This window comes from Prionailurus viverrinus, chromosome A2, assembly GCF_022837055.1.
Source record: "Prionailurus viverrinus isolate Anna chromosome A2, UM_Priviv_1.0, whole genome shotgun sequence".
NCBI classification, from domain to species: Eukaryota; Metazoa; Chordata; class Mammalia; order Carnivora; family Felidae; genus Prionailurus; species Prionailurus viverrinus.
Genome location: NC_062562.1, coordinates 66569888 through 66858245, shown reverse-complemented (window position 1 = coordinate 66858245; position 288358 = coordinate 66569888). Strand labels below are relative to the sequence as shown.

Below are 288358 nucleotides of genomic sequence, written 5' to 3'. Positions count from 1 at the left end.
CCTGAAACCTCTTCATTCTGTCTTCCAATTTCTCTCTCTTCCCCAAAGCTAATTGCTATCTTATCTAACATTTGGACTTATTAGTCCTTTGATTTCAGCCATGCTAGTATGTCTGTATGGAGGTGTTTATTTGTGATTATAGTAGAAGCTTTCTTGATGACCAACACTTTTTCATAGATTTATTTAAACATCTAGATACCCATTTTGGGAGCCAGTACATGTACCAGTCTCCTGCCCAGTATCATTGGATTATCTTTCCTTTTCCATATTGATTTGTAGAAGCTCTTTCTTCATATAAAAGAAGAGACTTTGTCACTTGGACATGTGTCAAATATCTTCTCTCACTTCATAACTTGCATATTCACTATTCATATCATCAATCTAATGTTAATTACCAATATTCTCTTTGGTGGGTAGTAATTTTTATTCTAATTTGAGAAACTTTTGCCCATTCCAAATTGATGAAGATATTCTTCTCTGTTTTCTTCTAGAAAATGTATTGGTTTACTTTCATATTTAGATAACCATTGTATCTAGAACTTATTTTTGAAACTTGTTTGAGTAGGATTTTATTTACAGTTTTTCATACATTTTATCACTTGGATCTGCTCTTTTGTGGAAAAGGACAGCTTCAATTAGCAATTGTTTGTGGAAAAAGGATAGTCTTCTCAACAATATAACGATTATCAATAGAATCTGTCGTATTCCACAAATAGAGCAGGTCCAAGCGATAATCTGTGTGGAAAACTGTACATTTATAGTAGCATTATCAACAATAGCCAAATTATGGAAAGAGCCCATATGTCTGACTGAAGAATGGACAAAGGAGATGTGACACATATATACAATGGAATATTACTCAGCCATCAAAAAGAATGACATCTTGCCTTTTGCAGCCTTGTGGATGGAGATAGTGTGTATCATGTTAAGTGGAATAAGTCAGTCAGAGAAAGACAAATATCAGATGATTTCTCTCAGATGTGGAACTTAGGAAAAACAAAAAACAAATAAACACAGAGGAGGGAAGAGAGGCAAACCAAGAAGCAGGCTCTTGCGTATAGAGAACACACCGATCGTTACCAGAGGGTGTGTAGGGGGAGGGGTGAAATAGATGAGGGGATTAAGGAGAGCATATGTGATGAGCACCTGATACTGTATGGACGTGTTGAATCCCTATACTGTATGCCTGAAACTAATATTACACTGCATATTAACTAACTGAAATTTAAATAAAAATTTGGAGGGTAAAGAAAGTGCCAATCTTCTCATCAAACAATCATCCACACCCAATGGATTGCTTTAATAATCTCTGTTCTGTTTCGTGTGTGTGTTTATGTATTCATAAGCCATTGCTGTCTAAAGACAAAACAAAAAACAAACTAACAAAAACATGTTTTTCTAAAGCAAGTGACAATACTCTGGAGAAGAAGACTTCAAAGATGTCTCTTGAACTATACTTCGGTTCTTCTGAGTTCAACAACTTTACAGACTCATGTTGTCGGTTGTCAGGAGAAAAACTCTGTGAATTTGATTTGGATGTCTTAGACCCCATAGATCAGTTTGGGAACAATTCATATTTTTACAATATAAGTATTAAGATATATAACCACATGTGTACCTCAAGTTATGTGTATCTTCCTTAATTTTTCAGTTTTTTTTTTATCATTTCTGAGCAGGAAGCCCGTCGTAATTACTATCTTTTTCTTACATTGCTATGTTTGGTCTTCATAACATTTTGTTGCTCTTTATTGATTGATATTGATCTTACTTCCCTTTTCCATACTGTCACTGTCTTATTTCACATCTGGACTACACTGGCTCCATAAGCTGATTTGTAAAGTAGTATTTTATATCCATGGAAGATTTTTACGAAAATTACATTATTCTTTCCTAAAAATATTTGACAGTGGACTTTAATGTTTTTGAGTTCTTCTTTTGTAAATGTTGGTAAATTTCTTTCCAGATATTTCTGATATTCGGGAGAGTGGATAAGTAGGTGGTCTATTCACACAAAGGGCTCCTGCTCAGCAATTCAAACTAATGATGCCTTGAGCTAAAGTACTCTTTGTCAAAGTGTGCATAATGAATGATGCCATTCATATGAAGTACAAGAACAGACCAAATTAGCCCATGGAGATAAAAATGAGCATAGTGCTTATCTCTGGGGAAGTATGTTGAGTGAGAAGGGGAATGTGCAAACTCTTTGTAGTGTTGGGAAATTTTATATCTTAATACAGTGTTTGGTTACATGGCATATATATGTATGAAAATTAATTGAGTTATACACTTGAGATGTGCGCACTTTGCTCGCTGTAAGCCGTACGTCAGTAAAAACATGGGCCAGAAAACATGAACAGTCGTTTGTAGAAGAGAGATGTGAAAAGACAATCAATAAAGTTACAAACTGATACCCTATCCCATTAATAACCTGGGATATGCCAAATAAACCACAAGGAAGATGCGACTTCATAGTTACCAGATAAAGATTGAAAATGATAAACAATAACTTGTTTCGATGAGCATGTGAACTAACTGGGGAAGAAAAATGTCTCAGATGCTCCTCTCTTTGACATCTGAGTAAGGTTCAATATTGCACAATGAATGAGTGACTGAGTACAGTTACATTAGAAAATAAGGTACTAACCAGTAAATTTGATCATGAAAGTAACTCACCAAAAAACACTTCTAATTTTAGATGTTACCCTAGAGAATTTGTTGTACCTGTATATCAAGAGTTAAGGATGAATTCCAGAGACACACTTATAGTGCCAAAGGAAACAACTATATGTCATTGCACTAACACATTTTGTTAAGTTTTAAAAAAGCACGCACACATACACACACACATCCATGTGATATAGATCTCATATAATAGATTATATGGAAGTAAATAAATTTGTTTTGACACAGTCATAAATAGACTATGCCATAGAAGTAAAAATAGATGCATATAAATTACTACAATCTTTTTAGAGTTATGTTGAATTTAAAAATCTATACTTTTTTTATTATTTTGTGTTTTCAGAGACAGAGTGTGAGTGGGGGAGAGGGACAGAGGGGGAGAGAGAGAGAGAGAGAGAGAGAGAGAGAGAGAGAGAGAGAGAATCTTAAGCAGACTCCATGCTCAGTGTGAGCCTGATGCAGGGTTCAATCCCACAGTCCCAGGATCATGACCTGAGCTGAAACCAAGAGTCAGACGCTCAATCAACTGAGATGCCCAGGCACCCTGGAAAACACTTTGATGAATGCAATGAAATATGTTATAAAATTATAAGGAAAATCAGAGCATGGCAGACATACCATTGAAGATAAAACTGACAAACAAGAAGTTTACAGAGCAGTAATGAGACGTTGGCAGGGTAATTCTTGTTTTATAAGAAATAAGGTAATCTAGAGAGTTTAATCATCAAAATAGGAGCGAAAGGGGAATTTAAAATATTATACATGAGAGGCATCTTCAAAAGGAAATAGTGTATGTGCGATATTAACTTACTGTGTTGTGAAAAAGATGTTTCGAGAATATTTTGTTGTTATAATTAATATTTTAGTTTATTTGATGGTCTGCATAGATGAAGGGTATTTGGTGGTATTTCTACCACCAGGAAAGTGGTAGAAATGGGAAAAAAATAGACCAGATTTCTGTCTGCTGAGGAGTAAACATGAAAGGAAAATGTGTACATTGCCCATAATGGCCATAGTTTCGGATTTGGAGAATGGATTTGAAACAATTCAAGAAGGATCACTTATTTGTTGTTTTAGGAAACAGGGGTTTGAATAATTTAGTAGACAAAGGGATCCAAAAAGACCTCAGACTTCACAACAAAAATAGATTACATCTGTGTTTTGAGACGATTTTATTTTGGTCTAATTAGGCATCAGTCAGTTATTACATACAAATCACACAGTTTCACACTTTATATTCTTCAAAGATTAATGGCAATGTAATCATCCTGCTTAAAAAGAACGACCAAAAATATTTTTTAAAAAAATTAAAAGAATGATCAATAATCTTATGCCGTAGAGGGATAAGAAGGAAGAATGAGTAAAAGCCTATGACTGTCAAAGCTCCTTTTTCATGTCTGTAGGTAATTATCAGTAGACTTCTCATTTCTGGTATACTCATTTGAAGTACATTATGAGTAATTATTTTCATATTAAGAATGAGTTTCTTATTTGAATTTAGCACCCCAGAGTCATGTGGAACTATAGCTGCAGATATTTCTAACAAAATTGTTCCAAGAGCCACGGTTCCTATATTTATCGATGTTGACGTGTATATTTGTGTTGACCCCAGAATTATATCTAATTGGGACTTGAATGGGTCAAGCATGTTGGAGAGGGGAAATCAGACTTGTCTTGCTTCTGTCTTGTCAGAATCAACAGATTAGTTTGATCTAGCTTGAGTATTTACTTGCATGGGCTGGGGACAATCTGAGGAGAATCACGGATGCCAGATGGAAGTCATAGAAACCCCCAAAGGCCTTCTGGAAGTAAGTCACTGCTGACAGATACACTCTGTTTCCACTTATGTTGTTAAGTTTTGCTAAAGAAACACTTTTAAGACAGTAGGAACATTAAACATGGAATTTGTTGTCTTTCCATATTAATTCATGGTCCCTAATGCCCGACTTGCTGTAATGCTATGAGAAATATTTGCTAATAAAGCATCACGCCATCTATTGAAGACATGGGAAAAATATGTGTACCCCACTGTCAAAGTTTTTTTTGATTATACTTACTACATGCTTACTGTGTGCCAGATCTTTTTATATTTTATATTTTATTTACAATCTAACTGAAAACCCAGCATCACAGATATTGCCATACACATATTTCAGTTAGGAAATAGAAATCCCCAAAATTGAGTGAATTGCCTAACCCTACAGATAGTAAAATAATAAAATAGTCATTAAACCTCTTTCTCTTACGTTAAATTTTACTTCAAATGCAATCTGCAGCGTCTATGGTAATAAACATCTTGTACATTTGTTGTTTTTAAGAGGTGAAATGAGGTTCATTATAACCTTTTTAATGTTTAAAAACAGGGAAGTAAAGATTCCACTGAACAAGGAAGCAAAATTCCTGGTTCTCCTATTTGCTCGTAGCATAAGTTAGAGCAAGCTGATTTTTTCCAAGCCATTTTGCTCAACTATAAAAATCAAGCCAATGTAGCCGCACTAACTATTTCAGAGATTTTTCAGGACTCATGTTACAAGGTGTTTAAAATATTTAATATAATCCGTGTGACATGATGAACACACCACAGTGCTTAAGCTTTAAGCACAGGAGGGGTCAGTTAACACGCTATCCATAATTTGGAGATCATATTTTTAAAAAGCCATTCACTGGACGAGGCTAAAACAAGAGTTTCCACTATGAGTGTCTTAATTAATCAAAACACTTTGATAATCTGCAGAATGAAAGGAAAAATGAGTTTTCAGGAGGAAGGGTAGTAACTTGTTAGCTGAAGTGATAAATGCTAGAAATGGATTCTCATTGGTGAAATTAAGTCTATGGGAGGCATATGGGTTAGTTAGACTAGTGTAGAAACATTCATGTTTATTCATGTCTACTAGTGTAGAAAGCAAAGCCCATTCCAATAACCTCTTAGGGGTGGTGTTAATCACTTGATCCCTATCAACCTTGTCTGCAGACTTTGGCTTAAAAGGATTTCTGGTCACACGATGCTTTGATAATGTCATTGTGTAAATACCTAAACGAACAAAAGGTTGATAGTCATTAAGCTATGGAAGAGGCTGCATAAATTACTATTTATGAATGTTTAATAAATATCCTTGATTATAGTAGAAATTTAATATCTGAGCCTGACTTTAGTTAATTCTTACACCTCAAGTGTCTTTGACAACCACTATTATTGATGAAAAAAATCCCTATGATAAACTGTTAGATCGATACTCCCCCCAAATTAAAACAGGTACTCAAGCAAGTATGTGTACATACATGGCCATGACAATAACCAAAAGGTGGAAACGGTCTAAATGTCTGTCTGCGGATGAATGAATTAACAAACGGTGGTATTCCGCCCAAAAGGGAATGTGGGACTGATACATGCTACAGACGGATGAACCTTGAAAACAGTACAGCAAATGGAAGTAGCCAGACTCAAAAGATGATATATTTTATTACCCAACAGTATGAAATGTCCAGCATACGTAAATCCACAGAGACAAAGAGCAGGTTGGCGGTTATAAGGGGCCAGAAAAAGGTGGGGAAATGGACAGTAACTGTTTCCATGGGAACAGGGTTTCCTCTTGGGGTGATGAAAATGATTTGGAGCTAGACAGAGTTGGCGGCTTCAAAATATTGTGAATGTACCAAGCTAGTGAAATGTGGTTATTCTTATATTCTGTCATTTTCACCATAATTAAAAAGTAACATATATATGTTTTGTTTGCCCTCATTCATTTAGGGCGGCTCACAATAGCTCAAGTAACAAAACGTGTATTCAAATGCTTGGTAAATATACTGTGAAATAGAAAGTATCGTTTTTTGTTTGTTTGTTTGTTTGTTTGTTTGTTTGTTTTCAACGTTTATTTATTTTTTGGGGGGGGACAGAGAGAGACAGAGCATGAATGGGGGAGGGGCAGAGAGAGAGGGAGACACAGAATCGGAAACCGGCTCCAGGCTCTGAGCCATCAGCCCAGAGCCCGACACGGGGCTCGAACTCACGGACCGCGAGATCGTGACCTGGCTGAAGTCGGACGCTTAACCGACTGCACCACCCAGGCGCCCCAGTATCGTTTTTTTTTTAATAGGGAAACCTTGTATTTCCAACTTCACCTCTCTCTGATTTATGGTAACGTTTAATGCAGGTAAAAATAACTTTCCGAGAGCTTGTGGGGATGTATATGCCCAAGGTAGCTTGTTTGCTACTCATTTAATGGGCTGGTGGCCTGATATCTTTCAGTTAATACTATTGCAGTACTGAAGTACTCTTGAATACTACTCATGATTAGCACTGCCCCCCAGGTGCAGTAAGTACAGATGCCTCCTTGAGGCCTGGGTGATAGCATGTTCCTTACAAGGAAAAGGAGGAAATAAAACCAGAACCAGTCTTTGTTGAGCATTTCCTATGTACCTAGCATCCATCCAAGTGAGACATCACATTAAGAATAACAGCCTCATGGAGTAGCTGTCTTATTACCCTCATTCTACAGATGAGGGAACTGAAACATATAGAGGTTTGGAAACATGTGTGTTTGCACAGATCCAGGATTCAGATCCAGGCAGGCTGTCCCCACTGCCTGGAGGGGCTTCAAGGTAGCCTCTCATTTAGGACAAGTTCTTCAGACATGGTGAGCTAATGCTCCCTGTAAATCAAGGTGTTTTAAACCTTAAAATTTCTGGCAGCACAGGTTGTCAGAATCTTTGTATGATGATCAGTTTAGTTATAAAATACTCCTGGGGCACCTGGGTGGCTCGGTTGGCTGAGCGTCAACCCTTGATTTTGGCTCAGGACATGATCCAATCTCAGGTCATGGAATAGAGCCCCACTTTGGGCTCCTCACTGAGCGTGGAGACTGCTTGTGATTCTCTCTCTCTCTCTCTCTCTCTCTCTCTCTCTCTCCCTCTATTCCCCCTCCCTCAAAAGTCAAGAAAAAAATAAAAATAATACTCCTTAGGTCAGGTGGCATTTTGAATGTCCAGTTTGTGAGAAAAGCCAGCGAGATAAGCAAAAGTTTGAAGACAGATTAAAATTTTTGAAGACACATGAACGAAAACTGTGCTCACCATAAGCAGTGCACAGTGATCAGATTCATCAAAGAGAAAAAATATCCAACAGATTTGACAAGTGGCTAGCAAACAGAAGTCCACCGGTACCAGGCTGTTGGAAGCGTGATGAGAAATGGGGAGTTTTTGGGAGACCGGTGATTGCGGTTTGCATCCCAGGATGGCTTTCCCACTGTGCGACCTTGGTCAGTACTGGGACAGTCAGAGGATCCAGATACAGGAGTACTGAGAAAACGAAGGGACATGATGTATGTAAGGCGCGGCACATAAATAACACCAATGGTAAGTCATAAATTAATCTGTGCTCAGTAATTAGCTCTGCTGATGGTGAAGATGGTTTTGGTGCAGTTTGACTTGGCTCCGTGTTGCGTGGAGGACTGGGATCCTCAAGATGGCAGAACACCACCACATCCCGAGATGCCAAAACCCACCGGAAACGAGGAAAGCCAACAGGGTGGGCCATTTATCGACAAGGTCAGTGGCCCCTGGGGAGAGAGTAGAGTTTAGACGCAGTTCTCTGATAACCCCTTCTTCCTATTCTAAACAACTTCTCAGGCTGAAACAGAAAGCATTCTCCCTGTGCATTTGAATCACTCCCATGATTAATGAATCACTCTGGTGGAGTCAAATGTCCCCAGTTCAATTACCTCTCTCAAGGACGCATCGGTCAATTGCTTCTCCTTCTCCATAAATATCCAAGTCAAACAACGACCATTTCTTGGAATTTAACTCGAAATATCTTCAGCAAGATTAAGAGTTTCACGTAGAGCCTATGACTAATGACAACAATTCATTCTGAGCTCATTACGCAAACCCGCATACAGAAAATTTATCCTTTCTGTAAAGAACAATGAAGTGCCTTAGGAGAGAGGTCCCTCAGGAACTTGCATAAACACACGGAGAATTACAGGGAAGTGAAGGAAGCAATGGAAAGGCTTTTGCCCTCTCTCTGCATTTGTTGATGGTTGTTCATAATAGAAATACTCCCTTAGCAAAGGCTAATTGCAAGCCGTAGTCTCTAGTAACACAGTGATTGACTGATTGGGATTGTTATAGGAAACAATGGTGCTGGGTGAGCTGGAATGTTTCTTTGTTCTCGAATGGATTTCTCATCCACTTGCATGGCAAGCCCACAACTGAAGACATGATGTTCAGCTTGCTGAACTGTAATTGGGATCATTTGTAACACGGCACAAACTTGCTTCATAAACAGTTTTCTGCTCTTGCTTGACAGACGGCGTAAAGTATTCTTAGTTTGGGATTTGGGAAAATAGTGACATGAGTTACTCAAATCTGTTAACAGCACTGCGGGCCACCTGTGCTTTCTTGCGATCACATTGGGACGTTTACTTGGCACTTGTTTCTGGGTTAGTAATGGAAAGCATTAAAGCAAGGAGGCAAAATTATTCAAGGAGATGCAGATAAACATTTTGTTCTTTTATCCCGGAGATTTATTGCTTTTTGTTATATATTTTCCTCTTCTCGATCCATGGAGTATATTATCCTTAGAGAGCTTTTCTTTTTCTTTTTTTTTTTAACACCATGCTGCACATTTCCACTTTGCATTTATGTTTATAAATTGTTACCAAAAGAAATCGTGCTTTATTCATTGCTTTCCTATGTTTATAATTTTGTTCGGCGCCTTTCAACTTAGGACATTCTGTACAAATCCACAAAACAAATTGCATGCGTTAATATTTAGATTATAAAGATGTCTCTGAATGAAATTTGTAGCCAGGGAAGCACTCCACAAATTGTTTTAAATATGTTCATTTTCTTAGAAGAAACAGAACACGAATGCTTTATAGGGAATATTTGATGCTCTCACATTTGACACTGGAAGTATTATCTACTTCCCTAGGACTGTGAAAGACCATTGTGTGGGGGGTCACTGCACCAAAGACCATGCCTGGGAACCTGTCCAGCACCTGCCCCACAGTTCAGCTTTCCTATTTCTCCCCTTCCATAAACCACATATATGTTTACAGGGCAACTATATCATAATCCCTATAAGCATACCCCATTTACCTTCAGTAATATCATTTTCTTGCTATTCTATGTTTTATTTTTCTTCTCTCATGGACCTTTGCAATTGTCTGTAAAACCTTCAGCAGGGACTCTAAGTCTATTGAAATAAAACACACACACACACACACACACACACACTCACACACACGCACAAATTAGGATCTCTATGAACACAAATGCCAAGAAAAATTGGAGTGGACTTTGAAAACAAGCAAGCAAAAAAAATCTTATTTATCCGTTCTTATTTAAAATTATATATTTAATAACACATTCAAAATTAATGATGGCTGCTGAGCCCAATGACAAACCTAATTTAATTCTTGGTGACCTTAGGGAACATTTTAAGTCTCCTTCAGTCTTAATCCCCTTTAAGACTCTCATAGCAATGATGGGAAATTCATCCCTGGTTAGAGTTTGGCAGCTATTTTTTTTTAATTGGACAGCCTGTCCTTATTTATTTTTAATTTTTCAAGTTTTTAGTTTTTATTCCAGTATAGTTAGCATACAGTTTTATACTCTTCTCAGTTATACAACATAGTGACTTATCAATTCTATACATTACTCAGTGTTCATCATGGTAAGTACACTCCTTAATCCCCATCACCTATTTAACCCATCCCCCCCATGCACCTCCCTTCTGGTAACCATCAGTTTGTTTTCTATGGTTAAGAATCTGTTTCTTGGTTTGTCTCTCTCTCTGTTTTTCCTTTGCTCGTTTGTTGTTTCTTAAGTTCCCCGTATGAGTGAGACCTTATGGTATTTGTCTTCCTGTGACTGACTTATTTTGCTTAGATTATACTCTCTAGATCCATCCATGCCGTTGCCAATGACAGGATTCCCTTCTTTTTTATGGCTGAGTAATATTCCACTGTAATAATATACCACCTCTTTCTTAGCCATTCATATATTGATAGAAACATGGGCTGCTACCATATCTTGGCTAATGCCACTATAAATATAGGGGTGGGGGCAGCCCTTTGAAATCGTGTTTTTGTATTTTGGGGGTAAACACTGGATATTAAGGTAGTTTGTTTTTTTTTATTTTTTGAGGAATCTCCATACTGTTTTCCACACTGGCTGTACCAATTGGCATTGCCACCAATAATGCAAGACAGTTCCTTTTTCTCCACATCCTCGCCAACACCTGCTGTTTCTTGTGTTTTTCATTTTTAGCCATTCTGACACGTGTGAGGTGATTTCTCGTTGTGGTTTTGATTTGCATTTCCCTGAGGATCAGTGATGCTGAGCATCTTTTCATGTGTCTGTTGGCCATCTGGATGTCTTTGAAGAAATGTCTGTTCATGTCTTCTGCCCATTTTTAACTGGATTATTTGATTTTTTGAGTATTGACTTGCAAAAACTTCTCTAGATATTTTGGATACTAGCCTTTTAGTGGATATGTCATTTGTGAATATCTTCACCCATTCAACAGTTGGCCTTTTAGTTTTGTTAATTGTTTACTTAGCTGTGCAGAAGCTTTTTATTTTGATGAGGTCCCAGTAGTTTCTTTTTGCTTTTGTTTCCCTTGCCTTATGGGACATATCTAGAACGATGTTGCAATGACCAACGTCAAAAAAATTACTGCTTATGCTTTCTTTTAGTATGTTTATGGTTTCATGTCTCACATTTAGGCCCTTAAAACATTTTGAATTTACTTATGTGTGTGATGTAAGAAAGTGGTCCAGTTTTTCCAACTTCATTTGTTGAAGAGACTGTCTTTTTCCAATTGGATATTCTTGCCTCTTTGTTGTAGATTAATTGACCATATAAAGATGGGTTTATTTTTTGGCTCTCTATTCTGTTCCGTTGATCTATGTGTTTATTTTTTTCCCTGTACTGTACTGTTTGGGTTACTATAGCTTTGTAATATAACTTGAAGTCTAGAATTGTGATATTTCCAGTTTTGTTTTTCTTTTTTCAGGATGGCTTTGGCTCTTCATGGTCTTTTGGGTTCCGTACAAAATTCAGGATTGTTGACATTCTAGGCTGCTATTTTTATTGGCTCACATTTTCCAGGAGTTAAATACACTGTGCCCACTTACAAATCTAAAGCAAGGAAAGGCCTCTGGATTTCCTCCTTAGCCGTGATAAGAGAGACAAGACCAAGAAGGACTTCTCTGGTCCTTTGCTCCCAACCCCATGTCTCACATCCCCAGTGCAGGGCAAGCATTGAAAGTGCAATCTGACAATAGCAGGCCTTTTTGTCCCTTGCAGGAGCCTCTCGCAGGTCCCTGTCCTGGCTCAAAGACCCTGCAGGTGTAGACAGAGGAAGCAGTGAGAATCCCTCATGGGCAGTGCCACCATGGTGAATGGAAGGACCAGGTCATGGAAACAGAGCAGAGAAAAATCCCAGTTTAGAGGAATAACGCTGGATTCACTAAGATTTCCCCTCCGTGGAGAGGAGGTGCCTTCCACATGGAAGGCACAGGAGTTCCTCTTTAGCATTTCCTAAAGAAGAAATATTGTTGAGCAAATACAGGGGTTTTGTCATTTCTCTTTTGCAGACAACCCTATGGTCACCAAAGATATGGCTGCCTCCCTTGGGATGAGCCTATGGCCTGCCTTGGCCCACCTGTCCCACTTACCCAGCATATTCCTTACAAACCAAAGCAGAGGAACATATGATGAAAAATTAAAATATCAATGTCATACAAAAGCACCTCTAATTGGAGCACTGTGAACCAAACTCCCACTCTTCAGGAGTCCAAAAGTAAAGCCCTTTTTTTCTTGCAAATGGGTCAGCACAATTATTGCTTCGTTATTTTGCCATTTGGAAGCTGGAGGACTGCATTACGGGGAGTGCAGTTCCTTCCAGAAGCTGCAGGCCAGCATGTTTCCTTCATGCCATGGGGTAGATGAGTGAGCAGCACCGACCCAAGGACCAAAGCATGTAGGAACTGCATGTGCGCCCCAGTGCTGTAGAAGGGCCATCGTGGACTTCTCTTTGGACCTCTATTTCTGTTATCAACCACGGACTGGAACGAAAACTCAGAGCAATTTGCAGAAAGAGGCTTGGGAGAAAAAACATGCAATAAAAGAGAAGTTACTTTCGCTGGTTTTTCACTCTTGAAATTTCAATTTCCCTGGGCTATTTACAGGAAACTGCAAGTCCTGTGAACCTAAACCCAATTAGGAGAGAACCCTACCAAGGGATGCCTCCTTCTCCACGTAATATCATTTCCACTAGTGTTTTTTGCTTAAAGGACTGACATTAAAAACTGAGTGCTGGGGATGGGGGTGGGAATAATGGCTGAAGGAGGTCAAAAGGTACAAAGTTCCACTTTTAAAATAAATAAGTTGTGGGATGTAATGCACAGCATGGTGACTATAGTTAATAATAGTGTGTTGCATATCTGAGAGTTGCTTAAAGAGGAGACCTTAAAAGTTCTCATTACAAGAAAAAAAAAGTTGTAACTATGTGAAAAAAGAAAATTGACTCCAGTAAAGAAGGGCTCTCTGACCAAATTCCTAACAGTGTTACAATGGCAATCACAACCCACACTTTACGGACTCACTTCAAGGACTGTGTTCTTATCTCAATGTTGCGTTCACTGCTGCGTCTGACCTTGACCCAGTCTGCATTGTCACTAGAGCAGGACATCTATATTGTCTTGTTAAACTCTATAGGTTCTCTGTGATAACATGTAAGAGGAGAAATCCCAGAGGTCTAATTAAAAAGAGAGAGAGACACAGAAAGAGACAGGAACAGAGACAGAAAGAGAACATGAGCCCACTCACTGTTGTTCAGGAGCTCTCTTAAGCAATGCCCGATTTAACCTCCTGCTTCACTGTCTCAACACATAGACTCCAAGATCACCATGGTAAGGGGTAATGTTACCTGGAGAAATCATTCTCATTCTACTATGCTTCTGTTGGATGCAACATGAGGTGGTTTTGCTTAAAGTTGATTAAACAGAACCATTCATTCACTGACCTAACTGGAAAGACGTTTAGGAATGAAGAACAAATATATGTTTGGTGATCAGTAACTGTCCTTACCTTTCAGACTTCCCTTTGAATCCCTTCTTCCCACACAGAACCCATGAAACATGTGTTATTTTTCTTTTTCTTTTGGTTAGTGTATTTTTTTAAATTTATTTTTGAGAAAGAGAGAGATAGAGCACAAGCAGGGGAGGGGCAGGGAGAGAGGGAGACACAGAATCCGAAGCAGGTCCCCGGCTCTGAGCTGTCAGCACAGAGCCCGACAGGGGTTTCGAATTCACAAACCATGAGATCATGACCTGAGCTGAAGTTGGACGCTTAAACCGACTGAGCTACCCAGGCACCCCACCTGTGTTAGTTTTCTAATGATGTGTAACAAACTACTCCCAAGCCTAGCAGGTTAAAGCCACAAATATCCATTATCTCACATAGTGTCTGAAGGCTTGGAATCTGGGAGGAGTTTTTCTGGTGGTTCTGGCTCCAAGTCTCTGATGGGAATGTAGTCCAGTTGGTGGTTGATGCTATAGTCACCTGAATACTTGGCACCCATGACTGTTGGGTGTACATCTCTGGTCTTCACCATATGGACTTCTCATAGGGTTGTATGACTGTCCTCATGACATAAGCAGTAGACTCCCTCCTAGAGAATTTTACTGACCTAACTGAGAGCAAGTAGAAAGGCACATTGCCTCCTATGACCATGCCTTGGAATTGATGTATCATCACCTCCATCAAATTCTACTCAGTAGAGGCAAGTCACTGAGTCCAGCAACACTCAAGAGGAAGAGGAAGCTCCTCTTTTAGAAGTCAGGAGTCTTTAACAAAATGTAGATATGTATTTAAACCATCAGAAAACTGCTTCCAGAGGACGAAAGTAGAAATCCAATCCAGGGGTGCCTGGGTGGCTCAGTTGGTTAAACATCCAATTCTTGATTTTGCCTCCAGTCACGATCTTACACTTCATGAGTTCAAGCCCTGCATCGAGCCCTATGCTGAAAGTACAGATCCTGCTTTGGATTCTCTGTCTCCCTCCCTCCCTGCTCATTCTTTCTCTCTTCCTCTCTCTTTCAAAAATAAACATTAGAAAATCCAATCCAGTCATTAATGTCTACTTCAAAGCTCAGGAACTTGGGGTCATATGAAGGCAACTCCAAAAGGTTAAATACAACAGCTCGTGATCCAGAGAATCTGATAACAAAAAGACAAGTTTTATGGAACTTCTTACCAGCTACCTCCCCCAACATACCCTGAACAACAGGAGAAAAATGGCCAACTGTAGAAATTCTGAAATTCTCTTGGAAAACATTCGAAGGCCACTCACCTTGAGGGTGATGATGTTGGCTGATCATGTCATGTTTCTCCTCCTTTAGAGATCTCTCATCTTGTTCCACTTTTTGGTAGTCCTTTCTTTTTCATCATCTACCTTATTCACATTTGAAAGGGTATAAATGTATTCACCCTCACTTCTCTGAAACTTTCTCAACACAATTTTCTGATTATAGACTGTAGACCCAAGGATCGTTGTTAGGCTCAAAAAGAGACAGGAATTTTTATACCAGGCTCATGATTTCTTTCTTTGGAAGTTGAGTTTGCAAAACAAAACAAAACAAAACTCAGTGGGCTTTTTCTTCTTTGCATCTTTGTCAATTCTTTGAGCTGGTAGCCATAACCTTAGTTTATTTTACTCATAGTTCTTAAAGTTGCTTTTTTATTTGCCTTCACCTACACTCCATACCAGCAACTGCTTTCTCTTAACTGAATGGGGCAATCTTGAAGTTCACAAAGCAGGAATAATGAGCAGAAAGACAATGCCTGAATCTGCACTGAAAGTCATTGCAGGATACCGACTTTCTGTCTCGTCTTTAACCGGAATCATTTAGGGTCTGTATTTCTCAGAAACATCTCATGTTATTTGAGTTCCTGAAGTTATTGGTCTTTTCCATTTTTAAAGACGCTGAATGCTTATACTTTTCTCTAGTGTCTTTTATTATTTCTGCTTGTGAGTTGCCCATTTGTCTGCAGAATTCATATTTGTGTGTGTATTATATTTTGCAAAAAGCAACCAAAACCAGCCAATATACAATTTATACTGTTGACAGTACTATTTCCTTATCTTTTCCGCCAAGAATCTAGCTCAGTGTGTGTGTGTGTGTGTGTGTGTACAAATATGTACATATATATAATTCACATTCCAAGATATTATAAGTGATAGTTTAAATTTCTTAAATCATTTAAGTGTTAAGGGATGGACATTGGGGTTTACATAACCTAAACAAGAATAATATGGAATTAGTACCAGAAGACTTGTGCTGCTTTTAAAATTCTTAATATACATTTCCAAAGAAGACACAGAAATAGCCAGCAAGTACCCCATTTGTCATTGGGGGAAGGCAAATCAAAGTCGTGCAGAGATACCCCTTCACATCCACTAGGACGGCTACGTGCAAAACAATGGATTATCACCAGTGTTGGTGAGGACGTGGGAACGTCATACTTCTCACTTGCTTGCGAGAACGTAAAATGGTTCAACCATTTTGGAAACATCTGTCAGTGTTTCACAAAGTTAAACATGGGATTATCATACAGTCCAGCAATACCATTTGTACGTATATACCCAAAAGAATTAAAAAGGAACCCAAACAAACGCCTGTATATACATGCTCAATATGGATAATAGCAGAAATTTCATAGTAGCCTAAAGGTAGAAACAATTCAAATGTCCATCAACAGATGAATGTATAGAAGAATTGTGGTGTATATATGCACTGGAATGTCATTCAGCCATAAAAAGTGATGGAGATCTGATACGTGTTACAACATGAATGAACCTTAGAAACATTACGCTAAATAAAAGGAGTCAGTCATAAAAACTACATATAGTCTGATTCCATTCGTATACGATGTCCCAAGCAGAGACTTTATATACACAGGAAGTGTCTACAAGACTAGAGGTGCCAGGGACTAGGAGAATGGGGAGGGGCTGCTTAATAAATATGGGCATTCATTTTGGGGAGATGGAAATATTTTCAGAATAGAATGGGTGGTTGTGAAAATTGTAAACATAATTAATGACACTCAATCGCCCATTTTAATTAATTAGTTAATTAATTAATTAATTTTAGAGGTAGATAGAGAGCACCCCAAGCAGGCTCTGTGCTGTCAGTGCAGAGCCCCATGCCGGGCTCCATCCCACGACCCTGGACCCATGACCTGAACCAAAGTCAAGAGTTGGATGCTCAACCAACTGAGCCACCCAAGTGCCCCCTCAATTGTCCAGTGGAAAATGTTTAATTTCTGTGGTGCCTGGGTGGCTTGGTCGGTTAAGCCTCCGACTTCAGCTCAGGTCATAATCTCATGGTCTTGGGTTCTCATGTCGGGCTCTGTGCAGACAACTCAGAGCCTGGAGCCTGCTTCAGATTCTGTGTCTCCCCTCTCTCTCTTTGCCCCTCCCATGCTGTGTTCTGCCTCTGTCTCTCAATAATAAATAAACATTAAAAATTTTAAAAATTTAAAAAATTAAATGTTTAATTTGATGACACGTGGATTTTACCCTCATTAAAAATATTTTTAATCCTAAAATATGTGGTCCGTGTTTAGTAGACAGGTGAATGGCAGCAAAAGAAGTAAAATTAACATTGGAGGTAGAGAGGGTAGTGTTACATGTCCTATCTGAAAAGGTACTCACTTACGCTGGGATTTTACACAGGAGAATTGCAACTTCCTAAACAGAGTGACTTTTTTTTCTTTCAGTTTGATTTCCGCCTCACGTGAAGAAAGTGATTGGCTAATCTTGGGTCAGATGCCCATGTTGGAACATTCGTTGGTTGGGCAGGTATGAGGAGGTTCGGGAAGGGCTTGAACTGGACTCTGTGCTGAAGACAGGTGCAGTAGCCGTGCTGATGGCTGATTTTGTGAACACCGTGTGAACACGGAAGGAGCAGTTACTGGAAATAGGAAGGGGAGGGAGAGATTGTCCAGAAAAATTGCTGGTGGGGACGTCGTGCTTACACATTCTCCGTGGTATAATTTCCAAAGCAGCGCGGTTTTAGAGAGAAAAATGGAAAAATAGAAGCATTAGAGGAGATATGAATGGAAACATTCTGGAATCACTAGTACAACGATTACTGGCAAATAATTAAAATCTTACCTCTCAAGGGGCGCCTGGGTGGCTCAGCTGGTTGAGTGTATGACTCTTGGTTTTGGCTCAGATCATGATCTCACGGTCGTGGGATCAGCCCCGTGTCAGGCTCCATGCTGAGCATGGAGCCTGCTTGGGATTCTCTCTCTCAAGCTGGAGTAAAGAAGATCAAGTCCCACGTTGCTAAAAATGGCAAACTTTTCATTTTGATTTTTTTCTATGACAGATCCTTAAGGAGATCTGGACTTTTCCAAGTCACCTTAAAAGGTGAAAACAGAAGCTGCAATGTCTCACTGTATGTTTTCTTTTTGGTGACAATTTTTTTTTTTTCAGAATGCTAGTCAGTGTCCACATACATATCAACACCCTTTGCCTCATAAGCTCCTCTGAATCATGAGGTTAAAAACCGTCTGAGTCAATCACCCAAGAAATTCAACCAGCCTTCATAAACAAATTTTGGTCCTTATCTCATTCATCATCTGACAAACATGCAGAGTAAAATAGATTTTGTAGCCTCCGTTGAAATGGGCATGATGTCAAAGCTTTTCTGATGTATTTCTCTGCAGGGATTTCGTTACATGTTGCAAGTTCCCATCTTAGAAGCAGCGAACTTGATGGAGTTTGGCAACCTCCACTGGGTGTTAATTAATACAATTATTCAGTCAGATGGTTAAAAATTATTTTATTAGAGTTCCAAAGTGAGCTACTATTAACTTTAGCTAAAGGAACTGTCAAATACGAAAGAGACTACTTGGAAGCAACGTGACATTGAAAGCCCCACAGCATCTTTGTGTAAATGGATTTATGTTTATACCTATAGGCAAAAGCGAGAGCAAGCTTGCAGTTTATGGGGGAGAATTAGTGTCAGTAAATATTCATTATAACACCACTTGGGGAAATTACCCTCACCCAGGGTAGGGTGTGATATCGGACAGTGAGCTGTAATAAAGGTGAATTCATGGAGGCATCTGTTGAAAATACACTTAGCGTGAAGCTGTGTGCTAAACCCACATCATCTTTCTATTCTCTCCTCCGTAATCCTTTATATAAGGTAATTTACCAACCCGTCATTCACCTAAGAATACTAAAATCATGATAGTGCAATGTGTATCACTGCTCCTTCTTGATCTTGAGAATTTTTCTTTAAAATAGAGGAACTCCATGGGGCACCTGGGTGGCTCAGTCGGTTAAGCACCCGACTTAGGCTCAGGTCACGATCTCGAGGTTCATGAATTCGAGCCCAGCATCAGGCTCTGTGCTGACAGCTCAGAGCCTAGAGCCTGCTTGGGATTCTGTGTCTCCCTCTCTGTCTCTGCCCCTCCCATGCTCATGCTCTGTCTCTCTCTCTCTCTCAAAAATGAATCAACTTAAAAAAAAAATAATTAAATAAAATAAAATAGAGGAACTCCAAGAGGTCATCATCTTCAAAGTTCTATTCACAATGAAGAAAACACAAACCATGAGGAAGTTTAGCACATTTTAATACAACCTTTTTCACGAAGATCTATTTCATACTACACAGAAATTAATTAGTTTACAGATTGAAAATATATCTCTGCATGAAGCAGAAAGAGGATAAACAAGAAAAGCTTATTATTTAGGGTAGAGACACATCACATGTATACTTTGGCCAAATGTCAAATGGCAAAATATTAAAGTGAGCATTTTTGTTTATTTTTGAAGTTAAGGCTGACAAATAGCACAATCAAAAATGAAATTCTGGGGGCACCTAGGTGGCTCAGTCAGTTGAGCGTCCGACTTAGGCTCAGATCATGATCTCACATCTCGTGGGTTCGAGCCTGGCATCGGGCTCTGTGCTGACAGCTCAGAGCCTAGAGCCTGCTTGGGATTCTGTGTCTCCCTCTCTCTCTGTCCGTCCCCCACTCGCATTCTGTCTCTCTCCCTCTCCTCTCTCTCTCTCTCTCTCTCTCTCTCTCTCAAAAATAAGTAAACATAAACAAAATGAAATTCTGGCACATGGGAATAAATCAAATTTTATCTGTAATTTATGATGATAATAATGATGATTACTCATTTACTCATTACTAAATTATTATAAGGGAGAATTTCTTTAGTTTCCTTTTACACTAAGAATCCTTATTTCTCAGTACTGGCTGTAGATCAAGGGTTTCTGTGATAATATATAGACATTCACTCACCTCTCAAGTTCTTGGAAGAGAAAGCTCTTTTTGACTAGCTCAGCCAGTATGTATCACTGCCATGCTGAGGCTGCCACCCCCTTATTAAGCTCCCCATCCTGTCTTTCTAGAATTCCACAAGTAAAGATTTATCTCTTCTTCAGTTCCTTCCAGATTTGAAGGTTTGGTTGATGAAACTAAGAGAATTTCATCAAATCAATCAATCAAATCAATCACAGAGGCTGAACTGTACCCATAGAAGTATCTTGCTGTGCAAATTTAAGATAGGTGGCTACATTTACATATATATGTGTATATATATATAATATATATGTATATATTATTATATATATGTATATAATATATATAATGTATATATTATAATATATACATATGTATGTATTATAATATATACATACATATGTATATATTATAATATGTATACATATATAATACATATACATACATATATACATGTATAATATATACATATATATATAATATATACACATATATAATATATATACATATATACATATATATGTATATATGTGTGTGTGAATATATATACGCACGTGTGTGTGTATATATATATATGTATTATTTCTAACTGACAGCACAGAGCCTGCATGGGACTCTCTCTGTTCCTCCCTGCTCACATGTGCTCTCTCTCTTTCTCAAAATAAATAAAATAACCATAGTCCATGCCTGATGGTTGGACTATGGAATATTTATTTATCTATCTATCTATTTATTTATTTATTTTGTACACAGTGACGTATAAGGGACCAACAACATTATTTTGCATACAGATGTTCTAGCAACATTTGTGTACAAAAGTATTCTTTTCCTATCGAATTGTCTTTGTATCCTTACCTAAAATAAAGTGGCCATAAATGTAAAGATTTATTTGTAGACTTTTATTGCATTTATCTGTTTCTCTCTCTAGAGTTTCTCTCTTGATTATGGAAGCTTTGGAGTAAGTTTAGATAGAGGGTGATATGAGTCCCCCAAATTTGCTCCTCTCTTTCACGATTATTTTGGCTTTCTTTCTGTCCTTTGTGTTTCTATATGAATGTGAATCAGCTCCTCCATTTTTGCAAAAAGCTCATTTGGTGCTTTGATAGCGACTGCACTGAATCTGTAAATCGGTTTGGGGAAATGTGACCACCTTAACCTTCCAAACTATGACCTAGGGATGTCTTTCAATGTATTTGGGTCTTCTTTTATTTTTTCAATAATGTTCTGCAATTTTCAGGGTACACATATTGCAACTCTCTTATCGAATGCGTTTCTAAGTATTTTGTTATTTTTGATGGCATTTTCAATTATTTTTACGTAATTTAATGTTTAGACTTTCTTATTGCTAGTGTAGAGAACTTGATTTTTATAGATTAATCTTGAACTCTATAGCCTTGCTGAACTACTTTAATTTTTAACACCTTATTTCACTTCTTACCATTATTTTTACATACCAAATCATGTCAGCTACAGATAGAGATATTTTTACTTCACTCTTTCCAATCTTGATGCCTTTTATCTTTTTTTTTTAATGCCTAATAGCCTTTGTTAGAACCTCCAGTGTACAATGTTGAACAGACGTGGTGGGAATGGATATTATTGTCTTATTCCTGATATTAGGGGAAGCAATTAATCTATTAAGACTATTAAGACTATTAAGTCTTATGGTGACTGTGAGTTTTTCAATGACAGCCTTTATAAAGCTGAGGAAGTTCTCTTGTATTCTTAGTTTGCTGAGTGTTTTTATTAAGAAGAGCACCAGATATTTTCAAGTGCTTTTTTTCTGTACCTATTGAGATCATCACTTTTTTCCCCTTTATTTTATTAATGTGAGCTATTGAACTGAATTATTTCTATTTGTGGAACTAACCTTACATTTCTGGTGTATGCAACATGTGATCATGGTTTCCAACCCCTTTTATGTGTTACTGGGTTCATCTCGCTAGTATTTTGTGTCTATATTGATTAGGGATGTTGGTTTATAGTTATTTTTGTGTGTGACATCTTTTTCTTGCTTGATATCAGAATGACCATGGCCTCACTGATTGACTTTGGAAGCGTTCTCTTCTCTATTTTGGGGAAGTTTGTCTGTGATTAGTGTCAATTCTTCTTTATTTATTTTTTCTTCTTTTTTTCTTTTTTTTTAATATGAAATTTGTTGTCAAATAGGTTTCCATACAACACCCAGTGCTCATCTCAAAAGCTGCCCTCCTCAATACCCATCACCCACCCTTCCCTCCCTCCCACCCCCCATGAACCCTCAGTTTGCTCTCAGTTTTTAAGAGTCTCTTATGTTTTCGCTCCCTCCCTCTCTAACCTTTCTTTCTTTTTTTTTTTTTTCTTCCCCTTCCCCGTGGTCTTCTGTTAAGTTTCTCAGGATCCACATAAGAGTGAAAACATATGGTATCTGTCTGTCTCTGTAGGACTTATTTCACTTAGCATAACACTCTCCAGTTCCATCCACGTTGCTACAAAAGGCCAGATTTCCATCTTTCTCATTGCCAAGTAGTATTCCATTGTGTGTATAAACCACAATTTCTTTATCCATTCTTCTTTAAATGTTTGATGGAATTCATCAGCGAAAACATTTGGGCATGGCTTTTTTATTTGCAGTTTTGTTTTTTTTGTTTTTTTCCCTCCATAATTTAGTTTGCTACTTGTATAAGACTATTCATACTTCCTATTTCTCTTTAGGTGAGTATGGGTAGTTGGCTTGCTAAGATTTTGTCCATTTCCTGACATTGCCTTGTTTGTTGGCACACAAGAGTTCTCTTATAATTAAAGTTACTTATTCCTGTGTAATCTTTATATGGCTGGATGTCAACAGTGATGTCTTCTCTTTCATTCCTGATTTGTATAATTCCAGGTTTCTCTGTTTTTCTAGATCAGTCTAGCTAAAGATTTGTCAACTTGGATACTTGTTTGAAAGAACTAACTTTTGCTTTATTGGTTTTCTCCGTTTTTCTATTCTCTACTTTACTTGCTTTGCTCTAATGTCTGTTATTTCCTTCTTTTGATCTCTTTATATTTAGCTTATCCTTTTTCCCCTTATTTTAAATATCTTAAGATCATAGCTTAGGTTACTGATTTGAGTTATTCTTTCTCTTTTAATATAGGCATTCACAGCTATATATTTCCTTTTGAGCACTGTTTTGTTGCATCCCACATTTTGGCATGCCGTGTTTTTTGTTTTCCTTCCTCTAAAAGTATGTTTTAATTTTCACTGTGATTTCTTTGTAGAGCTACTAGTTATTTAGGAAAGTGTTGTTTAATGTCAACATGTTTAGGGGCACCTGGGTGGCTCAGTCAGTCAAGCGTCCAACTCTTGGTTTCAGCTCAGGTCATGATCTCCTGGTTTCATGAGTTCAAGTCCCATGTTGGACTCCATGCTGATGGTGCAGAACCTGCTTGGTATTCTTGGCCTCCCTCTGTCTCTCTGCCTCTCCCCAATTTGTGCTGTCTCTCTGACTCTCTCAAAATAAATAAATACACTTTAATGTCAACATGTTTGTGACTTTCCAAGGTCTCATGTTTTTGATTTGTAATTCATTTTATTCTAATACAGAACATTCTTTGTATAATTTCATTTCTTTCAGACTTATTGTGATTTGCTTTGTGGGATAAGATAAGGTCTATACTAGAGAATGTTCCATGTGTCCTGGAGAAGAATTTTTATTCTATTGTTGTTGAGTGCAGTGTTCTAGATGTAAGTTAGGTCTCTTTGGTTGAGAGTGTTGTTCATCTTCTATATCCTTGCCAGTCTGCCTAATTCTATCAATTATTGAAAATGAAGCCGTATTGTTAAGTTGTCTGTATCTTAAATTTCTCAAGTTTGCTTCATGTATTTGGGGGCTTTTTGTCAGCTGAATAACTGGAATGGATTCTCGATGAGTTGGCCTTTTAATTATAATGAAATGTTATTCTCTGTGTTTACTAAAGCTTGTTTGTCTTAGTCCATTTTGTCTAATTGTAATATAGATGCTCAAGTTCTGTTGTGGTTACTATTGGCATTGTATATGTTGCTTTCTTTTTACTCTCAACTTGTCTGTATTTTCAACCGAAAGTTAGTTTCTTAATGGTAACAGTGGGGAGTAAAATTAATATCTGTATTAATAGCATTTGGCTTCAGAATTAGAGCAAGCTGATGTCAATAGTCTACACACAAAATCTTTTTTCCCATATAGCTTATTTCCCTCCCCATTTCCTTGTGCTACTATCATAACATAAATCACATAGTTACACAATACAGCTTTCAATACAGTTTTATAATTATTGCTTTGGGCAGCTTTTTTTTTGGAGCAGATAGGAAAAAAAGAGTAACAAACAAAAAATAAATGTATCCTATTATTTTTCTATTTAATTGCACAAAACAGTGCAAAGAAAACACTTTCTTTCTCCACATAGGTGTAAAGTCCTAGTATCATTTTATTTCAGTCTGAAGGACTTACTTTAGCAAACCTTCTTATGAATCTTCTTCTAGTGACAAATTTTCAATTATTGTTTATCTAGGAATTCTTAATTCTTTACTTGACTTTGAAGGATGATTTTACTGAATATAGAATTCTTGGTTGACAGTGTTTTTCCTTATCACTCTGACTATCCTGCTGCCTTCTGGCCTCTATGATTACTGATGAGAAATGAACTGTGATTCTTTCCAAGGATCACTTTGGTGAATTACTTCGCTCTGACTGCCTTTAAGAGTCTGGGCTTTTGAACTTTCGATTATAATATCTAGGTGTAGTCCTCTTCAAGTTAATTCCATTTGGAGCTAATCTGGTTTCTCTTATGTGCAAGGAAAACCTTTTATAACAGATTTGAAAGTTTGCAGCCATTGTTTTCAAATAGCGTTTCTGCCCCTTTCTCTCTCTCTTTCTCTCTCTCTCTTTCCTGGGAGTCCCATCAGGTATATGCTGAGTGTCTTGATGGTGTTCCACAGGTCTCTAATGCTATGTTAATTATTCTTCTTTCCTTTTCCTTTCTATTCCTTAGACTTGATTACAATCAATTAATTTAACCACAAGTTTAGAATCTTCTGCCACATCATAACTGTTTGAGGACTTCTAGTGAATGTTTTATTTCAATTATTGTGCTTTTTAACACCAGTATTTATATTTTATTATATAAATATATATATTATATAATATATATAATATATATATTATATATATTATATATATAATATTATGTATATTATATATATAATATATATTATATAATTATATATCTTAAATATATAATTTTTAAATATATAATATTAATATTATATAATATATAAATATATATAATTTCTATATAATTATATATAAAATATAATATTTTATATATCTTATATGTAATAAATATTATATATATTATATATAATATTATATATTATAAATATATGCCTTTTAAATATAATATAATATAATTATATAATAATTATATATATTTGAATATATATATAATTTCCATGATTTATTGATATTCTCTATTTAATGAGAATTACTTATTTTTTGTTCTTTAGACATAGCTTTCATTAGTTCTTTGAATGTATTAACATAGCAGATTTGAATTCTCTGCCCAATAAGCACAATATCTTAATTTTTATCAGGCAAAGTTTCTGTTGATTATTTTTTCCCCTTGTGTATGTAGAATATTCTCTGGTTTCTTTACATGTTTCATTTTTTGTTGCTGAAAACTGGACTTTTTAAATAATCTGACGCGTCAACTCTGGAAGTCAGATCCCCCTCAAGTCCAGGATTTGGTGTTGTTTTTGTTATTGCTGCTGTTACTGCTGCTTGTTTAGTGACTTACCAAATTAATTCTCTAAAGACCTTATTATTTATTGTGTGCCGCTAGTGAACTACCTTCTGATTAGTTTAGTGGTCAGCCAATGATTCAATCGAAATGTCTTAAATGCTTTGACTCGATCAATCTCTCAGCCTTTGGAGGGAGACTCTGGGTGTTTCTTGGCCTCTGTTGTATAATGAATTGTTCTGGTCTTCATCCAGGGTTCCCGACACTGAGGTTCCAAAATCCTGGAATTTCCTGAGTGGTAGGGTTGTCTTTGTTGTTTAAAGCTCCTTGATGCACAGATGAGTCTCTGCCAACAGGACAGTTCCAGATGGAGGCTAGTCACCAAAAGAACCACTTATTTGATTAGAATAATCAAATGAGTTCAGCAAGTTTGATTTCCAGGAAGTGAAGGGAGGGCTACAGATTGAGTTCAATCACGTGGCCAAACAATCATGCTACAGAATGCTACCCGATAATACTTCTGGGACAGAATCTTAGCAGAACTTCCTAGTTAGGGAGCACATCTATATCCTGGGAGTGTAACACCCCCTAATTCCACAAAAGGGCATAGACATTGCTCTTTGGAGATATTCCATCTCCTCCTTTGGTCGCTCCTTATTTGTATTGTTTATATTAAAACTGTAATCATAGTTATAGCACATTCTTGGGTCCTGGAGCTGTTCTGGTGAGTTATCAAAGCTGAAGGGAGGGTGTCAAAAAAACACCCTGGATTTGTAGACAACCGGTCAGAAGTATCAGTGGCCTGGGGCCACACCTGTGGCTGGTGTGTAAAGTGACACGGTCTTCTTGGGGACCATTCCCTTAGATGTGTAGACTGACACGAACTCTGGGTGGTTAGTGTCAGAACTGGATGATGGCACTGCAGCTGGTGACAGAACAGGCACCTGTTCACCTAGCTGCGCACTGCTCCAGCCAGAAGTTCACAGCCCTGCTTTAGCTTTTATTTCTCTCTTCCTGGCCCAGGTCCTCAAGGTCAGTCAGTGATGACAGATGAAGCCTTTCTCGGCTCTTTTCTGGTAATGCACGTAGCCTGCACACATGTGTGGTGTTCCAGGTTCCCAGGAATATGTCCAAGTTTTTCAAAGACCCCTATGAACACTTCATTTTATACTTTTTCATTTATTTGTGTGTGTGTGTGTGTGTGTGTGTGTGTGTGTCCAGCTTCTGATTAGCCCTAACCATTATCTCTGCCTCAGATGCCTTCACTGTAAAGCAATTGCTCCCATTCCCCCCCCCCCAAAACACATATCTTTGTGGTGAGTACATTCTGAGCCATGTCAAATCGAGACAGTCTGAGAAAGGGGGGGTTCTTGGGCCCTCCAGGTAGGTCACATAGTAGCAGTTCTCTGGGAATGGAGCTTTGAGGGAGAGCCAAGCCTGTTCTGCTTCAGACGTGGAGGACAGGCTGCTGGTTTTCACGCTGCAAGGTCTGCCAGGCTTTTGCTCTTTAAGCCCGCTTCCAAAAGTAAATTTGCTCTTATACTTCAACCAAGTGAGAAAATGTTAACAAGAAATGCATGTAAGAACTTTCATTGATGTTACAACAAAAATGCCTATTTTGAAAGTGGATATTCATATAATAGCAAACCCAAACGGCATGTCGTGTTTTTGTCATTGACATTTCATTCATTTGATATGATTGTAACCTCCAGAATGACCAACCACTGATGAAACACATGCATGGAGCTGCTAGAAGGAGCTTTAAAATGCTGGCGAGGATGTGGAGAAACGGGAACCCTCTTGCACTGTTGGTGGGAATGCAAACTGGTGCAGCCGCTCTGGAAAACAGTGTGGAGGTTCCTCAAAAAATTAAAAATAGATCAACCCTAGGACCCAGCAATTGCATTGCTGGGGATTTCCCCAAGGGATACAAGAGTGCTGATGCATAGGGGCACTTGTACCCCAATGTTCATAGCAGCACTCTCAACAATAGCCAAATTACGGAAAGAGCCTAAATGTCCATCAACTGATGAATGCATAAAGAAATTGTGGTTTATATGCACAATGGAGTACTACATGGCAATGAGAAAGAATGAAATATGGCCCTTTGTAGCAACGTGGATGGAACTGGAGACTGTGATGCTAAGTGAAATAAGCCATACAGAGAAAGACAGATACCATATGTGTCCACTCTTATGTGGATCCCGAGAAACTTAACAGGAACACATGGGGGAGGGGAAGAAAAAAAAAAGAGCTTAGAGTGGGAAAGAGCCAAAGCATAAGAGACTCCTAAAAACTGAGAACAAACTGAGAGCTGATGGGAGGGAGGGGAGCGTGGGTGATGGGTACTGAGGAGGGCACCTGTTGGGATGAGCACTGGGCATTGTATGGAAACCAGTTTGACAATACATTTCATATTAAAAAAATAGTTATTGAAAAAAAAACATACCAATTGGCCTTCAAAAGACAGAGGTAGAATCTACTAGAAGCAAACATACTCAAAACCTATGACACATGATTCCAGTCCTATGAATAAAACCAACAAACTCTCTGTGCAGAGAGAGTTAACTAAAATACATACAGAAAAATGGATATAGCAACACTTACATGATAGCTGAAAGCTAGAAATGAATTAAATGTTCCCCAAGGGTCGAATTACTAAATAAGACCCGTTAGTTTTATAGAGAAATACTAGGCAACTATTTGATTGCATAAAGAGTAACTATTTGTAACAATATAAATGAACTTCACAAACATAACACTGCAAAAGAAGCCACTTGCAAAAGAGTATATGTTTATGCTTCCATTTAGAGCAAGTTGAAACAGGCAAAACCTACCGATATTATTAGGAGGCGGGGAATAAATACTGGAAGGCAGTTCACGGAGCATTTCCACATTGTGGCTGATTCTCTGTTCCACTGCCTGTGCCTAAAACATTTGTTCCTGAATAAACAAACGAATTTACAAGAAAGAGTCAAATATATATGAGTGTGATTTTCCTCCTTTCCGTTTCTGGTGTAGGAAGAGCGAAAGGAAAGGCCTGATGGCACCCAAGGGGGAGAGAACTTGAGAGATTTTTCAAGACAATGGCTATAAAGAGGAACCACGTAGACTAATGTGATAAAACTGGTGCATAGTAAAGCGTGGGTGTCTCCGACTATGGTTGCCATAGCAAACCACGACAGACTAGTTCCCTTGTACAAACCACAGAAATCAGTTTCTCACAGTCTGGGAGGCTGATCGAGGCTCCGGCAGGTGGTGTTTCGGTGAGGGTCCGCTTCCTGGTTCATAGCCACAGCCCTCTTGCTGTGTGCCCTCACGTGGGCAAGCGAACTCTCTGGGGCATCTGTCACAAAGGCACTCATCCCTTGGCGAGGGCTCTGCTCTTATGGCCCCACCTCCTAACTCCATCGCCGTGGGGGGTTAGGATGGCCACATCTGCATTGGGGAGGATCACAAATACTCAGAACGCAGCAACAGGCAAGTTGGTGCGTAGAGAGAGAGAGACAGTGAATGCCTCGTGAGTCTTCATCTGTGTGCTGAGCAAGGGTGCCGTGGGGAGTCGTAATTGGCTTGAAATAATGACTTCCGTGTGGGTGCAGTGTCTGGGGTAATGGAAAGATTCAGATGCAGCTAAGGAGTGGAGTAAAATGCAAAAAAAAAATTATATTATTGAAAATGGAGTGGTCAAGAAAGTAAGAGGCACACAGACATCTGTTGGCGTCATCTGAGCCATGGCAGTAATTAAAGGGGGGGGGGGGGAAGGAGGGTTGGGAAAACAGAGGGCAAAGCAGTAGCACCTGCGGGCCGCCCAGGGGAGAAAAACAGGTGCACCCATGTTCCTAGAAACGCACATGCGTGCCCTCCCCCGGAAATCTTGCGACCCGTTGCTGGTATCTCTACTCGTGTTGGGACAAAGTGTGGTCAGGAGGGATGAGGCAGAAATGCGTGCTGACCACTGGGTTGGGGAAGTCATCAGGTCTGGGGAGCCTTGGGCCGTCCAAGGTCTTAGTCACAGAGCCCTCGGAGTGCTGCGTTCCCATTGGCTGCTGCAGCTGATTGACTGTTCCAGTGACTCTCCTGGAAAAACAGCCTGGACAGTGAGCTGCAGGCAAGGGAGCTTCTGCTAAGTCCTTGGCTGGGTCCCCACTTGTTCTGTGTCTGGAGTAAGAATACTCATCACAGTTCTTTGAGTTACTGTTGCCAGGATGATTCCACCAAGGGACCAAACTTCTGGGGTCCCCAAGGCTGCAGGGGAGGCCACACAACGGGCTGTTAATCCCTTTGGCCAAGACACCAATATAAATCCCGGTACCACGTACAACTCCAGATGTACATACTGACAGGTGCAGTTCCTACAGTGTTTGTAAAGCTATAACAACAACAACAACAACAACAGAGTAACTGATTTACAAAGTAGGGCTGAGGATGGCAACGGGGAATCAACTCAAGGTTTGAAATTCCTTTCAAGCGCAGCGCACTTGAAACAGCGAGGACTCTAGGGGTCAGAGGAAACTTCCAGTGGACAAGAACAATTGCCTTACTTAGGGTCGTTGAACTGTCTATATGTTTACAGCTGTATAATGCATTTGACAATATGTATTTAATGAAACTGAAATGAAGACTCAAGATTAAGTTGCCCAGCACTCATCAGATGTCCAATAACCGCCTAATCTTTTCTACTGCCCTGTATGACTCATTTCTCAAACGTGAGAGGACATATTTAATGTGGCTTTTCTTTTCTGAGCGTCTCTTCTGCGTTCTGCCAGCAATGTAAAATTTAAAAATCACGCCCTTTAAGAAATGGCAATTTTTGGCTCATTCTTTGTCTCTCTATCCATAGATAAATATATTTTTATTGATGCATATATTACAGATAGATAGATGATATATAAAGAGATAAATAGATATAAATATAACTTAAATGAAAACTTGCCTAAGACTGGCGACGTGCTCTAATAATGATTTACTCTTAGGTCCTTGTTGGGCGAATCATGAAGTACTTAATCTCCTACTTCTCATTTATAAAATGAGGACACCGGCCTTGATGAAAACTCAATCTCTTTTAGCTCTCAAGTTTCAATAATTTTTTTTTCATTTTGATACCTGCTTAGCATTAAAATGTTATCATACAGCTATCTCAAACTGAAAAGAAAAAAGTGAATCTTTTGTAATTCAAACTTAATGCAATATTGCACGGGGTATCTTACCAGGATATTAATTTTAGCTTCTGAATGAGAAGAACCAGCATTTAGCAGCACAGCAGGGGCAAGAGACAATCAGAACCTTTGCTCAATCCCACACTCACGGATCAGGATGTTGCTGATTCTCCACCGGGCAGGTGAATGACATGATGTGATACGGGAAGAGGTAACAGAAGTGAGTTGGAGAAGGACATATTCAGCGGGCAGAACAGGATTTTAGCATTGGTATGAGCAATTTTGTATTTGTATTTTTACTTAAGCTGATATTTCAGTTTACATTTATTAATATTTGGGGGATGTGTAAATATATATGTACATATATATACAATTGATGCGAACAGTGCAGGGAAATGTTTGATATCTGGCCTTTGGTGAGTCAAAATCTGGATATTCCAATAAGCCTGTAAGGCTTCCTTCTAATCTCTGCTTGGCAGCATGATGTGGAATGCTCCACTACTGTTGAATATGATTATTTTTCAAGCTCCTGCATATGGTGATGAGTGTCTGCAGATTCGAGATAAAGCAAATCTCTTAAAATATACAGCTGAACATTCTAGTCCTCTGGGCACAGAGGGGGAAAATAGAAAGTTCCAGACAGACCCTGCCCAGGACTCATCGGATGGAAAGTGCCAAGAGGCATTAGCGACGCCTGAATCCAATGTTCCTTTACATCCACAAACCTTGACAGGTTCAAAGAACCTTCAGGACAAGTGTAGTCGACAGTGGAAGTGTGCGCAGCATTTGGGGGAGAGAACGATTTGGTCCCTTACAGGGAAAGGCGTGCCCGTGGTGGAGTGAAAGCAGAATGAGACGAGGTACGAGGCGTTGGACGAAGCACCACACGAGCCACTGCTCCTTGCCTTCCCCACATCTGTTCTCAGCCTCCATAAAGACGGAGGGAAGTACAGATCGTGCTAGAAGTGTTGACCTGTCTGGCTGTGACGGTACCGTAGAGGCAGGGCACGGAAGCCGGGTGACATTCATTCCAGTCTCCGGGCTGACCCTCCCCTCTCCCCTCTCCCAGCAACCACGCAAACAGAAACTCCATCCCGTTTAGTTTCTCATGTCCGGACAGTGTTGCACCTCTTTTCAGATGAAGACACGCGTTAGACTGTTTCTTTCCTTCCCTGTAGCCCTGACGGACAGGCTGACCACCTTCCAATAGCCGGCGGCCCCATGCAATGTTGAGCCGCGGTGTGCATCTTAGTAGCTGGAAAGCCTGGTGGTCGTTGTTGAATAATGAATTGATTTCCACCAACTTTGAGTTCACTCAAAACTCTATAAGCAGCACAAGGAATATCAATTTTTTTAGTGTTTATTTATTTTTGAGAGAGAGAGAGAGAGAGAGAGAGAGCGTGAGCAGGGGAGGGGCAGAGAGAGAGAGGGAGACCCAGAATCTGAAGCAGGCTCCAGGCCCTGAGCTGTCAGCATAGAACCCAAAGCAGGGCTCGAACCCTCGAATTCTCGTACAGCGAGATCATGACCTGAGCCAAAGTCGGACGCTTAACCGACTGAGCCACTCAGGTGCCCCAGCAACAGAGAGAATATAAAACGCTATAAGGCAAACAGGAAAGAAACATTTTTTTTTCTTTTGATTAGGTAAAAGATGCTTATATAACTGGGCACTTGGGCAAGGTATTGTTAATGAGTCTTTTCTCTGAAACGTCACACCCATTTCTAAGTAAGTTGTAAGAGAAAAATGAATACAATTACTAAAGTTTTATATACGTAAAGGTTAAGGCAAAGGTTAAATTAAGAATTACTCGTATTGGTTCCATGTCCCTATTTCTGGTATTCACAGCAACTTTCTGTTCAATGATGAGTCTATTACTTATTGATTTTTTAGCGCTCTAATATGATCAAACCACTAAATGAGTAAGGTGCACAGGAAGAAAACTCAGATTCTTTAAGTTTGCACCAGTTTTAACAATTCACACACACACACACACACACACGCACACACACACACAAAAGCTTCAGAAACAAAACAGGTAATGCATACGGTCTCATATTTAATTATTTGTATTCCTACTCTGACCCAGGTTTGCCCTCACACCCGCTTTCTGTCCTACTACATAATATGATGTATATGCAAAATAAGAAAGTAGGAAAGAAATCTCGCATTACATGGAGCAATTCATTACATAAAAACATGGCCGTCTCCTGGTTCGGGAATGTGCTTGAATATGACCTGTCAAACTGTTCAGTAGACAGAATGACTTTATTTTTTCCAGAATGCCTTGACTTGTATCTCCCGCACCTATGTAGAATGTGGCACTGTATATCTGTAGGACATTGGTATTACATAAACAATGTTTATTAGTAAATATGCAATGAATATTGGATTGAAGACTGACCCCAAATGTGGATTGTGACAGACACAACTTGATGTTACCCCAGAGCCTCTTCTTGGTAATTGTTTTGTCAACTTGCTAACTGTTGCCATGATGTACCCAGGTGCAGAGAATGAACCACGGTTGATGTTCACCGTAAGGTAACCACAATCCCAAGAGGCAACACTTGATTCTTGAGGGAGAAAAAAAATCGTACCAGCCTTATTTATAAAGTACAGGTACATAGACAAATACATAAGCAGATATATTGTGGGCAATGATGTTAAAATTTCCCCGTGAGGGTAATTATAAAAAAAAAATGTCTCAAAAATCTCCTTGGGAGGAGTGGTGACAAGACATAGTTTGAGAAAACCTGTTTAGACCCCACCATGTCATCTTTGTCCCCTGAGGCACTGGGACAGACTGAGGTCTGGACAAGAACATAGATGAGAGGGTCTGTGAGAGCAATCATGGATAAGGCTGTCTCTCCCTAAAGCGATAGTGTCCTGTAGGGAGAAGGTCATTATCTGCACTGTCTCATTGATGCTTTGAATAAAGTTGGCTAGTGAGATAGGTGACCGTTTTGGAACCAAAAGAGGAAACGAAATGACCACTGGCCAAGAGTGGAACATGGGCTAAGACTTCGGTGACATTGTTACGCCTCTGAACCAACATCAGGTCCGCCTACTTGTGGCTTCCTGGTTGAGTAGGTATCTTTATGATTTACACTACATTTTATTTTTTTTAATATATATATATTTTTTATTTTTGAGAGAGAGAGAGAGAAAGAGAGAGAGAGAGAGAGAGAGAGACAGAGCATGAGTAGGGGAGGGGCAGAGAGAGAGAGGGAGACACAAAATCCAAAGCAGGCTCAGGGCTCCGAGCTATCAGCACAGAGCCTGACATGGAGCTTGAACTCGCGAATCGCGGGATCATGACCTGAGCCGAAGTCAGACGCTTAACAGACTGAGCCACCCAGGCGCCCCTATACTACATTTTATTGGGACAGTCGTTGCTTGTACCCTGCCACAAGAGCTGGTTGAACTCAAGAACAGAGCCGGTGGCTCGAAGGAGAAAAGAATGTATGACAGAGTCATGGCTATTGTGTGTCTTTTCAAACCCACCCTTCCCTCAAGACAGCGCTTCTGTCGTTGACATTTTCCCTGGGTAAAAGCAGGCTGTGACGGAGAAGCAAACAGATCAGCAGTAACCATGAAAAATACATTGAAGCGCTCTATCTATACCTTCTGGGGACCAAAACAGGGCCACCAACTCATCTCTTTTTGCCCAAAACTTGGCCAGTTTCAGCAGCAGAAGTTCCTTCTCCTTGAAAGCTGCTAATTCCTGGGAGAAGTGGAAAGTTGTTCACCACAGGGCCAGAGACATCTTTCTATAAGTGGAGAAGCAGAATACAAATGGGTCTAAAACCCTCATTTCTCCCCAGCAGGAATGAGGCCCCATGAAGCACTTTCTAGGCTGGCAAGAGCAATGAACGACACTGGATGGGAGATTCTGAATGACCCATGAGTGAAAAAAACAGGCCCATATCAAGAGTAAGCACATATGAGAAGCATATAGAAATCATGAAATATTCATAGGTGACCCAAAGTCCCTGTTAGGGTGCTAAATGTTGCTCCCAAGACAGAAAACTTTGGGGTCTGAAAGAATAAGGTGGCCTAATTCAAAACCAAGGCCGGTAAGACCTTGGTACACTGAAAGGAGGAGATAAAATTCAAATTTCTTGACTCTTTATCATGGGATTCTGATACTCAGATAATTCTGTAGTCTGAGATTGTTTTGCAAGGGCAGTGACTATTGGTTCATGAGATTTGGAATTATGTTTTCTTAAATTATCTCTATTGTATTTTTATCTCTAGCTGTAGATATTTTCATTCAAAAGACATTAAGCACAATGTGTAAGAAAAAAATAGTTTATGAAATTCTTGAAAGAAATTTCAAATTAAAAATATAGTTTATAAAAGGGACAGTTTTGTCCTCTTAAGATTCTGAAGACAATTTTGTTAACAAAGACTACGGCTAGCCTAGGATCAACTACTAGATTGTGTTCTCATGCTTGTAAGGATGTCAGGTGCATTTGAAGAGTAAAATATTTTGGAAAAAATACTAAATTAAGTGTCTGAGAAACTGACCTTCAGAAACTAATGATGAATGTTATGAAGGCAAATTCTTGCATTAAAATGATAAAGTTGAAAAAATATCCCTTATTCATATATTCATCACAAAAAATTTATCATAAATATGGCATTCACTTTCTTTTTTTTAAGTTTATGTATTTATTTTGGGGGAGAGAGAGAGAGAGAGAGGATACATGGGGGAGGGGCAGAAAGAGAGGGAGAGAAAATCCCAAGCAGGCCCCACACTGTCAGTGCAGATCCCAAGATGGGACTTGATCTCACAACCTGTGAGATCATGACCTGAGCCCAAATCAAGAGTCAGATGTTCAATAAACAGCCACCCAGGCACCCCTGCATTCACTTTTTTTTCACAACTCTCTGAATCACGCACTTGAGGTATATATATATATATATATAGATATAGATATAGATATATATACATATATATATATATACCTGTATATATCTCTCTCTATATATATATACACCTGTATATATATCTAGATATATCTATCTATATCTATCTATCTATCTATATATATATATCTAGATATATATCTAGATATATATATATATATCTAGATATATATACATACATACCGGTATATACACCTGTATCTATGTGATGCATAACAACCATAAAAAGAGAAGTCCATTTCCTAGACATTGACGAAAATGTAGACATTCAGATTATCAACAAGTATTTGATCTTTTGCTTCTGAGCCATTGTAAAATAATTAGAAATAGACTATTTTTTAGTCTCCAAAATTTTGCTGCAAAAGCAATGAACAAAGAGGAGGCTGGTTAAAAGATACAGATGGAAAATAAGCACATGGCTGAAGCAAACATGAAACGAAATGATACAAGAAACTGTGTGGCCCAAGATGATAGCTACTAGAGGTATGAGGTTATTGAGCAATCGAAATGTTACCAGTCCAAATGGATATTTGCTGCGAGTGTAAAAGGAACACCAGATTTCGAGACTAAGAACAAAAATTTAAAATTTTTATACTGATTGCATGTTAAAATGGTAATATTTGGGACATATTGAATTAAATAAAATATATTATTAACATTAACATCGCTGTTTCTTTTTACTCTGTTAATATGGATAAGGGAACATTGACAACACATTTATAGATCGCTTCATATTCCTGTTGGACGACACTAGTTCTGAGAAAAGAGAAGCTGGAAAGGTAAACAAAAACTAAATTCACAAAAAGGTGGAAATGCATTTAAAAAAATCATGTTTATGAGCATTTACAAGTCCCCAGTGACTTTTGCACTTCTCTAGGTCATATCTCTCATAAATATAGCGGTGATATAATTTAATACTAAAATGGTGGCCATTTTAGGAGTCAGTGGTTTTAATTTAATCATCTTGATTCCTAAACTTTTAAACAGTGACATAACGTTAACATGATTATCTGCAGGCTGCTATAAAGTTTCCATTGATTTTATTTGGTAATTTCTTCTCTTGTCTAAGTATTTTCATTAAAGTATTGTTTGAGAGACTTCCAAGGAAGATGGGAGAGTAAGAGGACCCTAAGATCACGTCTTCCAATGGATACAATTAGATAACACCCACATCAGTGTAAATAACCCCAAAATGACCAGAAGGCTGGCAGAAAAACCTCCACTTCTAAATGCAAAGATGAAGCCACATCAAAGACAGTAGGAAGGGCAAAGACCCCGTGAGAAGCTAAACAGAGCCACCAGGCTTTCCTTGTCTGAGGGAGAGACACCAAGGGCAAGCAGAGAGGACAGAAACAGACTCTCACACCGAGAAGGACAAATCCCCATAACATTTGCTTTTGAAAGCCAGAGGGACCGAATCTCACAAGTTCTTATAACCAGTGGGACTTAAAACCTGGAACATTAAAACTCAGTGGGCTGGGCTCTAAGACAGCCAGAAGAGTGAGAGGAAACCGAGTCCCCACCCTTAAAGGCACCACACAACAAACAGCCCCATAGAGATACAGCGTGCAAACAGAAGTTTGAAAATCATACAGGGTGAATGGGAGGTTTGATTACTAATCTCAGAACACGTACTGGAGAGGAAGAGATCATTGAGGGACTTCTCCAGGAACAAAGGAGCTCACTAGAGCCATTCCCTTCCCCTGTCCCTCCAGCCTAAGCACGTGGCCCTGGGCCAACATATGCTAATGGTGTAACATATGCTCCACCCACTCAACCCCCTGCAGACACACCCCCTCCAGACAGGCCTTGACTCCCAGTCTCCTCTCACATGAGACCAGTATGAACCTTGCATCCCACGAGCTTCTGTGAATCCACCATCTCCAATACACTGCTGGCCCAGAGCACATCCAAAGCCTGGCCCAAAGTCTGGCAGCATGCAAGCAACCCCCAAGTGATTCCTTCCCAAGAGAGAAGGAAGATAGCCACACACAGCAGTCAGACCGCAGGGCTTAGCGGTGGGTTGAGGGCAGGCAGCTGGGCAGAGTGTATGCCACACTCACCAATAAAAGCTTCCCAGGGGACACAACAGGGGACACATCCTTCAGTTCAGCGCTAGTACAGTTCTGGAAATTGCCTGGTCTGATTCAGCTCAGTCCTGAAGTGGCCACACAACAGGCAAAGAGAGCCATTACAGATGACTGGACGAAGAAAAAAGCATCCTAGTCACAATAATAGGGCACATGCATCACACGTGGGATACACCCTGAAGTACCAGGTGCTGGTAAACAGGGATGCTGCGTGCAGGGCACCACAAGGCCTCTTCTTCATAAAGCCACCACTTTCAAATGCAGAAGATGTAGCTGTCACTCCTCACACACTGAAACAGACATAGGGAATTAGACAAAATGAGGGGACAGAGGAATGTGTCCCAAATGAAAGAACAGGACAAAAATCACAGAAAAAGCCCTAAGTGGAACAGAGAGAAGTAATACATCTGATAGAGAGTTTAAAGTAATGATCATAAAGATACTCACCTGGACTTGAGAAGAGGGGAGGACATTGGTAAGACCCTTTCCAAAGAGATGGAAAACAAAAACAAACAAAAAAAAGCCAATCAGAGATGAAGAACACAATAAACAGAATTAAAAATACACTAGAGGGAGGGGCACCTGGGTGGCTTAGTTGGCTGAGCATCTTGGTTCCCACTCAGATCATGATCTCATGGTACATGAGAACCTGCTTGGAATTCTCTCTCATTCTCTCTCATTCTCTCTCTGTCCCTCTCCTACTCATGCTCTCTCTCTCTCTCTCTCTCTCTCTCTCTTTCTCTCTCTGTTTCTCAAGTAAATAAATAAACTTAAAGAACTACTTTATAAAAAATACACGAGAGAGACTAACTAGTAAATTACAGGAAATAGAACAGATCAGTGACTTGGAGGACAGAGCATAATGTGAGCAGAGTCAATGTGAGCAGATAAGAGAAAAAGAAATAATACAAAATGAAAAGAGACTTAGGGACCGCAATGACAACATCAAGCATAATAACCATCACATTATAGGGATTTACAAAAGAGAAGCGAGTGAAAATGGGGCAGAAATTTATTTGAAGAAATAATATCCAAAAACTTCCCAAATCTGGAGAGGGAAACAGATATCCAGAATCAGGACGCTCCGGGAGCCCCCAACAAAATCAACCTAAGGAGGTCCATACAAGATACATAATATTTAAAATAGAAAAAAAAAAGTAGTGATAGAAACATTTTTAAAGAGGCAAGAGAAAAGAGAATAGTTACATACAGAGGGAATCCCATAAGGCTATCAGCTGATGCTTCAGCAGAAATTGCAGGCCAGAATGGAGTGGCTATTCAAAGTGCTGAAAGGAACAAAATCTGCACTCAAGAATACTCTATCCAGCAAGGCTATCATTCAGAATACAAGGAGAGGTCAAGAGTTTTCCAGACAAACAGAAGTTCAAGGAATTCATGATGACTAAACCAGCACTACAAGAAAAGTTAAAGGGGACTCTTTGAGTGGGACAGAAAGACCATAAGTAGGAGGAAAAAAAGCAGGAAGGACAAAAGCAGTCAAATGGGTATATCTAAAAAAAAATTGGTCAAGGGAATTACAAAATAAAAGGATATAAATTTTGACACCACATATCTAAAACATGGAGGGGCAGGAAGGTATAAAGAATGAGTTCAAAGTGAAGTGATCCTCAACTAATATAGACTGTTACATGCAGAAGATGTTATATACAAACTTAATGGTAACTGCCCACCAAAAAGCAGTAACTGATATGCAAAATCTAAACAGAAAGGAATTCAAATATATCACTAAAGAAAGCCAGCAAACTGTGAGAGAAGAGAGCATGAGAAGAAAAGAACAGAGAAGAACGACAAAAACAACCTTAAAACGAGCAACAAAATGGCAATAAGCACATACCTATAAAAAATTGAATGTAAGTGGATGAAATGTTGCAACCAAAACACACAGGGTGTGGAATGGATAAAAAAGGAAGACTCACCTGAATGCTGCCTACAAGAGAATCATTTCAAATCTAAAGACACCAGCAGATAGTGAAAGGATGGAGAAGGATGTATCATGCAAATGGAAGTCAAAAGAAAGCAAGGGTAGTGATACTTATATAGGACAACATAGACTTTAAAACAAAGACTGTAACAAGAGACAAAGAGGACACTATATAATCATAAAGAGAACACGCCAACAAGAAGTTGTAACAATTGTAAATATTTATGCACACAATATGAAAGCACCCAAATACATAAAACAGTAACAAATATAAAGGAAGTAACTGATAGTAATACAATAATAGTAGGGGACGTTAACACCCATTACATCAATGGGTAGATCATCCAAACAAAAATCAAGAAAGAAACAGTGGCTTTGAATGACACACTGGAACAGGTAAACCTAAAAGATATATCCAGAACATTCCATTCTAAAACAGCAGAATATACATCTTTTCAAATACACATAGAACATTCTGAGGCATGGATCATATAACCAGGTCATAAAACAACTCTTAACAAATTCAAAAAGATTACAGTCATAACATGCGTCTTTTCTCACCACAACTCTATGAAACTGGAAATCACCCATCAGAAAAAATCTGGAAGGAGCACAAATATATAGAGGTTAAATAACACGCCGCTGAACAATGAATGAGTCAACCATGAAATCAAAGAAGATATCAGAAATTACATGCAAACAAATGAAAATGAAAACACAACAGTCTAAAACATTTAGAATGCAGCAAAAGATTCTAAGAAGGAAATTTATAGCAATGCAGGTCTACTTCAATAGGCAAGAAAAATCTTAAGTAACCTAAACTTATACCTAAAGGAGCTAGAAGAAAAACAAACAAAAGCCCAAATCAACAGAAGGAAGGAATAATAAAGTTAGATCAGAAATAAATAAATGAAATAGAAACTGAAAAAAATAGAACATATCAATGAAAGCAGGAGCTTTGAAAAGACCAACAAATTTGATAAACCTTTAGCCAGACTCCACCAAAAATAAATTTAAAAATGAGAGAGAGAAGATTCAAATAAACAAAAGCAAAAATGTAAAAGAAATAGCAACCAACATCACAGAAATACAAGGGATTATAAGAAAATACTATGAAAAATCATATGCTAATAAATTTGACAACATAGATGAAATGGATAAATTCTTTTAAGCATATAACTTTCCAAAACTGAATCAGGAAGAAATAGCCGATTTGAACAGACCAATTAACAACAATGAAATTCAATCAGTAATCAAAAAATGCCCCAAAATTAAAGTCCAGGACCATATGACTTCACAGGTAAATTCTGCCAAATGTTTAAAGAAGAGTTAATACCTATTCTTCTCAAACTATTCCAAAAAATAGAAAAGGAAGGAAAGCTTAAGAATTAATTCTATGAGGCCACTGTTACCCTGATACCAAAGCCAGATAAAGACACTACAAAACAAATAAACCAACCAACCAACCAACACTACAAGGCAATACCTATGATGAACATAGATGCAAAAATCTCCAACAAAATATCAGCAAACCAAATCCAACAATACATTTAAAAAGTCATTCAGTACAATCAAGTGCGATATATATGCAAGTGTGTTTCAGTATTTTTAAATCAATCAATATGATATATCACATCAACAAGAGAAGCAATAAAAATCATGTAATCTTTTCAATAGAGGAGAACAAGCATTTGACAAAGTACAGCATCCATTCGTGACCAAAACAAGCAAACAAACAAACAAAAAATCATCAACAAAGTTATTTTAGAGGAAACATACTTCAACATAATAAAGGACTTGTATGAAAAACCTACAGCCAACATTATACTCAATGGTGAAAAACTGAGAACTTCTCCCCAACAGTCAGGAAGAAGACAAGGATGTCTATGCTCATCACCTTTACTCAATGTAGTACTGGAAGTCCTAGCCACAGCTATTAGACAAGAAAAAGAAATAAAAGCCACATTGGTAAGAAAGAAGTAAAACTTTCACTATTTGCAGATGACATACTGTTTACAAAAAACCCAAAAGACTCCATCAGAAAACTACTAGAATAGATAAATGAATTCAGTAAGTTTACAGGATACAAAATCAATGTACAGAAAACTGTTGCATTTCTTTACACTAAATAAAAAGCATCAGAAAGAGAAATTGAGGGGTGCCTGGGTGGCTCAGCCAGTTAAGCGTCTGACTTTGTTCCAGGTCATGATCTCACAGTTTGTGGGTTCAAGCTCCACGTCAGGCTCTCTGCTGACAGCTCAAAGCCTGGAGCATACTTCAGATTCTGTGTCCTCCTCTGTCTCTGCCCCTCCCCTGCTTGTGCTCTCTCTGTGTCTCTCAAAAAAATAAATGTTAAACTATTTTTTTAAAAAAAGAAAGAGAAACTAAGAAAATAATCTCGCTTATAATTACACCCAAAATCATAAAACATCTGGGAGTAAACTTAACCAAGGAGGTGAAGGGACTGTACTCTGAAAACCCTAAAACACTGATGAAAGAAACTGAAGGCAACATAAACAAATGCAAAGATATCCCATGCTCATGAATTGTAAGAAAAAATATTGTTAAAATGTCCATGCAATCTAAAGCAATCTACAGATCAAATGCGGTCCCTATCAAAATCCTAATAGCATTTTTCACAGAGCTAGAACATACAATCCTAAAATTTGTATGAACCACAAATGACCTCAAATAGCCAAAGCAATCTTGTGAAAGAAAAGCAAAGCTGGAGGCATCACAATTCCGGACTTCAAGTTGAATCACAAAGCTGTGGTAATCAAACCAATATCATGCTGGCACAGAAATCAACACATAGATCCATAGAACAGAATAGAAAACTCAGAAATAAATCCACAATTATACAGTCAATTAATCTTCAACAACAGAGGCAAGAATATGCAATGAAAAGGGACATTCTCTTCAACAAATAGTGTTGGGAAAACTGAATAGCTACATGCAGAAGAATGAAACTGGATATATTTCTTACATCATACACAAAAATAAATTAAAAGTGGATTAAAGACCTAAATATGAGATCTGAAGCCATAAAAATCCTAGAAGAGCACACAGGTAGTAATTTCTCTGACATTGGCCATAGCAACATTTGCCTAGTTATCTCTCTTAAGACAAGGGAAATAAAAGCAAAAATAAACTATTGGCACTACAGCAAAATAAAAACCGCTTGTACAGCAAAGGAAACCATCAACACAACAAAAAGATAGCCTACTGAATGGGAGAAAGTATTTTCAAATTGTGTAAGTGATAAAGCGTTAAAGAACTTATGCAAGTCAACACCAACGCACCAAATAATCCAATTAGAAATGGGCAGAAGATATGAACAGACATTTCTCCAAAGAAGACATCCAGATGGCCAACAGACACATGTAAACGTCCTCAACATCACTCATCAAGAGGGAAATGGAAATCAAAACCACAAGGTATCACCTGACACCTGTCGGCAGAGCGAAAATCAAAGACACAGAAGCAAGTGTTGAAGAGGACTGAAGAAAAAGAAACCCTCTTGCACTGGTAGTGAAAATGCAAACTGGTGCAGCCACTGTAGAAAACAAGTATAAGGATCCTCAAAAAGTTAAAAACAGGATTACCATATGATCCAGGAGTTGTACTAATGAGTATTCACCCAAAGAATGCAAAAACACTAATTCAAAAGGATATGTGCACCCCTATGTTTATTGCAGCATTAATTACAATAGCCAAATTATCAATGCAGCCCAAGTGTCTATCGATAGATGAATGGATAAAGAAAATGTGGTATATGTATACAGCAGAATATCACGCCGCCATAACAAAGAATGAAATCTTGCCACTTGAGACAACATGGATGGATCTAGGGGATATAATGCTAAACAAAATAAGTCAGCCAGTGAAAGACAAATACCATATGATTGCACTCATATGTGGAATTTCAGAAACAAAACACGTGAACAAAGAAATAAAAGAGACAAAGCAAGAAACAGACTCTAAACTATAGAGCACTCACTGATAGGTGCCAGAGGGCACATGGGTGGGGGGATGGGTGAAATAGGTGAAAGGCATGAAGAGTAAACTTATGATGAGCACCGGGTGACCTCTGGAATTGTCGAATCGCTATAGTATACATCTGAAATGAATATAACACTGCATGCTAACCATACTGGAATTTAAAAAAAAATTTAAGTACTGTTTGATAAGAAAACCAATTCAGAAAAGTGAAATAATTTCTGGGGGCACAACCTTCCTCTGACCTCAGATTAGGTTACCCTTGGAGGATGTGTCTCAGTGTTACGCGTAGGGTCAGTGTCCATCGTAGTACTGCGTGTTTTAAGTCCTTTTATCTCTACAGCGATGTGCAATTAGGGGAGAAGGAGTCCTGGGGTGAAAGTTATATCCTGCTATCCTACAGCATCATGTCCTCTAAGCCCTGGCTCTCCCTCTATGCTCCTTGGAGTTATTCCTCTTTTTTGTTGATCCGTCCTTTTTCAAACTCCGAACCCAAATGAACTCTCTTTTTGATTTTCCCGAGTCTCTAGAAAAGCAAGATCTTTTGTGTTTAAGGTGCAAATGGTCAAATCTATTGACTTAGGTTAAATTTGCTATCAATACTCACTCCAAAATTATAATTTATCCATAGAGCTGGAGGGTTCATATGCAAAAGTCATGCAGGCGGCCAAGGGATTTTTCTTAAAATCATTAACATTTGTCCTTTTTTTTTGTTTGTTTTTCAATGTTTTGTTCTCATGGTATTCCTCTCTTATTGTAACAGCAAATGATGTATATTTTTAAAATATATTCTGACATGTTAGTCACCGTTTTTGCTTTTGGGGTTTTTTTGACCAATCTTTGTTCCTGCTATAGTCATTGATGCTGAGACAAAAACCAAAATCTGTGTTGCCAAGATAATTGATCAAGGCATTTCAGGTCCCGGTTAAATGGGCTTTACGCTGATTAGTTTGACGGTTCAGTCTGAGATGCGCTTCCTCGAGAATGTGGCTTTCAATACTGCTCTTTCAATACAGTCATGAAGATAGACTAACAGAATTTACATAGCATATAAATTGTTTATAATTGGGGTGGTAAATATTAAAGGGGTTATACTTAAAAGATGTCCTCCCAAAACCATCTGAAAATAAATACGTATTTATACTGTACTGTCTATGGAAAAAAAATGTCTATGGATTTATGCATCGCTGATGCATTTATTGAAAACATGTCACTGCCAGCTCTCTGGCAAGCAATGTACTGTGCCTGGGGTACAGAGCAGGAGAAAACCTCAATGTGCCTTCATGAAATTTATAGTGGAACGGACGACAGCCACTGAACAGATCATGAGCGTGATGAGTCCTTCAAGGGAGACGTCCCGTGTGCCATTGACAATAAGGGGCAAATATCTCCCACTCCATGTTCAGTGGAAACCTAAAACCATGCAGGTGTCTTATGTAATTTAGCTTAAGCTGAATTGGAGTACAAAGGGACTCACACCTTCCAGGCTCTTGCCCTGACTCAGGCATTATCCTTGGATTCTACACCCGCTAATTCACTGGTTTGGGAGGTGTTGGACGCTTCTGTTTCTTACTGATTATCTTCATCTCATCAACCTTTTCAGCAGCTGATTTCAGGTTTTCTTCTCTCTCTCTCTCTCTCTCTCTCTCTCTCTTTTTTTTGCTATCCCTAGGAACTCTGAAAATTTTTCTATTTCTTCACAAATTGCTGTCAACATACCCAGGCTATCATTCTATGGCTTTTCATGAATATTTTGTTGTTTTTGTGCAACTTTAAAAAAAAAATCAACCTTCTTCCTGCCTTCCTACAAAACAAATCTAAAATTTAAGTCTCCAAATATAACAACCAACTCTCTGGTCATCCAGAGACATCCAAAACATAGCCTCGTCACTTATAAATCCTTCTGACTTCAGAAGATTTTCATTCATTATGATTGGATGAAATGGAATTTTTCTATATAGGAAGGATGAGTTTTTGGTTCCTAGCTAGCTGATAAACTTGTGATAATCACACGATTAAGTACTTTTTGATTAATTTCTTCAGATAGATAGATATTATGTTTGACTACCTATATCTACACAGTTCATAATGGTAGCCCCTACTTGCTTGTGCCTATTAATACTTGAATTGCATATAGTTCTGAGGTGCATTGTGAGTGTAAATTACACAGTGAGTTTCAAAGGATTAGCACAAAAATGTAAAACATCTCATTAATATTTTCATATTGAGATATGCTGAAATAATGTTTTTGACTTGTTAGGTTAAATGAAATATATTGTTAAAAAGAATCTCATCTGTTTATTTTTATTTTTTATGTAGTTACAAGAAAATTTCCAGTTACTTCTATGTCACACACTGTATTTCTACTGGACAGCACTGATCTAGAAATCAAAATTATTTAAAGGCAAGGGATTTCACATTATAACATAATATCAATGTGGTAACGTGGAGGTTTTCTGTATTTTTCCATGAGACCTCAGTTCTTTTCCTTAGAGGAGTAGAGTTTGCATGATTGACAGTTCCTGTTTCAATAGGAGTGAGGCAAAAACTGGATTATTTAAGAGTTACTCTCTTTTTATAGGGTTCTCAATCATGAGAGGCTTATCAAACCTATTAGTATTTACTCCTCCTGAAGTACCGATGTGTCATTGGCACCTCCAGAGGACATCCAAATCATTTGGGGAACTATCACTGGGCATCGTCAAACTCTGCAGCTCTCACCTCCCTTCCAAGGCTGCAGCCACTTGAGCTCAGGGGTCTCCTTCCTTTCTTGGGTAACCATGTCGACTCTGCTCTGAGGCAAGATTGTTTAACTGTAAGCATGCAGTCTGTCGTCGGGCAAGTAACATCGCTTGCCTGCCAAATCTGTTGAATGGTTTGGTTTTTTTCCAAGTATTAGTTTTCCCAGTCTTCTCCCTCCAATTCAAATGCTGCATTAACGGGGTGCCGGGGTGGCTCAGTCTGTTGGGTGTCCGTCTGGCTTGGGCTCAAGTCGTGATCCCGCGGTTTGTGGGTTTCAGCCCCGTGTGGGGCTCTGTGCTGACAGCTCAGAGCCTAGAGCCTGTTTTGGATTCTGTGTCTCCCCCCTCTCTCTACTCTTCCCCCACTTGCACTCTGTCTCTCCCTCTCAAAAATAAATAAACGTTAAAAAAAATCTAAAAAAAAATGCTGCATTAATGAGATCTTCATGGTTAAGTAGCATGCCTAAATTTCTTCTCTGATTATGTGCTTCACCGTGTGTATGTATATGTGTGTGTAGCACATCTGACTAGTGCTATCTTCAATGAATCAATGTAATTCATTCCACATTCAGGGGACAGGGATGTAATTTGTATTTGATAGCTCCCCTGACTCCAGGTAGGTGTTTAGAGACTTCACATTTGGGTATAAACAATCTGCATAAAGAAGATTTTAACTTCCTGGAGAACATTGTCTTAAACAAATAAATGAATGAATGAATGAATGAATGAATGAATAGCGATAGGAAGGGGGTCATTATCATAGGACAGGCTAGTTGGATCTAGTTGGATAGACTGAGTCGATGTGATATGATAATAGGTTAAGTGATGTTAAACTGTAGCAATGAGTGAGTGAGATCATAGATGACATTACAAGAGCACAGGGAAACTTGTCACGTTTGGAACACGTGCAGATTTAACAGAATGTATACAAGAAAGAGTCAAAGGAAATAAAGCCGTTTCCTGAAAGGGAAGGCAGCAACAGAGTTTTCTATTAAGGGCTGAATGGCGGCCAGATGACTTCTAACGCTGCTGCCTGTCCCGTTCTCACTCCTCAACAGCCTCTTCCCTACCTTACAGTCAGAGGAAGCTTTTGAACAATATAAATGCAGTTATCTATAATTTCTCTGTCCCAACCTTCAATAGCTTTTCGTCACTCTTAGAATGACATCTAGACCCCTGGATGAGGGAGCTAAGACCGTGTCCTCTAGCCTTAGTGTATGCCTTCTGCCACTTTTCCTCTTGCCAATTACACCGTCCTCTACTTTTGTTCCTCATATATTTCAAAGCCTTTGCTCGCCTCCAAATTCAATTTGCTGCCCTCCGTGTCTGCCTAGAACGCTCTTTGCTCAGCATCCCTGTTTTCATCCTGAGTCTGGGTTCCAGTGTTAGCCCATCACAGAGGCTGTGGACAGCCACCCTACCAAAGACGGTATGGGAGTGACTATCCATTACCCTTTTTCGCTTACATTGTAACCTTCATGATAATCCCTAATTATTTTATTAGTTTTTTTTATTTATTATTCATATTCTCTACTCATATGGAAGCTCAGAAAATGCTTACCTAGTTCACAGCTTTATCTCCAACATGTAGCAGAATGCCTGGTATGTGGGGTGTTCTCAACAATTATCTGCTACGGAAACATCTAGCAAGTGTGGAAACAATTGGAGGTAGAGGGGAAAGATTAGTGTTTGATTAAGTCGAAGATCTTAAAAGCCAGAAATTTCTTCATTCTGAAGGAGTTTCTTCTCTTGGCTTCATGTTTCCATTATTCTGCCTTCGTGTACATGGGTAAAAAACAGTGGGGACCGCCTGGGTGGCTCAGTAAGTTAAGCATCTGACTTGGTTTTGGCTTAGGCTATGATCTCCAAGTTCGTGGGTTTGAGCCCTGAATCAGGTCCTGCACTGACAGAGCAGAGTCTGCTTGGGATTCTCTCTCTCTCTCTCTCTGTCCCTTCCCTGCTCATTCTCTCTCTCTCTCTCTCTCTCTCTCTCAAAATAAATAAATAAATTTAAAAAACAGTGGATAAAACTCCAAAATTAATTTTCTATAAAATACAGGATGTTGATGTTATTAGATTAATTTCTTGATTGCAAACCTCATACAATGTAAGATTTTATATATATATATATATATGGAAGTTATACTGCAATATATTGCAATAGGCAAAAGTCACTTTATTTGGATCAAACTTCCCAATGAAAACTGAAAAAAAAATTGGACAAAAATCTTCGGAGACTCTAAAGAGATAACATGATAATAAATAACGATCAGAACAGAGACTGAGAGCAGTTGTCAAGTCCTGAAGGGAAGCTAAGAGGCTAAGTCTCGTGTGTGTCTTATCAAAGGATCAAGAAGAGAATGAATGGCATCTAAGAGCTGCCGCCAAGAGGGAGACTTTGGAGCCTAAAGTGTCTACACCTTACGAATTAGGGTGACCAAGAGACAAACTTGTGTTTGATTAGATTACATTGATCTTGGAGTGTTAGTGACCCTAAAAGCTTGGAGAGAAAGAATGATTAATCCTATGGCAACTTATTTTTAGAGCTTGTTTTAGGGGCACCTGGGTGGCTCAGTCAGTTAAGTGTCCGACTTCAGTTCAGGTCATGATCTCACGGTTGGTGAGTTTGAGCCCCAGGTCGGGCTCTGTGCTGACATCTCACAGCCTAGAGCCTGCTTCGGATTCTGTGTCTCCCTCTTCCCCTCCTCTCCCCTGCTCACACACTCTCTCTCAAAGATAAATAAACATTAAAAACAAATTTGAAAAAAATAGTCTGTTTTAAAATTACAATCCTATCTAACAGTGAAAAATCAGCAGATATAGGGAAAACAGAAAAAAACACCATGCAGAAACACTAAATGAACAAAACCCAGAGACCCTAGCTGTTCGAACAATCAGATAAAAGTTCACTATAAGTGTGCTTCTTATGTGCAGAGAATTGAAGGGGAAATTGAGAATTTTGGTAGATACCCAGAACCTTTGAAAAAGAAATGAAATTAAGAACTTGATGGATAGGTTTTCCAAGGATTCAATAAAGTTGAAGGAAGGATAAGGAAACAGGAAGACACAGAAAAATATCCAGAATCAATCAGAGTTAGAAAAGAATGCAAAATCAAGAACACTGGGTAAGAGATACAGAAAAAAAATGAATGTAAAAATATGTAATTTGGATCAGAGAGGGATGTATAAATTCAAGAAGTACACATTTTTACATATCCATACTTAATCCGTCAAAGGGAAACTTTTGACAACCAAAGATAATTAGAAAAATCCAAAAAGCAAGCAGAGGATTAAAAAAAAAAAAGATGAATTCTGTTCACATGAGCAATTAAAATGAATACTTCCTGGGGCGCCTGGGTGGCTCAGTCCGTTAAGCATCTGACTTCAGCTCAGGGCATGCTCTCACGGTTTGTGAGTTCGAGCCCCACATTGAACTCTGTGCTGACAGCTCGGACCCTGGAGCCTGCTTCCGATTCTGTTTCCATCTCTCTCTGCCTCTTCCCCACTCATACTCTGTCTCTCTCTCAGATATAAATAAAACATTAAAAAAATTTTAAAAATCAAATGACTACTTTCCTCTCGTCCGAAATATTAGAAGCATGGAGATAAAGGTATTTAAGTTAAAGTAAATGATGAAAGTAAGTAACTGTCAATTCATTAATTGTTAGTCCTCAAAAAAATTCCTCTGTGAAAAAGCTATCTTTTCAGAAAATAGAATTCCAAGTTTGCAGTGTCACACCAGAATTCACAAAGGATAAAAGGACACTGCTACACATCTCTCAGCTTTTTAAATAATAAATAGGGTATATATGCAAATATGTATGAAAATTGAGTTGAAATGGAACAAGTCCTAAAGTGATAAAACTTTGTGACATAAATATTTGAAAGCCTAATGAAGGTAGGTGGTGGAATATTTTTTTTTATTTTTTAAAAAAAAAATCTTTTTAACGTTTATTTATTTTTGAGACAGACAGAGACAGAGCATGAATGGGGGAGGGTCAGAGAGAGGGAGACACAGAATCTGAAACAGGCTCCAGGCTCTGAGCCATCAGCACAGAGCCCGACGCAGGGCTCAAACTCACACCTGAGCCGAAGTCAGATGCCCAACTGACTGAGCCACCCAGGCGCCCCGGTGGAGTATTTTTAAATAGAGAAAAGTTTATCATTCATACAAACGTCACAGATAGCGTCACAGGTACATTCTGCCAAACATTTAAGGAAGGTTGAGCATATATACCTTACAGAAGCTAGTGAGGAAACAGAAGAGTTGAAATTGTCAGGAGCACAGATGTGATGGCAAAATACGTCAATAATATTGTTAGAAGACATAAATTCTCATTCATGTACCCAGGGCAACATTTCCCCCTACCCAAAGAGTGTCTATGCCCTAGTCTCTAAAACCTATGAATATGTTTCTTTTCACGACAAAACCAGCTTTCCAGGTCCAATTAAAGCGATGGCTTCTTAGATACATTTTCCTGCGTTAGCTAGGTGGGCTCAATCGAATCCGGTAACCTAAAGGCCGAGAACTTTCTCCAGCTGGAGTCGGAGAGATTTGCATGGGAGACTTGACTGCTCTTGCAGCAACAGGCTCTTGTAGAAAGCGTGAGAAAGTTCCAGGAGCAAATAAACACCAACCACTATCGGACGGCCAGCAAGGACACAAACACCTCTTTCCTACAATGATAGGAAGCTGGCTCTGGCCTACAACTTGAATCAACATGGACATGAATTCATCCTCAGGGACTCCGGAAAGGACCGTCCGTGCCAACACCTGATTTTGGCGGGTGTGAGGGGCTAAGGGGGCCCAGCTGAGTCCCCACATCTGGATTTCTGACCGACCTGTGAGATTATAAATCCTAAGTGAGTAAATTTGTAGTTAAGGCAGCAGTGGAAAACTAAGATGGAGATCTGCGCATGCGCGGATGCTGAATTTACAAGGAAGATGGCCTTGAAGATGAGTGGTCCGGGGAGTGATGTCCAATAAATGTGCCTGATATATCTGGATAGCCACATAATATAAAAGAAATGAAAATATGTCCCCAATCTTATGCCATACACCAATTTCGGGGAGCTTGTGGATCCAAATGTAAAAGCAAAATAATAAAGCCTCTCGAAGGTAAGATGAAAATATATGCATCCCTTTGCAAACACAATATACTTTTTTAAAAGGCCCTGAAATCTCTAAGCACCGAGGAAAAGGCTGATAAAGTGAACTGTGGTAAAGTGAAGAAATTCTGTTCATTAAGGTGAAGCAAAAACGAAAGACACAGATAGGCAGAAAGTAATGATAACGCGTGTAAGAGACACAGATGTCCTGCAAATCAACAAGGAAAGACAAAATAATAGGGAGGGAAAAAAAGGCACAGGACTTACCCAGAAAACTCACACAAAGGAACATTCTGAGGATCGATAACTATTTCACAAGGTGTTCAGTCTTGGCTTTCATCAGGGGAATGCTAAATCAAACCATGTTGAAGTGCCAATATATCCCTTCTAGAATGGCTAAAAATATGGAGAGTGGCATTCCATGTTTAGGAAAGAAATTTGATTGCCCTGCGCTGCTGGAGACAACGCGTGTTTGTGCGAGGAATTATTACCTCAGTGGCAGGTAGGGGTTCCTGTGTGGCTGGATGGGGTTTTGTGAAACTGTCAATGTTCTGGTTGTTTTGTTGGTTTTGGTTTTGGTTTTGGTTTTTGGTGTTTTGGTGTTTTGGTTGTTTTTTTTTTTTAACTTCTCATGGTTACAGAAGCGTTTGTGTTTTCATGAACCTTTAAGTGCTTCATTTTTGTTCTGCATTCTTTTCTGCAAGCATGTGCTAGTGCACAATTAAACAGAAAAAAAAAAGAGAGAGCTGTCTCATATGGCTTGCAAAAAAAAGTGGCTCACAGAGCAAAGCATAATTTCAGAGATTTGTGCTAATTTTCTTTGAAAATAAAATAAATAGTGCAATATCAGTGGGAGGCTAATGTACATATTTCATCTTGTTTTGTTTGAGGACCTTTCATCACAGCTGAAGTTTGGAGGCACACTGGTACAAGGGGGCAGGTATCACTGTTAGCTGATATTCTCTTTGAAAGTCGATGTCAAATTTAATCCACCAGCTCACTTGGAAAGGCTCTGGAAAGATCAAATTGGGTCACTTCCCCCTGCTCTTGGGTTCTGCTATGAAAAAAATTGAGGATATTTGCTCCACCAGAAAAATCTCTCTGGAATTTTAAAAAGAGTAATGGGATAAATGGGGAAGGCTTTATTTATGTGAACTGAGAATGCCATTAAAGAGAGGGATTGGGGCGCCAGGGTGGCTCAGTCGGTTAAGCGTCTGACTTCGGCTCAGGTCATGATCTCACGGTTTGTGAGTTCGAGCCCCTTGCAGAGCCTCTTTGGGATTATCTTTCTCCTTCTCTCTCTGCCCCTCCCTCACTCTCTCTCTCTTTCAAAATAAATAAATAAACTGTAATAAAAATATAGAGAGCGATTGTTCACACTACATGAAAGTATGGAGAAGAATATGGTAACTTTTGTGTTATATAATATCAAGGCATTTTTTGCTAACACTGCCGTGAGGAATATTTTAAGTAGTGGGTATTTAAGCCTCCAGGTCATGCAGTTTTGAATTATCATTGGGTTGTAGTCACAACTTGCAAATTAGTCTTGGTTCCAGTCGATGTAACATGAGACCACTTCATCAGACTGCATGTTTGTGTGTTACCATATATGGGAGACAACAAGGCGTTCAGGGCTCAGCTGTTTGGGTACAAACCCAACTGAGCGGTGCCAGGCGCGAATAAAGTTGCTTCCTGGAAGGAAAAGCCTCAAAGTCATGACTCTGTGCGAGAATCCTGCTACAGCAATAATTATCATGACTTTTAGAGCAAGCATTTCCTCCATTTTCTTTACAGCTTTACTGCCTGTATATGTATGTATCCCTAAAGAATATACTTTAGATTTTATTGTTTTTTGGGCTTGGTATAAACATGACTCTATGCACTCCTTCTCTTCTGGAAGGCTTTGTATGATGCGTACATGTTTTTTACTTATAGCTAAAGCTCATTCGTTTTCACTGCTATATAATATCTATTATATAAATATATAAAATTGTCATTGTATCACTGTCGATGACGGTGTAGGTTTTTTTTGTTCATTTTGAGAAACCATGGACAGTGCTGCTGTCAATCTCCCTAAACCTGTATCTTGCTGTGTGTAAAATACACTAATCCTAACATCGGAATCTCTAGGCACAGAGTGTGGATGCCTTTATTTTAATAAATAACTACATACTGCTTTCAAAAGTAGTTGTAACAACTTTATTTTCCAAGCAGCAATACATGGGACTACCTTGCTCTCCAAATGTTCATCATTGCTTGGCTATTATCCAGTGTTTATACTTTTCTCACTCTGAAAGGTATGTAGTGGTATCTGTGGGTTTAGCTTGCAAATTTCCGACTAAAATGATATTTACTTGCTTACTAGCCATTTGAACAGTGACTGTCATTAGCCTATTCTAAAGAGTAGGCTAATTTTTTCTTAGCGATCTGTTGAAGTTCTTTTCTATATACTAATACGCGTTATTGTACCATTCTGCCCCTAATTCCAACGCATGAATTTTTCCCCATACCACCAAGCAATTCTCCAACCTCAGCTGAGTGTCCTGCAATTCAACTCAATTCTGATACTATTTGCTAAGAAGCAGCATCAGATCCCACAGGTTAAGGGCTCAGTCCCATCAGTCTGCCCCCCACTTCAGACGCTAATCGGAAGTCTAGGTTGCTATGTGTGCCTCTGACTGACCACCCATAAATCAGAGGTTCTCATGACCCCCTCCGTGGGTTCCAATTAACTCGCTAGAGCAGCTCATGGACGGAATGCAGGAAACCAGTTCCACTCATGAGATGACTGGTTTATACAAAGGATATTAAAAGAAACTAATCAACACCCAGATGAAGTCTGTGATAAACTATGTATTTAACTTCTCCAGTATATAGAGTTGTATGCTTGAAACTTTGGAATATATATATATATATATATATCTCCATATAAAACCCAATATATATGTAAATATATATCCATATATATATACATGGATATATATTTATATATATATATTGGGATATATATATACACACACACACATATATATATATCCCAATATATATATATGATACTTTATAGTAAATATGAGATTCTGATACTATTTTCTTCCCTTGCCTCTTCTACATACAACATTCTTTTAAAGTTTTTTAAATGTTTATTTAATTTTGAGAGATACATATTTTTTGATATATATCAAATATAGAGATATATTTATTTTTGAGAGATTATTTTTGAGAAATATTTTGCAACATTTTAATAAACTTTTAAGACTATATTCTAATATTATCATCTCCAAAAATATTTCTCAAAAGTTCATTTTTCCTTTTCTAGAATACCACAGGAAGTTGTTCCTATATATATTATTAAACTAATAACTAGGATGATCGTTATTTGTTTGATTGACATCTCAGCAGGACAGAGTTTTATACAAATGGACTAAATTGTGTTCATAGGTTGGTTTGGGTTTTTTGTTTTGTTTTGTTTTGTTTTTTTTATTTACCATATACAGAGTTCCTTGTCCTGTGATGAAAACATGATAGATCCTCAAACAAGGTTTGTTTTTTTAATCTACTCACAAATATGTTAATTTCACAAACATATTGAGTACCTACTATGTCCAAGCACTGTTCTAGGAACTTGGGAAACATTCATAAACAAAATAATTTCCCTTCCCATGAGGCTGTTACTCTAAGGGGGCGATCTAGAAAATACTCAATAGACACACAAATACATAAGTGCTATAGAATAATAAAAAAAAACTATGCATGCTTTGACAAAGAAAGACCTCAAAGCAAAGAGATTGAGCAAAGTGGTTGTGCCTCACTGCAAAGGGTCTGTTTGAGGTGTGGCTCCGATGAGGACGAGGATGGCTGAGAAATGGAGACAGTTATCCCCAGACCCCAACATGGGAGGACAATGGAATGTTCCAGAAAGGTCAAAGGCTAATGTGGTCAGTGTGGCTTGTGTGAGAAAGTGTGAGAAAGAGAGAAGTAGGTGGTTTGGTTAGGGGATGACTGGAGTCAGATTCTGCTGGACATATAGTTCATGGGGAGCTCTTCTGCCTTACATGAAGGAAGGAGCCACCACAGGGATTTGACGGGGGTGGGGGGGCACACCATCTAATTGCTGTACCAAAAGATGATTCTAGCTACGACGCCAGAACAGGAGATAGGTGGCCAGTTGAGAAGCATGCACAGTTATCCAAGATGGACAGCATTTTGCAAAAAGTGATGGGGGGTTGGGGGAGAGGGGAAAGTAGGTGATGGACGTGGAGGGGGGCACTTATTGGGATGAGCACTGGATGTTGTAGGGAAGCCAATTTGACAACAAATTATATTTTAAAAAATAAACAAATAAAGTGTACAATTAAAAATACTGAAAAAAATTTTAAAAATAAAACACGAGAACTACTTCTGTGAGTAGACGAGCTCAAAAAAGAAATGTGTGTGTGTGTGTGTGTGTTTAATGTAAGCTTTGCCTATTCTCTTGCTTCATTTCATTCCAAGGCATGAGCACAGATCAAAAGAGAGAAGACAGGAAAAGCAGAGGCAGAAAATAATAAGGAAAATTACATTCCATGCTTGACTACACTTACCCTGTAGAAACCTAGTAGCAAATTCACTCAAGACCGACTTTGAAAGAGTGAGAGATTACAAGTGTAGATATTTGAAGATGAAAATGCTTATAACCATGTTTCCTTGTGGTTGAGTTTCCGATCACTTGTTTTCACTGTGTTCTCTAAACAGGAGTGGATCGGCTCTTTCAAGTGCGGTGCTGCTGACGGTGTGCCCATGACCAGCCAAGGAGATTGAAATGAACTGGGATGTTTTCGACCATCCGTCGCTTCCTTGGAAATTCGCGGCACGTGGAGCTGGCATTTGATAATGGCAACTGCAGTGCCTACAGGGGTGGGTCCCGAGGCTCTGTGTCTATGAGGTTAGTCAGCAGGGCACTTCTCACACTAAGCCACCTACCTCATATTTAAATGAGACTGATTTGCCCACCCCTGGGGGTGTGCACTGCTCTAACTACGGACAGATCGCCCACACAGTGTATTATATTGATTTCCCTTCATAATGCCATCAGGAGCAAACAGATCAATGTTCTTTTCAGGATTTCTAACTGCCTGCTGCAGAGAATGTGAATTTTTTTCTCCTGACTGTAGATTTTCAGAACCTACATCTGCCTTCCTGTGTGACATCGGTTTGCTTGCGGCCTGTGGCCTTGTAAATGCGGGGTCTCAGAATTGAAGGGAACCATTGCCTGGCCACTGGCCTAAGTGGTCCTTCTCCTTCTCCTTCTCCTTCTCCTTCTCCTTCTCCTTCTCCTTCTCCTTCTTCTCCTTCTCCTTCTCCTTCTCCCCCCCTCCCTCCTCCTCTTCTTCTTCTTCTTCTTCTTCTTCTTCTTCTTCTTTTTCTTCTTCTTCTTCTTCTTCTTCTTCTTCTTCTTTTTCTTCTTCTTCTTCTTCTTCTTTTCTTCTTCTTTCTTCTTTAAGCAATTCTATTCCTCATTGACATACAAAGAATTGAACACATTGAATGTGTACAGTTGGATGAATTTGGACATATACAATGACCCACATACTATCATTACAATCCAAGTAATAGACATTCCAATGCTTTCCAAAGTTTCTTTGTGTCTCCCCTTTTTCCTTCCCTTCCCTTTCCTTGCCACTTCTCTCCTGTGTGTGTGTGTGTGTGTGTGTGTGTGTGTGACATAAAAAAACCATGAGATTGACTGTCAACAAATGTTGTAGGAAGTGGGACTGTGTTGTTAACTACAGACACTGTGTTGTTTGTTGTACAGCTGATCTCAAGAATTTATTCACCTAGAAGAACTGAAACTTCATGCTCGCTGTGGTTCTTCATCATCTTTTCCTTCTCTGCCAGGCCAGCCTTCAGCTTCTGCTCCTAATGTGACAGGGACTTGAGGTCCCTCCAATGTGGCACCCTCTATTTTAGATTGTTCTTGTACTTGAACAAAATTCTTTATTGGTCCTCATTCTGAGGTCCGAGGTCACATGGGATAATTCGAATCCTTCTTCCCCAGGAAGCGCTTCTGTGTGAAGACAGTAGTTCTGCTGTCCCCCAAGTACAGGCTGGTAATTCAAAGAGAGGTCATGTTGAAGACCCCCACACCCCAGGTTTTTTAATGTTAATTATTTTTGAGAGAGAGAGAGCATGAGTGGGGGAGAATCAGAGAGAGGGGGACAAAGGACCCAAAGCAGGCTCTGGGCTGACAGCAGAGAACCCAGTGTCAGGCTTGAGCTCACGAACCATGAGGACATGACCTGAGCTGAAGTCGGACACTTAACTGACTGAGCCATCCGTGTGCCCTCACGCCCCAGTTTTTATCTGTGGCTATCCTCCCATTTGATGATGTCCCTCTCAAGTACTGGGAGTGAGTTGAGCCAGCTAGTTGTGATGTCGTCAGGGTTCTGAAGGTTGGGATCCCACTCAGCCTGATTGCCAGGCTTGCCATTCTTAGCACTGAGGCCACTTAAAGCCTCCAGCTGGCTCAGCTAACACCCAGGCCTATGGGGTTGTTCTGAGCTGAGTCAAGGTCTTTGCTGAATCTCTACACTGTGAAGCCCAGGATTCTGGCCTCTCTGGTTGGATAGACCCCTCTGCGGTGTTCACCAGAAGAGGCCCTATTCAGACCATAACAATGAAATAAAGTCCTGTGGTTTCTGAGCACTTTCAGGAATCTACTTAGTCATATACCTATTGATAGAATAATAATAATAATAATAATAGGTATTATATTCTATAATCAAAAAAGAAAACAAAGCAGTAAGTTGTCACATATAGAAACCAAGTTTTAACATCATTATACATAATTCCAAAGATTTTGTTGGGGGGACCCAATCAGGTGGAGGCTGGCAGCACAGAGGGTGAAACAATTTACTCAAGGCATCACAGAGCAGGTGGCTGAAAATGCTGCAAGGGAGGGACGCCTGAGTGGCTCAGTGAGTTAAGTGTCCGACTTCAGCTCAGGTCATGATCTCTCGGTCCTTGGGTTCGAGCCCCGCATCGAGTTCTGTGCTGACAGCTCAGAGCCTGGAGCCTGCTTCAGATCCTGTGTCTCTCTCTCTCTTTCTGCCCTCATCCGCTCACACTCCGTCTCTTTCTCTCTCTCAATAATTAAATAAACGTTAACAAGATAAATAAATAAAAATAAAATGCTGCAAGGGAGCAGCGGGCAGGACAGCAAAGAGGAGACCACCAGGAGGCAGTGGGGGAGGGCTGTAGTTAAGGGGGAGAGGTAAAGGATCTAGGAATGTATTGAATTTTCCTTTTTTTTTGGTACCCGTGCCTGGTTATAAATAGCCCATTGGTCAGTGAAGCTTTATGGATATTTTGAGGTGGGTCACCTAATGGACCTGTTTGCAGGCAGCCTGGTGGCCCTTGGGCACTTTGAACTGACTCAGGTTTCCATTACTCAAGCCTGTTGTCTACCAGCAGCCTCTATAAGATTGTGTTATTATTCTATCCCCAGTGCCCACCATTCCTACCTTGTCCCAACCCTTGGCTATTTATGAAGAATTTTACATTAATCCCTATCTACCTTAGAGTGTTTGCATTCCTCCTTAATATAGGGGCAGTAACTGTGTAGTAGCTTCTTTAAAAACCTTATTTCACTTTTGGAAAACAATCGTGTTTATTCCGATGAAACAATAGAGAGAGCCATTGTTCATACATATGGAAAAAATCAGGAAAGTCTATCACATGGGGGAGAAGGGCCATCGCTGGCTGCGTAGGGTTTGCCATTCCCAGCTTCTGCTTCCCTCTCTCTTCCATGCCACCCCCACAAAGGAGGGGCCCTTCCACACCCTTCCCCTCACCTCACCCCTCCTCCCCGTCCACCCCACTGATACCTCAACACTGCCATGCCCTAGGGTCAACCACAGTCTTTTATTATTTTTTTCATTGTGGTACAATGGACACATAACATTGCATTGGTTTTAGGTATACATATTGATGAAAGATCGCCACAGTAGGTTTAGCAGACATCCCTCACCATACGGAGTTAACATGGTTTTCAACCTCGATGTTGCTAAAACCAAACTTTCTGCTCTCCTGATGTTTGACCGTTCACCTTATTCATACCTTTTGACCTTTAAAACAACACGGCCGACTTTGGTTCTGCATTTTCAGTCCTGTTAATTTTCCACCTTCACTCTTACCCTCTCCTCAGAAACAAACAAAATTCAGCAATTGGACGATGGATATTTAGAGACTGCCCTGGGGCTCTCCGTATCTCACCCCAGCAGCAATTACCGCCCCAGACTATTCTTAGAAAATGAGTAGCCAGGTGCCTGGGTGGCTCAGTTTCAGCATCCAGACTCCTGGTTTCAGCTCAGGTCATGATCTCACAGTCGTGGGATGGGGCCCCGCATCAGGCTCTGCGCTGACAGTGTGGAGCCTGCTTGCGATTCTCCCTCCCCCATTCTCTCTGCCTCTCCCATGCTCATGCTCTCACTCTCTCTCTATGGCTTTTCCTCCCTCTCTCGATATAAATACACAAACTGTAAAAAAATAAAAAGAAAAAGAAAGAAAATGAGTAGCTGTGGGACACCTGGGTGGCTCAGTCGGTTGAGTGCCCGACTCCTGATTTCGGCTCAGGTCACCATCTCACCATTGGTGAGACTGAGCCAGAGTCTGGCTCTGCTCTGGGATTTTTCTCTCTCTCTCTCTGCCCCTCCTCCACTTGCTTACACTCTCTCTTGCTCTCTCTCTTTAAAAATAAATAAATAAACATTAAAAAAAAGAAAAGAAAATGAGTAGCTGCTATCTGAGTAGCACCATCTTTAACATGGTGCAAGAAAACACCACCTCATTCATTCCCCTAAGCCTCCAGCCCCTTGTCATCAGGTAGATGTCCAGGTCACCCATTCTAGCACTCAGGTTTTTCTTCCCCTGTCTTTTGTGTACCTGCTCTCGCTAGATGGGCTCTGCCCATTTGCTGCTTCCTCCGCCTACGGGATTTTTCCCTCACCCCCTGCACCTCAGCTCTGCTGATGCTTTAGATCTTCCTTAATCAGGGAAGTCTGTTCTGGGTTACACGGTGGCCAAATCCCCATGTAATACAATGTTTAAAAGCGTCATGGACCCCTTATTCATTGTAGTTATTCCATGTGTGATTTTTTAACTTGAGAGGGGTTTTCTAAGCCTTTCATCTGGAAATAATTTCAGTTACAGAAATGTTGCAAAGTAATAGTAATAGAAGAATCATCCCTAGGTACTTTACCAAATACACCTAAGGTTACCATTTTACCTCCTGCATATGCATTTTTGTAATGAACCATTTGAGAATCAGTTGCAAAGTTCAGAGTGCATTTCTTCTTCTTTTTTTTTTTTAAATGTTGATTTATTTTCGTGACAGAGAGAGAACAGGGGATAGGCAGAGAAAGACAGAGACAGAGGATCTGAAGTGGGCTCTGTGCTGACAGCAGAGAGCCCGAGGCGGGGCTCGAACTCACAAACCGTGAGATCATGACCTGAGCCGAAGTCTGACCATTAACCCGCTGAGCCCCAAAAGATGACTATTTATCAACTTACCTTTCAAATAGGCAAATGGGTCACCTCAGAGGTGACAAGCACTGGCCAGGTCGTACCCAAGAAGACAAGGAAGGTGTGGTGAGGGGCAGAACCTGGATTCCAGCACTGAGACAAGAGGACAGATAACTTGAGATTCCTTGGATAGAAAAATTTTTCCCACTGATGACCTTCTTGAAGTTTTCCACTTTCAGCCATTGTCTTTTCAAAAAAACTGTTAAAGTGTGGTGTGATCATGAAGAAGGAAACCTTCTTTCAAGTGTGCCAAGAACTTCCTAAATATTTGTAAATGCACACACAAGTTTGTTTGTCATTTTGGACGTACTCTGTTACACAATCCCTGATTGGCATGCTTTAGCCCACTCACTATCGCATATATTTGTGCAAGTATTGGATAGTAATGCCTGCAAAGTATTTTCTTTTATTGACATAATTGATACCAACAATTCCTTATTTTGCAATACTTAAGTCATTTGGAGTTTTTTTTTTCATTGTGAAATAACACTGCAATGAATATTATTGCCATATCTTTCTGCATGTATCTGATAATCATGGGGTGAAACAATTTGTCAAAGATATAAATATGGTTTTTTTTTAATTTTTTTCTACATTTATTTACTTTTTTTTTTTTTAATTTTTTTTTAACGTTTATTTATTTTTGAGACAGAGAGAGACAGAGCATGAACGGGGGAGGGGCAGAGAGAGAGGGAGACACAGAACTGGAAGCAGGCTCCAGGCTCTGAGCCATCAGCCCAGAGCCCGACGCGGGGCTCGAACTCACGGACCGCGGGATCCCGAGATCGTGACCTGAGCTGAAGTCGGACACTTAACCGACTGAGCCACCCAGGCGCCCCTACATTTATTTACTTTTGAGAGACACAGAGAGACAGCGTGAGCAGGGGAGGGGCAGAGAGAGAGGGAGACACAGAATCCAAAGCAGGCTCCAGGCTCCGAGCTGTCAGCACAGAGCCGGATGTGGGGCTCGAACCCATGAACTGTGAGATCATGACCTGAGCTGAAGTCAGATGCTTAGCCGACTGAGCCACCCAGGCGCCCCAAAAGATATAAATATCTTTAGAGGTTCCAAACACACTGACAAAGCGACCTCGCAAATGTTTGTACTAAGTTATACTCCTGCTTATCAAATATGAAAGTTTATTTCTCCAAAATTCTTTCCATCACTGGTTAATTTTTTTTTTCATTTTTTTCTTAATTTAACAGATATATTACAATTTTATTGGTCTAAGTTTCACATCTTTGATCACCATTTCATTAAACATGTCTCTGTCTTTACAGTCATATATTGCCTTCTAAGATGCACTCTTCCTCATTAAATAATTGTTTGTATCATTGAACAAATTATAATTATCTCATTAAAGATGTTAAAAAAACGTGCATATATTTCAAATTTTCATTTGCTTTATATTTTGTTCTTGTATATTTATTTACCAAAATTTTTATTCTACTTGCTTTTGATTAGGCTTGGGTATTTTTACCGTTTTCTTATGGAATTAATTCTGTCTACCTAACTGGGGGTCTGCAGAGTATTAATTAAATAAGCCCATCTATGTCTGCGGCAAGAAAGTAGGGAAGGAGATGAAATTATGCCTGGTTCTTTGCTGGCAAGAATGTGAACAAACTCAGTATAAAAGTTTAAAATGGCAAGACACTCAGATCTCATGAATCACTTGATACTGGGGCACTTGGGTGGCCCAGTCAGTCAAGCCTCCAATTTCAGGTCAGTTCATGATCTCACAGTTTGTGAGTTTGAGCCCCTCATTGGGCACTATGCTGACAGTGTGGAGCCTGCTTGGGATTCTCTCTCTCTCTCTCTCTCTCTCTCTCTCTCAAAAATAAATAAATAATCATTAAAAAAAAGTCACTTGATACCTGTTTTCTAGAGATACCTGCTAAGGAATATTTTTTAAAGCTTTTGTTTGTTTCTTTCTTTGTTTTGAGAGAGATCGAGAGTGAGAGACACCAGGGGAGGAACAGAGAGGCAGGAAGAGAGAGAATCCCAAGCATACTTCATGTTGTCAGCACAGAGCCCTACCACGCGGGGCTCAAACTCATGAACTGTGAGATCGTGACCTGAGTCGAGATCAAGAGTCGGATGCTTAACCGACTGAGCCACCCAGGTGACCCTGAGGGACCAGCTGAGGTATATGACTTCAAAAATGCTCTGGATGCTTCAGTAATGCAATCTCAACTGTTAATTAATTTTAAATACTGGGAAGAAAGGAAATATTTCACAAATACACTGGTATCAGTTGAGAAACAGACAGAAGTATAAAATTCAAGCTATGGACTTCGTCTCAACCTGCCATTTTCCCTGGTTATATGTCAACCTCCAGAATATGTTTAATTCATCCAATTTTGAAATGTGGTGCCTGTAACAATCTGATTTTCTTCAAAATGCTTTCAGTGACATAAAATCTATATCAAGTTTTTCCTCTGCTTTTATTTTTAGAGACTAATACCAGAATGAGACTGGACACATATCCATCATTTCCTCTTATTTTCCTCTGGTTCTTTATTTGTTTTCAATTAACCCTTCTAAGAAATGCCGATTCATTGTAAACATTCACAAAACCCTTCACACTGATATCCTTGTCTTAAAGTGATTTTATTTATTTTTTTTAAATGTGAGATTTATTTATTTCTTTTAATTTTTTTTAAATGTTTATTTATTTTTGAGACAGAGAGAGACAGAGCATGAATGGGGGAGGGGCAGAGAGAGAGGGAGACAGAGAAGCGGAAGCAGGCTCCAGGCTCTGAGCCGTCAGCCCAGAGCCCGACGTGGGCGGGGCTCGAACCCACAGACCGCGAGATGGTGACCTGAGCTGAAGTCCGACACTTAACTGACTGAGCCACCCAGGTGCCCCAAAAGTGATTTTAAATATGTCTTTATTTTCCTGAAAGACAAAGGGAGCTAAGGAATATAAATGAAGGAATTGATTATCAATGAGATTAAGCAGATTAACTGCTATCAAATAACATGATAAAATAAAAAAAAATACAAGTGCCAATCATCAGTAGCAAAATAAAATTACTTAAAACTGGAGATACGCTAGGAATCTTTTGGTAATTTTTTTTTAACATTTATTTATTTTTGAGACAGACAGAGGCAGAGCATGAACAGGGGAGGGGCAGAGAGAGAGGGAGACACATAATCTGAAACAGGCTCCAGGCTCCAAGCTGTCAGCACAGAGCCCGACGCAGGGCTCGAACTCACAGACCGTGAGATCATGACCTGAGCCGAAGATGGACGCTTAACCGACCAAGCCACCCAGGCGTCCCTTTTTTTTTTTTTTTTTTTTTGGTAATTTTTAATGCAATAAGATATGTAAGATTCGGTTCTGCACCCCAAATACCTGAGCATGTGAGGCTGAATTAACTAAATGCTGATATCATTGTCCATATCACCTTTACAGATGAGGAAATTAAGGCTCAGAGATTTACGTGATTTGGGGTCACATAGTTCATTAGTATAATAGTTGAGGCACAAATTCATATTTTTATTTTTTTTAATTTTTTAACATTTATTTATTTTTGAGACAAAGAGACAGAACGTGAACAGGAGAGGGGCAGAGATAGAGGGAGACACAGAACCCAAAGCAGGCCCCAGGTTCTGAGCTGTCGGCACAGAGCCCAATGCGGGGCTCGAACTCACAAACCGGGAGATTGTGACCCCAGCCGAAGTCGCACGCTTAACCGACTGAGCCACCCAAGTGCCCCACAAATTCATATTTTTAAACCACCAAATAGCTCTCTTTCTTGTAGCACAATTGCTTTTCTCAAGCGTTAAATTTATTCTTAATTTTAGTTTTGAAATTGTAACACTATGATAGTTATTTCTAAGTGACTAACAACAACAACAAATCAAACAGGCAAATGCTCTGATGGAGCGTACTCCAGTAATGAAATGAGTAATCAATCCAATGCTCCTGAAAGAGGGCTTCACTGAATTTATGGCAGTCTCCTTCGAATCCTTGTGCTTTGGGATCAGAATTCCCCAAAAGGCCTAGTTCTTGAAAGGAAATAATGCTGTTGCCCATACATCAGAAATAATTGTCTGCCTCCCTCTCAGTTCCGTTAGACTCTCCTAATGGCCCCAGGTTAGAGAAAGCTAAGCCGGTATGCTGCTGGGAGTACCAATTCTGAGAATAATTGTAAACCGATGATTTTTTTTTCTCTTTGTAAAAACTCCACACGTGGACATTTCTGATAGGAAAACGTGGGAATGCACAATGATGGAGTGATATCTTTGCCCATCTTAACAGCCAAATTGGACCCGGTGTACAGTTTCTTTGATTGATTGGGTCAGGATTGTTTAAGACAGCCAAAAGAAACGAATTTGGCCAGAAAATATCAATTTAATGGCCATGGAGCAAGGTGTTCCTCTGAATCTTCATGAACAGGTGGGATGTTGGTTTCTCTACCCAGATAAATAATAATCTATGTTGATCGGTTGTGAAAATAATGGCTGAAAAGTAAAAATTGTATGAGTTACGTGAAACCAAATAACATTTTGCACTGATGTTCTTTTGTGTTTTTTGTCTTTTTTTGTTGTTGTTGTTTATTTATTTTGAGAGAGAGAGAGAGAGAGAAAGAGAAAGCGTGAGCAGGGGAGGGACAGAGAGAGAGGGAGAGAGAGAGAATCGCCAGCAGGCTCTGCACTGTCACCTCGGAGCTTGACAGGGCGCTGGGTCCCAGGACCCTGAGATCATGACCTGAGCTGAAATCAAGAGTTGGATGCTTAACTGACTGAGCGATCCAGGGACCCCTGATGTAAACCAAATTCACCATCCTTTCCCCTCTATTTGGGGGAGGTAAGGCCTTCCCCATGTTTCTGTTTGGGGGTGAGCATAGGAGGGGCTCAGCTCCAGGCCCAGTTTACTGCACCCACCCCGGCTCGGTTTGCAGGGGTGCTGGGAGGAAGAGCAATGTATGGTCCCAGTCCATGGATCCTTCTGGTAATGATGGTTGGTAGAAACATGAAACAATGTGTCCACTCTCCCTACCCAACCCTGGTCATTTTGCAGTAACTCTCCTTTGCTGGTATTAAAGTGCATTCTACTGCTGGGGGTCTACTAAATCTAACTCTCCTTTTCCTTTCTCTCCAATTATTATGCTGTTATCATTTGGGAGGTAGTCTGCTCTCCTAGGAATACATCCTTGGCTATAATGCCAAAGCTAATGATTTTCTCCAAACACATATCCGCCATTTCATAAGCCCACTATGTATTGTATGCCCTGTATTCCTTTCATTAAAATGTAAGGTTTGTCCTTTCACTTGTAAGCTTTAAGCTACCTGAGGCCTACGTGTTCTTAGTGTAGAGGAACCTTCTGGATCGCTTTACGACTGTGGAGTGTCCAAGTTACTAGCTTCTGGTAAATGGATGTCTGACCAGATAGAAGAGAGAACATAGGTGCTAATGTAGGTGAATAAGAAATAAAACTCTGGGCAATGTAGGAGTTGAGAAAAATTGGGTTGGTAAAAATAAATTGGATGGCACCAATCTTAAGAACAAGGACATGATATGAACTTAATAACCAATAAAAATGTTTCTTAAAGATTGTGAAAAGCAAATAAGAAGACAAAAAAAGATTTTTGATACATCTAAGGGCTCTACTTTTTAATTTCTAAAGTTCTTTTACGATCATTAGCTATAAATAATACTCTTCAAATATATATTTGTAATGTTAGAAGATACATATTCAGTCACTTGGCTTTATCAGCCAGAAAAATCTTGGAATTACTTTTTCTTTTGTTCCTTTATCATTAAAGAAATTGATGAATTTGATTGAATTATCCTAAAATCATGTGGGAGCAATAATTTTCCTAACCCCAACTTTATAGTTCCAGGAATAAAGCTATCCAAACTAAGAAGCTTTCCTAATCATTGCATCCCACTGATATGAAGCCAAACTCTGGGTTTTCAGTGGATTTTCTGTTTTCTGAATTCCCTCTTTACACTTTGCCCCCTTTTTCCATTAAGTTATTCTTCCTTCTTGTCAATATAACACATTTTATCAGCAAATACTTCCTCAAATCTATGACTTGTTCTTTGATTTGTGACATGCTTTGTCTTGCTTTGGCTTTGCATCCTTTTACAGGTAAAAGCACCCTATCTTTTGGAAGAGGATGAATATAGCATAAAAAAAAGGTGTTCTCGTTTAGCCGGGCATTGCAAGCAGAATAAGTTTAACGTAGAAATTCAGAAAGGAGAGTTGAGAGGGAATGTTCAAATGTGCAGTATTTTTTATGTATTTTTAACTTACATACACGCGTATGTATGTTTATTTATATTTTACAAGAATACATAAAACATACTGTACATCGGAACATTTGTATATTTGGACATTGCCCAATACATTATATATACACATATATAAACATACAGTATGAGTAAATACTGTACTTAGATTACATACTGTACATTTCAATTTAAAGTAAAACCTTGGATTGCGAGTAACTTGTTCTGCAAGTGTTCCGCGAGGTGAGCAAACGTTTCTAATAAATTTCAACTCGATAAACGCGCAGTATCTTGCAATAGAAGTCATACGTGATGCTGAACGTCACATGATCACAACTGAGCCAATGGTTCTTGAAATTCACTTTGATACACAAGTGCTTTAATTTTTTGTTGATGTTTATTTTTGAGAGAGAGAAAGAGAGACAGAGCGCGAGAAGGGGAGGGGCAGAGAGAGAGAGAGGGAGACACAGAATCGGAAGCGGGCTCCAGGCTCTGAGCTGTCAGCAGAGCCCCACACGGGGCTTGAACACACAGACCATGACATGATGACCTGAACCGAAGTCGGACACTCAACTAACTGAGCCACCCAGGTGCCTTGGACTACAAGCATATTTCTAGAACGAATTATGCTTGCAGAACAAGGTTTCACTCTGTATAAGGTATTCTGAGAGGGGTGTCTGGGTGGCTCAGTCAGTTAAGCAGCTGTCTCTTGATATCCACTTAGGTCATCATCTCATGGGTCCATAAGGTCGAGCCTTGAATAGGGCCCCATGCTGACAGCATGGGATTCTCTCCGTCTCTGCCTCTGTCTCTCTCTCTCTCTCTGCACCTCTGCCCCACTCACGCTCCCTCTCAAAATAAACACACTTTAAAAAAAAGATAATCTGAGAGATATTTAGATACATACATATCTGATAGAAAATTTTTATACTGCAGGTGTAAAAAGCAAACACAGGGAAATCGCTCTTGGCAAGAGTCCAGCAAGTGCACGAGAAGTGGCATTTCACCACTGAGAACTGGGTTCTTCAAAGATGGAAGCAGCTGGGAGCTGCAGCCCATCTAGCAGGAGCTGAGTAAAGGCTGGAGTGGGGAACACAGTGTTCATGCATGGAAGCAGGATGCTTTGGGCTCCAAGGAAGCAAGAAAAACAGGAGCTTGTCTTGCACAAGGAAAAACCGCATAGACTTCTGGGAACTCCTAACAAGGAACACCAACCAGCAAGAACTAAGGCTCACACCCCATGACTCGAATGGATTCCCTCCATGTCTGTTCTAATTTTGTGGTCCCACCTGTTTTTAGACTTCTCCTTCTTTCCTCTTTGGTGGGGATTCTGGCTCAGGAGACCATCTGCCCCCACCGCCGTATTTCAGAGCTGAAGTGTGCTATGGAGAGTGGCTGCCTTGACCCTACAAGGCTCAGGGTGTGGTTCAAGAGGGTCGTACCCTTAAGTAGAAAAAACGAAAGGAGAGAGAGAGAGAAAAGGATTCAAAGTGCAATAATTTCCCTTTCCTAGGATTTGCCCCAAATTCTGGCTGTTGTGAGAACAAAACAAAATCACACAAAAAACAATACAAAGGTACAGAGAGAGCCTTGGTCAAGTAGTTACTTGTGTGGCTGAGGTAACAGGGCTAAGGGTTTACACATCAATTTCAGAGGTATTTACACATCAACTTCAGAGGTATTGCTTTCTGAAAGAAACAAAAATCGCTCACCTTGTTCTTAGCTCTTCTTTTCATGGAGCTGGGTGTTAGGAAAGGCAAACCCAGTGAGGATACAAGGAGGATCAAGCCACTTCCTAGCCAGGATCCAGAAGAAGTCAGAAAACCCTCCTGCCACTAGCCCAATCTGCTCTAATTTCTCTGAGGAACAAATATTTTAACCGAATGTATTTTATGTTCCGCCCTTTTTAGAACTGTCAAGTCTCTCTTAATAATTTTCCCCCTCAGTACCATAGAGAGAGAGATTAATCATTTCACTCTATATATACCACAGCATCAATCTGGTGTTCAATCAAAACCTAAAATTAGCGACTAAATTAAAATTTCTCTTGGTTTTCTACCTTTCTCATGGAAATTAGGTACAATTACTCATGTGATTTTGCAGTCACCGTCTCTTTCTTTATCTATTTAAAGGTATCTAATAAAACTAGCATGAAATATAGGAAACAGGGAAAGAACGGAAAACAATGGGCTAAAAATAATTGCTTATCAATGAGCTTTGACACCATATTTGTGACAAATTTCCTTTGTAAACTTCTAAATGTCAAATTGTGTCCCATCCAAGAGCCCTTAGTATAGCTTTGCTCTGACATTTCTCTGCATAACTAACCGTTGTTTGATAGTGAATTGATCATGAATTACAATTCAAGGAATTTTTTTTAACTTATTTAAGCCATGCTACCTTTTGGAAAATGGAAGCATTCAAGATACCAACAAACTTCTTTAGCATGCTGTGAAAAGTTTAAATAGTGCCATTAAAGTCCAAATAAAATTAGATAGGTCCCAAGTCCCACTCCCAGATTCCAGAGCCTGGTTAATCCCCTGGAAGGCAGGGCCACCTGAGGAGCAACTCAGTATGGCAAGCAGTTAGTCAACCAGCCCACCATACTTGGAGAAGCCAGGATGGAAAGCTGAAGACCAATTAGAGAGAAAGAAACATCAAAGGCTCTTTAGTGCTTGTCCCAGAGAACAAGGTCCCTAATTGAAGATGTCAAATGTGTAGAGTGTTGCTAATACTTTAAAATAATTTGTTTTTCTCATTTTAAAGAAGCCAGTGATCAGATATTTATATACGTTCTCTTTTTGGAAGTTTCTCTTCTCCATGGCATATGTGAGATCACCTACCTTTGAAAGCTCAAAATGCCACATACCTGGGTGAGCAAACTTAGCTGTTCTTTGACATTTGTGAGCCTCAGTGTCCCCAAGCAAAACACTTATTTCACATATTTCTGTGAGGGATAATTGACACAGGGTGGTCAAGTTCTTAGGAAAGTTATGTGCATTCAGTGAACTCACAAAACGTATCAGCTATTTTTTTTTTTTATTAGCACTCCATGCCTTTCCCAGTTGGTGAGGTTTTCAGTTTACATTGGAAAAACCATTTTTGTTCACATAATGAGTAGTCCAGGGAAAGGAAACTTAAGTCGCTCCAAACACAGAGACGTGTCCAGACTCTGGCAATTTCTATCCTTCAATTTCCATTCCACGCATTGGGCTAGCTCCAGGCTTGGGCTAGCTCCGGGCTTGCTAATTTTTAGTATCAAAGAAGTGTCTAGAGTCCCAGGAATCAGTTTCTAAAATGAATATTTCCAACATAGCAAGGGAGGATTGAGGGTAAGATGGACTTTCTCATTGTGTATTTCTCACCTGTGAGGAATCCTTTCTGTGCCCCTCACTGGCCGGAGATGGACCGTATGGGCATCCCTGGGTATGAAAGATGGTAGAAAACCATTTAGCAGGACTTTTAAGACTCTTTAGCCTCCATGTCAGTGGGATGAGAAATAAAAAGTAAACCGAGATTACGTAATCACCCAAAAATGTTTGCATTAAGCGAATAAATCTTATTCTTTTTATTCTAAAATCATTCCTTTTGTGACCACTATGTCACCTTTCTGTTGCATTAAACTGTTTCGGTTAGTCAATTGTTTGCATCTTCTAGAGCATGTTTTATTTGGATTTTTTCCAGATCCAAGTGAAGTAGATGACGTAGCTACCAGATGTTATTAGAATGCACAGTGAGTCGCCCTTTTGCTCGAGGCCAGATGCCAATTGATAAATATCAATTGACTGCAAAGCCAAAGGTGTGTCAGAGAGAGGCAAAGTTGTCACAGCAGATATCTCTCTCTTAAAAGAATGTACTTTTGCAATACGTTCAAAGGACCTAGAAACTATCCCATTCATCACCTGCCCTTATTCATGTTAAGCAGGGAACTATCAAAAATTCAGTCCAACAAAGTCATGCACTAAGGAAATATTTTTTAGCAATGCTTGAAGGTGCTGTTTATTTAGTAAACAAATCTCCCACCTGCCTGTTGTGTTGAATACATGTAACGCAAAGTACAGCCTCCACAAAACTTATCAAATGCAAAAAAAAGCAAATAAAGAAATAAATAAATAACTTATTAAATGTAACAGTGATGCATTTTGACATTGACATTTTTTTTTTCATCAATAGTTTGGGAGTAAAAATGATCAATAACCGCTCTGCAAAAGCTTAATTTTGCAAATACCTCTATTTGGGTCTGTGGTATGTGTGTATTGAAATGTACAAGTTTGTTTTTCTCTATCCAGCTGTTGTAAATGCTCTCAAGTCAAATTTTTTGAGTCTGCTTTTTTTGGTAGACTTCCCTTTTTAGGACACCCATTTCATTAGTTGAGCTGAAATTGAGAAACATAAAAGATGAGAGTGGCAGAATTCTAGAAACAACAGAAACATGAAAAGCACGACTATGTTAGTTCCTAGCCTGGTACTAAGCACTGTTTTTGCCAAAGACAGCAAGAGTGATACTAGATTAAAGGACCAGGACTCAAGTAGCGTAGATTCAGTGGCTCCTCTGGGCAGAAAAGACTGTTGGGCATGGAGGGGGGTCTCCCATTTCTCTGAAAACACGGCACTACATACAGTTCAATGAGGATCAAGGGAGCTGCTCTATCATTTCATACTTTGGAGTGTGAAGATCTGGGATGTGTTTGGTCAAAAATAAAACTTTCTCTGTCATTGCAAATTGAAAAAATGGATTTAATGATGTAGATATCAGAAAAGAGGTCAGAGTGAAAAAAAAAAATGACAAGAACAATCATTAATACAGGGACCCAATCTCAGCTCTGCTAGAAATAAACGTAGACACTTTGATGCTGTGCTATGGCCTGATTCTACTGGGGTAAACCATACTTAACCAATTTTGGATCACTGTTTATTTGCATGCTAAATGCCAGTTTTAGAAACAATACATTAATATTTCAATGCAATATTTCCTATAGTTGTACATATTGTTTTTGTGATACATGATTTTTTTAATGTTGTTTATTTATTTTTGAGAGAGAGAGAGAGACCGAGCGTGAGTGCGAGAGGGGCAGAGAGAGAGGGAGACATAGAATCCGAAGCAGGCTCCAGGCTCTGAGCTGTCAGCAAAGAGCCTGATGCGGGGCTCGATGTCGTGAACCACGAGATCATGAGCTGAGCTGAAGTTGGATGCTCAACCCTCAGAGCCACCCAGGCGCCCATGATACATGTTGATTTATGTGTTTTTATGCTATGTTGTTTGGCTTCCAAAGGTTCATATGTTTTTAACTGTATCGCATACCTATAATGAAACGCACCAACAGTGGAAGAGTGAAGTCAAACGGCTCCACCCCGAGAGACTCTGTGAGAGTAACTACATCACCCTGTATCTCAGGTCTCGTGGATGTAAAATGGGAATGACGTCACCACAAACTAAGAAGGAATCACATGATTAGCACCATCCTGATACTGTTTAAACATGAAATAGACATTCATAATAATGAGCCTTGTCGTTATTGTTCATCTTATCTTGACGTGATCAAAGCAGACATTCGCTGGGTGGTGTCAGCCTTGAGATTCTTGTTTCAGAGAAAATGTTCCCACAAGACAAGTAAAAAACAACATTTCAACGCCTACAGATAAAGCCAAAGTTTTGGTATGAGTCCTTCTTTGCCTCCTGGTGACTGTCTTCAGTAAGGAATCCAGCTGACAGCCATGTAGGCAGAAAACGATCAAGATGATTATGTAAAAAGAGCTAGTTAGTTATATAATATTTTGCTCACAGGCTATGTGAAGTCTTTACTTTATGACTATGAGCTATGTTTGGCAGAATTCCTTCTCTTATGCAGACACACATTCTCATTGCCCAGAAGAATAACATTCATTGATATTCTCCTACCTTCTTCTCATGTTCTAGAGGAACATGAGAACTACTGATCGAGGAGCCATCAAACAAGAGATCTTAAATCCGCACTTTCGGACAAGGTATGTTGAAATGACTAAGACCACTTCGTTATTCAGAGCCCTGAAAAAATAGGATATGGGGGTTACTCTAACGGACACAAATAACTCAAAAGTGCGTGTTTCACATAAATAAAACATTAGCAAGCTGTAGATGAGCATCGAAGAAGAACTCCGTCTTATGGCATCTCTTATATGACTCTTTGCAGCAGTGGGGGGGACCCCATGACAGTGTATAATGGAACCAAAAACAAAAACAAAAAATAAAAGAGAGAGAGAGAAGAGGAAGAAAGAAAGAATACAGAAATAAAACCAAAAGGGGAAAAAACCCTGTGGGCTGATATGATGAAACATTCATTACTTTGTGGGAAAGCAGCCAAAATAATTTATACTTCAATACCCCGTACTGAAATCAGAGAGAATGGGGTAGAAATGCCAATACAACTCTGCATGGAGAGAGCTGTGAAGCATGACACATTGATTGAGACATTTAATGGCAATTCAAACAGACTAATTATGAATTAAGGTACTAAAAATGCATGTGATTTCACTTCTGAGGCAACAGCTGAATTTTTATTTCGAGATGCGATATTTGGCTACTCATCATAGTATGATTGGGACAATATAACTTTATTGTGTAAGTGATTTTGTGCCAACAATGTGAAAAACGAATTTCAGATCCTGCTTATATGCAAAATGGAATGCGTTCAAGATATCAGTTAGACTCTCATGGCTCTTCAGCATATACAAACAAATCACAGGAAAACTAATGTTTTTTCATGTTTTTCTAAAAATATTGTTATAAGAGAGCATTATTCTCCCAAAAGTAAACGTTTTAATCTTGACTACATACCCATAATGCATGATGTTCGCATTCGGTTTTCTTTACTGAAAAGGTTCAAGAAACAGTTATGATTATAAACCACATCTAGAGCAATAACAGAAATTGAAGTTCCTAGAATTTTTATTTTATTTATTTATTTATTTTTTTTAAATGTGTTTTTATCAACGTTTATTTATTTTTGGGACAGAGAGAGACAGAGCATGAACAGGGGAGGGGCAGAGAGAGAGGGAGACACACAGAATCGGAAACAGGCTCCAGGCTCTGAGCCATCAGCCCAGAGCCTGACGCGGGGCTCGAACTCACGGACCGCGAGATCGTGACCTGGCTGAAGTCAGACGCTTAACCGACTGCGCCACCCAGGCGCCCCTAGAATTTTTATTTTTTAAATCTCGTGATATCACTTATTTATGTGTAATCTATCATTAACATAAAAAACATGGGTAGATTTGCATATTATGATGCATATAGTTTTATCGCTGAAGTCAATGAGGTCAAAAGTGCATGCGTGTGTGTTATGACCCTAAACTGTCACATACATTATTTTTTCTAACAGATGAAGTGTCTGTTGACCACTAGTTTATTCTAAAAACACTTCTAGGGCCTCGTTTATAAATAATTCTTGATCTCATTCTAGTTTTACTTTCCCTCTTTATTTGTTATTATGTCCTTATCACTCATGGTATATTTCCACTTCTCCCTGAGTTATGGAAATGATGGTGCCCAAATTGAAGTGATACCAGATGAACTTTCATCTCAACGTATTACTGAAGGTGAATGAATCACAGGCGATCCAGTTCTTCAAACAAAATAAACAAACGAAAGCACTCTGAAATTGGTTTAGGATATGAATTTGAATATTTTTTGCCACTGATTCTAAAGTCGCTAACTTTCTTTTTTTTTTTTTTTTTTTAAATTTTTTTTTCAACGTTTATTTATTTTTGGGACAGAGAGAGACAGAGCATGAACGTGGGAGGGTCAGAGAGAGAGGGAGACACAGAATCGGAAATAGGCTCCAGGCTCTGAGCCATCAGCCCAGAGCCCGACGCGGGGCTCGAACTCACGGAGCGCGAGATCGTGACCTGGCTGAAGTCGGACGCCCAACCGACTGCGCCACCCAGGCGCCCCAAAAGTCGCTAACTTTCAATTGTATAATGAGATCATTTCAAAATAAAAAGCTATAAGGCACTAAATCCTTTTTTAATGAAGGGAAAAGATACAGTCCCTGTTCTAATAAGAGTAACTTTTTAAAAAAAAATGACCCCATTAATAGGCCTTTCTCTGTAAAATATTGGAGATTTGACATAATTTAATTGTTTACACATCAGTAAACATATGCCTCTTATGCATCAAAAACTGAAAAGGAATGTCAAATTTTATAGAGGATTTAAATTCATCCTCTTATGATAAATTAAAAACATTTTAATGTGTATATTGCATTACTTAGTTAACTCCAAACATGTATACAACTGCCACAGTTTCATACCAAAAAAAAAAAAATCTAATTACAATGCAGTACTTCCCATGGAAAAATAAATAAACCTAGGTATTTATAGGTTTCTGGAACTTTCAAATTTAGCCAGTTCTTAAATAATTTGGTAAAAGCTAAAACACATAAGATGTCTTAAGTGTCTTAACAGCAAAACTAAGAAACACTATGATTTTAAGTGTATTTAAGACTAACCATGAAAATGACTGTTATGGCTGAAGAAATGTCCTAGGTCTGAACTGTATAAAACATGTAGATGTAAATAAAAAAAAAATACTCCAATCAGACATCAGTTAATATTTCAGAGTATCTTTCCATTGAAAAAAGATGACCTTACTAAAAAACAGTGAGACTCAGAAAACCAGGTCTGATGGGAGGATTTTTCTACCATTAATGGGATTTTAAAGGAAAGAGTCAGCAGATATGAGAAGTCAATTCTGCTTAGTGAATACATTATGGCACTTTTAAAGTTCTGATGTATTACTTCCTAAATGTACCTCTTGAAGCATGTCCCTTGTTAATTAAAATTTCTGAATCACCTAGGTTTAATTTTCTGAGCTCCATTCTGAACTCTATCCCTGAAACCTCACTAAGATACTGGATAAGACCAATCATTTCTGAAGATAACCAAATGTAGTCTTGAAAATGGAAGTCTTTGGGATCAAAAGATCCCACCTCGGCAATTTAGGACTCGCTCCTTAACAGGGCTGTTTAGGGCAAATAAATAAATACATACATAAATTTAAAATGATAAATAAGTAGCTTTCTAGCTTGTCTACCTGATGGCATCCTACCGATCCTCCGATATGAACACCGCTTAAACGCTTACTCCAAGACCCTTTACCTGACTGCCTTCTCCCGGCCTGTACATCAGGAATATTTTATCCCACTCTCTGCTGAGCTACCAGCATACCTCATGCATGACACCCCTGTTTCATCATATGGCATCATAGTGTTTTGTGTGCATGTCTGCGCCCCTGATTAGACTGCATTTTGGAACGAGTAAGAATTACATCTTTTGGAATGTCATAACTTGTCTCCTTGGTGTAACACCCAGTGCAGAGTAAATGCTTCAGTAAATATTTGGGAATTAATTTGAAGGCTGCATAAGCTCCTTCTAGGGAATTGTGTCCGGAGCCTCACTTCACAGAGGAAAATATTCCCACTGAGCTAAATAACTGCATTTCTCAGGTCCACTAGAGCTTAGCTCTTGTCATTTGGCTCAGTTCTGGTCAGTAACATACTGTGCAACTGTTTTCTGAACTTTCAGAAAAATCTTCTTAAACAAGAAGGGGTGCATCACTCATACTTTCCTCCTAGGGCTTGGCTTAAGTTTCTATTCAAGGTGCCCTATGCGATAACTGGAAATCCAGCCACCGTCTTGTGTCACGAGGAAAAGGGTCCTATCCCAGGCACAGGGAAGGAAAGAATCCAATGGTGATGAGGGTCTTGGTGGATGGCTTAGTGGAGCCACAATATTGGACCAGTGATATGGGCTGAATTGGATCTTCCAAAAAGTCTTATGTTTAAATCCTAACCACAAGTACCTTGCAATGTGACTGTTTTTGAGACAGGGTGTTATAAAGGTGATTAAGATAAAATGAGCTCATTAGGTTGGGCCCCAAATGCAATATGACTGGGGTTTTTGTACAAAGAGGAAATGAAGGCATAGACACCTACAGAAGGAAGACCCTATAAACACTGAGAGAAGACGGCAATCTACAAGTCAAGGAGAGAGCCTCAGAAGTAACTGACCCTGCTGATACCTTGATCTTGACTTCTAGCCTCTAGAACTGTGAGAAAATAGATTTCTGTCACTTAATCCACCTAGACTATAGCACTTTGCAAAAGCAGTCCTAGAAAACTAATACAGATCTTGGTTCAGAAAACTGAGACGCTGCTACGGGCAAATACCTACAGTGCAAATGTGGCCCCACAACTGTGTCACAGGCAAAAGCTGGAAGACTTTTAGGTGCATGTTAGAAAATGCCTACAAGGCCTTGAAGAGGTTGCTGGGAGAAAAATGGACATTCAAGGGGAGTCTGGTGATATAGAGCTCAGGAAGAAGAGAGAGCTGTAGAGAAATCGTCCACATCTTAGTGGTACACGTGTGTCGTTATGAACAGAATGTCCAGAGACATTGAAGAGTCAAGTCGCTTCTTGTTAGATCTCAGGTGGAAATGAAGAAAAAGTTATTGGAACCCTGAAGTAAGGAGACGCTTGCTATAAAGTGGCAAAGAACTTGGCCAAAATGTATTCTAGTGTGTTGTGGAAGGTAGAACTTACAAACGACGGATAGTTTCCTGAGGAGATTTCTCAGCAAAATGTGGAAGGTCCATCCTGGTGTCTCCTGGCTGCTTATAATAAAATATAAGAAGAGAGAGATAAGTTGAAGAAGGAATTGTTAAGCAAAACAGAGCCAGAACTTGAAGACTGGAAAATCCTGACTCTCTTCATACTGCAAAAAGTGAAAGAAAACAAAAAAAAATTCTTCTGGAGCAAACATCAAGGCTGTAAGTGGACAACTCTGCAGATACAATCAGCTTCTTACCAGAAGTCGGGGAGCGAGATGGGGGGGGCAGATGGAGATCTGGGGGAGGCTCTCTTATATGATGCCTTCGCCCCTGTGAATTGCATGAAACATCAACAAGGGTTTTGAGAAATTATTTTGCTTTCAGATCATGTTAGCTTTCAAACGTGCTTGGGATCCATGACTCCATTCTTCTTTCTTCTCTTCTCCTTCTTTCTTCTGGGATGGAAATGCCGATCTTGTGACTGTCTACGCATCGTATTTTGGAAGCAGATAATTTTTTGGTCTGGTGTCGTAGTTTCAGAGCCGGAGAGGAACTTTGCCTCAGGAGAAATCACAATTCAAGTCTCACCCTTCCTTCATTTAGGTGAGCTATTCAGTTGAGATTTTGAATTTAGAACTGATGCTGGAATCGGATAAGACTTGGAGGTTGTTGTGATGCAGTGAATATATTTTCCCTGTGAGAAAGACATGAATTTGGAAAGTCCGACAGAGGAATGTTATGTGTGGAATTCTGTCCCTCCCAAATTTACTCACTGATACCCCAACCCCAATACCTCTGAATGTGACTATTTAGTTGTAGAAAAGGAGTTGTAGAATGAGCTATATCACAAAAATTTCATCAGACTTCTTTTTTTAATTTTTTTTAAATGTTTATTATTGACAGAGAGAGAGAGCATGAGTGGGGGAGGGGCAGAGAGAGAGGGAGACACATAATCTGAAACAGTCTCCAGGCTCTGAGCTGTCAGCACAGAGCCTGACGCGGGCCTCGAACTCACGGATAGTGAGATCATGACCTGAGCCGAAGTCGGACATTCAACCGACTGAGCCACCCAGGCGCCCCCCTTCAGACTTCTTAATGGAAACTTTAAACCTTCCCCTCCCAAATTCACTCAAAATGACAGAATATATTTTTCAAACTAGAAATCTGTATTAATCAAATTAAGAATCAACCATCTGGGGTGCCTGGGTGGTTCAGTTGTTGGAATGACTGACTTTGTCTCAGGTCATGATCTCGTGGTTTGTGAGTTCGAGCCCCACGTCGGGCTCTGTAGGGCTCTGTGCTGACAGCTCAGAGCCTGGAGCCTGCTTCGGATTCTGTGTCTCCCCCTCTCTCTGCCCCTCCCCTGCTCATGCTCTGTGTCTCTCTCTCTCTCAATAAAAAATAAGCCTTAAAAAAATTTAAAAAAAAGAATCAACTATCATATATTTTCTTTAATGGATGTTTTCGGGTACGCCAATGCACCCTTTCTCAAGGACTACTGGAATAAATGGTCCACCAAAACAATAAACCAGTGGTGGGATCGAGTAGCAGGAATTTCTATCATGATGCTGAAGAGAGGCTTCAGGGAAAAAATGTGGCAGCTGGGTTTTAGAGCGATAGCCAGATTGTAGCTGGGGAATAAAAAGGCATTTAGGGTGGAATTCAAACTATTTAATGAGTCATATGCCATCAGCATTGAGCAATTAGAAGCAATGCCAGCCCAATCACAATGGATTCAAGCTGCAAACATGATGACTAGTTAGCTTGTGTTTCACTGTCTAGATATTAGCCTTCCTTGGGGCTGGCTTCATGGGCGCACAATTTGTGCAGTATGCACAACACTTGCGGAAGGGCCCTGTGCTTGGGTTCATGCTCTGGTTTTCAGCCATTAAATTCTGAAGTTTATCCCTGGACTTTTGTTTTGTGTGGAGTCTGATGGACCAATGGAGCATGTGCGACAGCAGGCCAGACCCACCAGGCGGGTGCCTGTGGGCTCAGACCCTGGGCAGGACAGGCAGCAGGCTTGGGCAGAGTGCACCCAGAGCAGTTGGGCTAAAGGTTCTGCATGCACATTAGGGTCAGTCCCCAGTGGGAAGGCTAATCTTGGTCCCAGCAGTGGCAGCAGAAGCAGAGATATAGCCAGCTTGCCTTGGGAGTGAAGGCGCCCCTCACTGGGAAAGTTTTCTCTGGTTTTTAAAGCCACTGCAACATGTCAAAACCAATGTCGACAACCTTAGAAATAAAAATTAAATTTAAAAGCCACCACATTTGATAGAAAATAACACTATTTTCATAGCGAAATGTTCTTGTCCTGAAAGACACAGCAATAGACGCACAAATGTAAATTTTGAATTATAGCAAAATCTTGGTTCGTGAACATAATTTGTTCTGGAAACATGCTTGTCATCCAAAGCACTTGTATATCAAAGTGAATGTCAACAACCGTTGGCTTAGTTGCGATCATGTGGCATTCAGCTTCACGTACGGCTCGTATTGCAGGACCTCGCTCGTTTATCAAATTAAAATTTATTAGAAACGTTTGCTGGTCTTGCAGAACATTTGCAGAACAAGTTACTCGCAACCCCCAGTTTTAGTGTATATAAAAGTCATGAAAGTCTTTTCATTTCTGGTGCAACCACCAGAAGTTAGAGCAGGTAATGGAGTATGCGTTACACGGTCATCGCATAAATTTACATTTCAAATTAAATTCAGACTTACATGAAACTGATATGTACGATGAGTTGAATCTTTCTAGGAAAATTGTCCCAGGAGAACCATCAGCCCTACCTATATTAAAAATTATATTCTGAAATAATTCATCAGAGTGTATTCCAACGTTATCATTGCCAATAAAAGACTCCCAGCACCAGTGCTGGTTGTATCAGCAGAAAGATCTTTCTCAAAATTAAAAATTACCCCAAGTTATTGTGATCTTGTATCTGCCAAGAACAGCCGAAGTCATTTTCAATTATATTGATTGAAAACGAAGTTGGTAAAAGAATAAATTCTGTTGAAGTAATAAATGAATTTATGGAGAAGAGAGCCAGTATAATCTTATAATCAATCAAGATATATTAATAAAGTAATATTACTTATTGTACTGTTTAAAATTATGATACCACAATTTTTTCATAATTTATAAGTTTATGTCGTAATTCATACAGTATCATTGCCCCTACTATGTTTTATAAGTAATATAACATCTTTTAAGAAATAGACATTATCTTTCAGTACCTTTAGTGGCACTTTTGAACAAAGGTGCATGAATTTTCATCATGCCCTAGAAGTGATGCAGCCAGCCTTGGCCTAGTTGCCAAAAATAAAAAATAAAAAAAAATAAAAAATAAAACATACACTGACAGAAGGCCAGATATGTTTCTACATATGGAAAAGAGTTATAATTTTATTAAAATGTTTAAAGATGTATTGACAATAAGGGCACAGAGAAAACCTAAACAAACAACAAAAACACAGCATTATTTATTTCAGAGGATACCAAAATGTATTAGAAAAACAACAACAACAACACAAACCTCATTTGATTCTGTAACTTGAACTTTGATTATATGGGCGTAATAATGAGACCATTCCCTATGACAGCCCCACACTCTGTTATTCTTATAACAGAGACATTATAGCTGTAGTAATAGGAGGTGTGTGCACGAGTGAAGCTCCTCACTTTGCAAAGCAATGAGGCAACAATAAATGCAAAACTATAAATTCAATCCAGATATGTTAGGAGAAGCAGGCTAATTAAATTATAGGCTTAAATACGAGAAAAATTTCCAACAGCGTTGAGGATGACGTCCATAGAACACAAATGAATGAGGGCTGGGAGGAGATATGATAAGGTTTTCTTTGTGATAAGCCTGAAAGAGGCTTTAAAATTTTTAACTGTGATATGCATCCCTTGATAGGAATTTAAATTGAAAAATAAACACTACTGGGGTGCCTGGGTGGCTCTGTCGGTTGAACGTCTGACTTCGGCTTAGGTCACGATCTCACAGTTCGTGGGTTGAAGCCCCACATCAGACTCTGTGCTGACAGCTCGGAGCCTGGAACCTGCTTTGGATTCTGTCTCTCCCTCTCTCTCTGCCCCTCCCCCACTCACACTCTGTCTCTGTCTCTCTCACAAAAATAAACATTAAAAAATAATAAAAAATAAAGTCGCTAATTTAGTGTCAGCAGGATTTGAAACCCTAAATTATGCTCTTCCCACCATATAAGTGCAAGGGTAAAGGCAAAATAACAATGCCTAGCAGAAGCCTTACAGTAAAACTTGAAAGTACTAGAAAGTTCTACCGCTTGCATTTGACCATTCTAGAGTATAAGCCCTTCTAGAGTGTAAGCCAGATCCGGCTGAGGAATTCCTTTGTGTTTCAGCGGAGAAAGTTTGGGAGTAGAGTAGAATTTCAGTAGGTGGTACAACTTTCATTTGTATGTGGAAACAGAGAAAATAATTTTTTTTAATGTGCTTAGGGATCATCAAAAACAAAAGTGGTTCATAGGTGGATCATCCTTCTCTACTCTTCTCTGTGATCCATTTTTTTCACCAGTAGTTATTCACAACTCTAGTTTCGAGACTGTAATTTTAACTTCTTTTTTAATCCTTGAAGGACCCCCCAAATGTCTGCCATTGTCTCACCTAAGAGCATGGGAAGCCCCGAAACACAGAGAGCTTCTCACCTTTCTATCGATGTATTTTGTAGCAAGTTTGCCCCAGGAGTGCTTTGAAAACATCTAGAAAACATGAATTCAAAAATATTTGTTACTTGCAGCACAGAAGCGCATAAATATCCAGGACAAATTTTTCAAATTGTGAGAAGCTGAAAGTAATTTTTGGACTGAGGGACCATTGTTTGACAGTAAACAACCTGTTGCTGTATGCTTTTTTTTGTATGCGTTTTTGTTATATTTCTATCAGGTAAATATCCAGAAACAAGAGAAATCAATCCACATTAACTGACTCAACAGTTTGCAACAATTGCCAAGTAAAGATGGAAACCCCCGATGTTTGGCCACAGAAGGTTGTTTGCTGTCTTTAAATTAGCACACCTGGTCAGAGAATTGGGTTTTCCAGGGAAACAATTCCTTTACATGATGTATAGCTCCATTCTGCTCCCTGATTTTCCCGTAAAACAGACATAAACAAATAAGTTGTTGTTAAGAACTACTTTCGGGGGCACCTGGGTGGCGCAGTCGGTTAAGCGTCTGACTTCAGCCAGGTCACGATCTCGCGGTCCGTGAGTTCGAGCCCCGCGTCAGGCTCTGGGCTGATGGCTCGGAGCCTGGAGCCTGTTTCCGATGCTGTGTCTCCCTCTCTCTCTGCCCCTCGCCCGTTCATGCTCTGTCTCTCTCTGTCCCAAAAATAAATAAACATTAAAAAAAAAATTTTTAAAAAAAAAAGAACTACTTTCGGAAGAAAACGAACCTCAAGACGAACCTCAAGGTTCGGTCAATGGCCAAGTATTGGTTTAACCTGCTCAAGATGAAGTGTCCCTCTCGCAACCCAATGACTGTGCTTCCCCCACTGTAATGTCAGACAAGGGGGTCATCCGCACCGATGGTGGGAAAGATGTAACTTAAGAGCTTATTGTTCCCCCTGAAGACTATCTGTGTACGTGTGACAGTAACTGCAAAAGTAAGACACATAGAGAAACCAACACCAATCGACAAAATGTAATCAGCGACCACCCATCCCACCATATTCAAGAGGCCCGGAAGGTAGCAGCACTGAATGACAAATGGTCTTGACATAAAAGGGTCGAAAATAAGTGTCCAGTTTTCCCTGAAAGAAGTCATGCTACTGCAGAATGTGTAAAAACTGTGAATGCGTATGTGACCTTTGACACGGAGACCTCTCTCACTGTTATTTTTACACTGCTCCGCTGTCATTTGATTGTATAAATACATGCTTAAATATAACTCTCTGAAATAAGTCTTTTCGTAACATGGTGGCTGGAAGGGTTGGGAAGGCGACTGCAGGTTTTTTTTTTTATCACCATTAGTCTTTCCTTTTGGACATACTTTCCCAAACTAAGTGCACTGAAGGGCTGTAGAATTTGGACGGCAAACAGAGGTCATGGCATCTTTTGTATTAGATTTCTGTTCACGCAACAAATCACCACGTTTCATGGCTTCAAACAGCAGAAATTTCTTATAGTGCTAGAGGTCGCAGGTCTAAAATGGATCTCGAAAGGCTAAAATTAAGGTGTCAGCAAGGTTGCATCACTTTCTGGAGTTTCTAGGGAAGCATCCATTTGTCTAGGTTCTAGATGCTGCACCGCATTCCTTGGCCTATGGCCCCTTCTCTCACGTTCAAAGCCAGTAACCGTGGTTTGAATCCTTTTCATATCACATCTCTCTGAGCTAGCTGTTTTAGTTTCTCTGCTTTTAACGATTTGTTTGATTAAACTAGACTCGCCCAGATAATTCAAAATCTTCCCACCTCAAGGTCGTTAACCTGAATCACATCTGCAAAGTCCCTTTTGTCATGTAACCAGGGGTCAAAGTCGTTCTAGGTCTGGGGATTAGGCATGGGCATTTTGTGCTGGCCATTAGTGTGCCTGCCATATATTCCAATATATAGAATCAAAATCATATTTCCACTTATATGTTATTTTTGTGAGTTTATTTTATTTTGAGAGAGAGAGCACATGCATGTGCAAGAGTGTGGGAGGGACAGAGAGAGAGGAAGAGAAAGAATCCCAAGCAGATTCTGCTGTTCACACAGAGCCTGATGCAGAACTCATGAACTGTGAGATCGTGACCTGAGCCAACATCACGGGTCGGGTGCTTAACTGACTGAGACACCCAGACCCCTTTCACTTACATATTCTAAAATACCGTCCACCCATCAGAAGAATCTGTTATAGTCGCAAATAGTAAAGATAGACATTTTATTTATTTTATTCTCCTCTGTACCTGTGATTCTCAAATTATGATACCTGAAGAACAACATCAATGCCATTGGAAACTTGATAAAAATGGGAAATTTTGAGCAACATCCCCAAACTATTAAATCAGAGTCAAGCCCCAAATCTGGGCTTTTCCAAGGACCTGCAGGGAATGTTCATGGAGAATAACGTTTGAGAACCACGCTATCTACCTGTCGAACTGTAGGTTAGGAGAAGTAATTTAAGTCAGGACCGCATAACTTTCTAACTTTTATAACTTTCTTTCTTTCTAAAAAGATTGGAATGGAAATCCCCATTAATGTTTCTGATCGAAGGCCATCAATGAATTGAATACTGTATACTTTCAGTAATTATGCATTCCTAAAAGAGTCTGTAAAGATTTATTATGAGCCATGTGCCAGGCTAAGGTCTCGTAATAACACATGGTATGTACTTCCTTTGCCCAATTCTACCTTCAGTGGCCACATGGGAAAGTAGGTACAAGGTCGTGGTGGTAGTAACTTTATCAAGAAAATCAGTAAATGCTACAAATCAAATCAGAATCTGATCTTCCTGCAGAGAACGGGTTTCTAAACATTTGCTGGCAAACCTTTGTTAATGCTCAAGTATAAGCTCTCTGTCCTTAAAGAAATTGCATATAATACCAGGTGAAAAAATACTGAGGGATCAGAAGCGAGACGATCATGTGAATAAATACCTCCCACAGAATTTAGAAAAACAGTGACGGTTGTTCTTATGTCCTCATTTTGATTTTTTTTTTTCTTTTCAGTTAATTTTTGTTATTTTTTTACTATTCTATTAATAGCATAACATTAAATACAATGAAAATAAATATTTGATCCCTTCCAGGTAAATACATAGAAATGCATTCAAATTAGTTATTAAAAAAAATAAATTGAGATTGGATTGCAACATAGAATCCAACTCCTTGTGATGTGAAAGAACGATGCTTACAAAGTGGGATTCAGAAATCCTAAAAATAAACAAACGAGGAACGCTATACCAGGCAAAGTCAGACAAAAAGACACAGTGTTTGTAAGAATGCTCCCTAACAAAGCGAAATTCAGAATAAAAAGCATTGGCCAGTCAAAAAGCACAACCTTTAGTGTTAAAGGCCATGCTACACAATGAAGATATAACAGTTATGGAAAATGTACTATCACATAACACGGTGGTAACCTTCACGAGGTATAAGTTACATAAAATATGCAATGAGCTCATGCTTTTAAAACTGCCTTACTAAATCTAGCAAATAAATGACCAAGAGCAAAGAAATCCTAGTATCAGTGAGCAAACCCATTGCCACCTTACAGTTTTTGAAATCCACTCCTAATCAGAAAGATGTGAAGTCCTTTGCAACAATGGCTAAATCCAGGTTTGTGGCACAGGGAAACAAGGTGAGCTTGGGACATCTTATTGAGCAAAACTTTGAGAAACTGGTCACGAATTTTTTTTAGAAGTGACGAAATGACACCATGAAAAAGAACCCACTGAAGAATAGAACTGGCCTGGTAGGAATAATCTGTGCCTTAAAAAAAATTGATAGGAATGTAACTTATAATATTGACCAAATAAAAATCCAGGTATGTACAACGATAGTCACAAATGCAGAAGGCAAACTCGTCCTTTCCAGAAGAGTCTATCTATGCAAAATGTTGGGCTTTTTGTTATACTTGCCGTCTACATGTTATACTTCATGTGAGTATAGCTCTGATTAAATTAAACCAAGACAAAACAAACAAACAAAAAACTGAGTAAACGAAACTCTCACACTTCTTCCTGGAAACATCTATTATTGTTCATCTAGTAAAACCCAAGGGTTTCGTTCTGTTTTGTACTAAATAGGAAGAAATCAACAGGTACCATTTGTATAAAGAAACTACTATAAGGAAAAAAAAAAGTTCATGAAAACGTGTGCAGTGACTTTCTGTTTAAACAGATGGTTGTGGAAAAAGCAACATAAAAGGAGGAAAGCCAACAGGATGGTGCAGTAGGAAGCCCTACGCCCTCCTCCTTCCATGGAGACACGGACTTAAGAACATTACGTGAGCCAGATTTCCTTCGGTAGAACTCCAGGCCAGTGGAGAAATTATAGCACCACAGGCAGGCTCCGGGCCAAGAAGAGGTGCATCAGAGCAGGTAGGAAACTGTGTTGTACTTCCCTACTTTAGTCCCTCCCACTCTCACCACATCAAGCATATGAGGGAGGGAAAGAGGCATGTGGAAGGCATGTTCAATGTTCTGGCCCATGGGGGGAGCTGCCCAAAGACTACTTTCTGCCTCACCTGACTCAGAGCACTTAGGGAAAGGAAGTAAACACACTTCAGATGCTTGGCTACCTACCACACTACAGAATAATGACATATCATACATCTGATATGGGGTTAATATCCACTGTATATAAAGAACTCCTACAACTCAACAACAATCACAAAAAGTAATCCAATTAATAAATGGGAAAAGTATGTGAATACACAGTTTTTCACAGATATACAAATGGGCAGTAAGAATGTGAAAAGATGCTCAGCATCACTAATCATTAAGGAAATATAAAGCAAAACCAGAATGAGGCGTCACCTCACACACATTAGGACAGCCACTATCGAAAACACAAGTGCTGACAGGGATGTATGGACATCAAAGCCCTCGTGTACTGCTGTTGGGAATGTAAAATGGTGCAGCCACTATTGAAAACAGTACAGAGTTTCCTCAAAATGTTACAAATAAAATTATCATTTGATGCAGCTCTCCCACTTCTGGTGATACATTCAGAAGAACTGATCTCGAAGACATATATGCACACCCACGTTCACTGTAGCATTATTCACAACAGCCAAGAATTGGGAGCAACCCAAATGTCCACTAACAGATGAATCAAGAAAATGTAGTATACACATACAATAGAATATTATTCAACCTTCAAAAGGAAGGAAATTCTGACACCTGCCCCATGCATGAACTTTGAGGATACCATGCTGAGTGAAGTTAGCCAGTCAAAGAAGTCAATTTATATATGATGCCACTTATATGAGATATCTAGAATAGGCAAAATCATGGAATCAGAACCTAGAATAGACTTTCCTAAGGGCTGGGGAGGAGACAAAATAGGGAGCTGTTTTTGATGGGTATAGTTTCAGTCACAAGATGAAAAAGTTCTAGAGATCTGCTACACAACAATGGGAATATAGTTAACACTACTGAATCGTGCACTTAAAATGGTTGAGGATGGGTTTTATATTATATGTTTTTTTTTACCACAATTTTTTTTAAAAAGCTGAGCCAAAAAGTTTAGAATATTAACAAAACTGTTTTTAAAGAAATGAACTATAAAATAAAAGTTGGAGAAATAAGTAAGTAAAAAACAAAGGCAGCAGAGACATAGACAATCAAGGAGTCAATAGGCTGCGGATTGAGTTATTATGGAAAAAAATTATCAAAAATGGAAAATTGAATTAGTGACTTCATGGATGGAGCTGCCAACTAATTAAATAGTCATCTCAGTAATTCAGGAAGACAATATAACAGTCCACATTAGAAGAGCGCTGGTGAGGTAGATGATCTGACAATGAGAGATAACAGCAGAGTGATAGAATCGGAGGACTCATTAGTTAGGATCGATGATCGATCCTTGAGGAAAGAATGAAAGTCATTACATCAAAAGCACTCATCCAAGATTTCCATTTCAAGCATCCCACCCTTTAAATACTCTCACCTTTTCAACTACCTTCTTGCAAGTTGACCTAAAAATTATACAAGACCAGAGATTTTCCACTCCAATTCTTTTCCTGTCCCCTTGAGTTTTTCTTTCCTTTCTTACCTTAGATTAGATTCCAGGCACAGTTGAGTGGAGGGATAGGTGGATCATGCTGAAAATAGCAAGATTAAGTGACAATCAATCTAGGTTATCTATTTTATCTAGATTTCTATCTTATCTGGATTATCTTTCAGAATGTTGAAGCCACTGGTCCCATTTTCTCCCATCTTTTAATAATGATATGTAGGTTATGATATATAATCTATAATCTTATGATATATAATTTTTCATATTCCTATCCTCAGAGTTCATTTTCTTATTGGTTTTAGGTTCTTATTCAGCTCTCATTTAAAAACAAAAAAGGCTAGCCACAACCCCCATTTTCTCCCTTACTGAACTTTGTTGTATTTCTATCTATTGCTCTGGAGAATACTTTTTCAGTCTCCTGCACAGTGTATTGAGTATGTGGACTAGGTTTGGTTTTCCCAGAGCATAGCAGGAAAATGGGTTAGAAGATTAATCATTCAGTGTGTAACTTTCATTCATTTCTTCCCTTTTGGATTGTCCCACCCACATCTATCACAGATGACTTTGTGATCAGCCCCTAACAATGAAAACTTCATCTTGTCTTCCTTGGAAAGACACCTCCAAGTTCAAGGTGGGAAAGAGGACTGGGTATCCAGCTGCTTCTGGAAGACACAAACAATTCTCTTGTTTTAAGCTCATGCACAATTTGTTTTCAGAATCCCTAAGTTAATGGTGGTCGTGGTGGTGTTGTTGCATGTTTGTGTGTACATTAAATGAAAGGATGATGAGAGGGAAATGACCGATTGGTTGTATAAAAGTCATCAAAATGAATTAAATTAATACAATGTAGGGGTGCCTGGGTGGCTCAATCGGTTGAGCATCTGACTCTTGATTTCAGCTTAAGTCATGATCTCACAGTCTGTGGGACTGAACCCCATGTCGGGCTCTGGACTGAGTGAGGAGCCTGCTTAAGATTGTCTCTCTCTTTCCCTCTGCCCCTCTCCCCTACTTGTGTTCTCTGTCTTTCACAAAACAAAAAAATAATAGTAATAATAAAAAAATAAAATAATATGCCATGCAAAAACCATGACGGAAGGCATGACTCTCAGAGTGTTCCTATAAATTACTTTGAGGGCAGAAGAAAGAGAATGCATAGTTTCACAGTTCAGATGAAATTGGTTGGTCAAAGTTAGATTTTCTTTAAAGACCCATTTTTGCCTTAAAAAATGTACATTCTGTTTTATATTATATCTATTTATCACTAAAATATTTTAATGACGTTACATTAATGGATGTTCCAGGAAGTGTACCACATTAATCATAGGGCAGTGGACACCTACAGGAACTGTGCTGTCTTAGAGATAAGCAGTGCCTTAGATTGAGAGTTGGGCTGAATTTAGATGTATAAGTTACACCATGCATAAACCTTGAATTTAGGGTACCAATCGCTAAGAAGTGACAAACTGACTATTATTGTCAGATTCTGTGCTATCAATAAATGGCTTCTATAACATGATAGCATATTGACATACTCCTGAAGTATGTGCCCTTTAAGAATCAAAAATTCTAGGGGCGCCTGGGTGGCTCCGTTGGTTAAGCATCCAACTTCAGCTCAGGTCATGATCTTGTGGTTATGAGCTCGAGCCCCACATTGGGCTGCTGCTTTCAGCTCAGAGCCCACTTTGGATCCTCTGTCTTCTCTCTCTGTCCCTCCTGTGCTCATGCTAGCTCTATCTCTCAAAAGTAATAAATAAATATCTTTTAAAAATCTAAATGATAACAGGTTTAACACAATGCATTTAATGTGAGTTTTTATGAAGCCATGTAATTATACCTATTATTAATCATTGTATGAAATGTTATGCCGAGGTAGAGTTCATGCAGATTAATCGAATTCTTATGATCCCTGACAGTGAGATCTCAAATACCTCAAACCCACAGTAAAATGCAAGTAAGTAAATCAGAGCATGAGCAAGTGCCATTGGGATTTGAACGATCATTCCTACATCAGCCAAGGGCATTTTCTACATCAGGGCAAAAACATTTCTAACAGAAAACCCTTATATGAAAAAAATATGGGCTGGATTAGGGAGAGGAACGTATGTAGAAATCATTTCTTCCTCTGAGGGCCAAGATGAGTTAACTCATAGATTGAAACCTTCGCAACTTGGATCGAAAACTTTGCAACTTACTCGGAAAACTTCAAAAACATACATCTTGCTGAGCTCTGAGGCCATGGCACACACCGCTGTTCTGGATCTCCCTCGGAAGGTTCGTTGGGACTTTCTCCTCTTGTAGACTTAAAGCACCATCTGCTTGAGAAACCACTGGGCTGTGTGACATCCTTCTCTTCTTCCGATGGTATGTAATTCTCAGTGCCAAATGTTTCTCTTCCCATCCCCCAGTTCATGCTCTACTTCTTTGTGGTTGTTCTTCTTCTCTTTTCTCTTAATCCATGTGCTTCAGCAACCAGTACTAAAGGTTTTTAACCTCCCATGGTTCGCCACATCTGGTACTTACTATTGCCAGATAGTCCCTTCATTCTTAACTCCATCTCTCTTTCTTCATTTTAATAGACACTATCCTTGACTATGAATGAAACAAAACCTAAGTGTCCCAAGCATACCTCTCCAAATCGAAAGTCTTTACGTATTTGTTCAACATAGCCAGAGGAGAGACAGACCACAGGATGGAGAGCAGAGGAGAATATCCTTGCATACATTTAGAAGGCAAAGCTCTGGCACTACATGTATTTTCTTGTACTGTTGGAATACAGTTGGGATAGGTGTTCTCATCAATCCTGCTTACAGAAATACATTATGAGTTTTCTTCTAAATTTCTTTACTAGGAGCCATTATGATTTTTTTAAAGATTTTTTTTAATGTTTTCTCACTTTTTTGAGAGACAGAGACAGAGTGTGAGCAGGGCAAGGGCAGAGAGAGCAGACACAGAATCTGTAGTAGGCTCCGGGCTCTGAGCTGTCAGCACAGAGCCCGATGTGGGGCTCGAACCCACAAACCATGAGATCACGACCTGAGCTGAAGTCGGACGCTCAACCGACTGAGTCACCCAGGCACCTCTATAATTTTAACATTAAATGAAGTCTCTAGGATTTTGTTCAACCACTGGCCTCAGGTTTATGGAAATAGTGTGCTTTTTTCCCTTTTTTTTTTTTTTTAATTCTCAAGTTAGCTAACACGCAGTGTAGTCTTGGCTTCAAGAGTAGAACCCAGTGATTCATCTCTTACCTATGATACCCAGTGCTCATCCCGAAAAATGCCCTCCTCAGTGCCCATTCCCCATGTAACCCATCCCGCCATTGCCCACTCCTGTCAACCTTCAGCTTCTTCTCTGTATTTAAGAGTCTCCTTGGTTTGCCTCCTTCTCTGTTTTTATCTTATTTTTCCTTCCCTTTCCCTATGGTCTTCTATTAAGTTTCTCAAATTTCACATATGAGTGAAATCATATGATGTCTGTATTTCTTTGACTGACTTATTTTGCTTAGCATAATACCCTCCAGTTCCATCCACGTTGTGGCAAATGGCAAGATTTCATTCATTTTCATCACTTCCATTGTGTGTATACTGCATACCACATCTTCTTAATCCATTCATCAGTTGATGGGCATTTGGGATCTCTTCATAATTTGACTGTTGTTGATAGTGCTGCTATAAATGTTGGGGTGTCTTTTTATAAAATACTCCCCATCCTATTGGATGGTTCTGGTGAAATAAACATTGTACTGACACTTATTCTCTTCCTTCCTCCTTCCCTCCCTTCCATCTTTCCTTCCTTCCTTCCTTCCTTCCTTCCTTCTCCTTTTTTCTTTCTTTCTTTTTCTGAATGATAGTGCTAAGAAGCCACTGCACTGTGATGATGGGAAAGTGAAAGCAAGCCTTTAACATGGCGGCAATAATGGAGTTGGTACTTACGCGCTTATAAGAACTGCACTCTCTTAGCCACCTTTCCAATATAAATTTGCTTAATCCTCCTAACCATGCTATGTTTTCTACTTTTTCTATTTCATAGAGAAGGAGAAATCAGGGGTAAAGTGTTAAATAAAACTTGCTCGGCATCACAGAGAGAGTCAAATGAGGACCAGATTCAAATCCACAGTGTGGCTTGTGGGTCCATAGTTAAAACCTCTTACCATATATTTTAAACATTTTTTAATATTTATTTTTGAGAGAGAGAGAAAGACAGAGTGCAAGCAGGGAAGGGGCAAAGAGAGAGAGAGGGAGACACAGAATCTGAAGCAGGTTCCAGGCTCTGAGTTGTCAGCACAGAGCCAACACGGGGCTCAAATTCACGAACCATGATATCGTGACCTGAGCCAAAGTCGGACACTTAACCGACTGAGCCACCCAGGTGCCCCCATGTTTTAATTTTTAGAAAAACCTCTTGATTTTACTTTTATAGTCAGATGCTCCTCCCCAAAGAAACACAGTATCACAGGCTTATAGCTGAAGCAGCATTCTTTGATTTGTTTATATCCCTCTGTACCTGGCTCAGCTATTGCTTTTAGCAGTAAGTCACAGAATCCAGGTTTTGTGCTACCTGCCACTTTATTTCCTTCTGTCAAACGTAGCCGTTGTTTACCTTAGTGATTTATCAAAATTTCTCATCAACTCATTTTTTTTTAAAGCTATCCAACTCCTCGCAAGCCTCTCTCTTTAAAAGTGGGGGGAGAATCGCTTTGTCAAAATCGTCACAGAAGCTGAAGGCAGAAAGGGCTGCTACATCTTTCTTTATGTTCTGGGGTCCTTTTCAACGTGCCAGTTTCATTTGTACCTAAAAACCTTAAAGATACTCAGTTCACCCACACTTTCTGGCTGACGCCAAATGGAATTCTCAGTACCCGAGAATTGCAATCATGGAAGATAACAGGCTCACACTGTGTGCCTTGTACTGTGATTGATTTTCAGATGCTCTTCTGTGTTAGGGGCAAACTTAGAGGAAAGTAGAACTTTTTTCTTGATTAGAAAGAATCCAAGTGCGTTAGAGAATAGGTATGCACAGCAACAGTGGCTAAACGCCAGCTGCCCAGCCCCACTGGGGTAGGAGGGATCCTAATTTTCTGCAGCATGATGGTTTCCAGAGTTAGCGATTTATAACCAGTAAAATATAAATAAGATATTTGACGACTAATATGAGATTATTAATATTTTCTTCCCTAGTAAGAACACTAAAATACATGTACACACACATGACCCCACGATCCACTGATCATCATACCGCATCCACATGGATATTACCACTTATTTTCTAGCCTTATGAAAATTTCCCTACAATGTCTCAGTGTTTCTAATTTTCCTGTGAATACATGTGGATGTCTGTGTAGAATAGGACTGGCCAAAGGAAGAACTATTTTGTAGGCCATAAAGCCTCAGTTGGAATTCCAAATTCCGCCTCGAAAAGCAATCCCACACCCGGATATTGTATCCTGAACGTATCAGATAACCGGCTATTTGGATATCTATTCACTCCACAAATATTTGTGTCAAATTTCTATATCTAAGCCAAGAAATGACAGCTCTATAGAAAGGCAAGAAGCAAGACCTTCTAGACTTATGTGTATATGAGGAAAACATATAGTCAATATGCACATAGTGCAGCATAAAACAAAATAAGTAATCCAATTCAGTAGTCCCCCCATATCTGCGGGGCATATGTTCCAAACGCTATATATACTGGGTTTTTTTTCTACACATACATACACATAATAAAGTTCAATTTATAAATTAGACACCGTAAGAGATTAGCAACAATAACTAATAAAACAGGATAATTATAACAATACACCGTAATAGAAGTTATGTGAATGCCGTCTCTCTTTCTCAAAATATTTTATTGTTCTGTGCTCCTCCTTCTTCTTATAATGATGTGAATGATGAAATGCCTACATGATGAGATTCAGTGAGGCAAATGGTGTAGACATTGTGATGCAGCATTAGGCTGCTATTACCTTCTGACAGTGCATCGGAAGGACCATGTGCTTCCAGATCCACAGTTACGGGGGACTACTGCATAAAATAAAAACACGGCAATGAAAGGACCTTAACAGGGCTCACATTTTCCTTTCTTTCTTTCTTTTTGGGTCCACATTCATTTTTATTTGGAAAATATAAAGGTGTTACACTTGAAATTGCTAACAAAGCTTTTTAAACAATCAATCATCCTGTTTTGACTACGACAATGAAAGTCTGGCTTGAAAAGAAAAGAAAAAAAAAAGTATGCAGCATCATTTACTCAGAGGCCTTTCAGAATTTGTTCTTGAAGTTTCTGGAACTTTCCTGTCTGTAAAGTACAGGAAACACTGAACTACATGAGGAAGCCTCTCAGGGCCAACCAATGAGAAGTTACACAATTGTCATGAAAGGGATCCATGTACCTTCGGCATAGGAATCTGGACGATCCAACGATCCTCTCCTCTCCAGCTCGGGAGGGACTTACGCTACAGGATGAAGAGTCAGATTGTTGGTTTAACAGTATGTTTCTGGCACAGATGCGACTGGCCCTTAATATCCTGTGATTTTAGGACATTCTGTAAATAGTTTGGAGTTAATTCAATTTATTCAGAAATTAAACCTATTTAGAAAGGTTCACTACTATGCCAGAACATCCTCTGGTTCTAGTATCCATATATAATATGTGTAGGTAAATCATAGTCTTAAAGTGTACTTAGAATACTGCATTATTCAAACCCAAACCTATTTTAACGAAATGTCTGCAATTAAAAGCAGCTGATGAAACTAAAGCCAAAATTCTCACAAAGGAGACTCACTCTCACGAAACTGTTACTTAGAGAACTTCCGGAAGCATGTGTCCCTAAAGCCATTTGAGGACAGGTAAGGAGACACCCTCCCCTCATTCTTTACCATAGGATTCCAGTTGAAAGTGGGCCAGAAGTGAGCATTTCTAAATAGTTCAGAAAAGTCCATAGCAGTGTTAAAAAGACGTTTAAGAACGTCTCTCTGTTGGGGCGCATCGGTGGCTCAGTGAGTTAAACGGCTGACTTCAGCTCAGGTCATGATCTCACAGTTCGTGAGTTCCAGCCCCACGTGGGGCTCTGTGCTGACAGCTCTGAACCCGGAGCCTGCTTCCGATTCTGCGTCTCCCTCTCTCTTCCCCTCCCCTCCTGGTGTTATGTCTCTTTCTCTCAAAAATAAATCAACATTAAAAAAAAAATGTCTCTCTGTCTTTCTGTTTCTGTGAGTAGTGGTGCTCATCAGAATTTCCTAGTGGTGCAAGGACAAAGGCAAGTCCGGACACTTGCTCAGATGTTAGAATGGAAGGTGCACTGTTGGGTCATCCTTAGAACGTGCTTCTGCGGGCTTTCTCCTGTATGTGGATCACCAGTGTGGGTCAAGTGGACTCCTGTGAGGGAGTGGTGTTTGGTGGCCAGGACCTCTTGGGCATTTCTTCCTAAGTGGAATACACAGCGGATCAGGGGGTAGGGGAGATAACACAGTGAAGCTACTCTTTCCAGCTCAGAAGGAGTTGATGAAGCCCATGTATGCATTCAAGAAGCCCATGGGATCCTCCAGCTGTGGAGAAAGGTTGATGTAGTCATCCAGAATCAGCACTGATAGGGATTCACATGATCCAATGGCCCATCGAGAAAAGTAAATGGCAACTGTTACAGAAGTAAGAGCTCCCACCCAGCATCTTCTAAACTTCCTTCTCTGGCTGAAATCCTGTAAGAGACTGTCGATAACTGAATTGCCATCATCGTTCTATATCCCTGCCTACATGTCCCACGGCTCACTCTCAGAGTGTCAGGCGCATGGCCCAAAGACGGGGCGTGAGACCTCAGGAGAAGGTTCATCAATCACGTGAGGATAGACGACAGCATGTTTCCATCTTTGAGAAACTTTTGGAGAAGGTGAGGACGGTGAGTCTTGGGAAGTACACGTCCCTTCGAGAGACAGAGACTGTTTATGGAAGCTTCCCAGATCAATTCTGCTTTAACCTATAGAGCAGCCCCCGAGCAACGATATCTCCGTAATCATGAGACAAAAGGTTGATCTTGTGGTTTGGGAGCTCCAGATGCCACAGAGGTGCCTCCACAATGCCAGCCTGTTCAAATATGGAATAGTGATGTGGCCTCAGTTTGTCACCGAAGCCAAAACCCAAGACATCAAGGGCAATCACTGGATGAAACCTCAGGGTCAGGCCATCCCAAACCTTGTGCCAACCATAGCTGGATGTTGGAAAGCCATGTGAAAGTACAACTATCGCAGACTTCCAACCACACCCACAGAACCTTGGTGGAAGATGCCTAGTCCCTTGTAGGTAAAAAATTTGCATGACAACTGCCATGAGTGAAGAGAGGGAGAACACTACGGGTAGGGAGGTGTGGGATATGCAGATAAGCCACAAGCAGGGACACAGCCAGTAACCCCACCTGAACCGCTTATCCTGGTCCAGGTAAGATCTGGACTACAAGACTCGATGTTTGGAAGAAAGCTCACATTCCATATTTAATTAGAACCCTATGGCTGGAATGAGACCTGGGAGGAAATAGCAAGACAGAGAAGTGAGATACTTTAGACGTGTATAGCTTAGGCGGGAAATGTACTAGGGTCCTAGAGTTAGAAATTCCTGGTAACAAAGAATCCCCTAGTGTTTATTAGGGATCAAAAAGGGACCGTGTCTCAGTTATGCCATCTAGATCACAAGCAGATACAAGGAGCACCATTCTAAAGCAAGGCCTCAGAATCTTAGATGGTTTCAGAAGTATGATGTGATGCCAAGCTGGGAGGAGGGAGACGCTTGCCTTTGGTACAAATGCATATGTCTTGGGGAAACAGCACTGGGTTGGGTATCAACAGGTATAAATTCTGGTTCCAGATGTCTTGTGTGTAAATCAACACCGCTCAATTTCCCTTTCTGTAAAGGGAACTGTAATCTACCTCTCAGGGCCAACATGTTAGTTAAAATGTCTAATCAAAAAGAATGGGCAAACACACCCAGGGCTATCAATTGGTACTGTGCTCAGAGCAGGTGTGGCAAATGAATTTCAACGTGTGTGAAGACCAATATTCTGAATGGGGTCGTCCCTGGGAGCAATGTATTAAGACGGCAATCGAGGAGCTAAGTACGCTATCGTATGTTTTGAAATCTATTCCCCGTGTTGTAGAAACAACACCTAAGTGTGGAATTGACCGGCAAAGGTCAACGATACCAGTTTCATATGCAAAAGCCAAGCACGATTCTTTCCAAACACTTTCTGTTCGTTCTGCTTTTCCAATTGGTTGTAATAGCTGGAGTCTCTAGGTGGCTTTTTTTTTTTTTTTTAATGATGTGCGGAAACCTGATTATCTTCTAGCCAGACTTATTTTTCACAGTTTCTTTTGAACTCATCTACTTGAGATCTAACAAAGGAAAAACTAGCATTGTTGCTAAGGGCAACCTAAGAAATGAATTCTATCTTGTGTGAAATAGGCGCTCCCCTTGGAAAGTCTGTCAATAATGATTTCTGGTGCAGACATCTCCAACGGGTAGATAGTGACCCATCAATAGCTTCATCACCCTGTCTTCTCAGCGTCAGGACATCTACTTCTGGGCCTCTTCAGCCCACCAAATAGGTAACGATGGGCAAGAATTCCCCACATCTCTGCAGCCCCAACCCCTTATTGATAGCTAGGTAACAATTAACAAAGCTTAGTTTCCATCAGGCATCTGTCAAGCACTTTAAAAATATTAACTCATTTAATCCACATGACAAGGGCATAAAATAGGGACTCTTGTTATCTCTATGTTACAGAAGACAAAAGAAACAAAGTCCGGATGCAATTTGCCTAAATCCATACCAGTGAGAACTGGAGTCTGAATCCAGGTGATCTGGATGTAATGTGCTCAACCGCTCTGCTAGGCTCATGCCCAATACTTGAGGTGAGGATTTGTGTGGAATGAGTAATAAATCCAGCCAGTGATATACACATCTTTTACTATTTTTTTAATGTTTATTTATTTTTGAGAAAGGGAGACAGAGCGCAAGAGGAGGAGGGGCAGAAATCCAAATCAGGAGACACAGAATCCAAATCGGACTCCAGGCTCTGAGTTACCAGCACAGATGGAAACATACGTCATCAGATTACCAGCACAGAGCCTGACGAGGGGCTTGAACCCATGAACCGTGAGGTCACGACCTGAGCCGAAGTTGGACACTCAACCAACTGAGCCACCCGGCGCCCCTCATCCAATTATACTTTAAAGTTACTTATGAAATTATCTGATGACGTATGTTTCCATTTTCCATCTTTGCTTAAATTTAACTCTTTGGTTCAATCTTATTCTTTCTGATAGGACTACACGGTGTCAAATCCAGTTGGGATTGAGTTTATAACGGAAAGTCAAGGGATAGCATGGGGCCTCAAAGCTCCTACCTGGACACAATGCTTCTCTATTTCTAGAACAGCTTTTAGGTTACTAAATAACACACCCTAGAGCTAGATCTACAAACTGGTGAAGGTCATTAAAGTCTCTCTTTGTGGCTAAAAGCAAATGTTAGAAGATTTGCCCTGGTCTTCCAGCATGGAAGAAACCCACAACCACAGTCCTTTAGTTGCCATTGAGTTGATGTGCTATGATGCCGCTGAAGACGTCCATGTGTTTCTTTCCTAAGATCTCCCACGGCTGTCTCCCCTGGCTTCCCTGAGACTGGGGCGCATCTGCTGGTATTAGCAGCACTGGGTAAGCTTGCCATTTATTTACTTCGAGCCAACTGTGATCAAAAGCCCCTAACAGAAGCTAAAAAGATAGCTTAGTGGAATCAACATCTGGTAGATAATACTTAAATTTCCTGCAATCCTGCGTTTACATCCTAGTAGGGTAAAATCAATCTTCCCTTTACTGGGAAAAATGCAATCAACTATAACTTTCTCAGTGTGCGTTTGTTGGTTTTAAACTTTTAAAACTAAATCACATTTGTTTTACACAGAGACAACTGATAGCGTTTGGACTGATTTGTCGCATCTCCGGACAAACTGGGTATATGATGAAAATCTGTCAATATCGTTTAATGACTGCCGGATCAAACACGAGTTTTTAAGTTGAGAAACAGTATCTTAATAAAGTCTTCAAGTATGTTTATTTTTATTATGAAATGGTTGAAGTATCACAGTAGAAAACTCAAAAGTAAAACAGGATTTATTCCTTAACTTAGATATAAAGACAATTGGGTCTGAATTTGAAAGAGATAGTAGTAAAAATAATAAAATTAAATTATATTTTACATGCTCTACTTTTCTCTGTAATTAGGTGACTTGGAAGGATTTATGTGTTTTCAATTATGTGGACCCTTCCTATTCTGAAATGAATCTGGGCAAACGAAAATTATTACTATAGAGAGTCACTATTTCGGATGAAATTATTTCAATTCCATTGTTTTGGGGTAGAAAATACTTGAGACTATCGACTTGAAAAGTCATTTGCCTTCATTATATGCTATTGATTTAACTTTATCTGGACTGGATAAAAGGTATGAATAACTAGAAAAATAATACATTAGAAAGAAACTAGAGCCTTAATTAAATAAATGTATCATTTAAGTTTTCTATAACGGTAAACTTGTACTCAGAATTTTATTCAGTCATGTATAATTATAGGAATATATACTTGGGATTTCAAATTCCAAAGACAGGCCAAACCAAACGTCTTTAAAATGCAAGTAGTGAAACTGTTATAGCATAAAAAGTAACTGGTAGAAAAAATTATGTACACAAACCCTTATTCTTATTTTATAAACTTCGGTTATAAAATAAATTTGGTTGAACTCAAACACCAATCCGGTATATATATTTTTCTCCAGTTCACAAGACTCTCTTACAGGTTCTATTAGAAAGGAAAAAGAGGGGCGCCTGGGTGGCTCAGTCGGTTAAGCGTCCGACTTCAGCCAGGTCACGATCTGGCGCTCTGGCTCTGTGAGTTCGAGTCTCGCGTCGGGCTCTGGGCTGATGGCTCTGGGCTGATGGCTCTGGGCTGATGGCTCGGAGCCTGGAGCCTGCTTCTGATTCTGTCTCCCTCTCTCTCTGCCCTTCCCCCGTTCATGCTCTGTCTCTCTCTCTCTCTCTGTCTCAAAAATAAATGTTAAAAAAGAATTAAAAAAAATAAATAAAAAAGAAAGGAAAAAGAAACATACTTTTTTTTTCTTTTCTCACAGACCTTCTTTTAGACTGTAAGTGGAAAGATATTACCTGTATCCTTATCATGCACAGAACAACTTATCAGGAAAATAGATAGGAAGCTCACACGAAATGAACACATAATTTTAGAAAAGGGTTTTGCATTTAGTCAGCCATTCTTTTTGAAGAAGTAAGACCTTAGTGCAGCTTCTAAATGGTAACTAAGTGACCAAACCAGTGCTTCTCTATGAAAATTCCTATAATATTTCAGTAGTTTTGGATTTTGCATAGAAAACAAATGGATAACTTGGGAATAACTGGACTTATGGAATTCATAGAATCATATACAGTTCACATAATTGTATTAAACACAAAACACAGCAGAAATCTATCATGGGAGACAACCACCAAATGCAACATCATGCAGCATGTATTAAGACTCTGGTATTAACTTCTAATACAGCCACATCTCAGTGAAACATGGCCCTATGACAAAACAAGCAACAACCAACAACGAGACCAACAAATGCCTTTATTTTTCCTTCTTATGTTTGGTCAAGTATATTATCCAAAACCTACTCCCCATACCTCAATGGAAAGGCTCTGGTTTTTCCTGTGAGACCCTTATTGCTAACTAGAAGTTTCTTCTCATTTGGATTACAATTGTTCACTCCATCTTGGATTCAATATAATCTTTTTCAGCTGTAGTTCTGTGCGAGCCTTTTTAAAAAATGTTTATTGATTTTGAGAGAGAGTGAGAGAGACAGAGCAGGAGTGGCAGAGGGGAAGAGAGACAGAGGGAGAGAGAGAGAACCCCAACAGGCTCTCTACTGTCAGCACAGGGCCCGATGGAGGGCTCGATTTCAGGAACAATGAGATCATGACCTGAGCCAAAATGAAGAGATGATGCTCAACTGACTGAGCCACCCAGGAGCCCCTGTATGATGCTTTTTTGGAATATGTTCCAGAAGCCCTTGGTCCCTACTGCTCAGAAACAGCATAACTAGGTGTATCGAGTTTCATGAAACAACCTGATCCGAGATCTACATCTATGTATCTTTTCCCAATTGTATGACAAGAAGCAAACTATATAACACTGTTGAATTCCATGATACTTCTGGGATAAGCCCCGCCCCCTTCCACAGCCGCCCCCTATATGCCGGCCTTTAGTCTCTGGGGCTGCAAGAATCTGATGAGAAGGGGCGCCTGGGTGGCGCAGTCGGTTAAGCGTCTGACTTCAGCCAGGTCACGATCTTGCGGTCCGTGAGTTCGAGCCCCGCGTCGGGCTCTGGGCTGATGGCTCGGAGCCTGGAGCCTGTTTCCGATTCTGTGTCTCCCTCTCTCTCTGCCCCTCCCTGTTCATGCTCTGTCTCTCTCTGTCCCAAAAATAAATAAACATTGAAAAAAAATTAAAAAAAAAAAAAGAATCTGATGAGAAATGTTAACAATGATCTGGTTGCACAACTCCCTCCCTATTACTCACAATACTTTGTTGAGTTATCCGTTGGTTGTAGCCCTTCTCTCTCAGTGCTTTGTGCATCTGCCCCAAAGCAAAACGATTGGTGGAAGACTATGATTTTGTTTTTCAGGAGAGTGGAAAGCTGCTAGTGTCTAGCACTTACCGAAGGCCTCAGACTTCCACTTGATGGGACAGGTATGGCATCATTTCCTCTCTAATTCAGAAAGATCAAGGCAAACTTGCAATACTCACAGTTGTAAAGGAAGCGAACAGGTATGGAAAACACAGATCTGCCCCTGGACTCTCCATTACCAAGAGGTAAACAGCGAGGAAAACCAAGTTGGCAGTTACAATGGCTTGAGAGGGTCACAACCGGGGCGCCTGGGTGGCGCAGTCGGTTAGGCGTCCGACTTCAGCCAGGTCACGATCTCGCGGTCCGTGAGTTCGAGCCCCGCGTCGGGCTCTGGGCTGTTGGCTCAGAGCCTGGAGCCTGTTTCCGATTCTGTGTTTCCCTCTCTCTCTGCCCCTCCCCCGTTCATGCTCTGTCTCTCTCTGTCCCAAAAATAAATAAATGTTGAAAAAAAAAATTAAAAAAATAAAATAAAATAAATAAAAAAAAAAAGAGAGGGTCACAACCTGCACACACGAAGTCAGGCAGGAAGGAGGATTCACATAACACTGTTGAAAAGGAAAATGATGTGCTCAGGCTTGGAATCAGGTGGTCAAGTCAGGCAAAAGTGTGGGTGGGACAGTTGGCATGTTAGGGAATTAATTCAATGACCGTAATGGAGCTTTCATTGTTTTGCACTTGAGAATGATGTAGTAATATGTAAAATCTTAAATTAGTCAAAACATTCCAAGCCATTCCAGATGCTTCCATGTTGGGTTTAGAAGGAGCAGGGGGTCACTGGGTTCTCTAATGGAAAGATAACGTATGTCTCTGTCCATGCTAAATACTAATGACCTCTCACTGAGCTGTTATTATGTGCTATGCACCGTGTACAGTAACGTATTTATTTTTATCTATTTTCACGTGATCTGCCTGACAATCCAGTGGGGTAGGTCTAGGCTCCATGTTACAGATGAGAAATGTAAGACTGGAAAAACATACCTTTCTCTGTTAGCAAAGAGTAAAGTCGGATTAAAGATTCCATGATTCAAGCCCTGTGCTCTCTTTAATGTAATGTAATGGTTGAGCTGAAAATTTCACTCCTGGACCTAAGAATCCTATCATTACATCAGGTGTGGCAAGAGCCAGAGAGAGAATTGCCTTCAAATTATAACTATGTAAATGTAACCATTCATTTATTCAGGACAATTTGTTTCAGATAATGCTGCAGCAGTGAATAAGAGACAAGGTCCCTGACCCTTAGGAATAAACTTACAGCAAGCTGCTAAGGAGAAACAGAAAATAAACACATTTTCATGATATGTCAGACAAATAGAGCTGGGTAAGAAATTAATTGGGAATGCCTTTTTATAAAGGATGATTCCGGATAGACCCTTTGCTAAGAAGACAATTGTGACGAAGCAGGAAAGAACCATTTGGATATTGTTAGAGACCATGTTCCAGGGAGAGAAAATAGCAAATTTCAGTGGCTTTATGAAAGCAAAATGTATTTGGGAAACAGCATGCGTATCCGTGTAGCAGGAGCAGAACGGAGACGAGGCAGATTCGTACAGTTGGCCTTGAACAACACAGGGGTTAGGGGCACAGACGCCCTGCACAGTGAAAAATGCCCATATAACTTTTGACTCCTCCAAGTGTAAATCCTAATCGCCTATACCATTGACCAGAAGCTTTACTGATAACGCAGTCAATGAACAAGCATTTCGTATGTAATATATATTACTATTGCACACTTACAACGAAGTTAGCTAGAGAAGAGAATGACGCGATTAAGAAAATCGTAAGGAAGAGAAAAGTGTTTACAGTTTTGTATCTTTTCAAGGACACACATAACTGGAACCTGTGTTTTTCCAGGGCCAACCTTAGAAGTAAATGCAGAGAGAGGGATTAATGACCCACGAAGAGTCATCTGAAGGCTTCAAGGAGAGCAGCAGCATTCTCCCTGCAGTAAAGAGAAGGGTTTTTCTTTTATGTTTATTTATTTATTTTAAGAGACAGAGAGAGAGAAAGCATGGGTGCATGCATGCATGCAAGTGGGGAAGGGATGGGGAGAAAGAGAGAGAGAGAGAGAGAGAGAGAGAGAGAGAGAGAATCCCAAGCCTACTGCATGCTTTCAGGGCAGAGCCCAACACGGGGCTCAATCCCAGCAACCGTAAAATTATGACCTGAACCAAAATCAAGAGGCAGATGCTCAACCGACTGAGCCCCCCCAGGAGCCCCTAAAGAAGTGTTTAAAGGGGCCAGTTGTTAGTCAGTTTGGACTGATTTAACAAAACACTATAGACCATGTGGCTTAAGTAGCAAAACTAGTTCTGAAGGCTGGGAAGTCCTGGACCAGGGAGCCAGCATGGTCAGGTTCCGGTGAAAGTCTTTTTTCTGGTTTGTGGACAGACTTTTACTTGCTGTGTCCTCACACACACACACACACACACACACACACACACACACAGAGTTTGGGCACTTCACCTTGTAAGGACACTAATCTCATCATTACTTCTTGAAGGTCCCACCTCAGAATACTATCACACTGAGAATTAGAGCCTCCACAGATGGATTTGGGGGTCGGGCTCAAATATTCAGTCCATTGCACTTGGAAATTGAAAAGGAGGCGTTACAATATGGATGATAGTGTGAGTAACAGATGAACACGGCTTGAGCAGGAAATTCTGGAACAGCAATTATCGAGGATAGGAATATCCTAGAGAATCTTTCTTTTTTTTTTAAGAGCACATTTTTTTCTAAATGTTTATTTTTGAGAGAGAGAGAGAGAGAGACTATGAGCAGGGAAGGGGCAGAGAGAGAGGGAGACACAGAATCTGAAGCAGGCTCCAGGCTCTGAGCTGTCAGCACAGAGCCCGACGTGGGGCTCGAACTCACGGACCGTGAGATCATGACCTGAGCCGAAGTCGGACGCTTAACTGACTGAGCCCCCGAGGAGCCCCAGAATATCCTAGAGAACCTTGATTGTTTTCAGAACAGGGATAAACAGACTGTACACAAATTTCAGCCTTTGTCCACATTCTTGGAATTAGAAAGTTTGTCTTCCGACTTCTTCAAATTCAGTCCATGGTGATTTTCAGGAGGAAGCTCAAGCTAGAATGAAATTCACCCTTTTCAAAATAGAGTCCCAAAAACATATCAAAATCTACCCCCAAACACACACACGCTCATATACACAAGCATACATCCACACACAAGTACACACACACCTTCCAGTCCAGGAAGCAGTGAGTAATATTGGTTGCACGTGAGAACGTGGCCAGTGAACTCTGTTAGCCCAAGGACATGGGCTCCTAGGCCAATACTTAATCTTCATTTACTTGACAAACTGAGACCTTAACACAACTACCAAATGGTTATCTCTTTATCAAGGAGAAGTGAGGGATTTGAGGCAGGTGGGTCTCAAGAGATACCTAAGTGAGGTGTGTCTCACAACCTCATAACCTCATTTTTCTGTGAATTTGGGAGGGGGGGGGAGATGGGCTGGGCATTAGGTATCTGTTTGGTGGAAATGTTCTTGATGGAAGTTGAGAATCTCAACGAACGAAATGACCGACTGCCCTTCAGATCCATGGTGGTAAATGTGTAGCAGAAATATCTGCATGATTAAGAAAGTTTTCCTTTCGGGGCGTGTGGGTGGCTCAGTTGGTTAAGCGCCTGACTCCAGCTCAGGTCATGATCTCGGCGAGTTCGAGCCCTGCGCGGGGCTCTGTGCTGATGGCTCAGAGCCTGGAGCCTGCTGCGGATTCTGTGTCTCCCTCTCTTCCTGCCTCTGAACCATTCACATTCTGTCTCTGTCTCTCTCCAAAATAAATAAACATTAAAAATTTTTTAAAAAATAAGAAAGAAAAGAATGTTTTTCTTCCTTCAGCTGCATGCAGTTGCCAGAGTGATTTGTCTCTAGTAGTTGCACTGACTTACATGGCTTCCCAGTTGTCCAGCTGACAGAACTTGTCACATTGTACCATGACTTCTGCTTTACTTGTCGATCTCCCTAATTAAGCTGTGAGCTGTTTTAAGGCAAAGAAAATATATGTATCTTTTTTACCTCTGGTCCTTTGGGCATGACAGTGCTCCACAAATAACTCCAAAAATAGATACGCTTTTAATGACAAACGTTCAATCTCAAACACCTAGATAGTGTGTATATATTTCTCTTTATAACAATTATCTGTCCTTGACCTGGTAATGAGGGATAAGCTTATTTCTGTAACAGACACTAAGTTCTCTGCCTGAAGTACTTGAAGTTATTTGTTCTTATATATTAATGGTAAATATGCAGGATGATTATTTTATCCTATGTAGCTATATTTCTAAGTATTTCTAAATTTATTTTAAACAATCAGCTATAGTTCAAGTTGGTAAGACTCTGATCTTTGAACTATCCTTCATTAAATTATTATGTCTACCACTGGATCATATAATATAACTAACATTTTTGTTGCATAATATACTATATTCTGGAAAATTGCAATCCCTTGAAAGCATCCTTGTATTAAATTTTATGAACAATTGCAATCAAGCAAATCTTTTCAAGCAGAGACACAGAGACACTTGAGATTCTCCATTAACTCTCTTTAGAAGCAAAACTGACATTTGTTGGTTTAACTCTTATCATGACACCTGTTGTAGACTATTCTCAGAAAAAAAAAAAGATTGCTTTGAAATGCATTTAAATAGTCCTGAATTCCTGTAAAACAGTAAGAGGTAATAATTAAAATTTTCAGAAATGTAAAATACACATGGCATATTGTATGATTATTGTCTGATTTTTCATTAGATTTATATGAAAATCAACGTCTTCATTTTCCCAGTAAATTCAAACTGTAAGCATACATAAATACCTAAATTCAAATGCAAGGATGAGATTTTTCCCTAAGTTTTAGGGAATGGAACTTACGTGTATAGTCTTTGGTCTAGAATGTCCAGTGTTGCCGTATATATCCAAGAACAGCCCTAAACTTAAAAGAAAGACTTAAAATTTAAAAAGAAGAGTTTTTACTCATATGTGGGATTTAAGAAACACAACAGAGGAACATAGGGGAAGGGAAGGAAAAGTACGATGAAAACATGGAGGGAGGCAAACCACAAGAGACTCTTAAATGCAGAGAATAAACTGAGGGCTCCTGGAAGGGAGGTGGGCTAAATGGGTGATGGGCATTAAGGGGGGCACTTTTTGGGATGAGCACGGGGCATTGCATGTAAGAGATGAATCAATGGGTTCTCCACCTGAAACCAAGACTACACTGTATGTTAACTAATTTGAATTTAAATTTAAATAAGTAAATAAACAAACAAATGGAAGAAGGAGGAGGACTAGGAGGAGGAGGAAGGGGAGGAGGAGGAGAAGAACCAGAACAATTTAAAAATAATCCAGAATTCTATACATTGTGGAACCTACTTCAGAATTAAACAAAGGAAAGATAATTTAGTCCCACTGGACCCAACCTTCAGGAAATTTATAAAGGACCTTCTTCAGGCTGAAGGGAAATGATGAAGAAATTTTTATCTAAGCATGTTAGTGCTAAGCTCTTATGAAAAGTTTTCTACTATTTGAAAGCCCAAAGAAAGTTACTCGGTCATTTTAGTCAGGGAGATTTATTTACATAATCACGTGAGTTGTCTTGTCCAGGGAAATTCACCTATGTTTGGCTTTGTTATTTACTCTTTTATTAGACCCCAGGCACCAGGTATGTTGTGCTTTTGTCCAGTTGAAAAGAACTCAAGTAGCGTTGCCTCATTGCCCTGTAGAGATACTTAACTGCTTTTGTATATAAGCTAGTAATCTTATTCTAACATTATTTTCCTTCCCAACTGTAGTGAGACATAAATGAACAGAGAGCATTGTGTCACGTTAAGGTGCACAACATGATAATTTTATATATGTACATATTATGAAATGATTGTCACAGTAAGGCTAGTTAACACACCCATCACCTCCCCCAGTTACCATTTTGTGCATGTGTGTGTGAGACAGAGAAAGAACATTCAAGATTTACTTTCATAGCGAATTTCAAGTATACAATACAGTATTGTTGGCTTTATTCACCACACTGTATGTGAGACCTCAAGAACTTCATCATATAACTGTGAATTTGTATCCTTTGACCAACATCTCCCCATTTCCACCACCCCTCAGTCCCTGGCAAAAACCAGTCTACTCTGTTGCTTTGACTTTGATCTTTTTTTAGATTCCACATACAAGTGAGATCATACAGTATTTCTTTGTCTGATTTATTTCACTTAGAATAATGCCTGCAAGTTTCATCTATGCTGTCACAAATGGCAGGATTTCCTTCTTTTGTAGGGATGAATAATATTCCATTGTACTTACATACCGTATTTGCTCTATCCATTCATCTGCTCACAGACGCTTAACTCATTACCGTGTCTTGAAAAACATGAATAATGCTGCAAAGTGGGGATGTAGATGCCTTTTTGAGATACCGATTTCATTTTTTTCTGGTAGATACCTACATGTAGAACTGCTGTATCATACGACAGTTCTACTTTCATTTATTTTTTATTTTTTTTTTTTTGGTGGGGGAAGAGAGAGAGAAAGGGTGTGGGCCCATATGAGCAGGGGAAAGGCAGAGAGAGAGGGAGACAGAGAATCTTAAGCAGGCCCCATCAGCACAGATCCTGATGCGGGAGTTGATCCCATGACCCTGGGATCAAGACCTGAGTTGAAATCAAGAGTTGGACGTTGAACTGACTGAGCCACCCAGGCGCTCCTATTTTCTTTTTTTTTACTGGACCTCCGCTATGTTTTCCATAGTGACTACATCCCCACCAATGGTGCACACAAATTTCCTTCTCTCCATGTCTTCACCAATACTCTTTATCTCTTGTCTTTTTAATAATAGCTATGCTGACAAGTTGAGATGATATCTCATCTCATTCTGGTTTTGTTTTGTGTTTTCTGGATGAATACTGATGTTCAGCATCTTCTCATGTACTTGGTGGTGATCTGTACATTTTCTTTGGAAAAATACCTATTTGGGCCCTTTGTCCATTTTTTAAGATGGATTATTTATTTCCCCAGTGAGTCACATCAGTCACTTATGTTTTGGATACAAACCCCTTATCAGATATATGGTTTAAAAATATTTTTTCCCATTCTATAGTTTGCTTTTTCAATTTTGTTGTTTCAAATTTATTAGCCAAATAAATTTTGTCTATTCAGAAGCTTTTTAGTTTGATGTAGTCCTATTTCTTTTTTTAACCTTTAAAAAAAAATTTTTAATGTTTATTTTTGAGAGAGAGAGAAAGAGAGAGAAAATGTGAGTGGGAGAGGCAGAGAAAGAGGGAGGTGGAGAATCCCAAGCAGGCTCCAGGCTCTGAGCTGTCAGTGCAGAACCTGATGCAGGGCTCGAACCCACAGGCCAGGAGATCATGACCTGAGCCAAAGTTGAATGCTTAACTGACTGAGCCACGCAGGTGCCCCGAAGTCCAAATTCTTTATTTTTGCTTTTCTTGTTTGTACTTTTGGTGTCATATACAAAAAAAAAAAACATTTCCAAACTTAATTTCAAGTAGAATTTTCCCTGTGTTTTCTTTTAGGAGCTTTACAGTTTAAGTTTTTACATTTAAGTCTTTATTTTTTGAGGTAATTTTTGGAAGTGGCATAAGATATGGGTTCAATTTCATTATTTTCCATGTAATACCTAGTTTCCCAAGCACCATTTTTCAAAGAGACTATCCATTCCCAGTGAGTATTCTTGGCTCTCTTGCCAAATATTAACTGTATAGGTATGGTCATATTTATGGATTCTTACTTCTGTTCCATTGGTCCATATGAATGTTTTTACGCTAGTATCTTACTACTTTGAATTCTATAGCTTGTATTATAGTTATAAATCATGAAATATGATCCCTTAAGTTTTGTTCTTTTTCAAGATTGCTTTGGTTACTTGGGGACTTTTGTGGTTCCATGCAAATTTTAAAGAATTATTTTTTTCTATTTCTGTGGAAAATGGCACTGGAATTTCGATAGCAATTGCATTGACTCTGTAGATTGCTCTGGTTAGAATGGACATTTTTAAAAAATTTTTTTTTTCAACGTTTATTTATTTTTGGGACAGAGAGAGACAGAGCATGAACAGGGGAGGGGCAGAGAGAGAGGGAGACACAGAATCAGAAACAGGCTCCAGGCTCTGAGCCATCAGCCCAGAGCCTGACGCGGGGCTCCAACTCACGGACCGCGAGATCGTGACCTGGCTGAAGTCGGACACTTAACCGACTGCACCACCCAGTCGCCCCTAGAATGGACATTTTAACAATATGAATTCTTCTGATAGATGAACATGGGACAACTTTCAATTTATTTTTGCCTTTTTCAATTTCTTTCATTAATGTCTTACAGTTTTCAGTGTATAGTCTTTCACCTCCTTTCTTAAATTTTCATAAACATTTTAGTGTTTTTGATGCTTTTGTAAATGGGACTATTTTCTTTATTTCTTAGTTTGCTGTTTGTTTATAGAAACAACTAATTTTTTATGTTAATTTTGTATATTGAAACTTTACTGAATTTATTCTAACAGTTTTTATATCATCTATAAAGAGATAAAATTACGCTTTTTTCCTTTCTGATTTGGATGCCTTTTATTTATTTTCCTTGTCTAATTGCTCTGGCTAGACTTCCAGTGCTATGTCCAATGGGAAAGTTGAATGAATATCCCAATTATGTTTCTGATCTTAGAGGAAAAACTTTTAACCTTTAACTAGTGACATTGTTAGATGTGGGCTTGCCATATGTGGCCTTTTTTATGTTGGGGTACATTCCTTACATACCTCATTTGTTGAGAGCTATTAATCAGGAAAAGTGCTGAATTTTGCCTAATCCTTATTTATGTGTATATTATCATATAATTTTATCCTTTGTTAATGTGATGTATCACATGTATTCATTTGTATTGAACCATCCTTGCATCTGAAAGATAAATTCCACTTGATCATGGCGTATAATTCTTTTTTTTTTTAACATCTACTTATTTTTGAGAGACAGAGCATGAGCAGGGGAGGGACAGAGAGAAAGAGGGAGACCCAGAATCGGAAGCAGACTCCAGGTTCACAGCCGTCAGCACAGAGCCCGATGTGGGGCACGAACCACGAGATCATGACCGGAACCGAAGTCAGATGCTTAACCCACCAAGCCACCCAGGCACCCCATAATTCTTTTAATATACTGCCGAATTTACCTTGCTAATATTTTGTGGAGAATTTTGCATCCCTATTCATCAGAATACGAGACTGTGATGTATTTTTCTTGTTGTGTCCTTATCTTGGTCTTTTTTCAGGGTAACATTGGCCTCATAAATTGAGTTGGAAGTCTCCCTTCATCTTTAATTTTGGGGAAGATTTTGAGAAGGATTTGTGCTAATTTTTCTTTAAATGTTTGGTAAAATTCACCAGTGAAGCTGGTTAGATCCTGGGCTTTCCTTCATGGGGAAGGTTTGATAATTGATCCTATCCCCTTAGTCATTATTAATCTATTCAGAGTTCCCATTTTTTTTTCACAATTTAGTCTTGATAGGTTGTATGTTTATCCTTTTCTTCTAGGTTATCCAATTCGTTGGCATATCAATATTCATACTAGTCTCATGTTCCTTCATATTTCTGTGATATCAGTTGTAATGTTTCTTGTTTCCTTTCTGATTTTATGTGAGTCCTCTCTCTCTCTCTCTCTCTCTCGGTTAGTCAAGCTAAAGTTTTGTCAATTTTATCTTTTTAAAAATGAACTCAGTTTTATTGACATTTTCTTTTTTTCTCTTTAAAGTTTATTTATTTATTTTGAGAGAGAGAGAGCATATGCATGATCAGGGGAGGTGGTGAGGGGAGCAGAGAGAAAGAGAGAGAGAGACAGAGACAGAGAGACAGAAAAAGAGAGATGCCTAAGTAGGCTCTGCGCTGTCAGAACTCAGGAATCAAACCCCCCAAACTGTGAGATCATGGCTTGAACTGAAATCAAGAGTTGGACACTCAACGGACTGAGCCACCCAGGTGCCCCTTGACATTATCTACTGTTTTCCTATTCTCTATTTTACTTGTTTCTATTCTGATCTTCATGATTTCTTTTTTTCTGCTAACTTTGGACTTAGTTTATTCCTCTTTCTCTAGTTCACTTAAGTATATTGTTAGATTGTTTATTTTGAGATCTTTCTTTTTATAAATACAGGTATTTAAACCTATCAACTTCCCTCTGAGCACTACTTTTGTTACGTCCCATAAGACTGGGAATATTGTGTTTCCACATTTGCTAGTCTCAAGATAATTTTTTATTTCTTCTTTGATCCTCTGGTTGTTCAGAAGTGTGTTAATTTCTACATATATGTGAATTTTCCTCCTATTATTGATTTCTTGTTTCATATCCTGAGTGCTGTAAAAGATACTTGATATAGTCTCAATTTTCTTGACTTTTTAATACTTATCTTGTGACCTAAAATATGATCTATCCTGAAGAACGTGACATGTGCTTGAGAAGAATGTGTATTTTGCTGCCATTGCATGTTCTGTTAGATAGGAATGTCTGTTAGGTCCATTTCATCTATAGTGTGCAAATCTGCTTTTTTCCTATTGATTTTCTGCCTGGATGATGTATCCAATGTTTGTAGTGGAGTCTCCTACTAAGGTTTCCTACTATTACTGTCTTGGTGTTCATTTCTCCTTTCAGTTCTGTTAGTTTTTGCTTTATATTTTAGATGTTTTCATGTTGGATGCATAAACATTTACACTTGTTATATCTTCTTGACCAATGGCCTGTTTTATCTCTATATAACGATCTTCCTTGTCCCTTTTGACTATTTTTAACTTAAAGTCTATTTCTCTTCTGTAGGTATAGCTACTCCTACTCTCTTCCAGTTACCATTTGTTTGGAGTACTTTGTCTACACTTTTGTTTTCAGAGTATGCATGTTCTTCAATCTAAAGTGGGTCTAATGCAGGCAGCAGATCATTGGACCTTTTTTAATTTTCTCTTTCTTCTCCCTCTTCTCCTTCCTCTTCTCCCTATTCCCCCTCCTCTTTCTTTTCCTTCTCCCCCCCCTCTTCTTCCCCCTCCTCCTCCTCCTTCACTTTCTGCTGCTCCTCCTCCTCCTCCTTCTGCTGCTGCTTTTTCTTCTTCTTCTTCTTCTTCTTCTTCTTCTTCTTCTTCTCTTTCTCCTTCTCCTTCTCCTTCTCTTTCTCCTTCTCCTTCTCCTCCCTGTCCTCCTCCTCCTTCTCCTTCTCATTCTTCTCATTCTTCTTCTTCTTGTTCTTCTTCTTCTTCTCCATTTAGCCACTCCTTCTTTTTTGTTTGGAGACTTTAATTCATTTACATTTAAGATAATTATTTATAGATAAAAACTTACTATTGCAACATTCTTAATTGCCTTTTTGACTGTTTCAAGTTCCTTTCTTTCTTTTTCCTCTCTTACTATCGTCCTTAGGATTTGACCACTTTTTGGGCAGTATGCTTTCATTCACTTATATTCACCTTATGTGTATCTACTATAGGCTTTTCTTTTGTTATGTCACACAAAATACCATTTTATGTTTGTTACATTAAATGCTTTATCACTATACCATCTTATTTAGGCTGAAAACAACTTAACTTTGATATCATAGCAGAAGTATATTTTTATTTCTCCCCCTTTCACATGTCAGGTTATCAATAGTATAATTTACATCTTTTTATATTGGGTACCCAATTATAAAAATAATTGTACTGAATTTTAATATGTTTGTTATTTAACTTGTTCTTGTTGTTGTTCTTTGTTTGTTTGTTCATCAACTTTTAAAATACAGTGGAAAATGATATGTGTACCACCATTATAAAATTAGGAAATCTGACTTCAACTACATATTTATCATTACTGGTGAGTTTTACAAATTCATGTTTTACAATATTGATTAGTATCCTTTCATTTCAGTTCAAAAAACTCCCTTTATTATTTATCATAAAGTAGGTCTCATGATGATGAACTCTTTCAGCTTTACTTACTAGTAGCGTTTCTATTTCCAGTATAGCAGTTTTTAAAAATTCTTTCTTAGAATTTCCATCTCTCTGCTTACATCATCACCCAACCTTGCATGCTGTTACATTTTTCATCGTTTTAATTTAAATGTTTGGTAATTCCGACATCCCTTCCATAGCTGAGTCTTATTCTGATCTTTACTCTGTGGCTTCGAATTGTGTCTTTTGCCTTTTGGTAAGCCTTGTAATTTTTTGTGGAAAACTGTATGTGATATAGTAGGCGAAAGGAACACTACTGAATAGGTCTTTACTGAGGTGGTGGTGAGGCCTATGGAGAGGAAAAGCATTCTGTAGTCCAATGATGAGATCTCAATCTCTTAGGAAGCCTGTGCCCCTGGGTTGTGAACTTTAAAAGTACATCTCAGTTCTGCCTCCCACCTGAAGTGATGCAGGATGGCTTGAAGAGGCTAAGATGACTGGAGTTGGGTCTTTCCATTCCCCTAAGTAGTTAGATTCTGATAAAACCCCAATATACTTTGGTAATAGGTGCTGGCAAAATAATTTATCTTGAGAGCAATCTTTTTTAAGAAGAACAGAATGTTCTGGCATACTTCCACATATTATTTTTCAACTCCCCTGCCTAAAGCCCAGGGGGATGTTTCTCAGCTTTCTCAGCTATTTACTGTCAAAACCTGGAGAGCTCTAGGAAATTCAACTCACAAAAGTGTGGGGGACCCCCCCCCCGGAGTTTTTAACTCCTAGACTTGCCCACACCGATCCTCCAGGAATTTGTTAATCACAGTTCAGATATTCCTGCCCCAGCACTGGTCTCTACTGAAGTTTTGGTTCCTTGGTTGGGGTCCAGCTCTAATAAATTGTGATTCCCAGTATCAGCCTGTATGTCTCTCCAATTTTAGGGGCAGCTGTTTGTTCTGTGATCTCAACTGACCCCTGATAGCTCTCAGAAAAGCTGTTGAATTTTCAGTACATTGAGCTTTTTATTTTTTGTTAGGATGAAGTGAAGAATTCCAAGCTTTTTACATGCCGACTAGAATCTGAACATACTAAATATCTTTTTGTTCTAGAATTGAAACACAATTATAATATAGAATTTCATCAAAATGTACGTTTTCATCACTTTTTATAAAGAACGTTAATAGTAATAAGGCAGAAAGAGGTACCAATTTTAAAATAAGCAAAATTAATTTTGTTCTAGTAAAAAAACACTCGTGGCAAATACTAACAGTAACGGTAACAAACCTGTACATCATTTTGTTAGTTTAACCGATGAGCAAAATAAGAGGGATTAGACTTGTAGAATAATGGAGTGAGGATGTTATTCATTCCTCGGCCCCACAGAAACAACGGCGATATTAAAAAAAAAAAAAACTATCATCTTTGAACTCTAAAGTTTAACCAAAACCACAGAGTAAACTAGAAAACATTCATTCCAGAAGAGCTGCTGCATCTTGGCAAGAACAGCAACACATGTGGTATTTTAATTGAGGTTTGCACCATTTCAACATTTATTTATTTTTGGGACAGAGAGAGACAGAGCATGAATGGGGGAGGGGCAGAGAGAGAGGGAGACACAGAATTGGAAACAGGCTCCAGGCTCTGAGCCATCAGCCCAGAGCCTGACGCGGGGCTCGAACTCACGGACCGCGAGATCGTGACCTGGCTGAAGTCGGACGCTCAACTGACTGCGCCACCCAGGCGCCCCGAGGTTTGCACCATTTCTACCTTCGGAATGGTGCTGCGATGGTCATGAAAACAGGGAGACCTGTGTCACATACCTTTATAAAGCCCCGCCCAAAGCCCTGTATATTTTGGTAACACTACCAGCATCTTCTGAGGAGACTCTATTCCCGGGGCATTGTCACTATTGGACATGATTCAGATCTCTGCCCCAAGGATGCAGCTCTTTCCCCAAGGTATTAGTAATCACAGTTGTCTAAGGCTGTGAATTTTTGTGGAACAGATAACAGGCCAGCAAAAACTTAGATAAACATCTTCAGAGATAAGAAATAGATGATTATGTATGATCTTGAAACGCTTGAACGCATTCTGCTGCTATGGAGTCAATTGTTCCCCCCACCACCACCAAATTCATACGTTGAAACTATAATCCCCAGCATGACTATGTTTGAAGATAGAGCTGTTGGGAGGCGAGGAAGTATGAATGAGGTGGAACCCTAAACCTACAGGGTTAGTGTCCTTATAGGGTAAGGAAGAATCACCGGAGATCTGTCTATACACAAAGGGGAAAGACCATGCGAAGACAGAACAAGAGGGTGGCTGTCTATGACCTAGGAAGAGAATTCTCTTCAGAAACTGAGTTTACCTGCAACGTGATCATGAACTGCTAGCATCCAGAACTGTGAGAAAATAGGTGTCTGTGGTTTAAGTCACAAGTCTGTGGTCATTGACTGTGGCAGCCTGAGCTGACTGATACAGCCACACATATATGAGAAGCGGTAGACATATGCCCAAAAAGGACCAGAGATAGAGCCTGATAACTCATCAATGGCTGGCCTTAATGTCCTGCATAACAGGAAATTACAGCTAAGAATGACTTACGTTAGCTTTTTACCATCCTAAAGTTTGAAGTTGAGCCTTTAAGCACAAATCCCATGCCAATGTGTATGATACTTATCAGGTCAAGGCATTTAAGGGACTCTTCTGACCCATTATTGACTAATCATCAAACTATGCTGAGAGGTAGCCCCTGAGAAGGCCAGGCTTTAAAAATAACACTTTAAAAATAAAAATGATCGGAGAACTCCGTGGCTTCATACAGCCTTGAGTACAGAACCTATAAAATCCATTCTGGAATTCTGTTAAGCAAAGGAACAGCACAAGAGGGGGAAAAAAAGTGTTAGGAACAAACCTCATGGGAGGGTGAGACTCATTTCAGATTTGCTATAGTACCTAATATCCTTGCTTTTCAACAAAAAATTATGAGACATTCACAGCAAAACAAAACAAGAAACAAACCAAACCACAAAAACTATGTATAATGTATAAAACTGTTGATGGGCTTAACAGTGTATGAAGATGTAATCTGTATGATACTAATAGCCCAGGAAAGGGATAAGTAAGAGAATGATATTAGAGCAGTTTCTATGTACTATGTAATCAAATTAGCATTAGTCTGAAATAGATTGTTTTAGGTGAAGATGCATATTGCAATATCCAGAGAAGCCACTAAGAATATAAGACAACATACTAAAAAAAAAAAAAAAAAAAAAAAAAAAAAAAGAGGGGCGCCTGGGTGGCTCAGTCGTTGGGCGTCCGACTTCGGTTCAGGTCGTGATCTCATGGTCCGTGGGTCCGAGCCCCGTGTCAGCTCTGCGCTGACAGCTCAGAGCCCGGAGGCTGCTTGGGATTCTGGGTCTCCTTCTCTCTCTGCCCCTCCCCCCACTCATGTTCTGTCTCTATCAAAAAATGAATAAACGTTAAAAAAAAATTTTTTTTATATTTAAGTGTCCCACAAAGAAATACCTGTTCAACCGAAAATACAGTAATAATGGAAGAATAGAGAAACACACAAGACATAAAACACATAGAAAGCAAACTGCAAAACCCAGTCATATAATTAGACTAAATAAATGGATTAAGTACTCCAATTCAAAGGCAATCTAATGACGTGATTAAAAAACAGAATCCAACTACAGACTGTACACAAAAGACAAATGAGATTCAAATACCAATAATTCCAAAGTAAAAGGCTGGGAAAAAGATATGCCACACAAATTATCAGAGATTTGCAATGGCTATACTAATATACAAAGTAGATTTCAGGGGCGCCTGGGTGGCGCAGTCGGTTAAGCGTCCGACTTCAGCCAGGTCACGATCTCGCGGTCTGGGAGTTCGAGCCCCGCGTCGGGCTCTGGGCTGATGGCTCAGAGCCTGGAGCCTGTTTCCGATTCTGTGTCTCCCTCTCTCTCTGCCCCTCCCCCGTTCATGCTCTGTCTCTCTCTGTCCCAAAAATAAATAAACGTTGAAAAAAAAAATTTAAAAAAAAAAAAACAAAGTAGATTTTAAGGCAAAAATTATAGCACAGAAAGTATTACTAGAGGTAAAGAGAGATAGTTTATACTAATAAAAGATTCCATTCAGCCGGAATAATTACATATGTTTACTTAACCACAGAGCCCCAAAATACATGCTACTTAGAACTGAAGAGAGAAACAGTTCAACAAAAATAGTTGAAGATTTCAGTATTCCACTTTCAATAATCGATAGAACATCTAGTCAAAAAAATCAGAAAAAAAAATACAGACAACTCGAAAAACACTCTCAACTTGACTAGTATCTAGAAAACATGATAATCCATGACAACAGAAAACACATTATTTTCAATAGAACATAGGATATGCAAATATCAATATAATATTAGTAAGACAAAGAATAGAAACCACATGATTATCTCTACAGACGTGGTAAAACATTGGACAAAAACCCAGTGCACATTTATGATTTTCACAGGCGGTAACTCCTTTCGCAACATCCACAGTGAGCATTGTACTTAGTGATGAAAGACTGAAGATATTCTGCCTAAAACCAGGAATGAGGCAGCCACGTCTGCCCCTGCCACTTCTAGTAAACGTACCGAAAGGGCTAGCTAGTCCAATCAGGCAATAAAAAGAAATAAAAAGCACCTAGATTGGAAAGAGGGGGTAGGACTATCTTTTCTCACAGATGACATGATCTTGGATATAAAAGGTCTGAGGGCATCATGAAAAGATTAGAAGTAAAATACGTGTAGAACGAGTTTTTAGAATATTAGGACAATACTGAAAAACCAATCGCATTTCTATTTACAGCAATGACCAATACGAAATTAGGAATACGGTTTTTCACAACCACATCAGAAAGAATAAAATACTCATGAATAAATGTAACAAAAGAAGCGTAAGACTTGTACCCCAAGAAATAAAAAAATAAAAAAAAGAATTACAGCAGTAAAATAAAGGAGCTCAAAATAAATAGAGAGGTGCACGTTCTTGGATTGGAAAACCCAGAAGTGCAATGATGTCATTTCTCCCAATTTGGTCCAGAGATTCAACAAGTAGGTTTCAAAAAGTGGAGATTAAATCCAAAGGATCTTATAAATATTCTATAAATGTTCCAACAAAACTTTTTTTTTTTTGCAGAAACTCACAAGCAAGATCCCAAAATTTACGTGGAAATGCAAAAGTCCAAAGAAATGAAAATATATCTATGTTGTGAATTTCAGTGGACTATTTTTAGAGCAGTTTTAGATTCAGATGAAAATGAAGCACAAGTTCTAGCGTTTCCAAACACCAGCAGCCCCCACCCCCACCTCTTATCTCTCCTATTATAATAGCCCGCATTGAGGGGGTACATTTCTTCCTACAGAAAAACGTACATTGACACATGATATCATTATCATCCAAAGGCCATAGTCCACATTAGGGTTCACTCCTGGTGTACATTCTACAGTTTCGGCCTAGGTATTCTTCCCTAACCCTTAGTTACCGCTGTTATTTTTTACTGTCTCTATAGTATTGTTTTCTCCTCCAATGTCCTACAGTTGAACTCATACAGTATGCAGCCTTTCACAATGGCTTCTTTCACTTCGTAATATGCATTTGTGTTCCTCCCTGTTGCATTTATGGCTGGGCCACTCATTTCCTTTGAGCAGTGAAAAATTATTCCATTGTCTGGGTGTGCTATAATTTATTTATCCACTCACCTGCCGAAGCCCACCTTGGTTGACTCCTAGCTTTTGCAACTATGAATAGGGCTGCTACAAACATCTATGCGCAGGCTTTTGTGGGTCATAAATTTTCATCTCCTTTGAAGCTGAAATAGCAAGAAGCATTAATGCCAGATCATATGGTAAGAGTATATTGAGTTTTGCAGGAAACGGCCACCCTTTCTTTCCGTCTGTATCATTTTGCATTACTACCAGCCATGGATGAGAATTCCTATTCTCTACTTCCTTACCAGCACTTGGTGTTGACATTATCTTTAATTTTCACCTTTGTGCTAGGTGTGTAGTAATATCTCATCGTCGCTTTATTTGCCATTCTCCAATGACATATAATGTTGAGTATGTTTTCAACTAGTTGCAGGTTTTCAAAGAACCAAGTCTGAAGAGTTTCACTTACCCGTTGCAAAACTTAGTAGATACCCATACAAAATTTGCATGCAAATCTTCTTAGAAAAATTATTTAAGATGCTCAAAAATCGGAAATATCCCAAATGTTTATCAACCAGCAAATGGTTATATCAAATATAGTATATCAATACAATGGGAATGTTATAGAGCAATAAAGAACAGAACACTGACACATGCTACCACGTGAATAGCTCTCAAAAGTATTATGGTGATTCAAACTGTAAGACACAAGATAACACGTATTGTATGATTTCATTTATATGAAAATCCAGAAAAGGCAAATCTGCAGAGACAGGAAAGAAATTATTGTTTGCATGAAGCAGAGCATGAAAACTGGGATTACTTGAAATGAGACTAGATAGGGGCACCAAAGTGGCTCAGTCGGTTAAGCGTCCGACTTTGGCTCAGGTCATAATCTCAGCGTTCGTGAGTTTGAGCCCCTCATAGGGTTCTGCACTGACAGCTCAGAGCCTGGAACCTGCCTCGGATTCTGTGTCTCCCTCTCTCTCTGCCCCTCCCCTGCTCGCACTCTGTCTCTCTCTCTCAAAAATAAATAAACATTAGAAATTAAAAAAAAAAAGAAAATGAGACTAAGTGATCTCATTGTTTGAAAATCTGCTTAATTGTGCTTAATATTGCTTCATTGTGATGGCTTCACGGCACAGTAATTTTTCTAAAAGTCATAGAGTTGAAAACTTGAAAGAGAGAAATTCAATGATATATAAAATGTGATGCATTACAATATTTTTCACAGTAGCCAAGACACAGAAGCAAATTAAATGTAAGTTGATGAAGAAATAGGTAAAGAAATATAAATATATATATGTATGAATATATATATACATATATATGAATATATGAAGTGGTATAAATATATATATTTGAATATTTTATATTCATAGATATATATAAATATATATCTATGAATATATGAAGTGAGATACTACACACACACACACACACACACACACGCTAGTATATTATTTCAACCTTTCAAAAGAAGGAAATTAGGCCATTTGTAACAACATGGATGAACGTGGAGGATAGTATTAAAGTGAACTAAACCAGACACAGAAAGACAAACACTGGATAATCTCACTTTTATGTGGAATCAAAAAAGTTGAACTCCAAAATAGAGAGTACAACAGTGGTTGCCAGGGGTTGGAGGGTGGAGGAAATGAGATAGTGGTCAAAAGATACATACCAAACACACACACACACACACACACACACACACACACACTCACACACAGTAACTGTGAGCTGATGGATATGCTAATTAGTTTGTGGTAATCACTCCACAATGTATTTGCATATCAAAACATCAGGTTGCATACTTCAGATATATACAATTTTTTCATTGTCGGCACCTCAATAAAGCTGGGGGAAAATTGTGAACTATAAGAGCAAGTAATCAACCAAAAACGTGGATAGTTTCCACATGCACATCAGAGATTCACTTTGAGGAATAACGAATTCCTTCTCAATAAGAGACAAACCAAAAGAAGGGGATGTGTGGCGTGTGAAGGGAGCAGGAAAGAAATATGGTATGCGGTCTCCAGTGGCAAAGCCACAGAGGCAAATATTATCAGAGCTGGGGAGTTTAAGGAAAGAGCCACAAGAATCATGTTCAAACACAATTTCAAATACCGTAAATTCTGACAAGTTGAAAAACCAGTTTTAAATTTTTCAGCAGTATTAAACATTTACAACCGTCATTATCTCACAGCTCCCCGGGAGCCCACTGGTGGGACTGCAAAGGCAGACTGTCCTGTTTTCAAAAAACCACAAATTACCATACCCCATGCTACGATCCAATAGCCCCCATGAAATTCAAAGGAATTGTGAGTAGAGCTTGTCCAATGGTGGTCATTGCCTGATACTCTGACAGCTTGGTAAAACTACAAGCAAGAAGAGAGGAAAGAATTTTCCTTTCAGTATGCATCACTAGACACATTTGGTGAATTTGTTATTGACCTGGGGTTTTTGCAGAACTTGGATCAAAATAATCATATGGAGATGACTTTACAACAGAGGCGTTTAGTCTCAAATAGGGTCATTGCCATCCATAGCCACCTGTATCTTTAACTTAGATTTAAAATGCTTCGGGGCGCCTGGGTGGCGCAGTTGGTTAGGCGTCCGACTTCAGCCACGTCAGGATCTCGCGGTCCGTAAGTTCGAGCCCTGCGTCAGGCTCTGGGCTGACGGCTCAGAGCCCGGAGCCTGCTTCCGATTCTGTGTCTCCCTCTCTCTCTGCCCCTCCCCCGTTCATGCTCTGTCTCTCTTTGTCCCAAAAAAAATAAATAAACGTTGAAAAAACAATTTTTAAATGTGTAGAATGGTTTTCTTCAACAAAACACATTCCTTAGAAGGTAGAGAAGCAAAAATGTTGTCAGAAACCAATAGTGGCTTCAAGAAGTATGTTATTCTGTTCTCTCATTTTACAGCACCGCCCCCCCACTCCCGAAAAAAAGTCAAAACGGCCTAAAACATCTGGTTGACACACATTTAATTTTCAGATGGATAAATAAAATCATAGCACTGGTCAGTTTGGTTTTTGTTTGTTTGCTTGCTTTCGTTTTTACAAGACACTCAAATCCTGGTAGTTTCACCAGGAAATGCTATCACTTAAAACTGACATCATTTTAGGCTTAAGGCACCCAAGTACTAGATAAATTACATTTGTCATGTTTTGTGGGCTAAAAGAAAATTTTTAAGCTTCTGTCAGGCATGGTTGGAGTTTTAGGTACTTTGGATTTATCTAAAGTTGCTGTTGGAGGAAAACCTTTGGTTTTCCACAAAGATACATTAAATACTATCTACACAAGCTTAAAAAATAATGTTTTCACTGACTACCCCAAAACTGATATTCAATAACTACAAATCTCCATTTGATTAGCAATGCAGACTTTCATCAAGTTCAATCTTGAACAATTTTACTTGTTAAAAGAAAAATTATCTACTTTTCCCCCAAATCCTGACCCAGACAACATACAGTTGGGTATAAAAATGCATGAGAATAATTCTTAGGAGTTGGCTACTTAAAATGTGGACCTCTGGCAGGTGTGGACTCTCAATTTTTTCTTTTTAGTCCATAATAGTTTAAGGAAACAAAATCTAGAAACTTTTATAGCAACTTGAGAAAATAATTTTTCTGTTGAATATAATCATTAAAAATAGAAATTTTTGGGGCGCCTGGGTGGTGCAGTCGGTTAAGCGTCCGACTTCAGCCAGGTCACGATCTCGCGGTCCGTGAGTTCGAGCCCCGCGTCGGGCTCTGGGCTGATGGCTCAGAGCCTGGAGCCTGTTTCCGATTCTGTGTCTCCCTCTCTCTCTGCCCCTCCCCCGTTCATGCTCTGTCTCTCTCTGTCCCAAAAATAAATAAACGTTGAAAAATAGAAATTTTTGTTTCATGCCTGTTTTGATGTTATTTTTCTTTCATTTTGTAAAAGTATAGGCCTGAGAGTTATTGGGAAAAATTTTCTTTTCACCATAAAAATGGGTTGAGAAACAGTGGTTTAGACAGGTTTGAGGTTTTTGTAATTATAAGGATTTCTTGTTTCCAGATGATCTCATGGATACACAAATAAAATGGGAAATTACTTTGTGTTAATTCTTCAAAGTAGACCATCTCTTTACTTATTTTTTTTTTTTTTTTAATTTTAGAGACAGTGTGCATGATTGGGGCAGAGGAAGAGAGTCCTTTTTTTTTTTTTTTTTTAAGTTTATTTATTTTGAGAGAGAGAAAGAGAGCAAGAGAAGGGGAGGGGCAGAGAGAGGGAGAGAGAGGATCCCAAGCAGGCTTTGCACTGTCAGGATGGAGCCTCACTCGAGGCTCAAACTTACAAACTGTGAGATAAGATAAGAGAAAGAAAGGGGGGGAGGGAGGGAGAGAGAGAGTCTTCAGTAGATTCCATGCTTAGCATGGATCCTGAGGTGGGGCTCGATTCTGGGACCCCAGGATCATGACCTGAGCCAAAGTCAAGAGTCAGATGTTCAACTGACTGAGCCACCAGGCACCCCATTCTCTACTTAAATTTAACAGTAGTTTTTGTTTGTTTGTTTGTTTGTTTGTTTGTTTGTTTGTTTGTTTTTAAAGCCACAGCTGTTGCTCAAACTGTGAGGGTGCAAACTCCTGGGCAAGAGGTCCCCAAGTACATGAACAGGATGGGGTAAGTATGGGTCAGAACAGGTGACCTGAATGGACCAGGTGGGCGGGACAAAGGCTAAGTGTTCTAAGGACTCAAGATGAGAAAGTCAAGGAACATCTGGGTTCCTGAAGGCAGTTGTGACCATCCAGTGAATCTTTCCACGACTCAGGCATGGTAACTACCTTGCCCCAGGTCACACAGCAAGTCTAAGCGGCAGAACAGGAAGGACTAGGTTTGGGCGTCCAACACAAAGCATGATGTTCTCCCTTTCCTGATGTTTTCTTAGCCTCTGGGGCCCTCAGGGAGCTGAGGCATCTTACCCCTGACCTGTTTCCCTAGATCAGCTTTTGAGGGGTTTTATACATTCTGAATGCACTGTGTACATATATGTATGTGGAAACACATGTGAGAACACAGATATTCACACGTTCTGTCGCTTGCTGGTTCCTGGGTCTCTACGCCTGCCATCAAGGCAATAGCTCTGACTCTGTGTCTGTGCTTTGCCAGCCCCAGCCTGAGAACACTCTAGGCAGAACGGGTACCTTGGCCAGGACGGTGCGTGTCCTGCTCTCTCTTGGTCATGGCCGTGCCACCCCCGATCTCTGTGTGCACTGTCAGTGGGTTTGTTTCTAAGACAAAAACAAAAACAAAAACAAAAACAAAAACCCTACCTAATGATCAATTCTCCAAATAACTGCTTTGCCCAAAATACAATTCTCTGAGTGCCTTGGCATTTCCTTTTGGGTTCCCTCACTTTATACATAGTTTGGGGGTTTTCAGAATGTTTTTAGCACATGGACTTGTTATGGATTTCTACAAAGCATTTAAAAATGCTTAGATTCTAGGAATGGTCCACTTGTTTCTTATAAGTGAGATTCTCTTTTAAGCACTGTAGGGGCACCTGAGTGGCTAAGTCGACTGAGCATCGGACTCTTGGTTTAGGCTCAGGTCATGGTGTCAGGGTGTGTGAGAGTGCTTGCTTGGAATTCTCTCTCTCTCTATCTCTATCTCTCTCTCTCTCTCCCTCTCTCCCTCTCCCTCTCCACAGTCTCTCCCTCTCTCTCTCAAAATAAATAAACCTCAAAAAATCAACAAATATATTACAATGGCACCAAAGGTGATTTCTTTTGCACTAAAAATATCATTAAATAATTTTTCATGGAGAAACTGGCTGTAAGTTAAGAAGTCCACACAGGGCATTTGTCATAATTCAACCCTGCTGAGTAAATTTAAGTTCCTCTTTAACTTATTGGCTTGATTTTGCAGGAACTCCTTGACTTATTTGTGTACCCACATTAGAGATTGTGTTTGGGACTTTTCAGATTAATTTCCTGCTATTTTATAGCTATAACTGACTGATTTTACTCAATTCTCCAGCAGGGAAGGAGCCATTTTGCCAGGGGAGGGGCAGTCATAGTGGGAGGAGGGGCATTCTGTTTTAGTGCCTCCTTTGCCAGTTATAAATATTAAATCACACAACAGTGTACATTTTTACCTCCTCCCCCCCCCCCAATTCTAACACACGCACACACAGGGAAAGTAAATAGTATCTGTGATTGATGACATCTGTCACTGCAAGTTGAAAATCAATGGATGCCTGCAATCCATCCATTCATTCCAACAATTTTTAAATTTGTCCTTGCCTCAGGTTAGGTGTTAAATCTCATTTGATTACCTTCTCACAAATATCACTTCAGTGAGTAATGGCATAGGGGATACTTAGCTTTTTTCTGAGGATAGATACAAGTTACTGCCACATAAGGAATTTCTCTTGTGTAAAACCACTTTTTAGGTTTGTCCAATTTCTTGTTCAGTGACCATATGGCAATTTTGTGGCGGTAATTAGTTTCAGTGATCCGTGTTAGAAAAAAAAATTAATGATATTTTCTTTTATTAGGCGCTGAAAACAGATACGACTTTCATTTTTATGTTTCGATGGCTGCAAAGCTCACGCCAAATTTCATGCAAAACTATGATAATAATCACTGTAGTTTAAATATCTGGTATATTTATTATCTCCACCCTGCGGTTTCAAAATTTTGTTCTACTTATATTCTAATTGTCAGAGGTCAATGCATCTCTTTTATGGAAAATTCTCCACGTTTTGGCAATCACACGTTGCCCCTGAATATATTATTATTATATTTCCCTTGCTGTTTTTCATCCTGAGCCACTTGCTATGGTTCCTTTCCCATTGTAATTTTGCACTTAATTCTCTCCAAACAGAAAATATTGATATATCAATTCCTTAAAAGACTTCCCAAAAGAGCTCTAAATGTTTCTCAGGAAAAACGTTATCTATTTCCGTTTAGACAGGTAGGTTTCATACTGAGGATTGTGTGTGCACGTGTAACTGTCCCTACATGCACACAGACACACACACACCAAGCACAACAGACAGACATCTAGAACAGAGTTAGCAACATAATGATGTGCTCAGCTGAGATTTTACCTGTTCTACCACCCAAATATTTGTTGATGGCTGCCCTTCACCTCCTAGATCAGTTACTGCCAATTCCATGGGGCATCTCAATGAAAGCTGTATTGATACTGGAAACACCTCTTCACATTTGGATTATAAAAACACAAAAATGGGGGCGTCTCATGGCTCAGTTGGTTAAGTGTCCAACTTCAGCTCAGGTCACGATCTCACAGTTTGCGAGTTCAAGCCCCTCGTCAGGCTCTGTGCTGACAGCTTGGAGCCTTGAGCCTGCTTTGGATTCTGTGTCTCCCCCCCCCCCATCCCCCACTGGTGCTTTTCTCTCTCTCTCTCTCTCAAACAAAACAAAACAAAACAAAACACACACACATTAAAAAAAAATGGTGCACAAAATCACCAAATCCATGCTATAAATTAAAACTTTATATACGCATTAGCTAGGCATCCCTAAAGTAGTATTTCCAAATAGAATTGGTTACATTGTAAACTGTGTGGGCTAAAACTATTTCCTTCTTTCTGCTTCTGTGTCTCCAGTGGGGATCTTCCTCTCTCTTCTTTGTCCTATGCTTGCTTGAGTACATTTGTATTGGGTCATCTGAAAATCCTCATCCATGTCCTTGCTTTCTTGGATCTTATTTTTATGTCTCTATCTATTTCTGATCTTAAATCCATAGATATTAATCCATTTATGTCACTCATTTCTGCGGGTGGTGTTTCTTTGTCTATAAGACACACACACTCTCTCTCTCTCTCTCTTCTTATAACTCCATGGTTTTCCTTCTAAGTAGAGATGTCTCTAATTCTGATTTTGACCTAAACAATGTTGTGTTTAAACCTTTGCTGATAACACTGACCTCTACATTATTTAGCAGAGTGGGGTCTAATCTCCAATTACCACTGAGTCAAGTTACCTGTTTTAACACTACTTCTTTAGCCATGTTTTATATATATATATATGTGTGTGTGTGTGTGTGTGTGTGTGTGTGTGTGTGTTATTATGTATTACATATATATGTTTTCCCCAAGGACAGAAAAAAACAAACACTGTATTCTCAGCATCTGACCTGTATGACTGGAAAGTATTCAAATTTGGATGGGAATGTCAATGATTACTAGGTCAAAGCTCAAATTAGATTCAAAGGCAATAACGGATTTATGATCCGTTGGATGCTATTACAAATAGTCCTAGAAATCTCAGTGGCTGAAGAAAAATAGAAAATTATTTCTTATTTATGTAAAATCAAACGTTGGTGGGTGTCTTTGCTCATGGTTGGTCATTCAAGGACTTAGATTTCTCTAATCTGTGTTCTATTTTCTTTAGGACTTGGAATTCCTTTCCATTCAGCCAATGGGTGGGAGGAAAAAAAAACAATAGAGGAGGTATACCTATTTTTACATTTTTAATGTTTATTTTTGAGAGAGAGAGAGAGAGAGCAGCAGCAAAGAAGGGGCAGAGAGAGGGGCGCCTGGGTGGCGCAGTCGGTTAAGCGTCCGACTTCAGCCAGGTCACGATCTCGCGGTCTGTGAGTTCGAGCCCCGCGTCGGGCTCTGGGCTGATGGCTCGGAGCCTGGAGCCTGTTTCCAATTCTGTGTCTCCCTCTCTCTCTGCCCCTCGCCCGTTCATGCTCTGTCTCTCTCTGTCCCAAAAATAAATAAACGTTGAAAAAAAAATTTAAAAAAAAAAAAAAGAAGGGGCAGAGAGAGAGAGAGAGAGAGACAGAGACAGAGAGACAGAGACAGAGACAGAACCCAAAGCAGGCTTCAGGCTCTGAGCTGTCAACACAGAGCCTGACTTGGGATTTGAACTCATGAACCCTGAGATCATGAGCTGAGCTAAAGTTGTACGCTTAACTGACTGAGCCACCCAGGTGCCTCAGTATACCTACTTTTATACTGCTTTGGCCATATGTGAATAACAAAGATCCATTCATATTCCATCTGTAAGAATGAGTCACATGATTCCAATAGACAAAAGACAGCTGAGAACTATAGCCCAACCAGGAAAGCCACATCTCCAGGATGCTGCATGAAGGAAAGTGAACTCAAAGTGGTAGTTAGATGCTGTCAGAGCTAGATTTGGAAAATACTTTTTCCCCCCAAATCCTTAGTATTATCAATGTGAAAACTAAAGCCCAGGAATGTAGATTATATGTCCAAAGTCACCAAGATAAGTGGAGGCAGATGCAAGTGGGACTCACTTGCTCTGTCCGCCATGATGGCTTCTGTGATGTTCCCATGATGCAAGAGCCTAGGCAAGGCTTGGTACCATCCATCCACAGTTACCCAGGAACCTTGGTTTTCATGGAGGGTGAGAACTGGGCTGAAAGTAAGAATACAAGCCATAACTAGGGTGAGCATATAATTTATATTCCAGACTAGGACACTTTGAGATTGTCATGGGCAAACCAAAAAAAAAAAAAAAAAAAAAAAATTCTATGTTTAATTTTCCTCACAAATTTCACCTGGGAAGTTTTTGTAGCAACTATTACAAGGAGAGCTGATAACATATAGAATTTTGTTTTCACTTTCTAGTCCCAATTTAACAATTATAACACATTTCTTGAGCAGAAATTCTCTCCTGTTGACATTCTGATTGATTTTTAAGAGGACTCAAAATACCATTCTAAAAACTCTATCAAGAGCTTCAAAGAGCAACCTCTATAGAACAAACAACTCCATTGAACATAATTCTGAACAAGTTGTTTCCACACTGTGTCTGAGAGTTTCAAAATGATCTATTACCAAGCCACGGTGGGAAGACAGGAGACAGGAGCCAAGGGTGGAGACCGGGAAGCCACACTTTATCTTCAGCCTCCGAGTCACCCCGGATAAATGAAGTCTTTTAAATATGGAACACAAGAAAAAAAGATGGAGTGCAGAAAAAATAGTGGATCAAAAATATACCTTTCTGTCATCTTTCCTGGGCAAGCACCTCCTCGTGCCAAGCCCTGCGTGAGAACACAAAGAACGTCTCCCTCAAAGCATCTGTAAACATTTGCAATTCCCTGTGGAAGGTGCCAACTGTAGCTAACATATGGTGCTATCAACGAAGTCGTCCAAAATGACTGCCCACACAGATAAATTCACTTTTAGCTGTCTTGTTATTCCAGTTTAATGATGCAGTGTTGGCTAACTCCTGCGATATCTTCCAGCGGGAAAGAAAACAGAGTGGTTTCAAAATCCTGTTTCAAGCTCACTCTGTAAGCAAATGACACCATTGTCTATATCAATTTTGCCGTGCCATCACCAGTTTTGACCAGATCTCAAGCATAATTCGTATGTGGAGACGTTGACGCTCTACGGTTGAACCTGCTGTGCAAACACCATAACCAGGCAGCCTGGGATTAACCCAATGAAGAGACATGGAAGGATTGGAGCCTCCATTTGGCACTGGAAGGAACAGCGGCTTTCCTTGGGAAATGAATTGTTTTGTTCATTTACACAGTTTACAACCTTCTTTATAGGGTTGTTAAATTAATAATTTACCATCAGAACAGGATCCCTATGGCCAGCATAAGGGGGATGGGTGTGTAGAAATGTTGCACTTCACAACCTATTAAAAAAAGAAAAGCGTAGGGGCTCCTGGGTGGGTCAGTCGCTTAAGCGTCTGATTTCAGCTCAGGTCATGATCTCGAGGTCCGGGAGTTTGAGCCCCGCGTTGGGCTCTGTGCTGACAGCTCAGAGCCTGGAGCCTGTTTCGGGTTCTGTGTCTCCCTCTCTTTCTGCCCCTCTCCTGCTCATGCTCTTTCTCTGTCTCGAAAATAAATAAAATAATGGCCAGGGCTGTGTATAGTGGGTTTACTCTGCGTCAGACCAAGGTCTTGGCTCCTCATGGCTGAGTGTACTTCATCTTTCCAACCAAAACCCTAGGAGGTCGGTGAGCTTAGCAACTCAATGGTTTTATTAAAGAAAAGATTAGGTTAATTTCTCAAAGTGGTTATTCATTTAGTAATAGACTGAAATAGACACAAATATGTATACATATATACACACACACGTCTAGAATATGTACAATATATAGCATATATGTTAGAATACACAGCCATATGTACATATATATATAGTGTATATGTGGCATATATATTGAATGTGTCAGAATATATACATATATATATGTCTAGTATACATATTTTGTTAAGTTTATTTATTTTTGTTTTTTTTGTTTTTTTTGAGAGACAGAGAGAGCGAGAGAGCACAGCAGAGAGAGAGGGAGAGAGAGAGAATGTCAAATGCCAGTGCAGAACCCTATGTGGGACTCGAACTCATGAACTGTGAGATCACAGCCTGAGCTAAAACCAAGAATCGGCTGCTCAACCGACTGAGCCACCCAGGCGTCCCCAGTGTGTGTGTGTATATATATGTATATGCTATATATATATATATATATGTATATATATATTATGCTGTATATATATATGTAATTTATATGGTATATACATATTTTTTCTGTTATTTATCTATTCCACTTCAATGAAATCTTGCCTTATAATCTTTTGTTTGTTTTTTTAATGTTTATTTATTTGTGAGTGGGGGGTGGGCAGAGAGAGAGAGAGGGAGACACAGAATCCAAAGCAGGCCCCAGGCTCTGTGCTGACAGCAGAGAGCCCGACGCAGGGCTCGAACTCACGGACCACGAGATCATGACCTGAGCCGAAGTCAGACGCTTAACTGACTGAGCCACCCAGGTGCCCGTAGCCTTATAATCTTAACCATCAATTCAACCCTCTCTTCTATTTCCTTTAACTTCTTTTTACAGACTTTTGGACAGTGGTCATGCTTAATTCCTTTTTTCATTAAACTGAAGCCGTCGGTGCTGCAGGTCCCAGGATCTTTGTCCTGCTTACTGCCGACAGCGTCTATAATGGTGCCCGCATAAAATAGGCATTCAGTGTTCAGTTAAAATGATTTGATTCATGGTCACTGTTGTATTCAACTCACCCCTTCTACCCCCCGCCGCCTGGAATTTACATTACAGGGGGGAAAGACATCAGTTTGAAAGATCACTAGATAAATTTAATAGAATGATCCTGGATAAATGCCTCAAATCTTTATTCTTCAGGTTTCTTATCTGTACTCTAGGGCTACAACCAAACTCAGAATCACATAAGAACCATTTAAGATTATACCAAAAATATGCTACGTCTAACTTTTTGATACCCGAACTTCATTTCCACCAAGATTTCAACATGATTGAGTGTCCTCTATTTATCTTGTCGGAGATAATAACCCCCTGAATCACAATCATGCATGCTCTAATGTTTTTAAACAAGTCAAAGTCAGTTTTCCCCTTCCAGGCCAGGGGGGCAGTTAGAGTAAATAGAGTAGAGGGAGTCCAGAGGGGAAGCAAAGCCATCAGCCCTCCGCAGGCACCTGTACCTGTGTGTTGTGCTGTACATCACAGGCCCCTCTGGCCAGTTGGCCCCGTGCTATCTGTGCAGATGGGGAGAGTGAGAGCAGTGACCACAAAACTCTCCCGATGTATGCTTCCAGAGATCTTCCTTTCCTTTCATGGAGCACACGAATGCTTTATCAGGAAGTGTTTATTGAGCGTCTATTTCTCAGCTACTGTACTAACCATATGTGTATTTTCTCTAATATTCACGGCATTGCTTAAATGGCAGCATCCTGAAATGGCCCTTAGGTATGTGTTTCCGTGGCCGTGTGTTTTGATAAAATACATGAGTGTGAGATTATCTTTCTTACAATGTGCCCCTCCCTCCAATGTCATCATTTTTAGCATTCATGAATCATGAGCGTGTCTTTGTCCTCCAGTGTTCCAAGTCGTTCCATTTATGCCTGCTTCTCATGGCTATTAAATCCGGGGGTAAGTGATTCTTGAAGCCTGACAAGGTTCATTTGGTCTTCTCTGGGTCCGTGTGTGTCTCTCTCTCCACGGGTGTGCACGCATGTGCACACACACATGCACACACCTGCTCAGGCTAGCCAAAAGACATTGACCATGTAGCATATGCTAAGTAGAGTTTTACTATCATGTTATTACACTCAAAGAATTTATAATCCAGTCAAGTGAGATCCAACCAATGTTGGCATACCTGGGAAGAGGGGATTCCATAACACCCAGAGTGTTCATTTAAGGTTTCTGGATATTCAGATTATTTGTGCATTATACTTTCATGTGGATTATTGCTATTTATTAATGCCAATTTCATATGGTCATACAATTCGGCAAAATGCGTTTGGCATACCTCAATATAATAAAAGCCATGTATGAAAAGCCCACCTACTATCATCAATGGGGAACAACTGAGAGCTTTTCCTCTATAGTCAGGAGAGGACAGGGATGTCCACTCTCACACAGTACTAGAAGTCCTAGCCACAGCAATCAAATCACAAAAAGAAATGAAAGACATCCAAATCGGCAAAGAAGAAGCAAAACTTTTCACTCTTTGCAGATGACATGATACTCTTTATAGAAAACCCAAAAGACTCCACCAAAAAATGGCTAGAACTGATATATATTCACTAAAGTCACAGGATACAGAATCAACATAGAGAGGTGTGCCTGGGTGACTCAGTCGGTTAAGTATCTGACTCTTGGTTTCAGGTCAGGTCATTATCTCACAGTTTTGTGGACTTGAGCCCCACATCCAGCTCTACAGCTGGCAATACGGAGCCTTCTTGGGATTCTCTGTTTCTCTCTCTCTGTCTCTGTCTCTGTCTCTCTCTCTCTCTCGTGTGCGATCTGCCTCTCCCTGGCTCACACTGTCTCTGTCCATCTCAAAATAAATAAACTTAAAAAAAAATAGGCAGAGGACATGAATAGACATTTTCCAAAGAAGACATACCGATGGCCAACAGACAGGAAAAGATGCTCACCATCATTCATCATGAGAGAAATAAAAATCAAAGTTACAGGGGCATCTGCGTGGCTCAGTTGGTTAAGCATCTGACTCTTGGTTTCGGCTCAGGTCATGGTCTCGTGGTTTGTGAGGCTGAGCCCTGCATCAGGCTTTGCACTGACAGTGCAGAGCCTGCTTAGGGTTCTCCCTTTCCCTCTCCTTCTGCTCCCGCCCCCTCATCTCGTGCTGTCTCTCTAAATAAATAAATAAATAATCAAAACTATAATGAGATAGCGCTGCACACCTCTCAGAATGGCTAAAATCAGCAACGCCAAGAAACAATTCTTACATTGTTGGTAAGAATGCAAACTGGTGCAGCCACTCTAGAAAACAGTATGGAGGGGCGCTTTGGTGGCACAGTCGGTTAAGCGTCCGACTTCAGCCAGGTCACGATCTCGCGGTCCGTGAGTTCGAGCCCCGCGTCGGGCTCTGGGCTGATGGCTCAGAGCCTGGAGCCTGTTTCTGATTCTGTGTCTCCCTCTCTCTCTGCCCCTCCCCCGTTCATGCTCTGTCTCTCTCTGTCCCACAAAAAATAAATAAACGTTGAAAAAAAAAAGAAAACAGTATGGAGGTCCCTCAAAAAGTTAAACAGAGAATTACCCTATGATCTAACGATTGCACTCCTAGGCATTTATCCAAAGAATACAAAAACACTAATTCAAAGGGATACATGCACCACTATGTTTATAGCAGCATTATTAATAATAGTCAAATTATGGAAAAAACCCAAAGGTCCATCAACTGATGAATGGAAAAAAGAAAATGTGGCATATGTATACAAAGGAATATTGCTCAGCCATAAAAACGCATTCCATCTTGACATTTGCAACAACACAGATGGAACCGGAGGGTATTATGTTAAGCAAAATAAGTTAGTCTGAGGAGGACAAATACCGTATGATTTCACTCATATGTGGAATTTCAGAAACAAAACAAAGAAGCATAGGGGGAAAAGAGTGAGAGACAGACAGAGGCAAACCAAGAAACAGATTCCTCACTATAAAGAACAAACTGTGGGTTACCAGAGGGGAGGTGGGTAGGGGTATGGATTAATGGATCATTGATAAGGAGCGCACTTGTCGCGATGAGCACTGGGTGATGTATGGAACTGTTGAATCACTAACGTGTGTACCTGGAACTAATGTTATTCTGTATGTGAACCAACTGGAATTTAATTAAAAACTGAAAGGAAAGGATGTAAAAAAATGCATTCGTGGGATAGCTGAATACTGTATTTTTGTAAGCAAGTAGCTTGCCATCACATGAGACACATTTTCAAAATCAAATAATTTCGGAATAATTCCAATGAATATTTATTAAAGCTCATTCTCTTTACCTACGACAGCGCTGTCCTAGGCACAGAAGTTTCAGTTTCAGTTTTAAGTTTTTAGTAAATTCAACCCATCTGCTATTTGATTTCCACTATTGACTCGATTCCCTCTAGATAACACTGAGCGGTGATTACCAATGATTATAATTGCGTCACAACGGACATGTACAATGCTGAAGAAAGTGATCTAGTCAAGACACTGGCAACCAGCCAATAGGATGTGGTGTAGAGTGATTGCTGGATTGGTATTTACACTCCTTCCAGGGAGAGTATCATACAGAAACCTTCCATTTTGTCTGTTGGGTTGACTTTGACCTCTGCTTAATAGGTGTTCTCCATGATGGAGAAAGGTGGCCATGCAGAGACCATGCAGTGCCCTTTAAACTCTTTTTTTTTTTAACGTTTATTTATTTTTGAGAGAGAGAGAGAGAGAGCAGGGGAGGGGCAGAGAGAGATTGAGACACAGAATCCAAAGCAGGCTCCAGGCTCCAGGCTGTCAGCACAGAGCCGGATGCGGACTCCAACTCATGAACCACAAGATCATGACCTGAGCTGAAGTCGGAAGCTTAACCAACTGAGCCACCACCCAGGCGCCCCTGTAAGACCCTTTAAAACCTCCAACGGTTTTCCTTGTGAATTTTTCAGTGGCAGCGTTTAGATCCCACAAACCACCACACATCTGGCTCCCATCCTATGAATTCCCACCGCTATTCAGAGAGAATATTACAGGGAGATATTCAACCCAGTATAGCTGAGCCCTCACAGTGGAGGATGACAAATGAGAAGCAGGGTTGAAACAGCCATCTGTTTTCCTTACGTGACATCAGCACAACATTTGTAATGGGATTAACATTATTCCTTCCAGTCTGAGTCAGGAGCGTCCCTGCTTTATCTGCAAAGGTACTCCACTTAATTTGTTTTCCTGGTGATGGATGTATGATTGGATTTAAGACCATCATGGGGAATCAAATGTGCACGCCCAGAGTGAAGGAGCACTGCGAAGAATTATGGGTAGAATGTGACACAAGTAATATTTTTGCTAGAGTCATTTGGACAAGAGAGGAAAAAATAAGTGATGCAAAGCTGGAAGGTCCTTGTAACAGAATCGTTCCAATGCAACACATTGTTTTTGTGTATCCCTAAGGAATAAGAGTTTGACCCTTAAATCTGGATGGGCTGTGATAAAACAGAAATACCCTTTCTGATCGAGGAGTAAATGATTCTTTGCGCCCCTGATGATAGCATTCTCTGCTGTCTAGAACCCTGCTTCAACTAAGCCAGAATTCCAATTCCCTTCATACGGTGAAGATACAGGAATAAAACGCAGAACGGCATACACAGCCCTGGATAACAGTTTACAAGATGAGGTTAACTCCTCCCCTTTGGAGCCGGCCTTGGTTACCGATTCAGGTTCAGTACCTTAAAATAGGCATGAGTAATGTTTTGAAATCTGAGACATCCTGTACTGCTTGTGTCTTAGCAGCCGTTTACTTTGTGGAGACAGGATGATGAATAATATTAATCAGCTTAATTTAAATGCCAGAGGGTAAATATTTAGGTCACATGGTTTGGTGCGCTATTTTTGCAAATGTTGCTAGAGATAAATGAGTGTATTTTACAAACACAAAGTCTATATACATTTTCTAAGCACTGATATATGATTAATTTTAAGTCTTTTATGACCTAAATGTGAACATTTTAAGAGATAATTAACAAATCCCTTAGTTTTCAGATACTTCTAGGAAAATTATTTACAAACTCTTTTTAAACAGTATTTGGCAGAAAACACACACACACATACACACACACACACACACACACACAATGTATGGCCTTAAAATTAACAGAGAAAATCTGGGATTTTCAGTACATATATTCCTGCTTTTGTTTATGAAAATTTAAATATTTTAGGAGCGCCTGGGTGGCTCAGTTAGTTAAGCGACCGACTTCAGCTCAGGTCAGACCTTGCAGTTCATGAGTTCGAGCCCCGCATCGGACTCTGGGTTGACAGCTCAGATCCTGGAGCCTGTTTCAGATTCTGTCTCTCTCTCTCTCTCTCTCTGCCCCTTCCCCGCTCACACTCTGTCTCTCTTTCTCTTGAAAATAAATAAACATTAATTTTTTTTAATTTAAATATTTTAAACATAATTAAACTATAGTAATTCCTGGGGCGCCTAGGTGACTCAGTTAGTTAAGTGTCGGACTCTTGGTTTCCTCTCAGATAATGATCTCATGGCTCAGTTTTGGGTTTTTTGTTTTTTTGGTTTTTTTTTTTTAATCACATCTACCCATTTAGCAACATACAATGCCTTCTGGTCTACCTTTCTCCCGCCTCCTGCTCTTATGGAAAAACTCATCTGGAGGAGAAGCCAATCCCTCTCCTTGTCCACTAAGCCCTGTCCCATCCTCCTTCCTCAGAGCATCATTGTGGCCACTCCTCATTCCCTTTACTGCATTGCTAAATTTTTCTTCTCTACTGGATTATTCCCACCAGCACAATGGCATACATTCGCAATCATGCGGTTCTGGAGGCAGAAGTCTAGAACGCAGGTGTTACTCTGTCTGGCTAGTTCTGGAGCCTTTAAAGGCCACATACAGTCTTTGACTTGTGGCTTTTTCCACATATCACCACCTCTATTTTTGTCATCACATCTTTTGCTGCTGATTCTGATCCTCTACTAAGGATCCCTGGGATTCCACTGGGTGCGTGTAGAGAATCAAGATAACCTCTCCATCTAAAACTTTTTCACTTAATCACACCTGCAAAGTGTGCATCAGGTAAATATAACATATTGCCAGCTTCTGAGAATTAGGACACAGACATCTTTGGGGGACCAGTATTCAACCTACTCACATCTCATCTGCAGAGAAAAATCATCTCTTGATCCCACCTCTATAAGGATAGCCCAATCTCTGTGTCACCCTTGACATTAAAGTTCCTCAGAAGAGTGCCACTATGTCTCTTCTTTAAGTCTCCTCTTCTTATTTTCTCTTGAACACATTCTAAATAGTCTTCCACTCTTACCACTCCACAAAGCTAATGTTAAGTTTACCACCGTCAGCACTGCCAAACCCTAATGTCAGCCTGCCTATTGGTTGGACCTCTATGAGGCACGACACGAAGGTGGCATCTCTTCCTTTGTGGCTTGTTGTAGGAGTTGGCCTTCTCCTGTTAATACTCCTGCCTTCTTAATTCCCTTCTAGTTTCGCTTCACCACCCGAGCTCAGTATCTCAGGGTCTGGTCTTTATATTACCTGTCTTCTCAACCAAGTCTTTCCCTTGGTGATCTCATCCAGACTCAGGACTTCAAACACCACTCATGCTCAGAGCTTAAATACTGAGCCTGAAGGTCCTAATAAACTCCGGATTCTTCTTTGACCAATAGATATTCAAACCATGACTTCCTCTCCTTCAATGACAAAAACTTCCTCTACTCAACGAAAAGTGCAATATCCCATTTTCTTGAAGAAAAATCTACACTCATTCTTGATTTCTCATTTTTTCTCACATTCCCAACACAATCATTTACTGCATCCTGTGGTCCCTACCTTCAAATAATATTTGATATCTGGGCACTCCATCATACCTTCCAAGACTCCATCATCCCTTGCCTGGATTATTGCTATAGCCTCTGTACATCTCTCCCTGCTTCCACCATTTTCCCCTTCAGGACATCGTCAAATTTCCTATCAGAAAATCACCTTTAACTGTAAAGTCGGATCCTGACACGTATTTACTAAACTTTCTCTATGCTATCTCCATAATCAGGCAGAGTATAAGTCAAAAATTCTACTGTGGTCTACAAGGCTCAAAAAAATAAGTAAAATAATCTGGCTGCAGTTAAGGAGGACTTCACCTTATTCCTCTCTGTCTTTTGTTAGGTCTCTAGCCACAAGAAAAAGACAAGACTTCTCATTGGATAGAAAGCTCGTCCTTCCAGGTATTTTTAGGACACACTTATTTCAAAGTTTTGTCCTGGTATCACCTTCTCGGTGAGATCTATCTTGACTACTGAAGGGTGGCGAAATATGCTTTTTTGACATAAAGATTATTTTGAGATGGTTATTTTTTGAGAAACAGCTGACACAGGAGAAACTCTGGAAACAAAAGTAGAAGTTTGCCTTTCTGTAAGATACATTTACATGTATAAAGGAAATTTCCATTTGTAATCATCTCCCTCTGTGTATTCGGAAGAGAAGGATGACTTTACCTTTTTAGAGAGACAGCATGAGTGGGGGAGAGGGAGAGAGAGAGAATGAGAATCTTAATCAGGTTTCATGCTCAGCATGGAGTCCCATGCAGGGCTTGATCCCAAGACCCTGGGATCATGACTGGAGCCAAAATCAAGAGTTGGATGCTTAGCTGACTGAGCCACCCAGGTGCCCCTAGAGAAGGATGACATTAAATCATAAAAAAAAATCTTATCAAAGGTAAAGACAAGACTTAAGTTTGCATAACAACCCTAACCCAATTTACTGTGCTTTTCCTGGTCAACTTTCGTAACTAGCCTTTGCTCCTTCCTAGCTCTTTCTTTTGTCTTTAGCTGAAGACAGTATTAAAGGTGGTGGCTTGGGCTATCTCAGGGAGTTACTCACTTTTTCTAAGTAATTTCCACCTATGCATGTGATACACATGTTGATAAACTTTAGTTTGTTTTTCTTTTGTTAATCTGTCCATTATTACAGGAGGTCTCAGGCAAGAACTCCGTAGGGTAGAGAAAAACTATTTTTTTCTCCCCTCCTCTACTGAAAATTTCTTACTTTCCCACTTGGAACTCAGCCTACTTCATAACATTGTATCACCTTATTCTATGAAGTATTTAATTGACTTATTTTGTTTATTGTGTATCTTGAAATGGGCAGGGATTTTCATTGATTTTGATAACTGCCATATCCCTATTGCCCAGACCAGTCACTGGTACATTTAGTAGTTGCTCAAAAAACATCTGTTGAATTGATAAAAGGTTAGTTATATAAACTGACATATAAACAGATAAGAAACAATATACTTGTTAAAATAAAAGTATTTTCATGTGTTACTAGATGCTTCGAGAAAAACATTGACTATGACTTTGACAGTGGAATATTATGTTGCCTAACTTTGCCACCTTCACTGTCTATCATGAACATGAAACAAGCATATATAATTTCATCAGTGATTACGGAATAGGCACCAGTGGAAAGGACTGAAAAGTGTGCTAACTATGTTGACATGCACAATAGACGACAGAGAAATCAGCAGAGAGCTAAGGAATGTTCATGCTGAAAATAAAGATAATAAGGGTCATTCAGACCACTTTTGGCATAGGACTTAGTATCAGCAAAAATGATGATAAGAAATTATGAGTAGGATATTTTGGTTATAGCATAAGAGTGAGAAAGGTTGAAAACAAAACTTAGGACCAGAACATACAGTGTAAACCTAAATCAGTAGGTCATAGGAAAAGAATTAAAAGAATCCTAACCATTTCAATAATTCATATAGTTCACATGTTAAAAGTGGAATTTTATTAATCCTCACAAAGATCCATAAAAATTAGTAGAGTCCCTTTCTTAAGGACAATAGCCAACTTGTTCTTTCTTTGCTGAAAAGCAAACATTTCCAGGAATACTGACTCTCATTGGTAAAAAGAATCATGGGGGCGCCTGGGTGGCTTGGTCGCTTAAGCGTCTGACTTTGGCTCAGGTCATGATCTCACGGTCCATGAGTTCGAGCCCCGCGTCGGGCTCTGTGCTGACAGCTCAGAGCCTGGAGCCTGTTTCAGATTCTGTGTCTCCCTCTCTCTCTGCCCCTCCCCTGTTCATGCTCTGTCTCTCTCTGTCTCAAAAATAAATAAATGCTAAAAAAAAAATTTAAAAAAAAATCATGGTAGCAGGATTTGCTGATTCATGTCCTGTTTACAATGGTACTTTAGAAAGATAAGTTTAATAAGACAGGGCAGGGGCAAATGACAAATGATGGAGATCCTAATCAATAAGTACTATCTAAGTGTAGCTGAGTTCCTACCTTGAAAGGAAGATGATGACAAAAATATGGTAGATGGAAAAAAAGAATCCATTCCATTGAGAGGAAGTTGCCACAAATAAAGATACTTTCAATTTCTACATATTCCAGAGAGAATGTTCCCTGGTAAGTTTCCTCGCCATCGTAAATTTAATTCAGATCCAAGAATACAAACTACAATCACCATCTTCATTTCAGGATACGGTGTGATTTATTCATGTGTCAAGACTCTGACGACTTTTAGTCCTAAACTTAACCAATCTTAGTATCTTTGATGTATTTCCTTCAACTTCCTATAAATCCTGTCATTCATTTTCATCTGTCAGGTCTTAAAAAACACTTATTCATAGGTACCTACTTAATCCAAATTGTATTCAGAAAGAAAAATGCTTACTCTTGTTAGTCCTCATTTAAGATTTGAAAACTGAAACTCTAGGAGAGTAAATGACTCATACAAGAAAATGCTGTTTGATACTGTATATCTGAAAATGGATAATTTCTAATTTCACATCTGCGTTTCCTTGTGCCAAACCGCTGTGCCTCCAATAATGCCTAAACTTGGTAAAGTGTCTCTTCTGACTTCCTCCGAATTCCAGCCTTCCCACAGCTTCCACTGTACCCCGTGAAATGTAGCCAGAATTTATACATCACGACGATGCTTTTGATCCATCAACATAAAACATTTGCCTTAAATTGTTTATTTGATTCTTACAAGGAGCAGGTGAACCAGTGAGGTAAGCCACCTGCAACAAAGATGACAAAACTGGGATAATTAAATTTGCTTTTGCAGGAGAGGAGAAATAATCTTCCCTCTGTCTTTCTAGGTTATTGCCTTTGACCCCTCTGCAATAAAACAAATTCATAGGAGAATAACACATTTAATTACATGTATATTTTACAGAAGCCCCGCAAAGTTATGAGACTCAGGAAGCTTTTCTACATTTTAGACAAAAAGAAGACAACAAATTGTGAAGAACGGACAACACAAAGGGGGTTGAGTTAGGGATAGTAAAATGGTGAAGAATTAACAAGTTTTGCTTATACATCCTTCCTGATGCTAAATTCCCCATTTCTGGTATTAGGGATGTCATCTTTCCTGCTAGTACAGGGAAGATTCCTTTCATAGAGGACATTTATCTCCTGTTTCCAGGAGGGACAAAGGAGGGACAGAGTGTCCTTCTTTCACTAACTATTCCTCAAGTACCTTTAATTAAAAAACAAACAAACAAAAAACAAATGGCCAACTAACAGAGATCACAGTCCTACAGGACAGAAGTGTCCATCAGTTTACAAATATCTTAGTAAATTATAAGAAAAAGGCAATCTTATCAATAGCCTCATCTTCAGAAACCTATAGACTCAGGTTCCTGGAGCCTTAGTAGGACCTTGCTCTCCACAGTGATGTGGTGAACAAAGGCAGAAGGAAATGGCAGGTGAGATTAAATTTCCTTAAATCCTGCAGCCCATTGACAAATACTTGAGGCCGGCTGAGGAAAACATTTCTCCCCTACCATCCAAGGTTAATGCTTTTGCTAGAGGGAAAAACAACCTTAACTTGACAATAGCTAGGCCTCCCGTATCCTGTGAATCTTCTTCAGTATATGGAAGTCTTTTTGAAAACTTCCCCTTGACTTTACGTCCCCCAAATTCCCAACTATATAACCAGTCTCTCCTCATGGTCCCAGGACAGTTCTTTCTGCCTATGGGTCCTGTCCCTGTGCTTTAATGAAATCACCTTTTTGCACCAAAGACGTCTTCAAGAATTCTTTCTTGGCCATCAGCTCCAAACCCCATCCCCCAAAGAACCACTCCAAAATCTCATCAGCAAGATAGGTCAACTTCAACAAGGAGAGAGTCCCCATGAAGGCAAACAGTGACAATAACAGCCATCACCTCGTCTCCCTCCCTGAGACACACAAAGAACAAGGTTGGTTACGATGCTCATGGTGAGCTGAGTATTGCTGACCATGAGGCAGTTGAGCTCCCCAATAAAGGACATTTGCAAATGCTCAGGGAACTGGATTTTGTGTTTTTATAATCTCAGCTGTTTGGAAGAGATAAAACCTGTCTGACAGGTCTTTTAGATCAACAGGCTGGATGAAGTTGACTTAACCTACCTGTACAGATGACCCGAGTAGTTCCGTAACGTGACACATCTCAAGGACGAGGGTCCAGGTTGCTGCAAACCAGCAATGGAAATTCCCTGGGCATGTGAATATGTATGTCATTGCCTTATTAGTCGGGGGTAATTGTCATAACTTGTAAACTAATACATAAGTAAGAATATCTACCAAAATAGGATGTTTTTTAACATGCTGTTCTTCTGGCTGTACCTCGTTTCTCAGCTATGATTATAATATGAATACGTTTATTTTAAGTGATGGATAGTGTAATCATTTTCCGCATTTGTTCGAAATGTGAATTTTGCATCCCCAGCAGTATTTTATTTTAATAGAACCCTGTCATTGCTGGCAAAGTACATAAAGTTTGCTCCTCTCTTATGATTTAAGAGGAAGTTGCTTTCTACAGCTCAGATATTGTGGTACATCTGCTGAAATTACAGTTCCACAATTATGGTTTAATAAGCTGTGACACACCTACAGGTACTCCACACGGTAATTTCTGTGACAGCACAGGCAGTGGGTGGAGTCTGTCATGTGTTCTTAGAGGATCTCAACCTGCAGCAAATGTTTTGATGGTTCGCATGAATAATGGTTGGGGCGCCTGGGTGGCTCAGTCGGTTGAGTCCAACTTCGGCTCAGGTCATGATCTCACAGTCCGTGAGTTCGAGCCCCGCGTCGGCTCTGTGCTGACAGCTCAGAGCCTGGAGCCTATTTCAGATTATGTTTCTCCCCCTCTCTCTACCCCTCCCCTGCTCACTCTCTGTGTCTCTCTGTCTCTCAATAATAAATAAACGTTAATTTTTTTTAATAATGGTTGAATGTACCCATATCTCATACATTTAAAAATATTTAAAACTCCATTAACACCTGGCCAACTGGATATGCGTCGTTCAGACAAATAAGGATCAGGCTAGTCCTCATTTCTGAGTCTCCCCAAAGTTCCCTCATGTCGTGGTGTTTGAGCTCCAAAGCAAAAAGTCTCTTTTCTTTACACTCTCAAAGGAAGAAAATCTCTTTGCTGTCTGACAGACCTGAAATGTATTCTGACTTCACCACTTGAATAAATGTATTTGGGGAAGAAACTTGAAATCCTGAAAACCTCAGTTTATTTTCTTGTAAAATGATGACTGTAACATTAATATTATGGGAGTAGTTAAGAATAAACAAGTTAAGGTATATGAAGCGATTGGTAAGGTGTAACCAAGCCGTAACTACTCGCCGTTATTTGTACTTTCAGTGATGTTGAGGAGGGAGCAAAAGCCAGACTGAGAGCAAAGCCCAAGCTAACACCCCACCAGGCCCCACGGGATATGTGTGACTTACCCCAGGCGCTCCTGTCTGCCCCAGAACAAAAGAAAGGGAAAAACAAGGGCTTACCTGATAGAGATCACAGTCATACAGGACCTGATTCTTTATCAGTTTGAACTGTCCTAATGATTTAGAAGAAACAAAACAAAATCTTATCCATAACCAGACCCCCAGGAATCCACAGACTCCCGTTTCCTGGAGCCCCAACATCACCCTCCTCTCCATAGGTTTGAAAATCTTCTAGAACCAGTCACTCGTCACAACCTCAAGGGCAGCTCTCCACGCCATGGGTTTGGTCCCCAGGCTATAATGAAAACACCTTTAGGCACTGAAGACATCTCAAGAATTCTTGGCGTTGGTTCCAAACCCCACTCCTTCAAACCACCTCCATGCGGCAGCACACGTGTTCACACTTTTCCTCTCAGCCATGCCTTTTTCCAGCCTTTTGTTGATCGTGTTACCTTATTCGTGTAGAATGATACTATGTTTGTGGGCCTGTACTGTTTCTGAAAAGGTGGCAAAGCCAGTCGTGACCTAGGTATACTTTTAGCTAATCTATGGTTACCACCTACAAGATGACTCTACTCAACTACCATATGCATAACTACTGTGTATCTGACACAGCCCACTTCATTGGCTTCCAAATCCTTACTTCTGGCCCTATAGGATGCCAAAGTAATGGCTCAGAAAGCCCAGGCTCTCATAGGTTTCTAGATCTCCGTCAATTAGAGAAAGTGCCTGAAAGAAGACGTGGGACTCACTGGTGGAATATTTGTGAACAGGGTTGTTTTCATGCTTTCTCCATCTCCCACAGAGATAGGATGGCTTCTGCACATTGCCAGCTACTGTCCAAGGTAGATTGCTCCTGGAGGTGATACCCACTGAAACAAAGGCCTGGGGAAAACATATCAGCATTGCATACTCCTGATTTGTCTGTCCAGTGCAAGTAAAGTCCACAGATGCAAAAATCTACTTGCGTCAGTCAAAAGCCCTGACACTGTGGGTCTCGAAAGGAAAGCCAAAACACCCCCATACAAATGATGTGAGAAACAAAGAACTTAGTGATACATTTAGATAGTGCCGATGATCTGTCCATGATGGGCAAGCCTCTGTATCTTTGCACACGGTTTACAGATGTGTCAGGGGTAAGGATATGGAGGACATGGATTTTTCAAAAATATCTACAGGGATTTGCTGGATGAGACAGGGCAGAGAAGTAGCTAGATCTCAGTCTTAGCTCCCCAAGATCGTTCAGATCACTTACAAAGTTGGCTTACCATTGGGGCGTCATCAACATGCCTTTATTTATCATCATTTCTCCTCTCCTAATAGCTCCTTACTCTTTGAAAGTTGACAGTATGTTTGTTTGCCTGTTTGTTTTTAATTGAGAAACTGAAACTGAAATATAGTATTCAGGTAATGCACTCCAGGGAGCTAAGATCAACCTCTGTTATAGCCATTTCAACTCATTATAAATGATGTGCATCTGTACCCATTCTCCTTCAGCTAAAATTGAAACGCCTCTGACAGAAATGTTATCTGAATTTCTCTCTATTTTTCCACTTTAACTCCCTAGGCAAAAACAAAAACAGAACTTCAAATACTAAAAAAAAAAAAAAAAAAAAAAAAAAAGAAGAAAGAAAAAAAATCTACTAGAATTCAGTTTCCCTTACTCTGCATAGCCTGTGAGTGAAATGGATGTGAAATGAAATCACTAAGATAAGAATAGGGGCTGGATGCCAGGGAACAATAAGATGAATAGGGAGTCAGAACTTTCAGTCCCACCTCTTGGGGGGTGGGGGCGGGACGGGGGGAGGGGAGAGGGGCTGGTGATTGGGTTCAACCACCACTGACAGAGACCAGTGATTTAATCAATCATGTTCACATATTCAAGTCTACATAAAAACCCAAAATGATGGGTTTTGGAGGTAGAGATAGGGGAAGAGTGGTGTGACAGAGAGAACATGGAAGTTCCATGTCCCCTCCAGTATCTTATGCGTCTTTTCCATTTGGTCATTCTTGAATTCTATCCTTTGTAATTAACTAGTAACCTAGTTGCTGAGTTTTCTTGAATTCCATGAGCCAACCGGCAAATTGAGGAACCCCAAAGAAGGTGTTGTGGGAACCTCCAACCTATAGACAGTCAGAAGCACAGGTCACAATCTGGGCGTGCAATTGGCATCTGATGTGGGGGGAAGGGCAGGCCTATGGGACTGAGATCTTTACCTGTGGGATCTTATACTGTTTCCAGGTAGCTAGCATCAGAATTGAGTTCATTGCCTGGTAATGACGAAGGAGCATAATGTAAGCTGAGGGCAAAGTACAATCTAACACCCCTGCACCCCCACCACCCAAGTGAAATATACGTGATATTCCTCAGACACTCCTAGCAACCCAAGAACAAAAGAAAGCAGTTTAAGTGCTGGCCATGTTGGTGTGGGAAACTAAGGCAAATGAAAACTCCTCTACTGCCTATAGCCCATTGGCAAGTCCTTGAAACAGGCAGAGTGACCTCCCTCAAGGAGCTCAGCTGTCTCGATGATGACACTTTGCTAGGGGCAAAAGAGAATTTTGGCTTCACATTATCCTGACCCTCCAGGATCCTGTAAGTCCACTTTAACATATAAAATTTTCTTTGGAAACTTCCTTTATCTCAACTGTCCCAAGATATATGCTGGCCATCATACTCCAAACTTATGCCCCCCTGATATACATCTGAAGGGCCTCATGACTAAGGTTTTACTAAACGGTAATAAATGGTGTTTTCCTAACAGCAACTGGTCCCTCAAGGTCCTGGAAATCGTGCTTCAAAAATTCCTTAGAGACTCTTTCCCTGACCCCGTCCCAACCTGAGGATATATAATCAGTTACCTGTCACAACCCCAGTGAAGCTCTTTCTGCCCACAGGTCCTGTCCCTCTAGCTTTTGGGAGTCAGTCCAGTTGGTCCTCCAGATAGTCAAAAATTTAACAAATAGTTTTTTCAACTTTATTTCACAAACACACCGTATATATTTGAATTTTAAATATTTTATTCATAAAAGGCACTGTTATCTCGCAGGTAATGTGGATCGATATTTTGAGCACATAGAACAGTGCTTTGGTTTCCAAAATGTGAATGAAAATATTTTAAATTTACAAGTTGCAACTGCAGCTGCCATTTCTAGTGAAGCATTTCTGTTAATGTAAATGATACATAGGCCTATGCCAAAATGTTATTTATCTTTTTGTGTGTGTTGTTTTATCAAAGCGCTAAGTAAGGGAGGACAGCAATTCCTGGGAACACTCAGGTCTCATCATTTGAGATCCCCCTAAGATTTCTTCCACACATGCTCTAAAATCAGAGACACAATCTGTGCAAACTACATTTTCCTTTGTGGAATTGTGGTGTACAACTTCCGGCCATGAGAGACTCCATTTTGGGAAAAGCTCCATTTTCTTTCTAACACAAGTGGCTCATGAACTCCAGAAGTGGGCTAAAAGACCCCTGGACCGGGTCCGAAGCAGCAACCGTCTTACAAGTACTTTCTCATAAAGCCAATGGGACAACTGGCATCTTGACCATACAACTGTGGGAAGAACTTCCTGAAGTCTAAGTAGCTCACTAATGTATATGGGAATGGATTCATTGTTAGCACGAATAGAACAGTTGATCCATATATAACCCAAGGCAGCTCAGCCTGTTAGTACCATTTGGCCATTTTCTTTTCTTTTATCCACCTCATGTAACTGACTCCCCCTTCGTCTGTCTCACAAAATTTCCTTGTTTTCATCACATAGGTGGGACTGCTACTGGTTATTATTTGAATCTGTGCTCCCAAAATTGTGATTTTTTGATCCAAATAAACGTTTGTCCCTCATGTCAGCTTTTTATCTTCATGGTGACATCTTTGAATGGACTGATCAAAGTCCAGCTTAAATTCCGCTCCTTGTGAAAGGCTCGGACGTAACTTTGGAACATAATATGCCCATAATCATTTGATTTCTATTACATATAATAATAATACTTTTCAGTGTAATGTTCTTAGCTATTGTATTCTCTGAATGATTAATGCGCCATAGTCATATTTTCTTCAAAGGAAAGCTGGGACTTTGTCACCTTTACACAACCCAGACTCCACACTAAGTCCAAAGAATTTGTTCCATAAATACCTGTTCCTGGCCTGCTTAGGTCATATGATTTTACTGAAGCTACTTTGCCTCGTAATGATGCTGTATTTATCCCGTTATGAAAATGAGTTCTAATTTCCTCAGTGAGTGGTGGAGAGGTAGCTATTAAAAAGTGATCCAGGAACTGATTGGAAGATGAGGTAATGCAGACGGGGCAGGAAAGCTAAAAGTCTCTCTCTCTCTCTCATATGTATACATATGTATATACATATACATATTAACTTTAATCCAGTGATTAACATCGAGTGTTAACATTAATTTCAGGTGTACAATACAGTGATTCAACGATTCTATATATTACTCAGTGTTCATCAGGATATACCTTTGTCTTTCTAATGTGGTCCCCATGGATATGAGACATGGAGTTGTAGCTGGGATTCCCCGCCCTGCTCTGAAGGGTGTCACTGGGGTGACAGCTTCTAGGTGTTAATTCTAGTTCATCACACCTTCACTCTTCTAAGCAGTCTTTGATCCTTGAAATATTTTGGAAATTGACCCTCACTGGAAAACCTATAGATCAATGAATTCAACCCCTCTCCTGGGAGTGTCAGAGAAACAGAAACATGACTGAAGAACAGAATGGCCTCAGAATCTAGATAAAGATCACAGGGCCTCCTCTAAGGAAACTTGTACCCAGAGTTGAACGTTCAACAACATAAGCAAACCGAATAAACCTTATTCCAGATTGTCTTTCCGTGGAAAGTTTTGGAAGTATACTAAACCAAGTTAAATCCAAGGAAGTAAGCATTCAAAGAAATGTTAGGGGTGCCTGGGTGGCTCAGTCGGTTGAGCGTCCAAATTTGGCTCAGTATCTCTAGGTCTGTGAGTTCGAGCCCTGCGTCAGGCTCTGTGCTGACAGCTCAGAGCCTGGGGCCTGTTTCCGATTCTGTGTCTCCCTCTCTCTCTGCCCCTCCCCTGTTCATGCTCTATCTCTCTCTGTCTCAAAAATAAATAAACGTTAAAAAATTTTTAAAAAAAAGAAATGTTAAATGATTAATATTACTGATGATATAAATACCATTAATTCATATCGTTCATGAACCATTGCATGTCAAATAAGATGCAGTACAAACACATAAAAATATGTGCCTCATAAGAAATGCAATGAAAATTTAATCAAAACACAGTAACAAACATAGAAGTGATAATTTGGGGATTTTGTCTGATTTTGTCAACAGATAATAATAAATGGCAATAAAGAAAATCCAAGTCACTATTATGGTTGATTTCTATTTAGTATAAAAAACCATTAAAGTGCTGGAAGAAAATATTTATACAGTGATTATCTGTGTAGCGTTGGGAAGTGACAGACATTACATTGAACATTAAAAGAAGAAAATTCACAGAAAAATAAAAAAGATCAATGGATTTGAGTCCATGGGATGTAGAAACTTTTTCATTACAAAAAACAAGAACAATTAAATTAAAAGACACATTTAGAAAGCTATGGATAATAGGTAAGAGAAATAAAGGATGAATGAGCTTAATATCTATGGAGGAAAAATATTCTAGCAGAGTTTGAGGAAAGGTCATGAACAGGTAATTGGCAAAAAATTAGTGTAGTAGACATAAAAAAGCAGTTCAAAATTCCTAATATTCAAAACCTGGTGGGGCCCCTGGGTGGCTCAGTCGGTTGAGCCTCGGACTTCGGCTCAGGTCATGATCTCACAGTAGGTGAGTTCGAGCCCCGCATAGGCTGTGTGCCGATAGCTCAGAGCCTGGAGCCTGCTTCCGATTCTGTGTCTCCCTCTCTCTCTGCCCCTCCCCCGCTCATGCTCTGTCTCTCTCTCTCTCTCTCTCTCTCTGTCAAAAATAAATAAACATTAAAAATTTTTTTAAAAAACCTGGTTAGGTCAGAGAGTCCCCCCCCCACCCTACCCCCCACCCCGAGATAAACTGCAGAAAGGTCCATGGTCCGCCCCTGGCAACATTATCTTATGGCTTCAGTGGGCTCTGTGTTATCACCTGACATTGTTGCAAGATCCATCCTAATGGTAAATATGAGACAATTTATCTACTCAAAAATGTCTTGGAACAGTAGGCCTCAGAAAAATAGCATTTAATGGCTTCCTAAAATAAATTCTCCAATTTATTTTGTAGTGAAAGAACTCCTCTCATTTGGTGACTCAGGAAACACATCTGTATATTAACATCAGTATAATATATTTCTATAGGTGAGAAACCCATTACCTTGGTCTTCCAGCCCCACTGGGGACCCCTGACTGGCCCTGCCCACAGGACACAGAGAGGAATTAAGAGGGGAAGTGTAGACGCAAATCTGGACAAAGCTCTTCTGATCACGGCAAACAACAAAGACCCTTATGGCCTAATGTTGCCCATTGTTCACTTCTGGTGGGTTGTCTGGTGAGGGTAGGAAAGAAACTTCATCAAACACTGTTACCTCCAACAGGCAGGAATCGCTAGCACTCAGGTAAGTCCTATGTGATTAAGAAGGGCATCTTGATCAGTGGTTCTTGTGTTTAAATGTGTTCACAGGCAGGGGTCATATTGCTGAGGAAATGGAAGTTTGCCTCAGCTCCTCATGGGTCAGGGAAAGAACTGACTTCCCTTCCCTGTCAACAGCCATCGGTCCTTTTGAAGACGTACAAATCATAACCAGTTGTGGAGTTCAAAAGCTTGATTTCCACTTCATATTGTTTATTAATTATTAGGAAGTTATGTAACAGATTATTATTTTTTACATTGTGGAATTGTTGTGAATATTTTGATTTCAATGCTCTCTCTGAAAAGCTAGTGGCTGTGAGTGTGTGTGTGTGTGTGTGTGCTTGCGCACATACACGTGTAATCTGAGCTGCACACAGTCGCAAAGATTCTTTGCTTGACCAAAATTTAGTCAGGCCCCTGAACCTTCTCCTCAACCCATCTGTGCATGTCACTGTAAAAACCGGTGTCAGCAAGGACCCCCAACCATTGATATATTGTCACCTTGATCACCCTGGATATCTGATCAGGTTCCTCATCCTGCACCCTCCCCCAGGATGTCTGATCATCCTGACTTGTCTTTGGGGAGAATCCTGTTATGCCAGTTTAGCCAAAAGCCGCCCCCCACACACACTTCTGTTTCCTCTTAGTGATTTCTGTTTACCGACTTCTCCCCTGTCCTTGGTTATAAATCCCCACTTGCCCATGCTTTGTTGGGAATTGAGCTTGGTTCTGTATGGACGCCTTTTCTCCCCCACTTCATAGTCCTGGATAAAATCTGTTTTGATCACTTTACTGTCCAACTCTGGTTGTTCCTTCGAGAACATGCATACACAACAACAAGCATTGTTTTACCAGAACCCTTTTGAATGCTGATGATTTAAAATTTAATGTTTACGAAGTTTATCACAAAGCCTTTTTTAGAACCAGACCAAATCCAAGATTAGCTCCAGGATATATTTTACTGTTTACTTGAAAGGGGAAAAAATTGCCTAAATGTGGTTTTATAGGCTTAAAGAATTACTTGAAAGCATTGGTTGTAAACTGCCTCTTTATCCTACTACTTTGAAATATAGTCGCAGAGCAATCTGGTGTAAGCAACAAAAACTTCCTATGAGTCTGCTGAATGTTGAGAACAAATGCTTATTTAACATTATTTTGCAATAGGAATGAAATAAAGCACAAAATCTCAAATAAACTGAGTACACCTTTTTCCCCCACTTTTTAATGTGAAATCTAAAGTGCATTTTTAGAAGAGATTACAGTTACTCTATCATACTGTATATACATATATAGATACACATTCAATATTATATATATATATATACACACACACACACATAATACACATATATTATTACTACATATAGAGTATAAAACATAAATTATGTTATTTAACCTCAATTTAAGAAAATAATTTGTAATATTCACTCGTTGACTTTATATAACATTATTGTTTTTTGAATTTCTGTTCTATCCACTCAAGAGTACGAAAGAATTCATTCAATCTTTAACCCACAAACTTGTTGAGTGTCACTGAAAAAACTCTTGGTATGGATTTTGTAAAATTTGATCTGATAAAAATGAATAATGACTATTTTTATTAAATACTCCTAGTGAATTATTTGATCATGGTTTTAGACATGTTATCTTCTTATGTATATTAAAATTATAAGTACTTTTAGAGGAATGTCTTGGAAAATTGGAAGTCTATGGATTATACATGGGAACTAAAGCTATACAAAAGGAGCTCAAAAAGTATATTTACGGATCACTTCAGCAAAGCCCAAGGTTAATCTCATGGAACATTCTATATATCATGTTTTTAGAGCAAAATATTGGATGAATAGTCACTACTTAGGCCACATGAAAACATTAACCTATGAGGTTAAGGTAGACTCAGGGAAAAATAAGCCTCAGACAATTGTTTCTGGTGACTCATGTTTGAAGTCCCTAAGCTACTTCATAGCTATTATATTTTGAGAACTTCTATTTGAAATATTTGGATATTTTATTTTAAGTATAAAGAAAAAATCCTTGGTTAAATAGAGATTTTCTTTCATTGATTTAAGGGTTTAGATGTGTTCTGTCTATTTTGTTGTATTTTTAAAAAAGTGTTAGTGGAATATTTAGTATCATTCAAGAGATAATTATCTTTAATTTCTTAATCCGTTCTACTTTTTCTCACAAATATATTTTATTTACAAGTGTTATCAAGTTTTTTTCCATATATATACATATATACATATATATACACATATATACATATATATGGAAATATATATGGAGATATATATATGGAAATTATATATATATATATATATATATATATTTTTTTTTTTTTTAAGGTAGGCTTCATGCCCAGCATGGAACCCAATGCAGGGCTTGAACTCATGACCCTGAGATCAAGACCTGAGCTTAGATCAAAAGTGGAACATTTAACTGTCTAAGCCACCCAGGTGCCCCTCAGTTGAATGACATTTTTAAAATTTTTATTGAAATTTTAGTTAGTTAACCTACAGTGCAATATTGGTTTTCAGGAGTAGAATTTAGGGACTCGTCACTTACATACATATATTGGCCAGTGCTCACCATAAGTGCTCTTAGTACCCACCACCCATCTAGCCCACCTCCCTCCATCAACCCCTAGTTTGTTCTCCAGTCTCAGGAGTCTCTTGTGGTTTGTTTCCCTCTCTCTTCTCTTTTCTTAGTTGAATGACATTTTCTCCATTTATAACTGGTATGTTGGATATGACTAACTCACTGCCCAATTAAAAGGCAACTTTCCCTCTCTCTTTCTCTCTTTCTGGCTCACTCACTCATTGTCACTTCAAATTATTATATTTAGTCGGGGTATTTTTTTCCCCTGCCTCTGAAGCTTTCTAGCAGATTCCATTAATTTTTGGCCAATTTTGCTAGTAAACAATCAATGGTCACTGTTGCCTCATTAACAAAACTGTCTATTGTCTTGTGATTTACAAGACTTGAAGCCTATCTTATGATTCAGTATCACCCTCACCGGCAATGAGGAGGAGGAGGCCAAGCCCTCTGCTCTCTACTGTCCACGTTATCTTCTCTGTAGCTGCTCCCACCTCAGCGTCAAATCGGGCGGAAAGGGCGAAGTGGTGAGGGAACACGGCTCTCATCAGATTGAATGTCACGTGGTCCCAGTTTCAGCAAAAATACAGTAGCTCCATCCCTCCCAGATCCTTTTTCTTAAAACTAAAAATGTCTGGACATAGCACATCAGACAAGCCTAGGAGGACTCAGAAAAGTGGGAGGAAGGAGGACTTCCCAGAGAATTCCAGGAAATCCACCTCTGGGTTTCTCACTACCTCTTACATCCTGGACAGAACACCATTAGAAGCCTTCAACCAGGAACCTCAAACAAGCCCAGATAAAAATAGCTCCAAGAAAAGCTATTGCCCCTAACCATAAGACCAGAAAAGGGAGGATAGATAGAATAAAAGCTTTCCAGAAATACCCTCCCTAGACTTGTCAAATATCAACGGTAAAATGGCAGTTCTTCCGGATTCTCCCAACTGTCTATGATTTCAGTGAGGTTGAGTTCAGAGCTGATTTTCCATCCTGCCACCCCCCTCCATAGAAGCCAGAGGCAATGCTCCAATTGCCTGTCACAGTGGTGTCAATTGTCCAGGCAGGAAGGTGGTCCCCCTCTTCTTCCATAAGGCAGAATAGGACGATGGCTCTCTGCTTCTCCAGCCACAGCAGTGCCAACAGGCAGGGCAGAGTGGGGGCCCGATCTTCCGTCTTCTGCTGAGCAGAAGCAGGCAGTCCTCCAATTGTTCTGTCAAGATAGCCTTGACAGAGATCAGCACCGGCTGCCTCCACCCCCACCTGGTGTCCAGAGGTCTCAACATGGCCTTTGAGCATCTGTCTTTGCCTTCACCCACAGTGGTGGTGACGTGGCACCATGGGGAGCTGAGCTTCTACTCCAGCCTTACAACAGTGAGACTGAACAAGGTGGCACAGCGAGGATAGGCTTGTCAGCACCTTAGTCCCCACGCAGTTCTCGTGTAGCTTAGAGCCAGGGGAGAGCTGAGCCTCCACCGGGACATGGCATCAGTGAGGCGGAATAACATGGTGGGAGGCAAGGCCAGTTGGCCTTCTGTTCCCTCCTCCCTCCTCTGTTGTTCTAAGGGCCCAGCAAGAAGCTGAGCTTCCGCCCACACCCGGCAGCAACAAAACAATCCGGGGAAGCCTTTCTCTGGAGTAAGCAAGGACGAGAGAGAAGCTGAGCATAGACCTCAATTCAAAGTCAGTGAGGCAGTGTGTGTAGGTGACCTACTTGAAAGGTGCTATTGTGGATGAGAAAGGAGTGAAACTTCCACTCTACCCAATTGCGATGAAGCAGGGTGGGTTAGCTCTGTACTTGAACTGTAGAGGCAGAACCTAGCAAGACTGAATTCCAAATGGCATACCACAACAGAGAACTATTTGAAAACAAGGAATTTAAACAGTCCCGAGACTCATAATATTATGTCAAAAAAACCTGGATACGATAGAAAAGTCATCCATAAAGGATTGAATACGAAGATGTGCAACTTGAATGAAATGAAATAACGGACACCAACATCAAGATGAATCGGATGCCGGAATCATCAGAAAGGGGGTTTAAAATATAAACATGCTTCAGGAAGAAATGACAAGTTCTTTTGAAATAATAAAAAAATAGAAAACCCCAGAAAATAAATGGAAATTAAAGCAAAGTTCCAAATGAAAACTTAAAACTAAAAAATAAAGTCACTGCAAAAAAAAAAAAAAAAAAGGAAAGAAAGAAAAGAAAAGAAAAGAAAAAGAAGAAAAACCACCTGGGTGGTTGGCATGGTACAGTGGGAAAAGCAAAGCATAGAATCAGTGCACCTGAAGGTTGGCAAGAGAATGTACCCAATATAAACAGGAAATAAAGTAGAGGTAAAACATGAACAGGATTTCAGAGATTTTGGAATAATAACCAAAGAGTTAACATTTATAAAATGAAAGTCCAAGTACATAAAGAAAGAAGGAAGAGGACTGAAAAGGGGATTCTTAGAAATTATGGCTGAAAACTTCCCAAAGGAGGAAAAATGAATGAACATGTAGATTCTAGATGCTGAGTGAATTCAAATAAGAAAAACCCAAAAAACTCACACCCAAAATACATCATAATTGAGCTTCTGAAGAAACAAGACCAAAAAAAAAAGTCTTTAAAATAGAGAAGAGAGAAGAGCTAATTCAAGAAACCAAGATTTGGGGGCACCTGGGTGGCTGAGTCGGTTGAATGACCAACTGTTGATTTCAGCTCCGGTCATGATCCCAGGGTTGTGAGATTGAGCCTTGCGTCAGGCTCTGTACTAAGCATGCTCGCTCTTTCTCTCTCTCTCTTTCTCACTCCATCTGCCCCTCTCCCTTGCTCATTCTCTCTCTCTCAAATAAAAAATATATATATATAATATGTATATTTGTACATATATATACATATTTTATATATATACATACATATGTATATATATTTCCATATATACATATATATTTCCATATATACATATATATTTTTTACATATATACATATATATGTATATACATATGCATGTATGTACATACATATGTATACGTATATGTATATGTATATGTATATATGTATATACATATATGTATGTACATATATATGTGTGTGTATATATGTATATATATAAATATATAATGGAAAATTTGTATTTGTATTTGTATATATGTACATATATATACATATTTTATATATGTACATATATATGCATATATGTATATATATACATATATATATATAATGGAAAATTTGTACCTGAAGCAAGGGTGGGGGGCAGAGGGAAATGTCACAATATTTTGTAAGAGAGCTGGAGTGGCTCTAGGGACATCACACAAAGTGGACTTTAAAACAAAAATTTTTACTAAAGATAAAGAAGAACATTTCCTAACACCAAAAGTGTCAATCCATAAAAAAAAAAAATTATAAATGTACATCCACCTCACAAAAGATCACCAAAAGAAAATACAGATTGAAAGGAGAAATAGACAATTAAAAAAACAGTTGGATACTTCAAAGCCCACTTTCACAACGGACAAAGAGACAGAATATCAACGAGGAAACAGAAGATGTGAATCGTATTATACACTCACTAACAGACTACGTGACTATGGATGAAACAAACATTGGATCCAACAATCACAGAACATGTGTTCTTTTCACATGCACACTATCCTTCCAGACAGGCATGCAAGGACACAGAACAAGTCTAGATGGAATTAAAAGGATTTATGTCATAAAAAATATATTCTTTGAGCATAGTTGTATGACATTACAAATAAAAAGGGAAATTAAGGGAATTCACAAATGTGTGAAATCAATTACACTATTCAAAACTCAAATGGATCAAAGAAGTCACAACAGAAATTACAAAACACTTTGAGATAAATGAACGTAAAAATACAATATACCAAAACTTATGGGATGCATAAAAAGCAATGCTTAAAGGAATATTTAGGCTGTAAATACCGATATTAAGAAAGAAAGAAGATCTCAGATAAATTGCCTAACTTTCCTCTTTGAGACCCTGGCAAAGTAAGATTAAAATAAACACAAAACATGCAAACAAAATAACAAAGTTGAGATGAGAGTGGTAACTAATACAAAAAATATAGTATAAGCAAAAATAGAATAAATCAACAAAACTAAAAATTGGGTCTTTGAAAAGATCCACACAATCAACAGACCCTTAGCTAAAATAGACCAAGAAAAAAAAAATGAGAAAACTCAGGGCGCCTGGGTGAGTCAGGCAGTAAAGTGTCCCACTTCACCTCAGGTCATTATCTCACGAATCATAGGTTTGAGTCCCACGTTAGCCTGCTTTGGATTCTCGCCTCTATCTCACTGCCCCTCTCGTGCTCATGCTCTCTCTCTCTCTCTCTCTCTCTCAAAACTAAATAAATAAACATTAAAAAATGATAAAACTCAATTTACTAAAATCACAAATGAAGGAAAGTTTTTTTTACACCAGTCACAGAAAGCCAAAAAGGTTATAAAAGGATGGTATGAGAAAATGTATGCCAACTATATGAATAATATACAAAAAATAGGCAAATTTAACAATGACACCAGCCAATGAAACTGACTCATGCAGTCATGCAAAATCTAATGACAACTAGACGAATGTATTAAAATGGTAATTGAAAATTTTCACACAAAAAACAGAGCAGCCCGCTATGATTTCTCAAATGAATTTTAGCAAAGAAAAAATCAACCCCAAATCTTTACAGATTGTTTCAAACCAGGGAAAGACAGCCCGTGAAAACTGTAGATAAATATCTCTTCTGTATGTAGATGCACATATTTTCAGCACAAAGGATTATACACCATGATCAAGTAGAATTTATCCCAGGAAAAAATTTGACTTAACATTAAAAAATCCATTAATATAAAATACCACAACAATCAGATGAAATCAAAGAGAAAAAAATAAATGATCATCTCAACATGGGGAAAAAAGACTTGACCAAATCCAGAACATCTTCATGATGAAAACACTCAACATACCTTCTCATCATGATAAAGGGAATCTGCAAAAAGCCTGAAACTAACATCATACTTTACAATGAAAAACTAAATCATCCCACCCTAATGTCTAGAAAAACATAAAGATGTTCATTCTTATCAATTCATTTTAGCATTGTAATGGAAGTTCCAGTCAGGGCTACCAGGTAAGAAAATGAAATAAAAAACATCCGTATGAGGGGTGTCTGGGTGACTCAGTAGGTTAAATGTCTGACTCTTGATTTTAGCTAAGGTCTTGATCTCATGGTTGTGAGACCAAACCCTGCATTGGGCTCTGTGCTGGGTGTGGAGACTGCTTAATATTCATTTTCTCTCTCTCTCTCTCTCTCTCTCTCTCCCTCTCCCCCCCACTCTGTCCCTCCCCTGCTGCTCATGTTCACACACACTCTCTCTCCCTCTCTAAAATAAATAAATAGACATCATTTGAGAAAGAAAGAAATAAAACTACTTATATTCACAGGTGACATGATCTTATACAAAGACAATTCTAAGGGATCTGTTAAAAAATCTATTAAACTAAGTACACACACACACACACACACACACAAACACACTCCACCAACCAACAAAACATTCAAAAAGCAGCAGAATACAAAATCCATGTGAAAAATCTCTTGTACTTTTATTCCAGCAATAAAAAATACAAAGAAAGAAGGAAAGAAAACTCTTTCATTCACAATAGCATCAAACAACTGGCTGGCTCAGTCGGCAGAGTGCGCAACTTAATCTCAGGGTCATGAGTCCAAATTCCATGTTTGGGGGGGAGGGGGGGTGGAACCCACCTAAAACAAAAATCATAATAAAAGTAAAACAAAACAAAACAAAAATCCAATTAAATGCCTAGGAATAAAGCGAACAAAAGAAGTGTAGGAGTTTACACTGAAAATCTCAAACATGGTCTAGAAAAGGTAGAGAAGACATAGGTAAATAGAAAAATGTCAACCTCAGATATAATAAGATAGCAATACTCATCTAAAAGTTGTAAAGAGTTAATATAACATCTGTAAATGTTCCAGCTGCTTTTTTATTTTCAGAAATTAATACGCTGTTCCTAAAATTCACATGGAAGTGCAAGGGACCCAGAAAAATCAAAGCAGTTTTGAAACAAACAAAAAGTGTTGCAGGACACCCCCCCTGACTCCAGAACTTGCTCCAAAGATGTGTAATGAAGATGTGATACCAAGGGGCACCTGGGGGGCTCAGTCGGTTGAGCTTCCAACTTTGGCTTAGATCATGATCTCCCGGTCCGTGGGTTTGAACCCCATGTCGGGCTCTGTCCTGACAGCTCAGAGCCTGGAGCCTGCTTCGAGTTCTGTGTCTCCTCTCTCTTGCCCCTCCGCCTCTAGTGCTGTCTCCAAAAACAAATAAACGTTTATTAAAATTAAAAAAATAACAGATGTGATACTGGTCTAAATGTTGACATACAGATCAGTGGAAAACAACTGACAGCTCAGAAATAAACTTATAAGGGTAAACAACTGACCTTCAGCAAGTGTGTCAAGACAATTCAGTGGTCTTTTTGACAAACGGTGCTGGGAAAACTAGATAGCCACATGTATCAGAATGAAGCTGGACCCCCTCTTACATCATATACAAAAATGAACTCAAAATATATATAAAAAAAAGCCCTATGCACAAGACTTAAAGTATCAAACTCTTAGAAGGAAACTTAGGCATACATTTTCATGATCTTGAATTAGGCAATGGTTTCTTTTAAGTATGACACCAGAAACACAGCAATGAAGTCGACAAAAATAAAAAATAAATAGACTGAACTTCATCAAAATTAAAAGAGTTTATTCTCCAAAGAGTGCTACCAACAAAGTGAAGAAAGACAACCCACAGGTGAGAGGAATATTTGCAAATCATACACCTGATAAGGGTCTAGTATCCAGACTCTGCGAAGAACTATTACAACTCAACATGAAACGATAGACAAACTCATTTCAAAAGTGGAAAATCATTTGAAGATCCATTTCTCCAAAGAAGATATACAAATGGCCAACAAGCACATGAAATGATACTTAACATCCTTAACCATGAAGGAAATGCAAATCAAAACCATCTTGAAGTACCAGCTCACCCCTGCAAGTTTGACTATCATCAAAAAAAAAATGAACGATATGAGGCACTTGGACGGCTCAATCGGTTGAGCTTCCAACTCTTGATATTGGCTCAGGTCATGATCTCACGGTTCCTGGGATCAGCCCCTGTGTCCAGCTCCGCACTGACACCTGGGAGCCTGCTTGGGATTCTCTCTCTCTCTCTCTCTCTGCCCCTCTCACTCTCTCTCTCTCTCTCAAAATAAATAAAATAAAAACTTAGGGGAAAAAAGACAAACAATAACAAAAGCTGGCAAGGACTCTGATAAATTAGAACCCTCAGCACAGCAGATGAAATGCACAATGGTAACCGTTGCCTTGGAAACAGTCTGAGTTAGGGTGTTTATTCAAAATAAACCTCAAAACATTAACCACAGACTTGCCAAATGACCCAGCATTTACGTTCCCAGCAGGTACACACTCAAGAGAAATGAAAACATATGTTGGCACAAACGTGAATGTTGACAGCAGAATTATTCAGAATAACCAAAAAAAGAAACAACTCAAATGCCCTTCAACTGATGAATCAATAAACACTGTAAATATAGTGTGTGTCCATAATTGGAACAGTTTTTTGGTCATAAAAAAATAAAGTACTGATGCAAACTACGTCACGGATGGACCTTGAAAACATTCTCTAAGTGAAATGAGTCACTTACAAAAGGTGACATGTTGTAGCATTACATTATTGCAACATACTCAAAATGGGCAAAATCCATAGACACCAAAGACAGATTAGAAATTGGGAGTAGGGGGAAGGGTATGGGGTTCTTTCGGGGTTGTTATATTGTCACAATATAGAGGTGATATTTGGGCAACTGTGAAAATCCTAAAAGCTAGTGAACTGTACACGTTAAAAGGGTAAATGTTATGGTATGTGAATTATATCTTGGTAAAGGTATTATGAAAAGTAGCATAAAACTACAAGACACACAAATGAGTACAGGTAAAATGGGGTAAATTGGAATGAGATCCATGAATTGTATCAAAGTCAATACTCTGGTGATGATATTGTACTGAAGCTTTATAACACGTTATCGTCATGGGGAAACTGGATAAAATGCATATATATATGAATATATGAAAGAGAGAGAAAGGGGCAGATAGAGGAAAGAGAAACCCAAACAGGCTCCACGCTGTCAATGCAGAGCCCTGATGCAGGGCTCGAACTCACAAACTTTCAAGGTCATGACCTGAGCCAAAATCAAGAGTCAGCCACTTAACAGACTGAGCCACCCAGATGCACCTTGAAATAACAGTCTTAAGCATCAACAAGGAGGGAAGAGGAGGAGGATGGTGAGGATTTACTTTTTCCTTTCCTAGGTCTATGCACACAGGGCGGGTATGGGGGTGGGGGGGGAAGGAAGGCTGGCATCCTGCCTGTCTGTGGGATAGAGAGGAGCTCTCAGAACAGCTTTATCCAACGATATTCTCACAAAATCTCTCATTTCTTGAGATGACAAAGGCTTACAGGAGTTCTGTGACAGGTTCTTGGAGATGTTCCCTTGATAAGTCTGCCTGTTGGCCCTCGAGAGCAGTCTTTCTCACACTCCCTTTGGTACACAGGTAGTGTTCAATCAAAAAACCAATGTAGGGGTGCCTGGGTGGCTCAGTCAGTTAAGCGTCTGACTTTGGCTCAGGTCATGATCTCACAGTCTGTGAGTTCAAGCCCCGTGTCGGGCTCTGTGCTGACAGCTCAGAGCCTGGAGCCTGTTTCGGATTCTGTGTCTCCCTCTCTCTCTGACCCTCCCCTGTTCATGCTCTGTCTCTCTCTGTCTCAAAAATAAATAAACGTTAAAAAAAAAACAATGTAGGAGAGCTGCCATGCTAATATCAGCTAAAGCAGGGAAAAGAAAATTTTGTACTGGACACCTGTTAAGAACAGCAAGACCGATTTTATTCAAATGATTCAGAAAGGCAGAGAGATTTCAGTATAACACGGAACTCAACTCAGAATACACCTAAGGCAACTGGGTATTTACAACCAACAAACAGAGCGAGGGGGTCTGTGCATGGAAAGTTACCAGGAGGAACATCAGGGAGAGGGATCCGTGCTCCATTGGCCTCTAGGGATTCTTGCTCAAGGCAGGCAAGGACTTGAACACCAAGGGTGCGGAAGAACGGCTTCATCAGGGTCAATGGTAGACTCTCCAAATGGATTCAGTGGGTTTTGTTGTTGTTGTTGTTGTTGCTTTGGTTTTGGTTTTTTGGTTTTTTTTTTTTTGGTTTCTTCGATTTTTGGGTTTTGGGTTTTTTGGGGTTTTTTGTTTTGTTTTTGTTTTTGTTTTTGTTTTGTTTTCTTGCCAAAATCTGGCCTCAAGGAGGATGGACAGAAAGGCTGAGGTCAGGCTTAGCGGAACAAAAGGTTCAGAGGTGCCTGACTAATGTCTGGTCAAGAAAGGAGTTCTTGTTACACATAATTTTTAAAAATTTTAAATTATTCCAGTGTTTCAGGTATTCCAACAACAATATGGCTAAAGTAAATAGGCTATATTAGGCTGTGAAGCATTTTTTTCAACTTCTGATTGAAATGATACACCCAATTCTATTTTTGCTCTGTAGTGTTGTGGGAGTTCTATTTTGTTTTTTGTATGCAATCATGCACAAGGTAAAAAGCTTTACAGGTTCATGACACATTTACCAAGATACATTTGTAAAAATCTCTCTTCCTATTATAACTGGGGAGTTTCTCAAATTGTATTCCATTTTGCATGTATCAACTTGGCCTTTGAGAGTTCCTCCAGATTTGGTTGTATATTTTACATTCCACGAATGTGCTAGGGATCTCTCTGCATTATTTCTTCCAACTAGATGTGAGTCTACAATTATCTCCACATAAAAGTTTTAACAACAGCACGCTACACTGTGCATTGTACATTGAAGGTAACACAATGTCTTTGCAGGATTTTGGTGCCCTAATGACAATAATGATCTTAATCAAATCTTGGAAACTGTATGGAGTCAGGACATGGCAGTCACTTTATATCTGTTCTCTATAGCAAGTGACATAATATTTTTGCATCAAGCTTATGTAAAATGCTCTCCTGAGATTATTTCCACCCATTTTGTGTCTTTACTTCTAGTCAGAAGGATTTTAAGTAGCACAAAATAAAAAAACGATTATGTAATGAAAACAAACAGTGGGGACGGAACAGATTAATGGCAGGCTTTGGTGTGGGGAGGGCAGTTCTGAACACAAAGTAGCTGCCTGAAGAAGTCTCTGAGATACCGAAGAGTTTCTCTGTCCTGTCGGTGGGGTTGACCACTCATATTTTGGCATTTGCCACACTTCATGGAACTGTGTGCCAAAAATGTGAATTTTTCTGTATGCGAAATACAAAAGTTTTTAATAATATTGGAAAAAAAGATATACTACAAGCAAGCAACTAGAGAAGAATGCCAAAAAAGATAAGCACATCATAAATCTAGGATAATTACTTTAAATTCCGTATTAAGGGACTGTGTACCAGGTATACATATTGGATTCAAAGAAGCATTATTTTATAGTTTAGAACTCCGTGGTAGAAGGAAAGGTCAAATATGCTTTCATTTATCATGGAAAGTTTTCTAACTTTTTCCATACCATAATTTATCAAATAACCTAATTAAATTGCTTAGAATATAATTATGTGAAGCCTATCTAAGGTCATGCAATTATGGGTACATGAGAAATACTTTTTTATATATCAACAAAGGATTGGATAATATAAATGACAAATCACATGTTCTGGAATCACAACTCCCTTCTATGAGTACCATAAATATTTTTCTGTTGAATTAAATTAAAACTTTGAGGAAATAAATTTTATGCCCTTGAAATTAAGCTGAATGACTATAAATCATTTAGCAAAGATGTTCTTCTATATATCTACAGTCTTCCCCTCAGCTCAGAAGGGAAAGACTATGGATCATATTTCCCAGGTGCTTTCTAAGACAGGAGTGATAGAATCTTCATGTGGGCAGAGGGATCGCTAAGAATAATCAGGGTCAAACTCTAACATGCCAGTTAGGTACCTGCTTGACTGCGGGCTATCTCCAACAGAAGGCATTTAAACATTTCTCTTGGAAAATTGTAGCTCTCCTCACAGCAGAAATTTTCAGATTGAACTTCTTCAGTAATTAATCAAAACTTGGCCCAAGAAAAAAGTCACCTTGATTCACCTTCTCACACATTTTGGGGACGTCTTTCTAAAACAAAAAGTAGATTTCTATGGCATGAATATTTATGGTTTTTTTAAATGTTTTAATGTTTTTTTATTTATTTTTTTTTTTAAGAAGAAAGAGAGTATGTGAGTGGGACAGAGGGGCAGAGACAATCTTAAGGAGGCTCCATGCTCAATGTGGAGTCCGACTCAGGATTTGATCCCACGACCCTGGGGTCCTGACCTGAGGTGAAATCAAGAGTCAGACCCTCAACCAACGGAACCACCCAGGTGCCCCCATTTATGTGTTTTATTTTTTTCCATTGGATACTCTTTCCTGCTTTGTCAAAGACTAGTTGTCCACACATTTGTGGGTCCAATTCTGGGGTCTCTATTCTTCCATTTATGTGTTCTAAATTGAGATAAAACCCTCCCTTGTGTTTGAAATAATTTTTTTTTATTTAATATACACTAGTATATTAAGAAAAGGAAATACATGTCTGTTACAATAAATGTAGAATATGCAAACAAGGGAAAAATTAAATACTCCTAATCACTTGAACACAGGGATAATATCTCTCAATATTTCTGTGTATTAATGCCATAAAACTTTGTAACTTGTTATTTTCATTTAAAAATCCAGTGTGAGTGTTTTCCCTTAGTTTATATTCCTAAAAAATGTAGTTATAATGTCCACGGAGTGTAACCTCCTAATTGAAACTGCAGATTTTGCAACTTACATCCCATGCCTAAATCGTGCTGCTTCTATTAATTAGCTTTGGGTATCAGGTAAATTACCTTTCTAGGCCTCATGTTTTGTCAAATGGGAATAAAAAGTATCACTAAACTCTCCAAAGCCAACTTGAACTGGCACAGGTCGTGGCACACGATGATATCTGCCAAATCAAGGTAAATTTGAGTTATCTAAGACCAACAGTCTTACTCTCATGGTGAAATATAAGTAAACCTCAGTCTGAGTCTGAGAGCTTCCATACACGATATCCACTTAAGATTTTATCGCTAGGCAGGCATAAAACAATTCATAAAATTTCATGTATGCACATGGCAAAATTCTGACACTCTGCCCTTTCATGTACTATAATCCAAATTTCACATGAAAGATCATTCTTTTTTTTTAATTTTTTTTCAATGTTTATTTATTTTTTTGGGGACAGAGAGAGACAGAGCATGAACGGGGGAGGGGCAGAGAGAGAGGGAAACACAGAATGGGAAACAGGCTCCAGGTTCTGAGCCATCAGCCCAGAGCCTGACGCGGGGCTCGAACTCACGGACCGCGAGATCGTGACCTGGCTGAAGTCCCATGAAAGATCATTCTAATCCCATGCAAAATCATTTTAGATTCTGTTTTCCTTAGAATTAGCATCAGTAAAAAAGAAATCCTACAACCTGATGTCTAGATAGGTGCCCATGAGAGATAATTTTATGTGTCAACGGGGCTGGGTGTGGTGCCCAGATATTCTTGATGTTTCTAAGGGTTTGCTTGCTTGTTTGTTTGTTTGTTTGTTTTATTTGGTTTTATGTTTTGTTTTGGGGGAGTTTTGGGGGGTTTTGTGGATGAGATCAACATTTACATCAGTGAATTTTGAGTAAAATAGATTATCCATTGCAAAGTGGGCGGGTCTGGTCCAATCAGTTGAAACCTTGACTAGAGCAAACACTGACCTCCCCTAAGCAAAAAGGAATCCTGCCAACCTTTGAATTTAAACCACTGCTCTTCCCTATTAGTTTGTCAGCACACTGGATTCCTACTTAGGCTTTCTTTCCTTTCTTATTTGTCCGGGGTCAATTGAGGACATGAAGAAGATATTTTTAATTTGAAGTTTTCGTTTTCTTTTATAGAACTTAATGCGGTGGCAGTCACTCAGGCTTTGGAACTGTGAGCATATGCTGTTTCATAAGCCTATTAGTACCCAGAAATCCTGCAACCTGACAGGCTGGAAAGAAGTCTGAGGTTCCCCCAAAAGACCACAGAACCATCATGTAGAAATCACCACTATCTCACTGTCTATTACTTCCTGGCATACTGGATGTACAAAGTGAATGCCTGTGCATAATCATATTTAAAATAGGTGACATTAGCAATTACAGCGTTCTAAATGTCACATAGTTCTTTTCACTCCACCCCAGTCTCCACACTTCAGATACCTATTCTCAGAATGTTCTTGTCCTCGTAACAATGTGGAAAATAGCTGAGAACCTAGGATGTTGAGAGGTACAGGGACATTAAAATGTATCCAATTTTACACCTCATTTCCCAGGGTTACTGGCATTGGAAAATAAGTCCTGATGGAATTGTCTAACTTTGGTCTTTGGCAAATTATGGAAACTACAACTTTGTTTCACAAGATGAGTTGCCACAAAGCTCACATACACATAGGGAAAAAGAAGATTTTGTGGTAACCCTGTCTTGACTTAGAAGTTGGTTTTCACCCACAAGTTGAAGGATCTGGCTTATTCCTCCAAAGCTGATGCACAAAGGTATGGCTTAAAGTGAAACGACTCCAGATGGTGGGGGGGGGGGGGGGGTACCTTCAAGGAATTCGTCATTGAAAGAATATAAATGGTGAGTGAAGAAGACATAAATAATGTGACTTGCAAGGCAGATTGGAACTAGATCACAGACCGTGTATAGTATACAGAGAAGAACATAGATTGTCATGGGACAAGTAGAGGTCTTTGATACCTCTTAGATAGCTGTGAAGAAAGAATACAGTGTGACCTACGTTTGTGTTTTAAGCTGTTCCCTTGCTGGGAGAGCTTACAACGTCTAAGAAATTTGACATATGTAATACAAAGTGCAATGGATTTTAGAAACAGAAGATGTTATCTCCAATGGGGAAATGCAAGAAAACCTTGTGGAATCGAAGACTTACACCTGGCTTTAAAGAAGAAGGGAGGGAATTATGAAATGTGCAGTGTGAATGGAGACCACATCCATCCCAACTGGAGTGAGGAATGTTCAAGAGAAGGGAAAGAGATGAAGTGTTGCAAAGCGAGTTAATGCCAGATTACACGGTAGTGTATTAGATAAACAAACAAAACCCTGGTATGTGTTCCTTGAGTAATTTCTACAGATAACAGTTATAACACTAAAATTATGACAGACAATTTGGGTATATTTTAGCAACAGCGTTCATTTAATTGAGCATTTCTTTCAGCTCACTCTCTATAATAAGCAAACAAGCACCAAGCTTGATCCACAAATCCCTCTTAATTTGTTACATAATGCAGCATGACTTAGTTTGCTTTGTAAGAATTTTGGACACTGGAGTCAAATTATTCTCCCAAACCTTGATCTCCTGTGTGTCCAATTCTTCTGGGAAAAAACCACTCTGCTTGATCAGGTTGATCTAAATAAATATCAAGTTGACCCAAAACCTTTTAAAACCCCTTGGCTTTATTTTACTCACCGAAGGATTTCTCTCCTGATGAAGAAAGCAAGACAGGTTATTGATTACTGACTACTTTCTTAAGAGTTTAGAGAGTTTAATTTCTCCATCCCAGCTCCTAGCATGTTTCCGTAAGAAGCAAATAAAGATTTTAATAGCTTTCAATAAATATGCTTATTTTAAAAATGTAAGGTAGAGATATTAATAAATAAGTTTTTGAAGAGGGCAAGATCACTGTGGTCTATGGTTGGCTTTATCTGTCCATGATTGCCAAGATTTTTCAGGGCTCCACGTTATACAGAATGCTATGGTTTAAGAATGTTGAAATTTTGGAAAATCATTATTTGTCCTGTGTATCTTTAATAATGTAAAAAGTTGTTCTAGAGAACTCAATCTATTAGATTTCCCCCTTACACCATAATAATAAAACTGCAGAATGACGTTAAACAAACAAAATGTTTCTTTTTTCAGTTGAAGCCAGAATCACATTCTGAGCTTTTTGAGAATCAAACAAACAACACCCCCCCCTCCATACACACAACACACACACCCAAACACACCCACACCCACACCCACACCCACACCCACACCCACACACACACCCACCCACACCCACACACACACATAACACACACAGGATTTGGTAGTTTCATAGGTCTCATCTAATCAAAGACAGAAACAGTGTATTAGAAAAGGCAACTTCTTTCCTAGCACTAAGCTAAAAACATCTACTTAGCTCTAGAATTCTTCAAATACTATTTATAGGATTTTGCTTTGTACAATACCATGTTTTTTGTGATCTTTAATTTAGTTTCCAATTATGAAAGAATGATTTTTCGATGCATATTTTCACCTACTTATCTCAATTCTCTGGATACAATACCCACTGGGCCATATGTAGATTTTCCTCGGGATGCATAATAGAATTTTAGAATAAATTCTGCATAACTGTGTTTTCAGTTCTGTCGATTGGAATGTCCAAAGCACTTAGTGTTTTTAATTAAAGTATTTTTATTTTGGCCTCTGATCTGTGGACCTTATAAATTAAAATGAAATTGTGTATATTAAGAGCAACAGGGTGAGATTTCTTTATTGAATAAAGCAAAACAAATATCGCTAGCTTTAGGGTAACTCAAAATGATACAAGAAAAGAACTTACTGCTAAAAACAAAATTGAAACTGGCATATTTAGGGTTTTTCGTCTGTTTGTTTAGCAAGTCTAGGATATTCCATTGCATTGTCAATGCAAAACATACACAAATATAGTAACAAATGATATCTTTACTTCATTCTACCCTTAGTTTTTATGAGATATTTCCCTTCCTAAATACATTGAACAAAGGGTTCTGTATTTATTACCTTTGTGCTGAATATATTAACAGTTAATGTTATTTCCAAAGGACAACTAAACACAAAGATTTGGGGAGACACGGAGATAAGCCAAAAGTGAATTTTAATATTTATATGAATTTCCAATTAAAATATTATCTTCTTCTCATTAACATCGCATGCATGTCATTTGAACAATTTCTGGAAGAGATTTCTGCGCTGGTGTGATTTGGGGTCCATGAGAGCTCTCATAAACAATACTTGTAGGCTGTGCCACGTAGGAGAAATCACACAAGATTTTTTATTATTTTGAGCATATACTTTGCTAAAAAGAAAATATTGATTTAATTTTAAGGAGTATCTCTGATTGAGATTTCACATTAGACTGTGGACCAAATTCAAAACTTACGGAAATCTGCGAAGACAGTACGTTGAAGGAAATACCTAGCTTTTAATGTTTACTTTGGTAAAAATAAAAAGCTCAACGTTAATGATCTGATGACCCAGCTTTGAAAGATTTAAAAAATAATAAATTAACCTCCCACCGTAAAAAAATGTAAATGGGGGCACCTGGATGGCTGTCAGTTGATCCTCCTACTTCGGCCTCAGGTCATGATCTTATGGTTCATCAGTTCGATCCCTGCCTTGGGCTCTGTGCAGACAGCTCAAAGCCTGGAGCCTGCTTCGGATTCTTTGTGTCTGTCTCTCTCAGCTCCTCCCCCTGCTTAGGCTCTATCTCTCTGTTTCTCAAAAATGAATAAAGGTTAAATTAAAAAAAAAAAGAAATGTAAGTGTATGGAAAAAATTAATAGAGAATTAACATGATAGAAACAAAAAATAAACGTATGATCTCATGTTGTTTGAAAGTACAAATAATAGTGACAAACTTCTGGAGAACTTACAATGAAGAAAGAAAAGAAAGAGAAAGTCAATAACAGTATGGATTTTTAAAGGGGTAGAGATACGAAGAATATCAATATTAAAAAAACAATTAGATGATGTCACAAACACCTCGGGGCTAAAGGACTTGAAAACTTAAGGTAAATGCTCCAGTTTCTGGAAATCATGTTATTTACTCACAATTACTCAAGAAATGAAAATACGGAATGGGCCAATAACCTTGAAAGTCATTGATCAGCAGTTACAAATCTTCCAGAAAGGAGTTATTAGGTCCATATAGTTCCTCAGGTAAGTTCCAGCAAATAATCAAGGAGCAAATCATCACGTGCAAAAGCTGCAGAATAAAAAAAATTTAAAAAGGATCATAATCTAAACACCAAAGCCACTGCTCTTATTTTTAAAAGGAATGATTACAGGCAAAAAATGCTACTAGAAATATTACCAAATTAACTTCAGAATTGGTTAAAAAAAAAGTCAACACTAAATTGGCATTTTCCTGGGATTATGAAGTTTAGAAAATAATTATTGTATATTATTACCTTAATTATTGAAAAGAGGATATAGAGTTTTCTACATAGAAACAGACACCATCATTCAATAATATAAAATTTATACTCATAGTGTCCACTCCTAGCACACTAGGGACAAAAGAAAAGTGCCTTAATCTGATAAGGGATATTTAGGCTGTTACATATAGCAAGAATCTTATTTAATGGTGAGTGCCACAGCTTTCCTGTTAAGATATGGAAATTGCAAGCATCAGTGCCCTTAACCTCTTGATTAAGAATTATAACAGCATGACAGTCACCCAGCAAGAAAAGAAAAAGGAAAAAAAAAAGCAGTATAAGAAATTGGGAAATAACAAACAAAACCTCCATTATTAACAGCTCAATGATCATATGTATATATCCAAAAAAATCATTGGCAAGGAATATATTTATTCAGTCACTTAGGTCAAAATACACTCGCAAAACACCTATAACACCAAGCACACCGTGACAGGAAGGACGGGCTGCACTCCTGGGGGCTACGGAGTTTGTGTACTTAGATAATACAGGCACACGAAGCGTATGTTACAAGATGTTAAGTGCAATGCACAAGATCAAAGTAAATAACATCCGCCAAAATCAAACACCAGAGTAGGGAAAGGGGTCAGGAGTGTCACGGAGCAAAGTGGGCATTTTATGTAGGAAACAACTGAATGAATGGTGCTATTTGAACAAATGTGTAATAAAAGGTGAGGGAGGGAGGAATGAAGGGATCCACGAAAGGGTGTGTGGAGCAGAAATAAAAGAGTCCCAGCATCAAATCGGGGTCAACCCCCATCTTTGGAAAGAAGTAGGGGACGGTGCCACTTGGCCAGAGGAGCAAGGAGGGGAGACTTCTAGCTGACGAGGATGTAGCAGGAGTCAGTCGTGGACAGGCCTCTAGAACATTGGGAATTTGACATTAATCCAGAGTGAATTAGGGAACCAAAGAGACTTTTTAATGACATTATCTAACATCCCAATAAGAGGAATGTTATAACTGGGAAAAAAAGGCAGGAAAACACTGTCACCCTCTTAGGTGCAAGAGGTGGTGAGTTACAATAGATAAAATGACGTAGAGTTGATAGATTTTCAAATTAGGGACAGCAGAGTTTCTTGGTGCGTTAGATGTGACCGTCAAAGAAAGAGGAATCAAGAGTAATTTCAGATTAATGAGCCAGATTAGCAAGAGAGTTTAACAAAGTTGTGGATTTTGAAATCCATATACATCACACAATTGATTTTTATACAGTGAGAACAAACTTGAAATATAATTCTAAAACATAAAATTTGAAATGACAACCAAAGAGTAATTAAATATAAGTCTAAAGAGATACACAAGCAATATTTTTTTAATGGAGAAAATAATATAAAACCTCTGTAAATCACCAGGGGACACATAAACTAAACACACAGAAGACTCAATATTTTAAAATGTAAAGTTCTCAAATATGAAGATTTATTTAGAATGAAGCGAGCATTGCATTTTGGGAGAGAACAAGAACCATTAATAAATTACGTTGAATCAAGTGGTTCTCAAAAGGAAAAAATGACGTAAATCAGAATTCTATCACATAGAATGTAAAAAAAAAAACAAACCTCAGAGTATATTTGTAAACACAGGTAAAAAGAAAAGCTATAAATATGAGAGAATGCTGTGTATCTTAATTTTTTTTTATTTTTAGTTTTTTTTCAGTTTATTTATTTTGAAAGAGAGAGAGAGAGATAGAAGGAATGTGAAAGGTGTGGGGAAGGGCAGAGAGAGAGGGAGAAAGAGAGAATCCCAAGCAGGCTTTGCACTGTCAGCGCAGAGCCCAATGAGAGGATTGATCTCAGGAACTGTGAGATCACCACCTGAGCCAATATCAAAAGTTAGCTGTTTAACCAATTGAGCCCCCAAACCCCCAAATGCTGTTTGTCTTTATAGTGAAAGAAGGTGTATCAAATAAAACCTAAAATGTACAAATAAAGAGGTTAGTAATTAAACTTGATAAAATTAAGTATTACTGCTCATTAAAAGATGCTGTGATCAAAGGGAAAAGGTGAGAACCAAACTGGGAAAAGACAAATATAAAGAAGAAAGGATTACTACCCAACCTATGTAAATAGCACTTACAACCAATTAAGAAGCAATCAATCAGGATGTGAGGGCCATCTGGCTGCAACATCTGTCACCTCATTGATTACCAGGGTTGATTCTGCTGCTCTAGCTGGTGAGGTGGGTGTCTCCTTCCTTCCTCACACTCTGTGTGTGCCCCCCCTGGACCTTTCTTTGGTCAAGGGCACAGGGGTAGCTGTACTCCCCTGCTAGAACCGCCAAACTCTCAAGGTCCATTTGAAGGAGACCATAGGGTAGTCGAGCTTTTAAGACTCCGGACACACCCAAATGAAGTTCTGCATGTGACAGTCTGTCTTTGGGAAAATATAACTAAAAACTGTAATGAAATACTGCTTCGCACCCATATGATATGTAAAACTGTGATGTTATCAAATGCAAGGAATATAAATTTCATTCACTTCTTATTCACCACTGGTGAGAATATAAATAGCCATTTTGGAAAACAGGCACCTTCACTAAAGTTCTAAGACATATCTCAAACATATGCATTATGACAGGACCAACACTTTGGGCTAGAAAATTTTTGTTGCAGGCACAGCTATCCTCAGCATTGCAGGATGTTTAGAAGCATCCCTGGCTTCTATCCACCACTTGTCGGTAATACTTTCCAGATAGGATACTATAGAATATCTTGACATTGTCAAATGTCCCCTACAGGATAAACTTGTCCCCAGTGGAAAACCACTCTTCTAGAGAAACTCTCAAATATCTACCAAGATATAAGGCCAAAATTGTTCCTAGGAACATTACCTATAATGCCAAAAAGCTGGAAACAAATCAAGTGTCCATTGTAGAAAGAATAAATCAGGTACGGTGAATTCATGCAATGTGAAATTATGCAGACATGCAAATTAATAAAATTTAGCCACACTTATCAAAGGCTACATTTTAGGATAATAATGTTAACTGAAGATAGCAAGTCACAGAATAATACACTTATTTTGATTCAATATTTATAAATTACAGTAACATGCCCAACTAGAAAATGACTTGAAAATGACTAAATGTTCAAAAATAACCCAAAACTACTGTGGATACAATTAATGTGATGAAAATACAGAATTCTAGGCTGGTTTCTTTTATCACAACCAGGGGAAAAGGGATACTCTTGGCATCTAGAGGCTAGGGGCCAGGAATGCCTCTAACCTGTACAATGCAAAATGTCCATAATGTTGAGGCTAAGAAATACTCCTTTAGATTTACAATTAGGTCATATTCTGTTGAAACTATCATATTTCAAATACCATATTTAATAAGAATACATATTTAAAAATATAATATCAATGTATTGGTTTATCTAAATGTTATTAAAGTAAAAATATCTGTAATACATTGATAAAATACATTGAAGAAGACACAAATAAATAGAAAGATACACCATACTCATGAATTGGAAGAATTAATATTGTTCAAATGTCCATACTACCCAAAGCACTCTACAGACTCAGTGCAATCCCTATCAAAATTCCAATGACATTTTTCTAAAGTTTTTTAAATTTATTTTGAGAAAGAGAGAGAGGCAGAGAAAGAGAGTGAGAGAGAGAGGGAAAGAAAAGAATCCCAAGCAGGCTTTTCACCGCCAGCACAGACCGTGATGCAGTGCTCAAATCCACGAACCATGAGATCATGACCTGAGACAAAACCAAGAGTTGGATAGTTAACTGACTGAGCCACCCAGGTGCTCCTCCAAAGACATTTTTCATAGAAATAGAACAAACAATCCTAACATTTATATGGAACCACAGAGACCCTGAATTGTCAAACAATCTTGAGAAAGATGAACACAGCTGGAGGCATCATGCTTCCTGATTTAAAACTATATTAAAAAGGTATAGTAATCAAAACAATGTAGTCTGGCATAAAAACAGACATAGAGAGACCAGAAATAAACCCATATATATATGGTCATTTAATTTATGATGAAGGAGGCAAGAATTCCCAATGGCGAAAGGATAGTCCCTTCAATAAATGGTATTGGGAAAACTGGACAGTCACATGCAAAAGAATGAAACTAGACCTTACACCATACATGAAAATTAACTCAAAATGGTTTAAAGACTTGAATGTAAGACCAGAAACTATAAATGTCTTGGGTGAAAACTTAGTAAGCTTCTTGACAACAGTCTGGCAATGATTTTTTTTTTTTGTTATCTGATTCAAAAAGCAAAGGCAACAAAGAGAAAACAAATAAGACTACATCAAACTAAAAAGCTTCTGCACAGCAGAAGAAATCATCAATAAAATGAAAAGACAACTTACTGGATGGGAATAAATATTTACAAATCATATATGTGATAAAGGGTTAATATCCAAAGCATATAAAGAACTCCTACAACTGAATAGAAAATAAAAATCCAAATAAAAAAATGGGCAGAGGATCTGGATGATATTTTTCCAAAGAAGATATACAGATGGCCAACAGGTAAATGAAAAGATGTTCAACATCACTCAATATCAGGGAATACAAATCAAAACCGCAGTCTACAAAATCTAACACCTGTTAGAATGGCTATTACCAAAGGAACAAGAAATAAGTGTTGGTGAGGACTTGGAGAAAAGACAATACTTATGCATCATTCATGGGAATACAAATGGGTACAGCCTCTATGGAAACAAGTATGGAAGTTCCTCACAAAAGGAAAAAAAAAACTATCATATGATCCTGCAATTCCACGTCTGAGTATTTATCCAAAGAAATAAAAAACACTAATTCAAAAAAATAATGTGTGCCCCCTCATGTTGATTGTAGCATTATTTACAATTGACAAGATATGGAAGCAACGAAGTGTCCATCAGTGGATAAAGAAATTGTGGTATATAGACAATCAAATACTTAACAAAATAAAGTCTTATCATTGGTGACAACCCAAAGGGACCTTGAGGGCATTAATATGAAAGAAGTCAATCAGAGAAAGACAAATGATGTCATTTGTACTTGAGATCTAAAACACCCACCGAACACACAAACAAACAAAAATTCATGGACACAGAGAACATATTGGTGGTTGCCAGAGGTGGGGTGGGATGAGGATGTGAGGTGGGTAAAGGGGTTCAGAAGCAACAAACTTCCAGTTATAAAATAGTCATGAGGATGTCATGTACAGCAAGGTGACTACAGTTAATAATACTGTATCGAATATTTTAAAGTTGCTGAGAGTATATCTTAAAAGTCCTCTTCATAAGAAAAAGAAAAAAAAACTTTGTAACTATGGATGGTGATAGATGTTAACTAGACGTATTGTGGCGATTATTTTGCAATGTACATACACAAATATTAAATTATTATATTGCACACCTAGAACTAATATAATGTTATATGTCACTTATACCTAAATAAAAATTGAATAATGAAAAAATCCCAAAATGAGATTTTCCTGGGTCATGGAGTTCTGCATTGGTTTAGAAATAACTTAGATTTATAAAGAAGTGACCTTAGATTGCTTGAACAATTTTTTTTCTCCAAAGTTTTATTTCAATTCTAGCTAGTGAACACATAGTGTAATATTGGTTTCAGGAGTAGAACTTAGTGATTCATCACTTAGATATGACACCCAGTACCCCAGTACTCATCACAACATGTACCCTCCTTAAAACCCATCCCCCACCTCCCTCCATCAACCCTCAGTTTGTTCTCTATAGTTAAGTGTCTCTTATGGTTTGCTTCCTCTCTCTCTCTTTTCTCCTTTCCCATATATGTATCTGTTTTGTTTCCTAAATTCCACATATGAGTGAAACCATATAATATTCGTCTTCCTTTGACTGACTAATTCCACTTAGCATAATATGCCCTGGCTCCATCCACATCATTGCAAATGGCAAGATGGCAGAGTAATATTCCATTATATATATACACCATTTATCCATTCATCAGTCAATGGCTCTTGGTGATAATTTTGCTATTATAAACATCGGGGTGCATATATCCCTTTGATTCAGTATTTTTTGTATTGTTTGGGTAAATACCTACTAATGCAATTGCCAAATCATAGGGTAGTTCTATTTTTAAATTTTTGAGGAAACTCCATACTGTTTTCTACAGTGGCTGCACTAGTTTTCATTCCCACCAACAATGTAATAATGTTCCCCTTTCTCCACATCTTTGCCAACATCTTTTGTTTCTTGCGTTGTTCATTTTAACCATTCTGACAGGTGTGAGGTGATATCTCATTGTGGTTTTGATTTGTATTTCCCTGATGATGACTGATGTTGAACATCTTTTCATATGTCTGTTTTCCATCTGGTTGTCTTCTTTGGAAAAATGTCTATTCATGTCTTCTGCCCATTTCTTAACTGGATTATTTTTTTTGGGGGGGGGATGAATTTGATAAGTTCTTTATTGATTTTGGGTACTAGCCCTTTATCAGTTATGTCATTTGCAAATATCTTCTCCCATTCTGAAGGTTGCTTTTCAGTTTTTATTATTGTTATTATTATTATTATTATTTCCTTCGCTGTGCAGAGGCGTTTTATCTTGATGAGGTCCCAATAGTTCATGTTTGCTTTTGTTTCCCTTGCCTCCAGTGATGTGTCTAGCAAGAAGTTGTTACAGCCGAGGTCAAAGAGGTTGCTGTCTGTGTTCTCCTCTAGAATTCTGATGGTTTCCTGTCTCACATTTAGGCCTTTCATCCATTTTGAATCTATTTTTGTGTAAAGTGTGAGGACGTGGTCCAGTTTCACTCTTCTGCATGTTGCTATCTAGTTTTCCCAACACTATTTGTTGAAGACACTATCTATTTTCCATTGGATATGCTTTCACTTTGTCTAAGATTAACTGACCATACGAAAAAAAAATGTTTTTTTCTTATAACTTTGGCATCTAGAAGCCTGGAAATTCAGAAAACAGGAATCTTTTTTAAACAATAAATTTTGCAGGTGTGCTTTGATAAATTTGATGTGATAAGTTTTAAAGCAGAACTATATTGAAATAGACCTCCAAATGAGTTTATCACACACACACACACACACACACACACACACACACACACACATTTGAAGATCATCACTGAGATTGGTCGCAGAGTATACTTTGCTAGCTTGTCAGTGGCTCCCCACCAACTTTAAATGTTGGAGTTCCTAAGAGCTCAGTGCCATCATTTTCACTGTATTGATTCTTCATAGAAAATTTATTTTGACTCCAGAGTTTCAGGTATATACCAGTAACTCACAAGTGAATTCACAGATCTATCATGAGCTCATGGACTAAGTACCCAGGTCTATTCAAGAACATTATTTGAATTTTTCACCAATATTAGAATCCATTAAAAGGAACCTCTCACTGAACACTCATCCTTGAACTTGACACCAGTTTCCTTTAACAAAACCACCTGGAAATCTGAGAAACACATTAAAACTCCACCCTGCCCCAAATTAAGGACAGATTCTTTCAACGTTAGCTACTAAGTTTCCCTCCAAACTGTTTCTTCCTTCCATCTTAATTCAGACTGCCATCACAGAATGTCGTTCTGGAAGCCGGAAGTCCAGGATCCAAGCACTGGTAGACTAAGTGTCTGGTGAGAACCAATCCTGGTTCATAGGGGGTATCTTCCTGCTGTGTACTCACATGATGGAAGGGGTACGGGCTGTGTGAGGTTTATTCTGTATGGACACAAATACCATTCATGAGGCTCTACACTCATGATCTAATCACCTCTTGAGGGCCCTACCTCTAGATACCATTTCATTGGGGGTAGGACTTTCAAGATAGAAATACTGGGAGATGATGCAAACATTCACTCCATAGAACCATGTTTTCTGAGTTTTTATTTTGTGTTTTATTTTGTATGTGTTTTATTTTGTATGTGCTCTTTGATTTAACTCTTTGTGGTTATAAACAAGATGAGTTTTCTTTAAAGTTGTAATTTACTAATGAGTGATATGCTGTTGCCTCAGTACTTTAACTCCTTCCCATTGCTATTAGCATAAAACACAACATTCTCACCTTGATCACGAAGGGTCTGCGTGATCCAACACCTGACTACGTGCACACATTACCTATTTTCAGTTCAACATCACCCTCTATGTCTGACCCACACTGACCTCACTCAGCTTCTACCCAATGTTCCAAGCTTCTTTATGACTCCTATCCCGGTTTCCCGTTCTTATCGCTTGCTAGATTCTATCAGTTTCCTTTCCATATGCTTTCATATACTTCTGTGTAGAAATAATCACACATATAGATTAATAAATTGCTTTGCTGCCTTTCGTTTCTCTGTTAGAATTCAAGATCCATGAAAACTGACGTCAAAATTGCCCTACTTTCTGTGATATTTCCAACACCTAACATGGTAGTAACAAGAGGTGCTAGACCTCTTGGTATAGTATGTAATCAACAAAGATTTACTGAAGAAATGAATGGGTAAATGAAGAAAATAAAATTGCAAGTTCTGCATTGGAAAATGCAATCCAAAACAACAACAACAACAACAGATCAAACTGAGCCTGGGAAAAACTGAAAAAGGAATGAAATTTGCTCATGAAAATCAAAGTATCCTTTTAATTTTGGATTTCAGGAAACTTTTGAATGACAAGGTGCTGAACACAAGGTGCTGAAACTTTTGAATGACAAGGTGCTCATCCGTCTGCTTATTCAGTCAACAGGCCTTTTGGAGCCCTGCTCTGGGTAAGTGCTCTCATGAACACTGGAAATAAGTTGTGCCACGTGAAATGGCCTATATTTGAGCACTTGATGATTGAATGTGATTGGAACCATTGACTAAAAGTGCCCTTCCCTTTGTGTAAATTAGAAAGTATAACGTTTCTATTTTCTTTTGATGTGATTAGTGAGTTGTTTCTCTTACTGCTTTTCATTTTCCAGAGAAGTAAAAAAGTACGTTAGCCCGCCAAATTATAAATATTTCCTTTAGATCTGAATATAAGAAGGTATTTCCTGAAACTGGAAAGCTAAGTATCAGTTTGACCTCCACAGAGCACTCCATTAGCAAAGGATCCATTCAGTCTGGTTCAAAATAATTTCATTCTGTGTGTGTAAATCTCAAAAACAATGTACCTTAAGAGATTTCCATACACACTCTATATAAAAGATTAAGAACCACGGCAGAAATTAATCCACAAAGTAGAGCAAGTTGAGATGTTATGATGGACCATATTTTCTGCTAGTGGGCGACATTAGTAAATTGCACCATATTTATATACCGATGATTGAAAACTAAGACTAATTAGTGGAGGCTCTTTGCTTAGGGGTAAAAGTACCTGATACCCTCTTCTTGGATAAGATTTTTAACTTGCAGCAAAAAAAAAGGATGCTCTATGGTAACTGAAAGCTATCGGAGGTGGATATTGTTGAAGACCCCAAAAATGGGCCCAGACCATCAAATTACACCTCAAAACAGCCTGTGGTTTTACAGTGGTCTAAAAAAAAGGCTCTTTTGTTTTGTTTTTCTCTTTTAAAATCATGGTGCAAGGAAATAATCCAAATCCTCTGATCTTATCAAATAATGTAGAAAAGTGGAATATATCATTTACAAGTGCGTTCGGATTAATGTTAACGATGCCTAAATATTTTGGCTAAATAAACCATTTTATGCAAGCTAAAAATGTACATTTCATATAGGGGGGCACATCTGAAATTCGATCAAGAGCTCTCTTTGAGAAACGAAAGTGATGGCTCTGTTATTTCTGGGCCTTTCGGAACCTGTGGCTAGGTGCTCACTCAACTTTGGAAATGTTTGAAGTGAGGGAAGAAGTAGCCTCTTGTGTCTCCTCCTAAGGCACTGTGTTTCCAGTTAACCTTGACACTGGTTTACTAGGAATAGAGTTTATTACAAGAAGTTTCTCTAGATCTTCAGCAAAGTCAAGCCCATCCACGTTCCATGTATTTCCCTAAGAAGAAATCTGTGGCCCATCCTGAGCAGGGCCACAGAACACGTGCCATCTTGTTTCATGTTTTTGTAGGACCCTTGCAGATCTCCATGTCTCTGCGGGGCCATAATCACGATAGGCAACTAAAACATGTTCTGTTTCTTCCGGAAAGCTAAGACTCCAGTAAATAAATACAAGAAAGGGAATGTTGCAACTGGACACAAAACAAAAGCCAAAACAAAGCACAGTGTCTTCAAACAACAGGTGAAATGACAGCCCCTTCACTTAGGTCTCTGAGCCCGCGGCCAGCAGTCACCTGTGCACCATGGCTCGGGCTTCTTGCCAGCAGGCTCCTGGGCTCCCTCTCAGAGCTATTAGAAAGCAATCAGGGAAATGATCAGCCTTCACTCGAGAGCCAAGTTGAGACTTCAGATGCTTGTCAGATACCAACCCCTCTGACACAGAATTGCTCTCTGCACTGCCTTTCCAGGCCTCCTTCATGCTGCTGGGGCTGCCCTTAAAAAAAGCTGGCCCTCCCCCCAGGCAGGCTTCTGGAAAGGCCTTACATCATTGTTGTCAGAGCACAGATTTAAAATGAAGGTATTTAAGAGGGTGACACCACTATGTCACGTGTGGGGAAGTGTCCATATCCAGAACGGAATATGTCACCTCCAGCGTACAGGGCCCGTACATTTACCACTACAAAAGACACAAGTGGGCTCCCAGTGCCTCCAACATGGCACCCACTTCAATCTGATTGAGCGAGTACTGTATGGGAGCCATTATAGTCTCTGGCCACGATACATCAACTCATTTATTCCTCAAAAGTCTATGAAGCAGTCTCATTCCTTATAGGCAGCTCAGCATAACTGTAAAAAGACTAAGCCACTTTCACAGGATTGTACAGCCAAGTTTTAGTTGATCTTGGAAGTCAAGCCTGAATGATGTCTAACACCTTAACCCCAAGCATGACATTGTAGTGCTCTCTTTGCCCTCTCATCCTTAGAAGTTGCTCCTTATGCCGCCCCTGATTCTCATATGCACAGACACCCACAGACGCCCCTCTCTATAGCCCAGCCCTCCACACCCAGCACCTTTCCCACCAGAACTGAACTGTCAATATCTTTAAGCCAGGTTGATATTGGGCATTCCCTGACTTTACCTATTTTGTTTTCTAAATGCTTACAAACAGGTTCCTGTGCCTTACTTCTGAACCAGCCGAGGATGTGTCTCCTTGACATCATTTATACTTAAGGAATTCACCAACCTTCTGAACCTCCTATGGAATACAGAGGGCTATAAACACAAGTTAGGAAAACTCTGTCATCGATATGTTCTAATCTCTTTACGTTTTATGGTGGATCCTCCTTGCTGTCTGTGTGAACACTGTTGACACTTGGCGACGAATCGATCAGAGATCTCCAGAGTTACCATTTTGACTACAGAATCAGAACCTATCATTTGTAATTTGCATTAGACTTTGTTCCTTTTCTGGGCTTTTGGGACTGGTAGCATATTCTAGCTCTGTTTATAAAAAATAGGTAAGCAGTGATTCAATAACTGTGAAAAAATATATATATGTGTGTATATATATATATGTAAACATATATGTATATATATACATATATATGCATATGTATATACACATATATGTATATATACATATATGTGTATATGTAAACATATATGTATATATACATATATGTGTATATGTAAATATATATATATATATATTTACCCTCTTGACTTTTTTTCCTGTGGAGCACACAAATGACGGATGGGTGATATTTATTCATGTCGGAGCAAGTTAACTGAAAGGTATGCAGTGTATTGGATTGTGTATAAGAAAGAGCTGTTCCCGCCCACCCGATACGTACCTCCTTTCACGCATTACTCATTCTTTTTTCACCCAGACCGACAAGGGAAGAGAACAGGAGGGAAATTAAAGTGTGAATTACCTTGTTACTGTTGCTTTAGATAATATTGGAAATTCATTTTCTAATTTTCACGTTATTGTTATTATTTTTAGCTGTGTCATGTTAGAGGCTCTTTTAATAGTAATAATATTACTAAACATATATGTGTATCTATATATGTTATATGTTTATATGTATCTATATACATACACATATGTGTATATAGATACATATATATACATATACGCATACATATACACATTATGTCTATGTGTATATATATATGTATGTACGTATATATATATATATATATATATATGTAATTAGAAATGGTATAAGCACTTTACATGTACTATCTGGTTGAAATCTTGAAGCAACATCATGAGATATTTACTTTTATTGGTGAAATATGATAACTAGTTAAATAACTTGTCAATGGTCACACTGCTAGTAATTTTTAGTTCTTGCTCAAATACACCAGGGGTCTAAATTTAAAGCCTGAACTCTTAACACATGCTATTCAGACATTCCAAAAGTGATTTGACATTATCTTGACCCAGTGCAAAGTAGAAGTTTTGGTAGCCTTAAATATTTTTTTTACAGTTAAGAAACCACTTATTTGTAGTTCCTTAAGCTCCCTACTAGAACACTAAAATATAAGCACCAAAAGGTTGTGGATCCTGTCTTGTCCCCTCTTATAACTCCAATACTTAAAATAGTGCCTGACGCATAGTAGGGGTTCACTAGGCACTTGAGGCCCGGATAGATGAAAGACAGGACAAGAGGGAGACATTTATGCACAGGCAGGTAACTACGAGGCTGGTCAATGATCAGGTTCCTTATGGCCTCTACATTGGACATCTTCAACCAGATAAAAGCAAGGATCTAAGAGTGTTTATATTTCACTTTTGCATAGACACTAAATCTAAATTGTTTGAAGAATTATAAGACATACCGGACCAAGCCCTATGCCCACATATACTAGATCACTCTGGGTTGATCCATTTTCTCCTGACATTGGGTGGAGGAGAAGTTCAGAACAAACATGATACGGATTTGTCGGAAAGGAATTTTTCCAGGAGTCTTTCTTTGTCCTTGAAATTAAAAAAAAGAGAGAGAGATTAAAAAACTTCATTATCAAATTTTCCTGAAACACTTCTTAATTCTCAAAGCCAGTTTCTTTATTCAATTTTACCAAAGTTTCTTCAAGTAGTATTTGATTACAATTCTTTTTCTTTCAAGGTATCTATTCTTTCAAGGTTTTTACCTTCTAAGTATTGCTTCATTTTTCTCCAATTCATTAATACCTATTTTAATTTCCCCTACCATCATTTTTTTTTATATTGACGCCTTGTTCATTCTCCTGTTTCTTTCTCCAAAATGTCTCTGGTAAGACACACTGGATTCCAACAAAATAGATAATTTCAAATAAGCAACTGGCACCTATGTAGCTAAAGAACAAAAACCATAAAAAAAGACAGAAAATGAAATTAATAACAAACTAAACATAATACAGGTAGTCAAAACTACATGAGAACAGTGACAAAGTAAATCAGTCATCTAAGTTGGGGAGAAACGCAATGGAAACTACTTTAAAGAATAAAAATAGAAATAAAACTCAATTCCTTTTCCTAAATATCACCAAGCTAACTTTTTGGAATATTTTTTCCTTTTTCTTGCCTACATGCCCATGCATACAATTTTGAGCCCACATATAGATAGATGTGGTTCCTGCATTATCTTTTGACATTATGACATGAAAGATGATCCTATATATTTAAAAATTATTTGAGAATTTAATTTTAGCAGTGTTCAGTATGCTAATGCACGCATATATCATTGTTTGTGGCCGAGCTTCTGTGGGTAAGATATTTATGTAATTTCCAAATTGTTCTATTATAAATGATGATATATGTCCTGGATATAATTTTAACATTATTTTTTTTTTCAGGATAAATTTGGTTAAGTGAACTTGCTAACTCAAGCATGAATATGGTTTTTTTTTAAGTTTATTTATTTATTTTGAGAAAGACATAGACAGTATGAGTGGGAGAGGGATAGAGAGAGGAAAGAGAGAATCCCAAGCAGGCTCTGCACTGTCAGCACAGAGCCCGACGTGGGGCTTGAACCCAGGAACCACGAGATCACGACCTGAGCTGAAACTGAGTCAGACACTTAACCAACTGAGCCACCCAGTCGCCCCAGCATAAATATGGCTTAGACTTCCAATTCATGTAGCCAGATGTTCTCAGTGGAACTCATAACAATTCACAATCTCTCAGCCATCTAAAAGGCAAGATCACACTACTTCAAATTATTTTTTTGTTTTTTCTGTCTGTAATGGTCTCCAATACTCCGGTCTCACTGGAAATGAGAACTGAGAAAAATGCAGCATTATTGCGTGCTTTAGAGCATTATTTAGCTCCTGACAATTTGCAGGAGATCCAAACGGAGCTGAGGATTTGCAGGACGGGGATGCTTCAAGTTCATCTCTGAGATGGATAGGAGACAATCCATGAGAGTAGAAAGAAGGAGCAGTTAGCATGACAGAGGAGGGGAACGTCTTCTGCAAAGGACAGACTGCATTCCTTTGTTTTGTGTTGTTTGTTCTTAATCAAGAAAACTGAGCATGTCTGAAGAACTCAGTCGAGGAAATGAGTATCATACAATGTAGTCTGAAAGGGGAGAAGGGGCTCATTAACTGAACAGAATTGTCGAAGTGGCAGGAATCACTAGATCAAGGAAACACAGAAAAATGTAAACCTCAGACCACAAGTCCTTCTAGGAGTGGAAAAAAAAGAGGGATAGGCATTCTTTTTTAAAGTTTGTTTATTTATTTTGAGGGGGGGGGAGGAGCAGAGAGAGGGAGAGAGAAAGAATCCCAAGCAGGCTCTGTGTTGTCAGCACAGAGCCTGACGCAGGGCTTGAACTCACAAACCGTGAGATCATGACCTGAGTTGAAGTTGGATGCTTAATGGACTGAGCCACCCAGGTGCCCCCAGAAATTTTGAATTAGAAAACTTTATGGAACCTCATGTAACGTAGCTTTAGTTTTCTTGTCACGGGAAAAGCCTAGTGTCTACCAATTTATCAAAGATAATGGGGCGGGGGGCGGGGGGACCTGGTAAACCAGGGGAAATCTTGTGGCTGCTGAAGGCAAGAGCAAGCCGGTGGCCATGTTAGGTAGTAGGGATAGACACACTAAAATAAAGTTAAATGATTTTTTTTAATTTAAATTCGTTTCATGTTTATTTTTGAGAGAGAGGGGGAGAGAGAGAGGGAGAGAGGAAGAGAGGGCAGAGGCAGAGAGAAAGGGAGACACAGAATCCGAGGCAGGCTCCAGGTTCCGAGCTGCCAGCACAGAGCCCCACGCAGGGCTCGAACTCATAAACCACGAGATCATGACCTGGGCCGAAGTTGGATGCTTAACCGACTGAGCCACCCAGGCAACCCCATGTTACATAATTTTTTAAATAATGATTTTGCTTTCAATAGACAGTGTTATTTTATTGGTGGCCTTTTAAAATAGCTATTTTTTTTACACATAATTTAAAACTGTTAATCCTGGTATAGTTAACACGCAGTTATATTAGTTTCGGGTGCACAGGGTAGTGATTCAACACTTGCATCCAACAGCAGGGCTCATCAGGACAGGCGCCCTTCGTAATCCCCTTCACCCACTGCATCCAAGCCCCACCCACATCCCCTCTGGTAACCATCAGTTTCCTCTGTAGAGATAAGAGTCAGTTTCTTGGTTTGCCTCTCTCTCTCTCTTTCTCTTTCTTTCTTTCTCTCTTTTACTAAACAATTATTTTAAAATATATTTGTAACATTTTTCTAAAAACTAAACCAGTGTATTCTATGTACATTAAATCAGATGATTTTTTAAAAACCTTGTTTATATTGATTTTTCTGAACATGTTCTTTAGAACCGCAAAAGAATGATCTTTCTTGGCACGTGGCTACGTAAGTTAGTTTCTTACAGATATAGAAAGATGCATAGCTATAGATACAGACATAGACATGGCTATAGTTACAGTTATAAACACCAATCGCTGGTATTTTCTAAATTCTATACCCTATCATTTCAATTTCATAATTATAATTTCGTAAAATTTTCTGCGGTTTTCTTCAAAGTTGCATTAGACAGCTAATATACTTTAAATTGTTGACATGTTCAATTGAGTCTTTTTGGTAAAATGTAATATGTTGGACTGAGAAAATATACTTTCTATAAGCTTTACAGCAAATTCGGGTGTTGGGCTATCACTTTCAATTACAACATTTTCTTTTAATTACAGTTTGTAAGTGTTCCAGGCAAGATCTCATTGTAGGTGCTGTCTTTTCTTTTTCTTCTTTTTAATTTCTTTTTGCCTGCAATCGAATTAAACTTTCAACAAGTGTCCCTTTATAACAAAAATCTCATTAAAGATTTGTTTCCGTCGCTCTTTTGAATATTTATTCAAATTGAAATGCTGCCCGCTGATAGTTTTTCTCATTGGAACAACTGCGGTGCAGCCTGTCGATTTATCCAATTAAAGATTGGCGCTCCATCCAGAAAAATATTCCCACAATTCAAGATAGTCAAAGTGTAATTCTGCAGTTACAATTAAATGTTGTAAACTACCGATGTTTTATAGTTTCTCCTGTGCTTCTAAGAAAAGAAGCCTCAATATCTTATTGTTTACAAACTGTGCTTTTAAAACCGCAGTATTCCAAAAGCTTTTAAAGCTAAATATTCTGCCACCCATTGAACGCTTCAGTTAAGGAACCAATGAACTTTTTTTTAAGCTTCTTTATGTTTGAGAGAGAGATACAGCGTGCGCACACGTGCAAACGTGAACAGGGGAGGGCGGAGAGAGGGAGACACGGAATCCGAAGCAGGCTTCATGCTGTGAGCACAGAGCCCGATGTGGGGCTCGAACTTATGCCTGTGAGACCTCGTCCTGGGCTGAAATCAAAAGTCGTCCACTAAACCGAATGAGCCACCCAGGGGCCTCTCAGTGAACTTTTAAAACAGACTTATTGTGATACAATTCACATATTCACACAATTCATGCACGTGAACCATACCATCGAACGTTTTTTTAAGCATATCCAGAGTTTTGCAGCCATCACCACAGTCAAATTTAGAACATTTGTGCTACCCCCAAAAGAATCCCCTTACCCATTGGCAGTTGACGCTCATGGCCCACAGCTGTCCCTACTCCAGGCAACCATACCTTCTGTCTCCATAGATTGTCTATTCTGACATTTCATGAAATTCTACCATATGTGCTCTTTTCTCACTCTCTTCTCCCGCTTAGGCTAATATTTTCAATGTTCACTCCTATGGTAACATGTACGAATAGTTTATTAACTTATGGTCAAGTAGTGTTCGATCCATTGTTGAATACACGGGAGTTCGTTTATCCGTTTGCTAGTTGATGGGCATTTGTATGGTTTCCATTTTTTAGCAGTACTAGCAAAATTTGTGTACAAGGTTTACATGGGCCTATAACTAGGAGTGGAATTGCTGGGCCATATGGTAAGTATATAGCTTTAAAAACAATTTTATGAGGGGGGCACCTGAGTGACTCAGTCGGTTAAGCGTGTCCGACTTTGGCCCAGGTCATGATCTCACGGTTCGTGGGATTGAGCCCCGCGTCAGGCTCTGTGCTGAGAGCTCGGAGCCTGGAGCCTGCTTCCGATTCTGTGTCTCCCTCCGTCTCTGCCCCTGCCCACCTCACGCTTGCACTCTCTCTCTCTCTCTCTCTCTCTCTCTCTCTCCCCCTCTCTCTATCAAAAATAAATAATTTTTTTTAATTTTAAATAAAAAATAATAAACACAATTTTATGGTAAGTATGGAGCTTTTGAGTAAGTTCCAGACTTTCCAAAAGAAACTTTTCATATTGTCGTCAGCTGTGTGTGAGGATTCTAATTCTCCCGCATCCTTGCCAACCATTAGCATCATGCCATCTTTTGGTTATTGCCATCCTGGTGGGCATAAAAGTGACATCTCATGGTGTTTGTAATTCACATTTCCCTGGTGGCTCTGAGGCTGAGCATCTTTTCATGGTTCACCTCACACCTTCTGGATACCCACTTTGAAAAATGCCTATACGTGTATTTTGCCGATTTTCAACAGGATGATTCGTCTTTATTATTGAGTTGTAATTTATGTACTCTGGATACAAGTCAGATAAAATATATGATCTGCAAATATCTTCTATCATTCTGTGACTTGTCTTTTCACAAACCCAACAGTCTTGAAGTTTGATGAAGTCTGTGATCTTGTTTCTTACTTGTACTTCTGGGTTCATGTCTAAGATGGCTTGCCTAACTCAGAGTCACAACCATTTATTCCTGTGTTTTCTCCTAAGCATGTTATGGTTTTAGACCCTATTTAGAGCTACGATCCATTTGGTGTAAGGAAGGTGTCCGTCTTCGTCCTTTGGCAGGTGGGTAGGTACAGGATCATATCAGGTTATGAAGAAAGACATTCGTACCAAATATTCATTGGATTCAGGCTGTTCCAGTGGGGGGCACAACCTTGGAAAAGGCAGCTGCTTTTTGGCCGAGAGCAATTTCTCGAGAGGCTCTCATCTGTGAGCTGCCAGCTGTTGGTTGTCAGGACACAAGATTATTGCCAACTGTAAAAATAAGTGCCTCAGTCCTGAAGGCAGGTCTGATTCCACGGCAGCCCATGACCTATGCCACGTGGATTCATTTCATTCCTATAATCATGTATCCCATTTAGAAATGAATCGTCTAGAATCCCGATGGGTCCGTTTTCCTGGGGAAATGGACAAGAGCAAAAGTAGTGGGCGAACTGTAGCTCCTCACACAGCTATTTTCCGAGTTGCCACTAGAATTTCTCAAATCTCCTTTCTACTCCCATTCTCCCTTGCCCTTACTCTTAGCTGCAACATCAGCTGCGGCAGGTGACTGACCCGTTGGGCTGACCCAGATTCTCAACTTGAAAGAGTTTTCGCTCCTGGTCACCGTGTCCTTCTTAAGCTGTGGCTTCTGCTCTTGTCAATTTACCATTTATTTGGGTGGGTGAGGGCCAAGAAATACCCAAATTTAATTTAAAAATTTTTAATTTTTATGTATTTTTGAGACAGACAGACAGACAGAGAGCCAGCGGGGGAGGGGCAGAGAAAGAAGGAGACACAGAATCTGAAGCAAGTTCCAGACTCAGAGCTGTCAGCACAGAGCCTGAGGCGGGCCTCGAACCCAGGGACCGTGAGATCATGACCTCAGCCAAAGTCTGATGCTTAGCCAACTGAGCCACGCAGGTGCCCCTGATTTTTTTTTTCCTGACAAAGTAGCCCAACCCGCTTTACTTCATGTTCTTACCAAATATTGCATGGAAGGATCTCCCCAAATCCTCGCGAAAGCACACACATGGCGAAGTTACTTACCTCCTTTTCACTGCCAGTGTATTTTGGTTTTTGCTTCCTTGATGGTTTCTCAATGGAACCATACTCTCTGCTCCTTCAGATCCCCACACACTGGCGATGCTCTTGGCGGGGGAGGGGCAGAATCCCACCAAGATGGGCAGAACAGCTGCACTGGAGGTGCAAGGCTTCACCGTCTTTCTGCTCCGTTTTGAGCATGTGGACGCTTGATCGGCAATGAGTCTGTGTTCCAGATGTGACAGAGGGATGTTTTCCCTGCCATGCACAAGACGGCAGACATTCAGCTCCAGAGGTAATCTGGTCAGCATGGCGGGTCTAGACACTCTTCCATAGTGAGCAGAAATCAACCACATGAGGAAAAAAATCTCTGTGTGTATTTGGTACCCCGTGGTCTTTCACCATTGGGGGGGGGGGAGAAATACTTTCACGAGGTTTTCAACTTATCACTTGAATGAGGCTCTTATTTCAGTAAGGATTTACTGCAGCTTAAATACAGTAAAGGACAGACAATTCGGCATCCTTTCTGAATGATATAAACCAGGTATTCCTAAATGTTGTCCTTTAAACTTTCGAAAAGTGTGTTGAGCCTAACCATTGGGGCAAAGAGTTGAAGCTTACCAAGATGTACCTCTCTTCTTATTACTATATGTATTTGCTGATTTGTTGATGACTTGATTTTGGCTCCCCATATGTTTGCTGGCCAGAATTGCATAGCATTCCATTCTTGATCCATTCTTGTTTCCATTCTTGATCTATTCTTGTTCAAGGTTAATGCCTACTTTGGTAAGTTTGAAAAAAACTGGAAGCTGTGGTCTGTTTTAGGGCCCACAAGTCAGGTAACATGAAGAAAAGTGATAAAAATTTAGAAGATTTGGGGAAGAAGGTCATGCCTCTAGTATTCAAAGAAGTGATTCCCTTTGCAGACACAAAGGGGGAGAGAGACAGAGGGAGGGAGAGGAAGAGAGAGAAGAAAAATTAGGAGAGAAGTTGAAAGAAGCAAACAGAGGTAAAATCCTCATCATACTTGAGGTAATGTAAGTTTGAATATCAAAAATGTATTTATCTTGTTATTTTTATATCATTTAAAAATATTGTGTAGTGGGGCACCAGTCTGTTAAATGCCCTACTTTGGCTGAGGTCATGATCTCACAGTTCGTGAGTTCGAGCCCCACATCAGGTTCTGTGCTAACAGCTCAAAGCTGGAGCCTGCCTCAGATTCTCTCTCTCTCTCTCTCTCTCTCTCTCTCTCTCTCTCCCTCCCTCTCAAAAATAAATAAGGATTATTTTTTTTTTACTTTGAAAAAAATAAAATATTATTGTAGATACCCCAGGACAAAAAAAAAAAAAAAACAAAAAAAAACACTACTATTCTGGGTTAGATAAAGCAGTTAACAAAACTAGACTTGAGCAAAAAGTTGATTTTATTCCTCACATATACAATGTATTCACTTGTCAAATATTTTAGGTGTAAAGTTTAGAGCCCACAAAAGTATACTCAACACATAAAATTCGTGAGGGAAAACAAACCTACTCTGATGTTTTCTTCTTTCTTGTACTTTCTTCAGATTCCCATTTCATTGGTTGTGTCGTTTGCATATTAAAAAGCTGTGTATAAATTTTCAGCCTTTCTTGTTCTTTGCTGTATGCATGGAACCAAAATTCCTTCTTAGTAATGGTTTATATTTTTTCTATGGATCTTTAAATCCTTCTTATGCAGTGCTGTTCAGTCTGAACAGTGCATTATAATTTCTTCTTTAGTCAGTAATTCAGATGGTTAATTTTATTTTCTATTTCTTAGTTTTTTATTTGTATTATGTGATCGTAGGTAATTTTTGTACTGTTTTCTGATACTATTGAATTGTGTGCAGAAATTATCCATATGTTTTCTATGTTTGGGGCTTTTTTTTGAGCCTTCCTTAGTGTTAGGATGTGGTAAATTTTGTAAATGTTCTAATTTATTCGCTTGCCATTGCTTCCTACAGCCTCCTGTTTCCTTCTTTGATCAAATTCCCTTCTACTGAAGCACATAGTTCACAGTTCTTTTAGCAAATGTCCATTGGAGGAAAAAAGTCTCTGAGTAGTTATTTGCCTGAAAATTACCTTTAATTTAACTGAACACATGAAAGAGAAATTAATGAGCAAAGAATAGAGAATCTTCAGTAATTAGTTTTTCTCCTCCATGCTTTGGTGATAGTCCTTTGACGTCTCTGTGGTGTCTCGCTCTTGAGAGGTCTGCTTAATTTTTTCTTTCTTAAAAGACTTTCAAGAGTCAATTTCCTCTTTTCTTTCACTTTTCTTTGAAAGATTTTTGTCTCTGTTTTTGATGTTCGTCAGCTTCTTCCTTAGGATACATTTTATTTATCCTTCCTCGGGTCTTAATATATTTCTTCAGTCTGAACATCATGCATTTTATCAAGTTTGCAAAAATGTACCATTTTTCTCCTGTTGAATATCCCCTCCCCGCCCCACCCTGGCCCCTTATCTCCATCCCAGGATCTATCAAAGATAGGTTAGAACTTCACCTCCTCTTTCCTATTTCTCTGAACTTCTTTCATACTTTTTGTATCTTTATCTCTTTGTGCTCTATTTTGGTAATTATCTAATACTTATCGTTCAGTTCACTGATTATCTCAGAAGCATTGACAAGACCATGATTTCATGCTATTGATTCAATTGATCTACTTATTTATTTTTTTTATTTTGTTTAATATTTATTTATTTTTGAGAGAGACACAGAGCATGAACAGGGGAGGAGCAGAGAGAGGGAGACACAGAATCCGAAGCAGGCTCCAGGCTCCAAGCTGTCAGCCGAGAGCCCAACACGGGACTCGAACTCACGATCTGCAAGATCATGACCTGAGCCGAAGTTGGAGGCTTAACCGACTGAGCCACCCAGGCGCCCCCCTTTAAGGTTCTTTTTATGAACAAAAGTCACATCTTTATTTTTGGTGTGGTACTATGTACCAGTCTCTATTTTTGTTGCAAATGATTTTTGTATCACATTATGAAATGCTTTTGTGATCAAACCCCCATGCCTGGGAGTTTAGGAGATGTTTTGATATCATATTTCCTTCCCTCTCTTTTATAACCAAGCCCTTTATCCTTACTGCAAAATCAGATAGACATACACAGGTATGTGTATACCTCATTTGAAAGTTTACTTTTGTGACAACCATTTCTCTAAATCCTCATTTCCTGCTGCTGATTCTTTTTTTTTTAACTTTTTTAATGTTTTTATTTATTTTTGAGAGAGAGAGAGAGAGAGAGAGACAGCATGAGTGGGGGAGGGGCAGGGGAGGGAGACGCAGAATCCAAAATAGGCTCCAGGGTCTGAGCTGTCAGCACAGACCCCGACACGGGCCCAAAATCAAGAACCCGTGAGCTCATAACCTGAGCCAAAGTCAGATGCTTAACAGACTGAGTCACCCAGGCACCTCTGCTGATTACTGTTTTGAGTTTTGAAGGCTCACCTGCTTTTCTCTCTTACTTTACCTTCACGTTCCTTGAGGAAGTGGACAAAGGTGTCCCTTAAGATGGAAAAAACCCATATCTCAAGTTTCTTCATTTAAATTTAGGCTAAAGTCTCTGCCCATGCCAGATAACATTGCAGGTGGCCCTGGGATTAAATACCGGCAGACATCAAGGTCTATATTGTTTTACAATGGGGATTGATTCCTAGGAAGACACGTACTAGACTTTTTTTTTTCCAAATCGTGAGTTTCTAAAGCCTAGCTTCATAAAATTAATATTAAATATTCTTATATCATAAAGAAAGTATGAGATGTCTTCAGTTAGGTATCTAAACAGCTTTTATGAAGTGAGATTTATAACATGACAGTGAGTTACACACGTAGTTTTGGTTACTTTTTTTATGATTTCATAAGCACTAAGAACCTTGTAGTCATTTTAGAGAAAAAGTCTATAAAGGAAGTCAATGCTATTCAATGCAAATAGCATAGTGCCCTTTGGATAATATTTCTTATCTTAGTATTTGCCACATTATTTTTATTGTTAAAGATAATTGGTTGGATTTCATATTCTGATTTTAGGAAACATGGTTTTACTGATATTAAACATATTCTTGGGAACGGTTAATCACCAAGATCCAGGACATTAAAAAAAAATTCTATTCTTATCTAGAAGGAATGCTTTAACTGAGTTGAATTTACACACATAGACACACACACACACACACACACACACACACTCTTGAATGCATCAGTTTTATTTTTAGCCTGTGGTAGATATGCAGCAAGATTGTGTTTGGATTAGAATCCTAAAATTTGCATTAAAAAACAACTTGTTTTGCACCTGCATGCTCCCCTAGAGTAATTTAATGTTATAATTTTTGACAAGATAATTCCATCTTTTCTGTGGCTGACTGTGCAGTAGGCTGCGGGGACAAAATAAATGGGAACCTACAATGGGGGAGGAAAAAATATATTTATACAAGATGAGTTGAGCACAGAAGGCAGAAAAGCCCTAATTGGAAAAGGATGGCAACGCGAAATATGAAATCCCAATCACGATCTTGTCTTTCCCGCACTTGTAGAGGTCTGTCCTGTGTGTGTACGGTGTGTTTGCGTGTGTGCACGAACTGCTTTGCACGCTTTGCAAAAAAGTGACTTGGCCATTGGAGGAATATTCTGTAGCAGCGGTTTAGAACAACAAAAAAAGTATGCTGCCATCTCTTTTGAGAGCACTTAGGAACAGTGGATTAAAACATAGCGCTTCCTGCTTCCAGGGAACTCAAGAGATAAAAGTTAACTTCAGCTGTTGTAGTGCAAGAAGCAGAATTTATAGGCAGGCACACTGACTCTCACTTCTCCTATTCCCGTTTGCTGTTTAAAAATTCGTTTTCTTTCTCTCTGATGTATTTTTACACAAATTCCAGGGGAGTCCCCAGTCCATCCGGGAGAGCATGAGTCACAGCACCTTTCTCTCAACGGAACAAGGATGTCGTTTTCCAACAGCAGATGGGTTTAGATAACCCTAAATGAGCAGAAGAATGGTGTTTCCGTGACTGTGGAATAACTTTTATTTTCCCCTTTCAGAGCTCCAGGCTCTGAGCTGTCAGCACAGAGCCCCAGTGGGGCTCAAACTGGCCAACCTGAGATCATGACCTGGGCCAAGGTCAGACACTCAACCAACTAAGCCACCCAGGCACCCCTCCCCAGTTTTATTTTGAACCTGAAAGTCAATAAAGAAGAATTTGAATCTCCCTGAGAGCACTGATTAGTTTTAGCTTGCAGAAAGTATTATTTATTTCCCAAAAATGGAGGCAACAGGGAATTGACATATATCATGGATGTTTATATATCTGGAAACCAAGTAATTGTTTCCACGTGGCGGTCAAACAATGAGCACAAGCTGAAGTCACATGATCACAACTTACTGAAGCTATCAAAATAAAGCAGAGCATGGATGTATTGATTTTTCACGTGATCAAGGGGAAGCAAAGACACAATTATTGATACACAACACAATGTGTAAAGTACTCTAAAGGAGAGATCCCACGAATGTCATGCGAAGACTACGTATGTTAATGACTTGTTCCCGTTTGCTGTGCCCAGGGACATGTCCTTTGGTATGTGGTCAATAATGGCGAAGGGATCCTCTACCGGGTGGTTTGTCATCAGTTTAATATATATATGTTTAATATATATAATATAGCATAATATATAATATACATATATATAAAGCAACTGTAATTTACCTTGTGAATTGTAGAATAAGCTAAATTTGCATAGAAACCTAGGAAACAGCAAAAAGAAAAATGACGTAAGTTTAAGTTTCCTTTGAGCATAATAGACCCCCTTAGTAAATTAATGGCCACAGGACAAAGTATCGAAGCAAACAAATTCAACACATGCTCTCCTCCGCTGCGGCAATGTAAACACGGGCTTTGAGGTTCTTCCCACAAAGCTGTGGAATTTCTCTCTCATCGCTTTGACACTGAATGACTTTGTGACCCGTGATTGCTTGTGCCTGCTTCGATTGGTTGGGAACGACAGGAATGAAGCATGCACTTTTGAGGATACCTCATACAATAAATACCATATGTCTTCCTCCTATATCTCAGGGGATGTCACTCTGGAAGGAGGTGGTTACCGCGATGCCGTGCTGAGTCTGTACGTGGCCACTTCTCTCCACTTCCACTCCTAGCTGAGCTCTGCGTCGATAGGTGACATCGTGTCACTGCCGAGAAATGAGCATCTTGGTCCGTCCTAGTTCAGCTCTCAGACACCTGGCAGTCCCGGCCCACATGTGACTGACACGACATGGGAGGTCCCGGGAAAGGACTTCCCAGCTAAGCTCTTTTTAAATTCCTCACTGAAGAAATTATAAACAAAGTAAAATGGTTATTTTAAGCCTGCTTAGTATAAGTAGGAACACCTTATTAGCTTGTGAGACTTGTATTTATATTTGTTATTACGTCTGAGAGAAGCAGAACTTCAGGTAAGAATATAACTGTGTTTTACTTCTTTTATTTTTTTTTAATAACAATATGAACCCCCCTAGACTGTTGTAACAATCAAATGGGATAGGGGAGCCTGGGTGGCTCAGTCGGCTGGGCATCTGACTGTGGCTCAGGTCATGATCTCACGTCTCGGCTCATGAGTTCGAGCCCCGTATCTGGCTCTGTGCTGACAGCTCAGAGCCTGCATCCTGCTTTGGATTCTGTGTCTCCCCCTCTCTCTGCCTCTCCCCTGATCATGCTATTTCTCTCTCTCTCTCTCTCAGAAGTAAATATATATATATATATATATATATATATTTTTTTTTTAAGAATCAAATGGGATAGAAATCAATAGAAACTACAACAAGGCAACACTGTATGGGGGATTCATCAGAACCCCTAAACCTCTGTAATGCTGTGCGGTGTCCTGACCAGATGCACAGCAAAATTACTGCTTCATATTTAGAGATGGGAGGTAAGGCCTGTGAGCCCGCATTTCATTGTGGGTGCATGGCTTTGATTCTGTCCTTGGAATTTTGGGAACAAAGGAGAAATGAAAAATTCAAGTTTATCTATTTTTTTCTTCTGCTTTCATTAATACCGTTAAGGAAAGTGATAATACAGTGGAAACAACTTTCTCCTCTACCAGCTAAGACAGAGCCTTTCAGTTAATGAGTACAGGCAGTGCTCTTTTTAAACATTTACTGTGATGTTTTCCAACATAGACAAAAAGTTAATGGCACCCTTTCCTCTGCCATCAACTACAATGGTCCACTCCAAATGTGGTTCTCTAACTTTTTCATTCAGAAAAAAGTTATGAAATGAGAAATAAAAACCACATTGTAATCATTTAAATCACACTCTAAGGGAGAGGATAAAAAGATAAAGGAAAAAAAACCTCATTAGTTAAAATAATCTTATTCCAATTTTAACCATATTATTCATCAACAGGTAAGACAGCATTCATCTTAATGTGCTCTAAGATGGAATTTTTTTTTTCTGAAGTTAGTAGAAAATGGATCAGCTCTCAGTTTTTCTGTGACTGGGTTTATAAGAACACACAGGAACAGATTTTCTGTTTGCTTCCCCGTACGATCAGGTATACACTAACCGTACATATAAAGCACAGAAGTTACCCTCCAAAGAGCCTAAAGCATTAGCAAAACACATTGTTTTTCCCAATGGCATGTTTCGACAAGGAAATGTACTTGTAAAGTGTTAGCGTAAAGAACAGAAATTCACTTATAGGCGTATTTGTGGTAACAAATACAAGCTTTTAAAATGTCGTGTAGATTACTGTTTTATTAGCAAGAAGCCCCTACTAGGAAGATAACAGAGTGTACCCTGTCTCAGAACCAGATGGTCGAAGTTCCTCCTGGGAAATGGAAGCGAGTGAAGGAAGAGTCACAGTGGGAAGGGCTCAGTGAAGCTCAAACAACCTTTTAAAGAAACTTCGACCTCTTCACGGAAAAAGGCAGAGGAGAAAACGTCTACCTGGTGTGATGCTCACAAAACAAAGGGGGATCTCTATTGACCGTCGTGTGTATCTTACTACGGAATCGGCTCGCCATGACCTGACATGTTGGAATGCTAAGAGTCAGCTTGGACCACAATCCACTCAGCTAATTTTCAAATCTGATGATGCGATTATGAAAATTGAAAAAGTAGCCGAATTGATAGAAGCCTAGTGAGAAATGTATCTAAATTAAGATGGCACCTGGTATATTTCAAAAACGGTTATACAGTCAGATCCAGGTACCTAAAGAAAGAGTATTCATCTTTCTGGGCGCCTGTGTGGCTCAGTCGGTTGGATGTCCAACTTTGGCTGAAGTCGTGATCCCACGGTTCGTGGGTTCGAGCCCCGCAGTAGGCTCTGTGCCGACAGCTTGGAGCCTGGATCCTACTTTGGATTCTGTGTCTCCCTCTCTCTCTGCCCTTACCCCACTTGTGCTCTGTCTCTCTCTCTCTCTCTCTCAGAAATAAATATACATTAAAAAAAAAGAATATTCATCTTTTAAAATTCCGTTCAAATGCCAGCTCCTCTGGGAAGCTCTCTTCACCTGAAAACAAACACTCTAGACAGTCCTATTGTGCCGATTAATTGCATGATACTTCTTACTTAATAATTATAACTTCTTTTCTACTTAAAAAAAAAAAAAAACGTTCATCATATAATTGCCCTGATCCATCAGAACTCTGTTTCTCAGATTGTTTTAAAAAACAAGTTTCTCAGTTTCTTTGTTTCAACCATCACCTCTGTAATACAGTTTATTTCATCTCCTTTGAATAGGCTCCAGCTAATAGGATGTTGAGCTTATTTGGCCTACAGTCGTGTCATGAACGCATAAATGAATTAAAATGACTTGTGAAAGTACACACCTTCTCCCCCACCCAGGTATTGTGACATTCTAACTGAACGGAGCAGTGGAGAGTAGTTGAATGCGTCAGATTAGTAGATCAACACAAAAGGCACGTTTGTCGCCTGTGTAGAGAGACCGACATAGCTAGAGGCCCAGACAGAAGATGGTAGGTGATAGTAAGATAGACAGATAGATACATAGATACATACATAGATTAAGATTGATGATAGACAGACAGATAAATGATAGATGATAGATAGATAGATAGATAGATAGATGATAGATAATAGAGGCAAAACTTTAATTTATAATGAAAGAAACACCATGGGAAAAAAACATCAGCCCACACATATTCTGAAAAAAAAATTCTTAATAGAGGCCATGGCCAAAAACTATTTTCAATTATATTTGAAAAAGTTGTAAGTGTTATTGTTGCTAATTACAATTCTCATATGACTATAGAAAAAAGGAAAATAGGAGGACATTTAAAAAAAAAACAATGAAAGGATATTGGAGAACTAATGCAAATCATAGTACTTGCGACCACAAATATCAGTGGATTAATCGAAAAGGAGATCAACTATTCACTCTTCCAGAACATGCACACAGTGAAAGCGAAAGAGAAAGCAAGGTGAAAAAAATTAAATATTGACAAAAGATGTAGTTGGCAAATACAAAGAATAAAACAACATAGATGAACATATTTGGACATAAATGCATAGGTGTTTTAACCAGATAAAGCAATAAATGCTGATAAAGAAATAGGAACAGACTGATCTAATTAAGTATATGAAGAGAAAGAAGGAGATAGAAGACGTTTAATGGGAGAAACAGCACATTGGTTTCTGAAGTTTCTTGCTTTGTTCAGATCCCAGTTCTTCATTGAATTCCCACATGACTCGGGCAAATGATCCAAATCCTTTTTGTCTGTTTTCTCTTTGATCAAATAAAATTGATACATATTCTTAATACGTATTCATTACTTAATAAATGTTAGCCAATCACCTATCTATCTATCTATCTCATCTGTGTGTGTATGTGTGTGTGTCCTTCTCAAGAATATACTCAACCATTAACAGTGTTTACCTCTTGACGTTGGGACTTGAATATCTCATTCTCCATGTATATCTGAATATCTCACCACTCTCTGTGTATTGCTTTTTAAATAATTGTGAACATTTTGAGGAAACTTTCTAAATCCAAGAATTTATTTTTTTTTTATTTCTAATTATTTTCCTTATGGAGTAGCTGTAAAGATTAGGAAGAAAAAGCATTAAAAAATACTTAGAAAGTCAATTTATTTTGCTGTATGGTTAGAAAGGTCAGGTGCACTTGTATAGAAGTTTGTACTTTCTTTGAATTTCCATACTTTAAACGCTAGTGCATTTTCCTCCAGGACAGAAATCAGTTTTTTGGGTTAGTCTGTACGAGTTCATAAAAGATGTGCCTGGGATTTCATTGTTCCTTGTTACATTTCAGAACTATTCATCCTTTGCGCATACCTTAAAGTTCAAAAGTCTGTAAAGCAAGCATATAATATTTTCCATTAACTTGTTCCTGAGATCTCTTGAAGTTCTATATATGCAAAGTCTTCCTGTCTCTACTTTCTGTGTTCCGCAAAATGTGATTAGAAATACGTGAAGGGCCTGACCGTATTTCCAGGCCAGCCGAACCACTAGGATTAATGAAGTGCATTTCTTGGAAGAAATGGAGACCAGATGTACTTTTCACTGTCAAAGAAAGCAGAGCATTCTAGATGGAATCTGGAGATGCTTTTCGTATCCTTTACTTTGCAATGTTAGAGAATATTATTTTAAGGCAAAAGTTTGCAACAATAATTAATGATATTTTCAGCTCTTAATTTTGCGTGTAAAACTATGATGAAATTATAGAAAGATTAAAAGACGAATATTTTGATAGATACAGGAATATGCTATTTTATGTCAATAAATATGTATAAACTTTTAAGTAATAATGTCAGAATAACGGATATAATATAATGTTAAAGTGAGATGGTAGGTTTACTCACAACTACATTAGTATTTGAATCAAATGAAATAAAATTAAGACTCAAAGATTGTCAAACGGGATTTTAAAAAAATCAAATTTACAATGCCACTTTACATATATGGAGTTAGATATGTTGAAAATAAAAGAATAGGGGGGACTATATGAAGACACCATTAAAAGTAGACTTTTTAAAGCAAAAACATTTTGGAATGGAAGATAAACATTTTTAAATGATTAAATTATCAGCTTAGAAAAATGATAATTCTAAATGTGTCATATAGTAGTATAACTTTAAAATAATATACCTTTAAATAAAAAAAATATAACAATACTAATATAACAAGGTAGGTAATATAACAAAATCAAAAGCCCCATAATCTACAGATTATAGAAATAAAAGATAAATAGGTACATTCACAACCATGAAAAAAGATTAAATTAGCAGAAAAAGTAAGGAAATAGAAGATTTGAAAGGAATTTAACAACTTAAGTGATAAATATCAAATTGTACATCTCAAAAAGCAGAATACACATTCTTATGGGGTGCACATTGACCATTTGACAAAATATATTATATTCTGGGCAAAAAAGCAGGCTTCAGTTAATTTAAAAACTTTAAAATCCATCTGTTCATATTTGACCTCTGTGGAATTAAAATGGAAATCACTCTCAAAACAGAACTATTTTTTTTCCAAATATATGCAAAATAATCTATACACTTCAATAATTCTTGAATTAGGAAGTCATAGTAAATATCAGGTAACATTTGAAATGAATAAGAATGAAAATAAAACAAATCAATATTTGTGAAATGCATTTAAAGCAGTGCTTAGAAGCTAAATTGTTTGAAGGACATGTAGTGGGGAAAAAGAGAAAGGGAGACAAACCAAGAGACAGACTCTTAACTACAGAGAACAAACTGATGGTTACAAGAGAGAAGGTGGGTAGGTGGCTGGGTTAAATAGGGGACAGGGATTAAGGAGTGCACTGGTCAGAGATGAGCACCAGGTGTTGTATGGAATTGTTGAATCACTATATTGTACACCTGTAACTAATGTAACGCTGTATGTTAACTATACTGGAATTAAAATTAAAAACTTAATAATGATGGGGTGCCTGGGTGGCTCAATCGGTTAAGCATGACTTCGGCTCGGGTCATGATCTCATGGTTCGTGAGTTCAAGCCCTGCATCGGGCTCTGTGCTGACAGCTCTAGCCTGGAGCCTGCTTCGGATTCTGTGTCTCCCTCACTCTCTGCCCCTCCCGGCTCATGCTCTGTCTTTCCCTCTCTCAAAAATAAATAAACATTAAAAAAATTTTTCATAAAAAACTTAATAATGCTTTTTTTTTAAGGAGCTAATAAAGGGACAGTAAGAATATGGAAATTCCAAAAACAAAGAAGCAAAGATATAAAAATAAGAATCTAATAGCAAGGTATTTTTTAAAAAGACACAGAAAGTAGAAAAGAGACATAGAATGAAAAGTGACAATAACTAGTTGGATCCTTTGACAAGGTGAATCAAATTGAGAAGCCCAGAGCAAGAATGAAGGAAATGAGGAAACACCAGTTATCATCGCTCTGAATATTAAACATCATAAACAGATAATCAGATGATACTAGGAACAATCTTATGCTAATTTTAGATGCAATTTTTGAAAAACAAAATTTTCCCAAATTAGCATGTGAGTAATTAGAAAAGCTGAGTCATCCTTAAAGATATTGAATCAATGAAAAACATTTTCATCAGAAAAGTACAGGTCTGATTGTTCCTTTGGTGAATTCTTCCAAACGTTTAAGAAAAAAAAATAACAATCTTACACAAATTCTTCTAGAGAATAAAAATAAAAATAGCTACTCTCCAACTCATTAATGAGGCCAGATTAATTCTAAAATTTGAAACAGACATCAAAAGACAGGAACACTCCAGGGCATTATCTTTCTAAATTTGGATGCAAAAAAAGTCGGGAAAGACAGCCTATTGGATCAAAAAAGCATTATGAAAACTAAAATATTATCATGTAAAGATGTACCCCAGGAATTCAAGGTTAGGATAATATACCAAAATAACTAATACAATTCACCAATTTAAGCAAATAGAGGGAAAAAACATGTTTATGTCAATCGATGCAGAAAAAATTATTTGATAAAATTTCTAAAATTTGCAATAAAATAACTCAGCAAAGTACGAATAGAAAAAAAAATCCCTTGTTTGATAAAAGCAAACCACACAAAACCTTCTACAGCTATCCAACAGACTCATGAAACAATGCTCAACATCACTCATCATCAGGGAAATTCAAATCAAAACCATCATGGGATATCACCTCACACCTGTCAGAATGGCTAGAATTAAAATGAAAAGTGATGGTGAGGATGTGGAGAAAAGGAACTCATGTGCACTGTTGGTGGGACTTATCTGGTGCAGCCACTGTGGAAAACAATTAAAAATAGAATAACCAGGGGCGTCTGGCTGACCCAGTCCATACAGCATGAAATTCTCAATTCAGAGTTATGAGTCAAGCTCACCTTGGGCATGAAGTCTACTTTAAAATTTTTTTTTTAAACTGACTTACCATATGATCGAGTAATTCTACAACTAGGTATTTACACAAGAAAACAAAAACACTAATCTGAAAAGATATGCACACTATCTTTATTGCAGCATTATTTACAATAGTCAAGACATGGAAGCGGCCCATGTCCATGGATAGATGAACAGATAGATGAACAGATAAAAATTTAAAGATAAATATTATATATTTATATTTATATCTATTAATATTTATAATGAAATATTACTCAGCCATAAAAAAACAATGAGATCTTACCATTTGCAACATGAATGGATCTAGAGGGTATAATGCTAAGTGAAATATGTCAGTCAGAGAAAGAGAAATACCACATGATTTCACTCATATGTGGAATTTAAGAAAACAGATGAACAAACAATCAAAAAAAAAGGAGGGTACAAAAAACCCTAGACTCTTAAATACAGAGAATAAACTGATGGTTTCCAGAGGGAAGGGGGGGGTGGGTGAAATAGGTGATGGGGATTAAGAACACACTTATCCTGATGAGCACTGAGTAATGTATAGAACTGCTGAATCATTACGTTGTTTAACTGAAACAAATATAACACTGTATGCTAAGTATACTTCAGTAATAAAAAAAAAAGAGAAAGAAAGAATAAGACTGTATAATGAAAGAAAAGCCATTTACACGAACCCAAGTGCAATTTTTCATACGACGACTGTCATTTAAAAAAATTTAATGTTTTATTTTTGAGGGAGAGAGAGACAGAAAGGGAGAGAGAGAGAACAAGCAGGGGAGGGGCAGAGTGAGAGGGAGACACAGAATGCAAAACATGTTCCAGACTCTGAGCTGTCAGCACAGAGCCTGACTTGGGGCTCAAACTCACAACCTGCAAGATCATGACCTGAGCCGAAGTTGGATGCTTAACTGACTGAACCACCCAGGCGCCACAACTATGTTATTTTATTTTATTTTATTTTATTTTATTTTATTTTATTTTACTTTATTTTATTTTATTTTTATTTATTTTGAGAAAGAGCATGAGCAAGGGAGGGGCAGAGAGAAGGAGAGAGAAAATCCTAAGCAGACTTCATGCTATCAGTGTGGACCGTGACGTGGGGCTTGAACTCACGAACCATGAGATCATGACCTCAGCCAAAATCCAGTCACAAGCTTAACCAATTGAGCTTCCTAGGCATCCCAGACAACCATGTTATTTTGAAGAAAATATAGTTTGATGAAATCTATTTCCTCATCTTTATGATAATTGTCATAATTATGATACTTTCTAAATAATGTCATTTTAATAGTTCTTTGCATTTATATTGAATATAGATAAATTATAGATTCTATATCATACAAGGTTTTGCTTTACTATATTAATATGGATATCATTTTCTTCAATTTTACCCCTTTCTATGAATGTATTTGTAAAACCAATTGATACAGAAAAAAAATCCTTCTGGAACTAATATTATACCAAGTATCAAAACAATAAGTATTTTCCCCTGAATTTGAGAACAAGACAAGATGTCCACTATCACTGCTTATATTTAATATTGTTTTGAAAGTTCCACCCGATTCAATATGGCAAGTTCAAGATGCAAAATTGGAGAACTTTAAATAAAGCAGATATTTTTCACAGATGATACTTTTTGTGCATATGGAAAAGTGCAAAATAATATACAAATCTACAAGTTATTACACATGGTATGTGATTTTACAAGTTTGCCAGATATGGAGTCAACATACTAATATAAATTGCATTCCTATGATGAAAATAATATATTTTAACATGTCATTTACAACAGTATCAAAAAAAAAGCAACCACTCGGGGATAAATCTAATTTATAATTTATAATCCATCTATATTGAAAACTATACATCATTGAAAGAAATTAAAGAAAACCTAAATAAATACAGAAAGATATTATGTTCATAGGATAAAGACACAGTATTGCAATTCAACATCTCTTCAAACTGATCTATTGATTCATTGCAATTCCTACCTGGACAAATCCAGCAGGTGTGTGTGTGTGTGTGTGTGTGTGTGTGTGTGTGTGCATCTGTGCATGTGAGTGTGTGTAAATTGATGAGCTGCTTCTTAAATATGTATAAAAAAACAAAAGTGATCTATAGTAGGAAGGGCAAAATGGATGAACAAAACGTAAAGACTCAATTTCCCATGCATCAACTCTTACTACAAAGCTTAACTAACCAAGGAAGTGTGGTGTTGCTGAAAATATAGACAAAAAATGAAACAGCATACAGAGTAGACTTACAGTTGTTTAGTTATTTGATATAAGATAAAAACTTCACTGGATTTCAGCAGGGGGACGAATAGTCTTCAATAATTGATGTCAAGGCAGTTGGGTATCCAGATGGGAGAAAAACAAATCATAAACTTTAACTTTTAGCACATAAAATAATTTATTTGAAAGAAACCACCAACCCTAAACAACCAAGCTTCTAAAAGAAAGCATAGGAAAATTTTCTCAAGAAATTGAGAGAAGCAATGATTTTTAAAGAGGATATAAAAGAAATCTACCACTTTTCTTAACTGTAAATTGCACTGGATGAAAATTAAGACTTTTGTTCAACAAAGTATCTCTAAGAAAGAAAAATTAATAGAAGCCATAAATTCAAAGAAGGTATCCACACTTCATATCTACCTATCTGATAAAAGGATGCATGTAGACTCTAGAAAGGACTCCTACAAGTAATTTGTAAAGACAGATAACCACATTCAAGAAAGAGAGAGAAAAAACTCGAAAACTCTTGGATAGGCAGTCCATAACGAGACTATCAAAATGTTGAATGAATAAATGCGAAGACGCGCACCTTGAACAGTTGGCAGAGAAATGCGAAGTAAACACTGTTAAATATCATGATACACCAAATAAAATAAGTAAAACTAAAAACACTGCCCTTACCAAGTGCTGCTGTGAAAATAGAGCCACTGGAAATCTCTTCCACTGAAGATAAAAGATTAAATTGGAAAATATTTTTCAGTACCCAGCATAGCTAAGTGTATGTACACCCCATGACTGTGAAAGTCAACTTCCAGATATGTAGCTATAAAAACATCAGGGTTTATGTCTACTGAAAAGTATGTGGAAGGATATTCATAGCAGCTTTAGTTGTTGTTGCTTCTGGAAATTGGCAACCGGAAAATGGTATATAAATAGAGGTATATGTGTTCAAAGAAATTCAGTGCACAAATAGACAAAACACCCTGATATATGTAGCAATTCCTCTTTAAACACTACATAAACCCAGCATCTATCTATCATCTATCTATCTATCTATCTATCTATCTATCTATCATCTATCTAATCTATCATCTATCATATCTATCTATCTATCTATCTATCTATCTATCTATCATCCATCTAATCTGTCATCTATCATATCTATCTATCTATCTATCTATCTATCTATCTATCGGCTATCTATTATCTATCCATCTGTTTATATATGTGCATATACATATCTATATCAAGATTGATTGATTGATTTAATCACCCACTTATTTGAAGGGGTTATTACTCCTAACATGAACTTTCAACTAGAAGACCAAATACGGAGAAGAAACCTTTCCCCTTAGATCATGTCCAGGTCATAGAAAATTCAAAAGGGAAAGAACTCTCAAATCATTCCAAACTACTTCTGGTGGAATTGGGTACTCCTTACCCACTGCCAACAGTTACTTCGAGAAAAATCAATATTTGACAGAAATCTGATATGGAGACAAAAAGAAAAAAAAACCTTGTGGAGAATTATTGGTTTTTTTCCTTTATCTAACCTCAATTCTTGATATCAGTTAAAGAGTGAAACTTGTCAGAAAATCAAATTCAATCAATAGATCTAAATAATCTCTTTTTCTAATACATTAATAGTTTTAGAAATGAGGTTTTGCATAAATACAAAGCTTTTAAATATTCTACCCAGTGAAAATATTCCAAGGTTGCCAGTATTGCAGTATGTATTACATGAAAAGTGATTTGTGCCAAACACAACTGTCCTGATTTGGGGAGCATCATCATAAAATGGTATTTCCTCAATTTACTTCATTTATGATAAAGAGGAGGTATAATCTGAGGGTAAAAACTCTGACTTTTCTCATTGGTCCTAATGATTATTCTTAATAATGGTGACATCGTACTTGAAAGGCCAGATAGATTCGGGGTCCACAATCTTATCCCTGGAAGTGCTATTTTAGGGATGTCGCTGTATCTCCATCTATTTGTGATAAATCAGAGAATTCTAGAATGCTCTGTGAAGGGCCCTTAACTCTTATCTTCTAACTTTTCATTTCACAAATGAGGAAATGAACCAATGAATGTAAGTGTATTTCGAAAGGTTTTGTTTTCTTTTTTTTTAAGTTTATTTATTTATTTTGAGAAAGAGAGAGAAAGAGAGTGGGTGTGTGTGTGTGTGTGTGTGTGTGTGTGTGTGCGTGTGTATGTGCAGACGAGTGGGGAAGGGTAGACAGAGAGGGAGAGAGAGAGAACCCCAAGCAGGCTCCATGCTGCCAGCCTGGAGCCCACGTGGGGCTCAATCTGATGAACCAAGAGATCACCACCTGATCCCAAATGAAGAGTGGGACACTCAACCAACTGAGCCATGCAGGCATCTCATGCGGTGCTCTAGAAGAGACCCCCAAATTGTGGGTCTTTTGGAATAGTCATGGTAGAAACAAAAGACCCATTTTCTTTTTAAGTACGTCTCAGAGACAGTTTTTTCTTCTGCAGGAATTGAGCAAACCCATTCCATAAAGAAACAAAGCAATTTCAAGTAATGAAAAGGACCTAGGAAAGACAAATTTCTTCTTCAGCTTTGAAGTGCTAAATTATATCACAGTATTGGTATTGCTGTCTATGACGATAATCAAGGTAGCTTTATCCCTTCAGGTTAGAGTTGTGAACAATGTCATAGAACAGATCTTTCGAAATTAGAGCCAATGTCTCTGTCCTTCTACAGGTGTGCTTTGGTTAGAAGAGGTCACAGAAAGAAGAGAACAGTCCTTACAGAACAAGAAGTGTGGGAGAAGCTTCTGGGCAATAAAGATGTAGAGAAAAGACCAACCTGGGCTTTTACTTGGCCACAGGTAATAATATAAATTATAAATATTATATATATATATGATTTTTTTAAGTTTATTTCTTTATTTGGAGAGAGAGCACAAAGGGAGGTAGGGGCAGAGAGAGAGAATCTCGAGTAGTCTCCGTACTGTTGGTGCAGAGCCAATGCGGGGCTCGAACCTATGAACTATGAGACCCAAGCTGAAGTTGGAAGCTTAACCAGCTGAGCCATCCAGGCGCCCTTAGAGACACAGTCTCTCGTGCCATGAACACAGCCGTTTTCACCCCTATATCAGGTTACAGGCTGGGGTACAGTCGTGGAGGCACACTTTGCTGTACTTACAGCTATGGCTCTTACGTTTCTTGAGGAATCTGTGTGAATATGTTCATGTACATTCATCATTCTTGACCCTCTGAAATACAGCATCATTGGCAGAGGTCAGAAGCAAGCACACACGGAGGGGATCATTGTGTCCACTTTGGAAATTTCCATTTTAAAGTTCCCTAAGCTGACTTGAAAACTCAAAATGCTTGGATTTCCCTGCAGTTTAGTAATTGTCATTAAGTGATATAAATAGTGTCTGTATGTTACCACAGTCTCTGTCTGAAGGCAGATACATACACACAAGAAGCCTGATTAAACTTCACCGAGTTGCTTGGTGATTTTTTTTTTTTTTTTTTTGGTGGAGAAAGGGACATCCTCTCCTGAAACTATTTTTCTCTATATTCTGGAGTTAGTCAAGCCTTGAAAAAAAAAATTCTCTCATTAAATACTAAAAATAGCCTTACGGGGGAGCGATTACAATCCTCAGTTTGCAAATGAGAAACAGATATCTGTTTCCTGAACACTTGACTACAAGCCAGGCAGCTAGTGGAGATTTGAATTTTTTTTTAAACGTTTATTTATTTTTGAGACAGAGAGAGACAGAGCATGAACGGGGGAGGGTCAGAGAGAGAGGGAGGGAGACACAGAATGGGAAACAGGCTCCAGGCTCTGAGCGGTCAGCACAGAGCCCGAGGCGGGGCTCGAACTCACAAACTGTGAGATCATGACCTGAGCCGAAGTTGGATGCTCAACGGACTGAGCCACCCAGGCGCCCGAGGGATTTGAACCAGTTTCTTCCCAGGAGATCTGACTACAAGCTTGAGCCCAAGATGCCCATCGCTATTTGGCACTGTGACACCACGGTAGGCTCAAAAGCAAAACAAGTATGAGTTTTACCCAATACTGCCGCGTCAGGCATCACACCGAGACAGGCTTGCGATGCTTGGTGTCCACCATTTGATAGTTCATTGTCCCTACCAGAACGTGAATTCCGATGACCACTTGGGTCTCTGTGACTCTCCACATGCTGTGCATTCAGGGCTGGCCAAGCTCTTCTGATGGGTATGTCTTTCTTTACATTTACCGAGACCACCCTTCAATCTTCATTCGCACGTCGCTGACCGGAGAGTTGGTCTGTCCCTTTTAATGACTATCTTTCTGCTTTAATCCATGCAGGTGATTTGTTGTGTGAACTCTCACCAGCCAAACTTGTGTCTCAATTCTTGCTGGTCCCTTGATGTAGTTCCATTTCCTGCCCCTGGACTCAGCCTCTGGAGCCAACGTGGGAGCGGAGGTGTGAGCCCGGGTGGGGGAGGGGTGTCCAAAGTTCAGCCCCATTTTACTATCTGAAACTCCCTTCCAGGCATGGGCTACTTGATACAGTGATTAAGCTTTATTTTCTGATTCATTTGGAACGTGATTTTAAGCATACGGTATCAATCATCCGAAAGCTACTATTTGAAGCATCCGGCATATGTTACCTGGCCTTATCACAGGTATGATCTCATCTATTCTCCTCACAAATTTTGAGAGAGGTATTGTCATCACCGTTTGCTGAGGATGGGAAGGTCAGATGAGCCTTGAGGGACCGTGAGCTGCCTTTTTCGAAAGCTGGATAACCTCGGGGTAAATTTGAGTCTTTCTGAACTGGTCTTCTCTTGGACACAATGGGCATAATATGGTCATACGGAGTTGTTGACAGAATGTAGTAAAATACGGCTGTAAAGTGCCTAACGCATTATAGTAAAAGAAAACTTGGCACATAGTATATGCTGAAGATATGGTAGCTTTGTTAACAACATCATCAAATTAAGTCTATTATCCTATTTAACAGCAGAGGAAGACAAAAATTCAGGTCCACTGCTCCTAACCCAATATGCTTTGTGCTGTGCTCCTGTGGTCCTTCCTCAAGTGAAAGATTCTGATATTGTAGACATTTAAATTTTAGAGTCACTATTAAATGGTACTTTGATAGTTATATATTTTTAGGTTTCTCTATAATTAACAAACCTTGCGACGCATCATTCAATCTGAATTATCCCACAATGAGAACATCCCCAGTCTCTGCGAGTGTTTTCATTAACTTTGTTAATGACCCTGCCCCTAAATTTCTACAGAGAATGCGGTCTTGATGAGCAGTGATTTCATCTCGACCTAATAAAAATGATTCTGGAAGAGGTTGTTAGATTTTAAGGTCATGCAATGACTCTCCATAACCTACTTTTTTGTTCACTACAAGTAATTTTGAAAACATATCATTCTCAACAACACAATCTATTAGTAACTGCCTGGCATTCCTTGAAATTGCAATTCAGTCTGATGTGACAAGCCTTCCTTTGAATAATGGGTTTTTAAGCTGGTTGGTGTATATTCATGTATAACTGCTATCTTTATGAATATCTAGTGGATGCTATTTGCATTCAATAATGTTCTACACATGGACGGGTATTTACTGTTCTTTCCTTTGGTGTTTCCTTAAGCATTATTTGGAAAATACTAAGACTTTATTAGCTTGAAAAATGATCTGTGCTCACAGTGATTTAGTGAGAAAAGAAGTTTCTTCTTTTCTGAAAATGCTTTGGATAATAAACTTGATATTCCTTAGGAACAAAGCATTCAAAATATGGCATGCTAAATAAGGGTTGGAGAGCAGTTGGAAGATATTTTTAAAAACCCATTTGAAGTCCACAGCATTCAAAGTCAGACTTAATTAAATTGGATTTATCATTCAGAAAATGGAAGTAATTCTAGCATATTGCATTATTCAACACTTTGTACCCTGTACCGTTATTGCTGAACATATCAACTTTGGGCTGCCATGAAATTCACGGTGTATATATGTGTGCATTTAAAAAAAAATAACCATTTATCAACTATTTTAACCAGCTAGGAAAATAATACATTTGGAAATATTTCTCTTCTAGGGCATAAGAGTTTCATTTTCATTGTAAAGATCTTTTTTTTTTGTCTTTTTAATGGGAACAATTGAAAATTTAATGTAGCAAGGATGACTAATTGAATAAATACCTTTATTCCTTTTGAAAAAAGTGGGTCACACATCTTTTAGCGATGGACTAGTGATTGCCTTTCTGAAGCATGACCTAGGGGTGCCGGGTTGGCTCAGTTAGGTAAGCATCTAACTTCGGCTCAGGTCATGATCTCACTGTTTGTGAGTCTGAGCCCCACATCAGGCTCTGTGCTGACAGCTCAGAGCCTGGAGCCTGCTTCGAATTCTGTGTGTGTGTGTCTCTCTCTGCCCCTCCCCTGCCCACACTCTGTCTCTCTGTCTCTCTGTCTCTCTGTCTCTCTCTCAAAAATAAATAAACATTTTAAAAAAATGTTTAAAGCATGACCTTTTCCTAAATCCAAGTTCTTAAGGAGTCTTTGACTTTGAAATGACAGACAACAAGTTCTCCACAAACCATTAATCTTGTGAAATAAAAGGGTTGTGGGGACAAGGATGAAGCACAAGGATGGGGCTTTGGGAGAGCTGACCAATCCAGGGATGGAGAAGTGAAGGCGGGTTGGGAGCAGGGCAGCTGTACAGCTGCCTGGGCATGATGGGATTATACTGTCCACCTGGACTCTTCTCATCCCACCCACTCCCAACCCCCAGGCTGAGCAAGAGAACCCTACCTTGCCCAGATGGCCGAAGGCAGACATCTTGCAGTGACGTCATTCAACATTAGGAAAAGTTGCCGACCGGCATTGATAAAGTGAGACACAGTCAAGTCTCTAGGACTCTGGGGCAGGAGAGTGGAAGGTATTCCTCTCTCGGCCTTCATGGAAGACATCTATCTCCATGCCTCTGGAAAAAGGGGGAAAATTGGACTTCACACTCAAAGCCACACTTGCATTGATTTTGAAAAATAATGATGTTTCTTACACATAAATGCCATTGAGCAATGCATACTGTCAACATATTCCAAGGAATTCTGCAACTGGGAAAGGGAAATCCACAGAATCTCTTATTCCCTGCACGCTCTCATATGGACTTCACGTTTCCATAAGGCTGTAATGAGGAGATGCTCACTGGAACAGAGAAAACACAGGCCACAAATAAACACGACGTGTAGTTGACAGTGCTTTATTTTCAAGGAATTGAAACTGCATGGTAGCCTGAGGTATTGAAAAAGCTACACTTGTATTTAATGTCTAGAATAGTTTTGAAAACAAACGATTGCATCATTTCAATTCCTAGGACTCAGTGCTTTATTTATTGTTGTTTCAGAGTTTCCTTGAGATGTTTTAGGCACACTTAATTAAGACATCTTTCAAACGGCTCTGGTTTTAATTTTCCCATTCGTCGGATAGGAGGACTCTTGGTGTTTGCCTCAGTGTATATAAGTCATTCCCGGTATTAACCTTCACATTTGCCTACAATCCTTCAGCTCCAGTTCTGCTTGGAAACCCCATTTAGCACTGGGTTTTAAGGCTTCCTTGCACTTATTCACTTTTGTGTCTGTCTGGGCCCTCAAAAGAGGTTATAACAACAAACAAACAAACAAACAAAGAAACTTGAATAACCCACACTTTTCTGTCATCAGTTCCTACCTGGGTTTTTTTTATATATATAATTTTTTAATGCTTATTTATTTTCTAAGAGAGAGAGAGAGCGTGTGCACGGGAGGGACAGAGAGAGAGGGAGACAGAGAATCCAAAGCAGGCTCCAGGCTCTGAGCCATCAGCACAGATCCCGATGTGGGACTCGAACTCATGAACCCTGAGAACGTGTCCTGAGCTGAAGTCCGACTTAACCGACTGAGCTACCCAGGCGCCCTCAGTTCCTACCTGTTTTGCTGCCACCTGGTTCATCTGTATCATTTGCCTCGGGCTGACTTACTCCAGCCCTGGGTGGCCCTGGGTTGTGATTTCTCCTGTTGGAGACTCTCTTCAACAATGACCCCGGCATCAGCTTCCTTCTTGCCACATGCCTAGATCAGTGAGGTGAGTTTCCTGGGGTTTTTTCATCCACAGTAGAAGTGTTGATTTCCAGACCTTGGCCAGGATCCCAGTTCCTGGTGCCTGCCAGGGAAGGAGCCCATCTCCTCAAATCTACCCCATTCATTCTTCTTTCAGGGCATTTAGCTTTAACTGTGAAATTACCATGGATCTCCACTTGCCGATCATCTGGAAATGCCCCTTCCTCACCTCCCACGTTAATCATCCATCTGGGTCAATGTATGCAATAGGACAGCACCGAAGCTGGGGGAAATACTCCTCTGTCTCGTCATCGTAAATGATCAGAGGATCTATAAAGAAACTTTGCACCTACTTAAACTGGCAACGCTTCAGATTTCTCTGCTCACAAATTGTCTCTGCTTTTCAGGTTAGGGTCATGGTTGAGGTCAGAGTTAAGAAACTCTCTTTTTGTTTTCTTTTCTTTGTTGTATGACAAATTAGAGCTAAGAAATGATCTCTTTTAAACTTTTGCTCGGAAAACTGTGAGCTTGACACAGTTTCCCGGGGAGAATATCTTTGGCTAATATCAGCATTTGTCTATAATTATGGCTCAAGTTAAATTGACAGCTTCATTTAGGGTCAGTGTATAATGATTCATTTTACAGATTCTCAAATTTGTTGGCATAGTGTTGTACATATGTCATTACATTTAAAAAAATGTTCTCTGTAACTGGTTATTTTCTCATTTCTATTTTTTAAATTTTTTTCATAAACAATTTCAATTTTCTTTTCCATTTTGTGACAACAATTAGCTTTCACTTCAAAGTGTATATTGTTTTCTTTGTACTTTTCTCTAAATATTGCTATGTAATACTGACATAAGCATTAAAAGCACACACTAAATAATACCAAATAAAAATATGGGAGTAATAACATAAAAGCTTCATCTGTAATGTTTATGCAAACCTGTACTTATTTTTTAAATGTTTGTATTTATTTTTTTTAATTTTTTTAATGTTCATTTATATTTGAGAGAGAGAGAGAGAGACAGTGCATGAGCAGGGGAGAGTTAAAGAGAGGGAGACACAGAATCCGAAGCAGGCTCCAAGCTCTGAGCCATCAGCACAGAGCCCGATGAGGGGCTCGAACTCACGAACTGTGAGATCATGACCTGAGCCGAAGCTGGACACTTAACCGACTGAGCCACCCAGGCGCCCCAAACCTGTACTTATTTTTAATCTAATTTGTCTTTTTTTTTTTGAACAGACATATTAAAGCCACTTCTTCTCATTAATGTCTCAATTTCTCAATTTTTCTCTAGATTTTTCTATCTGTGATTGGAAGCTCTGACATTGAAGACATTAAAGCTTCTGATTATGACATCATCTTGTGGGGGAAAAAAAGCTTTCATCAATATGAAATATATTTACCCATTCCCTTTATTGCTTTTAACCTTCCATTACACTTTCTCTACATTAATTTAGATATATTTACTCTCATTGTTGCTTTGCTTTTGTATGTCTTTTCCATTCTTCTGCTTGACCTTGCTGTAGGATTTACAGTATATCCCAAATATACAGAAAATAGTTAAAATTTTTATTTTTATCAAAATCGATGAGTATATTTTAAAAGTGGAATTAATGTAGCCACATACTACAGTTAGCATATCCTTCCTGATATTTTATACTTTATGTCTCATTTGACATCCATTTCATTCGTTGTTTCTGCTGGTTTGAGTTTATTGATAATTATCAACCCTCTTTCCCAATATTATTTCAGAAATAATACATATTTGTCGGTTTTACTAGTGTTTTACCCTTAAGTATTAACACATATAAAGATATTGAATTATTTCTAGATATAATCAAACCTTATAATCTCTTTTAAAAATATACAGCATGAGGGGGCGCCTGGGTGGCGCAGTCAGTTAAGCGTCCGACTTCAGCCAGGTCACGATCTCGCGGTCCGTGAGTTCGAGCCCCGCGTCGGGCTCTGGGCTGATGGCTCAGAGCCTGGAGCCTGTTTCCGAATCTGTGTCTCCCTCTCTCTCTGCCCCTCCCCCGTTCATGCTCTGTCTCTCTCTGTCCCAAAAATAAATAAACGTTGAAAAAAAAATTAAAAAAAAAATATACAGCATGTAAGTTTATACTCCCAGTCACTTGCCTAAATGACTATACTCCTAGCCACTTGTGACTAAATCACATAAAATTGTCATTTCAAATTTCTATCTGATGTTTGTATGCTTGTATGCATTCATTAATAGTTCTTTTTCGTTATTTGTTTTTTCTTTTAAGAGAGCAAGAGAGAGTGAGTGTGAATGGGGCTACAGGGGCAGAAGGAGAGATAGAAAGAATCTTAAGCAGGTTCCATGCTAAGTGCAGAGCCTAACACAGGACTCAATCCCACAACCCTCAGATCATGACCTAAGCTGAAACCAAGAGTTGGACGCTCAACCAACTGAGCCACCCAAGTGCCCCTCAATTACTAGTTCTACAGACAAGGTGGGGTTATATGTATGTATGTGATATGCATTTAGTCTGAAGTTCATGTCTTCAGGTAGGTGTATTATCTATGTCATGTGTGCTTTGTGTTATGTTACATCTTTGCTCTGTGTGAACCATTCAATTGTCATAATAGTAACAAAAATAGTCACAATTACTGATTGTCTTTGTCCTGTATCTATTTGGCTGCTCTGTTCATCCACTGAAGTTTATTTTATTTTTATTATTTTTTAAATGTTTATTTATTTATTTTGAGAGAAAGAGAGACAGCATGTGAGTGGGAGAAGGGGAAAGAGGGAGGGAGAGAATCCCAAGCAAGAACTCCACCATCAGCACAGAGACCAACATGGGGATTGATCTCATCATGATCATGACCTGAGTCGAAATCAAGAGTCAGACACCCAACTGACTGAGCTACCCAGGCACCCCTGAAGTTTTGTTTTGTTTTGTTTTGTTTAATCAAAAGATTAAGTTTGTAGTGTGCATTTTTTTTTAAAAAAAATTCAGTTCAAATCTCTTCAAATATACAGCACGGATTATTTTTAAGATACAAGGTTTAATCATACCAGGGTCTTCTGTTTCCTTTTATCAAATCTGTTTCTTCAGGTATTAGCTCTTCTCCATATTGAGTTTGGTGTTCCTCTCATGGTGCTGCTTTTACTCGAATACTGGGTGATGTGTGGTGATCTGCTCAACTTTGTATTGAAGAATCACGATTTAGCTCCATGTTATGTTCACTTATCCTTCTCCCAATGTTTATCATTGGGCTGTGAAGTAGGTTATATTGACTTCTTCCTTGCTGGGCTGACACACTTTCTGCCTGGGGAGTGAGTACTGACCTGTCTTTGCAGTCCTGTGCATTTATAGTCCCTCTACCTTTGCTTTACTATGCAGACAAAAGCCACTGGGCAGCCTCAGTGGTGAGGAGGCTAACAGACTTCTGTACTGTAAATTGATTTTCCTCAATCCCAAAAAGTCTCAAATGTCTTTTCAGCATCTTTCAACTCTCTGAGCTCGCTACTCCTTGACCTCACTCCCACGGTGGCAGACTTTTTTCTGCATGTGTTTTTGTCTACAAATACCGTTTTGTTCTTGCTATTTTTCCCTGAGGTCTGGTACCCTCTACTTTCCACCTTCAGAAATGCCTGGAATGCCACATAATTTTCAAAATGAATAGAAAACTTTAAAGAATATTTGAATCTATTGCTGATTTAGGAAATTAAAGCCAAGTACGAAATTAGAAAATTATAATATGGTTGTGAGAGAAGAATAACTGGCTTCAAGATATTTGTTGAGGGGCGCCTGAGTGGCTCAGTCAGTTAAGTGTCCGACTTGGGCTCAGGTCATGATCTCACGGTTCGTGGGTTCGAGCCCTGCATTGAGCTCTCTGATGACAGCTTAGAGGATGGAGCCTGCTTCGAATTCTGTATCTCCCTCTCTCTCTGTTCCTCCCCCCACTCATGCTCTCTCTCTCTCTCTCTCTCTCCCTCCTTCAAAAATAAATTTAAAATTTTTTTTTAATTTTAAAAAAGATATTTGTTGGTATGTTTCTCTCTGAAAATTCTATGAATGTATATACTTATTTTGAGAATAACATTAGGCATCTTTAAAAATTATCTCAAATGTCACATGTGGCAAAGAGTTCCACTGAATGGAGTAAATAGGACCAGGGACAGCTAATTAAATGCCTTTGAAAATGTTAGCAGAGCCCTGCAAGGACCACCCTTCACAAGATAATGGATGGAGGTGAAGAGCAGTTCCAGCTGCAGACCCATGATGTTGACAGTTAATAAAGTATCTCAAAGCCCCGATCATGGAAACAATTATTTAATAAATAATTGAAACATTTCGAGTATTTTCTATGTGGATTGATTAATCGCCTGTTCTCTCTTTTTGAACCTCCTGTCCATGAGCACAGCCGTGACAAAGTGATGCATTTCCGCACAAAAGCAGAGGGAATCTCAATCAAGAGTTTGAGAGGAATAAACATCAGTGTTCCTCTTACGGGTCCTTCCCTCCTGAAAGTTCAGCAAAGGAAAATCTCCACTGAAATGAGACCCAGTTAAAGTTTCGGCTCTCCTCTGGATGGTTTAGTCTGATTTGATTTCACGTATGTTTCAACAGAGAATAAACATACAGGACTACTCAAATTATATAAATCAAACATGACAAATATGAAGAAAATTAAAAAAAATTCACTTCAGACTATTTACACTTCCTTCATCCACAGACCAAGGATATAATACTAAACAATGCCTCTACTAAAACACAGTAACTAGGTAATTATAATAAAATTTCTTAATGTGAATTTATACATTTATATTTTATAGAGACAATGGCTCTCTATGTCCGTTTCTACAAGGGCCAGCTTATTGCACCAAGTAATACATAGAATTAACTGGCCTTAAATTCACTTTGCCCAGTGCATCAAAATTTTACGGAATATTATAAGTTAACGTCAACACACTTTTGACTTCTCTGATAGATGGAAGCATAAAAAGATGCCTATCATGTATTTAACTTTTCTCTGCATTGGCATAATATTATTTTGGAATTATGGTCAATTATTTTCTATTCTAAACACAAAGACAAGCTGAGTAATATATAACCAAACACACTAATAGAATGGATAAACTGTGGTATGGTCTTAAAATGGAAAACCAAAGAGCAATGAGAATGAATGAATGAATGAATGAATCTCACAAACACATGTGCAGCGAAAGAAGCCAGGCATAAAAGAAAACAAAACAAAAGCCTATGTTTCCCTACATTATAAGGTGAATGATGGGAAAAATTAGTCTATAATTTTGGAAGTCAGGACAGTGGGTGCCTTACAGGTACTAATCTGAAGGTTGACCAAGGGGAGATTTGGTAATCCGATAACCTTTGGTATCTTCATCAGGAAGATGAATACATATGTATACATTATGAGAAAGTCATTGTTGTCTTTGAATTAAATGATTCCTTTAAAAAATGCTACCAGAGAGCCCCTGGGTGGCTCAGTTGGTTGAGTGTCCACATCTTGGTTTTGGCTCAGGTCATGATCACAGGGTTATGGGATTAAGCCCTATATTAGGCTCTACACTGAGTGTGGAGCCTGCTTAAAATTCTCTCTCTCTCTCTCTCTCTCTCTCTCTGCCCCTCTCCCCAGGTTGTACACTCTCTGTCTCTAAAACTAAAAAAAAAATTTAATGTTAACAGAAAGTAAAAACCAAATAACTTTACAAAAATAACAGCAAGAGTAATTGTAACTTGTCAACCCCAGAGGCCACCTATGGCAATGAAAAAAAAATGGAGACTAAGGAAAAACCATCCCCTTAAAATGAGATCCTAACTTAGAATTCCACAACCACCTAACCCATCGTCCAAAGTACTACTTTAATGAGTTAGGAAAATAATAAGAAATTTTACATTCCTGTAAATATACTGAAATTAATAGTGAAGAAAATGTATATTTTTTAATTTAAAAAGGGGGGGGGAGAAAGAAACAAAAGTAAGCAAATCATTTGTTACTTAGTGGTACATATAAGAATGTATTAAGGGGCGCCTGGGTGGCTCAGTCGGTTGGGTGGCTGACTTCGGCTCAGGTCATGATCTCGCGGTCAGTGAGTTCAAGCCCCGCGTCGGGCTCTGTGCTGACGGCTCGGAGCCTGGAGCCTGTTTCAGATTCTGTGTCTCCCTCTCTCTGACCCTCCCCCGTTCATGCTCTGTCTCTCTCTGTCTCAAAAATAAATAAATGTTAAAAAAAATTTTAAAAAGAATGTATTAATTATATCCAGCAATTATAAAAAAAATTGGAAGCTTAAAAACATATAGTACAAGAAGAGTAGTCAAAAGTAATAGGAACATGAGGAAGAAGAATTCTCCTAAAATTCTCTAGGAAGTTCATGTTTCTCTGAGAAAATAGGAATATCAATTAACTTCAGACTAGGTTAAATTAAATATATATATATATATATATATATATATATATATATAAACACACACTCTAAGAAGAAATAATAAACAGAAATAGAGCACATGTTAAACCAAGAGAAGAGTGGGGTGCCTGGGTGCCTCATTCGGTTGAGCGTCCGACTTCAGCTCAGGTCACGATCTCACAGTTCGTGAGTTCAAGCCCCGCATCAGGCTCTGGGCTGATGGCTTGGAGCCTGCTTCCGATTCTGTGTCTCCCTCTCTCTCTGCCCCTCCCCCGTTCATGCTCTGTCTCTCTCTGTCTCAAAAATAAATAAACATTAAAAAAAAATAAATAAAAAAAATTAAAAAAAATTTAAAAAAAGAGAAGAGAAATCCAAATAAAGAAAACAGATGGCTGTGGACTGAATTGTTTTCCCCCTCACAAACAGCAACCCTTCCCCTGCCCTACCAAATTCACATGTTGCAGCCCTAACCCTGATGTGCGGGTGTTAGGAGGTGGGGCCTCTAATTAATATAATTAACAGATTAAAATTGAACAGCAAGAGAGGGTCTAGGTAGTGACGTCGTGGTAGTGACAAACTCACCTGGTGACCAGAACTCACTTTTTTCTTTTTTAATGTTTATGTATTTATTTTAGAGAGCGCTCACGCACATGCATGTGAGACAGCAAGAGAGAGAGAAAGAGAGAGAGAGAGAGAGAGGGAGTGAGGGAGGGAGTTGGAGGGGCAAAGAGCGAGGGAGAGAAAGAATCCCAAGCAGGCTCTGTGCTGTACGTGTGGAGCCTGATGTGGGGCTTGATCTCACATCTGTGAGTTCACGACCAGAGCCAAAACCGAGAGTCAGACACTTAAACAACTGAGCCACCCAGGTGCCCCCAGAACTCACTGTCTCAATATCATTCTCCTGTAAGAGGGACCATTGTGTCTGGGAGAAAAGGACCGATTCTAGGGTTAGGACAGGGGAAAGGCAACGTGAACTGGGAACGGCTAATAGTGCAAAACTAAGAACATATGTGACAGCAGGAAGTCTGCATGTCAAAAAGATGTAGGAGCCTACCTGATGGAGTTCCTCATGGTCAAAGCTAAACCAATGTGAACAACAAAATACACGGAAACAGTATAGAATTATAACCCAAGGAAATAATCATGATCTTACAGTGATACAAACAGATAATTGAATACATAAATAAATGGGGGAGAAAGAACAAAATTGCTTTAGAGAAGCATTCCACAACATGTATGTAAATACGCTCCCCCACTCCAGGAGATAAGCTGAATCATCTTTCCCAAACCCTGCATTTAGCGAGGCTGGGTTGCTTCCAATAAATGGAGTACGGAAAGTGAAAAATAATAATTTCTCAGTGGAGAAACCTTAACCAAGCGATCAATTTAACATCATCCGTGATAAGTTACAGTGTTATCACACATCTTCTGAGATCAGGCACTTTGTAGTATTCTTTTTCACAACCCATAACCATAGTCCAATGATGAGAAAAAAATGGAGGGACAATCTACAAAATAGTTTCAAAACCGTCAAGGTGGCAAAAAGTCAGATTGAGAAACCGTCGCAGAGAGTCCGGATTCATGATGACTGAGTGTAGTGTGGTATCCTGGATTGGAATGTGGTGCAGAAAGAGGACATTAGTGGGAAAATGAGTCAGGTTTGAACGGAGTCTAGATTTTAAATAATAGTAACATACCCGCGTTATTTGCCTCGCTTAGAAATATGTACCTTAGTACTGGAAGATATTAATATTAGGGGAAGCTGGGTATGAGGGATGACAGAAACTCTCAGTGTTATCTGTAGCATCTCCACTTTGTTCCAAAATATAAACGCTTACTATAAAAGTTGAACAACGAAATGTTCTTAGGCAAAAAAAAAAAAAAGAAAGAAAAGAAAATAAAAAGAAAAGAAGAAAGAAAGAAAGAAAGAAAGAAAGAAAACACTTTTTCAACTTATTAACCACCTAATCAAGATAACATCCCTTATTTAACAAGGAATAAAAAGGAAAATTCCAAACCAGAGAAAGATATTTTCTAAACCCCCCACATCAAACGTAAGGATAATTAACCAAAAATTAAAGCTGTATAATATAAAAAAACACTATAAAAATTAGAAAAAGTAATAGTTGGTAGGATATACATAGAGGATTTTATTTATGTACTTGTTTGTTTGTTTTTCAATATTTATTTATTTTGAGAGAGAGGGAGGGAGAGCACAAGCAGGGGAGGGGCGGAGAGAGAAGAGAGAGAATCCCAAGCAGGCTCCATGCTTTCAGCACAGAGCCCAATGAGGGGCTTGATCCCATGAGCACTGAGATCATGACTTAAGAGGAAAACAAGAGGCAAATACTTAGCCAGCTGAGCACCCCCCAGCCTCCCCTAGAACATTTTAAAAATCCTTATAAAGCTATAAACAACCAAATTCATAGGAAGCTAGGCAAAATATATCAAAAAGGAAATTCACAGGAAACTACAACGCAATTAAATTTGCCAAACGATGTTCTCACTAGCGATTGTTGAACTGTGCACTAAAGGAGATGGTATTAGTTTACCCTATTATAATGGCAAAAAATTAAAGACCAACGAGCATAGCATGGATGTGAGAAAACGTGTCTGTGCAAGTTTGGTTGGATTTTAAATTGAGGGGAATCACTTTAGCCCACGATAGTCCAGACCTACCTGTGTGACGTAACGTGCTACATGCTCCAACAGTGGGTGCCCTGAGCGTTTGTAGTGGATGATGTCTTATCTCGATGCTAGTGGAAGCACCCCTGTTTTATTTCCTGTTCTGCCACATTAAAAACAAGCTAAATCAGTATGGAATGGAAGTGAGAAAACTAAATTACTCTTTGCATACTCTTATGATGGAGCTCCATCAGCTGCTCAAATGATTGCACTCCATTGCGTATATTAGATTATATAAATGTGATAAGGCACAAAAAGAAAGTTCCAGAATGAGTACAATATGTTATGCTGTAAATATTAAGAAACATGGAATCATTAATGTGCACTTCACTGATACACCAAGGGGCAAAAGTAAATGCATTTTCAAAAAATCAGAAGTTAATGTATAGAATAATAGTTGATAATATCCTCGTGATGAGGTCAGGCTTTTTCATGTTAATCTTTGAAGTTTTCTGAATTTTGGACACATTTTTAAAATTAAAAAAAAATAAAAGTACTTTTGTGCCGTCTGACTTACTCTCCTTTTCTTGTCTCTATACACTTTCCTTTCTTTGAAACTCCACTGAGCAACACAAACGTGTTATACAGAGAAATATATATTTATTATAGAAAATATTGTCTTGAGTATACATAAAAATAGCTACTTTCTGCATTTCAACTTTCACATTAAATACAAAATAATAAAATATTCCTTTAGTTACAGGTCCCTTATCATTGCTATAAAACAGATCCGATTATAATCTCTTTTCTCTTTATTGTATAAAATCAGACCTTGGTTTGCAGAAATACGACTTATTTTCAGAGTCTCCTTTAATTCTTCCATATTTTACTGACTGTAAAACTCCTGAGCTGATGGTATCCTTTCCAATCACTTCTCTTTTTGCTCTTGGTCTCCTGCCAGCAGGTGATGGATTGTGTTAGTTGCCACGGTCAAGTGGTTGCCCATAGGGAAAAAATAATAATTCATTACACTTGCAACAATCATCCCAGTCCGATATCACCACTTAAATTGTTGTTTCAACCACACTAGCTCAGCTTTGTGTACAAGAGTGACACCTTTGGATAGAGGGCTCAATGACACCAATGCCCAGAGCATCAACAAATTAAGTAGTATAAAACATGGGCAAGTTATGGGAAAGGTGGTCATAAAAGCATGAAACTTCTGGAATTCAGATGAACACCCACTGTATGGAGTTATTATATGTATAATTTTTATCATTATTTTTAAAGTATCTGTCTATCTATCTATCTATCTATCTATTTAAATTTTTGTGAGAGAGAGAGAGAGAGAATATGAGCAGGGGAGGGGCAAAGAGAGAGAGAGAGAATTCCAAGCAGGCTCTGTGCTGACAGCACAGGGCTCGATGCAGGATGCCCCGGATGCAGGGCTCGATCTCATGAACCATGCAATCAAGACCTGAGCTGAGATGCTTACCCGACTGAGTCACTCAGGCGCTCCTATCATCATTTTTTAAAAATAAATTCTTGGGGTGCCTGGGTGGCTCGGTCGGTTAAGCATCCAACTTTGGCTCAGGTCATGATCTCAAGGTCTGTGAGTTCTAGCCCTGTGTCGGGCTCTGTGCTAACAGTTCAGAGCCTGGAACCTGTTTCAGATTCTGTGTCTCCCTCTCTTTCTGCCCCTCCCCTGTTCATGCTCTGTCTCTCTCTGTCTCAAAAATAAATAAATGTTAAAAAAAATTAAAAATAAAAATAAATAAATTCTTGCGTGTTATAGATACCAAACAAGATGTTTCCCACCCCCACCCCCACCTCTGACAGCTAAGGTTTGAAGACAATGGTCCCTGGTAGAATAGAAGCAACCAGAGAACTGAGGCCACGCTCTGAACCTTGACCACAGCGCCCCAGTCGCTTGTGTGACCTTGAACAGACATTTGCATCTCAGGCCTAGTTTCTATCTCATCAATTGAGAACTGGGGATCGCGGATACATGATTGCTATTGTTCTTTTGTTAATTGCATGTGATTCTCCCACACTCTGATTTTGAATTTAATGAATGTAAATGAGGAGCTGAGTATAATAAAGTGCTGGCAGACATTTTTTTTCCAGCTCTCTAATAGTTTATTTTCATTAAAGAAATCCCACTTGTGATCACCTAAACCAATTTCATTGACCTGCAATCTGTGGCAAATTCAGTTTGAAGAACATTCTCCTGAAGATGAAGTTTCAGGCCCCCTTGCATGGTCACTGGCTCTATCGTCAAATGAACGCTGCTGACCTTTTTAGTTTTATCTGCAGGAACTTAGACACCAGCCCCGTCTGCAGCCTCGTCCCACGTACACGCATACATGTGCCAACATGCACGCACACGCACATGCAAACACGCTGCAGTTTCTTGAATTCTTTATTTCTGCGCGTGGAATTCCTTCCCCCTGGAGTTTCCTTTTACTTGAACACCTGGGTGAATGAATCATTCTTAACGTTTTCTTTGTCATTTCCCAGAAGTAGAGGGGTTGGGATGAAACAGACAAAGCTGGTTATCAGCTACTTAGAAACATCTTTCTGTTTTGATCATTTTTCCTCTGGGAATAAATTATATTAGGGCCCTCCCAAGGTGTTGTGATTACGTTGAGCACAAAATAATCAATCACAACAGTACTTTGTATTGTCAACCGGTATTTTCTCAGATACCGGTTGTTAATTCTCAGATAAAGAATTTTCATTCTTTAAAGTCATTTAACTAGGTAAGACGATGTCACTGAATCATCGGCCTACAAATAAAGACAGGGGAAAATACACCAGTGAATGATTTCCACCCCTACTCACTATCTCCCACCACAGGCTGAGGGAAGGAATCCATTGAGAAGCTGGTCTGTTTTGCTGGAAGGAGAGCGGAAGGACTTTTGAAAGTTCTGGTATAGTGCCAGGCTGACAGCCGTTGTTGAACATGGCTACCCACATGTAACCCATCTGTAACACACATGCCCTGAGCGCCAGCCCTTAGTCCCTGCCCCTGGAAAAGCTTCATTTCTTCCTTTTTTTTTTTTTAATGTTTATTTATTTATTTTGAGCCAGAGAGAGAGCAGGGGAGAGGCAAAGAGAGAAGGAGAGAGAGAATCCCAAGCAGGCTCTGTACAGTGAGCCCAGAGCCCAGCGCAGGGCTCGAACCCACGAACTGAGAGATCATGTCCTGAGCTGAAACTAAGAGTCATACACTTAACCAACGGAACCACTCAGGTGCCCCAACTGTAGCTTTTCATGCCACGTACACAGCCCAGGCAAGGCCATCTGTGACATGTTGTCTTTCTCTTTTGCCTGCCCTTGGGAGTGTGGGACACTTGCCTTCACTCTAGGGTTTACGTGCCCGAGAGAGAAAATGTGGCTAAGCTGCCATCTTTCTGTGTCCCCTCCATATGGCTGGCCACCTGATATTTTCGCTACACTCACTACACTCTTGTAAACTCATGCTTGTTCATGTGTGACTCAAGGGTTTTGTTTGTGTGTTTGTCTTTAATTCTTTTAATGTGTATTTATTTTTTGAGAGAAAGAGAGAGACAGAACACAAGTGAAGGAGGGGCAGAGAGAAAGAGGGAGACACAGAATCCGAAGCAGGCTTCAGGCTCTGAGCTGCCAGCACAGAGCCCGACTCGGGGCTCAAACTCATGAGCCGGGAAATCATGACCTGAGCCAAAGTCAGGCGCTTAACTGACCGGGCGCCCCATCAAGTTTTAAGTCCAGAAAAAGAATAGCAACTTCTATTTTGACCTTAGGCCCAGGGCAGTGTGTTCTCTGGTCTGCGGACTGTGGGGTATTGGCACAGATAAACCAAAGGGTCAATTGTTTTCCATCAGGCTACTGAATATTTGGGCACGCTAGTCAATCACATCTTTGGATGGGCCGTGGGGCAAGTGAAATGCCCTCCTTGTCCCTTAGACCAGATGTGACTCAGTGCCGTGTACGAACTATAAAACCCTCACTTGTGTACCTCAACAACCCATCACAGACAGCACCCATTGGATTTCATGAATATCAGCCGTGCTGTATTGCATGGAATGCACAGAGAACAGGTTCTTTGAAATCTCATCCGGAATGCAAATGCCCTGTTACCCCCGGTTTTCAGTCGCTGCTTATCTTCAATGACCTTCTTAGCTTTGCTGCACCCTGCAGACACAAATCGCACACACGGGGGGTAAAATCCTACGTGTGGAGGTGGGTGAGGGCAGATCTCCATTATCTCTGCCTTGAAAACCTTGTTAGGATCGTCGTAAAAAGTACAGGGTGGCGGCTCAGATATACTGTGGATACAGAAGCCAGACCAGGCGATGATCAAAAGCGTTGGTGGGGAATGAGTGATCTGGCTGATGCCATGAAACATCCAAGCTTCTCTTTACTGACCAGCAATCATCCTCGGAAAAAACACTGCATCTCGTCACCTAAATGAATGTGTCTGTGGCAGACTAGAGTGAAAGAGCCCTTGATTAAAATCTAGCCTCTCTTTGAAGGATGAGTAATGGCAAAATAACAATTAGGAGGAAAAAATGGGAAGCTCATATTGTGCTTTGCACAATCTCCATTAGGAACGCTTCTTCTGATAACTTTTGCCAAGGCAATAAATTGCTCACTAGGATTGCATGCCAATTAAGGATTGATTGAGAACAGCATCACTGAGTACAATTTTCAATAATCATTAGAGACTTTGATTATTTGAAGGATTTTTTCTATATTCATAAATCTTCCTACTGATAAATTTATTTAAAAAAAATTCTCCCAGAAATACTTTGGTACAATCGGTTAAACTCATGCATTTATTTTTTAAGGTGTGTGTGTTCCCTGTTTGTACGTATGAATGTACAACACTGAGAAAAACATATCCCTTGGAATATGACTTCCTCCAAAAATATTACTGTGTATTTTGCTTAAAAAATATGTTTCTGGGGCGCCTGGGTGGCGCAGTCGGTTAAGCGTCCGACTTCAGCCAGGTCACGATCTCACGGTCCGTGAGTTCGAGCCCCGCGTCAGGCTCTGGGCTGATGGCTCAGAGCCTGGAGCCTGTTTCCGATTCTGTGTCTCCCTCTCTCTCTGCCCCTCCCCTGTTCATGCTCTGTCTCTCTCTGTCCCAAAAATAAATAAAAAAACGTTAAAAAAAATTAAAAAAAAAATATGTTTCTGTAGGGGCGCCTGGGTGGCTCAGTCGGTTAAACGTCCACCTGCAGCTCAGGTCATGGTCTCACGGTCCGTGAGTTTGAGCCCCGCGTCAGGCTCTGTGCTGACGGCTCAGAGCCTGGAGCCTGCTTCGGATTCTGTGTCTCCCTCTCTCTCTGCCCCTCCCCTGCTCATGTTCTGTCTCTCTCTGTTTCAAAAATAAATAAAAACATATATATATATATATATGTTTTTATATACAGTAAATTGGTAAATGTTAATGTTATGTTTTTTAAAAAGTTAAACCATTCCATTTACTTCAGAATGACCCGTTTCTTCACATGATGAGTCTTGCTGGGGGTAATAAAGCATGGGACGATTCAAAAAATTATTTTCCCAGAGATCATTTTACCGCAGTAACACCCAGCAGCATCTAAAATGGTGGGAATGGTGACCCCCAAACGCCCATGTCCTAATCCCTGAATCTTGTGACTGTTACCTTATTTGGAACAAGGTTCCCTGTAGATGTAATTAATTTCAGGATCTGAAGAAGGGAGGGCCATCCAGGACCCTCCAAGCGGGTTTTACACCCAATGGCAAGTATCCTTACAAGATGGGCACACCGAGAAGACACGGGAAGAGAAAGCCACATGAAGGTAAAGCAGTGATGGGGGTAGTCACAAGGTAGGGAATGCAAAAGCCACCGGAAGCTGGACGAGGCAAAAATGATACTTTCCTTCAGCCTCCACTTTGACTTTGGCCTCCTGACCTCTAAAATTAGAGTAGAATCATTTGGTTTTTTTTTGGTCTTAAGCCCCCCACTCACTGATAGTTGGTTCCAGAAGCTGTAGGAGCAGCTTCTATGTTAAATATCACTGGACATGTTCATGTATTTTTCTTTGATTTTTTTTTAAATTTTGTTTTAAATACCTCTCCCAAGCGTCCATGCACTCTCCTTCCCCAACCTGTGCACAATACGACAGGCAACTTTTGGTCAACCTTGGTTGATTATTAGTTTTTTATTGAGGTCTAATTTACATACAATATTATATTAGTTTCAGGTGTACAACATAATGACTTGATAAATGCATATATTGTGAAGTGATCACCACAATAAATCTAGTTAACATCTGCCACCATGCATAGTTACAGATTTTTTTCTCTTGCGATATCTACACTCTTAACAACCTTCAAATATGTCATATACAATATTAACTATAGCCACGGTGCTGTATGCTACACCCCAATGACCTTTTTAGTTTATAACTGGAAATTTGTACCTTTTGACCTCCCATCACACACTTCACTCACTCTCCACCCACTGTGGCAACCACCAATCAGCTCTCTGTATGCATGAGCTTTTCTTTTCTTTCTTTGTTTGTTTGTTTTGTTTTGTTTTTTTTTGGATTCCATATCTAAATGAGATCAAATAGTATGTGTCTTTCTCCGAATTATTTTGCGTAGCATGATGCTTTCAAGGTTCATCCATGTTGTCGCCAATGACATGACTCCATTCTTTACGGCTGGATAATATTACTGCATATATATTATATATGTGTATATATACATATATACCCATAGAAACACACGTACACCTACCACAGTTTCTTTATCCATTCATTCACCAATGGACACTTAGATTGTTTCCACATTTCAACTACTGTAAAAAACACTGCAATCAACATGAGGGTGCCTGTATCTTTTTGAATTAAGTGTCATTGTTTTCTTCAGATGTATACCCAGAAGTGGGATTTCTAGATCATATAGCTCTATTTTTAATATTTTGGAAAGCCCACACTGTTCTCCACAGTGGTAGTCCAGTTTACGGTCCCGCCAACAGTACACAAAGATTGCCATCTCTCCGCATCCCTGCTAAAGCTTGTTATTTCTTGTCTTTTTGATCGAAGCCATGCAGACAGGTATGAGATATCGTATATATACATAATATCTATGGGAAATATTACTGTAGACACAGTTAAACAGAGAGACATTTTAAAATTGATTCAATATTTCGTTTTCTTTAAAGGGTTGTATATATACTTTAATAAGATATCAAATCTTAAAAATATTAACCCTTTCCAGATTTTATTCAATATTTCCTATTGATTTCTATATATGTAACATACATAGTTACCTAACTATATACATATATGTGTATGCATATATACATATGAATATACATATGAATATGTATATACATTCATATACATATGAATATAAATGTATGTAAAACTACATATGCACACACACATATGTATATAAATATATATATATATGTAATTTCTATCCATAACTCTGCTAACAAATGATTACCTGAAGAACTTTTATTTACTTATTTTATTTTCAGAATAATAGGCAGATACAAAGAAGCTTAATGTTCAGATAACGGAATATCTGAGTATCCTAACAGAGTAGGTAAAATTGTGACTATTTTTAACAGAAGTATAGCAGTGTTTTAAATTTTTTTTTTTTTTCAACGTTTTTTATTTATTTTTGGGACAGAGAGAGACAGAGCATGAACGGGGGAGGGTCAGAGAGAGAGGGAGACACAGAATCGGAAACAGGCTCCAGGCTCCGAGCCATCAGCCCAGAGCCTGACGCGGGGCTCGAACTCACGGACCGCGAGATCGTGACCTGGCTGATGTCGGACGCTTAACCGACTGCGCCACCCAGGCACCCCTATAGCAGTGTTTTAAATGTTTATTTTATTTATTTTGAGAGAGAGTGAGAGAGCGAGCAGGGGAAGGGCAGAGAGAGAGAGTTGGAGAGAGAGAATCCTAAGCAGGCTCCCCACCGTCAGTGCAGAGCCCAATGTGGGGCTCAAACCCACGAACTGTGAGATCATAACCTGAGCCGAAATCAAGAGTAGGACGCTTAGCCGGCTAGGCACCCCATGGATAGCAGTTTAAAACATATTTCTTAATTTAAAACAAAAAAAAACAACAGTCTTTTTTAAGTCACAGGGAAAATTTTTACACCATTACCTACTTGGAAAAGGCATTCCTTTTCTTAAAACACAAATTGCTATAAAGCCCTCGATGCTGTCTGCAGCATTTGTGCACAGGACAACCATAGGATAAAAATAGTGTTAGTAATAAACCATGGCAGAGTTTACAGAGTGCCCTTCTGTATTATGGCTCTTGCATACATAAAACGGAGTCCTTCTAAAATATCTGCAAGACGTTTCCATCCCCACTTTCAGATCAGAAGTCAGAGCTTCCGAAACGTTAAATAATTTTCCTACATTTACACATCTTCTATGTGCCCCAGCAGGGCTTTACCCTCCCGTCTTATACCGAGATATTACGCAAAGCCTTCCCAAATCTGCATTCCTCTCTCCTTTGCTCTTTGGGAAAGACAGGTGTTCTAACACTGAAAGTACAGACAGGTTTTGGCGATGGTTATTTACATCCAAAAGAGCAGAAGAAATTAGTAAGACACATTTACCTTTTTTAACCCACAGGGGGAAAAAAAAGCATGTTTATAAACTCAAATTTAAGTGTGTAATATCTATGACCAGAATGCTCTTGGGAATACTCTTAGAAAGAATTTTTGTAGGTAGCTGCTCCCAGGACTCTGTCCATTATTCACTGTTGCTCGCACTGGCTGATAAGACTTTCTCCAGACGTGGGATGCGATGCAGAGAGTACACATTTGACCAAAATGAAATACTATCTTTTGTTTTAAAAAGCAACACATGGGGGCGCTGGGTGGCGCAGTCGGTTAAGCGTCCGACTTCAGCCAGGTCACGATCTCGCGGTCCTTGAGTTCCAGCCCCGCGTCGGGCTCTGGGCTGATGGCTCAGAGCCTGGAGCCTGTTTCCGATTCTGTGTCTCCCTCTCTCTCTGCCCCTCCCCCGTTCATGCTCTGTCTCTCTCTGTCCCAAAAATAAAAGTTGAAAAAAAAATAATAAAAAAAATAAAAACAACACATGGATAAACTACTTTCTGTTTAATATATTACTCAAACAGGGGCACCTGGGTGGCTCAGCTGGTTAAGCATCTGACTCTGGATTTCAGCCCAGGCCATGATCTCAGTGTTTTCGAGATCAGCCCCACGTCAGGCTCTGCACTGACAGCAAGAAGCCTGCTTGAGATTCTCTCCCTCATTCTCTGCCCCTCCCCTGCTCATGCTCTCTCTCTCTTCCCAAAATAAATAAATAACATATATATATGTGTATATATATATATATATATATAAACTTACATATATTTTTTTGTTTTATTTAATGTTTATTTATTTTTGAAAGACAGAGACAGAGTGTGAGCAGGGAAGGGGCAGAGAGAGAGGGAGACAAAGAATACGAAACAGGCTCCAGGATCTAAGCTGTCAGCACAGAGCCTGACTCGGGGCTTAACTCATCAGCTGTGAGATCATGACCTGAGCCAAAGTCTAACTCTTAAGCGACTGAGCCACCCTAGATAGATCTTTATAAAAGCTGTGAAACTCTGGCCAACCTGTATAATGAGTAAATGTTGCATTCTGCACTTTTGTTTCCAATTGGTTAAAGGGAACAATTAGTCCCCAGGTCATATGATTGTCGTGAGGGGTAAGTAACATTCGATAAATTAACTAATACTGTGCTGAGAGGTAATACAGGTGCGATTACTGTTACCATCTTTCCAGAATCGGCAAAATCTTGTATACGAAATCCAACAACACTGACTACATCTCCACTTTGCAGAAAGGATCTAGGCTTTCTTCATTGTTGGCTTTTGTACGTACTAACCGAGCCCATCTTTCTTGAAATATTCTTATGACTTGGGTTCATGATACCACACTGCTGTGTTTGATTTACTTCTTTACCCACTGTTTCTAACTCTGTTTTACAGGCTTCTCTTCCTTCATCCAGGCTGTTCATGTGGAATTGTTACCACTACACTCTCCTAAGCTCGCTCCCTAGGTTATTTTATGCATATACCATATCCTCATGACAGTGGCCTTCTATTAGGCATTGTCTATCAGGGAGAACATCAGAGAAGATGAAGCAGGTTTAATTGGATACGTGCCTTTGCACCTTAAGGCTTTAAGGTCACCTCAAGTGTAACTGAGGAAACAAGTTCACAATATTCTTGCTCCCTTATAATCAGTGCCTCCTCCAGTGGTTCTGTGTCAGTAACTAGCACCCATATCCATCACATATGAATATGGCGGAAATATGGGAACCATCAGTAATACATTTTCCTTTACACTCTCATTTCTTTCTTCCTTAAAGAAAAAAAAAAATTAAGAGAGAAAAAGTTTGAAGCGGGGGAGAGGGGCAGAGAGAGAGAAGGGGAATCTTAACCAGGCTCCATGCGCATCACGGAGGCCTTCACGGGGCTCAATCCCGACGCCCTGGGATCATGACCTGAGCCGAAATCAAGAGTCAGATGCTCAACCCAATGAGTCACGCAGGTACCCCTACACTGTCTCATTCCAAGCTGATTAAAGGTATGCCACTTTCATTAACTCTCAAAATATCTTGTTAATCTCTCCACTTCACCCCGTTTTCATTGCTGTCAGCTTAGTACACGCGATGACATTTTCTCACTATATTACGTCAAAAGCTTCTTCCAAGGGGTCTGTGCCTCATCCCTTCCCACGTTCCCCGCAGTGCAGGGAGAGTGATCTTTCCATAATGCAAATTTGATTGCCTGGGTTTGGTTTTATTTACATTCTTCAATATTTTCCCAAAGTCTTACTATTGCCTTTGTGTCTAGCATGGTTTGGCACCTTGAGGCCCAGTCTACACCAATTTCTCTCCTCTCTCCCTGCTCAGGATATTTGCATTGCTTTTCCTTTCACTAATGAAATGCCCCCTCATCAATCACACCTCAAGTCAATCTCACCTTTTAAAGGAAACCTCTCCAGAAATTCAGGCTAGGTCAGTTCCCCTGTCACATAATCTCATGGCACCCTCTATCTCCTCTGCATGGCTTTTTAAACTGTTAGTCATTATTTATGCATGCTTATTTTAGTAGTGCTCTATCTGACCTAAGAAAATTCCAGCAATTCAGGCAAAATATTTATTTTTGGCCAGCATTTTTTTTACAAGTGTCTTGGGCAATTTAAATACATATAAATGAACTGCTTACTGAAATAATGAGTGAATTCCATGAAAAAATGATAATTCTTCCAAGTGAGCTATTGCTCAGATCAGATGTTTCAAAATTCAGCCCAAATGGCGGTCTATTCATAATGTCTCATGAAGAGGTCCCTTCTTCTCCCTTCATTTCTGGCAGAATTAATTTCTCCCCCTACAAGTTCCTATTAGTGTTGATTGGTACCATTTTAAGTTTTTCTATAGAAAACTACATGCCTATTTTCAGGTCTTATAAAGGAGTCGGTGAAGAAGACAGACACGGTCATTACTTTCTGGGAGCCCGAGTTGAGAAAATGTCTTTATTGCCAACATCATGATTTTGTATTTTTGATTTTCTCCCTCTCCCTCTGAATATTCTCCATTTAGAGAGAGAGTGGAGCCGGAGAGAGGGATAGTTCATGGAAGATATCCCAAGAAGTCATAAGGTATTAGTCTCGAAAAGTAAGGAAACGTCTTGTTTTGAGAAAAAAACAAAACAGAGTCAAGCCCAAGGATGTTGATGGTCTGGGCCCAAGTTGAGCACCAATTAAAAGAAGGAAGTGAAAGAGTTTCTTCAACTTCCTGTATTTTTCTCTCTGCCCTTCAGGTCTCAGCTTCCATACTCACTGAATCTGTGGTACTTCTCGTGGATATGGTCCTTGTCCATGTTTTGACTGTTTGCTTTATTTTAATGACTGGTAGAAAAAGAATCTTTGGGAAAACTTGGCAAATACTTGTGCGAGTTTTAGTTGGCACGGATTTATTTATTTGTACCTCGGGTTCCACTGCTTGTCTTCCGACCTGATGTTCAGCCACTCATAATTCCTTCCTTTGGCTCGGAGATGGAAATGCGGAGGGTGAGATATTCTCAGCTGGTAATGAACTTCTGCAAACCCTCCAGGCAACCCTCAAGATCCAAAGGTGCACAATCAGGCTTCTACTACGGCCAGTGAGTGTGGAATCTTTATTTCAAAAGACGAAAGGAAAGAAAAAAAAGACATTTGTCCTCTAAAAGGGCACAATATCAAAAATACGCACAACATCAAAAAATAACAACAACTACCTCTAAAAAAAGACACTTGTCCTATAAAAGGGGTTACACAATATCAAAAAAATAACAACAACTACCTCTGTGGTAAGGACTACAATAGAACTTTTGGTAAATTAAAAAAAAAAGCTTTGCTCTGCCTTGGTTTAGGAAGAAGTAGAAATCCGTAACAGGAAACACTGACATTCAGGATGAGAACAAAGTATCAACCCTTCAGCAGTGTTAGAATCTTAGCCCCAAGACATACATCTATACTCTTTCTTTGTGAGTGTGTGCTTTAAAAGGAAATATACCCAGTCTTTGTCCGTGGTTCCTGGCACAGAACTCTTCAGCCACACTTTGAGCACTTCTGAGTTTAGGCTGACAAGGGCCCCTAGATAGCCTCAGGATGGGGCTGGCCACCAACAGAAAAGACCAAATGAATTAAAAGATTGGCACTTTCAACGACACCCACCAACCTCTGGGAAGAGGACGAGAGGCTACAGATGAAGCTTCATTAAAACTCTTAAACAAGAAGATGTGATGAGCTTCCGGTTTGGCGAATATGCCAACAGGCTGGGAGGGTGGTGGCCTGGAGTGCCATGGTGACAGGAGGCCCTGTGCTCAGGTCCCCTGCAGATCATGCCCTGGGTATTGCTTCACCTGTCTGCTCACTGGTATCCTTTATGCCCTTTATACTCAACTAGTCAATATAAGTAAATAGTTCTCAGAGTTCTGTGAGCTGCTGTGGCAAATTAATTGGAGCCGAGAAAGGCTTTATAGGAATCTCCGCAAATATAACTAGTTGATCAGAAGCATAGGTAGAAATGCAGACTAGTGTCTAAAGTGGGTTGGAGGCCCTCTTGTAGAACCCTTAACCTGAGAATCTGACGCCCTCCCCACGTAGACAGCGCGAAGTTGAGTTAGTTGTTTGGTGGTGTTGAAACACACACACACACACACACACACACACACACACACATACACACACATTGGAACGTGTCAATCCCAATCTCTTTGCATTGCTTATAAAATGTCATAGCCAAAACATCAACAAGTATTTAGCTAAGAAAGTTTCAACTTAGTATTAAATAAGTTACTATGACTTGTTTGTTGTTATTTTTTGGAAGGCTAGAAACTATGCTTTCATGCAAATACGGAGTGAATGGTACAAATTACATTTTTAAATACAGAGGTAAATTCTCTCAGACTTCTGTTTCCCTTCATGAAAGAACACAAGACATTGTTCTATAATAAACAGACTTGGAACTGGAAAAAAAATCTATGACAGAAGTGTTTTTAAGTGCTGGCTGAAAGGCTTTGGAGGACTGTAGCCCCTGAGGGGAGAATTCACATGAAAAGTACTAGGACCACCAGAAAGGAACAGAAAGTTACCAACTGTTTGCTGAGCAGGGCAAAGATCCCGATAAACTAAAACAGCAGAAAGCAGAGTCCACTGCAGCCCAGGCTGTAGGAATCTGGTGTGCATTAGACAAGAGAGCCCCGAAATCTTTCCTTTACAAAAGTCATGTTCACATCACCATGTCCAGGGCAAGCCATCCTGTCTGCAAGGTACGCGGACGGCAGCTGCTACTGCGTGAAGGAGACAGTAGACTTAAGTGTAACGCTAAGATCATGGGAGATCTCTGTAACACCTTATGAACACTCAAAGAGACATTGAGAAACTAGAAATGCAGTCTGGACCGCGCCCTAGAGTGAAATCTGAACCAGACCCACCCTAACCAGACCTAAAGTCAAGGTTTGGAAAAATCCCTGAGAAGAGAATTTTTGGGGTTTGCATCCCGTAAAGTAAGAAGAGCTTGGAAAACCCTTAGGATTTTCTACAGGTCTTCATTAACCAAGCGCAAAATCAGGTTCACACAAATTTAGAGTGATCAGATGTAATGGAGGTGTCTGCTGAAACAAGAATCAACACTTTTCAAGATAAACAGGATTTGGGCTCTCTACATTGATTGTGTTACCCAAAATATCCAATCCTTTTTAAAATTTTTTTTCAAATGTTTATTTATTTTTGAGAGAGAGAGAGAGAGAGAGAGAGAGACATGGAGCTTGAGTGGGGGAGGGGCAGAGAAAAAGGGAGACACAGAATGCAAAGCAAGCTCCAGGCTCCAAGCTGTCAGCACACAGCCTGACACGGGGCTCGAACCCACGAACTCTGAGATCATGACTTCAGTCGGAGCTGGACGCTTAACCCACTGAGCCACCTAGGTGCCCCTAATCCTTTTTTTTTAAATCACCAGAATTACAAAGAAAAAAGAAAATGTAATTAATTCATGGTCATGGCGGGGTTGGGGGGAGAGCATTCAATACAATGAAAACTCTAAGTTCCCAGAAGTTGAACTTTACAAACACAAAGAAGTGATTATAAGTGTTTTAAAGAACAATAATAAAATATAGTTTTAATAAGTGAATATACAGGAAGTCTCATCAGAGTTACAGGGGCTGTAAAAAAGAATCAGATTGAAATGTGTAGAACTGAAAATTACAATACCTGAAATGAAACAGCTCCTGAATGGTTCCGGCAGGAGGTGGGGAATAGAATGAGGGGAACCATTTCCATAAGGAAAAAGAAAGGCCACAGGCTGGTTGCCCGGGGAAGCTGAGTCTGCTATAGAAACTAGCTGGCAGAGTAGTTCTTAGGGAATGCTCTTGGGATTGATACACATAGAAGGGAAGAGAAGGAAGCCAGACTGGAGAGAGTGAGACGTGAGATTGCCATTCCGTCCCCGGAAACCCTCTGCTGATTCCCTGGGGGAGCCGGGGAGCCGGGGATGGTACCCCAAAGCTCCTACATTTGAGGTGGGAGTGTGGAACCTTAGCATCCTTTGTTGACCAGTCAGCACATTCTGGCTGCCTTTGGAAGAAGCAATGACCTTGAGCAAGGTAGTTTTCTTCATCGGTGTCACTTTCCAGGAGATCTTTCATCCCCTAGATATCTGAGCCTCTGGTCAGAAGTTTCTTAGAAATCTAATACAGATGTGCCAGGAGAGGCCAAAGTAACCCACCTAAATGCTAGATGTGCTCCTCCCTGCCCTCACAGCAGACTGTCTCATCCTGATGATCAAGTCGATTCCACCTGCCACGATGGTAACTCTTTGCTTACTTAGTCCCCTGACATGAAGAGCCTGGGTGCCCAGAACTTTAGCCGTAGCTTGTAGTACAAGGGGGCTTTTACAGTGGTCCTCATGGATGCGTTTTCCCTTCACTAACCAAGAAGTACAAACATGCAAAACACAGAGCTGTGGATATGGAAAGTACAAATTCCCAACCAGATCACCAGAAGTGATGGTTAGTAGAGAGATTTCTATTTTGACCTCTGGCTTCCTGGACCCAAGCATCCTGCTTGTTGGGGAAGCACAACCGTACAATTGCCATTACGTGAAAGGGCATATTGCATTCTATGACGCCTCATTCTCATAAAGATTCGCCCCCAAGCTGGAGCGTCCGTTATGCCTTTATGGAGACCATTCCGTTATTTTATCAAGGTGACAGCGGTGGTTATTTCATTAAAAAAAAAAAATAGCGGATACTGTGGTCGCGTCCTCAATACTCTTGCATTTCATGATATTTTATGGAATCCTGAGCCAGTGGATCAAGCCTCTGTAATTCCTAGGATAAGCCTACTGGCTGATGTCCCATGGATACTAAAGGCAAACCCATACCTGGAGCACATGACTCTTCTTGCCACAAAATGAATGACTCTCCTTCCAGCTTGGAAAGGGCCCAATGTAGCCATGGTGGAAGCTGGTTGAGCTCTCAGGGAGTGGGTCCATATTTTAGGAAACCTAGTTTCTACCGCTGGCAGGTTATACCATTGAGCTGTCACATTGGTAAGGGGGCTGTCTCCAACCCCGCCACCCTGGTTCACTTTCATATGCCAGTTGTGCCCACACAAGGGTGGTTAATGACAGAGGCCGGCTGTCAATGTGGACAAGTCGCCTCAGCCACCGCCTTACCTCTTGCCTCGTCTGTAATGGAGGCTCTCGGTTCTGTTGCAGCATGCCCCCCATTGGTGATGGAGAGCCACTACTGAACTTCTCAGCACTTCCCGCCCCCTCTAAACAGCATGGTTTATTGCTCTGCTCAGTGGTGTACCTCCCAGGGTCTCCTGTGGGGCACAAGAGGGTTTTCTGGCCTATTATATCTCCACTTGAATATTTTTTTACAACTTTGAGCTTTTTAACCCTTTTCCCACTAACTGGAAGACGTTCTGGAATCCCCACCCACCTCAGGATGGGCCATCACTCTGTCCGTGCTTCCAAGAGTCGGTCATCAGAGTAGCCCGTTTGCACATGTTCTTGCTCGCGTGCAAAGGCCTGTATCTCAGCAGAGCGCTCCCATATTGAGAAACTCTATTTTAGAGAAATTTCCAGTTTGCCCTTCTTGATCCAGCACCCTCATATGTATTGTAGGGGTTCAGAATACGTCACTCCAAAATATGCCGCTTTGGCATGTTGATTATTTTGACTTCAATGTGCTTGAGAAACAGCCAGTATAAGAAGGACACTCAGATCTTCCTTTTTCTCCCTAAAAGCAGGAGTTAAATCTTCCTGGTGAAAGGTAACTTCCCTGTACTGAAGGATATAAGGTATCTTTATCAGCAGAGACCAGGGGATTTAGGGCCAGGAAAGCTGTATAAAGAAACCTTGTTATTTCTTCACCATTCTGCCGCTGGCTGGCTCAAAACCCTCAGTCTTGTCAATTCCTCACAAATGTATTGTTTCTTTGTCTAAAAGGTATAAAAGCTTCCTGTTCCGGCCACTTTTTTTCAAGCCTCATACCTTTGTGGGAACCCATACGTACATGTATCGTAGAATTTTTCTCCTGTGAATGTTTTTTTATTATGGGGAATCTCATCCTAGAATGGCAGAGGGAAAATTATTTTTCCTCCCCTACAGTATTCTCCCAGATCCTGCCAGCATTTGCAAACTAGGTCCTTCAGCTCCTTCACAGTACATACCTTTTCCTCCCTTAGCAAGCCCAGAATATTACCAGTTTGATGGACCTAAATGCCACGAGAAAAGGTAGAAACAGAATCTATGGTACGTACATGTTGTCTTGTACGACAGAGGCCTCTCATCAAGCGATGGACAGTTCCTGACCTTACTAGGAAGTATTCCCTTAATCTGGAGGAACAGGTCACTTTTTGCAAGATCAGAGGGTTCAACGGGATCCGGGATACATGAAATTTGGAGGCATCAGCCTGAATGTCCTAATTCTTCATCCTAGAATCCATTCTTTCCCAACTGGGGTTCTGTACTTGGTGTGGCAGAATGGCCTTGGTTGCGAGTCTCTCTTCTTCAAAGCTCAGCTACTTTAGCCATGAAGCTCCAGGTCTGGTGTGAGCTTCCTGTGCAGTGAGTGAGGCCCTCCCGCTCGCCCATTTAGTGTGAAATTGCCGACTGATCATTCTCAAGCTTAACGGCGCCCAGCTTAATCCCATTATGTTTACGGTTGGAGATTTATCCCAAATTTCCCAAATGCTGGATTGTGCCACGAAACACAGTCTTTGTCCGTGATTTAACACTGCAGTTCATAACTAGTGAATGTTCTAGCTGGTGCACGCTGACCTTGGGTCAAGGACTCTATGCTCCACTTGCCACCAGGGGGGTTTCGTTGCCAGCTGGATGCCACCAAATCCAGTTCTCAAATTCCATTTTAGCCTCTCCTCGATTGGACAATTCCTGGCACCAACTGTCAAGATTTAGGACCCAGGGCAGCAAACTCTGAGATTGAAATCAGCATGCAGTATATTTATTAGGGAGTGAGATTGGGGTCAACCCCTTGGAAGAGGTGGAAGGTGTCGGCAGAGGGAGAAATTTAGGTGGAAATGACCTGAGGCACCCCTTGGGGAGCTCTAGTACTGAGGTGTCCCTGGGAGTTGTCTGGGGTTGGGGTGGAACATGTGAATCTTTGCCTCCCATGTTGATGTGGCATTGAATACCGGGTCCTGGTGAACAGCACTGTGAGCTTGGAATTGTTAATCCCAAAGAAAGCTGTACCTGAAGGTAGCATCTAACAGCACACCCAGAAGGTGAGGACCTAAGTCTTTGATTCCTGATCTGAGGGACCATGACAGCTTGTAGCCCGGAGTCCCTCATTCTGTCACGGTGCCTAGGCCTGGCATCTTCCGTATGGCAGATGTGGACGCTAACTTCGATAACAATTATGCCATTTTCATTTTGTATTTCCCCAAGAAATGTAGCACAAATGCATCTTGGGCTCGTCTTCCCACCTCCCCACCCCTCCGAAGAGAATGTTATTGTTTCTAGAAGAGTTTACATTGCAATATGGAGCCGAGGCGTGGAGGTTATCATGCCCCATCTGTCTTTACATCTTCCACAATTCCTCTTTATTGGAGAAGAACACTAGCCATTCTGTTTTCACAGTTTACATGCCGTCATGTGAGCAGATTAGCCTGCAAAGGCCAGAGTGCACCCCGATCAAAGACCAGTGAACAGTACAGTTGATACTTCTGAAGAGATAGCCTCAGTCAGCAGCAAAAACCTTTCTACTTACCTAAATTGCATTTAGAAGGCGTGACTGCGCTCTCCGTTCAAGCTTAACACCAACTTAAGAAGAGCCCACTTCTGAATAAATAAAATTTATGAGTTTCTAAATAATCATAATAAAACCATGATTATCTGCAATGCTGTTTATTGGACACGTAACACAACAAAAACTAGAATGTAACCTTGGATTTCGTATTCCGAACAGGACTGTTTTTCCTGCTTGCTTTCGAGCTTGCTACATGTGAAGTGTGCATGGCAATGATATTCAGCAAAGGAATTGCAGCCCATTGCCAGCCCCGTCCTCTCTTTAGTGATGGTGGAAGGTACAGTTAGTGCCCCAGCACACAACAGTGACATTAACCCAATCACCTACAGTTGTCCCCACTCAAAAGCCTGCAGTGGTGGCCCCTTGTTCGAGAACTGCAGTGATGGGAGCACCCGGGAGGGCTCAGTCGGTTAAGCCTCCAACTCTCAGTTTTGGCTCAGGTCACGATCTCACGGTTTCGTGAGTTCGCGTCCCACGTCAGGCTCTGCGCTGGCACCCTCGAGCCTGCTTGGGATTCTCTCTCCCTCGCTCTCTGCCCCTCCCCCATTTGTGCTGTCTCTGTCTCTTTCAAATAAATAAATACACTTGAAAAGAAAAGAAAAGAACTGCAAGTGACAAGCAATATCTGACTCCCCCTAAAATGACCTCTGATTACACTTTGGAGAAGACAAGCCAGCCCCGTATTACTATCGTAGATTGGAAGAACACCTTAAATACGAGGCCATCACTATCGGCCTTTGATTTCAAATGCCCTATCTAAAGCCCGAGACGTCCTAATAACCCCCCTTTTTGAAACATTTGTGGGTGAGTGTCAGTGGGACTTCCATATCCCAAATCGCGTGTCAAGTTTTTGCGGTTAAATATCTTTCAAAGGAACTTCAGAGATTTTCAGCTCCCAGGAGCGTGCAAGAAAACAAGACACATATTTGGGACTCTGTTATTTATTGAAGATGTAAACACTCCAAGTACCTGTCTCGGCTGCAGGAGAGATAATGTGGAAGCTTCCCGAGAAACACACAATTTCCCTTGTGTTTTACGTGCATCCACTAGAATTCTCAATTCTTCTTGTCCCGAAACACCTTGCCGGCCCCTCCGAATAGCAAAGAACATGTACCCCATACATCACACCTGTTGTACCTGCCCTGACGGTGGCCCACAGGGAAGCCAGCATAAAGACTGGGAACACGAGGTCTCTAGAACTCAAACTTCCAGTTTTGAACATCAGCTCTGACACTTTTCTCTCTCTGTATCAGTTTTCTTCATCCCTAAAGTGGAGATAAAAAAGATTTCTCCCTGGCAAGATTATTATATGCAATAAATGGGTCAATGTTGGTAAAGCATTAACAACCCTGAATGTTAGCTACTCACTATCATTGGGTATGATTTACACCATGTACTTTTATAAAAACAAAAACAAAAACAAAACACACACGAAAAAACTGGGGCACCTGGGTAGCTAAGTTGGTTAAGCATCCAACTCTTGATTTTGGCTTAGGTCACGATCTCATGGTTCGTGAGTTCAAGCCTCATGTCAGGCTCTGCGCTGGCAGTGTGGAACCTACTTGGGATTTTCTGTCTCTCCCTCTCTCTCTGCCCCTGCCCTGCTTGTGCACTTGCTCTCTCTCTCTCTCTCTCTCTCTCTCTCAATAAATAAACAAAAACATTAAGCCTTCAGTTCTTAATTCATATACATATGATAAGGTTTTGGGGTGATGGTGGGGTTGGGAGCTGACGGTCTTCAGATGTCTTTGGTGCAAAAAGGTGATTTTATTAAAGCACGGGCACAGGACCCAGAGGCAGAAAGAGCTTCACTGGGGATGTAAAGAGTGACTGATGATATACCTACAGGTTGGGAAGGGGTTAGGGATAGCATAAGTCTCTAAGGAATTTTGGAAGCAAATTTCAAGGACCTTGAGGGGCTAGCTGTGGTTAGGAAAATGTCATTTATCACTGTTTCGTGAAACCTCAGTCATGAGACCCTTCAAGGTGCTTCCCGGGGCCATATGCTTGGAGTATAATTGCGAACATATACTTGGGGGTTAAAGATAAAAGAGTTTGCAAAGGAGGAATGTGTTTAAGGAGACTCATAGGACCTGGTGGGGGAGGGGGTCAGGATAATGTTAAGCTAAAATTCCCTTTTGCCCCTAGCAGATTGTCGTCATCGAGGCGATTGAGCTCCTAGAAGAAGGTCACTCTTCTAGGCCTATTTCCAGGACTCATTGCTGGGCTGTAGTCAGTAAGGGCATTTAATTTCCCATTTGCCTTAGTTTCCCACATCACCATGGCAGGCACTTAAACCCCTTACATCTTGATGAGGGTGATTCTAGGGCTCCAGGAAAGGGAGTCTATGGGTTTCTAGAGATTAGGCTATGGATAAGACTGTCTTTTTCTTACAGTTCACTAAGTGATCCATAAGCTGAAGGAGACTCCTGTCCCGCATGACTGTGATCTCCACCAGTCCACCATTTGCTTTCTTTCCATTCCCCTGCTCTCGGGTGGCCAGGAGTGTCCGCGGATTATCACACACATCCCACTTGGAGTGGGTGGTGTTGTTAGCCTGTACTTTGTCCCCAGCCCGCTCCACGCTCCCTCATCACGTGCACGGGTAACATGATTTTAAATAATATCTTGATGGATTAAGGGACGTATGAGTCACTTTAAGGTTTGAATAACGAACGTCCTTTGCTGTGTAAAGTTGGGCCCAGACCTATTATTCCACTTTTATAAATGAGGAAACTGGAGATCTGCTCTAAGGTACTTTAGTTAGCTCCCCGCATAGTGTGAGTCAACTCTGTAAGGCAATCGGAAAATAAATGAAGATAGATGATGTAGAAGTCTTTGGCGGTCTATTACACCCTTCTGCACCTCCGGTAATATCCAGAATGTTCAGTTTGAGCCACCCTGAAGCGTGATGATGACTAACCAGAACCCATAGTTCAGTATGGGGGAATATTGAGAAAGGAAAACCCCCATTTCATTTACAGTCTATCTGGAGAAAGTGAATAGAGGTCCTTACCCTGCAGGATGCCATTCAGTCCTGCAAGCCCTGAATTACTACCCGGGTTACAGTTGTAAGGAGGCATATATTGGCTAAATATAGGATGCTCTCAGTGCTAGTCAGTGGTGGGATTTGCTGCCTCCTGAGTTATTGAGTACCCTGTCGCTGCAGAAATCCACGCAAGGGCTGCACAGCCATTTGTCAGGAATGTTGGAGAGAAATTTTCTGTATTGGGTTCAACTGGATCTCCCCGCAGGTCCAGGCAAATGGTAAGGTTCTGTGATTCTAAATCCTGTCAAGGTCACGCAGTGATTAAAGACAGGTTGTACTTGTGAAAAATACAACTAGAGAAAAAGAGCTTTGCAAGAAAGGAAACACGACTTTTGAAGCTTCCTCAGAGGGGGAGTTTTTCACGGCCCATCTCCTGATATACGACAAAGAGGAACATACATCAGCAGAGATGAAGGGGGTCCAGTGGTTCCGAGGCACGAATGTGGGGTATCGAAGGCCAACAGCACAGGAAGAGATGCGCCGGGGTATGCTTCCAGACTTCTAATTAGGACACCTCGCCCCATCCTTGAAAAGAAATGCTAGTAGAGAACGATATGACCGGAAGCAAGGTGGGAGTACCCAACCAGCACAAGGTTGTCTGCATGTTATCACCTGTCAACAACCCATGTTAGGGTAATTATTTATTTATTCACGCTTAGAATATTCTTTTTTTTTCAAATTTTTAAAGGTTACTTATTTATTTTGAGAGAGAGAAATAAAGAGAGAGAGAAAACAAGTGGGGGGAAGGGGAGAGAGGGGGAGAGGGAAAGAGAATCCCAAGCAGGCTCCACACTGTCAGCACAAAGCCCGATGCAGGGCTCAAACTCACAGATAATGAGATTATGACTTGCTCCGAAGTCAGAGGCTTAACCAGATGAGCCACCCAAGCGCCCCAAGAGTAATTATTATATATAGTTCATGTTATATGTATATACGTAAGAGAGGGGGATGTGTAACACAAAATAATTGAGTGGGAAAGAAAGCTTCACCGTGGTGCCTGAATTTACTATTGAAGAATATCAATTAATATTGGCTAAAGGAATTACTATCACTTCCATTAGCTACAAATAGATGCCATGACCAGATCTGGTCATGAGTTAGAGTAATAATCACTTATATTTATTGAGCACTTAGGTTAAGTGGAGCAGATTCTGTGTAGGTGCTTGAAAGCCATGGAATAATCCCCCCCGGTAACTCAGTGAAGCGGGTGCTATTATTGTCCCCATTTATAGCGAGGTGCTGGGACACAGGTAGGTGACATTCACAGAGTTTGTAGTGGAGCAGAAGAAAATGACACTTTATTGGTCTGGTCTGAAATCCCATGCTCTTGGTCATATGTCAGAACTGTTTCCAGGTAAGAATTGTCAGTGAAAAGTTAAGATCATGGAGGGGCACCTGGGTGGCTCAGTGGGGTAAGCGTCCAACTTCGGCTCAGGTCATGATCTCACGGTTTCTGAGTTCGAACCCCACGTCAGGCTCTGTGCTGAGAGCTCGGAACCTGGAGCCTGCTTCCGATTCTGTGTCTCGCTCTCTCTCTCTCTGCCCCTCCCCTGCTCACGCTCTGTCTCTCTCTGTCTCAAAAATGAATAAATGTAAAAAAAAAGTCTTTAAGTTAAAATCATGTTAAAGCTGATTCATTTTTATTGAATGTAATCTTCTATGTTTTATGACAACTTCTTCCCTTTGATCTAGGGTTCCTCTTTTTATACACAGATTCCTTTTTTATAAATCTTCTTGTTCCTTTTTAAAAAATGTTTATGTATTTATTTTGAGAGTGAGGAAGAGAGTGAGCAGGGAAAAGGCAGAGAGAGAGAGGGAGACAGAGAATCCCAAGTATGCTCCACGCTGTCTAGTGCAGTGTGGGGCTTGAACCCATGAACTGTGAGATCATGACCTCAGCCAAAACCAAGAGTAGGATGCTTGACCAACTGAGCCACCCCAATACCCCACTTCTCCTCATTCTTTACACCTCAACTCAGTTCCCATCTATTCCATGAATTTTTCATTCATTGCCTCCAAGAATGTACTTTTCTTCTTTCCATTGCAGTGACAATGGGCTTAGATTTTCTTCTATCACATATGACCTGTTTCTCCAAAGCCGAATGACACTGTCTTCCATAATGACCAAATTAGAGTGTCTGTATCACTAAATAGGACCGAACCCTCTATTTCCCAGAAAAAGAAATTCATAATGATAGTGCAGGAATTCTGGCCACATCTGAGGACCACCAGACTCACGAGACCTTCCCTGAAAAGCTGATATCTCATGCACAATGTTGTGCTCCATATTATTTTCATGGAGATTCTCAATTAATATCACCACATGATAGCAGAGAAATATGATATATATTTCTTACTTCTTGTTTTTAAAGTTTATTTATTTCTTTTGAGAGAGAGAGAGAGAGAGAGAGAGAGAAAGAGAAAGGGCAAAGAGAGGAGGAGAAACAGAATCCCAACCAGCTTTGGTGCTGTCAGCCCAGAGCCTGACACAGGACTTGATCCCATGACCCATGAGATCATGACCTGAGCGGAAATCCCAAGTTGGACGATTCATTGACTTAGCCACCCAGGCTCCCCTCTATTTGTTACTTCTTGATTCCTTGCTGTGCCTTTACAATATATGCTGAGTGTGTATATTTCTAAAACAACAATAATATGGTTTCACCATTGAGACATTTAAGTTAAAAAAATGATAGAATAATAACATATCTAGTTGTTACTCCCTCCATGTGGCTGTCTGGGCCTTTCTCCCCATCGTTCTAGAAGCCCTGGGTGAAGTGAATTGTGTCTCCCGGAAATTCACACATGGAAGCCCTAACACTCAACATGACCATATTGGACATAGGACCCTTAGGAGGGGATTAAGGTTAAATGAGGTCATAAGAGTGAAGTCCTATTGTGTTAGGATTGGTGGCCTTGTAATAAGAGGAAAAGAGGGAGATTCTCCCCCTACTCACACAGACAGAAAGCTGTGTGAGGACATAGACAGAAGCAGCCGTCTGCAAGTCAGGAAGAGAGCTCTCACCAAACCCGACCACGCCAGCACCCTGATCTTGGACTTGTCGCCTCCAGAGTGGTGGCAAAGTAGATTTCTCTCATTCAGGCCATTCAGTCGACAGTAGTTTTTGTGTGACAGCCCAGGCAGATGAAGACAAGCCCCTTTCAAGACCTCGGAAATAAATGTTTGTTGCTGACTTTGAGACCTGCCGGCTTCTGTTTTTCAGCACTTGTGAACACCCCTCGTGCCTAAAAGGCACTTTTGGTGCCTTTTATTGTTTTGTCTTTCCTTTTACTGTTTTATCTTTCCACAGTGTTCAGGAAAATGTCAGATAGTTCCGTCTTAGGATATTTACTACCAATCGGCATGGGGAAGAGAAAGGTAAAAACAAAAATAGACCACATGAACGCGACCACCTTCCAGAATTCTTACAGCCCTTTCTTCTGCTGTGGAGACACCGTCTCAGTGTCTCGATCTGGAAGGAAAATGTGGTTCTTCTCCCCCTTGTAGAAGAGATCCCAACAATCCCTCCCAAGTATGCTACGGTTGCTAATGAAATGTCAACTTGTAGGTAACAAAGTGAAAATCAATTTTTTTTTACATATGTTTATTTATATATTTATTTTTGGAAGAGAGAGAGTGCACTCAAGGGAGCGAGGGAGAGAGAGAGAGGGAGAGAGAGAATCCCACTAGGTGCACAGAGACAGGAAAGGAAGAGTAGGGAGCCTGGAGCGGGGGCTTGAGCTCATGAACCACAAGATCATGACCTGAACAAAAGTCAGATGCTCAACCTCCTGAGCTACCCAGGCACCCCTAAATCAACTCCCTTCTTTCTCCTCATGGTCTCAGCTTCAGGTGTGAAGATGGCCACGAAAGTACTGTCTAACAGCCATTTACCTTCACTTTGTTTGTCTAGAAGGGAAATTTGCATTTTTGTGCACTCTCATCAGATCAGGAGCTAGTAACCTAGGCTTTTGTGCTGCCATGAACAGGCAAGTTTGAGAATGATCACCTTTCCAAGAAGACCAGACTGCTGGGCCGTTGTATTCTGTGTGCCCGGGGCACAGGTGGACACCAGACTTCCTTGTAGATCTCTGTATGTATTTGATCTCAGTGGCCTATAAAATAACAACGATTTACTCCGCGTTCACGTTGCTGGCCAAATCTACTGCAGATCACGTGGGACTTCTTCAATGGGGTCTTATGCAAAGGAGCACCCCGGACAAAGGTATGCCGTCCTGGGGCACAGGGAAAAAGAAAATCCGGAGGCTCTTCTCTCCTCGGTAGTGATGTCTGTCACTAGTACTTGCAAAGCCAATCACAGATCCAAACTCAACCGCAGTGATGCGGAATAATCCCCTTCCTGCGGGCCTGAGCTCTGTAAATCCCCTGACAACTGGAAGTGTATGTATGGGCTCCCTGCGTGGGCAAGTCACAGGGACAGTAGCAGGGAACCAAGATGATATTGACTGCATGCATGTACCTACTCGTCATCAAATGACTTGCAAAACCATCTTGAAAAGGGTTATTTGTGGAACTTTCAAAAACAGTGGGATGCATTCTATGGAATGAATGAATGAATGAATGAATGAAATTTTATTCATTCGGTTTTCCTGTTTTTAGAAGTATCTGCACTGGAATCTTGAAGCTGTTGTAGGTTTTAGATTTTGTAAATGATGTTACCGACATTTGAATTAAAGAGAATAAGATTATAAAATCATAGGAACAGAGACATTCTAACATCTCAAGAAGAATAAAATTGCAGATATCAGTGTGAACTCAAGATCTGCCAAAAGCATATGGATACGCTGAGATTGATACTGATATAGATACAGATAAAGATATCCGTAGGTCTACTCTTTAAAAGGGACAAAAAGCAGGGTGCCTGGGTGGCTCTGTCGGTTAAGTGTCCAGCTCTTGACCTTGGTTCTGGTCATGATCTCACGGTTCATGCGTTTGACACCCACATCGTGCTCTGTGCTGGCAGCATGTAGCCTGCTTGGGATTCTCTTCCTCCCTCTCTCTGCCCTTCCCCCACTCATATGCTCTGTATCTCTCTCTCTCTCAAAATACATAAACTTAAAAAATATAGAACGGACGAAAAGCAATGTCCTGTCGCTAGCAGTGAGTACATCAGCAGTAAATATTGGAGTCTATAAATACCATTTTCTACCAAACTGATGTCGGCTCCTTGAGGATGGCTGCTTTCCAACTTGGGGGAAAGACAGCATCGTGTGGCCCTGGTGCATCTCGGACCACGAAGCAGAGGGACTGTCCAAGACTAACAAGATCATAGCAAAAGACATGGGATCCAGGTTGATGGAGTTCCCACAGGCAAAATTTGTGACAAGTTGAATATTTAAAAAATCGCAGCATCAAAACTCATTGAATTACTGAAAATCCATGCAAAATCATGGAACGAGAGACTAATAGCTCCATGGGAACTTCTGTCTAATCAGTAAGGCAGGGTGCGAGGCATCCTTGGGCCATATGAAGTAACGCCCTCTATTCGTCCCCTGTGCAATTGTCCAACATGCCTTAGTTTTGCTCATAAATATGGCACAGGCTGTGTCAAAAAAAGAGCTAGAGGACAGTGATGCTTCGTGGACCACTTCCCAAGTGTCTACTTTCTGCGCTCTATGGTTACGAGAGGGCACACCCACTCCGGTTTGATTCTCTTCCAGCTACCAGAACCATCAGCCATGAGTCTAGTCGTTATTCAGTAGCAACCAAAAACATACTTTTGACCAGACGAGGAGAACATTGGTTAGTGATAGATATTATTTCACTTACATCATCGATTTTAAATAACTTTAGGTTTTCACAAAAGCATAAAATAAACTTCTTACGAGAACATTTGAGTCTGGTGAAGGTTGTCTACGTATATACTTCGTGAATTAGCAGAAATATCATCTATAGCATTTCTGGGTCTTACTGCCCCAGAGAGAAGCTCCTGGCTTAGCTTCTTAAGTGCCCACTGTACTGTCACATAGGGACAGAAGGTAGCTGCATGTGTGAGAAGCACAGCATAATGTACACAGTTGTTGAATCACCATGCTGTGCACCTGAAATTAATTTGACATTGTGTGTCAGCTATATGCAAATTAAAAAAAAAAAACTTTGAAAAAGACATAGGAGGGGTGCCTGCGTGGCCCAGTGTGCTGAGTGTCTAACTCTTGGTTTCAGCTCAGGTCACGATCTCAAGGTTGGTGAGTTTGAGCCCTGCGTCGTGCTCTGTGGGCTGACAGCTCAGAGCCTGGAGCCTGCTTGGGATTCTGTGTCTCCCTCTCTCTCCGCCCCTCCCCTGCTCACACTCTGTCTCTCTACCTCTCAAAAATAAATATACGTTAAAAAATTATTTTTAATAAAAAAATACTGAAGCACTTGGAGATAGATTGACAAAAAAGGAAACAATGTGTGTGCCGTGCATGTTGAGCTGTCTGTAATGAAGGCAGGGAGGAGGCTGTACTCAGATCAGTCTGTGCTACGAAACCGGGAGCTGACAGCTATGTACATACAGAAAAACGGGCGACCCCGAACAGTGCGGAGTGGCTCACTCACCACAATTTTGGCCTTCTCTGGGGTGAGTTCTTGTCCAATGAGGGACACAAAAAGATAAACTGCATTTCCTACCCCGCTTTCGGGATCGACACCCCGTTGGTGGCCTCAAAGCGCTGGATGAGGTTTGCATGGCTGAACAAGTTCGAGGCCCTCTCCAGGCTGTTCTCCGCTGGCAAGTGAGGCCACAGAGATGCGACTGTCCAGCAGTGGAGGGGCCACTGTGAGCACAGAAGGGGGAGCCACCTGTTTCCAGTGGGCGGAGGTGGGGGGCAGGGAGGAGGACGGCGTCGCTCCTGAGGGGTCAAGCTCAGGAACACGCAGCTCCAAGGTGACTGCCCCTGCCCGCCCCCACCCCCACCCCCGCAGTCCTCCAGGAACCTCCTAGACACCAGATTCCAGGTTCAGCCCACTCCGCTGAAAACACAGGGTGCTTTCTGCTTTCTGCGCTAAAACTGTATGTGACCTGGCGGCTAACCCTCTTCTACAATCGTGTAAGTAGAGATGGCAGAAACCTTGACTTGGGAACTAGGTCAGTCTCTGAAGTGTTTCGCGTTTTTTGTTACAGCAAAGCAAGCCAACATATCATCTCAGGCAGAAAACGAGCTTCCCAAGACTCTGTGTCTGAGAACCAAGTGGCTTCTCTTGTGAATCACAAGCTAAACTGTGCACGCGTCTGCTCAGGTGGGAGCCACAGGGAGTAGGGCAGGGAGTCCAGGCGATGTCCCCGCTGCGCCCAAGCTGCAGAGGGAGGGGACCTCGGCCTCACCGAAAATACGGGGGATAAGACATGGAAGGCAGGTGCAGGAAAGGAAAAGAGTGTCCTGAGGAGAAGAAAAATAAATTTGAACCTGGAGCCGGTACTTTAGGTTCCAGAGAAAGGAGCAAGAAAAGGAAATCTGCAAGTGAAAACCTCGCATGAGCATCAAGTAAGCTGGTATTGCAAATCGGATCAATACAGAGGAAGGCAACTGAAACCTCTCCCGAGTTGTAAAAGCAAAGGATGTAGAAGAGAAAATTGTGAAAGAGGAGGAATTAAAACGGAAGACAGAGAAGATATATGCTAATTAAAGTACGTTCCAAAGGAAGATACAATGTACATTTGAAAGTATAGTTGTCTAAGATACAAAGTTTTCATAGAAACTTTAATCTGAGTATCTTATCGGTTCTCAGAAAACACAAGTGCCATAGAAAAATCTCTGAAAATGCTCAGAAACACAGGGAGGGCAGCGGGCCTAACATTAGAAAGAGTGTGTGGTTGTGTCCAAAACTGTGAAGGATCCTGGGGCGTGTGGGTGGGTCAGCCAGTTAAGCATCCATGATCTTGCCTCATGTCACGATCTCGCGGTTTGTGGGTTCGAGCGCCGTGTCAGGCTCTGTGCTGACAGCTCAGAGCCTGGCGCCTGCTTTGGATTCTGTGCCTCCCTTTCTCTCTCTGCCCCTCCCCTGCTCATGACGTGCTTCTTTCTCTCTCTCTCAAAAATAAATAAACATTTTTTTAAAAGTATTGAAGGATCCTGAAAATCTTCGAGAGCCAACTGACAAGTCAACACAATGTTTTTATAAATAAAAATTATTATAGTAGGAAACAAGTTTGATAATTATTCAGAGATAAAAGCTATCAAAACAAACTTCAAAAGTTTTAAAGCTAAAATAAAGTGAACAGTAAATGATAATCTGGCCTGCCAAATATTCACATCCACCATACATCTGCTATAATGCAAATATAAGAACGAAAATCTGTGAACGGGACAGAAAGGGCTAAGCTACATCACGGCAGGTATTTGCACACGACAAGGACAAGGACACTTTGCATATGACAAAGGGGCCTTGGTTTTAGGGTGGCTATCTTCCAGAAAATTTTTCTTAAAAATAGTAACTTCCTCCATATTATAAAACAAATAGCTCAAAGTAGTCTAAAGAAGCTGATATATGAAACTATTCCAGAAATAAGAAAAACACTTTAAACATCTTTCACTCATGTTGGGAAATCCTTCCTCATCAAGAAATGAAAGCTAAAAATCATGAAAATAATTGCCAGATATATTTGATTAAAATGTTAAGACGTAATAAAAAATTTAAGTGGCTAAACAAGGGATCACCTTTGTTTTTATTATTTATTATTATTTACTATAGAGAGAAAGAGGGTGTGAGTAGGGGAGAGGGGCAGAGGGAGAGAGAGAGAGAGAGAGAGAGAGAGAGAGAATCTTAAGCACACTCCACGTTCAGCATGGAGCCCCATGCAGGGCTCAATCCCATGACCTCTGTATTGTTACCTGAGCCAAAATCAAGAGTCAGACACTCAACTGACTGAGCCGTGCAGGCGCTCCAAGGGATCATTTTTAGAGAACAGAATAAGTGTATATAGTCACCAAAAGGTGATTTCTGATTATATACATGAGCCTCCTCTACTCAGGAACCATATGATCAACACTTAACAACAGGAGAGGGTAGGAACAGACCTGTAGACAAATGCTGGCTTTGACACTAGTTCAAGGTTTACGGGAAAAGGGCTACCGGGCCATGCCAGTTCTTAGAGATTGGGGTCCCATGGGAGGGGCTGCCAAAGCATCAGGATACGCCTGGGAGTTTGGGCAAATCGTTTGTACCAGAATTTTCTCTGTGTTGAAACAACAGTCCCAGGGCGCCTGGGTGGCGCAGTCGGTTAAGCGTCCGACTTCAGCCAGGTCACGATCTCGCGGTCCGTGAGTTCGAGCCCCGCGTCGGGCTCTGGGCTGATGGCTCAGAGCCTGGAGCCTGTTTCCGATTCTGTGTCTCCCTCTCTCTCTGCCCCTCCCCCGTTCATGCTCTGTCTCTCTCTGTCCCAAAAATAAATAAACGTTGAAAAAAAAATAAAAAAAAAAAAAAGAAACAACAGTCCCAATTCAAGTGGGCAGTGCCCCCAAATCAATGGAAACACGGGAATAAATCAACAGACCTATTAACTGGTAAAAACCAATGCAAATTCTTAGCTTGACTCTTAAGACAATAATTGAAATCACTGCAGAAATAAGTTACCATTTGTTAGCCTGTCAGTCTTACCAAGATGAAAGAAAATATGGTGAAGCTGTACCTGGGCATTTTATACTTGGTAAAAAGTGGATCTAGTGATTCTACTCTTTCAAGGTAAATTTGAAAAGACTCCTTAAATTCACACACATATACACATACACACACTTCACATTTGAATATCTATTGATTTATCAGTCTAACCTTTAGAAACCGATGTTACAACAAGCAAATCACAAGTATATCGAGCTACAGTGCAAGGGCATGAAGTATAGCATTGCGGAACAAAGATTTTAACAGCCATCCAGCTGTCCAACCATATGAAACTGGTCAAGTGTGCCACTCACTTATCTGATTTGACGTCATCCTTACAGCTTGCATAGTCCAACATAGATACAATCCGCATGAGCTGGAAAGATGTGCATATTAACACCCAAACCGGCAAAAAATACACATGGGTATTACACACACCCATAAACATGGCATTAGAAACAAAGAGTAGCAAAAGACCGTCTTGTAAAAAGGATGTAAGAGAGTTAAAATACGTATAAAACCTCAGAAGCTAGAAATAATGGAACACATTAAGCCTTGAAAAGAAGTAAAATGAACGAATAGCAGAGTTAAAAACAAACAGTTTTCAAATGGAAAATAAAACTTGTTATATTAACTTAAACAAGCAAACAAATAAAAAAACAATGCCTAGGAAATCTGACGTAGGGCAAAAAGAAAAAAAAAAAATATATATATATATATATATATGGGAAAGAGAGAGAGAGAATTTTCTGTGCAAGACCCAAAACCCAGTGATCATAGATAAAATCCAATTTTACAAAATAACCTTTAACTGGATATGAACAAATCTACACTAAATAAAATGATAAAATAATATCAGGGAGAAACGATTCACAGCATATTTAACATTGATATTCCCCATTATCGGCAAGGTAGAGAGAAAGAGGTCATCACGTTAGTGCTGGCGAGACTAAAAATTAGTAGGAAATTTTTAGACATGTTTGATGTGATCTGGGTTTAAAATATATACATCATTTGATTCCTCAATTCTTTCCCTATGGATCCATATTATAGAAAAACTCACAATGTATTTATTGAAGAATATTCTTTACAGTAATTTGTCATAAGGGTGGATGTCTAAATAGGGATGGCCTCGCATCATTAGGAAGAATGAAGCTCATCCATAACTATATGAAGGAAATCTCTACAGCTCTCCTGTCCACAGTAGGACAACCTTGGCCTAGCCCTTCCCTAACTTTCCAGCAGGGAGGAAGAGACCCCAAGTATCGATTGGGTCATTCGGTTTTATTGCTGCCATCACAAATTACTACAGACTTTACAACTGAAACAACAAAATGTATTATCTCACAGTCCCATAGGTCAGGAGTCCTGGTTCCCTGGGCTGGTTCTGTGCTTTGGGTCTCACCCCGATTTACTACCAAAATCAAGTTGTTTGTCGTCGCGTTCAGAGAGGCTGTGGGAAGAATCTGCCTCCGAGCTCATGCCGATCCTTTGCAGAAACCAGATCCTCCAAGGACTGACGTTGCCATTTCCTTTGTCCCTGGGAGCCCGTCTAGGGTCCTTGGACCCCCTGCGTCACAGAGCTGGCACTGGGTCTTCGAATTCTTCCCAGGCTGAACCCCTCTTCTGCCCTCCTCCTGCTTGGAAGGGGTCCTGTCATTACATTGGGGCAGGATAGATAATCTCTGCTTTAAGGTCACCTGATGAGTGAACGTAACATCTGTAAAGTCTCCTTTCAGAAGCAACTGGGTTCCTATTTCGTTGAATGACCAAGGGGCAGAATTTTGGAGGAAGGAGGCATATTTAGATGTCTGCCTACCAGACCCATTAACACAAGGAAACCCTGTCCCCAAGCCTGGGAACGCTTGTTCCTTGCTCCCTTCTGAGTTCTATATGGGTTTTATCTCCCAACTGGCAAAGAGGCCGGCTTTTCTGGCCTCTTGAAACAGGTAGCTTTTACTCCCTACGTCTCCTACTTCCGCACGGCATTCATTGGCTAACTTGCTATTATTACGCTCCTTCATCCAAACACTGTCATAAGTGGGCTCGGGACCTTCTCCTGAAAGATGGACCAGCCAGTAGCATTGACCTAATGCTCCTGGTCCTGATTCAAAGATCCTGAAGTCAGCGTGCATGGCTATACCTATAGGAAATAGGGCTCACCATTTTTATCCATGTAGGTGGCCAGAAATACCACTCGCTTACATTGGAATGAAGATCGAGTTTTTCATTTTTTTTAATGTTTATTTATTTTTTGAGAGGCAGATAGAGTGTGAGTGGGGGACGAACAGAGAGAGAGAGGGAGACACAGAATCTGGAACAGGCTCCAGGCTCCAAGCTGCCGGCACAGAGCCTGACGCGGGGCTCGAACCCATGAACCGCGAGAGATCATGACCTGAGCCGAAGTCGGACGCTCAACTGACTGAGCCACCCAGGCGCCCCTCATTTATTTATTTATTTTGGGAGCATGGGAGAGAGGGGGAGAGAGAGAGAATTTTCAAAAGGCTCCATGCCTAGAGTGGAGCCCAACACAGCTGGATCCCACGACCAGGAGATCATGACTGGACATCAAGAGTCAGACGCTTAACCCACTGAGCCTTCCAGGCGCCCCTGTTTTGCTGTGTTTTGTTTCAATATTTTCTCATTCTATTCTCAGTGGGGGCTGAGCCAGCAGTAGGCCCAAAACGTTGTTGGAATAAAGCAGGCGGTGACTTTCATACAGGCATCATTCCACACGAAGTAGGTCAGGGAGGGCACGTTTCCCACGAGGAATAAAGGGCAGAGGACATCTGTCAGCACATACGGGGAAGAAGCCAGTGGCTGCACAGGATAAAGAAGCCCACTCTGAGTCCGTGAGGCTTTTCTCGGTACTTCGAAAACACAAACGGAGCGATGCTGGGCACAGAACGCCTGGTCGATGCATGGTTTGCACGGACCCACATGGTACCAGAACTCAGTTCATGATTACAGATCACTGTTAATTGACCACATGTGGCTGGACTCTGGTGACTTGGAGGGTACACGACATCTCGGCGTCCCTGGGGACAGGGCCGTGTCAGCAGTCTCCCCTACTTTCTCAGACACCCCCTCACCCCCCCGTCCTTGGGGTGGTTTCCTACAGACCTGTGGATGCGGCCCCGTGTGGACACGGGCTGCCGGTAGCTTGTGGAAATCTGATTCAGGGATTCGGGGACTTTGTAAAGGTGACGGGTGGGATTCACACGTGGCAGGGACGGCTTCGTCTGTGCCACTCTTTTCCTGGTAGGGAGTTGTTTCCAGAACGGGCTGGACAGGCAGGGGCTGTATTTCTCAGCTTGTCTTCCCCCGACGTGGAATCACTTGACCCATAAAACGCAACATCCGTGCTGTGGTGTGGGCACTCGTGGCATATGTCCCCTCCCCCACCTGCTGGACGGCAGGGCCCTGGGGTGGGGGTGGGGATGAGGGTGGAACTTCGAATGCCCATCTGGAAAACAGCGGCCGACTGGCCGGGGGTATCATCCACCCATGAGACATTTTATTGCATTAAGTCAATAAAAATTTGGGTTTACAAATACAAGTTTAATGGAGGTGTAGATGGGGCTACAAACGCTTGGTTTTTTTTTTATGTTTTTTTATTTTTGAGAGGGAGACAGAGAGAGAGAGAGAGAGAGGAGAAGGAGCAGAGAGAGAGGGAGACACAGAATCCGAAACAGGCTCCGAGCTGTCAGCACAGAGCCCGACGTGGGGCTCGAACTCGCGAACTATGAGATCATGACCTGAGCCAAAGTGGGATGCTTAACTGACTGAGCCACCCAGGGGCCCCACACTTTTTTTTAATGTTTATTTGTTTATTTTGAGAGAGAGGAAAAAAAAAGAGAGATGGGGGAGGGGCAGAGAGAGAGAGAGAGAGAGTTCCAAGCAGGCTCCATGCTGCCAGCACAGAGCCTGAGGTGGAACTCGATCTCAAGAACCCTGCGATTGTGACCTGCACTGACATCAAGAGTGGGATGCCTAACGGACTGCACCTCCCGGACGTCCCAGGGGCTACAAACGCTGCTGCGGAAGAAAGCATAGGCTTTAGATACTCTGAACTGTAACAGTGTGTGACCGTCACACGTCCTCAAGTTCCAGCCTGATTGTCTTCATTTCAACCCCACAGAGTCCAGGGAGGAAAAGCCTGGCAGGGCAGGAAACACGCGTGCCGATGCATCTCTGCATAACCGCTAACTATTTTAAACTTCACACGTTTATTTTTGAACAGCACATTGGCAGAATAAATATTTCACCGGAATACTGTTTCTTCTTTAACCAAGTGGCTTTCAGCCGATTTGTAAACCGCTATGCAAACAGAAAATGATTTGCTCTCCAGAACTCACCTTTTCCGGGCACCAACTTCTGCTGACACGAATTGACCCCTACTAATATCTCTGTCGGCTTGGTCCCATGGACTGCGGTCTGCAGGTTGTGAGGCTCCCAGAGACATGGGCCAAATGCCCTGATATCTCTGCCAATGTTCATATGGATGGCTGCGATGGAAAGGTTCAATTCTGGAGTTTTCCAGGTGATTTTCGTCTTCTCTGCAGTCCAGGGGCCCACACAGCAAAGAATGGCTTCATCCCCAGCTCTCAAAAGGCATCCGGCGGCAAGTTCTTCACGGACATGGTCCCCTGGGCTTTTGTCGGCTGTGTGTTTCTGTAGATCCAGGAGTCCTTGGAGAGAGGCCAGCTGAGTGGCATTCGGGACCTCCCCTGATAGGTGCCCCTACCTCTGAGCCGCCCTCCCAGAACCCAATGAAACCATCTCCCATTGTCTTTCCATAAAACAAATACAAACACAGAACTGCACCAGCCTCACTGGCAGATGATACCGGTGCACGGACAGATTTGACAATATTTAAGGGCGAGATCCAAGTTTTAGCACAGCGACTGTTATTGTCAATAACAGTGCAAGATAATGGAGTGTTGTCTTTGCATGGCAAATTTTTAAATTCTTAGTTATTTTCACTGTGCTTAATTTAGTGTAGACCACAATGTTGGGACCGCAGAAATGGCCAGGAGAACAGGTCAAAAAAAAAAAACCCAAAAAACAAAAAACAAAACGTGACCTTGGTATCATCGTGACTCTATAGTGATTTTGTAAGTGAAAAGGTCTGGTAGAGATGTAAGAAATTTGCTAAAATTTTCCAAATAAATGAGAGGGTGGATGAATGATGTTGGGGGGGGGTTGCAAATGAGGGCGAGGACATGTCAATGAAAAAAAAAAATTGTTTAAATCCAGAAAGCAACTTAAACGTGTCTTAAATGATATAGTTATATACTGCTAAAATTCTGGAGAATGTGTCTTGGAAGAGAATAAGCACTAGCAAATTTTCCTAACCTGAGAAGGTAATTAAACAGGATGGTAACCTGCAGAACTGGGCTTTTAACACCGATGTGTCTTGTTTATTTTGGAAGCAGACACCTTCTAAAATTCTAATTTACTCTGTGTGTGTGTGTGGGGGGGGTGCCATTGTATGTGTAACGTCTTTATTTGATTCCACCAAGTCTCCTACTTTATGATACCTTGTCCTTGCCAAAAACAGATTTGCTTTCTCCATGTTGCTCTGTTTTTAGAAATATAATTGCCCCACACTTGGAGAGATTCCTGCAGTTCTGACAACAGACGAAGTTGAAATTGGATCGTGCGCAGTGTTAGTAGGGAAGAGCGTATTTCACCAAGGATCAGTTAATTGTTAAAGAAAATTAAAAATCCACCAAGAGTTGGCTGAATGTGGATGAACCAATTATCTAAAGCGACCACAGGCTTTACAAGCATAGTGCAAATTTTGGATTCGTGGAGAGTCGCTTAATTTGTGGTTTGCAAGGCTGAAACCCAGAGACGTGTGAATGGGGAGTTCTGTGTGGTGATGGTTTGATTTTGTTGTCTACCCTGTCTCAAAGCCACTCCACACGGAGCGTTAAGGCCCGTCCAGAAGGAGCGTTTAATTAGTCACAGTTTTCAGAAGAAAAATAGTATTACTTCCTCTAGCAAGGTGATGACTTCTGACTCCAGGAAAAGAATGCCAAAAATTGTATCATTCGATTGTACAACCCAGGATTAAGGCAAATGATAATTTTTTTAAGTTTTTTTTTTTTGGGGGGGGGAGATTCATTTTTTTTTTTTTCAACGTTTATTTATTTTTGGGACAGAGAGAGACAGAGCATGAACGGGGGAGAGGCAGAGAGAGAGGGAGACACAGAATCGGAAACAAGCTCCAGGCTCCAAGCCATCAGCCCAGAGCCCGACACGGGGCTCGAACTCCCAGACCACGAGATCGTGACCTGGCTGAAGTCGGACGCTTAACCTACTGCGCCACCCAGGCGCCCCATGATTTTTTTTTTTTGTATTTTTGAGAGAGAGAGAAAGAGAGAGAGCAGGGAAGGGGTAGAGAGAGAGGGACAGAGAGAGAATCCTCTGTGAGCACAGAGCCTGGAGTGGGGCTCAAACTCAGGAACCAGGAGATCATGACCTGAGCCAAATTCAAGAGTCAGACACTTAACTGATTAAGCCATCCGGGCACCCAATATTTTTTTTTTTTAATGAGGAATGAGTGCATATATTTTACTTCGGTTATTTCTTTTGGTACTACTCTGAAAATCTGAACAAACTGACAATTAATCAATATTTATGTTATTTTTAATATGAGGAAACTGCTCCTTTATCATGGACTTACTATTACGAACACCAACTATATTTGGGGACAGCCTAATCAGCTGGATAACACCATGCCCCTTCATCTACAAGACAGCAGGGACCACAACTGTATGCATAGAGTTTAAAAGGACACGATGCTTTGACCGATTTTTATCAAAAGACAGCGTATTTCCCTGAGAAGGAATATCATCAGATCTCTAAAGCCCTCTGGTCCAGTGGCCCTACTTGTAAGATTCTTACTGTCTCACGGAATCCAGCCAGTCCAAAAATAATTTCATGCTGCTCTAACTCCCAACTCTCATACAATTATTTATTTAACAACGAGACTTCGAGGTCAACACATAAACTTAACTTTAAATTTTGGAATATTCAGCTCTCTTATTTTTAATGATTATTTTTTGAGAGTGGAGGGGGAGGGACAGAGAGAGGGATGGAGACAGAATCCCCAGCAGGATCTGCACTGTCAGCACAGAGTCCAGATGCGGGGTTCAAACCAACAAACCACGAGATCATGACCTGAGCCAAAGTCTGACACCTAACCGACTGAGCCACCCAGGCGCCCTTGTGATATGCAACTCTTAAAAAATAAACAAACCAACAAACAAAAAACAAAGGCTGTTTTATATCGTGTCTCTGAGTGTAACAATAATTTCTATTTCCAAAATTTAAAGCCACTTTCTTGACATAACAATGGTCTACTTCCTTTTGGATGTCTTGTTAAATAAACCTCAGTCACCAAAAACAGGCTTCCCATATGCAAAAAGCTTTGTAAGATGTATGCCTATGTGATAGACGGAAACAGCAGCTTAATTTCGTTGTTTTAAACGAAATCAGTTAAATTAAGTGGAATAACCATTGATTTGTTGTGTTATTTTATGACTTCATTTGTAACTATTTATTGGTTTACCTAATATCACTGAAGTGGAATTCACCTATTGGCAGAAACTGATCAGATATTTCAAATCAATTTTCTCTGTGAGAAATAAAAGCTGTTTGTATATTTCCCTATTTGAAATGAAACAAATCGAGACAGGAAAACCTTCTGTTTTTAGGCAAAGGAGAGTTCCCAAGGTGATGTAAATTTTCAAGAGTATGAGCCAGGAGATGAAAAACAGCAGAGGGGGAGGCTGGCATTTGATATCTCTTTTCTCCTTGACAGAGGGTTTCTTGATTTTTTAATGTTTATTTATTTTGAGAGAGAGAGACAGAGCAAGAGTGGGAGAGGGGCAGAGAGAGAGAAAGAGAGAGATGAGAGAGAGAGAGAGAGAGAGAGAGAGAGAATTCCAAGCAGGCTTCATGCTGTGAGTTCAGAGCCCAATGTGGGGCACCTGGGTGGCTCAGTCGGTTAAGTGTCTGACTTCAGCTCAGGTCATGATCTCACGGTCTATGGGTTCAAGCCCCGAGTTAGGCTCTGTGCTAACAGCTCAGAGCCTGGAGCCTGCTTCGGATTCTGTGTCTCCCTCTCTCTCTGCCCCTCACCCCCCACTCACACTCTGTCTCTCTCTGTCTTAAAAATAAATAAACATAAAAAAATAAAAACCTTACCAGGTTGGGGGGCAGGGCACCTGGGTAACTCGGTTAAGCATCTGATTCTTGATTTCAGCTCAGGTCATGATCTCACGGTTCATGAGTTCCATCCTTGCCTGGGGCTCTGCACTGACAGCGTGCAACCTGCTTGGGATTCTCTCTCTCTCTCCCTCTCTTCCCCTCTCCCTGCCTCTCTCTCAAAAATAAATAAATAAACTTAAAAAAAAATACTCACCTGGTTGTACATTACAGATATTTACATTTGATCACTTGTCAATTATGCCACAACAAGGCTCTTAAAAAGAAGCATAGGCATCTGTATACAAGGCTTCCTTTCCAGAGAGACACCCCAGGCACTGCTTACCTGTACATTTAGGGCAGGTTGCATTTTCTTCTACCCTGGGTCTCAGCATCTGCAAACAAAAGTTACTTTCTTGTTCTCTTGGAGCATTTCTAATCCCCCTGGAGGCAGCCTCCCACTGAACTGCGAGCCAGCTTGTTTACCTCTTTGGTCTGGTTACAAAGTTGCATGTTCTACCTGTAATCTGCCCAGAAACTGTTGTATTCAGGGCGCATTTTGAGAAGCCAGTGTTTTACAGAAATGTATACAGCAGAAATTCCTGCCCTGTTATTACCCCTGTGTTTACAGATGAGAGTATAAGTTAATTGATTTACACTGATTTGAATGTAACAGAATACCGAGCCAGGAGCCCCGACTGAGGGGCTGGAAATGCTCCGGGCAGAGCCCCATCTGGGGCACAGGCGTCTGGTGACAGACTTGTTTAATCCAGGGGCCCTTGGTGATGTGGCCACCTCCGCACCACTCTGTCACTTCAGTTGTGAGCTGCTGCAGTTACATTACATCTTCCTTAAAGCACAGCCACCATGGGACAACTTTTCATAGGTTCTTTAGAGACTATGTTACACTTTTGGGGTTCAGTTTTCAAACCATTGGCCCTGAAGGTAGCATTTTGAAAGGTTTTGTGCTCCAAATTCCACAATAGCAGTTTCACTTGTTTCTTGTTGTTATTCTTTGGCTGTTATGGAACTACACACCGAGTCCTGGGATACCAAACAGAGAAAGAACAAGGCTTTCTTTAAGGAGAACGGGGGTCTCCAGCACACCCTCCTCAAACCCCTGAAGTGGTTTGAAATGCTCCCAAGGCGTCACCATGGAAACCCTGAGTTATTTGGAAACCATTTGCAAACCACTTTTCTCCAATGATGCCCAGATCCCCTCTGGGTCAAATCTGGGAACTCAGGTCTCATTCTACAATGGGGATCACTCTGTGCATTCAGAATGTTGGGTTTCCATATTGAAGCCCATCTATAAATTTCTCTTTCTCTTTCTCTCCCTAACAATATTTCTAGTAAATTTCTCTCTCTCTAATATTTCCAAAGGTCAAAAAAACAATGATGTTAGGTATTATTAATCTTAAAATTCTTCCCATTTTGATATTAATGCCTTTCATTTCTTTTATGCCCTCCTTATTTATATCCCCACCTTTCTGTCATTGTAATGGGATGCATTAGACTGTAGACTATGCATTGGACTATAGACTAGACTAGGTTGAATAGACTGTCAAGTTCAGGTCAAAAAAGATGATAGTGAAGATTTTCAGAGTTTTTTCATTTATTTATTTATTTATTTATTTATTTATTCATTCATTCATTCATTTATTTATTTTTTATTAGAACACAGGTGATACACAGTGTTGCATTAGGTTCATGGGTTCAACATAGTGATTCCACAAGCTTATACATTATGCTATGTGTCCAAGTGTAACTACCAGCTTATCCATTGAGATGACGACACCATTGGCCACATTCCCTATGTTGTGCTTTTTATTGCCCCACTTACCCACCTTACTGCATAACGGGAAGTCTGTATCCCACTGGCACTCACGCATTTTACCCATCCCCCCCTTCGCTGACAACCATCAACTTGTTCTCTGTACTTATAGTCTTTTCATTTTTTTTTTAGGTTTGTTTATTTATTTTGAGAGAGATAGAGCGTAAGCAGGGGAGGGGCAGTGAGAGGGAGAGAGAGAGAATCCCCAGCAGGCCCCGTACTGTCAGCACAGAGCCCGACGTGGGGCTTGAACTTGCAAACCCGGAGATCATGACCTGAGCTGACATCAGGAGTTGGACGTTTCACCGACTGAGCCACCCAGGCCCCTGAATAGTCTTTTCATTTTTTAAAAAGTTCGTGTTTATTTGTTGTTGCTGCCACTGCTGATTTTTGGTTTTCCACATTAAACGGCATTCTTTGATGGAGGAGTCATGGGGTTCAGCCTACATGATGGCTTGTTAATTTTTCACCCCTTCAAGAGTATAATGGAAAACACCTGTGATGAGATTATTCTTGCATGCCATAATTTAAAAATTGTCCTTGGAATTTTCTCAACAGTTCTGTGAATTTCATTTGAATAGGTTGGAATTCCTGCATTTTTAATATGTTTATTAGTTTTCTATTTTATACCATTGAAGAAAACTATGGGTTTAGCGTCTTTAATAAATATTCTGGAAAAAAAGTTCTTCTTGAACTATAAATCGTTTTTTCTTTATTTTATTTTAGAGAGAGAGAGATCATGAGCTGGGAAGAGGGACAGAGGGAAAGAGGCAGAGAATCTTCTGGAACTATAATTTGAAATGAAATGCTGTTATAAATTTGTGGCCTTTAAGTCCAATGTCCATCGATGGATTAATGGATAAAGAAGATGTGGTATATACACACACACACAATGGAGTATTATTCGACAATCAAAAAGAATGAAATCTTGCCATTTGCAACTACGTGGATGTAACTGGAGGGTATTGTGCCAAGTGAAATTAGTCAGAGAAAGACAAAAATCGTATGACTTCACTCATATGAGGACTTTAAGAGACAAAACAGATGAACATAAGGGAAGGGAAACAAAAATAATATAAAAACGGGGAGGGGGACAACACAGAAGAGACTCATAAATATGGAGAACAAACTGAGTGTTGCTGGAGGGGTTGTGGGAAGGGGGATGGGCTAAATGGGTAAGGGGCATTAAGGAATCTACTCCTGAAATCATTGTTTCACTATATGCTAACTAATTTGGATGTAAATTTAAAAAAAATAAAAAATAAAATAAAATAAATTATAACCAAACAAGCAAAAAATAAATAAATAAATGAGTGAATGAAAAAAAATTTGAGGCTTTTAATTATTTGCAATATATATATATGAGATTTTTGAAAATTCTAAATATATACTATAACATGGTAGTAGAAACTGAAAGACTACACTGTAATATTTAAAAAAAATTTTTTTTCAACGTTTATTTATTTTTGGGACAGACAGAGACAGAGCATGAACGGGGGAGGGGCAGAGAGAGAGGGAGACACAGAATCGGAAACAGGCTCCAGGCTCTGAGCCATCAGCCCAGAGCCCGACGCGGGGCTCGAACTCCCGGACCGCGAGATCGTGACCTGGCTGAAGTCGGTCGCTCAACCGACTGCGCCACCCAGGCGCCCCTACACTGTAATATTTTTAAAACACCCTCATAATAAGCTTCTGTAGATTTTCAATTTTTTTCACAAAGGTAGGTATTTAAAATTTTTCCTAAAACTAAGTTCCTAACTATCACGATATATTAATTCCATTATATTTGAAATCACAGAGAATGTTTTCACCTCCATGAACTCCTTTCAGTATCAACTAATTTTGATATATTAGTCCAGAAGCATCAATGAGCATGCAGAAAATATTATGAGTTATTTCATTAGACATTTATAAGCATTTACCTTTCAGTTAAGCACTAAAAGATTAATTGCTTGCCCTTAGGATGTTTTATGTTTTATTGCAAAGATAAATAACTTGGTCGATTTACACAGCTACTAAGTGTCAGAGCTAATGATAAAACACAGGATTCAGAATTCACTTTATTACATTTTTGGATATATCTGACTGGAAACCGGGACACGCATAAAATTTAAAATAATTTTCCACCCAGAATACAGGGTAATTGAATATAATGTTAATGATATAGTCAGAAATATAGGTATAGGCTTGTTATTTTGTGTATTAGCCACACACACACACACACACACACACACACACACGACATAAAAGCTAGTGAATTTCTGCACCGTCATTGTATTTCCTGTAACAGACAATGGAATGTGTTCTCCTCATCTGCTACCCTGGGGTTAAGGTGTCTATTTGCATCTGGCTACAGGATACTACGTGCACTCTTTATGGTTCTTTTGTAATCAAGTCTGTGACAATATCTGTTAAGCCAGACTCCCTTGATCAACAACCTCATTTTTATTCTTCTCATTCACAAGAATTTGAAGGAAGTCCATGAATTCTCCCTGGAGTTCACCATCAGCAAAACTTCAAAAACGCAGGAAAGAATGGCTGGCAAGGATGACAGTCTGAAGACAGATCACAGAATCCTCTTTTCAAGTTACAAAACAAAGATCAAAATAGTACACAAAAACAAGTAAGCCAAGGTTCGACAAAAAGAAAAAGAAAAAAATCTGGCAAAGGAATAAATGTCGGTTGTAGTATGGAATACTATGTATGCAATAAAAAATTAAATCTACCCTGCATTCAAAAATACAGATGACTTTCATAAACACATGCTGAGCAAAAACCCTAGACCACTCAAAAATGTGTATGCTATGATTCCATTTATCAAATGTAGAAAACAAATCAAATTATTCCATGTTCTATCTGCCTTGTGAGAGCGATAAGGATGGGCAGCAAACAAAGAAAAAACGTCAAGGGATCTTTCCGGATGCCAAGAGTCATCTGATTCTTTTCCTGAGTGTTGTTTATATGAGTGGGTTCATAGCGTAAAAACTTCATGGGGCCGTGTGCACGTTTCATACATGTATCACTTCAGTAACATGTTTTTAAGGTGAAATGACTTTAGTTTGGCAGGTCAATAGATTCATTTTCCTTTTCTTTAAGAATGTGTTTTTTAATAGTTTTTTAATTAATTTTAGTTTTCCCTTTCTTTAAGAATTTCTTTTTTTTTCTTAATTTTTTTAATGTTTATTTTTGAGAGAGACAGAGTGTGCGTGGGAGGGGGCAGAGAGAGAGAGGGAGACCCAGAATCCGAAGCGGCTCCAGGCTCTGAGCTGTCAGCACAGAGCCCCACCCGGGGCTCAAACTAGGAAGGAATGGCAAGGTCATGACCTAAACTGAAGTCGGATGCTTAACTGACTGAGCCAAGCAGGTGCCCCATGTTTTTGTTTTGTTTTGGGTTTTTTTGTTTTAAGTAAGAAGGAAACAAGAAAATACTTTCTCAAGTACCAACCAAAGGGAGAAATACACTTAATGTCATAAGCTTCAAAATAAGGGCATTTTGGAGAACCTGAGTGACTGAGTCAGCAAAGTGTCCGACTCTTAATTTCAGCTAAGGTCACGATCTCACGGTTCACGAGTTTGAGCCCCGCATTGGGCTCTGCACTGACAGTGTGGAGCCTGCTTGGAATTGTTTATCTCTCCCTCTCTCTCTGTTCCTCCCCGACTTATGCTATCTCTCTCTCAAAATAAATAAATATACTTAAAATATTTTTTTTTAATAAATGAAATAAGGGCGTTTCATTTTCCCCTCTCTTTCCTTTCCTTAGATTTTATAAATGTTTGTGTACCATGAATACCTGATCTTTATAATACAGCAGAGAAATATTCCTAAAGACCACATCTTAGGAAATGAAATGGAAAAACCAAAGACATTTCCTCACAGGGGGCACTAGGGATATGCGAGCACATAGGCTGTTCCTCTAATATCTTAATCTGTCTTAGGGATACCAGTGGAATCAATCAGAGAAGGGCAAACATTTATCACGCAGTGAATCTATTCCTATTCCAGATGATACAGCTGGAAATGCAGAAGAAGCAACAGTAACATGAATACAAGGATTTTTAAAAGTGCTTAAGGCAATAGAAAATAAAGATCATTTCTGCGTAGAGCTATTAAAGAATAAAACATGGTAGCAGAGACAATTTCATCTAAAATAGCCAAAATTAGGAGAAGGAGGAGGGAGGAAGAGAGGCTGGGAGGAGACAATAGCAAATTCAGGCATAAACTTAAGAAGAAATGTGTGAGGACCACACGAGGAAAACCCCAAGCATCCCTGAACAACACGACCATAGACGTGAACAAATAGAACAAATAGAAAGATACCTCTGTCCTTTGATAGAATGACCCAGTATCATGTAGGTGTCAGCTTTCCCTGAGTCACTACTATTTCATGTGATGCAGATAAGATACTAAAAAGGTTATTTTTGGAGTCATAAAGGATGACTTCAATGTTCACATTAAAAAGAAAACAAAGAAAAAACTAAAAGAAACAGAGGTGCACCTGGGTGGCTCAGGCTGTTAAGCTTCTGACTTCAGCTTAGGTGATGATCTCCTGGTCTGTGAGTTCGAGCCCCACGTCGAGCTCTGTGCTGACAGCTCAGAGCCTGGAGCCTGTTTCCGATTCTGTGTCTCCCTCTCTCTCTGCCCCTCCCCCGTTCATGCTCTGTCTCTCTCTGTCCCAAAAATAAATAAACGTTGAAAAAAAAATTTTTTTAAATGAATTAATATTAAAAAAAAAAAAAAAAAGACCAGGGGCCCCTGAGTGGCTCAGTTGATTGAGCATCTGACTTCAGCTCGGGTCATAATGTCACGGTTTTTGGGTTCAAGCCCCACATCGGGCTCTCTGCTGCCAGCGTGGAGCATGGAGCCTGCTTTGGATCCTCTGTCTCCCTCTCTCTCTGCCCCTCCTCTGCTCTCTCTCTGTTTCTTTTCTTTCAAAAATAAATAAACATTAAAAATATTTTAAAAATTTAAAAAGGTACAGTACCTTAGGTACAACTTGAATACCAAAACCAGGAGTGGAGTTTATTTTAGTGGATTGAACAAACAAACATGAGTATAGGCGTTAGTAGATACAATATTGTAATAAATCACCATCATGGGGCCATCACCTAGTTTCAACTATTATCAGCTCATTGCCAATCTGTTTCCATGTTTTCCTTTTTACTACCCAATTTCCTTCTTTTTATATTCTACAAAGTTAGTATTTATACAACACTCCCACCTCATAGGAAGCACAAAGTTAGAAAGTCATTGTCTCACTTGCTGTGTGAAATATTCCTAACCTGTACCATTCTGGGATAAGGGAAGAAGGGACCATACAGGGGCCATTGGGTACATATGTGTAGGAGAGCCTCATACTCTCCACGTATTCTCCCACAGATCACAAAAGGAAAAGGCTCCCCGTGTATCACTTACATAGGACAGAATGATAGCACTCGCCTTGAGTTGCAGCACAAGAGAAAATCCGCAACGGCGATCTCGTCAATTCTTGCCAGAAATGATTAACATGAATCTGCACTTTTGGAAACAAAGAAATCCAGGTTCGGGGGCAATTTACAATGAAAGTGGCCAAGACGCATCGAAAATGTCGAATGTCCTCAAAGAACAAAATCAACTGGTTGGGGTGGGACCAGATGCACAGAGCGTAAGCACACAGGTGCAGGAACTCCAGCTGGGCTCCGGGACCACAGGAGAGGGAGCCACGAAAAGCATTCTGTGGACATCCTGGGAAATTTAAAGGCGGGCTGCTGATTGGGGGATTGGACTGACTTAAAGTTAATTTCTTGGGTGTGGTGTGATAATGGTACTGAAGTTAGAGATGAAGGGGTCTTTTTACCTAGAAAATGCATACAGGGATACTTGAGATTAAGACAGCATATCATCTGTAACTTATTTTAAAATATTTCAGCAAAATGTGTATATATGGAGAGAGATTGAGAGAGAGGGAGAGGTATAAAGAAAAGAATTGTTCTCAGTACAGTATCTTTTATGTATATTTTATGTATCTACAAATTTTTTCAAAATAGAAAGGTGATATAAGAGAACAATTAAATGTATGTGCATGGAAACCAGAGAGAGAGCAAGCAAGTGAGAGGGAGAGAGAGAATGAGACATGGAGAGAGGGAGGGAGGAAAGGAAGGAGAGAGAGAGAATGAACTGGGGGGAAAAAGACTGATGGGTCTCATGCATCAGGGATAGGATAATAATGAAGTAGAATTTACTCACCCTTTTGAAACAATATACCTTCCTCCATTGAGCAAAATAGAAAAAGTTGCAAAGGCATGACAAAAAGTAAAATACTCCTCAGAAGCGAAAAACATGATCCAATATGCAAGTGTCAGAGAGGCTGATGAGGAAAATAAAACCCAGAAAAGAGAAAGAAATTTCCAAGAGCCTCAAGTAATGGAAACTCTTTTTTTTTAAGTTTATTTATTTATTTTGAGAGAGAGAGAGAGAGGGCGTGCACACACACACACACACACACACACACACACAGGCCAGCACGAGCCGGGGAGGGACAGAGAGACAAGGAGATAGAATCAGAAGTAGGCTCCAGGCTCCTAGCGGTCAGCACAGAGCCCGACGCGGGGCTTGAACTCACAAACCGTGAGATCATGACCTGAGCTGCGGTCGGACACTCCACCGACTGAGCCACCCAGGAGCCCCAGGAACAGAAACTCTTAACCATGATAGACGTTTAAAAGAAAATAAATCTCAAGAATGGAAAACGAACACAAAAACAACAAAAATAAAACTGGCGAAGCAATTGAAGGACCTTAAAAAGGAGACTGGAGATACTGTTGGTGGCAACGCACACTGGTGCAGCCACTACAGTGGAAACAGAATGGAGGTTCCTCCAAAAATGAAAAGCAAAAAGTTTCCTCAGAAAGTTAACTACCTTATGATCCAACAATTGCAGTACGAACGCCAAAAGATACATGCACCCCGATGTTTATAGCAACACTAACGACAATAGCCAAAGTATGGAGAGAGCCCAAATGTCCATCTGCTGATGAACGGATAAAGAAGATGTGGTTTATATACACGATGGAATATTATTCAGCCATACAAAAGAATGACATCTTGCCATTTGAAATGACATGGATGGAGCTAGAGTATTATGTGAAGTGGAATGAGCCAATCAGAGAAAGACAAATACCATATGACTTCACTCCCATGTGGAATTTAAGAAAGAAAACAAACAAGCAGAGAGAGAGAAAAAAAGGGGGGGGCAAACCAAAAAAGAGACTCTTGAATCTACAGAACTGGTGGTTACCAGAGGGGAGGTGGGCAGGAATGGGGGGCGGGGGTTGAGTGAAATAGATGATGGGGATTGAGGAGTCCACCTGCGATGAAAGTGTTGAATCACCGAATTCTACACCTAAAACTAACATCGCATCGTACGTTCACTAAGTGGAATTTAAATAAGACCTTAAAGGATACTGGAGAAATAAGGATGACAGAGAAATAAGAACATAATTTCAAAACTCAAAACAGAGTTAATTAGACACAAAGAGAGCACATTTAGGAAAGATAAGAAGAGCTTCTAAAAGGAATTAACTCTGCAGGCACCTTGATTTTGGACTTCTGATCTCCACAAGTGTTAGAGAATAAAACTATTTTATTTTGTTTTGTTTTATTTTATTTTATTTTATTTTATCTTACTTTATTTTATTTTATCTTATCTTATTTTAATTTCTTTTCTTTTCTTTTTTTTTCTTTTCAAGTTTTGAAGCCAACCAGAAAATATTAACAAGTTTCATAATACAGTTGTCCCCTGCTCCTTATTTGTGGGGAATACATTCCAAGATCCCCAGTAGATTCCTGAAACTATAAGAGTATGGAACCCTATATACACCATGCTTTTTTTTTTCCTATACACACATACCTAAGATAACGTCTAATTGATAAACTGGTCACAGTAAGGGTTAGCAACAACAAATAATTATAAAATAGAACGATTATAACAATATGTTATAATAAAAAATTATGTGAATGTGGTCTCTTTCTCTCTCCAAATCTTACTGTCTTGTGTTCACCCTTCTTGGGATGATGTAAGAAGATATAATGCCCCCGTGGTGGGGATGAGGCGAGGTGAATGATGTGGGCATCACGACTTGGGGGCGGACAACCTTTTGAGGAATCCTCCTGAAGACGGTCCTCTTGCCTCCGACCACGTGGACTGGGGGGTAACTGAAACCTTGGGAAGCAAAACTTCAAATAAGGGGGACTACTTTACTCTGTTTAGTAGAGAATTTGAAACAAACCTAGCTTTGTAGCAGTAATGAAACGTGGCATATCTATTTGGAAAAGAATTTTGAAAATCCATTGAAATGTAAGATTTCCATGAGACATTAATTCCAGAACTGTTTCTATCAGAGGCAAATTTCCATCTCTCTGCATATTTATTGGGTGTTATAATAGCATAGACTGTAAACAAACTTGATGTCCATTATTAAAAGGCTTGCTAAATGAACTGATTGATTAAAATACAGAGTACTTCCCAGAAGTTGAAACCACTGACACCTACATGTACTAACATATATTTAAAGATACTGTTGAATGAAAACCTAGTAAAGGTAGCCTTATAAACATGATAGAATGTTCGCTCAACGTAATAAAGTTGGCAAAACAACATTAAATATTTGTAAGGGTACATATATATGATGGAAGTAAATAAGATGCAGAAGGGATAAACATCAAACTGCCAATAGTGTTATTTCTGGGAATCAGAGGGGGAGGCTGAGAAGAAAGGACTGTTGTTCATCAACAGCACTTAATTCTGTTCTGAATGCTTATGTTTTCAAGAATTCATTAACCACAGATTACCATTTTTAAATCTACTATTGCCATTCTGATCAGTAAGTGATGGATAATAGAGAGAACCCACAAAATGGACTATAGGAAATTCATTGAGGATAATTCTCTTAATATGAAGACAGTGTTAAATCTACAGATGGGATGAGCACAAGGAAAAATCACCCCCCCCCCAAAAAAAAACCTGTGAGTACTATTCAAATAATTTAATCTCAAAATTACAGGAATAATTCTTCAGGCAACCAGACCAAAAGAGAAAGCTACATATAAAATAGAATCAGTGCCCAGATTTCTCCAAGCAATTTTTAACATGAGAAGAAAATCTAGCCAGATATTAAATATAAGTTTGACCCACATTTTATACCCAACCAGCATAACAAAGGCACAGATATTCTCAAATGTTCAAAACGGAACAGAACATGGGAACTTGGGTGGCTCAGGTGGTTAAGCGTCTGACTCTTGATTTTGGCTCAGGTCGTGATCTCACAATTGGTAAGAAAGAGCCCCGAGTCAGGTCTGTGCTGATACTGTGGAGACTGATTGGGATTCTTTCTCCCCTTCTCTCTCTGCCCCTCCACTGCTCATTCTCTCCCTCTCAAAAAATAAAAATAAATAAACATAAAAAAACAGAACCAAACCAATAGACAAAAAAAAAGTTTGGGGGAAAATAAGTTACAGACCTTTTAAAAAATTCAATGAATAGGGGCGCCTGGGTGGCTCAGTCGGTTGAGCGTGCGACTTCCGCTCAGGTCATGATCTCGCAGTCGGGGAGTTCAAGCCCTGTGTCAGGCTCTGTGCTGACAGCTCAGAGCCTGCAGCCTGCTGCGGATTCTGTGTGTGTGTGTGTGTGTGTGTGTCTCTGCTCCTCTCCGCTCTCACTCTATCTCTCTCAAAATTAAATAAACATTAAAACGTTTTTTAAAATATTAAAAACTAAATAATCCAACGAATAAATCTGACTAAACTACATACAATTTAAGAAAAATTTAACCACTGTGCTTGGCTATCCTCCCTGCCCTTAACAGCATGCAAACCATTTCACAGTTGTGCCTACATCCCTCCGGTTTATTCTCTGTCTCTCCGTCTCCTTCTGTTCTAGTTCTCTCTCTCTCTCTGTGTAAGGGTCCCTTTCCCTCCATTCCAGCTCTGTTCCTTCCAAAGTTCAAAAGGCATTTTTTTCAGTTTCTACTATATAATATTCACATCTGTCTTCTGACATAAATTCTCCGTCTGATCACTGTTCCCCATTTTTATTGCTTTCAAATATTTTTGTTAACAAAGGATGATTATCTAGACAGTGTATTTGTGTGATGAAGACACATTTGATAGTCATTCACATCCCTTCACTCTTACTTCAGTCCATTTTCTTTTGTCAGAATAAATTAAAAAGAAATTTAACAGATTCTATTGAAATCAATATTCAGTGGGATCCTCACTCTATTCTCTGAAATATGTGACTCATTCTAATGAGAGGTTTTGGGAAAGGTATTCACCCAAAATTAATGATGATTGTTTCTGATGTTAGTTCAGGTCTTTAAACTTAGCAGGTAACATTAAGACAAATTTAAAATGTCAATAATATAAAAAATGTGGTGGAACCTGAATGGCTCAGTCCTAATCTGAGCTCAGGTCATGGTCTCGTGGTTCATGAGTTCGATCCCCATGTTGGGCTCTGCGCTGACAGTGTGGAGCTGGCTTGGGATTCTGTCTCTCTCCCTCTCTCTCAAAATAAATGAATCAACTTTAAAAAATAAAATCATAAATAATAATAATAATATATAAATGTACAGTGTTGAGGGGCTCAGTTGGTAAAGCATCCAGATTCCACTCAGCTCATGATCTCGGTTTGTGAGTTCAAGTCCTGCATCAGGCTCTGTACTGATAGCTCAGAGCCTGGCACCTCCTCCAGATTCTGTATTTCCCAATCTCTCTGCCCCTCTGCTCGCACTCTGTCTCTCTCAAAAATAAATATTAAAAAAGGGTTTTAAAAAGATTATTAAAAATGTACTTCGCTGAAGTAAAAGCTCTAAGGGTGTCTGACATAGCATTTTGTTTAATGAAGATTTATTGTGTCAATTATGAATTGAGTTTCTACTACGTATTAGGCTTTAGGGAAAAATTGACAAAGACTCATCCCATAGAGCGAGGGGAGAGTGAGACATACATGAAAGAGAAGTAAACAAAACATGAAAAACTTCTGTAAGTACTAAGGAAGAAATAAAGATAGAATGAGATTAGAGGATAATTCAGATCAGCTCTATGGACGCCATATAGCTCAGAAACAGGTCAGAGAGGGAGTCTTCTCTGTGAAGAAGATTCCAGGCAAAACAGAGCCTGTGCTGAAGGCCTGAGACTCAGAGGTCTGAAGGTGTGGGAAAGATAGGAGGTTTCCAATGTTATCAGAACTTGGCTCTCCTATGGTTTTCGAAAGAAAAATGGGTTTTATTAGCAACGCAAGTAGAAGCCATTGGGATACAACAAACAACCAATGAGCAAACACAGGAGTTAACACATCACTGTGCTCTCTGGAGAAAATCTTGGTGGCTTCTGTAATAGAATCTGGGCGAACAGTTGGGAGGTCACCTTGGAAGTGCGGGTGAGCAGAGGTGGTCCAGATAAATCTGGTCAAAGTGGTGTCAGAGCGAAGGAGGCAAGCTTGGGACTGGCCTGAAGGTAAGAAAGCCAGTAAAGCAGGGAGGGGAAAAGGAGGGCTGGGCTTCTCCATCCAGTCTCTGCTTTGAAAAATTATGACACCGAGTACCAAGCTGAGTGACAAACAGATTTAGGAGGGGATTGAGTAAAAATAAGACATTTCGAGAAACTGCAAAGGGCCAGAAACTCGGGGAAACTCCAACTCATTGCAGTGTCTGAACCTCGAGAAGGAGGGCAGGAAGGACTGACAGACAGCCGCTGTGCTCAGAAACGGGGGATTCTGTCTGCGGCTACACTTCTACATGTCGTTTCTCACTGGTTTTAAATGGGGGCCACGAAGGACTGGGTTCAGGCACAGTCAGCCTTCCGATCTTTCTTTCTATCCTTCCATGATTTCACAGAACCTTTCAGGGACAGACTCGATCGAATTTTCTTTTTTTTTTTTTCTTTTCTTTGTTTTTTTTAATGTTTATTTTATTTCTGAGGGAGACAGAGAGAAACAGAGCATGAATGGGGGAGGGGCAGAAAGCGAGGGAGACCCAGAATCCGAAGCAGGCTCCGGGCTCTGAGCTGTCCGCACGGAGCCCTACGGGGGGCTTGAACTCACAAACCGTGAGGTCATGACCTGAGCCGAAGCCTGGCGCTTAACCGACTGAGCCACCCAGGTGCCGCGGAATTTTCCTTTAGCTAATTATTTTGACTAATGGATGAGGCCTCAACCAAGTCAGGCACAGAGTCTGGCCAACAAGGAGACTGAGAACACCCAGCCAGTTTGTGTCTCCCTGCAAGGATTAACCAGCAGCAAAAAGTGTGCGAGCTCAGCTTTGCGTCACGGGCTACCCTTGGAAAGTGAAAGGGAAATGATGCCTATCCATTCATGAAAACTCATTTATTTCATGGTACATTCTGGAATAGCCTTCTTTCCCTCCCTGACAGTTTCTGATGGTTAGAATGTAGTTTCATTTTCTTTTTGGAGTTCCCGTGAAACACACCAAGTCCCTGGGGGAGGCCTCTTTACCTTCACAATCTGTTCCTGGAAGATGTAAAGTTCTAGAAGTGATGCCTATAAAATGGAAATGTATTTTTTCCCAGGGCCCTTCCTCTCTGAAATATATCTGGCTAGATGTATTAAGAGTAATAAAATTTTTATAGTTTTGCCCTAATGATATCACAGATAGATAAATACTTCTAAATAGTAGTCAGAGATATACAAGACTGATATACGATGGTATTTGTTTCATTCTTATTACATTAGTTCAATAATTAGGAACGACATCGCTTACTAACAAGGAATGAATATTGCCTACACAGTATGATTTCAATTTTATAATAAAATATATCTATGTACATACATCTGTAGAAAGAAAGGGCATTAGGAAATGCATCAAAATGCTGACAATGGTTCCAGGTTGGTGGAATTTTATATGATTTTTTGTCGATACTGGCCTGTTGTCCAAATTTCAGTAAATAGCATGCAGTGTTTCACATTAAGAACTATAAAAGCTATACCCACGGAATATTTTGCAGTAAGAATGTAAATATGTAAAAGTTATAGCATAGTGAATCAAAATCGTAAGGGCGCGCATTTGGACTAATCCCACAATCCAGGTGAACTTGGAAAACGATCACTTAGTCCAGAGGAAATGAGGACAAAGTGAAGCCAGACGTTGCCTGTGAGAGAAAATAGTAGGAGCTTCCGAACTCCTCACAAAGAGGCAGGTGTTTGAAGATACCAAAGGTGTTGGAGGGTACAGACGTGTCCAATGGAATATAGAACCCCACTGGCCAAAAACCTGAAAAGATAAACCCTGTGTCTGTGTACCTTCCTACTTGGGTTTATTTATTTATTTTTTTTAAGTTTTATTTATTTTGAAAAAGAGAGAGAGAGGACACGAGTAGGGGAGGGACAGAGAGAAGAGACAGAATCCCAAGCAGGCTCTACACCGTCCGTGCAGAGTCCAACACGGGGCTCGAACTCACGAACAGTGAGATCACGACCTGAATGGAGGTCAAGAGTCAGTCGCTTAATGGACTGGGTCATCCAGGCACGCAGTATTGCTCCTTAGATTTAACATCTGCCTCACTCTAATTCCCAAATCATGTTTCCCAGCCAGTGAAATCTACTGGTTTTCCCCTAAAGGATTCAGTCTCAATGCCATCTCATTAGGCGTATCAAGTGTCTCCCTGTAGTTTCTTTCTCTTCCTTTGCACTTAAATTAATGGAATCCACATGGCACATACATTGTAACAAGTCGTGCTAAAACACTTCGAGCATTTCTTTAAATTGTCTGGATTGAATTTTTACACCTTGTAAAGTAATACTCTTCAAACATTTTCATGTGGAAAGCATAGTCTTTTTACACTTGCTTTGAATATCTCTAATGGCCACGATGCTAGGGGACAAATTTTAATTTCAGCCAACGCGGCACAAAGGTAGAGGTGTTGTTCACAAACTACTGAAGAAGTGCCCTTCCCCCTCGTGCTGGCTGCCTTCCACCCTGCTCGGTCCCTGTAAAAGAGAATCTGGGAGTCAGCACTCTCGGGGACACTGTTGTAGTTTGGGGTAGTTTATTTTAGCTCCTAGAAATTTCCAGATACTTGATTTCTTGTCACGCATTGCATGTAAAATTCAACCAGGACTCTGCTTACCTGGAATCTTGCTGTTGGTAGCAATAGTCAGCAGGGACTATTCTAGACAACCCGCTAAAGTAAAATAAACAAACAAACACGAAACCAAGAAGTCCTATATTTTTCCCTGGAGACTTTATGAAACAGTATGGGTGGTTAACCGCAGGTATGTGTGAGACATCGGCATTCATTTCCCTCTCTACCTCAATAAAGAAGTCAAACAAACTTTTCTCTGGGAAAAACACTAGGTCCAGTAAGGCCTTCTTTTCAAATTGCTGGGTTGTGGAGCCTCTGGGTGACTCAGTCGGTTAAGCGTCAGACTCCTGATTTCAACTCAGGTCATGATCTCAGGGTTCATGAGTTTGAGCCTTGTGCTGGGCTCTGCACTGACAGTGTAGAGCCTGCTTGGGATTCTCTCTCTCTCTCCCCCTCTCTTCTGCCCCTCTCCCGCTCATGTGCATACACACTCTCTCTCTCAAAATAAAAAATTAAAATAAGATAAAATAAAATAATAAAATAAAATAAAATAAAATAAAATAAAATAAAATAAAAATAACAAAATACTTCTGTGTACCTCACACTTTAGACCAGACTTCATCTGCTGTTGGCTGTTCATTGTTTTTGCATTACAAACAAAACAAAACAAACACAAACAAAAACCAAAATAAAGGAAAAGACCTGTTTCTGTCTGCAGTTTCCCAGTTCTTTCCTTGGCTGGAGTTTAGGTCTGTAGGGACAGTCAATGCCTATAATATAGGAGGCGAAAGTTGCACCCTTTCTGCCTCAGTTTCGACTGGATTTCTCAGACAGTCGATACAAAGGACGTCTCCAGAACAAAATGAGGCATGAGACCACCATGCAGGACTAGAAACCAAAGGACTAAAACTGGCTTTGTGACTCTCAGACTCTCATACATTCAGGGAAATGGGAGATTGGCGGCGGGGGGGTGGGGGGGGGAGTGTCTGCAGAAATTTGTTCATGAGTGGTCAGTCCCCCAACTCACAGGGTGGGAATGGGTGAACTTCCCTCCCCTCAAACCTGGGGAACGTTCTCTTAATGGAGCCAGGGCCTGATATGTCGATATGGGGCTGGAAAGATGGGGTGGTCTCCTTTACATCTGAGAAATCTAAAAAGCCATATGCTGTGGCCCAGGAGACGGAGTGCAATGGTGGGGATGGTCCCATTTCTCTGTCCGGGAACCTCTGCACCCCACCATCGGCCCAGGCTCTAGCTAGCACAACCGGATTCTGTCTCCACTGGATGGAAGTGCCGTAGGAGCACCTGCCTGATTTACTGCATCACGTCCACACCCGGCTAAGAACTGGACTCAGCCTTGGTTCCACAAACCCTGCCTGAAAACAATCTGATGGCTCATCAAATATGGGAGTAGGTGGACATAGAGATGTTTTGGGAGCAGTTCCTGGTTCTCCCCGGAGGCATCTGTGGCTCAGGGTAGGGACGAGGCTGGCACTAATGTGACCCTTTATTTTATTCTAATGAGAGTTTGGGAATATAAACAAGCAAACCAGTGACTTAGTACATGATGTTCTAAGAGAAGCGAGGAAGAGAAGCAGCAGGTGTGCGGGTGGTGTTTCCTCCACTAGACGTGGGAAATTTAAATGATGACATTCGGCATGAAGGCGGCTGGCATTCTTATTACCTGACCGCCATCATAATGACTAATGGGTATTGAGTGTCCTCTGTGAGAGTCCCTTCTGCGGGCTAGTCATTCAGCAAGGTCATTACCCTTCACAGCAAAGCTAGGAGGAAAACTACTCTTTTCAGGTCCATTTTTCAGAAGATAAATCAAGGCACAAAACTAGGATTAAGAAAAATGTTCCTGGGACATGTGGGTGGCTCAGTCGGTTGAGCATCTGACTTTGGCTCAGGTCATGATCTCGCAGGTCATGAGTCGGAGCCCCACATCGGGCTCGTTACCGTCAGCTTGTCAGCACACAGCCCCCTTCGAATCCTCTGTCCCCCTCTTTCTGCCCCTGCCCTCCCCCGTGCTCTCCCAAAAAGAAATATTAAAAAAAGAAAAAATGTTCCTGCTAATTTTAATTGAACAACAACAACAAAGCATTGAAACTTGTAGCAAGTAACTGCCTTACGCTTTTTCTGATTTGCAGTAAATTTTTCCAAAAAGTCCATGATTTAGAAAATATCAAATTACAATGCAAACCTCAGTAATATATTTAGGTCCATTTAAAATACGGCAACATAAAAATACAGTTACTATAAAGATGGAAAAGAAGAAATTAGAAACTTTATGGAAAGGGGTTAAAAAGATATACCAGAAATCTGGGTCTTGTCTGAAAAATAGTTGTTGGTAACGAAGTTTAGATCCCAACTTCTGAAGAGGCAAGTTATAAGGAGAGAATGGCATTTACACTTGACCCTTGGCCAATACATAGGTGAGGGGTGCTGACACCCTGCACAGTTGAAAATCTGAGTATAACTTTTGACTCCCCAAGAGCTTAACTGCTAACAGCTTATCGTTGACCAGAAGCCTCACTGATAACATAAAATGATTAACACATATTTTGTGTGTACGTAGTCTATACTGTATTCTTACAATAAAATAAGCTAGAGAAAAGAAACTATTATTAAGAAAATCGTAAGAGGGACACCTGGGTGGCTCAGTCAGTTAAGTGTCTGACTTCAGAACAGGTCATGATCTCACGGTTCATGGGTTTGAGCCCTGCGTTGGGCTCTGTGCTGACAGCTCAGAGCCTGGAGACTGCTTGGGATTCTGTGTCTCCCTTTCCCTTGTCCGTCCCCTACTTGCACGCTGTCTCTCTCTGTCTCTCAAAAATAAATAAAAGTTAAAACAAAACAGAAAATCATAAAAGAAAATACATTTATAGCACTATGTATGTGTGTGTGTATATACGTGTGTGTGTATGTGTGTGTGTGTGTGTGTGTGTGTGTGTGTGTGATTTATTTATTTATTGAAACAAATTAATGTATAAGTCAATACCCGCAGTTCGAACCCAGGCTGTTTAAGGGTCACCAATATACACACAGTAAGTTATCTGCCCAAAATGGATTTCTCCTAACACAATTAGAGGCATATATATTTTTTTATATCATTCTTACATAAAATACATCGAGTCACACTGTAAGATGAAAAACCAAGATTTTTTTTTTTTTTTGCCGAAAAGAAAACTTTGTCTCTGGGTCAAGAGAAACCAAAAGCTTTAGATCCTTCTGAGGAGGCAAGTTTTGTGATCAATTATTCAGATTTGGGACTTATGTTTTGGGTTGAAGTTACAGCTCAGTAATTACTAAGTTCCAGATAACTCAGCAAAGTCAGGTGCTTTTGGTGTATCCTGATCACAAATGAAGACACAAATCCCCCTGCCTCAGGACACCTGGGGGGCTCAGTCGGTTAAGTGTCCAACTTCGGCTCAGGTCACAATCTCACGGGTCGTGGTTCGAGCCCTGCGTCGGGCTCTGTGCTGACCGCTCAGAGCCTGGAGCCTGCTTCGAATTCCGTGTCTCCCTCTCTCTCTGCTTCTCCCCTGCTCATGCTTGGTGTCTTGTCCTCTCTCTCTCATGAATAAATAATAAAACATTTAAAAAATATCTCTGCCTTATTTGCAGCTTGGTTCAGTACATATTGCCTTAAAGACAGTGATCTGCAGTGATCACTACATTGATGGACCTTTGTGGCTGTTTCTTCCTCTTCTTAACATCCTAAATACAGTGTTTTTTCTCTTTTCTTATTTTTTTTATTCTTCGTTTATTTTTGAGAGACAGACAGAGAGACAGAGTGTGAGCAGGGGAGGAATAGAGACAGTGGGAGACCCAGAATCCAAAGTAGGCTCCAGGCTCTGAGCGGTCAGCAAGGAGCCCGACATGGGTCTTGAACTCAGGAACCATGAGATAATGACCTGAGCTGAAGTCAGATGCTTAACCGAGCCATCCAGGAGCCCTGTGAATACAGTGTTTTTCTGATTTTAATGGTGAGCTAAATTTTGACAGAAAAGGATATATCTTCTCTCATTTTTAGAAATGTGTGTGTGTGTGTGTGTGTGTGTGTGTGTGTGTGTGTGAAAATTTCATACTGGAAAGCCCCTATAGAGTGAGATGTAACTTGAAAACATGCAAGTTGCAGGGGCACCTGGCTGGTTTAGTCGGTAGAGCGTGAGACTCTTGATCTCAGGGTCATGAGTTCAAGCCCCACATTGGGTGTAGAGCCTACTTAAAAATATGAGGCTGCCAAGGTGGCTCAGTCCATTGAACATCAGACTCTTTATTTCACTCAGGTAATGATCCCAGGGTCGTGGGATTGAGTCCCTGTTGGGCTTAGTGCTGAATGTGGAGCCTGCTTGAGATTCTCTCTCTCTCTCTCTCTCTCTCTCTGCTTCTATCTCTCTCTCTCTAAAATAAAAAAAAAATATATATGCAAGATATATATCAATTAACCAGTGAGTGAAATATGGAGATAAGAGCTTCTGGCAAAGCTCACTTTGGAGAGGAACGGCCTCAGATATGCTGCCCCTCCCTCCGCCACACCCCACATATTGAGGAGAAACTGATGGCATGATTTTTCAATGACTACTGAAGTTATTATTAAAGATGTTTTCTTCCTGTTATTCAGCAGGAGAAGACTAGTAACTTTGAATAATGTCCTAGTAGAAAGGTGTAACTGTATTGAGGAATTAAACCGATGTCAGTCTTTCAAGAAAGTTATTCCTTTCCACACAGCGAAGCTGAAAACTGTCATCACAAAACCGAGGGAAGGAAGCAATAGGACACGCCCAGGTCCTGTCGGGAGCCTGGAACAGAAGCTGTTTAGTGGGACCAATCAATTGCAAGTGGCTTTCTCAGCATCTGATGGCCCTTACATTTCCCGAGAGCTTCTACCTGGATCTCAAATGCCTCCTTGATGAAATGTCAAGTGTCCTCATCAGCGGTGGAGAGCCGGTCAGGATTAACACATCATCTGCATGGTCGCAGAATATGTGCTGAAGGCTGCGTTTATCTGAAATGCCACATTTTGCAAATGAAGTCCTGAGGACTCATAAAATGTGAGAAAGTTCAGCAAACTTGAGAAACCCAAGGGCAACGGGAATTCAAAAGTTCTTAATAATTCATGTGCTTTGCAGTGAATTTCACTATTTTGCTGATGAACTGAAAACACTACATTTTCTGCTTTTCCTCATTTGTTTCAAACCGATAAGCACTAGTTACAATACAGATATAATTCTACGCATCTCTTTCAAATGGGACCCCACAGTACAGCTGGGTGCAAGTTCCCACATAGTCTAAAATCTGTGTATGACTTTTGACTCCCCCAAAACTTAAGTGCAAACAGTTTACCATTCACCAGAAGCCTTCACGGTAACATAAAAGTTCTGCCTGTTATATGTATTATATACGGCATTCTTACAGTGAAGAAACTAGAGAAAAGAAAATGTGAAGAAAATCATAAGAGAAAATACATTTGTAGTATTGCACTGTATTCGTAAGAAATTATTCACATATAAGCAGACCCACACTCATGTTGTTCAAAAGTTGTCCGAAAGTCAACTGGACAGGGGCGCCTGGGTGGCTTAACCGACTTAACTGATGCTTAACCGACTGAGCCACCCAGGCGTCCCTCAAATACAGCATTTTTGTAGAAAGCTGAATTTAATTAAAATTATATCAATTTAAATTATTTTTTTAAATGTCTACTTATTTTTGAGAGAGAAACAGAGTGCAAGCAGGGGAGGGGCAGAGCGAGAGGGAGACCCAGAATCTGAAGCAGGCTCCAGGCTCTGAGCTGTCAGCCCAGAACTCAACACGGAGCTCAAACTCGGGAACCATGAGATCGTGACCTGAGCTGAAGTCGAATCCTTAACCAACTGAACCACCCAGGCGCCCCTAAATTCTGATTATAATTATTCATCTGGAAGACACAATTTTATATTCCCTCTGCTCAAAAAATCACAGTATGGTGATGGATATAATTGTCACCCAGTCTGTCTCTATGAAAATGAAGATTCCTAAGAGAATGAAGGTTTTCTTAGAGTGGGAAGTTTATGATACCTTTTAGAATCAGTGATTTCTTTGCATTTGCCTTCATGACTACTTTTGGTTGCCAAGGTCAGTATAACTTCTCTAGCTGTGAAAATTCCATTCAGAATCCCGGCATTACAGTTAATGATGACAATGATGGTAAATACCTCTTGCTAAGAATGTACTACATACTCGTTTTCCTATTAAGCATGTCTACTCACTACGCCAGAAACACTTTTTTTGAATGTTTATTTGTTCATTTTCAACATATATAGAGAGAGACAGAGAGCGAGAGAGAAAGAAAGGTCAGGGTAGGGGCAGACAGAGGCATTGAGAGAATCCCAAGCTGTTTGCGCAGAGTCTGACGCAGGGCTCGATCTCATAAACAGTGTGAGATCATGACCTGAGCCCAAATTAAGAGTCAGATGCTTAACCGACTGAGCCACATAGGTGTAGCCATCAGAACTACTTTTAAAACAAAAACAAATGGGCCTACGTCTCCTCTTAGACCTACCGAACATCCAAGTCTTGTGTGGGGTCTAGGCATCTGTGTCCCAGATCTTTGGGCAATTTCATGTCCAGGCTGGGACACACTGTCCTAGACTGAGCATTGTGTGTAACTCACATACCTTAGTCCCAAGTCATCGCAGGTGAACCGTATTCAACAAGTCAAGAAATCAGTGTTTGGAGAATTTAGGCAACTTGCTCAATTGCACACAGTTATTAATATGTAGAACCTGGTTTTGATACAAGTTTTTCCAGTCAAAGCCTCTGAGAAGTATTTTAGTGAGATAAAGGAAGCTTGACACTTCTTCCATATGTCGATTTTTGGTAAATTCACTGTCATAATAGATGGTATATATGCACATGCATATGCAAAACATACATACATAAATTAGGTGATGATCGATCGACAGATCGATAGGTGACAGATAGATAGACTTTATTAACTCTTCTGTTGCATTCAAACTTGAAGAATCAGGTTAACAGTATGGCAGTTTTTTAAAAAAAATATTTACCTGCTTTTAGTTTTATTTGGAAATTAGTGTTAGAAGAGTCAAGAGTTTTTCCCAAAGCTCAACGTTTTACGAGGCAACACCATTTTTCATTTTGGTGTCACAAGCAACCGGTAGATGATGAGACTGATGTTGTAACTTCTTCCTGATTCTGTGGCAGAGCGACCCAGCTTTCCTTTGGTTTTGTAGGGTTATTAGCAAGTGATTGTCACTTGGGGTGGTAATATCCAATTGTAACACTTACCATTATTTTGGACCCCGTAGGGGAAGAATATTTTGAAAGGTGAGAGAAAAGGTAATTGGCTTGGGAACGTATTTATTCCATTGCTGGTATGACTTTTCTCACTTCAAATGTGCTTTTCCGGAAGTGCTTTTGTCACAGCACCACGCTGAATGGAGTGAGATCTTCTCTTCCCTCTCTCTTCTGTCATTTCCATCACACATTGGCCACAACCTCTTCTCCTACACACTGGCCACAATCTCTGGATTGCATGAGCTGTGCCCGGGGCTGTCTTCCCGTATCTTGGGTGACTTCTGTTCAGTGTCCTTGAGTGTTCTTTTGCTTTCTTTAATTTAAAGCTTCTTATGGTTTTGCCCTTGACTTATGCTTCCCGTGTGTAAGCAAAGAACTCTTTTTAATTATTGGAGTAGGCATTAATTTTCAATTTCTTAAAGTTAAAACTTCAAAAATACAGGCACCTCTGGCCTTTAAGTTTCAACTTTTGTAAATTGCTATACTTTTTCTTTTAACCCAGGGAATTCAAAATCACCTTTACTTATGCTTGGAGTAAGGTGTGGTTAACCTAACTTGAACAGACTAAACTCTGTTTAAAATCTTTTAAAACCTAGTTAATTATATTCCTTTCAATATATTAAGTTGTATTTATGAATTTAAATATTCTTTTAAGTAATTTGGCATGTCAGACAAGGAAAATTTACATATATAATCAACAAAATCTTCAAACAACATTTAAACAACTTTTGTAAATGCAGTAAATTGAGCATAAATACAGTAAACAATATTAAGTAAAACATCGCAAAACAACGTTGAAGAATGCACTTACTCAAATTGTATCACATTGTGCTGCTTAAAATCAAAGATCAACTTCCCAATTTATCTTGAATGTTAAAAAGATGTTATTTTTTAGAAAATTTTCAAGTACAGGGGGTGCCTGGGTGGCTCAGTCGGTTAAGTGTCCACCTTTGGCTCAGGTCATGATTTCGCAGTTTGTGGCTTTGAGCCCCATGTCAGGCTCTGTGCTGACAGCTCAGAGCCTGGAGACTGCTTCGGATTCTGTGTCTCCCTCTCTCTCTGCCCTGTCCCCTGCTCAGGCCTTTCTCCCTGTCTTTCTCAGATACAAATAAACATTAAAAATTTAAAAAAAAAGAAAAATTTCAAGTATAACTATTTATAATAAAATGCACAGATCACAGGAGTTCATTTCAGTAAGTTTTGACAAATGTATACATTCATATAATATACACCGGTAACAAAATAGGGAATATTTTCATTATTCCAGCAAGTTACTTTGTATCGACACTTCAAAACAATAAACATCCACTAAATATTAATAAACAATATATAGCAATATTTATTACCGTGGTTTTGACACATTTGGTCAAACCTATGCTAGATTACTTCACTTTTAAAATTATAAAAATCACGTGTCCTCTAAAGCAGTGTTTCTCAGGCATTTGGCAATGTCTGGATGCAGTTTTGGTTGTCACAGCAGGTGGGATGGATATGACAGGCATTCAGTGACTAGTGGCCAGGGATGATGCTGAACATCCCATAATGCACAGGACAGCCCCACCCCAACACATGTCAATAATGCTGAGGTTGAGACACACTGTTTTTGTTTTTGTTTTTTTTTAATTTTTTAATGTTTATTAATTTTTGAGAGAGACAGAGCGTGAGCAGGGGAGGGACAGAGAGAGAGGGGAAGACACAGAATCCTAAGCAGGCTCCAGGCTCTGAGCTGTCAGCACAGAGCCCAACGTGGGACTCGAACTCCCGACCTGTGAGATCATGACCTGAGCCAAAGTCAGATGCTTAACCGACTGAGCCACCCAGGCACCCCAAGAGACACGCTATTTTAATGGATGCAGATGGGCCAGTCCGTGCTGAGGTACCTGGGTTCAAATTTGTCCATATTTTTCCTTATCTATCAGAGACATAAGCCTGGGATATATTAAGATGCGACACATATTTTCTGCAAGGTTTCCTACAGCAAACTCAGAAAAGATTAGGTTAGGCCCTTTACATCATTGATGT

At 39.7% G+C, this 288358-nt stretch overlaps 1 pseudogene; it reads right to left on the bottom strand.

The window, feature by feature from the left end:
* Positions 1-96301: 96301 nt before the first annotated feature.
* Positions 96302-256391, bottom strand: LOC125153377 (mesoderm-specific transcript homolog protein-like; annotated as a pseudogene).
* Between the last annotated feature and the right edge of the window lie 31967 nt (positions 256392-288358).